General features: G+C 44.3%; 13 protein-coding genes, 2 long non-coding RNA genes and 1 pseudogene across 22 annotated transcripts; 7 read left to right on the top strand and 9 right to left on the bottom strand.

Annotated features, from left to right (window-relative positions):
• Nucleotides 1-6: 6 nt before the first annotated feature.
• On the bottom strand, nt 7-4,612 carry LOC147796917 (uncharacterized). Of its 2 annotated transcripts, XR_015427570.1 has the most exons (3): nt 4,434-4,612; nt 3,557-3,735; nt 7-2,825 (listed from the first exon to the last, which is right to left on the bottom strand). It is a non-coding gene; the product is annotated as an uncharacterized LOC147796917 (long non-coding RNA). The 2 variants fall into 2 exon arrangements; XR_015427569.1 differs by lacking the exon at nt 7-2,825 and having other exon boundaries at nt 3,304-3,735.
• A 20,631-nt stretch (nt 4,613-25,243) lies between these two features.
• On the bottom strand, nt 25,244-35,384 carry LOC110977136 (growth hormone secretagogue receptor type 1-like). Its single transcript, XM_022230990.2, has one exon. The coding sequence runs from the start codon at nt 34,906-34,908 to the stop codon at nt 33,760-33,762; it is 1,149 nt and encodes a 382-aa protein (XP_022086682.1). The 5' UTR covers nt 34,909-35,384; the 3' UTR covers nt 25,244-33,759.
• A 21,940-nt stretch (nt 35,385-57,324) lies between these two features.
• LOC110977030 (cilia- and flagella-associated protein 58-like) lies at nt 57,325-102,290 on the bottom strand. Of its 2 annotated transcripts, none has more exons than XM_022230790.2 (16): nt 102,118-102,290; nt 100,303-100,608; nt 99,562-99,710; nt 98,896-99,052; nt 98,277-98,471; nt 97,853-97,990; nt 96,533-96,692; nt 95,713-95,987; nt 95,156-95,317; nt 94,568-94,686; nt 92,514-92,682; nt 72,669-72,892; nt 71,772-71,988; nt 71,258-71,377; nt 61,280-61,413; nt 57,325-59,314 (listed from the first exon to the last, which is right to left on the bottom strand). In XM_022230790.2, exons 1-16 carry the CDS (start codon nt 102,124-102,126, stop codon nt 59,188-59,190), a joined length of 2,661 nt encoding a protein of 886 aa, XP_022086482.1. In that variant the 5' UTR covers nt 102,127-102,290; the 3' UTR covers nt 57,325-59,187. The 2 variants fall into 2 exon arrangements, with proteins under 2 accessions (XP_022086482.1, XP_087000909.1); XM_087144783.1 differs by lacking the exon at nt 57,325-59,314 and adding an exon at nt 59,987-60,077.
• A 236-nt stretch (nt 102,291-102,526) lies between these two features.
• On the top strand, nt 102,527-106,111 carry LOC110977031 (grpE protein homolog 1, mitochondrial-like). The gene is made up of 4 exons (XM_022230791.2): nt 102,527-102,665; nt 103,818-103,992; nt 104,432-104,668; nt 105,161-106,111. The coding sequence occupies exons 1-4, from the start codon at nt 102,574-102,576 to the stop codon at nt 105,356-105,358; spliced, it is 702 nt and encodes a 233-aa protein (XP_022086483.2). The 5' UTR covers nt 102,527-102,573; the 3' UTR covers nt 105,359-106,111.
• Nucleotide 106,112: 1 nt separating this feature from the next.
• LOC110977029 (eukaryotic translation initiation factor 3 subunit A-like) lies at nt 106,113-124,264 on the bottom strand. Its single transcript, XM_087144782.1, has 19 exons — nt 124,077-124,264; nt 121,162-121,352; nt 120,559-120,695; nt 119,899-120,062; nt 119,363-119,421; nt 118,779-118,919; nt 118,078-118,286; nt 117,257-117,428; nt 116,352-116,549; nt 115,791-115,907; nt 115,265-115,453; nt 114,780-114,917; nt 113,934-114,143; nt 113,226-113,444; nt 112,141-112,263; nt 111,631-111,784; nt 109,436-109,523; nt 108,569-108,787; nt 106,113-108,307 (listed from the first exon to the last, which is right to left on the bottom strand). Exons 1-19 carry the CDS (start codon nt 124,123-124,125, stop codon nt 107,074-107,076), a joined length of 4,011 nt encoding a protein of 1,336 aa, XP_087000908.1. The 5' UTR covers nt 124,126-124,264; the 3' UTR covers nt 106,113-107,073.
• A 190-nt stretch (nt 124,265-124,454) lies between these two features.
• Nucleotides 124,455-129,841, top strand: dennd10 (DENN domain containing 10). Its single transcript, XM_022230903.2, has 7 exons — nt 124,455-124,507; nt 125,126-125,322; nt 125,814-126,042; nt 126,364-126,475; nt 126,590-126,801; nt 127,148-127,242; nt 127,921-129,841. Exons 1-7 carry the CDS (start codon nt 124,468-124,470, stop codon nt 128,092-128,094), a joined length of 1,059 nt encoding a protein of 352 aa, XP_022086595.2. The 5' UTR covers nt 124,455-124,467; the 3' UTR covers nt 128,095-129,841.
• Nucleotides 128,774-144,581, bottom strand: LOC110977089 (peroxisome proliferator-activated receptor delta-like). The gene is made up of 7 exons (XM_022230902.2): nt 144,393-144,581; nt 142,248-142,352; nt 135,694-135,812; nt 135,069-135,219; nt 133,785-134,008; nt 133,134-133,527; nt 128,774-132,091 (listed from the first exon to the last, which is right to left on the bottom strand). Exons 2-7 carry the CDS (start codon nt 142,276-142,278, stop codon nt 131,844-131,846), a joined length of 1,167 nt encoding a protein of 388 aa, XP_022086594.1. The 5' UTR covers nt 142,279-142,352; nt 144,393-144,581; the 3' UTR covers nt 128,774-131,843.
• Nucleotides 144,582-145,749: 1,168 nt separating this feature from the next.
• Nucleotides 145,750-157,082, bottom strand: etf1 (eukaryotic translation termination factor 1). 2 transcript variants are annotated; one of them, XM_022230951.2, is made up of 10 exons: nt 156,941-157,082; nt 154,668-154,784; nt 153,844-154,042; nt 152,119-152,257; nt 151,607-151,797; nt 151,208-151,337; nt 150,523-150,678; nt 149,712-149,776; nt 149,393-149,465; nt 145,750-148,940 (listed from the first exon to the last, which is right to left on the bottom strand). In XM_022230951.2, exons 1-10 carry the CDS (start codon nt 157,027-157,029, stop codon nt 148,789-148,791), a joined length of 1,311 nt encoding a protein of 436 aa, XP_022086643.1. In that variant the 5' UTR covers nt 157,030-157,082; the 3' UTR covers nt 145,750-148,788. The 2 variants fall into 2 exon arrangements, with proteins under 2 accessions (XP_022086643.1, XP_022086644.1); XM_022230952.2 differs by lacking the exon at nt 156,941-157,082 and adding an exon at nt 156,703-156,837.
• A 211-nt stretch (nt 157,083-157,293) lies between these two features.
• pstk (phosphoseryl-tRNA kinase) lies at nt 157,294-162,941 on the top strand. 2 transcript variants are annotated; one of them, XM_022230954.2, is made up of 7 exons: nt 157,294-157,427; nt 159,071-159,214; nt 159,692-159,869; nt 160,517-160,718; nt 161,125-161,203; nt 161,449-161,542; nt 161,999-162,941. In XM_022230954.2, the coding sequence occupies exons 1-7, from the start codon at nt 157,335-157,337 to the stop codon at nt 162,208-162,210; spliced, it is 1,002 nt and encodes a 333-aa protein (XP_022086646.2). In that variant the 5' UTR covers nt 157,294-157,334; the 3' UTR covers nt 162,211-162,941. The 2 variants fall into 2 exon arrangements, with proteins under 2 accessions (XP_022086646.2, XP_022086645.2); XM_022230953.2 differs by lacking the exon at nt 157,294-157,427 and adding an exon at nt 157,562-158,071.
• Nucleotides 162,872-178,885, bottom strand: aup1 (AUP1 lipid droplet regulating VLDL assembly factor). 3 transcript variants are annotated; one of them, XM_022230944.2, is made up of 11 exons: nt 178,778-178,885; nt 177,687-177,768; nt 176,711-176,851; nt 168,097-168,247; nt 167,604-167,788; nt 166,670-166,822; nt 166,147-166,307; nt 165,805-166,023; nt 165,113-165,255; nt 164,619-164,716; nt 162,872-164,401 (listed from the first exon to the last, which is right to left on the bottom strand). In XM_022230944.2, exons 2-11 carry the CDS (start codon nt 177,722-177,724, stop codon nt 164,365-164,367), a joined length of 1,326 nt encoding a protein of 441 aa, XP_022086636.2. In that variant the 5' UTR covers nt 177,725-177,768; nt 178,778-178,885; the 3' UTR covers nt 162,872-164,364. The 3 variants fall into 3 exon arrangements, with proteins under 3 accessions (XP_022086636.2, XP_022086637.1, XP_022086638.1); XM_022230945.2 differs by having other exon boundaries at nt 178,695-178,835; XM_022230946.2 differs by having other exon boundaries at nt 178,760-178,817.
• LOC147796918 (uncharacterized) lies at nt 168,243-171,958 on the top strand. Its single transcript, XR_015427442.1, has 3 exons — nt 168,243-169,201; nt 170,531-170,746; nt 171,802-171,958. It is a non-coding gene; the product is annotated as an uncharacterized LOC147796918 (long non-coding RNA).
• LOC147796919 (ficolin-1 pseudogene) lies at nt 173,793-174,602 on the top strand (annotated as a pseudogene).
• Nucleotides 178,886-182,274: 3,389 nt separating the features above from the next.
• LOC110977077 (beta-4C adrenergic receptor-like) lies at nt 182,275-183,449 on the bottom strand. Its single transcript, XM_022230879.2, has one exon. The coding sequence runs from the start codon at nt 183,274-183,276 to the stop codon at nt 182,275-182,277; it is 1,002 nt and encodes a 333-aa protein (XP_022086571.2). The 5' UTR covers nt 183,277-183,449.
• A 1,355-nt stretch (nt 183,450-184,804) lies between these two features.
• On the top strand, nt 184,805-198,423 carry LOC110977111 (prominin-1-A-like). 2 transcript variants are annotated; one of them, XM_022230940.2, is made up of 23 exons: nt 184,806-185,223; nt 186,971-187,026; nt 188,058-188,266; nt 188,815-188,935; nt 189,115-189,175; nt 189,689-189,778; nt 190,255-190,487; nt 190,844-190,930; nt 191,062-191,125; nt 191,584-191,660; nt 191,998-192,083; nt 192,750-192,902; nt 193,178-193,301; nt 193,752-193,852; nt 194,562-194,652; nt 195,086-195,238; nt 196,131-196,247; nt 196,418-196,498; nt 196,602-196,655; nt 196,857-196,946; nt 197,221-197,289; nt 197,428-197,517; nt 197,909-198,423. In XM_022230940.2, the coding sequence occupies exons 1-23, from the start codon at nt 184,950-184,952 to the stop codon at nt 198,056-198,058; spliced, it is 2,631 nt and encodes an 876-aa protein (XP_022086632.2). In that variant the 5' UTR covers nt 184,806-184,949; the 3' UTR covers nt 198,059-198,423. The 2 variants fall into 2 exon arrangements, with proteins under 2 accessions (XP_087000910.1, XP_022086632.2); XM_087144784.1 differs by lacking the exon at nt 196,602-196,655 and having other exon boundaries at nt 184,805-185,223.
• Nucleotides 198,424-199,168: 745 nt separating this feature from the next.
• Nucleotides 199,169-214,040, bottom strand: ddx41 (DEAD-box helicase 41). The gene is made up of 15 exons (XM_022230943.2): nt 213,861-214,040; nt 212,768-212,845; nt 211,699-211,870; nt 210,858-210,993; nt 209,944-210,061; nt 208,741-208,832; nt 207,756-207,909; nt 207,003-207,139; nt 206,531-206,693; nt 206,132-206,335; nt 205,409-205,505; nt 204,237-204,386; nt 202,458-202,529; nt 201,978-202,085; nt 199,169-200,632 (listed from the first exon to the last, which is right to left on the bottom strand). Exons 1-15 carry the CDS (start codon nt 213,915-213,917, stop codon nt 200,496-200,498), a joined length of 1,875 nt encoding a protein of 624 aa, XP_022086635.1. The 5' UTR covers nt 213,918-214,040; the 3' UTR covers nt 199,169-200,495.
• A 185-nt stretch (nt 214,041-214,225) lies between these two features.
• On the top strand, nt 214,226-225,802 carry LOC110977128 (uncharacterized). Its single transcript, XM_022230975.2, has 4 exons — nt 214,226-214,696; nt 218,203-218,432; nt 218,746-218,894; nt 220,945-225,802. The coding sequence occupies exons 1-4, from the start codon at nt 214,637-214,639 to the stop codon at nt 222,516-222,518; spliced, it is 2,013 nt and encodes a 670-aa protein (XP_022086667.1). The 5' UTR covers nt 214,226-214,636; the 3' UTR covers nt 222,519-225,802.
• Nucleotides 225,803-228,314: the final 2,512 nt, after the last annotated feature.

Here is a 228,314-nt window from a genome sequence, read left to right on the forward strand (position 1 = left end):
CTGCTGATTCCGCGCGGCCCAATACAGTGTCCATGAAAATGTCCATTTCCTCTACACCGGTAACTTCAGCGTCGCTCGCCGTGATGATTCAGCACTGCACTGAAAGAACATTCTAAAGGCAGAATGGATCGATCTTTCTCTCCAAGTTTGGTCAGAATATCAGCTGTCTATACATCTTCAACACATTATTCTCGGATGTCGTTCAAACATTACTCAAATCAACTTAAAGTTGAGACAAATGTGACTCATGTTCCGTTACAATAACATTGCTGAATATTTCGAAAAAGTTTTGAAACGTTCCAGACTAATTGACAGATCGACCGTTGTAGAAACGTCGATGGCATACCACAACGAACCGTAGAAAGCACACGACACCGCACCAGTAACCCAACCGAAGATCAGCGCCACCAAGCTGCGGTAAATTTTAAGCGGGTTTAAACCATTTCCTAGGAACCAACTCCATTATTAAACCACAATCTTCTTATTCTTGGTGCTGTCAGATCGGATTTTTTTTGGGGGGGGGCACGTTGGAGACTTTTGAAACGCAGGTGTCACCAGAACTCCGGTCCTTTTCTATTCTCGAACGTTGGACACACACGCTCAGAACAATGTGCAAGTGTTCGGGTTCGTCTGCTGCCACCAGCATGTCAAAGTTTGCCTCCCCCTGGGGAGGAAGTCAGGGTAAGGACCTTCATGCCCCTGGAGGAAAGGGGACAAAAATGTTTCTACCCCTTATGTGCCGATGGGGGAGGGGAGGGGGGCACGTTCCCCGCCCGGCCCCAAGTTTGTCTTGCATGTTGCCGAACACGCCTACGCAAGCAACTTCTCGCTGTCTTTAGTACATGCGCGGGCGTGTGTTTGACCAATTTTAAGGGACTACATCGAACATACCGTCAATTCATGATCCCAAATCATCGAGTGGCCAATAAAATCACCTGTGACAACATCCTTCTGAACCTTGTACAAACGTGACAAACTCTTTGGCAGTAGGCGGATGCACCAGCAGCACTCAAGTGGTCGTCGTGACTAGCTTGAGAGGCATTTATGGGCGTCGCTGGGGAAGGGGAAGGGAGGGGATTCTCCCCCAAAGGCAATGGAAAGAAAAGGGGAAGAAACAAAAACAAAAGAAGGAAAGGGGGTGGAAATCACCGATTTCCATGAAAATACATCGAAACTGACCCCCCTCTCAACCGTTGATAGCTTGTCACTTTGCAGCTGCTGGGTACACAGCAATATCTCTCCCCCTCCCCTCTATCTGGAAAGGGTTTTATTCCCACGGCGACATCAAAGTCTTTCCCGCTCCCTAAAGTTAGGCGGGGACAGATTGCTTATGTCAGACCGGTACCACTTCTCACTGGTCTTCTGAGAGCTTGTTGAAAGCACATCATTTTCTGCTGGTAAAGTCACATGTATTTGAATTTTACATCAGCGCACGCCAGTCACTCGATCCCACACTAATTTTATAGTGTCCTGTTTAGCTAATGACATAGTATTCATAAGAAGCGGTCCAGCGTTCACCAGGGGAAAAAGGCTAGATTCATTTGCCCGCTACTCGTCCATACATTCAAAACCATAAAACATTCGATGGCCGGGAACCAGTCAATCTTAACATGATGGCGGCCATCTTGGAACTTTGCTTTGAGAATGAGTCATCAAGAGGTATCGAGCTGCTGGGACACTATAAATCTTCGGTAAATACATTAGATCCAAAGGGTTATCGTATCAGAACTGTAACGCCTGCGTGCATTTCCGCACTTTGTTGAATTGAATTACGCAGCGCTGGCATTTCAGTGTTGAAAAGGCCTTAGTAAAAGTTTCAAAAGAAAGTGCTCCGAATAAGTCACCCAAGTTGAATACGGTAGTGTTTCAAGACTGCTCCTTTAACGTGGAGTATGTTTTCATCAAGGTACATCCGGAGCTGAGACTGGACGGAAAGTATCGAATAGATCGGATCATATTCCCCCACCTCCTCCTGAAAAAGTGCGTCCTCTTTTTTCTCTCGCTCTTTCGTATGGCCCTTTCCCCGTCTCGACAAGCTTGAGCCGATCGCTGGTAAAGTGCCACGCTGAAATATTCATGGAACGCATGCCCCGGAAAGGCCACGCCAGTCTGCGCCCGCTGGTCTCTGAGCCTCGCGAAGTCTCCGTCCCTGCCAGACGAGACATACCCGCGAGTTCGTTTTGCTAATCATTACGTGCGTGCGTGCCACGAATCATTGAGCAGAGATGCAGAAAACAGGCCGACAAATAATATTTGTTTAAAACAAAAGGCCATCCAAAAAATTGAATCAAGGGTAAATACCCTCCAAGGTCGATAGAGGGACGGGCATCGTTGAGCCGAAAGAGAAATTGAAAATGTTTTTTTTATTTTAATCCCATGCGAAAAACGAGAACAGCGCGGCTGAAGTGAGCTGGAGGTTCAACCTCTTCTCCCGCTTCCGAGAGGCTCCCCGCCGGCAAGATTCTCATCGCGGAAAAACGGCCGGAAAGAAACAAAGCTGATTAGCATCCACAAGGAGTTTAAGATTAAAAACACAAGTGGAAAAGAAGAGAATCTTGCCCTGCCAGAATCGTCGCTCCATTGTACAAGCAAAAGATATAGGTAAAAGTAATGACCCAATTTAGCTGCCACTTCCCCCCGCCGAGACGCGGGGACCTGCCGCCGATCGAACATTCTGTGACGGAGCCCGTCGGACTAGTTGCCCACTCCAAAATGCTCAATTCGCAGATAGGTTTTTTAGGGCACAGTGGGGATCGAGGTTAACCACGTAGATGGCTGTCGCTGCACAGATCGCACATCATGACGCCCGTCGTCAGTCAGTCAACCTGTGAAAGATTCGCACCACAGAGTATGAGACATCACGCTCGTGAGTTTTGCCTTCCATGAAAAATCACGCTCATGAGTTTTGCCTTCCGTGAGACATCATGCTCATGAGTTTTACCCTTCGTGAGGCCGAGAATAAAATAGTTACAGTAATGATAAATTATAAGCCGAAAAGGGGAAGCTATTTCAGTGGCAATAAAGGCAAAAGCATTTTGGATTTGATGTTGCCAACGGAAAGATAGGCAAATTTTTCAAGGTAAGGTTTTTTCATAAGGGAAGCGTTCGCTCTCTGCGATGCACGAGCATGCAACGTTTCATTTTTATGCCCGGTTACGACCGACTCTTCGCACTTTTGTTTATTTCACATAATTGACTAGTTTATTGTTTTGAAAGTAAAATCGAGAAGTTCTAACACGTGTGTGACTTGCTGAAATATTAAGAACGCACTGTGGAATTCGCCATGCAAAGAAGACATACATGTAGTTGGGGAGTTCATGTGACTTTCTTTATTCTCACTAAAATCATACCAAGGATAAGAAAACGATATCCCCCAGAATTTAAGAATATTCCTCATTACGCACAAAGCGAACATAAAGAAGAAATGTTTTTCTCCAAGTAAACTTTTAAATATAATGTGGAAAAAAAGTAGACCTCCCTTAAGGGAATGTGCTCCATGTAGGTGAAGAATTCACTAGAGTTGCACCATAAAATTAGCATTCTTTTAAAGGATTACCCGAATGGACGGGTTTTCAAGAGCTGTCGGCATAGCGGACACCGTCTGGTGGGCAATCCTCTTGTAACGATTCTGATTCAAAGCACGTCCGTTTCGTCTAAACTAGACAAGTCTTGGGGAACTATGCCAGTCGGCTGGGAATTCTGAAGTCTGCAAAAATCATCCACTTTGGTTATCAGCTGTAAATTGGAAACAAATGGATTCGTATGTTTAGCCATGTTTTCAAAGGCAGCACTGCCATCATCCTTCAACTTCGTTGTCCGTGAGCTTCGATTACTGTCATATGTCACGACATTTGCAAAAATGTTTGAAGAATTCGAGGACTGCATGCTTGGATTAAGTAATGAAATGACGAATATTGTCGATTGCCGCAATATCTGAAGACAACTTCGAGGACTTTATCGTCTGCATTTTTAGTTAAGACAGTTGAAGAAATGAAGGCTATTCACTAGAATGGTAGCATCAAGGGCAACAAATACTGTCTACAATAGAGTTTAGATGAGGTTTCGAATTATTTTTAATTCTTTACTGTTGGTGAGCATGCGCGAGGGCATTGCATGCATTTTGGTATATACAAAAAGGCGACCATATAAATATATTGCAAATGTGGTTGTATGGATTTGGATAGGGGATACTTTTAGTCGTAGTATAATATTTGTCAAACATCCTCCTTCCTTGTGATGACTGTGCATCAAAACGAAATTCTCCATGTATTTTAAGAGAAATCCCCAAATTATATCATCATGGGTAGGATTTAGTGGGTTCCTCTTGCACCGTCTAAATAAAAATGTTTTAAGGTTGGGATCTGACCTGCTTAGTGTATTGTGACCATAACGCGCAAGAGATTCCCAAATTTATTAAAAGGTTGTGTTTTTACCCAACGTCACATGGCAGCACACGGTGATGGAGTCCCTTTTCTGTGCTTTAAATTCTTCGCAGCAACGGAAGGAATGGGGAAAACCCCACACGGGCCACGAGGCCCCAGAGATATCGGTTGAATGTAGACTAATCTGAGAAGATGTCAGTACTTCTGTTGGCACCGCACTCGAGAGTGTTCTTAGACTTTCGGCATGCGTCCATTTCCTGAGTCATAACACCGTATTGGTCGAAGAAGGATCGAACGCGCGCGTACTTCGAGCTGCCCGCGAGCGTGCTGCCACTGCTTATCCGCTTCGTAAGTGACTTCGTCACAGAGGCGGACACGCACGATTTGCAGGCTCCCATTGGACGGCCGCTGAAGTTGCGCGTTAACTTCCGGCTCCGTGTAAACGGCGATCAGTGCATTTGACTCTATGTGCAGTGCAGTAGGGGTGATTTAAACTGAAGTGACGTCACACTTACGAACCAGATAATGACTTCTCGTAACTCCTGTTGCCGATCTCAAGCGCTCAACCGATGAGAGTTGCTTTCTGCGGTGACAGCGAGTGTATAGGCCTAAAACCACACATTCAAGCAGTGTGCTAAAATGGAAAAAGAAAAGTGTGCTCAGCATGTGATGCTAGGGTTCGTCGGAGAAAGACATCGGCAGTTGATGTTTGATTTATGTATTCTAAACCTTTGAGGGCGTGAGGGGCTGAGACGAAATAGGTCAGCCCGGGCCTCGGGAAAAATGTTGGCCACGATTCGGGAAATTGAATCGATATGGTCGCCGCGGTCATGGAGGCAAAGCGTGTCGACGTGTTCAACGAGTCGACCGGATTATACCGCGTAACTATTCTCGGGCCGGTCCGTTATGCATTTCCAGGCCCTTTGGCGGTCTGTCAGGAAAGCTGAATTCCGCTCTCGCGTATAATGGCACGCTTTTCAAACAGAGCACTTGAAAATCTCGTGGTGATCGAATCTTTATGACGATAAAATTGCTTGGCGCAAGTGGCAATGCTGGAGACTTGGCTTGGTGCTACTCAACACCAAGTTCCAGGTTTAAAGTCATACCAAAACTCCTCTCCAATATGAAAACCGGACTACACGCTCACGGTGACATTATTTTTGTTCGAATTCTGTAGTTTTTAAGAAGCTCGTTTTGCTGGAGAACAAATTCGCCGCAACGACTCGACTTAACTGAACCTTTCGAGCGCTTGCTCTTGAAAACTTATTTAAGATGGTCGAGGTATTAATGTCGAACTGACAGAGAATGAACGAACTTCGATGCCTTTGGCACTGAAATTTAATTGGTCGTATGTCACTACGGGACAGGGAGATTTTGTGATTTTGGGGTATTAACAATTCAACACTGCTAAGCTTTAGTTCTGTCTTATTTTTTAGCCTTTATGGTAAAATTAAAGAGGAGTTTCTGTCGGATGAACTTTTGGTTCAGAATTGGATGCATAATGCTCAAAATAAGATAATCAATAATTTAAAAAATCATTCATTGTGCAGAAACAACTCTGGAACAATCACCTTCGGATTAGGTGTCAATAACGGAAGAGTCGAATACAATAAAGCAACTTTTGTGTGCATATAACACAATATTCTGAAGCTGGTCAACTTACGTGGAAATTTTCACCGAGGAGACGTTTGACGACTCATTCGAGTCGCATCTTCAGCTCTGACTGGCTGGCCGGGCAATCTGGTGGAGAGGCGTCTAATGTTTTATTACTATCAATCTAACTGGATTCAAAGTCTTCACTTATTTATTTTGTGAACATGCATAACCAACACTCAGTGCGTCTGTTATCAGCACCGACGGGTCCTTGTATCTCTCCCCTTATCTTCCAGTCATGCACCCCGACACAGTGTCAGCCACAGAGTTGGGAGAAATTTGCGTCCCCGTTTACTATTTTTCCATACCGCATACACCTGTGTTTGGTGTTTTTAAAAAGGTTGTATAATTGGAGGCGATTTGACGGGGAAGTCAGTGGCGTTGCAGGGAAACAGTTGCGGTATGATGTGCCCATCGTCTCTCCCAGTGGATATCAGTCGGCCTGGTGTAAGTCTTACCCCGAGCAACAGATCGGCTGAAACTGGGTTAAGGCAATCAGGTCTGGGAGCTGGAGTTACGTCTACGTCCTAACCTCGGGAATATTATTTCGTCAGCCGGGAGAAGTCGCGAAATAACCCTCTTTTTATCTCATCTGGGTAAGACGGACAATCCGGTTTTCCTTCCGACGAACGGCGGTCAGAAAAGCTGACGTCTTTGCCTAACTTCCGACTGGGCGGCACAAAACGTCCGGCCCTTATTGGGTTAACGGCAATCCGCTGGGCACCTTAGACAAACATCACAAGCGGGACAGCTGAAAAGCTGATTCAATTTGTCGATGGTCGATGGGGCCGTACGAAACGGGAGCGCACCAGATCTTTATCTAATCGGTAAGGACATTTTTTTTTCTTCAGACGCGTTTGCCGAGAAAGAAGTGCCCGAAATTGGCTTATACCAGAGTTTCTGGCGAGACGGTTGCTGATGTCGCTCATGCTATGAGGATCGTGTTAAGAAACATCATCCCGAGAGAGAAAGGGAGGGGAAATGCAGAATTTATGATGAGAATAAACTGGCGTGGATCACCAGGTGTTGTATCTTTAGGCGCTGTTGCTGCTGCCTGGCCATGGCAGTACTACCGTGGATAACCGAAGGCACATGGGAATCTGGAGAGTTTGGCCCAACTTCTCTAGATGCGGATCATCATGTCCACCGGCCCAGTCGCTCCTTAATCTGTCTGGGGGAAAAATCCAATCCAACTGATTTTCCCCGGCAAACTGTGCCCCACCGGCGAGAAATGAACACGGGTAACAGCAAAGTGATATAGGGACTTGTGAGCGAGTTCCCGGGCGCAGGACTAAAAAGTGCGTCCAGCGCTAACTGCAATTTCTTCTAGTGGAAGCATTATCTACAGAGGAGTCATTCGCAGATCGCCGCCGATAGTATGCGGTTCTGTCTGACTTTTATGTAATGTGTCAGTGCAAAGCGTCTCTGATGCCCTTGAATAAACGTGCCACACTGATCTGTGCACTCGTCCAAAATGTGTCCCTTCAAATGCTGTTTCTGTGTATAGCCTTACAAGAATTCCATAAGCCCATGTAAGGCTGAAGGTGAACGTCTTTCAACTTGTACATTTTGCACATTTTGTATACACTGAGAAAAACGATGGTCATAATGCCTACCATACGTGAATTCTTCATTTTACTACGATAAAAAGTTTTACTTTAACAACAGATTGTCCCTTTAAGTATCGATTTTTTTTCTGAACGCCATCCTGTACGATTTCAGCTTGCCACAACCAGCCAACCGTGGGCAATCTCTCGACACAGGGCCAGCTTGGTATGTTTTTTTACCACCTTATGCACGCTTCATCTGGTTTCCTGCAAGTCCTGGCATCAACGTCTCAAGGTAGCCAAGACTGTCTTTTGAAGATCGAGGCACTGAGGGCACGCTACATGCGCTGCTCGTCAGGGTACATCATTACTGCCCAAATGCCAAGGGGTATACACTCGCCGTCTGTTTCTCCTTCCATTGCTTAATTGCGTCTGTCTGTAGCCGATCACCGAAAATGCGATCCGATTGAATGGATTCATCCAGACTGCAGAATGTTAATTTGTGAGTCGGGGGGGTCAAGACTGGAGATTGTGCCATAATGAAGACCATTCATCTGCCTCTTCCCCCGAAAGTGCATTAAGGACGTGGGCAGATACTCAAACCATTAGTTCATGGCGTTGTGCAGATCATGTTCAAGTGCCCTCGTAGTCACTCATCAATCACAGTAAGTTTACCAACGCGTGACCCGTGACTTTGATTTTACAAGGTCACACCCGTCATTTGGGTGTGCTTTGAAAATATCATCCGGAAAGCCAATGAAGTAAGAGGATTTCAACAGCCGACCGCAGGAACGAAACAAGACAAGAAAGAGACGATAACTCAGGAAAAGCTGAATTCATTCGAGAACACTTGAACCTTCGTTTTGGGATATGTGCCAGACGTAGGCACAAGGCTTAGGGAGAAACGTTCCGGAAACTGTCGCCGACAGTCTCTCGGCAAATTATCTCCGAGTGGCTGATCAGCCTCGAGAAGAGCAGGGACGGAAACCATCCGTTCTCGGGCGCGGTCCACTGGTTGAACGGTATTGTCAGGTCTCGTTTATAGATGTCAACTATTATTGGTAGCCAGCATTGCGATCAACCCTCGTTGCTCGTTGGGTGTTTTGCCCCAAATCAATAATACGTCTAAAGATTGTTCAATCGTAGTTTGGTGCGCATGCATGGCAAAACGTGTGACCATTAAAGGACATCAAGACTGATCTTTTAAGCCCCAAAAGGAAAGCACGCTTTATGGCAATCGTGCACCGTATATTTTGCTGTAAAAGCTACAAATTGGCATTACAAGTGCGGTGTCAATGTGCAGTGGAAATCTGGGGACCGTTCTGTAGACAAGCAGCATTTCAGTTGTATATTTACAAGATACTGGTCTCAGACGAAAACGATTATGTCAAGCACATGGACACAGTGTGATATAACCATGGGGTAACAAAGTCCGGCCGGCTCGGCTTCACTCGCAGACACCCATGGTCCAGAGCCTTCACGAGACCCGGCACCCTGTGCCCTGGGACCCCAGGTATCTGTTCATCGAATGTCCGGAGAATTCCATCGCAGAAATGGTCACTGGGCCGGGAAACTGCTTTAGCTAATAAAATAACAGCTCTATGTATAGATCATGTCTACACGCAACTGCAGGCGACCTTTGGATTCAACCTGTGGTGAAATGATCGCAAGCGAAGTACACAGTTAAGTGTGCAGGTCTTGTGGTCGAAACATTACTGCCCTTCGAGCAAGCTCCACCCAATTACACTATCCACCGCCGTTAAACAGATTTTCGAAGAAACTGGCAGCACTCGAAACGTAGAAGTGATATTATTGTATTACCTGGCAAAATAAGGCGTTTAAGTGATTGTCTGTGCAAGTTGTGCAGGAAATAGCCACACTTTTCCTACAGAAAACAAGATGGGGGGAGACGAAAACAGTAGAATCCGGGGTTCGAACCATGGACATCATCTAAACTATTCCATAGGTAAACATACTCGATGAAAGCTATCTCAACGGAACTCTTCTTTTGTGCCCAAGACGCCACGATCCCACATAATGCAGCCGTAGAAGTCAAGCGCCTAATGCGATGCATTACCGGCACGCTTCGTACCATGGCACATATCTGCACTCAAGCCTCGTTTATTAAAACCCCTAGGGTGAATGCAAAATCATATTGAAATCAGAGGATTGAGGACTGTTAGGGTTAACAGCGCTGGGTTGTTGGATCTGATGCAAGCTTACGCAGCGAGAGCATGCAAAGACATGCACACTCTTCTTGATGTCCGTATAAAACAGAAGTCCTCACTGGAACGATGTGGTAAATGCGGTCACCTGGCCAAAGTTTCACTGTTGGTGTCACCTTTAATTTTTCCCTCGTATTCATTTTGAAATGAAAGGATTAATAATAAATATTAAGATGACATTCGTGTCAGAGTAAACAGTATTGCATGTACAAAGTCATGTGCTTGGTGCAATGTTGTCAGCTGATGACGCTCTGCACTGTGATGATGCATTGAGCATGAACGTGTCGTGCAGGTTGACGAAAGCCGACAGTAATGTGATTGACCGTCGGGGGCAAGTGGTGACACAAGCTAGACTGTTGCCCCCCCTGCAGACCTATACCCCCCCCAAAAAAAAATCAATGTGAGGGAGACGACTGCCCTTATTTGCTTTGCGTCTACCCTCGGCGGTAATTCGCTCTTATGTCCCACGAATTGCATGCAGGTGCAGTAGTCACGCGATTGCGCACGCAGGCCCTCAGAATTTTGCCGAAATTTTGCGTCAGAGCTCAGGGCACCGCAGTGCAATATGCAGAAAGACATTAGGTTAAAGCAAGTGCTAATGACAAACTGGTAAATATGAAAAAAAAAACATATACAGACGGGGGTGACGTTTAGTTGTTTCTGTGTAAAACTCTGTGTATTCCCTGTGCTCCTTATCGTTGGTTCCCAATTGTTCTTTCATCGTCTTTATGGCGACCACTTCGCTGTTTGCACGAAGCCAGCATCTTGTAACAAAGAAGAGATTGAACTTTACCCGTTTTAACAGCGGAGTTTTGCAAATTTTTTGCATATGAATCCAACCACATACCAGAGGCCTACAGCTAGACCAGTGACTCCTGGAAGTTTCAGCGGCTAGCCATTGTCTGTGCTCGGCAATTAATCCCTCACCATTATACCAATCACAGTTTAACAACTCGGAGTTCCAATGAAGCTACTTTGTGTAGACCCTATAACAAGCCGCCTGATCACTTGAAAACGGAACATCTGCTGGAAAAATGACTGGAGCGGACGGTCGATTGATAGATGTGAAAACAGAGACTGCATGACGTTATCGAATGTAACGATCGGCTAAGAAAATAAGATAAGCCAGAGATGTTTTGGGAGCTTATTTTTTGTGTCTGGCTTTTTTCAAAGGGCGAAAGAATAGATTTATTTCCCCAGAAGTTGATCCTGTCCGTTTCTCTGACAGCTAAGAGTAGATAACTCAAGATGGATCCATTTTGACGGACGGCCACCCTGCTGAGGGAGATATCACCACATCGATTCTCTTTTCTCGGATAAAACGTCGGCCTTCTTAGGGAGCTTTCTCAGTCTTCTTTTGCATCTGTTATTGACTAAAGGTAAGCGATCATTCACACGGCTTCTTATTAGGCGTGTAGCGAATCCGATCTGCGAACAGATAACGAATTCATGCAATGCACCGCGTTCAGAGTCTCAAAATTGAAAGATCTTTTTCTGTCGTTCGTTAATCCCGAGAATGTTGCTTGTCTCTAGTTGTCGTTCGCGAATTCATGAAAATGAGCTGTGGACTTGAAAATATGAAAAAAGTAACAATGAGTCATTTGTAACAGTTTGTACCGGCTATTTGGAATTTTTATTTGTTTTTTTTAAGGGAGGGCGTAAATTTGGCGAGTGCGATAGGCTGATGTGACATAAATCGAAATGGTGATCGTGTTCTTTCTTGTCGGTTGTTTAACCCAATTCGGCAGCCAGCACGCATCCTGAGCTCTCCCGTTTCCAAATCCCTGTCCACTTTCTCCCCATTTCAAGATTATTTTCATTACTCTTCAATTTCCAATTTCGTCAACAGCAAAAAAAAAAAACAAAAAAAAAACCACCACACTCGTGCCTGGATTTCTTTCGATCGCTTCGCTGACTCGGAATAAAAAAAAACGGCGAATATTCCTAAGAAAACAATTGCTCCTGAGTACGGGCCTAATTTTAATCCCCAGGCCACGAGCCCGGTAAGCCGGGGCACATTTTGACATATTGACCGGGAACACATCCCGTCGGTTCATGGTGTTTATTTTTTGCGCTCCAGTGGCTATTGTTATTGTGATCATTATTATTCCTGCTCCACTTTTTGAGTGACGAGCTTTGCACAGGCTGCATAGGGAAAGGCTCTACACCGGATAATGAATCGAGCTGTATCTACGCAAAACAAATACATCTGCTGCCAAGCCGACAGAGTTGTTTCTATCGAACACTCTATCTAATGATTGCCTGTCAGATATAAATTGCAACGCGGCTGTCAGCGTGTCCCATTAAGCGGTCATAAAAGGCATGATTTCGTGTCGTCAGGGAGCGTAATTGTTGCTAGATGGCAGGTGCTTTGTCGCTTCGATAGCAAAATGGCTACGGCACAGCGCTGTCATCCCACAAAATACCGACCCACAACCCTTTTCTATTGGCAGTGCGCTTGTTTGTACTAAACGTCAATGTGGCTTGTTTTGCAGGGGGCTCCCCTGTTTGCATGTTTTTACTGCCTTGCAGTTCACGACTGGGCCGCAAAAAGTTGGCTCATCTTTTCTGATATGTTCCCCGTCTGTATATCTTTAATATAAAACATGAAACCTCGACCCGCGGTCTCAATAAGCTAACCTCGCCTGAGCTGAAAACAGTTACATGTATAATTTAGCCGTCGTTCATTTGAAAATTAAAAACAGGCTTCATTTTCAGCACAGTTTCCAACAAGTTCATCCCACACTTGGGCGGAAATCCGGGGGGAGGACACGAACCCCCCCCCATGCATTTGGTTTGGGGGGAACAATGTCGAAGGCCCCCATGTTTTACGCAAGACAAAATACAAAAGGAATTGACGGATCGAGGATTTTTCCCTTTTGAGTTTTTCTAAATGAAATAAGATAATAAACAAGGTGTGCACAAAAAGTGAACATTGATGCCCCCCCCCACGATCGAGGAGTGATTTCCGCCCATGATCCCCCACAACACACACTTACCTCCACAAGCTCGTTGTGGACAGGATGTGCACCCACGCAGCGTCCGGACTATAATGCTTGATGGCGAGCGTGCTAGACGTCTAGGACCCTGACGAAACATGGCGTCCGCGGCTTGACATTTGCTCCAGCCTGCCACTGGGTAACCCATTCATGCCCTCGATGGTTGCCTGCGTGGTTTTTCCATAACTAAGCCATTATCACATCACGTTTATCTTGCAAAGGCGCCACATTTGCACCAGTCAATGGCAAGGAATGCGCCCCATCCTCCATACTAGTTTACTACCGCACTTCACTGCATTTTCAACCAGTAATTCACATATACTTCAAGGTACGCAGTCACTTACATGTGTTACCGTTGCCGACCGGTGATGTAAAGTGGATTTAGAACACGGCCGTTTTCCACATCACGTTGTTGGAATTATACTCTTCCGAATGCCTCTATTCCCACAGCGCCTCAGTGCACAGTGTTACGTGAGCTTTCGAGGTTTGGGTGTGTGGTGCGTCCGTTGTGCAAACTGATTTTCCCGCACTTTTTTTTCTACTGCCCACCTTCCCATTGATGGCGTGTTTCCTTTGACTTGGTAAGAGCTGTTTAAAGAGAGCGCTGCGACATGAGAGTCGTTCTGTTAGAACCAAAACGGTGAATACGCATCAGTGCACATGGACAATAAGTACATAACAGCTGCACGCTGTACGGCATGTAGTGAACAGTCACTTTGGTTCCAAAGTCTGAAGTTGACGCTACTCAGGTTACAGATGATTTATAAAATCGTTGTTCAACATTAAATTAAGAGCTGAGTGCATGTTCTCAAGGATGCGCATATTCCAATAAGCTGACTGAATTCATAAAAATAGATATTAAAAGAATCAACAACCATTCCATGTATGAGAAAAGCGCACTCTGTTGTCTATGTTCGTCATTTCTTCTTTATTGGCTATTTATTGCTTCGCTGCCGAATCCTTGTGAACAGTCGTGCATTCAGAGATACAAATGCTTTTCCAGTGCTCTGTTTTAAGATGAAGATTACACCCATCAGTGTGTTCATAAAACAGTCGCGGTGGGATGGACCCATCTTCGACGGTGTCTCGACGAAAATTGACACAAGCGGATAAAAACAAGCAGCCCTAATGGCCGCTCGCCGCATGGAATTTTATTTATATTATCTCACGTCTTTCCTCTCTGGGCCCGCTGACTCGATCAGGGCTCTGCTTTCGGAAAATGTGAGGTCGGTTGGTTCGAGCGATTTGCCGGTTATGCACTCCCCCTTACCCGCGTGCATAAAGATGCTGTTAATGCCTGGTTAGAGTGTAAGAAACACGCGCGATTTTTTTTTCGCACTCTCGTTTTTATTTAAATGGTGCAGCAGAGATGAGCTTCTCGTTCCGTTCCCTGGGGCGAGTTTACGTTGTGTCTTCGTTGGAGGGGGGGGGGAGAATCCGTCGTGCCAACTGCCGACGCTGTCAGATGAATTTCAGTCGAGGGGTCTTGCCTGTGCTGGTTGACAGGCCGTGATTTCAGCACGACGGACGGTCTCTGGAGTCATCGGATCTTCGAGTCGACGCGGCACATTAATATTTGCTTGGGAAAATTAGATATAATGTTGTCGTCATTTTTTAAGGACCTGTGCGCTTTTTCCCTTTCCGTAGAATAAATCTAGTCTTCGGCAATCGATACGTTGCCATGGTAAAGAAAGACCAGCCGATATTTTGGGTGCATCCGAAACCTTCGAGCACGGACTTGGGTCTTTTGTTGATTTGGCACATTTTCCTATGCAATACGAAGCGAAATCGATGGTCATTTTGCACCAGTCTGACAGCATATTAGTTTATCTTGCTCCCACGAACAGGCTATACATTCGTCGGGGGCAAATCCGACTGGTGAGTTTCAGATAGGTACCCGGTTCATGTTTTCAGTCAAAGAAGTCCAAATTGGCAAGACGAGCCCTTGCTGTCGCCGCTGTATATATTTATACAGAATTCGCCTTCATTATATCGGAGGTAGGATTTCTGCAGTGGGACGGCGGCATAATTATGGGAGGAGATGCCGTAACTGCGGTGAGCGTGTGCACCTTGGCAATCCACAGTATCCTACTGGTCAAAAAGAAATGAAACGCACTCGTACCAACTGCAGGCAAGCGTGGTGCAAATTAATGCACAGACACGGGTCTAAATGTGGTCGCCGGATAATTCTACACGAAGAGAGACCATCTTATCGATTTGTCCCTTTTCCCTGATAGAAGAGTAAGTCATTTTGCCGACACTGTATACGCATTCTTGGTACATTTACCCTCCTTTCAAAATCCAATTTTCGTCCTCAGCCCTGCGCTTCTTCCGCTTGAGGGCGCTGAAGGCCAACAAATCGCAATGGTCAAGTGTAAGAAATGGCCCCTCAATAACCTGTCGCCATCAAGGTCGACTGCGTTTTCTCTCCCAAATTGTGGTAAGATGTCGAGAGTACCGTGCCTTACTCCGACTTCTTCCAGGTCAAAAACGATCAGAGAAATACCTTAGCTAAGCGGGCTCCCTGCATCTTCAACCGTAATATTTAGCGGAAGTTACACCAGGTACAAGGATGTCGTACTGAGGGGTACCTAATCTTTGAACACTGTCGAAAGAAAACTTTGCTGTGGGTGTCAACTTTTTCACGTGAACCACTGGGGAGACGACATGTTCTTGAATTCTAAGAGGGCAAGGGTTTTTACCGTTTCACCGCTGTAGACCTTTACTACCCGTGTTTTATTTCATTCTGGCAATGTTTTCATTAAAACTCTGATTCCTTTAGAATCGATTCGCTTAGAATCATCCAGACTTTACACAGACACGAAGTTTCAACCGTATCAACAAAGACATTACTAGTCGTCGGTATTCCGTAAAAGCCCTTACCAACTTCGCCCGTCTCCTTGTTACTTTGCACTTTTCCGTGACCGGTGATCATCCAGCGTCGAAAATGCAGCAATTTGTGAGAACTATTCAAATCCTTTAAAACTGGTACCAAAACGTGAATAAGACGTCCTTCAACAAGTCTTGGAAGCCTGCAAAGGCCGGCACACAAACAGCAAAATTGAATGGCGGTCGCGGGGACAAAAATACACGGCTCCGGCCGTGCTAATGGGTTAATGTCAGGACCAAGGACTTCAAGCCAACTCTATTTCTTCACGGGTCTCCGCGGCCGCGTAAGCGGCCCGTGGCTAAATGGACGTGGCAAGCCAGGTCAAACCATCCGCGGAACCGTCACCGTAAATACCCTGTCGCCTTGTTGGCGATGCCCGCTGGAGTGTACAACACCTTCTAGCTAACAGGTGGCCGATGAGTATTGTCTCCTGGGGGAAAGGTTTGGAACATCCATCCCTTTTGAGTTGTTCGTACACATGGCACTTTCATTCGTCGTATTCGTTCCATTCTTGCGGCCGGGTCAAATCGATACTTCGAAAGTCTCCGATTCGACTGCTATCATCCCGACAGCGATGTTACTGAACTGTGTAACCGCCAGGATGTCAAGACTAACGCGTGGTTTGCATGGCTTTATGTCGTTTCACACACTGTACTAGCGCATTAGCCATCAACAAATCCGGTGACTTGGTTAAGTTGGTTGTTATGTTGTATCTTTAAAAACTTGTGAGCACCACTCAATATTGCTTCCGTTGCAACATTGCTTCCGTTCATCCTGAGCAAAATTTGAAAATAATTCCAAACAACGATTTCAGCCTCCAAGTGCGGGTACACCTCCAACCTGGAAGGTGCCAGGAACAATTTTGTAGGCTGTGTAGTGGATGACGTTCCAACAAAACGCGCACTGACGTCAGTTTGAGGTACAAATAACAAGCAAAAACTCTGCACAGAATAAGGGGGACCGGCGCTATTTCATCTTTCTCGAGTCAGAAAGCTGACTGTGTCTCCTTTATGAACAAGAAATTAAAACCTTTGAGCAGAAATTGTTCATGATGAGTGAAAGAAGTGAAACGACCCCACAATGCGACGTAGACCGTCACACAGGCGATCTGGGGGAAATTTGTACCCGCAATAAAAAGACATCGAATCCCCAATTATTAGAGAACTATGATCTAGAAAAACACAAACACGGTACAGTTTTGAAAAATAAATTGAAATCAAAAGGTTATTGGGAGTCACAAAGTGGTTTTTGGACTTATTTTATCAACAACAAAACGCCACGAAGTTGTTCCAAGATATGTCTGGGAAAAAATGTAAAGACCTTCCTCTGTATCAGCCAGTTCCTGCATGATATATATCTGTATTTTGCAACGTACAAGTCGCAACTGCTTCTAAAATGTGACTCTTTTGTCGGGGAAGGAATAATTATCAGGGAAAGAAAGCTTCCACATTGCTTACTTGGCAACAATATGCCATGGAGGTATTGATGAATATATCGATATCCCGTTGCGTTAATGTTACGCAACAATTCTTCCCGCGATGAAACGGTGGAAAGACGACTCCCAACTTTCCTGTCCTGAATAAAAACAAACTAGACAAAGATCTTAATTGTAAAGAGTGGTGAAAAAAATGCACAGGGCACCACTCGGTATTTCGATAGCGTCAATTGTTGAATGACATGAGTGAAGCCATCCGGAGCGTGCCTATGGCATTCTCCGAGTTACGTGATACGATCCACCAAGGGCCTGAATGTCGATTCAATATTACAGTGGAGGCTCGCCAGCATCGAAGTCCCCTTTCAAGTCAAGCTTTCTAAACAGAAAAACGTCTCGAAAGTTCCCCTTTTTTGAGAAAAAAAAGAGAAATGATCCTCGTCGAGCTTTAGAAGTATCGGATTCAATCGATACCTTTTTTTTCTTTTTCAATTGGAATTTTGGTAAGCCAGGAAAGTGAACCTAAATATAGCGCTTCAAGATATTTTATACTTCCTGCTAGAATATAGTACTGGAAAGACGCCAGCAAACTATTGGACTCTAAACGCACTAGTTGAAGCAAACAGAAACAATTCATGCTTGGACCAAGCCCCACCAGCTGCAAATCCTGATCCGAAGAAAAACCTCAAGGCGATTGAAAATTGAGATCAGAAGCACTGTAGGCTGGTTTCTCGTAAACCTTGTCGTTAGTTTACGCAAGGATTGCAGAGGGATCCAGTTTTCTTAATGTCGTTCCTGTATTGAAGAGGAGAAGCAATAAGTGGTGTTCGCAATGTTTTAGCCTGTGCATGCCTTGCCAATACTGTGGGTAGATTTGCTCTGTGTAAAATATTTTGGAATCAGTCAAAAGTAAACTTGTAAATTTATGTCAGGGCTTCGGTATTCACGTATTAAAGCTGGGTTTACAAGGCCCTAGAAATGTCCGTAGGCCCTGCGAAGGGACACTGCCTGTTGTGCCGATTGGATAATCCGGTCTTGATTTACGGCTCAAGGAAGTGGGTCGCTGGGACTTGATCTAGTTTCCGTCCAGTCGGGATTCTCATCTGCACCGAGTTATTACCGAGGCTGCATGTTGGTTCATGGGAAGTGAGACTGGTCTGTAATGAGATCATAATGGGATGGCGCAGTGAGCAACTTCGAACAGGAATGGATGTGGACGTGGGCTATCTCTCGGAGGCAACCCCACGCACGGCGTGCCTAATCAAGCAGCCTATTTTCTATAAGGGACGGGCGTTTGCGATTCACGGCGCCATAACGCCATCTATCTTTCCCTGGGAAGATGCACGTGCAGCCGGGGTGGACCGTGCGGAATAACAATGTCACGTCTCCCCGTAACTCACTGCGCGCTGTCAGTGTCAGCGACCGATCCAGGGTAAGCAGTTACTCATTAATGTGACTTTCAAGATCCCCAGATCCTCGACCCGGTGCGAGATTTCCCGCTCAAGAACTCGTTTATATAATAAATCGAGTTTTCCCTTGGGGAAACGTAAGGAGGGGTTGGGGTGGGGGAATGGGGAATCCGTGATTCAAAAGGAGACTTTTGAGGAAAAACAAATTACAGCGAAAGCAACCTTTGCAGTGACAACGAAAGAAGCAAACCAAACTTCATGGCAATCTGTGTGGCTCTCTTGCCTTGTATAACTGGTTGTACAGTCTTACCCACGGAACGACAACACTCATGAGAAACCGAGAGTAGTCATTTAAAAGGTCACGGAGAAACTCATCGCAGTATCTTATAGCAAATCGAAGCCTAACAGAAAATTTAAAGGCCCTTCATTGGAATTTGGTTTCAAGTGATTCCGATAATATTTTAAAGTGGCACAGAAACTGATACAATTAAACAGTTAACACGAGGCATGTAGTGAGTGACCTCAAGAAGAGGAAATGACTTCAATTAGTCTAGGTCTAAATCACAGCGAACACTTTTGCAGCCTTGACGCCATTCCTTCAAAACGTGATTTTATTCGTTTTCAATTTGGTCTGACAAAAACTTCTTTCCCACTCACACAATCTCCGAAATTTATAAGAGATTTGTACTGAATTTTTACTATTCGTCTGCCTTCGCATCAAACAAATTCCAAACTGCACACTCAAGCACACTTAAAATTCACTGAGACCTATCGTGTTCTCGTCTTTAGTTCATTTACACGGTGTTCCTTCTGAAACCTTTTTTCTCTTAAACTGTCTTCCTTGAAGTTATTGTACGTCTCTGTATTGTTCCAAAGACAGTTGCATAGATGTTATAAAGAGCGCGTTGCGGGAACCTGCGCGTTTAGGCCGATCGAGTCGGAGAAGGCTAGTCGAAAAGGGAAAACGGACCATCGGCACTCTGTGGAGCCACTTTACTCAGGTCATCTTGACCTAGTTGCGTAAACAGAGTGGAACATTCCGACCGCGCTTCCAGGCACGCGGTACATACTCACCAGTGCGGTACGCTAAGGACGGTCGGCGGAACGAACGACACGATGGACGGGCATTCTCCTCGGAAGTTCTCGGTAACAGTAAACCCCTGATCGATGCCAAACCTCCCGATGTTTGCCGGTAATGTCCCCCGGATTTAGATCGCGAAATGGCTTTTTGCGCTTTTACCGCGCGAGCTTAAAGTCACGTCAAACGCGGGCTTGTTTCCGTATCACAAGGCGAAAATAGACCCCAGAAGTAGCGGTCCTGCTGCAAGATTAGGTTTCATGGAATCTTTATTCGTGTACACAAATCATGGAAATGAAACTGCATCTAGTTTACACGAGATTCCTGAACCTGGAATGTATAACGTCTGGCTCTTGGCACATATTTTATTTATTCAGAGATGCACCCGTTTAATTGCAAGGAATCCTTTCGTCACATGACCGGAAAAAATGAGGCATATCTACTCTCACAACAATTTTAATGAGAGCCACAAAATTTGTTATCAAGTTCATGTGTAATCAAACACCGTAAACCAATGACATTACTGTGTGACAGTCAGTGAGATCTGTAAAGGCCAATTCCCACGGCCGCGTTAAACTGCGCGTATGCATAACATGCTTGCTCTTTGTAAAGTCTGCAGGTGTGTATAAATGACATTTCTGAGACCTCGTTGACGGAAAGGCTAGTTTGCGTAAGAGGTTGGTCGTGCACTCTTGGTCTAAGTGAAGTTGAATAATTGCTGTACTTATGCTAACTACCAGCTCTTTTCATCATGTCGAAATTTATTGCCAATAATATTCTGGCCCATTCGTGAGTATAATTAATCTTGGCGCCAGCTGGCGTTTGCAGCGTCGATTTGCATAAAACGTTGGATTTTCGGCAAATACTTAACTGCATACAAATACGTCCACGGATTCATCCAGTGAAGCAAACAGTGTCGAAGTTGCCGGGGCATAACGATTTCTGGCATTTTTAAAAACAGTTTGAGTTTTAAAATGGTGGCAAGTAAATGAATGTTCATTCAAATGCAGGTTTAGTTTCCTAAATCGGTGACTGTGAACCAATACACGACTGCTTCAACGAAGGAAACAAAGTCCCGTATGACCACATATTTTGAGGCCGATGGTCAAACTGTCACGGTATTGAATAAAACTGTTGTTAACATGCAAACATCACCGATTTAAAACCCAACGCGACGCAAAGTTTGGCAGAGCAAAAGCACGCCAAATTTACATAGGATATAATTGTGAAAAGGGATTGAGGAATATGTCATTTTGCTCTGAATATCAATTTTTCACAACTTTAGGTGCAACGATGCACAAAATAGTGGAGAAAAAAGACAACACGATCAGCATTTTCAAAACCAAAATAAGCCAAATGTAAAAAAAAAACCAAACTTGCGTGTACCGAATGGTATAATATCCACAAAGTATGAAATACACGATTCTAAGTGCGGGCATAAAACTCCGATTTGTAGAAAAGGTTATCGGTACATCGTGTCAATAAATATCGACTGCTTCAAAGTATCGAATAAAACCATCGGTGGCCAACGGATTACTGAGCAAACGAACGTCGGTTATATTCTTGCAAGCCTAAGATAAATGGGATTTGTACGCGGGAACAAAACACTCGAGAATGCAATAACCGCCACCACAGGTCCTCCACATTCATGTTTAACGAGGAGAACACCTTTTTATTAGGAAACACTCGCCGTGCGCATGAATGTCAGGCGGTAGAAAAGAGGTTTCCGATTACGTGCATAGCGGATATTGTCGCCTTCAAGTACATGTACATCGCCAGCTTTTTTTTCTTTTTAGATGGGTTGGAAAACATGCATCGACCAGTTGAGCCCAGGAACACTGTATACAATGTACGCGTTTCGCGATATTGTGGATAGGTCTTCACCGCATTGCAGCAAAAAGCCTTCACGAGTTAAATTTGTATATGCAGCAGCGTATGAGACGGAGAGAACCCCCCTCCTGCTTTGTGTTGGTCATTGTCTCGCAGGAATCTGGGGAATTCCTTTCAGACATCTTGGGGGATGTGTTAAGTAACAATAGTCTGGAATGTGTATAGGGATTGGACATGTTGGGGGGGTACCCCTCGGTCTTATTTCTTGCTGGGTATATACCTCGTGATTCGGGGCAAGCTTTAGCTCAGTTAGACTACATGATAGACGCCTTGCGCCGAATGTTTTCAATGAAAGAAGGGCACAAAGGAACTAGCCCATTCCAGAGATGGTTGCTAAACAAAAGCTTGCCCCGAATCACGAGGTATAGTGTCTTTAGTCTGGGGGGTTCAAATTATGTTTCTGAGTAATCAGATAACTCAGTGAACTAGGCCTAATTCAAATTTGGCTCGCAAAAGGCATATTCTTTTTATTCGGAAAGCCAACATCGAGTTGTGGGGACAACAGGCTGGGTGTGTAACGTGTGACACTGGCTCCGATGTAAGACAACAAATTGCCTATGGCCTGAGCCTATACAACGTTTATGAGTGGGGCAGGAAATCCCTATGCTTGTTTTTCCAGAATCAACATAGCACTTGTGCCACAGCCGGAGTGACATGGCTCAGCCGTCTCTATCCTTGCAGACGACACCCGGTTATCTTTTAGTATTGCCAGGTGATGGTTGCGCGCTTGGGATCTAGAAGTTACAACAGTCGTTTTTTAACTTCATCTAGCGAGCTGTCAGTGAAATGAGCAGTTGGTGTGCGCCAACTTTGATCCTTTAACAAGGCTGGAGAGAGACATCTAGTCTAAGGCATTGCTCTAGAAATTATTTTCAACGAAGCCATGCCAACGCCAAAATGGTTCCTAGATGACATTGTACCCCGACTTCTTGTCGATTTTTCTAATCCCCTGCAAATTGACTGTACACCCATTGCGACAGGCAAACTCTGTCTATTAATGTTTTACACACCAGGCTTCATGTTCACTATGCCTAAGCAAATACGCGAAACAGGAAAAAAGTGCACCCGAGAGCTTTCCTCTAGGCTCAGGCCCAGTCATCTGGTCGTCTGCCCGGATTTTAATCACTCACTGATTGAATTCCAAATTCTTGTGTCACCAGTGAGGCCCTGTTGACACAGATAACGCCGGGCGTCCGACGGATAGCCCCCCCCCGTCCTTCACGAAACTAATTAGTCAGGCGAAAAGGAACAGAAAGAAAATAGGTGCGAACTATTTCCCGCCCTTTTCACTCGAGATTAGTCTTCTCCCCGGGGGAAGGTCCCCCCACGACCAACTCCCGTCTCGATCTCCCGCGGGAAATTCAAGCGCAATACCACCCAACGTGGCAAAGCTATTACAGCCTCCCAAACGATAAACTTGGAAACAGTGCGAGGGATTATGCCTTCATTTCATGCGAAATTGATTAGATATTTTCCTCCCGTTGTCACGCAGTATACAAGGCCTGATGAATTATACGCTGAACTGCGACATGTCAGAGCCAGCTCAATTCCGCTTGTGGTGACGTAATGATACCAAGACAATGATTCAGTGCGCGTCCTCGGCTGTCGCAAACGCTTGAGCCATACGTTGACAGAGCCAGTTGCTTCAATACCTTCACAACCTCGTTCCCACGGGGACGACCTTACCGCGCCATGTTGGTTGTGAAGGAACGCACACGCAGCACATGGAGTTGAGGTTGGTGCCTTCATGCATCAACAGGCAGCTCACTCTGTCGACATCCGTTATTCCTGAAGATCCTTGAGAAAAAAATCAGGATCACGGAACAGATTTATACACACAACTCTTCATAAACTTCGGAACTATAGTCCCCCGAAAGAGATTCCCCCTGTGGTCTTCTGCCAACTCATACAAAAGCTCTTCCGAATGTTCTTATCTGGCGTCCCGCCCTCCAACATTCTTGACATTCCCAAATAATTTCTTTGAGGCCAGCAATTCCACAAGTAGACTATTGGGCCTACAACTTACCCAAAACAGTACTCGAAACAAATGTTAAAAGGAAGCTCTGTGTGTGCTCGTCCGGCGCTTTCTTCATTTTTTAAAGCTAAATCGGCCCAATGCCAGACAGATGGTTCTTGCTGCCAATTACTGCCAATAAGGTAATCTGAATTGTAAACATCGGGGTCGCCATAATAGGCACCTATTTGGCTGGGCCACAGGCTTAACTTAAGTGGAAATCTACAATATGGAGCCACCACTTGGGCTGGTTAAGGGTGTGAGTGGCCTGAACTCTACTCAATTGCACAGAACTAATGCGAGCAAAGCAGACGTTCGAAACACTGGATTAAAGAAGCGGAGTGACTGAAAAAAAAAACAGCCTTGGGACATTCCCAATCGCAGATCTCGAATGGGTCGTTACCAGTTCATCGGGGCGATCGTTGAGCAAAAATGGCTCAATGGTCTGGCATAGCGGTAAGCCTAGGCTTACCGCTATGCTATAGGCGCCTAGCTATGTAATTCTGTTCTTGTGATTCTCACCTGAAGACAAATTCCTGAACCTGAAGACAAATAAACCTGCCCCCGGTACTGGTGAGCCGGTCGGTCAGTCTTCCCAGCAAACATCCGATGAAACGACAGTCAGAACGATAACGAACTATACTGAGTATACATTCTGTCATGCCGTGCTTAAGTAGTCTGGTCTCCCAGAACGCATGGCCTTCGCTTGTATCAACCGCCCCTCCCATTCTAAGCAGCTGTTACCTGGTGGATGCCTTGCATGCCCGATGAGATCAGGTCGACACTTCTCGTGCTTTGCGCAGTATACGTGCGCATGATGCACAGAAAGCCCTCACATTTTTCGTGACAGTAACAAGCTGTCCACAGTGCTTTGCGTCGTCAACGCTTCCTTCACAAAAATTTGAGAAAGAGGCTATGATCGCCAAATCAGCAAGTACGTACTACCATGGTAATCGCTGCCAAGCGGCCGGCCGCAGCCTTTGGGGCCGTCCAGTTCGCACGAAATGCCGACTTTTCAGACTCCCCTCCCCCCGCATAGCGAGCGCGTGGCTCCACCCCCTGTGCGCATACACATTCCACATACCTTATGATTTCTCAGATTACCTTGCTTTAGTGTCATTAAATGTCCCAGTACACTGTCTCTGCAGTACTGTTATTCCCACGTTGCTTCTTAAATAAATGACCAAAATAATAACAGGTTTTTACATCGGTACTTCTTTATTAACGGCCCTGGAAAAAATTTATTTGGCAGCTTAAAAATGATGTTGTTGAATAAAAAAATAAATAAACCCGGTGCCTTTTATTTCTCTTATGCACGTAGAGGGCACCTGTAAGTTTCCGGTAGACGCTGCAGGTCTTTTGTCATTAGCAATGTTGCGGTTTACTAAAAATGGGCGTTGGTACAGGACGATAAATGGTGGGGTGGGCGGTGGAGAAAACTGTGTTTGAACGGTTTTTCATTACTCAAAAGCTGATTCTGGTATTCATTTGCATACACCTTGTGTTACTGCAGGCTGAAGCCAGACATTGGGTACGAGCAACATCCCTATACGTTACTTCGTATCTTTACACCAAGCAATTATTTTAAAAGACAAAGTTATCTCGAGTTGATACCAAAAATGAATTCGCCCTAAAGTCCACGAGTCAGTTGGTACCGGTACGATGTCACGAAGTGACGCATACCCCGATGCTGAACAACCAGTAAGCACACATGTACTCATGAATATCCATAAATAACACTAAATTTTATTCATACGCACCTTTAATTAATTCATACACAGAGAGTTTATTTACAAAATACCGTGTGGTTTATCAGTAAGGTTCTACCGTCGGCCGACCTATGTCTTGGCCAATTATAGATTGACCCATATAATCAGCCCATATGCGCGAGGTGTCATTCATTATGTACACAAGACAAACCGACGAAAAATATTAACAACCCAGAATTCCTACAAATTAAATTCAACAATTTTAATCAAAAATCACAATAGCGCGCTGCCCCCCCAGTCCCCCAACACAGCTTTTAATCTGCGCGCAAAAAAATCGTTTCTCCAAGCAAGCTAAAATAACTGATGTCGTGCTGTGAACTGAGAACTCGTCTATATGTGGAGAGAACGGAGGCCTTCATGCATTCATTTGTTTATTTCAGAAGATGCATAATGGATGACCGTTGCCCGTGAAAATGCCAAATTATTTACCACTCACGGTGTGAAAGCGCTGGCCATATTATCCAGCAGACGACAGGCTAGCGCGAGCCTGCCAAATTTGTCGCATATGAACAACACATCTGTCGGCTATATTTCTCGCGCCAAACGACAGTGTCTCTTCTGTTCTTTAAACACCGTAAAGCATTTGCCCGATCATTTCGTGCCTGAATGTCTGCGAATACCTGCAAGTTTACAGCTTTCGTGTGCTCAATCTTAAATCAAGGCTGGCCGTTTTCGCACGTGGGGCTTTTGTTACTTGAATGTTGACAGCATATAGGGTATTTATGCCTGCAAAATTGGCAACTTTCGTCAAACATTTTAACTCATTGAACCACGAATGAGCCAAAGGTATTATCTTTGGTGTGAGTATACTTTCTTAGCCTACACATCAACAGAGATCTGGAAATAAATATGGCCTTCAAACTTTTGGTTTGAAACCCGGCGTAACTAATGTCATAATTGTCACAATGCTTTTCGAGTTGGTCATGAAAACGACCCGACACCAGTCTTGAACGAATCGTCTCGGACAAATATTGCACTCCAATACAACGCACGTCTTGTTTAGATAGCGAATACCGGTCTGTTGATTGACAAAAGTTCACAAAGATTGTACAAAAGGTGAAACAAAAAAAAGTTACATCAGTGCGTCTTAATGGCTAATGTAGACGCGTAGGCCCCCTATATAGTGTTCTAATATTCTTAGCAGGGTCGTCAGCACCACATAATGATTTCAGCCACAAATGGCGGCATGTTCAGTGCTATCCTCACTTGTCAATCCGTTCGCCGATTATCTCGCCGTCAGTCACGTTTACCTGCTAATCGCCTGGTGGTCCGTCCGTCAAAGCAGTCTGTCGTCGTCTGCGGGGGCTTGCGTCACGTGAGCAGTGTTCAGCTGCCATAGCGACCGAACAAAAATTTGATTTCATACCGACGTACGAGGTTGCAAGGCGGTGCAAGGTCGGTTCCCGCTCTCGGGGCTCCCTTTATGAAGCACCTGAGCCTTCAAAATATCCACATCGACCTGTCATCGTCTCTGTCTAGTTGTTGGAAATTGTCTTTAATTTTAGGGGAACAGGATGTAGGCATGAATATGATGGAAAAAGCTGATAGGATTCCCGAGCAACAAAAACCCTTGATGCTTCCGTATCGAGTTCAATACGAAGATTGAACTATGAAAATTTTAATGTAAGTATCTTGTATACCTTCACTTCAGGACATGATAGATGTCGCGACAGAGGCTTATTTTGTAAACATACAAATGAAATTACAAACATACTGTTTATTTGAAGGGCCACATAGACATCACAGGGAATTTTCCCCGTCCTATTTATGAGCAAGATCGGAGGTCAACTATGTCTGAAACATCTGTATGCATAAGCAGACCCAGATCGATGCAAAGATGTTCGCCTGGCTATTTCTTTTGATCACAGCCTAACATAAGTGGTTTGAAAAGCTGGAGTAGTTTTGGGGGCCCTGGGAATAGGCTAGAAATTACACACTGATAAATAAGCCACAAGTTTTCCTGTCTTATCAAGGGAACGATTGGTAAATCTTTGAGGAACACGAACATAGTGGTGGTTAATTCCTTTAAGTAAAATCATTGGTGGTTGGCGCATAAGGAATATAAAAATATACCGAACGGCAAATGTAAATGCATGTATTACCATTTTTCTCAAATCAAATTCAATTCCTGACTTTGACTTGGCGGGTTGAGTAAAGAGCTGCAGAAATCTTAAACTCTGATCGTCTGTTGCTGACGGACTGGCGAGCGGTGCGGAATTGGTGACGTTCCCACGTTAATGATAGGCCATGTATTTGTCACGGACCGCGGTTAATCAGTGACGACAATCATGCAAGTCTCTCGCGAACGCCGGCATGAAAAACTCTCTCCCTGGGGCAAAGTGAATGGCATGACAGCACCGTGTATCTGCTGACATTGCATTGCTTGGGACAAAACACTGAGCTTTCTTTGATCGGAGACGTTCTTGAGAGAACAACATCAACATGTAATCAGTCATGCGAGATTTACATTTCACGCGTTGGTGGTTAGGTACAGTTTTCTGCAATACAGTTAGAATGTGATCGAACGTCGTGGGAGAAAAACTAAGGTACGTTACCCTTGAACCATAATGATTCTTGATGGAGTGAGGATGAGTCCATACCCTAAAACAAATTTTTCCGGGGCACTTGTAGGTCAGTTACGGAAATCGGGGGACAGTGGCGCGCAGAGTCCCGTGGTGAGCTTGACCCAATCTGGCCCGGACAAAAAAAAACTAATGCGCATGCACGGAGGACGAAACTCGCACCATGGACCGCTTTACAAGTTTGTCATGTAGTGTGTGAAGGTGTGTTTTAGGCAGGCATTTCTGTCTCTTGGTGGCAGCAAACACGGAGGTTGGAGCATGCGCACTGGCGTTCAGGGTAATAATAAAATCGAGCACCAACGGTACTCTTAAAATTAAAAGGCCAACATTGAAAGTAATTCTCACAACCACATCCCGAAATCGACACATCTTGGGTAGTCACTTCAACCACCCTGAGTAAAAATCTCGATGGCTCGAGGGGTGGGAAACATTCGACGGCGTCTGTTTCTGCGAGTGATTGCTTATTAGTAACCCGTAATGAAGCAGACACGAGTTGTATACAGTGAATATTCAGGTGCTCTCGGGGAGATCGCATGGCATCAACGTCAATCTATCAGATCGCTGGCTCGCTGTCAAGCCACTGCACTATGTGTCTGGTCAGGCAGTCGTCAGGTCAACAGGGCTCGGGGCTCGGAGTAATATTTCTTGAGTTGCCTCCGCCAAGAGAGAAAGGGGCAAGAAACAGGGAAAAATATGAACAGAAAAAAAATCACGCCCGAGAAACTGAACCGAGGTAACACGCTTTCGAGACGGCGCGGTCCGGCACTTTTGTTACCACGGATGTCTGTCAGCAGTTGCTTCATTAGACCCGGCTTCGAGCAAAGCACGCAGACCCTCGAGCGGCGTCTGTGTGTTTTCCCTTTGCACAAAGCAAATTATTTAACGAGGTAAATGCTCAAGCAAGTGACTGGGAATCGAGAACAAAAAAAAAAAAAAACCTCTGACATTACTTGCTTGCCCGTTGCCTTTTCAGCTAGAAATTTCCACCTTCTGCGATCTTTCTGGCGGTTATTTGGAAACAATTGGTCGTTGTTAGCCGGCGTGGCAATCTTGTCCAACGGGTTTTTATTTTTTGTCCACTAATTTGATCTAGTCGTACCAGGGAGGCGTTGAGCAGTGTTTTCATTACAAAGTTCAAAACATACAGCGCGAACGTGTCACAATAATAGCAACCCCCGCAGAAGCAAAACATTAATTTCCGAACGCAAAAACGATGATGAGAAACTGCCGTGATATTTGTTTGCCTGATATTTTTAGTCTCCAGAACGAAAGGAAATTTATTGTACTTCATAGTTTGGGATGCTTTTTTATCATCATTGGTCATTTCACAGTTTTGTTTTCATTTCATCTGTTTTTAAAGACTTAAAGGGCCACTGACGCCTCCAGGAATTTTTCCAAGGGAACCTCTTGTTTCAGAAGGAAAATTTCCAGGGGGAAAAGTACTCATTAGTTTAAATAAAATGAAAAACAGTTAGAGGCTAGAGGGGTTAATTTAAAAAAATTTCAAGCAAATTGGTGATTTCTTCAATCCTTTTTATCTCTATTTCCAAGGATGGATTTGCGCCAGGGAAATTTTAATTATAAAATAATCCATTATTTTATTTTTATAATTTCTTTCGCATCCCCCCTTTTGACTGGTTTCCGGGGAAGGGCTAGCGCCCCTTGCCCAAACATCGCAACGCTCAAGAAAAGTAAAGTCGTTGCAAAATGACACACACTGCAAGCATCTTGATCGTGAAACTCAAGACTGACATTTAAAAAAGAGTTTATCCAATCCTATGAAATCCTTGCACAAAAATCACAACGAAAATACACTTGGACGGGCAATATTAAAAGCCGAATGATCCGATCAGTGGTGTCTCCAGCTCCCGAGGGACCGAAGGGTTTGCCGGAGTATAATAGAGGGGAAGGCAGGTGTGGATGGCACGGTGAACCGCAAGCAGCTCTCGGCGGTACAGCCAGCTCAAATCCAGGGATACAGTCTGCACCTGGTGTTAATTGTGCAAGTTGAAGACACGGATCGATCAGGACAAACCAATATGAGGCTTACCGCGCACGCTCCTTTCCTATTCCAAGCAAGCCAAGATGTGTGCCTAGAGAAGTCCTCCAGGATCTTTTTTATTCTCCTTTTTTTGTGGTAGTGTCTTTCCCAAGAAAAACCCGGCCTACGGCAATGATGGGAGCGAGTGAGACCTAATGATGGGGGGTTTTATTGAGCGGCGAATCAACTTGAAGCAGATTTAAGCTCATGTTTAAGCGTGTGGTTTTTTCCCTTCGGTATGTGGTATTCCTGGGAAGAACATTTCGAAGATGTTCCGAGCAAACGTATTAATAGATTCTTTCAGCCGCGAGCTAAACACCCATTGCAAATATTGGTCTTCAGAAAAACTGTAACTTACAGGGGAAAAAAATATTTTGAATACAGCATTTTATTATTTAATGTTGACTTATTTGAATTAAAATATTCTCAGAAATAAAGTCCATGGTTAGTGACAGTCAGGTCTATAATCGTCATTGGCCAAGTCGTCGTGTCTGTTTAAGAAGTCAAAACTTAAAAGAAAACGCAAATTGCAATTTGCGGGAACATTTTCATAAACCTCTACACGTTTAACCATAAAACCCACGTGTGTTTCGCATTTTGGTGCTAGTCCGTTTTGGCGCCATTTGCAAGAAAGATTATTAAATACCAAAGGAGGCTTCTGATTGGCTGAAATTACGCTAGTGTTGATTATGGGAGCCGTAGGCTAACTTCAATTAGAGAATCTCTGTTGGAGAACCGGCGAATCGCATGGACCCATTTTGATGCGAGAGTGCCATACCTTTTTTCACAGACAGGCACTAACAGGGATGAGCATACGGTTGTCACTTCGTAGCGTGTCAATAAGAAAAACCTACCTCTCCCTCTAGAATAAAAATGTTCGTCATCGATCATGGAGTGAGTCAAGCGCGTGGCGCCATAAATTCCCCCTTGTAAAGTAAGAACTTTCAATGTCTACACTGCGCTATGAGCGTCTTTGCTCGGCGGATAACAGGGCCTTATAAAATGTTAAAACTACTGTCATTGTTTGATATTACTAAGTGCATGTATGAGAGCCCTTAGAATATGTTAGGACCAGAAAACAAACCGTTTCGAGGGCAATTCTCATCAGTAAGGGGTTCACAAAGACAGGTATATTGTCCTACCGAGCCCGGCTCTAATGTAGCTTCCGGATCGGTCGGACTCTGTTTTGAGAGGACATCGGCTATTGCCCTTCACTTTCACTCGGGCGGGTTTCAACTCTCTCCTCGTGCACGATTTTATTTGCCCATGGACCTGTGCATATATGCCCGTATGTACGTAGCTACCAAAACATCGTTGCCAACGAGTTGTGTCAACACTTAAACCCGTACCGTTCGGAGTTTTGTTCCCGGTCTCGTTTCTTCTTCACCTTGAATGATGCATTGCGAGTTTCCCGTTCATTCGTTTTGAACAATTCTAGCCGTGTAATTAATTTGGCATTTCAACGGACGTTCTGTCCTAAAGACAGCGGTCGTTAGGCGGCACCGAAGCTGCAGTTCTTCAAAATGGTAAAGCAAAAAGAACGAGTTGATTCCACCAAACCAGATCGCGACCCCCTTGGGAGTAGGGCGGGCAATTTAAAAGTCATTCTTTTCAGGCCAGGCACATTTAAATCATTTCACATACGCCCAATTCTTTTATATAAGCCAAAGCATTTGCACAAACCCTTACCGCTGTTCACGTTGTGACATTCAATTTGCTTCTTTTCTATGGGTACTTAAGATGTTAAGGTCCTCGGTGTATACGGCTTAATGCAGGCCCCGGGGACCGCAGGAGGAAAAAAACGGAAAAGCCATTAACCACTACAACGATGTCAGAAATCATTCATCCAAAAACATGTTTCATTTAGCTTCGATGCCGTCACGCACTGACATCGGCTCTATCTATATTACTGCAAAAGTCATTTTATACGAATTCGACTAGTCCATTCTGTAATAGGTGATAAAACTTTCCACGTGGCTGCTATTTTTAAATTCGTGTAAGTTCAGGGGTCTCTTTGAAGTCTTCAGGTAACTATCAAGGGGGTGATTTTCTGTTATATGACAGTCACGTTGTCGCGGGAAAATGAACCGTTCGAGCGTGGAACAAAATAGTGCTACACAATAATTTCGGTTTACCGAATTGATTTTGCGGAAAGATTTGCGTTCTGTGACCAAATAGATTGAGGCAATGCAAGGAATCACGCGTAACAATACAAGAGACTCTTCAGCACAAACGAAAGGGCACCAAGATGAACACGCGATTAATTTCAGTCGCGCTTCAGTGAGGAAGTGACAGCTCCGATAGAAATCGAACCAGGACCGCTTCGTCCCAAGACAAGAGTTCTTTTATCACAGTAACCTCATCCTAAAGAACGGGGCTACTTTTATGTTTCAAGGTCGTCGGATCATACCTAGAGTGGTATGTTATTCTGTGAGGATGCAACCGAGAAGAATTGATGGAACGCTGTGGAGCGGTTTAACAAGTACCTGGTGCGCTCCAGTCCAGCTTCGTTGGGGTAACGCCGCGACACCTAGGGACCATTTGTCTCGGGTGAACACGTCACGAAAAATGAAACCAAGCGCTGTCTTTTTTTTTCTTTTCTTTTTTTACAGCATCGCACAGTAGCGGCGTATCAGCAGAACGAGCAAAATAGTGCAAACATATACAGCACTGAAATATACGGAGTACCAATCGGCGTGAACCAGTGGAAATAATAAAAAAAGGGCCATAAGAAATTAAAACTACCCTTACAATAATGATAAGAATAGCTGCATAAACTGCAGAGGGACTTGTGGAACACAAATGCTCAGTAAAACATGGTAATTATATACAGAAATATCTCTCCGATAATAATGTATTCCTGTTACCATCCCATATTGCCCGCTGTCGCCAGAAACTGTGACCAGAGAATTGTCCACGATGGTTACAGTGTATACCTTTTATTACACAGACAGCGTGAGCGAGTCTTACATTACAGCAAAAAAAATGACCTTGGTGCATTATTTAAGGTTCGTAGTCATTGGTATACAGATCGTGACGGGGTTATGATAACACGTTGCCAGTGCGGACTCCTTGTAACAAAATACATGTTCATACACACTATGCATCTTACAACTACTCAACCTAATCAAAATTTCAATTCCCGATTAAACTTATCATGATGTCGGTTTTGTCTTTTCTGCGTGGATTCCTCAAATAATCTTTAGAAATGGCGGGCTTTTTGCGTATATCATTTTTAGAGGAGGGGGTGTTTTTCATTCAAAAATGACCAAAATCTCCCTCCATTTCCAAATGCCAATCTTTCGTGGTTCGCTCATGGTACTCAGCCCAGTTTTAAGGAAAGCTGAGTAACGGGTAACTCTATCTCGTAGTAGCACTTACGAGATTGACCTCCCGTCGGCTTGACTGCAGTTGGAGTCAGGCGATACATCTGCATGCATGCATGCAACACGAGCCGTTCCAGATGCTTGCAAGCTGGACGCCATTTTGTTGATCCCTACCTCTCGTTTCCATAGTGAATCCAGAGGCAAAACATATCGAGCGGGTTTCATTTTCACATCTTCTTCTTCTTCGTCTTGTTCTTCTTCTTCGCTCACTCTGTATCTCTCTGTCTCTCTCTCTCTCTGTCTTTGGGTGACTGTACCGTGAGGTGTTGATGGGCGTGGGCTCCGCGCGAGAAAGGTACCGTACCTCCTCCCGAGGGGCAGATCAGATCGGCAGCTCTACAAGACAAAGTGAAAAGGGAAAAATCTCCACCATGTCTCTGTCGATTTGTGTTCTATTTTGGACGCCACATGATCTCCCGCCAGTTCTTGCAGGCCCCAGCCATTCATCAAGGCCTGGTTCCTTCACATGCGGGTGGACATGTCCGTGGTGACCACCGACGTGTTCTTGGAGTACCGCTGACGCTGCTCCGTCCGACTGAACGTGAAGGCCACGTAGAAGGCGTGACGATACCTCTTGTTGGTGACCGTGTACACGAAGGGGTTGATCACGGAGTTGAAGTAGGTGAGTGTCCGGAAGATTGTTAGCATGATGTCCTTCTTGTAGTTTTCCAAGATCGGGGGCTGCCACAGCCCTTTGGCAATCAGGAACCCGACGGAAGTGAACTGGAACGGGGACAGGCAGATGAAAAACAGCGTGCCGTTGACTATCAGCATGCGGGCGACCGTGTTGCGGATCTGGTGGCTCTGGGACACATTGGACTGGCCAGCGGCCGCCGAGGCAGAGCCCTGGCGGGTGGCCTGTTTCTTTTCCTTGGCGGCAACCCGTTGGTTTAAGTTCTTGATGATCATAATGTAGAGAGATATGTTCCCCACCATGGCCAGCGTGAAGGGCACGGCTTGCATGGCCAGCTTAAAGTGGAGCATCCACCCCGCAACCGGGTGACAATTGGCGATGACGCTAGGGAAGCCGCGAAACTCGTCAGTGTCCGGCCAGTTGAAACAGGCCGCCGCGATCTCCGAGTTGGCTGGCACGAGCATGCAGGAGAAGACCAAGGCCAGGGACCAAGTCACCAGGAGTAGCTTGGCCGTCCGGCCCTTGTCGCTCAGCATCCAGTGTTGGACGGGCTTGCAGATGGCGTAGAAGCGCTCCAGCGACACCAGGGTGACCAGGAAAATGGAGGCGAAGAGACTTAGGCTCTTGAGAAGGTTGAAAAGAATGCAGCCCGGGCGGCCCATGAAGCCCGCCGTGTCGATGTTGACCGGGGTCGATCGGTACTCCCACACTTTCTCCCCTACGGCCGTCACCAGGAAGGAGATGTCGGCCACCGCCAGGTTGGCCAGGTAGTAATTCGTCACGGTGTGCATCCACGACACCCGCGCCATGACGAAGAGAAAGGCCAGATTGCCCGCCAAGCCCACGAAGAACAAGATGGGCATGATGACGGTCACCGTGACAACGGAGAGCCTGTCCCGAGCCCACGTTTCGAGGAACTCCTCCTCGCCGGTAAGATTGAGGGGCGGAGCTGGACAGTCCGACAGTTGAGCGCCCATCTTGATGAGGACTTTGCTGACCCGAGCTCAAATGCTGCTCCAAAGAACAGCTACGGCGGTTGCATTCAGTCTGGTACCTCAACGTTACACGTCAAGAGTGATAGAACAAAGGAGTAGCCCCAGGAGGGATACAATTCCTTCGTACTTCACATTTTCGAATCGGTACAGACCGTAAGCTACCACCGCAAAAAGCCTCGAAATCGTCCAGTGTCCATACGAAACTCATCCAATGGAAAATGTGCTCGAACTATCACCGATTACTATTTCATCTGCGTCTTATTTTTCCTGCAGTTGAGACTGTGATGCAAGAAAAAAACGACCCCTTCTGCATGAAAATGTCAGTGTTTCATGTACTTGCAACGGTCAGATCAGCGCTGAGTGATCACACGCCGTCGTGTGCTCGGGCAGCCAGTTTCTGAAGTGCGTTGGGTGGCTTGTCACAAACGGTGATGTGGCTTCGTCAACCCGTTACACTCTCCATTTATACGCACGGCCGTCCATCGCTCGATTTCTTTTTCCATCATCCACTCAGAGCGAAGTGGGGCGGGGCCTATAGTGGCTGACGGACTCAACGCGATTGCGCGGTCTCGGGTATACAGCGTTCCAGTCTACGGGCGAGCTAACATTGGCTGATTTGTACGGTGCATGAGAAGTAACGCTCTATGTGTACGGTCAGTCCATCTGCTGTGCTCAGCGTGCTGTTTGATCAAACATAACAGTTCACAGTGGCGAGGCAATTTCCACACATTTTTTTTCCTCGGATATCGGTAAGACGGACATAAATCTTAAAAATCGTAAAAAAAATGGGCCGGCTACAAAAGCCTACCGGGACACAGGAGTTCAGTCATTCTTCAAGTTGTTTTTAGTTGGTTAGGGTGTGACAACACCATCAAATGGAGGGGAACATTTGAAAACACTTTTTTAAGCCAAAGATCGCAGCCTGTGGTTGCAGACTAGTAAAATATGCCCTAAATCGCTTCTATTTGTATTTCCTCCAAATTCTCTGCTGCTAGATCATTTTTAGCCCCCTACACTTGAGGGTTTGCGGAAACGAAGAGCAGAAGCTGTATACAGAACTGCGTGCTTTGACTTTTGAGAGATTTGGATGAAACTGGGTACTTACATTGCTCTATTTGATGTGCAATGAAGTGTAGGCTTTTTTTAAAAGGGTGATAAGCTTCAAGAATAATTATAGGCTTGATCGTCCTTGGATGTAATTTATGTTCGAGAGTCATTGGATTACCCCATACGCATGAACTCAATCAGAAAAATCAACAAATATGGTGAAATATAAAGCCTACATTTCACGTGTCTCAAGCTTACTCTCCCTCGATAAGTTTTCTTCTGTTTTTCTGAAGTGGGGTACTTACCTGGGAATTTATGGCAGTTCATTTTACTAGTTTGCAACCCTGCACAGAAAGAAGGATGTGACAACCCACTGCTCCAAACTTCTGTACAGAACATGAATTTTGAGCTGTGATCCAGGAGCACGAAGCTTTGACCTTTTTCTTGTAAAATGTGCGTTCGTGAGTTGCTCTGCCATTCTGTGTCCATTGCTGCCTTACTTTTATACATGTTCACGCATTAGAAAGGAACAAATCAAATGCACTGCAAATCAAATGCCATCTAGCGGTGGAGAATCGAAACTCAATGCAACATTTTAAGCCTACTCAAATTTGGGCTGAGATTTAAAATTAGGCAGGAATACCCACTATTGTTATGCTGTACCAACATACCAGTGTTTTATACCCGACAAAACGTAGTGTGAAATCAGCCATCTGCGTTGGGCCACTGGCGTTAATTCAGCACCAGAGGGTGTCTATCCATGAATGCAGTTTCTGAAGTCTGGGCTTAAGAGGTACGACTTCACACCGCAATGGTGACCATAGAGAAGATTCAAATGTCTTTCTTCTTTGCCCAACGGGTGCCAGGCAAAACGCAGGGGCGATAACCAAGATGATTGCGGAGTCTCGTGACAGGGTGACAAGTGATTACTTGTTTTTCGGGGGTGGGGGTGCCGTGATGACAGCGGTGATGATGTGTCACTGCCCCGACAAATTTCGTCGCGCAAATTAAGCAGGAAGCTGACGATCCGATGAGCGAATGACGGCGTAATCATGAGGACGAAGGTGGTGAATGCAGGAGAAGCGAAGACTGGCGCGGAATTCTGACAGCGGTGACACCGATGTCGATCTTCAGAATTCTTTTAGTGGATCGATTCCAAAGAATTTCCAACAGTATTAGTTCGAGAACATTTTTAGAAGAAATACTCATTATCGATTATCGATAGTCAGTTACCGAGAGTGAGCGATTTCGAAACCACGTTTTGCGAATTGAGACATCTCACCAGTTTAAGATTTGCTCTTACATACGGATGAGATCGCAATATGAGTGAGTGGTCATTGCAATATTTTGTAAACGGTATAACAACTAGGGGTTGTATGTGCAATTCTTCGTCGGACGTTCTATTTTATTCGTCAATCTATCATGATATTTGTCGAGATGAAGACTATACTTCCTCGTGAAATTGTCGAAAGATAATTTTTTTTACCCTAGATCAATGAATTTCAGCGAATTCATGTATATACGAGGGCCGTGTAGTAATTCTTATTGATGAAAACTCCCATACTAAAAGCCCTTCATTATGAGAGCCCTTAAAATGACAAGTTGTCAGATGACAAATTGGCGAGTATAAAGCTTTGTGCATTGTATCCCGAGTTTCGGACACAACGCATTTACGTGAACTTGAACTTTTGCGTCTGTAAAACTGGCCACGGGGTGGCGATCCATTTCGGTCAAGGTGAACAAAAACCCTAATAAACGCTACTGCTTGCATGTAGCGCTTGAAGAAATAATCGTCTTCACTTTGCTTTCTAAGCCATCATTTTGACGGACACTCTACTATCAGCTGACCTGTGTCTTTTACCCTAACACAAACATGACAGATGACAAACCAGGAAACGAAATTCAATCGTTAAGATTCCTGTCCTCGTGCCTTAAAAACTGGTGTGACCGTGACCAGCGATTATTCTTCCTATCTTGAACAAGATCTACAAGTAGGCCTACACAGCGTTACCGCGACCGATCATCGTAAAGATCTCCTCGTGCGTCGTTTGTGTGCACCATCAGCCGACATAACTTCCTTACAAAGGCAACGTACTCGATCTGGAGGAGAAGCACGTCGCAGCAAAGCAAAGCGACCGGTTCTTCGAAGGAGGTTGGGGAATAGTTTGGCCCACATGCGTGTGTTAACGAAGAACCGCGAGAGCGCGCGTTCGTTATTGCGGGGCAACCGGCGCCTCCGGCTGGCATTGGGCCCGGTGCGTGGTTCCGAAGCGGTCCGAACCAGGAAAATGACAAGAAAAGACAGAAAGAGACCTAATAAAAAATTCCTTGATCGATAGGGTCCAGATATCGCGAGCCGTAGATGCTCTCGTTGCACGTGCATTAATGATTTAAGGCAATTAATGTCGGGGACAGAACCCTTGACTTTTTTCTTTTGTTTTTAAATGCGCACGAAATGCATCTCGTGCCCAGCCGTGCCGTATGGCGCTGCAATAGACATCATTATGTTCTTAATTATGTACGAGATTGTTATGTTGCCAGTGTTGACATCAACAGCACCGCGTTTGATCGGTTGCCCATTTATTATCCACGAGCAGACCATATTCGCGAGGAAGCCATTTTTATTGTTCTGTGCCCTCAGTCTACTAAACTCAATGAAATCTGTTCTAAGGGGTGGTGCCAGACTGTTTTGAGCTCCAACCTGACTTTCATTTTCTAATTAATGTGGCTTAAAACATTCAGAAATAATCTATCACACATTTTAAATTCTTAAACAAACCTGGTATGAAATTGTATGAACTTTTATTTTGTCGCTGTTGTTTTTACTTTTGGGGTTCACAAAATGAAAGCTTTACCTCACTTTCATTCCCAGATGGACGAAACACGAATACAACCTATTGAGTTGCATGCACGTTGGATCAAAGGATAACATAAACCATGCATAAACCACACAGACGCCACGCGCCATGCTTACGTTACATACCTACCTCTGAGGGCATTTCTTTCTTTTGTGTAGTTAAGAAATACCTGTTTGAAATATGCAATTTATAGCACTGTAATAAGGTGGATTTTGTTGACTGCTTGCTTTTGCTGAAGTTGACCCTGACCCCTAAAGGCCTGTTTGCCAGAAAGGGGGTAACCTTGTGAATGTGGACCTGGCTTAGCCCACTCAAGGTTCTGCACAACCTGCATTTTGCCGATTTCATTTGTTCAATGGTCCACACTGTGTATCATGCAAGGTTGGCACGGTCATATCCAAGCAAGAAGGTGATCTGATTTCTTAACTTCACTTCAAACTCGTTTTTGAAACTTAACCGTGTCAAGTCCTACATGGAAAGAATGTTTACGTAACACTGAACACTGCAAAAACATTGGTCTCCCCCCCCTGATAACACCGATAGTGTTGAACACCAATGGGCCAATTAAGCCAGCTAAGTCACGTGACCTAGAGTGGAAATCAGACGTCAACAACATGGCCCGATCGTTTCCAAAATAAAGTGTGTCATAAGTGTTGTTTACAAAAAAATAAAGCGGATTTTCGGTGTAGCGCTCAGCACATCAGACGTCTGAGTACTTTACCGACCGTCAGCTTTCTTTTGGGGGAATGACACGTATGACACGCTTTGCTATGGAAACGACGCCATGTTGTTGACGTCTGATTTCCACTATATGTTACGTGACTTAGCGGGTGCAATCGGTCTATTAACACCACATGTTACACAGAACCTTTTGCATTGTGTAGCCAAGTGCCACGATGTCTCAGGAACATGTATATGTAGGTCCAATCAGTGATAAGACTTCTCAAAGGTGCACAGGCCAATCAGTAGCCCGACCGCAAAGGTCCTCGTCGTTCAATTTTTAGGAGAAAGAGAACTTAGAGACCCTGCGGGCCAGACACACTGCAGCAAGTATGGTTGGTACATTCCATTTGGTTCTTCCTCTTGAACGTATAGGTTCAATGCAACAGCGTGCTACGTATCCGCTGCTCTTGAAAGTTCTGGCTCTCGCTCATACCCAATCTGTTATCGAGGTCATTCGTGTGGCGCGTGACAGACGGCAGGCTTGTAACCTTTTCGCTCATTTTGGCGGCGTAAACACTGCATGCATTGAAGTAGACCCAGCACAATCAACGCAACCGGCATTTACTTCGTGTAGTAAATGCATTATCTCTCAACTACCGACGCCACGCCATTCGCTGGTGACATGCGCACATTCAAACGCTATCCAAGGCTTCCCTTTGAGGGGGGTGCAGAGAGGTCTCCCGATCTTGCTGGCGCCCTAAACATTGACTTTTGCAGACCCACGCGCGGACCGTTGCACGATGGATATCAATCAAAATGCCACAGGCTGCACGTATTGGTATCATATCAGGCAGGTTCTTCCAATCCAGTACCACATCGCAACCGATGGGAATTCCGATCGCCTCCTGGTTTCTTTTTTCACCGACTTCGGCTCCCCTAAGATCGAATTCGTTGATTAATGTGTGTACGGAAGACATATTCTGTCCACACGGCAGCAATCTTGAGCCTGAAGAACATGCACATTTGGGAGATGATAATTTTCAGGACTCCGCGCAATCGACCAGACAAACCGGATGAAAACTGTGTCCGTGATAATTCACAAGAATATTTGATTGCTTTTCCATCTGAATAGGCCCCCTACTCTTAAATCGGACCATGTTTTAGGGGTTTGGATGTATCTCAGTTTCCACTGCTGGAATACCGAATGCGCATTTTGCACACGTCGATTTGATTACTGTCTGGGGCGTACTCGCAATAAATAAAGATTCTCTTTTTGTGTCAAGAGTTTTATTCAACAGTGCAATCGTATTTTTCGGGTTTAATTGCAGTCGGTTCAATTACGTTTTGAAGTGAAGTGCCGCCAAAACCGATCACCGGTGTATTTAAATCGTCTCTGTGTCAGCTTAAGCGAGATCCCCAAGCATGAGGAATCGAGGTTGAACATTCCACAATGTCGTCAACAAGGTTAAATATGGCATACAGAATAAGTCAGTAGCTCACAAACACCGGTAATTTGCCGAAGGACCGTTCGTTTCGGGTGGCTATAGCACACCGCCTCGCCAGGACCGGGCACTTTGACCCGGGCCAAAAGCGCCGCAACAGCCCATCGAGCCTACACCGGCCAGCCCGATCTGGCAGGGATACATTCCCGGGTTGACATCATCTAGACGTTTATATAAATGACATACACCCCGTGGTCTCTTTCTCATCAAGTGATGAAGCAATGTCGTCGTGACATCAAAGGGGCGCCGAGTACTCAGCGATATCATCTATCTTGAGAAAAACATCCTTCGATGTGGACGTGTCGTCCGAAAGACATTTTTTGGGTATAAACATTTCACATTTAAAAACAGAGAGATTGATGATCGTCTCTCTGACTTCCGCATTAATGGAGGACCAGGACTGTGGGCACACTGTTTATCTAACTAACCGTTCCTTTTTAGACCAAGCCGAAATGACCTTAAATGATATTAATGAAATGCTGGGAGCTCCAAAGACGATCTCTTCCATTTCACCAGGCGCGTGTATGTGAACCGGACAAAACCAGAGCGGCTCGTGCTTAAGTGTCCCGTTCTGAATCTCTGAACTTTCTGGTGGCAAACATCTCTCCGTGCAAAGTTTTGGGGACGGGCCGCTGAGACACCGCAGGTTGGTGCCCGGGGCTGCGTGCTGAATACGGTGGAAACATAGTCTGGGTGGCCACGGTACTTAATGTAATGACTTGTACAACAGCTTGTTAGACCAGCGAGTGGCTAATTTGATCATGTGCGACCGTAAGACCATCTGCCTGATTAATTAAATGGATAACTGGTCAGAGTGCAGCCAAACCTCTGTTTATTCCATTATAGCAAGAGCCTAATAAAATCCATGTCCCATCCTTGATCAGAAATGTCAAACAGTATTCGGTAAGGGGTGAAACCCCCTCGCCTTTTTCCTCCCGACAGCACAGGCATACTCACGAAACTCGTTATCTAAAAAAAAGTACTGATGGCGCATTCGAGGGATTTCTTATACGTGCTGCGTGGGAAAAGAAACCATGGCCTTTTTCTCCGAGTGGTATTGATAGTAATGAAGGACGCAAAGCTATTTTTTTCGAGGGTCAGTCTAAAGAGAATGCATACGGAAGGGTCCACTGTGTTTAGCAATCACAAATCTTGCTCTCACTTTGTAAATATAATTTCGATGCTACACGTTTGGTTCCCGATCCCTAAACATCTATGTCTAACGGCCAAGCACTTTATAATTATTATTATTAATTTTTGACCATATCAAGGGTCGTGAACAAGACCTCAAGGTCCTTCTAAAATCACTCCCCGGTTAAAATGATAACAGATTACAGATAAAATAAGAAACGCTGTACATTTACTCAGAACTAAAAAATCTAAGAGCTAAAACTAAAAACCAAATAAAACTATGCAAAACAAGAAGAAAGACGTTGCTGCATCCTAGGCAAAAGAGATAGTACAGACACCTAATAAAAACCAGTACTACCAGCACTACCCATCAAAACTCTGCAGCATTTAACATCTAAACATGTTCACAAAACGATTAGCAAGAAAATGTTTTTAACAGAGAGTTTAATGGCTAGATACAGTTTTGGCATTGTGGTTTTAATTACGATATTAACTTTGAAATGGAGTTCTCGTGGAAGCCTGAGATCCAATGAGATGACTAGCACGCTTCGTCTGTGCATTTGCGCACTTGAGGGACACAATCCAATCATATTCGGGCAGGTTGAGTCGTACCAACCTACGGGATTTCAGGAGCTTTGGGGGCGTCACCTGTCTTCATTGTGGGGGTATGAAAGCAAGGTCGGGTATACAAAGCATAGAGGCCTACGTTTTCACAAACTTCGACTACTGCTCATCTGGCTCCTTGACCCACGCGAAAACGACGCTGTCGATAGAAGATGACGACGCATGAGATGAAAAAGATGACGATGATCGGGGGTGACAACAATGACGCACAGTGTGATGACGGTGATAGCGATGACAACGTACGGTGTGGCAACGACGATGACTCTACCACAGATGCTGACACCTAGAAGTTTACGGTACAGCGATTCAGCAAAGACGGTTTTCTCCCTTCTAGCTTTACCAAGATCGTGCAAGAAAGGGCAAGTTCGATTAAGGACCGTAGTTTATCCTAGTTTGGGTAACTCTGATCGGATGCACGCTAGTTGACGATGATTGGACTTGTCTAGTCAACTATTCGCGGCCAGCCTACCGGGGCTGGTCGCATCGTTGGTTGCCATAAATCGCTTTTAATAGCAGAGCGCAGGACCAGGGAGGACCAGTTATAAGGAAATTGCCGGAAAAACAGTATGCCACAAGTCAACGACCAGTTTTACTTTAATTTTGCTATTGTGCCCTTCCTGCGGCTACTTTTTCTTTCCTTTGGCCGATCGACCTGGCAACGCTTGACTAGGGTCGTTCGCACTTCGACTTCAATACACTTGCCGTGCGTACGTCACGAACCAACAACTAGTTAACTAGTGGTCCTTGATCGAACTTGCCAAAAGGTAGCCGGAAATGACATATACACAGAGAAGATCCAAAGTTGTAAAGGACATTATCGTTCCATCTTTAGGCCTAGGAGCAACATCCAAACCCAAGTCTCTCCCGGAGGGTGGAGTTGATGGAGAGAGGGTGGCACTACGGATGCTGTTAGATCAATATTTGGGCACTGAGCTGAGTTACTTAACTTGCGTCATTAATCTTGAGAACAGGAGAGCGGGAAATACAACCAGGAGATGGCATTAATCAGCGTAAAGGGTCCGTGCGTCATTTTTTTTTATGACCTGCACTCCTGAAACGGACGCGGGAAACATTAATCACCGACAAGGTCGATGCGTTCGATTGAAGGGGGGGGGTTAAGGTGATTATGACCTACTCCGCGAAAGCGAGCAGGTCCCATTTCGGTCGCATTTTCGCACCACGTGCGGCTTCCCTCAGAGTCAGTTGAGCTTCGATGCCTTTTAGGCGCACCCAACGAGGGCGCTGTACATTATAGGGTGAGAAGTTGACCGTGATCAGTCATTTAATCATCATGGAAGTTGAGTTGATAACACTAGCGGCTAAGAAATTTTAACATGTGAGTAAAGCAGCATTTATTTCCCGTCATGAAGTGGTCCTCAGCCTTTCCATAAATGAGGCGAATGTCACGACAGACCGAAACTTGAAGATTCTCGCCGAATCGAATGAGTATTTTTGACTCGGAAGCAGGCCATATAGGGTCGACTGCATAAACTATTTATTAAAAAAGGACCAGAGCCATATTCAAGAGTTCCGCGGGCCCTAGGCAACGGCGTTCCCGCAGGCCGTACTCGGTCACAAGCACCATTGTTTATTATCAAAGCGCTGGTTAGCGCTGGGCCTAGAGTTTCAGGTTGAAACCAACCTGCACTGATTACGTGTGCCAGCTAGTTCGAAGCGTGTTTAAAAATCGAAAATTGAAAGAGAGAAGCACACCAGGTGGTATCTCCGCCTGGCTTCAAATTTTGTCGTGGACCTCTGCACGGGTCCCATATTATGCCCGTTCGGACAATCCAGCCTTGGAAAGAACAGATGGGCAAGACGACGTCAAAATCAAATACGCGGGCACAAGTTATATAAGAGACCAATCCAGCTTTTAAAAGAGGCTGATAATCTGACACCGTACATGTACAACAGCTCTAGTTATGCAGGTAAAAGGCCCGTTTCAAGCCGGCAAGAGCTGGTCCGGTGGCCCTCTCCAGAGCCTCTCAGCCTACCGGGAAGTCGCCCCGAGTGCCCGGCGGGCTTGGCGCGGAGAGGCGGCGCTGGTCAGTTTATCCACTTCACGCGGGGCTCCGCGGATACGATTTCGCCCCTGAAAAGGGCTCTCCAAGAATCGGCGGCACATCAATTATTTTGTTATTTTCCTGATCGGCGGCAGGCCCTTGCATGCTCGAGTGTAGTATAGCTCCTAATGTGTGAGATGTAGGCCTGTGGTTTTTGGCCCGAGGCTTTGGCTTCCAAAAAACGGCCTTTCTGTTCCCTGCGACGTGGATTTTACTCTCTATGGCACGATGGCGTTTCTTGTCCTTGTTGGACGGTCACACACTGCACAAGACGTTCTGGAAAGGTCACCAATTGAGAAATTCAGACCCATCAAGTGGCCCTAAATGAGCACAGGGTGCACGCATGACTCAATGGATCAACTCAGTCCGCCAAGAAGTAAGTGAACGCCTTGAAGAACTGTCTGCGAATCTGCGACCTGTTTTCCAACGCCGCAAACACGCAGTTAAAAAAAAAAAGAAATAGACTCAACCCTCCAAAACTCGAGGGCACTGGAGGTCGCGCATGATTTCGCTAAAGTCCAGTTCCAACCGCAGACGACCGAGTGCCCACGCCACATTTAGAACGACGGCACGGATTGGTGAGAATGGTTGTCGGGGGGAGAGACCTTCAGCGCGTCCAAGATGCTGAGAAATAGACTGGAACACACGTTCGTCAAGTGTGCAAACATCTGCTTACTTCGGCACACATTTCGGCACCGTTAACCTTTACCTCGCTATCGCTACCTCAGATTACATGTGGGGGGGTGGCCTATGTAGTGGTTAGGGTTTGTAGCTTCTGATCACATGGTCGGGGGTTCGAATCCAGCTGGAGGCAGTATGTAGCGATCTTGGGCAAGTCACTTTACCCCCATGTGCCTCTCTCCACCCAAGGGTAAATGGGTACCTGTGAGGGCAGACAGGAGGCATGTGGTAAAGTGGTAAGGGTTTGTAGCTTCTGATCATAGGGTCAGGGGTTCGAATCCAGCTGGAGGCAGTATGTAGCGATCTTGGGCAAGTCACTTTACCCCCATGTGCCTCTCTCCACCCAGGAGTAAATGGGTACCTGTGAGGGTATTCGTTACGTTAGCTGCGTGCGCCTGATAGGGCAGCATCAGGCTAGTATCCTCCCCAGGGAGCTGAGATGGTTTCGGGAATGTTCAATTGTTGTGAGCCCAATATGCAGGGATAATGATGATACAGCGCCTTGACCATCAGCTGTGATGGATATGTGCGCTATTCATAATATCCATTATTATCATCATTATTATTGCGAGTTAAAACGGCACTGAATGCAAACAACACGTAGTTCAACTTGAAAACAACGCGCCATTTTAACCCAAACGGTTGCCTTCACACAATAATTATGTACATTTTGATGTAGGGTCCTGTGCGTCCTTTCGGGCAATATGACACAGGTAAAGGGGGAAAAATCAAATTATGAAGCTGCACAGATGTTTGATAAATACGAGCAAGAACGTATTTAAAGAACTTGACTGAACCTATCAGCCAGAGTGCAATTTCGTGAATAAAAAAAAAGTCGGTCGCAGGTAACTTGGTTGCCTGGTTAATTTTCATCCTTAATGGACAATCGATTCTGATGTTTATTTCGGTCGATGAACTAAAATGATAGTACATATGGATTTGAAGATAATTGCCCTGCCAAGAAATATAAAGGATGTTTTCACCGATGAGCTATAAGGAACAAAGACAATACTGAGCCCCGAGGAAAAAAAGCCATTATGGATCTCCCGTTGTGAGAAACCAGAAAATACCCCGGAGCGCGTAATATGATGTGGACAGAACTGCCAGGCAATTTAAATTATAGAAAGAAAAAGAACGACGGGAAAAAAAACAGAAGTGTTTTTCTTCCACAACTTAATGGCAGGTGCTGTATTTGTCCTCGCTGAGTAACGAACGGAAATCACCCGAGAGCACCCAACGTCAGCCGGTAGCTACGGATACCCATCTGTCATCGCTGCACGGGAGTACATTCATTTTATTTTTTTTTTCCAAGTTATGATTATTTTCTCAAAACGCGGGCTGCACTCCCGGAGAAACTGTCTACTGTTAGCGCGGCCGATTGCGTTGGGATGGCATCTTTTTCTCTCCTTGCAAAGGGATTAAAGGATATACTCTGCAACCCGATCCGCTGATCCGATGCAGGAGAGGTTCGTTTTTGCCTCTTTCTACTGAAAGATATTATATAAAAAAATAACCGAATCCATTGTGATAGGCCTTTGGTACTTAAGGTGACAATAACCGCTTTCTCGATTACAAGTTCACTTCCCCCCCCCATTATAACATTGCTTCGAGACCAGTCAGGAGTACACAAAGACCGTCGGGAGAGAGTAAGCTTTGCTTTGAAATACATTTTTTTGTTAATTTCCCCCTTACATGGCATATATACAGTAGGACCTACGCTGGCCAACATTTTTATTAATTGGATTACGGATCCGCCGGCTCCGGATAATACACTTTTAGAATAAAACACTTATTTATCCCGACGCGGGATTTTTAGTGTTTTGAGAGAAAAAAATTAAAATGAACTGTATTTGATTAGTTTTCCTGATAGTGTTTTGAGTCAGCTGCAAAAAAATCGATCTCGATGTTAATTTTTACTTTTCTGTTACACCAAAAGCACTCACTTTCTTAATGTATTTCAAGGTAATTGTTTAAAAAAAAACTTCAACATCCAATTTTCCATTTTTTCCGCCTAGACTCGCAAAATTTCATGCTATGTTCGTTATCCAATAAATTTAAAAAATGCCGGCCTTGGAACCATTCTTGTGAGTTTACAGTGACGTGGATGAGTGTTGAATTTACACGCGTGCTTCTTCAGCAACCATCAGATATCAAAGTGGCCACAACAGTGCACAGGGACGGCTGTTTGAAGTGGCATTCAGTGTACGGGCGGGTACATCAGGTTGAGTACACGCACAGTAAGTGCAAGTAAAATCTCTTGCTTGTGTACTGTTGGCAAGGCGCTACTCAAAACACAAACCGGACAACCTCTCGACAACTGTTGGGAGGAAGGAAAAACAAAAATAAACTATGGGAAAATGACAGCCGTTAATGATCACTCTGCGAAATAATTAACGAGCCTAATGAGGCGTAATCGTCTTGCCAGTACGAAATAACGACCTAACCTATGAAGACATTTCTCTCGAGCGTCGTGCACCAATGGTGGATCTGTTAGCGCGGGGGCCTATTAGGTCGTGATGCCTGACGACTGCGACATTCCTTCCCGGGGTTAAATGGTCGGGAACCTTGTTCATTGCCGGATGAATTGATGTGCCGGGGAACGTTTAACATTCAAGCCGGCTGTGATGCTATCATTCGCCAATTTTGTCCTTATGGCAAAAATGTTAGTCGCGACGCTCGGCCGAGTATGCACCCAATGCTGCCGTGCGCATCAACAGAAAATACCTGCGTGATCAATGATGCACTTTTCGAATAAAATCATTTACTGACTCGGTCGTTGGTGAGGCTAACTTTGGAATGCATTTTCTCTCAGTTTGTCGTTTACTGACCTTTCTTGGTGAAAGGGGGCAAAGGTATAAAACCCTTCTTTGTTTCGTTACTTTATTGTTTCACTCGCTTGGTCGTAATACAAGGCGGTGAATAAGGGTTTTGAAGCATCAAGAAAGTGACGCGTCTTGCAGAAAAAACTTGGTGCGCAACGATTCATCAGCTGTGGTGTGGCTACTACACAGGCTATACGCCACTTCGTACTCGAACCGATTTCCTAACATTTTCGCTGCTCATCTCGAATCTGTGCAGAGAAGATTTTGTTTTCCAAAGAAATGGCCAGGTTTGGAAAGCGGTAATGTGACAACATTGCCCAGGAATAGAGCAATGTGAGGGATATTCCGTTCATCGGTTTGGACTGACAATCAAGAAAAGCCAAGGCCTGTTACTAGCATGGAAAGACGCCTTCAAGGTGACGTACAATCCCGAGGGGGCAGAGACAGGTTTTATAGGAATGTTTATGACTCTGATGAGCGGAGTAATAATGTTGCAACGATGTGGGCATGCGCATAATGAATATGAATAATATACCCTTCACAATGCCTTCAGTGGGGTGCAAACCAGGGCCGTTTTCCAATACTTGACTTCATCTCCGTCTCAGGCTTCGTCCCCGAAACCAATCCCCGATTGTGGGCCTGAAGTGTTTCAATCAATTTGGATTACTGTAATTTTGGCTCTCTTGCATCTTACTTCATATTTGGTGGCACTATTAGACTAATTTCTGCGCTTACAGCTTCAAAGTCAGGTAGTAAAAAAAACAATTGAAACCTGAGACGGAGCCAAAGTTGAGTATTGGAAAACGGGACAGACCTCGCCAAAAATAACGCGCAAGCTCACGAAGTTTACAAATCTCTCATTTCTTTTAGCACGAAAACATTATAAAAAGTAACAGGAACCATACTACTCCATTAATTTTAGCAAAACGCAATCCCAGTGCCACTGAAAGTATCCGGTTTGATTTTCTCGGCCATACATTCGCAAACTTGGCATGACGAAAGAGCCCACAGGGTGAGGATGTTGAAAATAATCTCAGTTCCATCTCGCATGAACGAGACGGGGTTGGAGGATGGATCTCCCGCGGGGCCAAGTCGTGGCGCCGCACGGCCATCGCCACCCGGTCCAAATGACCATTATCGGACCGTGCCACTAATGCATAAATGGCTGGGGAGGGGTTGTAGACTGGACAATCGCTGCGAACCCATTGGCCGCAACATCAGGGCAGGGCCACAAAATGACCGATTGGACAGTTCAGAATTGCCCTTAGAGGCCTATGTAGGCCTATATAATAATTATCCAACTGCGCCGAGCGGTTGGACCGGGCATGCCTTGCGAGCATGCATGTACATTGGTGGGAGGAAACGAACAAGTTGCCCCCAGACATTCCATGCAGAAAAATCCAAATATTGATCCAGTTCTCTCTCTTTCCCCCCGTGGCAATGAGCGCCAGAACACATTCTCCCGTCTTATATTTGTTTCTCGTCCCGCAGTTGATAGTCCCCCATAACGAATGAAGTTCGTACCTGTAATCAGAGATAGGTCAATATTGGTCTGCGATTCGCAAGGGGAAACGTTTTCTGTATCAATTTCCCATAGCGCGTCATGAAAGCAATGGGGCACGCGTAAAAAGCACGTAGCCTCGCTCGTACGTACGGGCACACTGGGTCGACACCAACCGCAAGCGCGATGGTCATTCGGGAAGGGCTTCCTTCGATTAAAACATTGCTTGGGTATAACCCCCAAAAAAGCAATTAACACGTGTTCATGAAGTCAACTGTCCGTGAGACCGTGTTCAGGCGGGCGGAGCACAAACATTACCGGGTAATTCATCATCTCCCTCGGGCACACGACGCTCGCGCCCGGCCCGCTGATGTTCGGCAAGCGAGGTAAAGAAGGCCGTTGCTATGCATCACAAATATTCATACTGTATAACGCATAGGATGCATTAACTATTGACCTATTGACCAAAAGGTCAGTTGCTAATTTCAACACATAATCTAAAGAAATTCCTCCTAATCAGTTGCAACTAATTTAGTATACCGATAAAGTGAAAGCCTTCATGTACAAATATATTGTTCAAAAGCTTTGCTAATTAATTCACTGAATGATGAATAGTTTTAAACTTATATTTCAGTTATTCCTTAACTACATTTTACTGCATGGAGGCCTGTCCCAGTACAAGCACCTTTCTGCCAGCTTCCATTCATCACTTGGACTGAAATGGCTCTTTATTGAGTGAGATGAATAGAAAGAAACCAAAGCAAATCAACCATTATTGCTTGCGTTCACTTCCTGGAATCAAATTAAATTTGGAAACCTTCGGCCCTTTTTATGACACCTCGGCTTCAAGCTTCAGTTCTTGTTTTAGACACGGAATGTAGGAGCTCTACGGTTTCCCCTTGAGTTCGCGAAAACCTTCCACCATTATCTGAACATGGCTCCAGGGTCGAGGCGAAGTCGAACTGTCCGAAATCAAGGCATGGTTTTCGCGCAATTGCGCAGATTTGTAGGGCCACGTGCACCGAGAGCGCCCTCTCGAGTCAGAAACTGACCTGTTGTGCGGAACGGTTTACTAAGCCACGCGAGGCTGCCGGCTAAACACAAAAATACGTGAAGCACATTTGACTAGCAAAGATTACAAACCTCGTTCCCGTCGTGTTGACTCGACTCCGGGCCCCCCCCCACCCATCCCACTCTCCGTTACTATTAATATTACATATTGGGAACAAAGTTGAGCAACCCCTGGGGAACCCTTTTTTCCCCCTTCTTTTCAACGACTGTGGGTTTGGTTGTCTCGACTGTCCTTACATGGTGCAGGGAATGGCAAATGCGTGAGGTAAACTTTTTGTTGAGCTCTCATGGAAGAGTTCATTATTAAGAACGACACTGGCCCAAAATCCTGCGAGCACATGACACGTGCACACTGAATGCACATGCGTTGCGAGGACGGCAAGTAACACACAACCTTTGGTGAGTCGGTACACTAGTCGTGACGTATCGCCTTCACAGAAATTTGTGAGAGGCACTTCGTCGTTTCCAGCGCCTTGTAGAAGCGGTAAGGGATGGGCAAACGGTTGTGCATTAAAATACGCCACCAAGCAGCGGTGGCATTTCAAATTCCCATTAAAACCCATGGTGATAAATGTGACAACCATGCCTCTCGGCGAGCCATGAAGCGTGCCGAGCCGAAAATATCACTGCAGAGGTCGGTGATATCATCTGCATATGGTCCTCATTTTAACGGACCCGGGTCGTTGCTCTAACCGTCCCCTCGTAGAAAATAGTCCCATTTGGGGAGTCCTCCCCCCCTTCTCGGAATATGGTCTAGGTACTGTCATGAGCAACGGCCGAACCCCCCCCCAATGAAACAGCCGATTCCTCCGATTTACGTGGACCGTGACGCGTCAAGATCTGTGGTAAAGACCACTTGATCAAAATAAGGACACACGCGGGAGTCCGGCACCGGGCAACAACCAGCTGTTTAGATCATTTTCGCCGATACGAAAAAATCGCTCGTTGAGCGCGTAGGAGAGTGGCCCCCGCGTTATGCTTGACGAGCAATCCGCTTGAGGGCGAAACATTTTACAGGTGTCAAGAAAGAGGTTAACCTAGATACAGGGAGTCAACAGGGAGAGATATCCATCATCGAAGAAATCATGCACTCTTGATATTCAAGTCAGACTCCCCACGGGTGTTTAAACGAGTAAATTTTGTCTAACTTCTGAACTTTTACACCTGACAGTGCCACCTTTTGGAGTTCAAGTAATCCCTTTGAACATCTTCAAGCTTTGCCACTCCAAGGAAAACTGTCAGAACGGCAAAAGCAACGTACAATGTGCAATAATTATTGATTACAATGACCCGTCACCTCGTTGGCTTTGTTGTTGCTTTGGTCTTCCGTTGATAGTGCGTCTATTTTGATCAAAATTTGTCCCGCGGCAAAAAGTCCCTTACTGACGGATTCCGCACGTAGCCATTCACGCTCAACTGTCTTGCGTCTAATTATGATTTCTATAAAGCGCATGCGTAAAAACTTTCTCCTCACTGCATTAAAAAAGACCAATCAGAAACGAGTACAGCGAATCCTGTTAAAAATCTACTCCTTACTTTTGTCCAATCAGAGATCTAGCACTGTATCCAAGCTACCAAGAGGACAAGCGAGCCTAGTTGGAAGTGTTCCTAGACAACACAAGATAGGTGTATTAATCCGACTGTATCAATCGAAACGATTCAAGCGCAGTCTGCAACTTTGATCCCCGCACAGCTTTTCAACACCAAGGGCGCTGTTGACAAATCAAGCGATTTCTGTCTTTCAAATTTACCAAAACGTATGGACCGAATCACGTCATGATGCGAGACGTCAATCCAAACTTGATCCCGGCAGCAGAATTCCCACCGCAATGCACACCGCAATGCGAATTCACATGCGCCCGAAGGTTGACAAGCGTCGCTCAAGCCGGCCGCAACCCTCTTGATCTTCCTCCTAGTAAAAAAAAAATCTGTCAGTTAGCTCGTAACGTGTCTGGGCCCCAGCAGAAACACTGCTCTCGTCGAGAGGATACTTTTACCGGGGAATACATTTTGGGGAGAATATTCGGTGACAGACGGTCACATTACGGCGGCCTTAGGTTAAAAGCTGAGTAAAGAGACGCGGCATGTTTCCCAATGCCTGCAATGCCCCTCGACGCCAACAACATTCGCCAAGTATAAGTCCTGCATTAAACAGGGGTGTTTTCCGGCTAGACATGCAAGGTGCATGTACATTTTCGCTCGAGCCCCAGTGCTCGGAGTTGCAGTCGCTCGACAGTGTTTTCCATTGTACACGCGTCTCACTTGTGTTCCGAGTTTCAGATCCTGCGATGCAAATGCGACGACGGCTCAGTTGGGTATTTTGAATCCGGGACATAATTTCTGAGGACAAACGACGATTAATGCATCCATTTGATAGGTTTTTACAAATGGCGATTGATGACAGATACCGCCGCACACATTCTGGCGAAATGTGCTGGAGATGTTATAATGACTGTGGATGTAAAATAAAGCAGGGAACACAACGATGACACGACTGACGCTGCAATATGCGACACTCGACAACGCAAGACACTCCATAGCGAAGCACGAATCCCGCAATACGGGTGATTCACAATAGTGCGCATCCAAGAGTTTGCAACGCGTCGACCAATCACAACGCGCGACATTTGTCGATCCTTTCCAAACGCGCAATGGGTCGACAGATTTCGCGCATTGTGATTGGCCAACGCGTTGCAAACTCTGGGAAGCGCATGTGTTATTTTCCGTCAGTATCCTAAGAAATCTCACAAAAGCCGCGCTATCCCATCAACCAGTCGGGCTTATTTCCTCACCACGTTTAATGTAATATCACACGCTGTCCATTGTTAACTGCGTTGAAGTCTTTTAAAGTTTCACACTGTTCTATAAGGTATCGCTTTTGCATTGATTTCCAATGGGTCTCGAGCTGGACCAAGAGAGAGTAACGGCGGCTACTTTGGTCGGAACTGAACTTCCCTGGTTCACGAACGACTAGGAAACGCACGCGATACGGTTGCATCGCTACCAACAAAATTAACACTCCAGGCCCATTTGGGCCGTTTCCAATACTCAACTTCGGCCCCGTCTCAGGCTTCAACTGTTTTTTTACTAGCTGACTTTGAAGCTGTAAGCGCAGTAATCAGTCTAATAGTGCCACAGAACATCAAATAAGATGCAACAAAGCCAAAAATTACAGTAATTCAATTTAATTTAAATGCTTCAGGCCCACAATTGGGATTGGTTTTGGGAACGAAGCCTGAGACGGAGACGAATTGAGTACTGGAAAACGGCCTTGGACTCTTCTCTACCGATGAGGGGTGCTTCTGCTTGAGGCGAATAGGATGTCCAACAAATAAACTACAGACTATTCAAGCTGACAGTGTAAGCTACAGTTATTAGATATTAAGGGTGTTATATTGAGATGTTGAGTTACAACATTCCACTGATCATGTCGAGTTGGCATATCGCAAAGATACCCGTCAGTTTCCCTTTAAAACTCAATTTTCTCCGCCATCAAGGCGCCAGAACGCGAACCACGATGATGTGCCGCGGGAGCCGGGCTGATACGCTCCAGCACGCCCGCTCCACGCTCTTGATAGACAGATTCAGGACCCCCATCCATAACGAACGTGCGCAATAGGCCCCGAATTGACAAATTGTTTCCAATTTGCGCACGAGTGTGTGTGTGTGGGGGGGGGGTCTGAAGTGGCTGACGCGTGGAACCAAGGGGACAGAATCGAATTGCAATAAAGTTTGATTACTTCCAGTAGCGCGAATGACGATAAAGGAGAGAACTGTGTGTCAAAATGAAATCACGACCGACACAGAATAGGAATAACATGGATACTATCGAGAAAGGGCATCAACTTATCCTGAAAGCGTTCAGTCGGGTACAAGAAAAAAGGTCAGCGTTTCCAGACGGAGGTAGGTTGCTTTCTGTCAAGTTGGCACACGAGAACGTATACATGTGCTGAATTAATGATGTCACTCCACGGCCGACTCCAACTTGTAACGAAAATGCGTGGAACAGTCAACGCACTGTACCCACAGCATACACGCTCTATAAAGGCCTTTCAACTGCCAACTACAGGGGGGTTACACGGCTGCTATCTTGCAGAGCAGTGTCGTCGTTCCGCAGGGTAGGCACCAAGGAAGTTTCCCCATGGAACGCAAGAACTGCCCTGCAAGATGGCTACCACGCGAAGCCTCTAATTGGCAGCAGCGTGTAACACGGGATCCAAAGTACAGGGAGAATCTGAGGCGTCGGTTTCCAATTTTCCGTAGGCAGCAATAATACGCGTTTGATTATATCTCATTTTTCTGAATGGGGCACCGTTGGGTTAGGGTGAGGGTATATATATGTCGAGCGTCCCTGTCCCAACTCGTACCACTAATATCCTGGACCTCAACAGTACGAAAGCGAATTTTACAACAAAAGTGTACGGGGCAGCTTTCTGCGGTGACATGATTATAGAGTACCAGACAGACCCTTGCCAAATCTCCTGTGGGCCAAAATGCCTGCAGGCCAACAAGCCAAGACTTGCTTTTTATGAGTAAAGACTACACGGCGAATCGTTCATTCGCTTAAGCACGATCTGACCAATTATTTCCCAGAACCTATTTATAATTATGAAGAAATGCACGTGTTAAGAAAATAAGCAAAAGTCACACCTCTCGTTTCTCACGCGCCGAAAGTGAAAGACGTAACATTCCTTCCGACTGCATATACCTCCCAGGCTTATTAATCTTGTGGGGGCTCGCGGGAGCTCTCTCCTACGGACGGCAAAGACAGTGAGCGCTGGGCCGGGAGGACACAGTGGGTTGTTTGGCTGAGAAGCACAGCCGAGCCAAGTGGGTCAACTCATGTTGGATCAACATTTCTGGGATATGCCAGATGGTTTTGTGACAGCAGATGGAATGAGAGGTTTTGGTATCCGTGCACGAGTCACTTTTCGTGACTTGCGGGAGAACTGTGGAATCTATACCTTCTGCAAAAAAAGAACTCAAACAAAACCAAAACCATCGAAGTTTCTTGCCAAACGAATGGAGAAACAATCAACTCCCATTCAAACTCGAGCACAGCCATAATTTCGGTTTCTTGATTTTAACGCCGGAATTCAAATAAAAGACGATTCTTGGGTTCGCATCTTCACATGGACAGTTATCAGGTGATGCGCTGTTATCGCACCTAAGTTCATCTCATCATCAAAGAATTATCCGCCCTAAGCAAAAGTACCCCCTCATCGGATGAAAAGAGTCATATTGGTCAGGGTGTTCCTTTAAGTTTTGTGAGCAGTATAAATGCGACTGCAACGCTTACGTTTCATGGTCGTTCGTGAACCAGCGATGCGCAGTTCGTACCAGAGGAACCTCCGTTGCTAGCAAAATGGCGCCCTCTCTTGGTCCAGCTCGGGGCCTTGAGGGAAACTGTCTTCATTCAACGAGATGTGCCTTAGACACTCGAAAGTACTCGTCCCAACGCCCTTCCAGGGCGCTCGGATGAGTAAAGCGCAATTGCCGCAAAGTACTGTGGGCTACTTGATTTCTTAACCACCGTGCGTGAGTGCAGCGTGCAGGTATCAGGCGCACACGGAATTAGTGTGGATCTGCACATTAAAACACATCATACAAATTCTATCCAATGACAGCTCATCCCACCCTCCTGTACATGGTAAAGTTTGTGCCATGTTGTCTACGTAATTCGACGAGAATCGACTTATTCGTATCAACGTCAGATAGTGTTTGGCGTGAAACCGAAGCCCGTTGCGTCTGCTTGTGTACATGTATGTGCTGGATTTTTTTAAATGGTCCTCCAAATTTAATAACTGTTTTGGAAGTCGGTCGCTGTTGACCCGACACGGGAGCCCTTTTTTACCACGTACATGTACTTTGTACATTCTGCTTGGAGATTTGGGAAGCTATCCACCCGTCTTATTAAGGGTTGCGACGGCAGTCCGACTGAAGAGAGTTCATTCCGGGGTCGAATTCCGTGATTCTAGATATATCCAACCGGTATTTGGATAACGATCTGCCTCAGCCGTCATTGCGCACGGAATGGGCACAGCATGTTGTTTATTATTCGAATAAACGTAATTATGCCCTGCGTATAATTTATGCAAATATCAAAGTACAATGTACATAGGCAGGCACGCACTCATGACAAAAAGCTTGTGGACAGTTGTAGGACGTTCACTAAAATCACTAAAATGATTGTATGCTCCCAGGCCGTTCCTCGAGCCGAATCGACGAGATAGGGCCGAGGTTTACAACATCTACGGGAAAGGGCTGCTGCCCGTAATTCGTAACTGCCATGAGCGTGCGTGTTTTAGTAGCCACTGCCGTTAAAAAACGCACAAAGCCCCTCACAACTTGTTCGCCAACGACCCACCCAAACAATGAGTCATCTCAACAGTGAACCTCCCCTGCAAAAACGAATTCGAACAGACACAAAAAATGTAACCATGAAGAATCCAGTTGTTTTTATTAAATCATTTTAAATAAACATGTATATTACGGAATTTATAATGGACGGAAATTGGCAGTGTTTCTAAATGTTTAATCAAAAATGGAATGAAAAAAATCTTCAAATAAAGCTTTTTTCAATGAAAAGGGGGGGGTGTTGTACAAATAAGTGCCGATAGTTTGCGTGCCTTCTCTCCACTGGACACAATGCAGATGGTGTTGGTAAGCCTACCTTTGCTTTTACACAGAAAAGCACTTGCTAAGTTCAGTAGTGACACTGACAACAGAAAAGGCATCAACGCGTTTTATTTTAACACATGAGGTTTCCCATCAAAAGGGTCTATCTTGAAGGGTTGAACTGACAAGGCAGCCTTAAGTACAGTAAAATGGAAGGACTTTTATTCCAGGTAAAAAGAACGCTCTCTCTGGAACAGACCTGCCAGTAACAGCGATAGCCATTACATTACCACCAGCGACAGAGACCTCATTTCTGCCAGTGGCAACCTGTACTTCGACTCAAGGGCAGCTTGGGATTTCACTGTATTGAGAACTGCGTGTCCCCTCGCTGCCTAGCCAGCTCTGTGTAATAGCCAGTCCCTCCGGACTTATGTGGCTGAGGTTTATATATGCTGTTGCATCCACAGGGGATGTGGATGCACGACCGGCGCCTTGCCCAAACAAAACGTAGCTGGAAAGGGCCAATTCTTGGTGGTGACTGGTGTAACGGCCGTAATGGCATCCTCTACTTGTTTATGCGCCTCTATTTCCAACACGGGCCCCGAATGCACTTAGCGAAAGCGACGATGTACGACAAGAACGATCCGCACGGCTGACTGAATCAGGAGCCGGAGGAATAAAGGGCCCGTCTATCGTGCGCGCCGGTCCAAAAATAGTCGATATGGACCAGCTCTGGGGGAACGGGTGACGGCGCAAGTCACAAATTAACTCCGGTGCCACATTTCCTCGTTTTCTTTTAATGAACCCCCCCCCAGGGGGGAGGGTGGCAAGAGTTACAATGGGAAATCAACTGCTGATTATTAGACGGGCGAGTGCGGTGCCGTGAGGATAGCCGGCCGGTGCTTTTATAACTGATATGCATGGTAGCTTCCCCTAAGGCCAATGGGGCCAAAGAATTGCCCTTCTCCACCGCCGGTGGTTAATAACGGGGCATGGTCCATTTGCCGGGTATCAGCACTGCTACGTGGCCAACTCCATGTCCCCCATGTTACCGTGTACTGGGGACGCACGGCACAGGGCTGGCAGAAAACTAAAAGGACAAGATGCTGGTTAATGATCGACAGCAAACTGCGACGGCTCGCCGTGCTCTGCTCTGATCGATCGGTCGCTGTTGGAATATGATTGCTTCAACTGAGGCATGAGCCACAAATCAGCTTAGTCTCAAAGAAGTACATCGGTTACAATTACTTGGCCCATCAGTGGCACTGACAAAAAATGGAACCCTGTTTTGTACGGACAGCAAAATGGATTGGAGTTGAATTGATGGTTGGTATTACAAATGCTAATACAAACTGGAGCAATTTCACCTATTGAACTCTTTTTATTATAATTTTTATTCTTTTTTTGAGGGGGGGGGGAGGTTTGAGGCACCTGTCAGAGGCTTAATATAAAAATAGACAAGACTGGGTGGGTATTTTCTTTAGGGAAAATGGTCACTGAGGGTTATTCAACGGTTCTAAGAATCACCTTCAGCCAACAAACCTCAGCTCATCCACATCAGCTAAGCCAATACCGAATTAAACAGGGACCTGTATGACTCTACATCTCGTTAAGGACGGAATACGTAATCTGACAATTTTTTTCATATAGAAACACCGGGAGTAAGACTTGTAGGGGAGGCTAGGCGGTGACCTTCCCGGTGCCCGGCTGCTTCAGGTTAAAGCCGCCTCCGGTGAATCGGGGACCCTCCGTCCGCTGCGGTTGGATGGGGGCAGAGCCGGCCTGCGCCAGGGCCCGTTCTCGATCTCTGTGGGGGAAAGGGGGCACAACACGGAGAACAAAAACACGCCAGATGAGTTCCAGCCTGCCGAGTATTGCTGACTGTCAACTGCACAAACTGGTATGGACAAATTTGAGAGGCGCGTCAAGTTTTTCAGCAAGATCTCAGAGAGGGGTAAGCAACAACAGCTAGGACGAATGTTTGGCACATCAGGGGTGGAGTTGGACAAAATGGCCAGCATGGAGTAGTACAATAACAGTACAATTATGTGACTTTCCAGAGCCGTAACAGGGCAAGAGTTCTCTTCTCAACAGTACACACTGAATGCCAATCCTCCACTTGTGTTCCCAAAGAGGGATTTAAAACCCAATTTTTTTGTTTTGGGGTATGGACAAAAATTGGTTACTGATTTTATGTAACCTTCTATGGCCTTTCTCAACGGTTAGGCTACAATTTGGGGCCTCCACAAGCTGTTTGCGGGATGGAAAAACACTAATAGACAAAAAAATAAAATCGCCTTTAATTATTTTAAAAAAGGTTCCTCTTTGGGCAGGACCCCACTGCCCCTGGATCCGCTCTTACGTTTTCTTCTGTACAAAAAAAAACAGAAAGTAGCAAAATGCCTCCATTGAAAAAAATGACCGGGGAAGGGGGAGAGCTTTGAAAATCTTGAAATCCAGTCAATCCTGAGAAATCATGCCACCAACACACCTACTAGATTCTTGCTAAGGGGCGCTGAGGTAAGATAAGGACATGGGGATAGTGAGGGCCCCCCCTCCCCAAGAACAAACTGGAAAGACACAACAAAAGAAAAAGAGAGAAACAAGAGGAGAGCGGATGAGAATCAAAAAGGTTGATTTAAAAAATACCTCAGCACTGGCCCCTTTTCCGCTGTTGATGGTTTTGCCACTTTATTTGCTGCTCAGTGCCTTGACTTCCCTTTTTTTTGTGTAACGTTAAAAAAAACCCCACAAATCATACATCCCATGCACTCATGAACCTTCAACAGAGACGACTCCAAGAAAACATCTCCAACGAAAATAGCACCAATTTGTCCCTGTGCAAACCGGGGAGCAATAACAACCTCATCCTGGGTAACGATGTTCATGAAGTGCAAACAGGCCTGGGGTGAGGCAGAAAACTGGAGAAAATTCTCCTGCTGACCGTTTCCACCGATCCCATGCAGTGTACTTTTTTCCCCTGGCAATAAAACCAGATTCTGCGCTGTGGCCTCCCCGAGGGCTCCATATTGTTGACTTGGGTGCACAGGGCGACGGTCTTAATCTTCGGTAATATCAGGCCTAAAGTGCATGCGCACCAACATCCCCCTTCCAGATATGACCACGATGGCGATACATTACCGAAAATAAGTCGTGGGCAATTCAATTTGTATCTTAATGGCAATCTCGTCTATTACACTACAGGCTGGATTTTTTTTTCCACCACTTTTTTCCTTTTTTTTTTTTCAAGAGAGAGCCAAAAAAAAAATTACGCCACAGTGCACAGATTCCAATCTTAGCCAAAATACAATTATTTTGTCTTATGGCCTGCGGAGGGGTCCGAATCCACGAAGTGAGCAATCTGATTCCGCTGATCGGAGCCTGGATCTTGCCGTGTCTTTGCAAAAGTACTGCACGCGTGTATCAGTGGGGACCCCAGAGGGCTGGCTAGCTTGCTCGTTATTTCCCTCCCCCCCCCACAAAAATTTTTCGAAGCTGCAGCAAGGGTCACTGGACGGGCACTTTCATGCGGCAAATTGAGTGACCTCTAGGCACTGTGAATTACACATACAGATGCGGTCATACAGGCCAAAGGAGAAAGAGAAAAGGACAGACAGAATTGCTTTAATGTACTAAAAAAAAACAGTCACTACAAACAACCTCTTTCAAAGAAAAGGGTGAATTCAGACAACACACACAAACCGCTTCAACAAGGGGTTAAATTGACAGGAAGATTGAATTTTGGTTCCAAAGACAATTGCCCGGGCCGTACCTTCCTTGCTGCTCTTTGCGTTTCTGGGCGTAGTATTTTTTCTTGACTTCTTGCAGCTCCCGTGCCAGTCTCTCAATCTCATACTTGTACTCCTGCACTTGGGACTCGTACATGTTCAGCTCGGAAGCCATTCCCTAAAGAGAGAAGGGGGAAAAAAAAGGAACAGAACAAAACAAACCAAAAGTGAGCCTTCTTGCACAGTTTCCATCTCTCCTGCCCCCTTTCTCCGTCAAGTCCAATTCACACAGACTCTTAGAAGCCCATTCTTACATTAGCACCAGGCTTCTTTAAGTACCGTCATTCGAACAAACGCAAATACGAAAAAAATTAATCAGACTGTAGATCAGATTTCTATTTTATCTTTGCATTGCTTTTTTATAACGTGAGGTGGCAATATGGCCCCCCTCCCAAAAAAGCCTGAGGTGGTCGCTCACACTGGAACAGGCAAGCCAACCCAGCATGAATTGCTCTCAGGCTACTGTGTGGTCTGCCTCTACAGGAGGGTTTCTTAGCCGCATAGTTTGTGGAGGAAGGGGCGAAACGGGTGTCGGGAGGGGCGCAAGTATCACTACCTCAGCAGTCCTCATGGTGTTTTCATCTGTTCATTCTAATTTGCACGCAAATTGGAGAGAGAGCAAAAGGCAGCATTTCGGTGGAATTGGACGGAGATCAACGACCGGGAAATTACGCGCTCCTCTGTGCATATGCACCTGCAACTTTTCAACCAACCATGATGTATACTTTGATAAACTGAGCAATTTTTCCCTCTTTCATTTCCTGAGTGACGGCAGGTGATGGGATGTAAAGGGATAGGAGCCGGGGGCCCTGTGGATTATGGACAATGGCTGTTCAGCAGTCCGTCCATCCACTTGTTGGAAGTAATTTGAGATAAGTACAGAGTTACTTTGAGATTAGTAGCAGATAACTGTTATTGGAAAAGAGCATGAGACAATGAAAACCACCTGCATCCTCATGTCAATGAGCATGTGTGCAACACAGTCTGCTGGACAAAAACAATGTTTTTTAGGTCTCTTTGAGCAATTTGGTGCAGAACTTTTGGCCCGGGTGCATCAAGAAGTGCCAATTTGGCAAAACTAGCCTGTCTTGCACGATGTGCGCTACACAGCTCATGTTTCAACTAGTTCCATGAAAATTCCAATTTGTCAAAGAGTATGTGCTCTGAGACTGTCCAACATGATAGACAAAGCATTACCTGGGGGACCAAGATCTGGCAGAAAACATTAATTAGCAATATCTATTCAGCAGCCTAAGAAATATTCGAGTCTTGGGCCAGATAACAAAGCCTCCACAGTTTGGTGTGATTATCCCACTTCTAACCGTTTGTTGCTGACGGGGCACAATACAATGCCCCAGGGGATGAAATCCTCCCCGGTGTCGTAACGGATAGCATACCCATTGATTTGCTTGTGATAAGCGAGTTGATGGACCTCTCTGGCTCGGTTGAATAACCGGCAGTGGATTGGCACGATAAATGTCGCCCAATTGTGAGGTTTCCACCTTGGTTGCGTGTTAAAGCGGTGTTTTGTGGACACCGAAGCCGATCGGAAAGCGTATCGGGTGCTAAAGCGACCGCGCAAAAACAAGCGACATTTGAACCTAGTTATCCCACTCTGAAGCTGTCCAGCCAAATTTTGCGTCACAGGCAAAGTGTTGCCCACTACACTTGAAGCTGTCTGCTCTCATGTGACTCATTACCTCTCGGGCTCGACAGAAATCTGACGGCTCCAGTTACGCACCCTTTAAATATTCACGTTCGTGCCCTGGGAATAGGAGAGCACTGTCACTGGACTTACGCAAGTTACCATACGGCAGGCACGGAGGTGTATGAGGGGGGGTCCAACAGAAAATTTGCATAATTTTGCAGACATGTACATGTAACTGAACTTGGCCTTGGAAGCTCGGGTATTAGCGAGAATCCTAATTGAATCTGTACTGCATAATTGCGTTTACCAGTCGTAACCCAACACAAAGGGGTCTCTCATGTCAAACCTCGTTCAGTGTCCTGAATTATCCTACACATCAAAGAACTGTACTGAATTTGATTAAAAGGCATCACATTACGCCAGCGCGGCATGTAGGCTTCTTGGGTCATTTAGACTCTGTAAATGTACGAAAGAAGGGCACTACACAGGCAGTACGGCACAGTGGTACATGCCTGAAGTGTGTCCTCGCTGTTGAGGTGATGTGTACATCAGGGCATCCCATCATTACATGTGCATGACTACCGAGGATGCACTGTACATGTAATCCATGCCAGTCTGTGTACCAACAGCATGTCTCGCTGGCATGTAGAGGCAGCAGTACACGTCGTTTTATGAGTCGCTTTATGGGGCAAAGGGGCCGGATCAAACAAGGCCTTCATGGGCTAAAGCAGATTGACATTGATGATGTAGCTAGTGTGAACAAAGCCAAAAAGCGCACCTACATGCACGTGCGTCACAGAAAAATGAGCCCAGAGCTTGACTCCACTGGTATGTGGACATTCTTCAAAGTTGGTGTTGAGCCATCCCAACAATTTCAAGGCGCTGCTTGGCACACAATGCATGTATTTCATGGAGACCATAAGCAGTAAGCAAAGCCAAAGGCTGATGATCCTGGAGGAAATATTTGCTTGTAAAACTGAGTGACTGGCCAATAGAAATGTCTGTGCAAGCGCAACCTTTATCAAAACCACACCAAGCACGACCATGAAATCGTGCTTCACATTGGTAAATTTTTCTGCTAAAGTTAGCGCAACTTTTCAGCTCACTGTTAAGCAGCTTCATGAAATTGGGCCTTGCCCTTCAGCTCGGTGCATCAAAACTGTTTCTACAAAATGGTGGGTTCATATCAAGCCTGTGGGATCAATGTTAGTCCGTCGCCAAGAAACATGCTACGCTGTGGATTGCTCAAACCCCTTCCCCCTTGGAATCAATGGACATCCTTCAGAAAAGATTCTCGAAAAGACTCAAGTTTTCTCCACTGAGAGCATCAAGCAGAGTGTATTCCACTGTACCCTAAGAGATGAGATGTTCTGGAAGCCTGATGAGGGGGATGAATGGGAGACTGTTCTTTAGGAGGAGAATCTATCCAAAAAACATCAGTTTAGTCACTGAGTAGTCAGACAGAAAAAAAATTCAAGTTACGTACACAAGATTCCCTATGGTGTTTTCCCACTTTGAAATGGCATAAGAGGTGAAGAAATAACAGGAAATTTGCTGCTTCAAAAAAACAAATGGTTGCAAGCCCGTGAAACTTCGTGCCAACTGAACTGTGACAATAATAAAACGAGGGAAAGGCAAGCAAATGTGAGGCAAAGGCTCTATAATGCCAGGCCCCCAGGGAGAACAACCAAAAAAAATTCAAGATGAGAGAAGGAGAATGCAACAGAAAAACACGGTCACTGATTCGCAATATCACAAACAGATCGGGGAGGGGGGGGAACGGGGAGACAAACAGAAAGCAGATTCGATTGCCAACAGATCTCCATCTGGATGGCATTAGTGCGAGTGGCTGCCCAAAAGGGCAGGCAGCTAGCATGGCAGATTCCCTGGGAATTATTAGACCACAAACCGGGAAGCGGTGGCACTTATATTGGTAATCTGACATCAGCGATCGCCCTCCCCCCCCAGGCCGCAGATGCGTCAGCGTGTCAACCACCCTGACAAGACATCAAGTTTTGTATCATTGAAGACTACCCTTCCTTCAGCACATCACATCATTATCCATCCCCCCCCTCCCCTGCAAACCTCATCACCGATGCCGCCAACGGCACGAAAACCGGCAGCTTGGTCTCCCTCTATCTTCTCTCTGCCCTGCTCTTTTCCAAATAAACAAGAATCTCATCCTGCCGAGCTGGATTCCCCCCCTCCCTCCCTCCTCCCCCCAGAAGCTGTCACTGAATCAATAAAAAAGACGGGTGGATAAACTCTCCCCTCTACCGTCTTCCCCCCCCCCTCTTTATCACTTCCCACCTCCCTGGTCTGCTCAAACAAGCCTCCTTCTGCTCATTTTGGCAAATACCAAACAGAAAGACAAGTGAGAAGAATCCAACGCCTCAAAAACGACAGGGGTTTATCTCCTTCATCAATGATATTTCAGTTGAGCAGGATCATTTTGACGGATTGAAAAAAAAAAAATTAAAATATTAGAAAAGAAAGCCCGACTCTTTGACTTTGTTGGCTGGCAAGCAACCGCAGAGTGTCATCGTTGCCAGCGACGTGTTGACCTTTCCAATAATACCGCCATCGTGCCATTGCTCAAGAGGTCCCCGTACAATCCCTTCATCTGGACCACCAGTTTCAGATTTTCTCTTCATTCTCTGGACTTTTGACGGGCCGGAGAGACTCTTCATAAAGCCTCGGCCAAGATTTCTCTTCTTTCACTTGACACAAGCCCACTCAAGGTTTGTAAGGCTTGAGAACGGGTCTTGCCATCCAGGTTGGGTCAACAAGAAGATGATGCTTCAATTTCATTTAGAAAAAAAAAGGACGGAATGTTTACCCGTCTGTCTGTGGCAATCAAAGGATGACTCGTCGAATTTTGTTACAGTACCTTTGATGGATAACTTGCCTGTGATGTCGATGCTCTTAGCTATAACACTCAGCATGAATAACATGCACAGTGTGCAACTACATACATACATGTACAAGCACACAGTTTTTTTTCTCGGAACAGCACTCAATACAATCATTCCGGGCATCTCACTGGAATTCTGGAGTGAGTCAATTTTCATAGGATTTCCCGGGCACGCAACACTGGCAAGCTGTCCTGAACCAAATTAAGAGCCAGTCTGAGGGTCGGGTGTTTTCATTATGCCTGAAACTGTGTGACTGAAGGTCTCAACTCATTCATCGCCAAAACCTATTTCAACTAATGATACTGCAGGGCATACCGGTAAATGGCCCAATGAAATTGAAGAGGGACACCAACCATTTTCAGTATACTGTCACATTTACTGTCAGGTGAAGGGACCAGGAATTCACGTGCAGTGACATACATGTACCAGCATGTTCCGACGCAGAACCAAAACCAGCAACAGACACCGATAAACTCATATTATCTCCAATCCCTGTAATATCTCCCTCAATGGCCCTTTCAATTATTTCCCACTGCCGACCCATCGAGCGGCATCAATATTTAACCGCCTCTCATCACCGGCATTCAGCCGGCTACAGAGACTGGCTACGACTCACTCACCAAGGTCAGTAAACACCCACAAAGGGAGGGGGGGAGAGCCATTAGTGTCCCGCCGATGAAAAGTTCCCGGCTTTGACAGATGACCCGTCCAAGGGTTGTACGGGTACAGTATCCTGTGTATTTTCACCGAGACACGCGCAGGCAGGAGGTGACTGCAAGAGGGGACCCAAGTATGCTACTGCAGCTTGTGTCAACCAACCTCGGGCGGTACATGTATGTGAGCGCGCGGGGCTCGAATTTCAAGAAAAACCACCTGCCATACCACAGGGCTGGTACGTGCAAAGCTGAACTTGGAAATCTAAGATTAATTAAAACTTGGTGGGGGGGGAGAGGAGGGGAGGGGGTAAAAAAAAAGACATTCGCTATAAATGACAGAATCACTCAGCCACGTAAGCATTCGACTGCAGATGACACGGATCAGCTGTGACAGTGGGATGCAGCCCCACCCACGATCAGCACCGAATGTCGGGTGAGAATAGATTTGTCATACTGGAATAGAAGTGAAACTGTGCTCACGATGACAGACTCCGCCCTCTGACCGGGGCCAATTTCATAGAGCTGCTTAAGCACAAAATTTGCTTAAGAGTGAAAAAGCCTTGCTTGACAAATCAGGTTACCAGCCAAAACTCCACGTGACATGTGATGTATATTGTTAGGAATGGTATTAGCATGATAATCCGATCACATAGATTTTGAGCAGCCTTTGTTTTTTATTTTTTCAAGCAAGATTTTTTGCGCTTAAGCAAAATTTTGTGCTTAAGCGGTTCTATGAAATTGGCCCCAGGATAACTGCGGAAGTCAGTGGACATTTTGTAGAGCTTCACTGACAGCATCAGTTTACAAGGGTAGGGGAGAAGGAACCCAACTCTTTGGTAAATATTAACCATCTATGGACATAGGATATGATGGGCTGGCAGCAAAATCCCCTTCTTCGACCTTCAGTATGAGACAAACACCTCTCTGAATAAGGTTCCGCATACAAAGTTACGAGCATTTTTTTTTCTTCCCTGGGTCAATATCCTCCATCGCAGGACAAACAGACGATGGGTAATCCATGACAGAAGAACGAGAACAGGGGGGAATCCCATTTGACGTTTCTGTTATGCAAGATGCGCAAGCTTTTTCATGAAAAAGGGGTTCACACCTCACACTCACTGAAAAGGCTCGCGAGATATTTTCGATTTGTACTCTCAGAGCGATCAATGGAGCGAGGCGAAACTGGGAAGCTTTGCCAGAAGAAACCAGGCCATTACGGGAGCGTATTCATCGTTGGGAAAACTTGGCTAGGAGTCAGGTTTCAACGGCACGAACCATGAACACGAATACAGCGAACGTACTATGAGGACTTTAAAGCTATCCCTCCGGCTCAATCTTAGTGATCAGATGATAGCGCGAGATGTTTGCATCCTTGTGGACCCTGTTGGGCACCACTGCCCCTTTGTAACCCTGCAGTTAAACACAGTTAGATCCGCCACTAGATTGTGGCTAAGACATTACAGTGTAGGACAGGCATACTTGGAAATCGTAGACGTGAACAAGTTTTTTTTCCACTTCACCTTGTTCCCCCACGCCCTCTCTTCCTGCGCTCCAACGAACATTCCTCTCTAGGCGGCGACCAACTAAAAACACATTATTTGCAGAAACCGAGAAATACGAGGCCAATCGATCCCAACTATACCCATTAGGTTGTTTTGACTGCCCTCCGTGGAGGGTTTACTCAAACAGGCACCCCCTGTCAAGAACAACAAGGAGCCGCCGAAACCTCTGTGTCACGGGAGGCGGGAGGAGGACACCCCTCAGCAAGAAAAAAACAGAAAACACTCGGAGAACACAGGCCCCAGCTTCCACAAAAAAACCAAAATCGCTGCAGCGACTTCCTGCATCAGCGATATGAATTTGACAAATTGAAGACACGTTCCTGCCATTTCAATTTTACAGAGTAACGCAAAGGTATACTAATAACTTGCATGTGCGTACCACCCTTCTGCGTCCCCCCTTTCTAATTTAGACCCGGTTTACATTGAAACTTAAATTCACTGTACCGTGGTATGCCACTCCGACAAATTGAAAGCATGCCTGCTGTACTGATTTTCAGAGCCAGTTTATGAAGACATGACCTTTTTTTTATAACAACAGCACCAAAAAACCAGCCTGTGGAGTTTGATGTTTGTGCAGTGACGTGGAGAGCAATCATGTCCTCAATTTGTCTTGAAGCAGTCCGTCTGTGGGATTATTCTTCTGCACAATGAAAGACCCGGCAAGTCAGACTTCATTCGTCTGTACTTTCTCTCTATTTTTACTGGTAGAACCTAAATTGCTGTCGGAGGAAAGACATGATCGAAAGTGCTTTCCCCGGTAACCAGTCAGCCAGGAATGCTGCTCTTCAATGTACTGATGTCATTACCAGACAGAACGGTTCAATGACATTTTTTTTTCTCTCGTGCCTGCTTGAGGATTGTGATTCGGTAATGTTTCAGTGAGTGCAGAATGAAGAAAGCTTTACTTTCAGATGTTGAGGTGATCACTACAGTGTGCATTTCTGCACCAAAGCTTTTGTGACTTTTGCTGTGAAAAGGGCATTTTTTCCAACTATGCACGGCACCATGGAAAATTGTTGAGACTTTTCACCTAAAGTTCCGCTTTTTATCCTTTATGCATTAAGTTTCAACCTTTCTGTCGGGAGATATTCATGTGTGAGAATAAATGCTCGGAAACAGCACGTCAGGCAGATGTGCATGCCCTGTACGTATACAAAGCGTGCGTGTGAGTGTTGCAGTTTTCAAATATGAGAGCCTCACTTTTCATTGTTACTTTTTACTTCACGAGACAAAATAAAGCTTCCCGCATTTTCATCTCAAAAAACAAACAGTGCTTCATTTCTTTGGTTAGATGTTGGCTGCCAGTACATGTACCGGTACGTGACCCATTAAATGACAAAACATCCAAGCGCCAAGTGCTTAATTTAATCAATCCAAAACCAAAAATTATTACAGTAAAGCTGGGGTCAGAAATCAGATCTGGTATCAGGATCGAGCAGGCGTTGAGTGAGCGGACGGCCCAGAGACATGGGGTCCGTCTCTCCCCGCCTCAATGCCTTCGGGACTGAGGGGTCTATTGGGTTAATGGGAAGAGCCTGTGGGGGTGGGGGGGGAGGGAGAGGAGGCTGCAACAGCCAAAAGACTCCGTCTGCATGCCCGCTACCGGACAGATGCTATCAGCAACCCTCACTCATACAGGCTGCGGTGACACCTCAGTTTGATTTCCCACTGTTCATCGGGCCGGCTCGTCTGACATCTCTCCTTCATCCCTGTCTCTTTTTTTCTCTTCCCCCAAAAGAAGAGGTTACTTGCTTCCAGCCAGCCATGTTGGGAACGTGAAGACACTGTTAACTGATTGGATCAGGAGGAATGTGGGTGACGACAGGGATACAATACTTGGACCAATCCAATGAATTAGCAGCTATCCAGGGCAAATTTTTCCGTTACTGAACTATCCCCGACCGTGAGACGCTGAAAGGGTAGGCATTCTTTCAGCGTCTTACATTAGAAAGTTAGCTGCGTACTGATTGAATTAAGACGAGCATGGGCAACAGGGCTCACACGACGCAAGCAATCCTCCGACTGCTGACTTTTTTTTCAGGGCACGTTGATTGTTACCTGCTCAGACAAACAGCAACATTATCCGCCGACCCAGAAATTTTTGCCCAGGCGGAGCGGCGGATTTGAATGATCCACCTTCTGTCACCAGCAAAACATTATGAGATTTATCAACGGGGCCGATTGGATTATGGTCCTGCGGTCCAGAACAAAGATTTGGCACAAGGAAAACAACTCAACCGCTGGAGTTTTTCAGGGCACATTTCGTGAGCAGTTTCGTCCCGACCCAGATAGGATGAGGTTTGCAGCTGAACGATCCAAAGATGCCGCCTTTCAACAGCAAACATTGCTCATGTGTGTTTTTTCCCCATTCATGGCCAAAATAAAGAGGGAAGGACAGCAAGGCTGTTCTGGAGAGAGTCAGGTCAGATCTTTTCGAGTGGAGCAAAGTGGTTACGCATGATCTGGCGTAATCGCTTGGCGTAAAAACAAGTGCATCTAGTGGAACTTGTGGTGTCCTAGCTTAAAGATTAAAGATGTTTATACAGTGTATTTGTGAAACATTTTATATGCAAGCTGTGGTTTCTAATGAGCATCTTTTCAATAAAATATGGATATGTTCCTTTTAAACTATGCTTGCCAAAAAAGCCATGGGAGGGGGGGGAATTCTGCCATTGCTATTCATCAGGTGTGGACAGCCAATTCTTTCCACTTTGATGTGGCACTCTGCAGGTCGTGCAGTGGGCCAGTCGTGAGCAAGTGTGCAATGTAAAGGCGGCGGTGAAAAACAGAAATCAACAAACAAAAGTTAGAAGAACTGTCGCTTTCTGTCTTTCAGATCTGGCAGGATTTATACACTCTACTGCAGAACAGACCAATCAGGATATGGATAATGCAGAATGGACCAAATCAGGCCAGAAAGAGTTTCCCAGTTAATGATAATGCCACGGTCACTCAGCCATCCAACGTCAAGCCACCTATCAGCAAAGTAAGTCATTCGGATGCTTCAGAGAGCGAGACAGACAGACAGGCAGGCATTTGAGTAGAGCAAACTCTCCCTAGTAAATCGACAAATCACCCATGAAACGAACTATGAGGCTACCCGTCAAAAACTGCAGGTCAAATCTTGCATATCCTTTCCCTACACTTAGGAAGAGCAAAGAGAAAATCTTTTTGTCCTCACCTTCAGCTGTTTGGTCTTGTCCTTCATGGTCTGCTGGTAGATTTGCAGTTGTTCTGCCACCTCGGGTCCAGGCTGTCTGGCCAGAATGTGTTTTAGTTCGATGTAGAGCTTCTCTTTCTCCTGTTTTCAAGATGAAAATAAATGTTGGATGATTTGGGGGGTTTCTTTGAATAATAAACAAACAGTGCATTCAGTTTCCAGACAGCGTTGGACTGATAAATAAACACTGGTTCATCTCCAAAGCAGTGGAGAAAGATTCTGGTCGCTTTCTTGCCCTTTAGTACAGACGGAAAACAAAGATAACGGTATTAAAAAATTGGAGCCAGTGCTAAATGTAACTGCTAAAACAGATGAAGATGATGATTAAGCCAATTCACATGTTAAGCAAAAGTCCATGGAGAACCAGTCACAAGCCACACACTTCCGAGTGCCATTGTAGAAGGTAACCAGCCTTTTCGCTAAGCAAAATGCCTTTAGTACTCAGTTTGTTGGGTTTTTTTTCAGTAGCACTGACCTGTATCAGGAGCTCCTTTTCCACCACCTCCTCGGTCTTCTGGATCAGCCGGCGCTGCAGTGTCTGGATCTTCTGGATCATCTCATAGGTGCTGGGGTCTGAGCCCTCCAGCTTGCGCCAGCGGTGGATATTCATGGGGTTCTCCAGCTCCTCCTCCAGGGCCTTGCAGCGCGTCCGCTCCCGCAGCAACTCCCGCTGGAGGTGGTAGACTTCTCGCCTGGTCGGGCAAGAGAGGGGGAAGGAGAGAGATCAATCATCTGCATTGATAAACTTTGACAATTCAATTTCTTATGCACTGGTGCTTTCCAGCATTGTAATCGAGTACTTCAGAGTTACATGTACATCAGTATTGTAGTCGAGTGCCTCAAAGGTACTCGGTCTTGTGGTCAAGTACTTTCAAGGTCAATTACTTCAAAAGTTCTTCTTGTATTTGAGTCCTTCAAAGGTACTTCAGACTTCAGTGGTCCAGTATTTCAAAGGTACTTCAGTCTTGTAGTCAAGTACATGTACTGGTACTTCAATAGTACTCCAGTGTTATAGTTGCGTACTTCAAAAGTAACAGTCTTGTCTTCAGTCTCAAGTTATAATTTATACTTTTACAGGTACAGGTACTTTGGCTACAGTGGGTTAACAATTTTACACGAATGCCTTTGTTACAGTTCACAGGAAGGCTTGTGTTATAAATTGTGACTGGGCTTCTTATGATGATGTACACTTCTCAAGACATTATCGAGTGACATTTCAGGAAGATTCTGGTCAGGATCCAAATGTCAAGGCCTAATAACTTTTTCATTTGTATCTTTCAGGTCACTGTAGCCAGCAAGCAGTTTTTATAGGTCCCAGGGCCAAGTGACATCCTCATATGTGGAGGTGAGTGGGAGAGTCCCCCCCTTGTACCTGAGGTCGTCCACGTTGGCCACGCTCTTGTTCAAGATGTTCTTCTCCCGCCGCAGCTTCTTGATCTCCAGCTTGAGGAGGCGGATGTCCTCTAGGCGCTGACGGTACTGCGTCTCGCCCTTAGCCAAGGTGGACTGCTGGATCTTGATCTTTTCGTACAGGAGGGCCAGCTCGTCGTTGCGCCGCACCAGCTGGGTGCCCAGGATGTCACGCTCGCTGATCACCTGGGGGAAGGAAGGGACAATGTGGAGATGGAGGGTGGAGAGGGGTGAGAACAGACAAAATAGCAAATTTGATAATTCAGTCTAATAGCACCTGGGGCCAATTTCACAGAGTTGCTTAGGCGCGAAAAAACCTTACTTGATAAATCAGGTAAGCAGCCTAAACTCCATGTGATGTATATTGTTTTGGGATTGTATTTAGCCGTTTTGGGGGTTAGCATGACAATCAGAAAGAGTTTGAGCTGGTAACCTTTGTTTATTACGCAAAGTTTTTTCCCGCTTAAGCACTTTTTGTGTTTGAGCAGCTCTATCAAACTAGCCCCTATTCTACTTTATTTTTAATTTGTTGGTCAATCCGGCCAAACCACAGAGTGCTGGGAACATTTTGAGTAGACACAGGGAGTAACAGGCATGGCAGTTTTAGCGGCACAATGACCAATGGGGTCAAAGACACCACGTCATGGGTTGTAATCATGTCATCAAGCTGTCACCGCGGTGGCTCAGGAAAAGTCTCTGAACAACCTTGGCAAAGACTCTCGCACATCTTTTGTGATATAAATATGACGCACATGAAAATTCAATACAGGCGATTCACAATAGTGCCCCCTTAAGAGTTTGCAACACGTTGACCAATCACAGTGCGCAAAATCTGTCGACCCTTTCCAAACCCGCACACTGGGTCCACAGATTTTGCACACTGTGATTGATCAATGCATTACAAGCTCTTGCAGGCGCACTATTACGAAACACCTGCATTGCAAGAAGAGCGGTGCACAGCATCCGGCAATGACAAATTTCGTATATAGCCTGCTGTGTACAGAACAAAGGAACGAAAACACAAGGAGTCGTCAACATGGACACATTCTCAATGGAAGTGTACCAAACTGAATCAATTCCCAATTCTATCTTATCCAATGCAAAAGCTAAATCCTCTTGCTATTGTTCCCACAATCAACTGACAATGGATTACATCCCCCAAAATTTCACAGCCCACTGATCTGTAAAAACTAAGATACCAGTTTAAGCAACAGAGCCATGGGATACTTAGGTTATTTCAGAACCGTCCCTCAACCCTAACAGCCCCGAATACTACAAAGTACTACTTAGTAGTAAAAAATAGTATTCACTGCTGTCACTTGTAAGAGGACATTACCTTTCTGTTCTCTGAAGCCATAAAATACAATAGATAAGACATTGTACCATACAGTGCTCAGGCACTATGAAGGCGGGACTTTATTGTTCTCTGTACTAGTAACAATAGAGGGTGCTCTAGCCAGAAGTACATGTAATAATCTGTAGTGCTAGGTCCTTCAGGCTCAGACTACTGCTTAGTATTTTGTAGTACTGAGTACAGCAAGCCAAATTTTAGGCAGAACTACTAAGGTTAAAAATGTGATTTTCAGTAGGCAACGGTCGCTATTCACATCCTTTATTTGTCTGCACATTTTAACAAACATGTAAATAACCACAAACGCATGGTCAGAAGTATTGTCTAGAGACTACAAAAATGCGAGATCCATGTACCACGGCAAGAAAATCACACGGTTCATGTGAACATCTGCCGAGTTCATAGCAATGGAGCTAATCATTACAGGAGAAACCAACTAGGTACTTCAGGTGTCAGCGTGTGTGTGCAGTATAAAGTGTTCTCGATAGTCTTCACGTTACCAGCCTCTGTCGGGCGTAATGCAGTCAAATATCGATGAACTCAACCAGCCGGGGCCGAGTATTTGCTCAACCCTCGGCTGCAACTTCATCCCCCCCAAACACTGGCCAGTTAGATGCGTCACTTGATAACAAACTGGACTCTGGCCCTGCACGTGTCCCGTAACGCTCTCATTGAAGGGGACACGTGGGGCAGTGGATAGGGTTCCTTCTGACCGCAGGATTGAGGTTTCCAATCCCAAAAGGCGGTTTACATGTCATGATCTTGGGCATGTCACTTCAACTGTACGTGTGTGTGCCTCTCTCCACTCAGGAGTATTTAGAATGGGTGCCTGTGAGGGCAGACGTGGTGATTGCGTTATTGCCGTTTGTGTCTGAAATACATCATGTACATGTAGCAGCATCAGCTAGCATACTCCCCAGGGAGCTGAGAATGCTCTCACAACGTTCAGATGTTGTGAGCCCAATGAGCAAAGATGATGATAATGTATGGGCACTTTTGGATAACAGGTGCTGTTAGACGCTGTTCAGCGTACAAATGTTGAGGTGTTATTATTATTAGATGACTTGGGATTGGCTACAGGTCTTCCCTTTTTTAAAATTCCTTCTTTTTGGGTAAGTCAAGAGCGGTTATCTTATTGACTCAAGATTTGATCATCACAATAGCCAGACTCCAAGCAAAACAATGTCAATGGGCTTCTGTCCGGTAAAATCAACTTCTAGAAGTGTCGCATGAGGAGAACAGGGCTGGTTGAAAGGAAACTTGTCCTTTCAATTTTGAAGAAAACAACACAGTGGAGAGCAAAAAAAAAAAAAAAGCGCGGAGGCAAGACATAAAAGGCAACTATGTAGACAATGCAGACAGGATGCACGGCTCGTGTTTGCACAGCTCTGTGAAAACACTTTGAGGGAGCTGACCAAAATGGAGACTTAATCATGTGTGTATATGGTCGGTTTACCCAGGGAAGGGGGGGGGTTGTTCCTCTGTGAAGCAACACTTTCTTTTTCCTGTACCCTGGATAAATTACCGATTTGCACGAGCGCCTTTAATTAAGAATAATGCCTACCCTGGAAACCTGTTGCTGTTACACTTCCCTGGGAAGGGCAACAAATGGCGAAAAGACCTCACATGTAAGTTCTTTCACACTCTTCCAAGTTGCACTTTGCATATATTGATTTCATGCACACTGATGTATTAATTACACTCCTTTGCCCGGGGTATGCACAAACGTGTTAACTTGACCCAGCACACATCAAGAATTATTCATCAAAGTCAAATGAAAAAATTCAAATTCCCAGGCAAATAACAACACAGGTCCTCACAGTTTCAAGCAACACAGAAAAAATCAAGCGATATATGGTGTATTACTGAAGTCAATTTGCAACAAATCATTCCAACATGTGCCAATTGCTGATTTGTGAGTTGGGCACAAAGACCACCAGCACATAAAGCCTTTTGCGGGGATTGCACTCCATCTGCTCCTCCAGCTCGGATTTACCGCAGCTACCAAGTTTCTAATCCTGCAGATCAGCGCATGTTGTATTAATGGTCAGCAACGATAGACGGCTTTACTCTCTGATTTGGCCCGGGAAATTACATGGTTCTCATGGGTACCACGTGCAGGGCATTGACTTTTGAGATGATCTGGAGCGGTCCACGTGTAAAACGAAGCTCAGAAGCCAATAGCGCAGTGCGTGAAAGTTTCACTGGTTTGTACAGACATAGCGGGCAACCCTGGCATAAGAGAATGGCAGCACAGACAAATACTGTGGCAGGACAGATTCATCTTCATGCCTCCAAGCTATCGATGACATTAGGTAAGCTCCAGCACTTGACTTACGTAAATTCTTGATGGCAATCATTCCAACGACTGCGGTAACCGCTGCTCTGTCAAACTGAAGCAAGCATGGAATTCTGGCATTCTCCGTGATTAAAATATTGCACGCAATCTTTCCTTATGGCCATCTGTGAAGAGTTGGTGTACATGTATCAATAGCGGGTCGTTGACATATCTAAGTCTGAAAACAAGTTAGTATGCAGGGAGCTGAAACAATAAGAGTAAAATTGCTTGAACTGGCAGTTTATGACCAATTATATTGTTATTTGTCTGAAAATGATATTCTTGGTCCAAATCAATCCAGTTTTAGGCCAAGACACTCTACTGTGACTGCATTTTTTAATCTTTGGTCAAAGAATCTTGATGACGGCAAATTAACAGGTGCTGCTTTTATAGATCTTAAAAAAGCATTTGACGCGATCGATCACTCCATTCTCCTCAGAGAAATAAAACCTCATTGGATGCTCTGATACATGTGGCACAATTACTTCATGTACTTGGTTTAATTCATATTTGACTGATCGAACACAGAGAGTGTGCATCCCGGGATTAGACAAATCTGATTAGACACCTTTCCAAGGGGCCATTTACACCCACGCAGCTGTGTCAACCTGAACGCCCCTGCGCGCGCACTTCAATAACTGACTACTGCCTATTGGTCTAAGAGGAATTTCACGTGCTCACAGCGCCTAAGTGCAAACAGGATGGCCCTCTAGCAATGACCTCTGGTGTTGGTCATCGAATGTGTCCGTACTCTGATACTTCAAATGTGTCAATGGGAGAGCCTCAGGGCTCTGTTTCAGGGCCACTGTTGCTCTCAATCTATGTAAACAACACGCCCACACCAAGTAGCAATGGTCTAAATTGATATGTACGCAGATGATATGACACTGACTGTGAGTGGTACAAATGCTGATGAAATCCACGAAAAGCTGTCATTTGCCATGTCAGAAGTTACGAGTTGGATTGAAAAAGACCGGCTTGTACTTAAATCTTGATAAAACAAATGTGATGGTTATCGGGTCTAAAGGTAAACTGAGTAAAATCTAACAGAACAGTGAACGGGAAAAGACTAAAACGGGTTCACGTTGCAAAGTGCCTTGGGCTACTTATTGATGACCGGCCATGCTGGAACGTACACATTGAAAAGGTTATCAGCACGATACAAGCTACCGGTAAACTGGGACTGCTGCGATGTCTAAGACCTGTGGTCCCCGTTGAGTGCACAAAGATAACACCTTCATACTGCGGCATACTGCCCCATTTATGTTCTCAAATTTGGGCTGAGCGGTTTAGTATGCATACTTCCAAGCTAATGAAATTACAAAAACGAGCAGCTAGGATAACTTTAAATAGAGACTTCTCTGCGAAACCTACTGATGTGGTCAACAAACTGACCTGGCTATCCTTACCAAACTGCTTTGCACATCCGTAATAGGGCAGTATTAATGTATAAATGCACTCATCATCTGGCACTTGATTACCTTGCTCAACCTTCAACTGTAATTAGCCACGTCCGTGGTAATCATTCCAGAGTAGCGCCTAATAATTCTCTTACTATTCCTCGTTATAAGACATGGAGCTTTAAACATAGGCCTACTGGTCGCCTGCTGGTCAGTGGCATATCACTAACGAATAACCTGGACCAATCAATGAAGACCGCCTCATCACTTTCAATTTTTAAGAGATTGTCAAACAGACATTTGACAAGCCTATGACCAGAATTCAAGATTTCATCGGTGTATCACGTCTAACCTCAGTCCACGTTGTGTTTGTTTAGTAAATTTTGATTTTTTGACTTTACATATTGGATGTACTATATTTTTATATGCATTTTCTTTTATTTCATTTTCTGTGTAATTGTTTTGCATTTAATTTATTAATTATTTTTTGTTTAATTTAATGTATTAATTTTTTTTAATACAACACAGTATGTTTACATAATAATGTTTGCAGAGTACCATGGAAGACTATGTTCGGGTGAAGATCAGAAAAATAAACACTTTGAATACTAGAATACTTTGCTCAACAGTACAGCTTAACTACAGTACAAGTACTTGAAAAAAATCAGAACAAAATAAAACAAATTTATTTGTACCTGGTAGATTGTGCAAGTTTTCAAGTGTGTTGATACACATACATGTACAGTACGGGAGGTTCTATCCTTAGCATGAAGACACGGCTTTGTTCTGATGTTATCAACACCATTCGCCATCATCTCCTCTTTCTCTCTTCAAGTTTCACAAAATAACTGTTTAATTTAGATACATCTTCCTTTGGCACTGAGAAAGTTAACGGTATCAGGCCACGGGGAATTCATGGAAAGTATTAGTCCAGTCATGCAGAGTTAAATAAACACGTATGTACGTGTATCAGGCCTTGCGCTAACGCTTTTTCTTGGATAGCCCACAGGGCTAGTGAACTGGGTATTTTTCTAGCCTGTTTGGAGTTTTATTAGCCTATATGCAAAAAAAGAAAACCCAAAATTGTTGTTAGCTTTAATACCAATGAAGAAAATAAACTGCTGATGGGAAAAATAAGAGGCACGATTTGATGAATGTCACATGCACTTGTAGTGAAAGGTTTTGCAATCATGCATTTATTATCACCAAAAGCAATACATGTGTTTTGATCTAAATTTTAACACTATAGGTAGGTTCTATACTGATTTTTTCACTAGCCCACTGGGCAACCAAGAAACCAAGTCTAGCTGGCCCGGAGCATTTTTTGCTGGAATTTGTACGCCGGGCTAGTAGTATTTCGAGGCCTGTGTACACATGAACTACATGTAGCCCACTCGCATGTAAAATGATGCTTTCAAAATGCTCCCTTTTCAACATGATCACGCTCCTGGCCTGAAGTTTTGACCGAATGTCCGGCAGATTTTTAAACATTAAAAATTTCCATTACGTGAAACTTCCATCAGTCAAAACCTCTGCATGCTACTCACCAGTTTCATCCTGACTGGCTTGGCAATAAGTAATTACTGCACCCACTTCCCCCAAGGCCAGTGTGACCATTGCCTCAATCACGGCACACTGGCTGCGACCTGCTGACGGTGTAAAATAACGGAACTGTTCAAGAGCACAGGCGAAATTTGACTGTTTTTCATTTGATTTCCAAGGATAAATTGGGTCAATTTTATGATTCAAAGTTGCTTACCCAATAACTTTTCACACTTCTCCCAATGCCGTACAATATAAGCAAGAATCCAGTCAGCAAACTCAAAGACAGTGCCATCACCATCCACCTGTTCCCACTTCATTAACTTGTGCTCCGATAAGAAACACTGGAATGCAAACCGCTGGATCCAAAACCAGTGAGTCCCGAATGACAAACTCGGGTCTGCTCCAAATGGGTGATTCATGTAACGTCTCCTTTTTGAGCGATTTCCAAATATCAGTTTCGTGAAATCCTTGTGGAGATCTATACATGTTTAGAAATTCCTTTTGGAGACCTACTCCACCCATTCTTCTGGGTCTCCACAAGGTGCCACATTATCTTTCCAGGTGTGTTATGGCACCTGCTAGCATACATTAGAACTTCATGTATGTACTGTGCTTGTATTATAATTGCTGATTTATTTTTATTAAATGTGTATTAATCTCACTGAATGATATTTTTGAGTTGAAGTATAATTTTGTATCTTATTTTATAATAGTATTTGTCAAGATTAGTGTGTATATCCTTTCGAATTACATCTAATTGTATTTTTATTTATTGTCACAGTCTTACACAATTCCGCTTTTGTGGCGAGAAGACTGATATAATAAACCATTTAATAATAAAATAATAATAAGTACATGTACAGTATGTGATATGCTGCTCATCTGAACAAATTCCATGGAGACACGACACGGCCAGTTCAAAGTTTTGTCATAAACTGAGTCCTGCCGACATCACTTCTGTCGGATGAGCCCTCGATCAACGTCTGTGGTACAGCGCAGCCACACTGCGAAACACATTAGCCGGCTTGGGTATCCTCACTACACCCCAATGAAGCCATGTTCAAAGATTGAATGACTAATTCAAATTGACTATCCGTATCTGTGTGTAGCACATAACCTCCCGGCTGGCTTTTGCTGGAGTTTTTTCATTATCAAGCGCGGAGCCGAAACAAAGCTTGGTATTACCGGCACATGAATTAAAAAGGCGGTACAAATCACTGGCTGGGCTTGTACATGTACATGTACGTGGATGCTTCAAGTGAAGTATCCATCAAATGTACTTGTGGGTAATCCTATCCCCATATACGTGTGAGTGCACTTTCCTCTTCCCCCCACCGTCTCCGCTTCTTGAAATGTATTAAAACTACATCTGCTGACGGGGGACTTGATTAAATTGCAAACACCGACTTCTCCGAGAGAAGTCACTGCACCCTCGGACTTGGATAGATTCCCCATCAAACGGGGCTGGAAAAGGCAGCCGCATTTGCAATCCCGCCAAAAAATGCCTCCCTGAAATACTGTTTCGTTTTTGTTTTTTTCAAACAGCCTGTCAGGCACCCAGACGCCATCACAGCAAATCTGGGAAAGACGCCGACAGTAGTGGCTTTAGAGAAACAAAGTATCCGCTTTGTCTGCTTGGTGAACCTTGATTAGGAAAAAATGTGGAAATATGCGCAAAAGGCAAAAGTACTTTGTTGGTCTGGTTTCCACTGACGCATGTGCACCACCAGCTGTTTCTTTTTTTTTTAATTCTAAATAGCAAAATATCCAGGCCCTGATGAGGATGTGACCTGATCTTGTGAAATGCGCCAGCAACTCCTTCTGTGAAATTCATCACGGTTGCATCTCAGGAACTTGGTCAGGGGGGGGATGTATTCCTTGAAGCGCCAATTATGTTTCCCATGACAAATGAGCGATGAGCAGCGATTGCAATCCTGCGGCCGCATCAATCAAAGTGTTGAAAGTGAGACCCCCCCCTTTTTTTGTTCTCTCCCCAAACAAGTGAAGTTAGGGTACATTTTGTTGATGAGTTGGCCAGATAGCCGATCCAACTTTCTGACTGAAATTGACAGCTGGGATTTTGCAATGGGGCTAACTGCAGATTGCTTTTTTCAAGATTAAAAAAAAGCCTTTTTTCTTCAAGCTCCTCACGCACTTACCAGTTTCCCACTGCTTCTCTCTTTTTGGGGGGAGGGGACACATTCACAGGTGCACGTACATGTACAAGTACACGGTACATGTGATTCTCTTTGATAGGACATTAAGCTTTTCATGGCTTATCAAACATGCAGACGTGTACACACCTCTCATAAAGAAGCAATTTTAAATAATGCATAACTCTAAACATTGTGAACAGCAAAAGATAAAACAACATAAATGTCTGACAAAACAGCAGTCTCTACTGATGAAAATTTAATGTGCGCCCCAAATTTTTTGAATACGTAAGAGATGACACCATCGAGCTCCACTCATCACCAGATACAAACGGGCAGTATAAATATTCCGAGCTCATTGTTTTTATCATCTGACCCTTCTGCCTGCCCTTTCCTTCTCTCCACCCCACCCCCCCTGAAACGGGCCACAAACAGCAATCAGCAATCATGTTATGTGGGCTGGGCGCTGCTGACTGCCGAGCGAGCCTCTGACATGTCTGACAGCAAAAAAAAAACAAAAACAAAAACATTAATGTCCTCTCCAAAGCTGGCCAGAGTACCTCCAGATAATCGTTTCTGGGAATTCCAGTCCAGCGCACCGTCACTTTCGCAAACACTGTTGCCAGTCCGTTGTTAGACACTCAAGGTCTCAAACAACATCCGGTCAGCGGATAAACATGGAATTTAGGATGACTCTGCAATAAGTGACTTCTTACTTTCACCTTAAAAACTGTGAAACCCGCAGTCATGTCAGCATGCAGCAAGTTGATACAAGTATGTAATTTCTTCGGCGGCGGGAAGTGGGGAGAGGATCGCTAAAGTACATTAAGACAGACCTCTGATTCAGTCAAATTATGTTTGAGTATCAGGAGCCACCGGGGACGAATTGCAGCCTTTCCACTGCTGCGGCAGCTTAAATGGCCATCCGTTATACTGCATTGCTGAGATAAATACCGGTACGTGTACCATCATTTCTGCATCTGTTGTCATTCACCTTGAAATGAGAAGCTCACTCAAACCTTATCTTGGACACAGAGTGTGAAATCTCATCATTAGACTCTGGGTTTGGAGACTGGTGACATCACTAAATTTCATGTTTCTCAAGTGGAAATCCAAGGTTTCTGAGATACTGTACATGTCGACATTCCATGTTTCTGAGACAGAAACTCAGGTTTTTGAGATAGGAACGAGGTTTCAGAGATAAGAACCCAGGTTTCTGAGAGAGACTCACATGTTCTAGAACCATTAGCATGGTTACGAACTTCCCCTTCTCTCCTGCAGCTTAAGAAGGATCTGAAGACTCATCCCTTCAATGCAGCATTTAATGAATTTCTTTGTGCTAGCGCCTTGAGCACCTTGGTGGATCTTTGCACTCTATAAATCAAAATCATCATCATCATCATCAGTTTACAATTAATTTCATGTGGTGCCTTTCACACAGTATGTTGTCCATTTAAACAATGACCACTTCAGTAACACTGCTACAGTACATGTACCTGTACATGTATGTACATGTACGTACATGTATGCTGCCACAGTTCCATTCCCAGCCTATTCTTCACACTAAACTACAATGACATCAATGAGTGACGCACATTAACAGCCAGTACAACTCAAACTTGGTTTCTGCCAGTCGATGGATCCACTTCCGCACAAAGGTACAAAAACATCCATTATCTCACAAAAACAAGGGGACCCGGCACGCAAGGAAACAGTTTACCCGAGACCATTCTTAGCGGGGGGGGGACAACTTTAATGAGTCTGCCCATGCGTCACTCCACAAAGAACCGTGGTAACCGCTAAGTAGGGAGAGGAGGGGAAGCCAAGTCCACACTCTCATGTGGGTTATTGCCCCAGCTCTACTCATTTCACACCGCCGTTACATTCCTTACCAGTCATTTGACATGCTCAAAAAAGTGCAAAGAGATTATCGGCACATTTAAATTCCATCCACAGCTGGCTACGGGCCGCCCCGAGATTATTCCTGGCATTAACGACAATTTGCTTTTTTTTTCTTTTTCTGTTTAGTTCGTGTTTTGAATTAAGCCCTGGTGACGCCAGATTACACCAAATTGCATGGGAAGTAAAGCAAACAGAAGCTCAGACTGGATAGGCAGCAGCATTTAATTTGCGAGCCGCATTGACTCCCATCTCAGCGAGCACTCCTACCCGATACACTCTCACTGCTCTGCGTGCAGTGGTAGTGCCCATGCACTCCAACAACGGAGCTTAATTATTTCATACTTTGAACAGTAGAGTAAGTGGGCGCTTTCCGTGAAAAAATGACCTTCGATTGAGAACAAAGGCACACACACGGATCAGCTTAAGATAAAAATCACAACAAAGTTATCCCCAGGTTTGCAGGAAAACTAAACGATTGAACTTTTTTGTGCATGTGGGGCGGTTGCAGTGGCTTACTTCTTTTTTATTCATCTGCAGAGTGACAACAGTTTAATGTATTCCCTGAAAAGATTCCAAACTTCCTCAGATTTCTGAGTATTCTTATACATGTGGCTGAACAAACAGATTTCCAGATTGCCACAAAAATCACTTACATGTATAACACACATGAACATAGCCCATCCATCATTACTATGGAACTTTTCTGAGAGGTCAAAAACTTGGTTTTGGTGTAATTGATTGGCTTTAAATTGGACTCTATAAATGCATACAGTCCTCAGTCGTCTCAACAGCTCGCCTCCCCCCACCCCACGAAAATTCTTGGAACCACAACCGACGGACTGCTTCAGCATAGCAGATGAAACATGGCATTCAACAAACCTCTGCATCTTTGTGATTGGATTTACACCACAGGTGGCACTTCAAAGCAAAAACGGCTGCTCCCAGCTTAACCTGAACATGCAGAGGACTGAGCGACCTACACATTTCACTTCAGCAACACCGGCCAAAAAAACAGCTGGTTGCTCGTGAAAAGGCACCTCACGACGGACCGGCTTTCTTTTTTTCTTTTCAGAGTGCCTTCTAGGGTCACAAGGAAGCTACAGAGTATGTCTTCCCCCTTGATTTGGTGGTGTTGCAGCATCTCCTCTCAGAGTTTTTGGCCGGGGGGAGACTGAGAGATCATCCTAATACCAGGCGAGCATGCGGAAGAATCCCAATCAGGCCGCAAATGTGCCTTCATCTCTCAAGCCGTGTGCACTCTTGCTGTCCCTTTCTTTGCCCCACCCCCCCTCTCTCTCTCTCTCTCTGTCTGTAGCTGGCTGTTTTTCCCAAAGCATACGCCAAAACAGAGTATTCATTCTCGATCCAGCGGGACACAGAGGATATTCCTCTGGAGAAGATTACTTGATCTGTCAATGAAGCTAAGCTTTTTAAAGTTTCCTCTAAACACAACAATTTCTTCATTCTGAGCCATACTGCAGGCATTTACACAATTTGTCAATGGCCTGTCTCCTTGTTATTGTAAAGAGCCTTGCATCAACATTAACAGCGTGCTCAGAATTGTACTTCACTAATTTTCTTTTCGAGCACACCTCAGCTGTGTTCACAGCGCACTCACTTCAGAGGACGGCAGAACCCACGCAGGAGAGGCACTTTCTGGGAAGGCTGACATGGAGATTTACATTGTATATTTCATACATGGAAACATCAAGTGTTGTCCTGCACCCTTCGGTGCATACAGTGTACTTTGTTAGAGACTCGTGACAATTGCAAGCATCAATCACAACAGGGTACATACATGTACATGTGATATCGCTATAGTGTGGCCTATCTGACTTTCCTACCAACCTGCTGCAGCTTTTAATCCATCAAAGCCACGCGGCATGCGCATTTTAAGGGTCACTCAGGATCCTTGAAAACAAACTGAAACATGAAATTTTTTCTTTTTCTTGGAGGAGAAACCTCTTAAAAAATACTTGGCAAGAGGAGAAGAGCGAGGGAATAGAGAAAATGTAATCAACGGCCACTCGTGTTACTATAAAGAGATTCATCAAGACTGCGGAAATGGCATCACACTGCATGCATGTACAGCCTCACGAGCATTCACTCTTTACATTGTACATGCGTGTGTGCAGGTACCCAAACTTGTTCTGTATAGTTGCGAGAGCAATACAACTGTTGGAAAATCAACATTTTGAGTACCAAAAACATTATGGGGACACCATTTGGCCATGGTCTTGACTTTCTAAACAAAAATGACAACCCCCCCCAAAAAAGCGTGGTAACGACTTGGACCAAACTAATTCCCGCTTCAGTCCAATCGAAGTGTATTCCAGAATTTGGCCTTGCTCTGTGTTTGTGCCAGACATGCAGTGCGTGCGCATGCATGAATCCACTTATCGAGAGCCTCCCCAAATTTGATGGACTTGGAATTTTCTCCTCCAATCTGTCGCCAAGGCCAGCCTGCTCGCGGCTGCGGAATTTGGCAATTTTCACTACTATCTGTCCGGCCGGGATGCGAGCACTAGCGGGCAGCTATTAAAAAAAAGAAAGTCATAAATTCTACGCATGTATTCCGAAGTCCGACGGCACAAAATGAAATAGTTATGGCCATGCAGACTGTAGGTTTGAAATGGGGGGGGATAGGGGTGAAGGTGCAGACCAGGACAAGACAGGTAAAATGCGTGAATCGATGGCTTCACTGAACATGGGCCAGCTGAGCCCACAGGCAACCACTGACGAGCACATTTCTGTTGACCAGTGTGTATCCCTGTGCATCAGAGGACAGCATTCTGATCGCCTAGTGCAACTCGTCTGACATAACAAACGTGATGGCGCATCCCCAAGACACTTGGGGAGCAATTTGGGATTATTTACTTTGCATTGTATTTTTTTTTTACTACTGGCAGGGTTTGTTTTTATTTCTGTTCTCCAGCAGAGAAATGATCATCATCCTCATTTGAACAAATTAGTCAAACATGAACTAGACAGGTGTACCACAATCATACTGATAGAACGATTATACGATGCTCTTCTGCATCACTGCATGTGATGTTAAAAGGATCTGGGGGGGGGGTTGGGCCATAAAATATACTTTCCAGTTTATTTAATATATATATTAAGAGGCACTATTTAATGAGGGCTTCTCATTCGATCAAAATAAAATACATGTAGGATAACCACGTGAATAATGTTCATGCACTTAATGTATGAAATACATTGTACTTAAAAAAAGTTACATATTTAAATTTGGACAAGTACGAATACATATGCGTACATGTACTTATATATTCCAATTTAACCTTCCTATGCAAAGATCCATTGTTGACAAAGTTGTCCTAACAGTCAAAATCAGTCAAATGCCCTCTATGTGTCTGTGTACTGCATGGCGTTATCAAGTGGACGGAATTTTTGACTTGTCTGTGGATGTTATAGCAAATGGAGTGTTCACTTAAACTGCTAAACTGCAGACAAATTTAATGGGTGAAGCAGTACTCACTAGCATACTTGCTAAACATGTAGAGTCACGTTCAAATCACGTCAGTTGTGTTTACAACACAATGACGAGCCACATCTTTTCAAATTAGCGCTCAAGTTGGCCGGGGGGAGAGGAGAAGGCTTGTGCAATCACCGCTTTTAGCCGTCGATACTTTTCTTGATTACATACGACCACTTATAGTTTGCCTGCATCTTCGGAGCACATTAATTTTTGTCTCTTACATTCTCACGGCACACACTCTTGCTGGGAAATTAAATTCCAAACACGGCAGCAGGAAATGCAAAAGGGAAGGGAGGGGGGGTTGGAGGCACCGGGGGGTGGGGAATGTCCGGTATTGATACAGGCGATATCAATGGCAAGGTAAATAATGTCGTGGGCTGCATTAACGACCGGCAATCCGGCAAAGAGGGGATGCCTTGAAAATGGGAGAGCACATTGTGAAGACGGTCGTCAGCGGACGAAGATGATGGCAAGGTAATGGACGGTGGTGATATAAATAAGTGGATGTGTGCATGCCGAGTTTGCTCGTTTGCATGCTTATGCCTTCTTTAGCGTCAGCAGAGTCGTTCCCGGAAAAGGACAGATCATGCAAATGACAATGGAAATGGCAAAGTTTGACAACCACGGCGGCTTCTCAAATGCGCTTCAAGTGGCTGGTATGTGCGCCCGCTCCTCTCTGTAACAGAGCTTGAAGCAGCCCCAAGGTATCGCATGAACGGTGTAGATTTCTAGTTAGTTACATGTAACTATTTTAAAGGGATCACGAGTGGACGAGTAGTAGGATTTCAGCTTCCATTCAATATCCACATCACTCAGATTTTATCCAGAAATACTTCAAGCACGGAAAAAAAAAACACTCCAAAGTATTAAGTTTCTGATTCGAGTGATGTTTTCATTAGGCCGCTAAAAAGGATGTTTATGTACGTACAATAGTTTCTGAACCTTGACAACCATTGGAGACACTGAGAGATATTCTGCATGTTTATTAATCTCAGCGGTATCAAGCAATACAGTGAAAAAAGGCTTTCGTGGCTAGTAAAAGGCTTTTGACAAATTGTGTTCCACTTTCAAATACAATCGAACAAAAGTAGTCATTTTTGCAAAAGTGACTGAATGGGCTTATGAGGATCCAAGCCACTGTTATCTGCCTGTGTTTTTTTACGAACTGCAGCCTACACTGTAAATTCATCATTACATGTAAAATACGAAAGCATTTCTGTAATTCACTCACACAGAGTGTACTGGCTTTGAGAGTTTGGTGACTGATAACTGAGTAGCAGCAACAAGGTGGCTGTAGTCCAGGACCCAAACCAGCAAGTGTGCTGCCAAGGTTTCCAAGAACACCCGGGACGGGAGTTTGAACTTTTCATCCCAAGCAGACGAGAACAATCAATCTCTCTGACCTGATCCAGTGGGGACCATCACCGACAACGAGGCGCCCGAGTGATAGTATCACAATATCTACAGAATTTGCCCGTTTCCCGTTGGTGATTCTGCCCAAACAAACCAAGAGGCAGCCACATCAAACGTGCAGTAACTTTGCTGATTAATATCGCTACCAATCAACAAGTTCTGTATTCAGCCGTGATTTACCGATAAAAGATGAACACGTTGTTTTCGTGCATGATGGCATCTCTGGAGACGGAACAAACTGCACTCTGCTATTGTTCGGCCAAGGCAGGGCCACTTTAATCCCCAAGCCATGAACGCAGACATATCAAGTGCAAGAAGGCGAGCCTCTCTGGGTAAATGCTCACATTGTAGAGGTGTGCCGTAGACAGTAAACATCCTCATCTATATGCACCTGGTCAATGCACTCGCTGCATGCAGCTTCAGTTCAATGCTGATGAAGGTTGGTTTCTCTCAGGATTTGGTTACGAGGACAAAAAAGTGTAACCCCCACTAAAATAACTTCACGAGCCTTCAACAGAACCCAGTAGTACAATTCCGATGGCAAACTGCTTAGTTCAGGTCCGTTTTTAACCAGTTTTTATCTACTGTACATGTAATTATTTTTAACCAGTTTTTATCTACTGTACATGTAATTATTTTTTGCGACATATATTCAGGTAGTTTTACCTCATTAGTGCTTTCCATTCCTGTCTTTTAAAGTAATGTTCGTTGTACAGTAACTCTTTGTATTAATGCGTGTTTGATCATTGTTACGGAAAGAAATTTACCTTTTTTATCAGTATTTCTTATTTTGGCTCAGAATAACTCAAAACACTCAAATGGGATGACCTCAAGGAGTTGTTTTACTTTCTCTTTGGCATTTTTTTTCACCAAAATATATGAAATTTACTTTTTAAATCCATTGAAAATTGGAGTAAAAATACTGAATTCTTTTGGAAGTGCTCTTGGTACTGGCAAACGGAAAGCATGTTTATCTCGCATTTGGCAAGAAATGAAGCCAGAAAACAGCATGCAGGGCATCAATCTTAGGCCAAGTTTTTGTGATTCAATTGAACTCTTCACACTTCCACGGCTACGTGGGAACTGTGCTTCCAATAAAAACCAGATAAAATCCGTTCACGGTGTACATCTCGAATCTCTGTGCAATGAATGTCTGTGTTTGGATATGTACCGCTACAGTGTACATGTACAGTACATGTATATTCACTGCAGTTCAACTCTGATTTGTTGGTCTGCCTGGAGGACGTAGCAATGTGATGATGGTTCACGGCGGCATTGGGTAGAATCGGGCATTGTGGACTGCAGCTTGTTTTTGAAGTCTGGTACTACTCCTTCTTCTAGACTCCCTAGGTGAGGCAGAGATGGCCAACGACCTCGCTCTCTTTATGGAATACAAGTACATGTTTCTGGGCAGAGGCCCTGAGGCAAAGCCATGCCGATGATATCAGGCAAAGTACCGTAGACCCCTATCCAGTGCCGGGCAAAAGGGATGGGGTTAAGAAAGGGTTAACAATGAAGAAAATTTGCTAGAAGGAATAACAGTTTCTTGGTAAGATCGCGTCCTCGCTATTGAAGATCACTGGGCGATGATGAAGCGGAGTTTAAGTGCACCCAATTAGCATCTGTCGGCTCGGCATGGGGCAACTATCAGCAGTAATTCTAATGGGTTATTCCGACTGGATAAAAGGGATCATAAACAATATTATACATGGCTATAGCTGGACAAATTCATCTTACACATGTATGCTGTGTGAATCTCCCCCCCCTCCCGACTGCAGTCATGCTGGAACTGTACCGGTATTTCTCATTAAAAATCACGGTGAAACTGCAGCAATGCCGGGCTTTGCCTCTGGCGCGCGAGCCAGGCTCTAGCCGTCGAGATTACACCTTCAAACGTTGCCGACGACCCCCCCCCCGCATTTAAAGCCAGCCGGCCAGCATGCAGTTACACAACTTGCAGAAGTTGGGTTCAACGTTCGCAGGCTCATGGCTGCTGCCATCTGATCTGCGCGCAGCAATTAGCACGAATGCATGACTAACAGGAGGAAGAAATTGATTCTTTCTCTGATATTCTGAGTTTGACGGATGGCGCTCTCAAGGTCACAATGGGACTGCATGAACAGGTTTGGGTTTCCGCAACAGCTTGCGGTCATGACATTTAACACTACAACACAAATACTGCCACCGGCTGTCAACAATCAACATGAACAGATCAGGTTCACAGGGCTTCAGTGCGGTTTATATCACAACACTGAAGTTTAAAAATGCAAAGCCTTTGATACTAAACACCTAAAAGGTGCAATTATCACACTTGAAAAGTTCTAACAGTAAACAAGATCTCTAACCCAAACAAAACTTCCCACAAGAGGCCTTTGGAGTTTTCATAATTTAGGCAGTAGAAAGATGTTTTTTTTATTATCCAGGTGTGTTTGCAATTAACAAATCATTTATTTATTAACATTATCATCAATTAGCAGCTGGCTTAAACAAGGGACACTGATTTTGTCTTTGGTAATTTCTTCTTAAAAGCCATATTTTCTTTAGCAAGTCATGATGTCAACAGAGCAATCCATCAAACGGGCAGAGTAAAAGAAGCTTCTTGACCGTTGAACAGATACATGTGTATCAAAGGTAGAACTCAAATAAGCTAAAGGTCCTCTTATTGATTGTGGGTGGAAATAGAAAGCTTTTAAGATTGCAGAGATAAAATAGACATGGCTGACCAATGTGCAAGCCAACTCAATGCACGCCGAGTAAACCCCACTGCGGTAATGGATGTACCCGTGAGGGCAAGATCCGTAGAAAAAATTTCACGATTCAAAATGATCGAGCCGTGGGAAGGGAAGGGGTGTCAATGAACTGGTCTGATTTATGTCCTTACATTTTGCTCTGTCGACAGCTGAGACAACACAACGGCCACAGCAGATTTGAGGAAAACTTTTGTGGGAAATGATGCTTTCGGGACAAAAAGGTCGATCGCAATCCTCATGCTGATTACTGATTAAAGAACTGATCACTCGATAATGGCCGGGCGCAAACAAGAGATCTCGCAGCAGGAGACAAGACTTTTTTCCACTCCCTGTTTGCAGCAAATATTCATGGCTAGGCCGTGCCCTGAAGGCAACAGATTTTGTTGAGATAGAGTTTGAAGATGTTTCATATTACAGCCTTCACTAACTGAAATGCATTTATGCATGACTGGCCTATCTTCCTTATGATAATTGCTGCGACAAGAGCAAGTGCTTGTGGAAATGCTGTCCATGGGTGAATGAATGTGCAAATGTAAGCGCAACCTTTTTCAAGGTGGGGTGAATCACCACCAGTTCAGGATTTCAACTTTTACACGACGACGGATCACATCTCTGGCACATGTACATGTACACTGTATCTACCACAACGCTATACCTACAAGGTCAAATGTTTAACAACTGGAGAGCCCTTTAGATGCAAATTTACAGGTAATAATGAAATGCCCAAGTTTCTAGTCCATCAGGCTTCAGTTCAGTGCCGAGCGAAGTGGGAGGTCTTCAGCAGACGAAAAGTAGGGTTTGAACTTAAGAAAGTTAACAATTGTAGGCCTGTCGGTGTATGTGAATTTTATGTTCTTTTCCCCTTCAATTCCCCCCCCAAAAAAAACACTGCTCAGAAGGTAATAAGCAATATTTCAAAACAACATTCTGCACTCTCAGCTTGACGGGTATTCCTGTTGACAGATGTCCCTAAAGAGCCTGCTCAGTGTCGACGAGGGAAGATGTGCAATTTTACCCCAAGATCTGCAGCTTAAGATCGTACAACTGGCACTTTCTTACCAAAAAGCCAGCGTTACACAAATGGCGATTACAAGAAATAAACCGCTCATGAGGTTGCATCACTATATGTAGCTGTTTCTTCAAAATCACACCAACTTACATCAGACAAATTCCTACCCCAGCTAGCTCGTCAATATTGCCAACTTTCAAATCTGATGAACTTAATGGAGGGCATGATCTACTGTCATGCAGTTTGCCCATCACTGACACCCCTTAGGGGAAAATACAAAACCAAAGAAGATATTACTCGTGGTTTTCACTTCAATGGTTTATCTTGAGGTTAGGAAGGTTTAACAGGTCTACGGGGTACCTCTGAATAAAACCTCAAGTTACCCTTGGTTGAATTGTACTTTCTCGCCTTCCCGAAATAACCCCCAAAAGCTGTAGCACGACGTACCTGATCGAGTTCTTTCTTCTGGCGCAGGCGCTCAGCGTCCGCCTCCGAGATGATCTTGAGGAGTTTGCGTTCCTCTGCCTCCTGGGCCTCGATGTAGGCCTTGCTCTCGGCCGCTTGCTGCTTCATCCGCTGCAGCTCCCCCTTCAGGGCTTCCTTCTCCTTCTCCACCCTAGAGAGAGACGAGGAATAGGGGTGTAAAACCGGATCGATAGGAGAGAGCCAATCTCAGAGAGCCAAATATTCATCTAGTCGTATACAGTTCAAATGCATAAGCTGGTCGTTCGTGCAAACTTATCTAAAGCTCAAAGTCAAGTCAAGTAAATTCTGTTTGAAACTGCATGAAATTGTGGAACAAATCTGGAAGGCGCATGATTACATATTATTTTGTTTTGCTCTGTCTGACCTTTTTGTAATATTTTTTATTTTCTTACTTTTAATTTTCCTGTATTTTAATGAGTGTTTTTCTGGCTTTGCAAATTTATTGTTTTAACTTAGCTTGTTTTTGATGTACAGTTTTTAGTGATTTCATATGTATTTATATACACGTGATTTAGTAAGAATGTTAAATTGTACTGCACTGTCGAACAGCATGTTGCTGAAGCTGGCGCATTAAAAATTCATTATTATTATTATTATTATTATTATTATTATTATATATAGTGCTTTAAAGCCACTTATAGTGCTCAAAGGTCACAGGGCCAATTTTGGCAGTCAGTGTAAAGCCTGGTTTCCATATCGACGTAAGAAATGCAGAGCAAAATGCAATCAAGATGCAAACTGCAAAGCAAAGATATGGGAACATGCCAAACTGTTGTATCGCTGACAACGCAGACAAAAGCAAACCAGCCCACGAACGATCGGCAAAGTTGAGCCAGGTTCAACTTTGCCGGCTGTCTGCACCGAGTAGCCGTGGTATCCAAATACAAACATGTATGCTGGCATGACCGGGCAAGCAACGATGTCCCTCTCGCTTAGTTCCACAAATTTTGCCCATTTTTCCCTCATTGCTTTAAATATTACACCCCAGTGATCAACTGAATAGCTGACCATCAATGTAATGCATGAAACGGGAGCAGAGGTTTGGCATCATGAGGCAGTGCAGTCCATCTAAAAGCACATTTTCTGCAAAAAATCAGAGTTTCGGATGCCATTTTTGGGTGGAATGACGTCATGCACTGTTTCTTCCATTTGCGTCTGCGTCTTCACGTCTTGCATTCCGTCTGCATTACAAACAACCATATGGAAACCAGGCTTAAGTGAGTTTGCAGCCTCTATCTTAACCACTTCGTGCCGGGGCATTTTTCAATGTTGAGGATGCTGGGCCGGCATGACTATCATTTTTTCCGTTTTCAAAATCCTTCAACAATTCATCATTCCATTTAACAGTCGTTTATAGCCACACAGAGTAATCTTCAGGCACTACTCTAAGTTGACAGGTGACCTTCATTGACGCCCGAATATTTCAGCCAGGCCTGCAGCCTTGTAAACAGAGCCCAGATTGTGCGGTGTTATACAACTGTCTTTTGTTCACGAACCTGGCTCAGTGCACTGCTGACCTCTTTTCAATAGGGGCCAGATTAGCATGCAGCGGTGCTGTGTGGCTCATCGCTGCGGTGGTGGAGAGCTTTTGTCCCCGGTGGTAATCCGCTTGCTCTAAATACCCCAAACCCTGGTATACGGTTTCTAAATAACGCTGGATTATCACCACTTTTGAGAGCGAAAAATGCCGGTCATGCCCAGCAGCCTGGTCTTTTGTTAGGAGTACAGTCTTTTGTTACAGGGCCCTGTTTCCTTTGTCCGAGTTCGGAGACCCCGGCCACACATATAAACCATACGGCTCCGATTTCGGAGTCCCCGGCTGGTAGTGGTTAACGGGTACCCATATATCCATCTTGGTGATGAGAAGCAAGTAGGGGTAGATTGGCTTGCTTGAGGACACAACGTGTAACCAGCTGGTGGATCAGGAGTCACAAACCCTACCCACTAGGCCACATCGCCATGCGGCCGTATTTCTGTACACTAGGCACAGCTCGTAAAATGTATAAAGTGCTTACCGCTGGTGGTCGAGGTGTTCCTTGACCAGCGCAGCTTCTTTGGCAGTGATCTCCTCCTTCAACTGGTCGATCTGATGGTTCATGATCTTCAGCTTGCGTTTCATTTCTGTGATCTCATCCTGTGTTTTTTTTTGAGGGTGTACAAAATTTGACAAGGCATCAGAGATTACAAATCTGCACAAATCAGAAGTAACAAATGTTGAAGCATAACACAGACTTCAAGGGGATAAATCATGCTTGGCGAATCAGGTTTCCCTAGTTGTTACCTATGGAAGTTGCAAAGCCAGCACTTTTCTAAACCTGGTAAGCTGTTGAGAGCCAATGGAAGCTTTCTCCTCTTGAATCTCAAGTATTTAGATCTTGCACGAATCAGAAGCAATGACTGACAATCTGTCAGAGATGCTTGTACTGGACCCACGTACATGCCCACGAACGTTTGACAGTCTATACTTAAACTTCAGTGAGCTTTACTGCCAGCCGTCAACATCCAACGAGACTGAATTTGAGTCCACTCGAAACAAACTCCAAGGGAAGCGCGCATCGGTTGCCGGGGCAGCGGCACTGGATGTCAGGGCCTGGGATCGTTACCTGCGACTCGATGAGGTTCTTGCTGTACAGGTTGCGGTCGCTGCGCACCGCCTCGTACAGGTTCTGCTGCTGCTTCAGCTTGGTCTCCGCCTCGGCGATCTTCTTCTTGTAGTCGAAGATCTGCATCTCCCGTACCTTGACGTCCTCCATGTGCTGCAGCACCTGCACTCAAAAGCAATGGATGCCAAAGACTGATCAACGATCTAACGTTTTCCAGTACGGCGCACTGAGGCCTGAGAACATCAAGGATAATTTACAGAGAACTGGGGATCAAAGAGAGAACAAATGATTTACGACTGTTCTCCATTTATTCAACATCCTTAAGGAGCATCCTAAACGCTGGAAAGGTATTGAACACTCCAATGCAAACATTGCTCATTCCAATTGTGAACACCTGCTGTTCCTAAAAGGAAGGCACAACACCTGTTCCCATCAATACCTCTGTAAGCTTTGAACTGGAACAGCCCTTTCCAGTTAGAACAAAGGAGAATGCACTGCCTTCCGTAAAACATTACAGGGACGTTCTGATTTTTTTTCGGGGGGGGTCTGCTATTCACCTTCTGGGTGAGGTCGCTGGCCTCGTTGATGTAGCGGTCCCGCTCCTTCTCCAGCTGGTAGATGATCTTGCGCTGCTTCTGCGCCTCGTCCTTGTAGTTCTGGATCTCCTGCTCCAGGTTCTTCTTGGACTGCTCGTGGAGCTTGACCAGGTTGAGCTGCTTCTGGGTGGCGTTGGCCGCCTTCAGCAGGTTCTTGTTCAAGATGTCCCGCTCCCGCACCAGGTCGTCGATGGCCTTGCGGTCCATCTCCACCTGCTTCTTGTTGCTCTCAATTTCTGGTAAAGGTAACAAAAACAAATTCTTTTTAAAAATATCCGAAGAAAAACAATACTTTTCTGACAGGGACTGGTAGAAACTAATTGCAGGAAACTCTGTTTTTTTCCCAGATGTATTACAAAAACTAATTCAACCCCTTAAGGTTTCAGCTACCCTATGACAAATGTTGTTTCAACTGGATGTGCAGAAGAAATTCACTTATGAGTACATCTGTCAGGTTTCTATTCTATCCGACAAAGGGCTTTGATATTAAACATATAGTTCATGCTGTCACACATGTCAGCCAGTACACTCAGCACTTAATCTCAATTTGAAAGGTTACATTTTTTGGCCTACTTGTCTTCGACAATTTTTTTTAAAAATCAGTATGCCCCCTTTTCGTAACATTGTCAAAATGATCACAGTCCATCGGATGGAAAAAATCTAAGAGTTCAAGCAGACATTGTGATGGTATCAGAGATAGGGTACAGGTGACAGGAGGATTTCAAATTCCTCCCCAGCTATTTTAGGGTTAGGCCTCGGGGATTTTTTTCCAGGGACTTACCTCGCTCCAGAGCAATGATCTGGGATTTCAGGGTTTCCTTCTGCTGTTCCGTGTCACCCTTCTGTTCCTCCACCTGGCGCAGCTTGCGTTGGATGGTCTCTCGCATCTTGGTTAGGCGGACGGTGTCCGTCTTGAGCACGCCAATTTCATCCTCTTTGGCCTGAAAACAAACGAGCCCATTTGCAACGTGGATGCCTTTACTGCCATGTTATTTGATTCAGACTGGCTGAACGGGGTTGAGTTCAGAGTTAAATGAAGTCAGGGTGGATAAAACTGCCTCAGAGAAGGATTCAGCTGAGACCAAAATGCCAAGCACTTGAAAGCTTTGAAATCAGACTGACTGTACTGACTGACAGTCCAATAAGTGAAATTCTTCTCTGAGAAGAAAATGCAATCTAAACATTAATGATGTATTTTGGATGGATTAGGATTCAACGTGGATAAGATTTAAAGGTCTTTAATGGGCCTTTGGGACAGTTTTGGGAAGGGGGATTCTGAAACGCTGGTTGAAGTTTTCATGTTTTTTCAGTTAACAGATTTTTTCACAAGCTGTTTGGAATTTTCCTGATTAATTTGTCAGGAATATGCTGTCAACAGTTGAAACTGCAGAAATAATGGGAGCAAACATGCTACAGGTGGTGATGTAGGAAGATGGGGAAACATATGGAAGCTAGGGCTGAGTCAATTCGAATAATTCACTATTCGAACATTCGGCCTTCAATTTGATCGAATATCCTAATATTGGGTCGTACCAACCGGCAGATTATTGATGAACAAACCATATACAAAATCAGTTGCAATAACGCACACAATTGTACATTATAATCACTATCATAGCTTCTCACATCTAGGAGTATCTCCAGCCACGATTTAGCAAGATGAACAATAGGAATACTTCTTGTCCAGTTGAAAATTTCTACTCCTTTTAAATTATTTAATGAATAATTTACCTTTTGAATCATTGATAGGTTTCTGTCGCTTTCATTTAAATCTGCTTGAAACAAGCCTCCATAGTACATTTTTTCTCATTTAAAGCAAAAGAAAATGTTCCCTTCCTTTTCCTGAATTTCGCATTTGAATATTCAAATTTGAAAATGATATTCAAATATTTGATAATCGATCGAATATTTGATTATTCGGATATTCAGCACAGCCCTAATGGAAGGTCATGACTCAGGTTCAAAATCTAGACAAGCTTACGAGACAATGGACATTTTTTTATTCAAAGTAAGCAGTGAAGATTGCATTGCTAGGAATGCACTGTTGAGACTCAATACAGCAGCCACAACTGCAGGGGGGAAGAGTGCAAGGGTTACTGACCTTGAGCTCAGCGACCCTGGTCTGGTTCTCCTGGGCCAAGCCGTCGCAGCTGATCAGCTGCTGCTCGTAGTCCTGTTGGAGTTTGCTGAAGCGCTGGTTCAGGACGTCCATCTCTTTGACAGTGCGCTCAAACAGAATCTACCCAAGTGTCAGAAACGGAACCAAAAAAAATGGGCAAATGGAAAGGTATAAATCATAACCGTGGGTCATCTGCAAATGTTTTCCCTTTTTTTCCCCCAAACCCACGGTCTATCAGAAAACTTGGAGATGTGCAAGCCTCTGTCAACATTCAGGCCCTGGTCATCGGTTCAAACTTCACCCTGGTAAATTTTCACTTTGCTTTACTCTGACAGTTACAGAAATGGAGCTGGAATGTCCAACTTTGAGGATTCTCTTTAATTTCTTCTTTTTTTCTCGTCCCCACCTTCTGTTCTTTGAGCTGGGTCTCCAGCCGGCCGATGTCGTCCTTGTAGCGCTGCGCCTGCAGCTGCATGGTCTTGATGTCGCCGGCTTTCTGCTCCAGCTCCAGCTTGGACTGCTTCAGCTCCCGGTCCAGCTTCTCCTTGCGCCGCGTCTCCCGCTGGGCCTCGTTGCTGCGCACCTGGATGTCCTGGGCCAGCTGTTACCGGGGATGCATCCACAACAAAAGGGAAGGAGAAACTGCGTAAGAATGGTGGGGGGCGTAGGTCTGCCGAAGATATTTGGTACCACAGGACACAGTTTGCTGTTCTCTACTGGCGGCTGACCCTTGAAGGGTCCCTGATATGAATTTCAGCAGGAAACCTGTTTTTGTGCAACTAGCCGTTCCTGTAAATTATGTGAAAAACTATTTGACACCCCAATAGTACGAGTCTTATTGAAAAGGGTTTTAACAGTTTCCGTGCTATTCATGCAATGTCATGTCTGGAAGACAGTATTTATTTTATTAGTTTTCTGTTTAAATTTGGGAACTCAAAATCTGCAGGGAAAACTTGGCTCACTAGCCAACTTCCACGCACCGAAACGAGGAAAAGAATGTACGACTCCAAACCCAGTTCTCTTACCTCGGCAATCTTGTTTTCGGCTTCCGCCCTGTCCTGCTCGGCTTTCTGCTGGTTGTTGGCCGCCTCTGCCAGTGACTCCCGCAGCTTGACAATCTCGGCCAGCTGTTCGTCCCTCTCTTTGGTCAACTCTTCCTTGGCTTTCAGAAGCTCGTTGACACTGGGGAATTCAATCATTCAGAAAACACAATCATTTACAAAACAAATGTTTAAAATGGGAAACAAACGAAGCAATCTTTGAACAGTAAACAACCGTTCAGCAATGTTTTCAGTGGGTAAATTCTGAGTTCACAGTTTCAACAGAAAAACCTATGCACTGAACCTCGTCTTCCCTGGATGATATCACAGCAACAGTGCCGTCATTTGTCCAGGAACGCATGAATAATTGAAACATTAATATGAGAGTGCAGTTTCAATGCATTTTTAAAACCTAGCAGGGTTGTCTGATAATTTTCATACAATGAAACAGAGTATAAAGTGGCAGAACCATCGCATCTTAAGAAAACTTCAATACTGCTACTCTTTATTAAACACGAATCAAGGTCCCACTCTGTGCCACAGCGTCTGGGCCAGATCAAGCAGAGACAGGTATTCCAAGAACACTAACACAAAAATGTGGATGGCCATGTTAATATGTACGATAGCAAGAAATGGGGTAGCAGCACCCACCTGTGCTCTTGACCCATGGTCAGACCAGCCCCTTGCTCCACCAGCTTGCTCAGGTTGGCAATCTCCAGCTTGAGGGACTGGATGGTCTCCCGGGCTCTCTGCTCCTTCTCATGGGAGGCGTCCACCATCTTCCAGGCTCTCTCGATTTCCTGACGCAACCAAAAAATCAAGACAGGTGACCATCTCAGATGAGTTGAATTGGCCACGAAACAATGATAAATGAAATAAGACAAGAAGAAATGAATGCCACATTTTTTGTGTAAACAGAACTGGGGCTGTTGGCAATTCCTTGGAATAACTTCGAACAGAGAGAGTAGAACGTAGGAAGCATCGTGCATCATATAAGAACAAGTAAATTGCCACGACACATGTTTCACTAAGTAGAAACAGTAAGAAATTCTGAGTTCAAGCTCTCAATTTCAAAGTTCACATTTCAAAACACAAAACAGGTCTTTCACAAAGCCACAGCAAACAAGACGACTTCAGAAATCAACCTTATGCACTGTACATGTGGACAATGACAGTTTTTGCTAATACGCACAGGACACCTTGTCCAAAAGTTATGGCTACGGCTGGAAATTACTCAAGCCACTGTCTAGTGGCTGCAACTACCTCCTATAGACATGAGTGTTACTCACAGCCACTGCCACTTGATTTGGACATGGCTCAAGCATTTACTCCTGCATCAGATAAAAGAAGCCACCAGCCTTGCACAGTAAGGCAGTGAGGTGATTTACGTACCTTTTTCAGCTGTGCGATGGTGGTCTGGTCTTCTTGAGACAGCCGCAGCGCCGTGGCCACTTTGGCCGAGTTGGCAACGATCTCGCTGTTCAGCTCCCGGCACTTGGTCATTAGCCGTTTCTCGCTCTCGTGCGACTTGCGCAGCGCCCGGTGCAGCTTCTCGTACTCCACCCGGAACTTCTCCAAGCTGCGGTCACCCATCAGCTCATTCAGCACCTCCTGGAAGTCCTTCTCCAGCGCCTCGAAGGCGCTGTCCTCAATCGCTCCTTTGTCCTTGCTGGGACTTTCCCCATCTGGCTTCTTCTCCTGCTCAACGGAAACCAATGGAACTCTGTAAAAATCATTCTCCTTTTTTTTGTCTCCCTTTCTGCGGAGAAAACGGGCATTTGTGACTCACATTCTCACTTGGCATGGTATCACAACAGTAACAAGGGCCTGAGGACCTGTGCCATACAGAAATGCTATACATAACTTGTAAGTGCAACAAAGTTTCCAGATGGCTGATTGCATGAATTTGAAGCAGGCCTAGGCCTATCATTTATAAAATAAAGATGAACAAAGAATCTGACTGAAATGCTTTTTTTTTTTCATTGCACCTGATCGCAAAATATGTCTGAAGACTTTTTAAAATTTCTGAATTTCTTTAAAAAATTTGTGCAAAACACTCCTGATAAAGCAAATAAAATATTAATACTACGATAGGCCTATAATTATGATGAGTGTGCACACAAACAAGGCCTATAATGATACGAAATGTATGTGGACGTACACACAAACAAGGCACAAGACATTGGGACATCTCTAACCCAGGACAACTCATACCTGGGACAACTCATATCCGAGACATCTCGTACCTGGGACACTTCGTACCCAGGAAAAAATGCTTCCAAGTTGCAGATAATGGATGAGAAGTTATGGCTCTATCCAATTCAGAGATGCTATCCGTTATACATGTAGATTGAATTTAGGAATAAACTTTGGGTGCTTTGAGGGTGTGTTACTGCGTGATTTATCTCTACGTGGACACTGTATGTAGTGGAGCCTTGGGAGGGTAGAAATAATAGGAAGGAATTAAACAAGTGTAGATCGGAACCATACTTACCCAAACAATAATTGCTAATCAAAGGGATTTGCCTGAAGCTTTTATTTTTAGAAATGTTAGTCAAAAACGATTAAGCCCAGTAAAGCCCTTTTCAGTGCCTGCTAATTAGTGGTTCTAAGGATGTCGCACCACCTTTCATCATAGGACTATCCGCCCACGCACTGCACTTATGCCTACATGTATGTGAAATGCTTTTCCATGTTTTTTTTTCATGCTCAATTGGTTCTTATTTCTACCACACAAAAAAGGCTTAGTTTTACACACAAAAAAGATGGCTGCATTATCAGCAATCAAAGACCGGATTTGATATGCCATAGTATAATTCTAACGTAATGTCGCCACAAGCTAATATGCAATTTTTCTCTTGGGTTAGGCCCCTATGAGTAGTTGTCCCGGCTACGAATTGTCCCAGGTACGAGATGTCCAACATTCCATTTTTATTTGCTTCTCCCAACTCCTTCCAAGGCCACACAGGAAAAACACAGCTCAGTCAGTCTCCAACCATGATGCCAACTCACATACTTTCCCACTTCAATTCATAATTACAAGAGGGCTCAGGCCCACAAGGCAACAACATGCATTATCGCAGGCAGCGATGCCTCATGACTGAGCTGAGTGAGATCGAGAGATTCGCTCTCACGATCCGAGCATTATCAGTCTTTCTCAACGAGCAGACGAGAGTGTCACAAGGATACTTTTTACCACTGCCTCACCTCTGACATGTTTTTGATGCTTTATTCACTCTCTCAAGGTAGATTATCTCAGTAGCTTTCCAATTATTACGAAATTTGGAGTACTTTTTACAATGTGTGAAAAATGTAAACAACTTTTCAACCCAGGGAACTAAAAACTGTTTACACGGGATACCGGGATTGGATGGTTACCAGGCTGGTGCACTCACCAAGTGGTGAAAATCATTGCGCAGAAAAATAGTCTGCTCACGAAGAAAAATAATATTCATCTGACCTAAAAATGATAAATTTGAGTTCAAAGCAACAAAACTGATTTTTCAAACAGTTTAAATAGAAACTCTGCTCTTTGAAAAACTGGTTAAGGACAACAGCTCTTCTGAAATATTTTTCTTAACTCCTTTTACGCTTCTTTACCTCAATATATTCATCCGCTAGATCAAAGCATTATGGGAGTTCAAAGGTGATGTAATATTCAAAATGGCGACGGCCATGCAGCTGCGATCAGTGGCGAGAAGTTTGCTTTTACCGAGACTGAGTGCTTCTAGATTGCTTAGAAATAACAATCAAAGGTACATGTGTGAGGCAAAAAGTGGCGCTTATTATTTTTTGTGACTTAGCTGGCATATTTGAGATGAGGATGTGTTTTCTTCATTCAGCGGGAAAATTTACGGTGGTAGCGCCGCGGCATGTTATTTTGTGCATTTTATATGTATTACGCAACACGTAACCACTTTGCATCAGTATTTCTTGCTGAGCATATTTTGGATAAATGGGATGACATGAGCATGTAATCATGAAAATAAATGAAACAACATGTTCCTAGATTAGCATGATTAGCAAAGTGTAAGTAAGTTACTGTCTGACGGCAGGCCCCTTACAATTAATTACATGCAAGTTAGTACCTACTAGTACTAACACTGACTAGCAAGTTAGTACCTACTAGTACTTACACTGACTAACACGACTAACTAACTGGCATGTAATTATAAGGGGCCTACCGTCAGACAGTAGTAAGACCGTGAAGGTAGACTTGTCCGAAAAACCATGAAAACTACCCCCAGAACTGGGGGATTCAATGTCTGCTGCCCTTCCACAAATGTGGCGAACGTCAAACCCCATGGTCAGATCGGGGGGGTAGGCCCTACACATGGTATGACAATGACATGGTATGACATGAACCTCAAGAAGTGTCAGTGCCATTCAATCCATGGTTTGTAATGTTGATTATCTGTGGAAAGTGTGAAAATTTCTGCATGTGCTATTTGTATTGGTAGTTTCAGGAAGAACTCAATATTCCTTTTTTCATTTGGCAATGGAGATGCATCAGATGCCTGGGTTCCCGTCATTGCCTATCCCAACTACATGTATTTATTTCTTTGGGGGGACGGTGTACCTCTTGTCTTTTGCATTTATTCTCCGCTTTTCATTTGTTCTTTACTAGTGGTTGCGTAGTTACCAACTGTGCCGGAAGTTATTATCTAAATTAAATGTTTCCTCAAGTTTTGGGGATCACGTCCATTCTGGTTCCCTCCCCCCCCCGGTAAATGCTTGATCTGCTTCTGAGTGAGAGGATGCTGTCGAAAGTTCCACAGAAAACATAAGTACCACCACCGTTCTTAAGTGAAAGAACATTTTGGCTTTGCTTACACCAGCCATTTAAGTTGCATAAGAGAAACAAACTTGAAATTCAAGCAAAAAAGTGCTGTTCGTATCACGTACAGAATTCAGTGGCAATCGACAGAGACACAGGAAGCTAGCAAGTCAGATGCAAAGGTGACAGAGAAGAGTGCACCAACAGAGGGCGGCAAAGCAGAGGAGAAAACAGACTTAAGTGCGGCGGAGAAGACCCTCAAGGAGGAGAAGGAGAAACTTCAGGCACAGATTGCTGAAATCACAGTGAGTGGGTAGTCTAGTTGAAGTATGGGAGATTCAGGTCACCCTCAATGAAGGGCTAGATAGGTGAGTCTGTAGACTGTTTAATGGAGCACCAGAGTGGCATTCTGGAAGTCACAAGTTTAAATGCTTCGTTTCTTTGATCAAGGAGAGATTGCAATCAATTTCAAACGCCACAATTATTCTGTAAGGAAGGTTCAGAGTCGTTTCATGGGCCTGAAAAGTGGCATAACAATTTCGAAGAGGAAGTCACACTTTGAAAATCTTGGGGTTGGCATGGGCCAGACTTATGCATTATTCATTTAAACATAACACCACCAGGTGTATTGTAAAAAAATAAACTATTATGCTCCAGCCTTAATCAACACATATCCTCTGTGAGGAGAATTCAGGAGATGTCACTGTTTTCTTTTTCACTGGTCCAATTTCGTTTCATCAACAGGATAAATATAAGCGAGCGCTTGCAGAGACAGAAAATGTCCGGACGAGATACAAGCGGCAGCTGGACGACAGCAAGCTGTATGCCATCCAGGGCTTCTGCAAGGACCTGCTGGAGGTGTCGGACATCTTGGACAAGGCCATGGGCAGCGTGCCTGAGGAAGAGCTGAAGCGGAAGGAGAATGAGTCACTGCGGAGCCTGTACCAGGGCCTGCAGATGACAGGAACAGAGCTGCAGAAGGTAGGATCAGGGGAGAGGAGGGGGATGTTGGAGGGGATGTCCGTCAGTCAAGTTCGTCCGAGTTTCGATACAAGTCCCGAAACCAGTCTTTGACAAGTCCCCTGCTGTCAGTGACATTCCAACTGGCAAGTACAGGCTGAAATTTTGAAATGGTCATCCTAGCTTCCATTCAGGACCCATGCCTGTGAAAAGCGCTTTCTTGGCATAGTGGTAGATGCTGTTCGAAAGAACAGCAACATTTTTCCCCCCAAGAAGAAAAAAGAATTGGGCACAAAACATTTGTATGTTACCGGACAGAAAATGTTCCCATCTGAATTACAATAAGCTCATTGGCAAACCGTTCATTGTTGAGATTTTTTAACACGTCAGACTTTAGAAGTGTGCAAATAGGGCGCGAAAACTCTGCACAGGAAAGCACTGACTTTTTAACATTAAACCAACATGAACAATTTTCACACCTGCTGTATGTGTTTTTCACTTGTTTACCCGCAGGTATTTAACAAGCACAATCTTCATCGGATTGATCCTCTGGGGCAGAAGTTTGACCCGAACCTCCACGAGGCTATGTTTGAGGTCCCTGCCGAGGAAGGAAAGAACCCCGGCGACGTTGCTGTGGTGACCAAAATCGGCTACCGGCTCCACAGTCGGACATTACGACCGGCCCTGGTTGGCGTGGTGAAAGCCTCATGATGCGTGTCCAAGCTGTTAGATAATGACTATTTAAAACCTGGGGTGGTTCCGTGCTTGTTTCGAGGGGACAGTTTGCAGATGACTGCCACTTTTCTGTTTTGTTGTCACGCTGCTGTGACCGAGTCGGGTCTTCGCGGAGAGGTTTTGGACATCTTGTAACAGAAGCAACAGTGAACCTTTCTTACACATGCATAATCTCGCCCCTCTTTGTAGCTCTTATGATAAACACAGGTCATCACTTTAGAAATGTCCTTGGGAACTGAAACAAAGTTCATTATTCACAGTTTGGAAATAATTTTGCTTCAGTAATGCTCTCATACAGGCTAGTTTTAAAAAAGGGACAAGAAACAAGCATTTTAATAATTCAGGTTAAAGGCAATTGGGTACCATTTACAGATTTGTAAGTCACACGAGTTAGAAATAGTACATTTGTCAAGTACTCACCTGACATAGCCCACTTCTACATCAGTGAAATTTGGAGAAAATGGATTTTAAGGTGCCCTAGTTTCAGTTTGCACCTTGCAGTTACCAAAAACCTCAAAGGAGTTTTGGCAGGTTGCCAGGGAGATATTTCACTCGGTATTCAAAGGGGCACCGCAGAACGGTGCGTGCATGCATGATCTGGTTCTTGTGGTGTTGACATATCATTTGTCTTTTCATGACAAAATTCTCAACCGCGGCAAAAAAAGGTGCATGTTTGGGAATGTCAGTTATTAAAGAGAACAAGAATAAAGACATCATTTAAAAGCACGAGTTCGTAGACTGTCAGTCTTACGTTTATTACCACCCTTAACTTGGGACATTTGTGATTACTGACTTTCGATTCAGACGTTTAACTCCTCAAAGACATTTATCCATTAATTTTTGTTATAATTCAAGTGAACTGTATCTTATTAAAACTTGACTGGTTAATGTCGCATCTCGGCGTTAGATCATTTTTTTTCACGAAATTTACTTACTTCTAAAGCCACTACGTGTACTTCAAACTATGGGAAAATTGCAGATTATAAACACTCAAAGTTGGTTATGCTGCGATCAGAGGTGAAGCGAGACATTCATTTGTTTGTTAGTACTTTGTGTATATTCATACTTAACCCTTGCAAAGCAAAATAATGCTACATGATATATTGAATTCAGTGTGAAATCCTGTCGTCATTTATATTTGAAATCTTTCTACTCTACGGTCAGCACCAATATGCCTTCCAAACATTTGTCACATGCTTACCTTCGTTGACACACCTTTAGAAGAGGAGTTTGGGGGAAAAAAATCAAAATAAAAGGAAATGTGGATACCAATCAAAGTATATTACCTGATGAAACGAACTACTGACCGAAACTACTGATGAGACAAACTTGTAAACTATTGTCGAAAATATTCTTAAGGAACATAAGATGTTTGAGAGCAGAACTTGTGCAGTATTTCTTCCGCAGTGGACTGCACATCCATTTCATCAAGGCAAGACAATCAACTGCCTTCTCAGAACAAGAAATATGGTTGCGCATGCTCATCAACTGTGATTTAAAGCAACAGAAAAACTTGGAAGCCACACCACCTCCTGTACGACCTTGATATATTTCCAAAATATAAATTTCAGGGCATTTTTCAACACCCATTACCAAATTTGGTTCATCAGTGGCAAATGGTTTAAAGCACCGCTCTTGGAAACGGCAAAAAAAAACCAAGATATCATCCTATGTGGATTTGTATGACTTCTTTAGCGCCGTTTGACGACGGTTTCCCAACCGTCCTCGTCATTGGATTTGGTCTCGGGAGGAGGCTCTTGCTTGTGTGGCTCCCGACGTATCTCCCTAACTGGCGGTCTGGAGTCGGAGGGTGCATCCTGCCTAGGGATTCCCCTGCGCCACTTCTCGCCATCCTGGGGCGCCCCACGGTCACGCCCACCACCTTCCCCGCTCTGACGCCAGTTGGACCCATCATCCCTGCCTCCATGACGGGTCTCCATGGGTGGGCCACCCCCACGACTTGACCCCCGCCAGTCGTCACCGGGCGGTCCTCCCCGGCGTGGAGGGCCGCGGTCGTCCCTGGGGGCTCCACGCCAGCTCCGACCAGAATCTTCACCGCGGCCTGGGTCGTCACGGAAGTCTCCACGGCGTGGGCGATCCCCATCCCGCCCCCAGTCGCCACGATCGCGGTCACCCCAGCGGCCCTCATCTCTGCGCCCGTAGCCCCGGTCATCTCTGCCATAACCACCTCTGTCATCTCTACCAAAACCTCGACGATCATCCCTGTACCCGCGGTCATCCCGGCCACCGTAGCCACGGTCATCTCGACCCCCACGGTCACTCCGACCGAAGCCTCGGTCATCTCTCCCAAAGCCACGGCCATCCCTTCCTCCACGGTCATCCCTACCTCCTCGATCATCCCTGTCATAGCCCCGGTCATCCCTACCATACCCACGGCCATCTCTGCCGTACCCCCGCTCCTCCCGTGCAAAACTCCTCTCGTCTCGACCCATTTCACGGCGCGGCAGGTCACGAGAGGGCTCTTCCGGAGGTGGTCCTCGCTGGCGCTCCAGAGGTGGTCCTCGTTGGCGCTCCAGAGGCGGACCTCTCTCATCTTGCCGAGCCTCCCGCCTCTCGAGGGGCTCCTTATTCACCTCTCTGCGGGGAGGCTCCTCCTCTTCATCCTTGATGCCCGTACTGCGACGGAACTCAGGATCATCAAGCCGAATGTCGCGGTAGTTGTCCCGTCGGTCCCGCCGGTAGTCGCTCTCCTGATCCTCCTGTTCCTCTGGTCTGTACTGATTCCTCCGCTGTTCCATCGTGTCCTCTGCCCGTAGTTCTTGCCTGCCCGCACCTCCTTCCTTTGCTTCCTCGCTGCGCGGCGGTTCAGCTCTGTTTTCCACATCTCGCTGAAGGGGTCTGTAAACCCCTTGCCTTTCCCCTCCCCTTTCTCTTGACGGACGCCAAGGTTGACTCTCAGCAGGTCTGCCAAAAAAGTTACAAAAAATGTGATTCAACTGATACTTCAATTTCAAGTATTATTACCATCTGTTTGGAAAGTGAGACCTTGTAAAACTGCAACGCAGAAGAGGATACATTGAACACATTATATTCTCAGGTAATTTATGACTCTTCAGTGCAGTTCACAGATATCAGCAAGTTCCAGGCAAAAGCACTGGGAGTCTAGAGGTATTTTTGTTTTCAAGAGCTGTCCAAATTTTCTTAGAGCCATCTTGTTTGTCATACCTGTCATCCCTAGCACCACCACCACCACCCTGGCGTCTCCAAGAGCCCTCGTCCGTGCCCGTCTTCTCCCGCGGTACCTCCCGGGGAGCGTCACTGGGCGCATCGCCGGGCGCCTGGCGCCGCCGCCACGTCTCTTCTCGCGGGCCGGCGCGGGCCAGGCCGGCAGGGCGCTCCTCTTCCCGCTTCTCCCGCTCCAGACGCTCCTCCACCTCTTTCATCCTGGGAAAAAAGAATGAAAAGTTTGGAGCAAAGAATCTTTTTTATCTCCATGCCAGTGTTTAATAGTAAATTTGCACATCTCAAAGCAGTGTTGTTTACAAGTCCTTTCCTGTGTCCACAGGCAAGCTAAAATAATTACATGACGTAGAAGGAACAGATGACATGGTTATGCAAAAACTAAAAAAATAGTTGCAAAAGGGCTCAAACGCAGGTCCTAGTCCTTTGGCAAGTACATGACCATGCTCTCACAATTAATTACATAATCAGATACAGTAGTACCCCAAACACATACACAAATCCCTGAGGTATATCTCGCACTTTTGATGTATTTGTAGGACTCGTTAAAGAACTAACCTTAAACACTATCTCAAAGCTTCAACACTAAAAACCCCTTTGCCCCAAACTGGTCATTTAAAATTATTCAACACTCTCAGAGAAGTTGAATTAAGGTGCCCCCCCAACATCCTAAGAGGTATGTTAAATAATGGCATCTAAAATGTCCTCAGAGGCACGCTACATCAAGATGTCCCCAAAGTCCTCAGAACAATGTTGAGGCAAGGCATCCCCCGATGTCCTCGGAGGCAAGTTGAATCAAGACTTCCCTCATGTTCTCAGAGGTATATTGAGTGGGGACTCGGTCTTCCTTACTTGGCCTGCTGCTTGGCCTCTTGCTCTTGAAATGCCTCCATCTTCTTGCGGTATTCCTCAGCTTGACGCTCCTGCTCCTCCTCGCGCTCTGTAAACACAGAAAACGGAAGGCAGCCATTGAGCCACAGAGACAAAAATCCCCCCCCCCAAAAAAAAATGTACTGACCTTCCTTTCTAGTTCACGAACACTGGTCATCATGTATAGCTCAAATTTGCAAAAAGTTCACCGTTGGTTGGCAAGAGCCGTTGCGTAAATATGCCTATTCACTTATTAATCACATGCTGCCGGGTGCTTTTAAAAATGCAGTGCACACATACAGGAGATTTTCAAGATTTTCAGTTTTCAAAATTCTTCAAAAATTCATTATTTCATTTAATGGACATTTACACCCACACGAATGACTGTTTGGTGGCTACTCGAAGCTGACAGGTAACCTTCATTGACTCCCGAGTATTTCAGCCAGGCTCGTCACCCTGTAAATGTGAGTGGCGTCTTTTCAAATGCAGCTGGATTAGCATGCAGCGGTGCTGTGTCGCTCATCAATGGGGCCCTGGAAAACTTTTGTCCGCAGTGCTAATCCGCAAGCGCGCTATGCCCAAAACAGTGGTATACTGTTAAAAACAGTGATGGATTACCTTCAAAAAATGCAAGCCGAAAAATGATGGCAATTCCCAGCAGCAGGTCTTTTGTTCCAAGTATAGTCTTTTGTTACACGGACCAGTTCTTTGTCCAATTTCAGGCAGCCCGGCTCTGCATATAAACCCATGGTGCTCGTAACAAGGTTCCCCGGCAGCAGGAGGTTAACCACTACCAGCCGGGGACTCCGAAATCGGAGCCGTATGGTTTATATGTGTGGCCGGGGTCTCCGACCTCGGACAAAGGAAACAGGGCCCTGTAACAAAAGACCGTACTCCAAACAAAAGACCAGGCTGCTGGGCATTACCGGCATTTTTCACTCTCAAAAGTGGTGATAATCCAGCGTTATTTTGAAACTGTATACCAGGGTTTGGGGCATTTAGAGCAAGCCGATTACCACCGGGACAAAAGCTCTCCACCACCGCAGCGATGAGCCACACAGCACCGCTGCATGCTAATCTGGCCCCTATTGAAAAGAGGTCAGCAGTGCACTGAGCCAGGTTCGTGAACAAAAGACAGTTGTATAACACCGCACAATCTGGGCTCTGTTTACAAGGCTGCAGGCCTGGCTGAAATATTCGGGCATCAATGAAGGTCACCTGTCAACTTAGAGTAGTGCCTAAAGATTACTCTGTGCGGCTATAAACGACTGTTAAATGGAATGATGAATTGTTGAAGGATTTTGAAAACGGAAAAAATGATAGTCATGCCGGCCCAGCATCATCAACGTTGAAAAATGCCCCGGCACGAAGTGGTTAATACTGGGAGAGGTATTTTTATTTAGTTTGTGATAGCCGTACGTTATTTCGCATTCTTTTAGCTTAGTGGAATTTAATGCTACGTGAATTACCCACTAAAGCCAGCTTGCCACACAGCATAAAAAAGTAAAAAGATAGAAACTCTTGAAGGAAAAGTCATTTTTGGCCTTATCATGTGGCATATGCATCAAGTGCCTGTAACAACTTGAAAATACATGTACAATATAGATGGATTTCACATTAGCGCCGTCTGCGCATATCTGCATCGAAACCGAGGCTCTCTGTGTTGAACTTCATCGTGCGCGCCCGCGGAGTCCACACAGTACATGGAGTATCCGGTTCGTAAGTGTGACGCCACTTCAGTTTAAACCACGCCCACTGCACAATATACACGACCATCGCAAGTACGTTAGTTCGCGGTCAATTGTCGTTATTTTTCTTTGGATTTTACGTGTCGAATCATCCTGAAAGACTCTTCCACAAAAATTTTCTGCCTGAAAAGTCTGAAGTTAACATACCTTTATGTATTTTGTGTCTTGACTCCTTACTTTCAATCGTCTGATCGTATAAAGAATTGAAGCTGACACATACAGCCTCGTTTTCAAACGCGGAAGTGCGCAGATCGACGCTAAAAGCGTCGCATTGGGATCCCTCTATTAGAATGAAATGTTGCAACTCCATAAATGACTTTTCCCTTTCTAAGTGTCACCTCTGCATAGAGTATTTCAAAAATAACCGTTCCCGTATTGGGTACTCCATCCGAGGATCTGACACAGCGCCGAGGTTGGCACGCCACTTACGCCGTTTCAGCTCCTCGTCTTTCTTCCGCTGCTCCTCTTCCTCCTTCTCCTTCAGCCACTTGAGGCGGCGCTCCTCCTTGCGGCGATTCTTGCGCTCCTGGAGACGCTTGACCCGCTCCTCCCGCTCCAGCTGCTCGTAGTCGGCCAGCTTGGTCTGGGGGAAGGGGGACCACCAAACTTGCCGTTACCATTCGAGATTCACCTCCACCCTAGCCGCGCTGAGCCCGACGGAATCCAACACAGAGCGGGGTTTTGTCGATGCGGGCACAGGCAAAAGGCCTTGTGCTCTGGCTGTTGGATTCTGTCAGATTCGGCGGGCTTAGCACTCCTCTGCTGTGGTATTGCTGTTGGATTCAGCAGAGTGCTTTAACAAACCTGACGGGGCATTGGGTATCAAAGGTTCAACTGATCCGACGCGTCTCCTCGGACCAGCATCCATCTCCAGTTTCAGTCGCATGAAACCAATCGGGAGTGTTTTTCTTCCATTTTTCCCCTTGCTCGTATGCATACCTTGTAGATGCTGTAGCGCGTCTGCTCCAGCATCTCAGAGAACTTCTTCTTGTCCTCGGCCATGCGGGCCAGGCGGTCTCTGCACTCCAGTGCCTTCTGCCGCTCACTGATGGCTTCGGCAATCTGCAAGGTGAGTCAACAATTTCCATCTCCAGTTTCTTGAACCATTTATTTCACAAAAATGAGAAAACCTCAACAGGCAAAAAGAAAAAGTATCCCTGGCAACAAGAGCTCTGAGCGCAATGTGCTTTGTTTTTTGGGGGGGAAGGGACACCACAGGATGTCAGTAGAATACATACATCGCAAGGCAGAATCCTGAAACAGAACTGGACGTATCTGGTTCAGTTGTCTAGTTTGACAAAGTTCTTTTCATCCTTGAAACATGGCTAAAAATTATACAGGCATAGTGCTACCACAAGTATTACTTCTCAAGGATTCTCCACAAAGTACAAGCATCTCGGTTGCACTGAGAGCCACAAGCATGTCATAAATGATGTGTAACCGAGACGTTCCATGATAAATGTTCACCCCTTGTTAGTACTGATGGTAAATGTGGTTAATGATGAAAAATACTTATCTACATAACTGCACCGCTTTCAATTGCTTAGGAAGTACTTGACTGCTTACTTGTGAGATACTCAACAAAGATTCAGGTGCCTGTGAGATAGCAGGCTACAGTACTGGAGTTCTGGTGAAGTACTGATCTACTACGGAGAGGTACTTATGAGTACATGACACAACTCAAAGTACCTGTAGAGTGCTAAGCTAACACTACGGTACTTGTGAGATGTCAGACTATAACAGAAGTTGACCAAGTAAAAGTATTTGACTACAAAAGTGAACTTCAAGCCAAGTATTCAACGACAACAATAAAGTGCTTGCCAAGTTCTTAACTGCAACACTAATGTACGTTTGAGGTACTCAGTTGCAACAGTGAAGTGCTTGCCAAGTACTTGACAACAACACTGAAGTACCTGCAAAGTATTTGACAACATTGGCATACTTCCCAAGTACTTGACTACAACACTGGAGTACTCGACTTAATCGCTGAGGTACTTGTGAAGTACTCGACTGCATCACCTTACCCGTTGTTCCTCCATCTCTTCCCACAACTTGGCTTCAACAACGGCCTGCTCCTCGTACTGCTGAACCAGCAAGGGCAGCTCCTCCAGGCGCTTGGCCCGGGCGAAGTAGTCCACCTTCTTCTCCTGGGCCTTCAGCCGCATCTGCAGCTCCTTCTTCTCCACCTCAAGCTGCTCCACGTGCTTGGCCATGATCTCATCCGGGTCCAGCTTCTCCAGTTCCTGGAGATATCATCATCGGTTGATGCGTATACACAGATGAGCTGAGCATGCAAATTTTGTGACTTTTTTTGCCGGAGCTCCCATAAACCCAATCTGGCAACCTACATTAGTGGGAGTGGCTGACTAGTTAAATGTCGACCCTCTCTAATCCTGTGGCAGAGGATCTGTATACGCTTTTCACTACCCATTGGCTTCTTTGCACAAAAAACTGTAAGTGTGTTTAAATTGTATGTGATGTACATGAATCTCAGGTAGTAAATATTGTTATGAGCTGAGTCTCAGAGTGTTGAATGATATAAGGCTAAGATAAAGAAAACAGAGATTTTGTGCAAAATGACACCCAAGACTTAGTATTTAAGGCAAGTGCCTGCATTCAAAAAAATGGCCTATATCACCTTCCCTTTGCGAATTTCCAACTTTTCGACACAAAACAAAAATGAGAAGACCTATTTCCACCCTCCTCCCACTCCAAAAACAACGGAAGCCCACCTCCTCATTGAGCCTCTTGAAGACCTTCTGACTGACAGTGGACTGCTTGAGCATCTTGATGCGCTCCCGGGCCTGGGAGCGCTGGATCTCCTCCACCTTCTCCAGCTCCTTCTTGCGCTGGCGCTCTAGTGCCTCCCGCTCCAGCCGCTTCTCCTCTGCCTCCCGTTGGTTGCGCTGCTGCTTCTCGATGATGTCCAGCTCCTCTTTCTCCTGCAATTGGCAAATATTTGGAGGGTGTTCAAAAAATGTCGTCTTAGATACCTATAAGGTTGTACGTGTTTGCTTGACGAGTCGGAAGGACAGTTGAGAGTGACAACACGTCCAGACTGCTCACTGTAATCTGAAAATAAACCTGACATTACATCCCGCGATGATTTTCACATTCGTCTTTTTAGCACATCCAGAGATGCATTGAGAAGGCTATGCCAAATTACAAGAAAAGCTGACCACATGAGCACGTGTATGGAGCGTGCCAATCTGTGGAGGTCAGAGTTCAAGCATTTGCTTGTGCATATCGTCATGGGTGTGTTTATGCTAGTTTCACTGACTGGCACACAATATCATACTGGGTAAGATGTAGTTGTTCTCCTTTCGGACCCTTAGGGAGAAGACAAGGAAGGAATGTTCAGTTTTGGAGGTAGGAGGATAAATCTCAGACAAGTATTCCAGAGAAAACGTATGGAATCAGGTAAGGACTGACAGCCCAATCCGCATGCCAGCCTGGGTGGGATTCGAACCCCAGGTCACAAAGGTAGGAGGTGAGGAGAGTGCCACCAAGCCGACCCGACAACCCAACTCCCCTCCTGTGACAATTTGCCAACTCCACCGGGTCTGTGTCCGACTCACCCGCTGCACAGTGATGCTCTCCAGTTTCTCCTTGCGGTCCTCAATGATGTGGCGGCGCGTCAGGATGCGCTCGTGCTCCTTGCGGGCCGTGCGGCGGTAGTGCTGGATCATCACCTGTTTCTCATTCTCCTGTTCCTCCTGCCACACGACCAAAAAAAGGAAGTTGAGTGGGGACTCACCTGTTCAATTTCATGACACACACAGCTCGTAAACTGACCTCATCAAACAAAGTTCCAAGAAATTTCACAGACCTCTTAAAAAAAAGATTCTGGGGGCAAAAATTTCATCCAGGATAATTCTGTGGAAGGGAAGGGGTCACATAGCGGGCGGCGGGGACAAATCTCGTTTTCCAGAACTGTTCAGGTCAAGACGGAACAATGGAATCATTTCGCTTTTAAAAACTCTGTGGGACTTTTTGAGGTTTACTCCAGGATGTCCAAAAAGTCCGCTGACAAGAAGGGAAGAGAAGCAGCGGTGAACCATACCACCATGTGCATGGGGCGGATGACCTTGACGGCCCGATGCAGTGTGTAAGACATCTGGCTGAGCTGGTTGCGGATCTGGTCCGAGGCCTGGGCCTGCAGGTGGGGGCCCTCGCTCAGCTGCTCGTCCTGCTGGGAGATGGACACCACACCGCCGAAGACCAGGGCCTGCGTGGCGTGGTCCACTCGCACCTGGCAAGAGAGAAGGCAAGGGAGGGAGAGGTGGTGGGAGTCAGTGGCCAAGCCTGGATCCTGTGCCTAGAACTGTGCCAAGGTCCTGGTGCAGAGGTGAGATAGGGGAATGAAACATCGACGAAGTAACCACTAGTGTTTGAGGGCCCCACAGCAGCATGAGGTCCACGGTACATTTTATGTTTGCCTACAGGCAGCCCTTATTTTAACCCCTGAGACACTGTCTCAGAGGTTCCAAGAAGCAGTGAAGGATGCCTCACAAGTCTTGAACAAACGACCATCACGATTCAAATTTGTGGACGTCCGACTAGGTTGACCGATTTTGGATGCCTCTTACCTGCACGGCACCATTACGCGAAGCATCTACGATGACTCTCTCCAGGTGGAAGGCCGAACAGTACGGCACCAGGTTAGCAAGCCGAGAAAAGGCAATGGTCTCGTAAATCTGGGAGACCTGTTGAGAAAATAAAGACCACAATATTCTAAAAAAAAGAAATAACCCTCAAAAACATCATTTTTTTTAATCCCCCCCAATTCAAACTCAAATGTACCTCCCAACTAATCTGAAATGAAAACTGATTGGAGAGTTTTGTAGTCAAGTCGAACAAAAGTCCCTTCAAATTCCATCAAAAGCTATCAATTTGCAAGTCAAGTCAAAGGCTGGTCAAACGAAGTGGGAAAACAAAGCCTTCCTTTGTGACTGTTCACCCTGTTGTGACCGCTCTTCTGAAAGGCCTTCGGACTGGATTTGTGAAGGGTCTTGTGAAAGGTTTAGTGACTGGTTTTGCGACTGGTCATGTGAAATGACTTGGGACCGATCTTGCAAAAGGTCTTCCAACTGGACTTGCTGATGGACTCGACCACCGCACTGCTGTGCCCTGCGGGCGTGACCCCTCACCTGTTTGAGGAGGCGCATGATGGTGTTGTCCTGCAGGGCAGGGATGTACTGTTTCAGCTCCTGCTCTCCGCTCTCCTCGATAAGCTGGTAGATCTGGCTGACCCGCTGGCACAGCTCCAAGGGGTGAAACTCCACCTCCAGCCACTCGTACAGGTCCTTAACCTGGGGCATCACGTAGGGGACCACGTTGTACCTCACCTTTGCAGGCAACAAGAACATGAGGCAGACAAAAGTTATTTTTTACGTGAAGTAGCAAAAGGTCTTCCCATTGGTGGCAAAATTTGTCACTAACTTTTCGTCAGAAAGAGGAAGCTAACAGCTTTGTTTCATGTAACGCTCATTGTTTTGATGTAATGCTCAGTCCAGCGAGAACCCAAAGGGTGGTCCTGGTGACTTGTAACTCGCTTTGTCGGGTTGGGCTGAATTGCTTATGATCTATTCTGAAATGCCCTGTGGTTTAATAAGTAATTCCAATTCTGACAGTGGCTCTGGGCTTTGGCAAGTTTTTTTGTTGTGTCATATCCAAGCAGGGTGGGCAGCATTTGGGTCCAAACTGACTCTCTTAACAAATCCAAGGGGAAACCAGTACTGCTGTGCCAATGTCCCATCCCCCCTTTGAGATGAGCATCCACACTTACAAGTTGAAACAACCGTGCTGGTCAACGAGGCATTCAACTGTAACATGTACGACCTGCACACGATAAAGACACCGCCGCAGTGACGGTTTATCTGAACGCAGCCTGCTTTCGATTAATAGGTGATTGAATACTTCAGTGATACAATTTTCAAGCCTACAAAAGTTAGACTCATCTACGTGCGTGAACACAGCATCCAACACAAATGACAGCAATGCCTTCATTCAAGAAAAGACAGTCGTGGACAGGTGGTCCATCTGGAGATCGTACCAGGTCCTTGACCAGCTGCGATCGGGTGGGCGGGGTCTGGAGTCCCAAGAGGTTGGCCAGCTTGCGCTTGTTCTCCATGGCAGTGTCGCCCATGTCCAGCATGTCACCGATGTCGTTGCGAGGGGGCGAGATGGGCACAGCCAGGGTGGCCAGCAGCACGCGGGTGGCCATCCTGCGGACGGGGACCCAAAAAAAGTATCAAGGCGCCGGTCATTTGGTCAAGAGTAGGTCATGGAATGTCGTACGGTTTATTAAACAAGAAACAAGACTTCTGTCAATGTTGGCGAAATTGTATTAGAATCATGCTAGTGTGAAACTGACCAGCTTGCTTTCTGTTAAGCGTAGAACAAATTGATTTAAAAATTCAACTGTTCCCTACAGATCATTAAGTCTCTTAGAGTGAGCTCAATTCTCATCAGCAACACTTTCAGCCATCAAATCCTTCAGGCCGAAGGATTTGGAAGGCCACACTAGATAACCATCAATTTCACTGAAGGGTCTCAAAGGGCCAAACTGTGCACATGTAGGGTGATGTTGAGCTTAGTAAAGGGGCACACTTCTTGCCCAGAGACTTAAAGAGTATTGCAGACGGGCAAAGAAACTCCCTGGCAAATTTACACGTCTTAAAGAGGTTAGCTACCTGAGTGCTAACTGTGGATACAACTGTACTGACAACACCTGAAAGATTCTAAGGGTTACAGAATGTGTCCGAAATTCCTGGCTGTGGCCAACAGTATCACACACGTCTACAGAAAGCGGCTACGGCTCCTAGCTAGCAGTACACGCGTTGTCCCAAGCCGTAGCCAATTCACCCGACCCACCTCTGGATCTCCTCCTGGGTGAGGTTCTTGCGCTGCTCCCGGGACAGCTGCAGCAGGCGGTGCAGGGCGCAGGCGTGGAACAGCCCGTTGCCCGACTTCCAGAAGACCAAGCCCAGCTTCTGGTAGTAGTTGGCCATCATCTGGGGCCGGGGCGGCTTCTTGGACAGGCCCATCAGGCTGTGGATGTCCTCCACGGCCTTGTAGGCCTCCTGTCGGGGTGGGTGGGAAGCAGAGGGGAAGGTAGAAATAGCAGTGTCCTTGGAGAAACATTAGTTTTCTGGTCCTGAATGGCCCATTTAGCTCACTAGCAACAACACTGCAGTGCAATACATTGTACGGTTTCATTGGCGGATACAGAAAGCTGCAGAGTGCTTGGGCACTTATGGGCAGTTCAGCGAGAACCAGGCTGGGTGGTACAGTGACTGCAGGGTTTAATGGAATTACTACCAGCAGAAATCTGCTATGGGCTTGCAACATCTACTTACTAAAAAACAGTCCCCCTCCAAGACTGAGTGGGATTCTTATTATTGATGACTGGTTCTCTGTACAAATATTCTAAGCACACAATTCCTGCTAAGCAACCTGTTGAGATAGGACCAAGCGAAAACATCAGGAGCGCACACAAACAATTCGTATTGCCACACCAGCTCCCCACATATCAGGCTTTTGCAGTGATCAAGGGATCGGGTAAGGGTTAGTACCTGCCACAGCTCCATGGTGATGGCGGTGTCCAGCTGGAAGAGTCTGGTGTCCAGGTGCAGCTGCTGGCTCTCCGGCTTGTTCAAGTCGATGGCGGTGGCCTGGCTCTGGTGTTTCTGGATCAGCCCCAGGTGGTTACGCAGCTGAAGTGGTCCAAAAAACACAGAAGAGATTCCTTCTTTAACCCTAACCCTACATATTACTGCAAATTACTACTTGTAGTAAAATGGAGTAATCAGTGCTGCCGCTTGTAAGAGGACATGACCGTATTGTTCTCTGAAGCCATAAAATACAATAGAAAAGACAATGTACCATACAGTGCTCTGCCACTATGAATGCATGGCTTTATTGTTCTCTGTATGAGTAACAATGGAAGTAACCTAGCCAGAAGTAGTAATCTGTAGCACTAGGTCCTTCAGGCTCAGACTATTACTTAGTATTTTGTAGTACTGAATACTGTAAGCCAAACAATATGCTTGCCGGTTAGGGTTAAAAACTCTCCATTTCAAGACAAAACCTCATCAGAATAACCTGAGTGAAGGCTAATGGAGGTGGCATCCATTTCTAAAAACCAAAGATTACTCACGTTATCACACAGCTTGCGGAACTCTGTCTTCCTCTGGTACTTCTGGCAGAATCGGAAAGCTGTTAGAAAAAGAAGAAAATTCTAACGGGGCAAATTCATTTCAATATTCCCCATGAGGTTTACTGCTATTAAACATTCACTAATCTGTGCCAGCAGTATAATCAAAATGGGTGATTGGCTTCCCAATTTATTGTCCATCAACCCTCCCGAGTAGTGTCTTATAACTTTCAAGTGGGATCACATCAAGTGTGGCCTAGTGGGTGAGGTTTGCACTAGGTGATCCTTCCCAGATCAAAACTAGCTGCTGACAACACGCTGTGTCCTTAGGCAAGCCACTTTACCTCAACTTGCCTCTGCACTGTCAGGAGCACACATATGTATGGGTATTAGGCTGGGAAGTAACCCGCACTAAACTCGCATCCCATCCAGGGGGAATAGAAATAATCACAGTTGTTTCGCGCTAAGAAAACCGGAGATAAACACTGGCTCACTGAGCCGTATCAGCCCGGTCAGAGAGATGGCCAGGCTTTACGTACCATCCTGAGCTATGTCCTGGTACAGCTTCTCCACGCGGTTGTTGTTGCGCAGCAGGTCCAGGCACTGGCGGTAGGACTCCCACAGGAACTTGACCCAGGGGATCAGCATGATGCGATCGGTGCGGGCCTGAGTGTCCTCCCCGCTCACCGCGCTCAGCAAGAGGCTGTGAACGAGGCCAAACAACACCGCTAGGTTTTTCAAATATGGTAACCCTCCAGACCTGAAAAGCCTGGACTGGTTTGAGTTTTAAGAGATCTGGCACTGGCAAAGTTGGCATACACTGACACTGCAGGGGTTGCGATTGGCACGAGATCAATAATTCCTCAACGGGCACGAAGTGGTAGCTTCCTGAGGGGAATCTAGGTCGGCTTCAGGGCCGAGGAGAAAAATCTTCAAATGCATGTTTTACGCCTCGATTTTACTACCTCCTCCCAGTCAGTCACAAAAAATAAGGATATTCCTAACTGGTAAGACATTATAGAGAGTATTAAAGTTTGTTATGGTATAGGGTGCTGGGGAAAACCATCGTTGGAAAGTTAGCATGTGCTTCACGGTTCTTCCATGAGCCCAGAATGTAAGGCTGATGATTCTGTGGATCCGTGCATCGGATCTCGGATTAATTAAGCAGGACAGGACGGCCAAGGCAGGGGGGTCATTACCTCTCAGGAGTGACCACGTTGTCTAGGTCATCCACATCCAACACCGTCTGTTCCGACGCCTTGCGAGCCTCTTCTGTCTTCTCCTCAGCCAGGCGCAAGTAGCCCCTGACGACATCCTCCAGAGATTTCACGTTCACCTGGGCAACAGGAGAATTTTAAAATACATTTTATCTTTCCATCATTTTCCATCTTCCAAACTGTGCAAAATGACAAGATGTACTTATTAGTTTAAGCGTTCATGATCATGGACACAACACTTTGCAAAATTTGTCTAAACCAGTGGCCATAAAACTAAAATGGAGAAACTTAGCTGCAAGGGGAAAGTGACTAGCACCCCAGGAAAATGACACCAAGACCGTGCAGTGGCCAGTATGTAGAATCCAGGCACAAATCATGCTTTGGACAACATCTCCATATCTGCCTGAAGTTCATGCATTACCTACTTTCGTAATACTTGGCTACATTTGAATAACTTCACGATCACTTTTCATTCAACGCATGGAAGCACTTTTGAGCAGTGCCGAGGAAAGCGGGGCATGTCAAGAGCCTTTCTGAGGTCTGCCAGTGCTTTGTGACGACCGCCGCCGCCGCCCTCAGACCCACCTGCTGGCAGATGTTCTTGTACTGGTAGAGTCCCTCCTTAGCCGTGTGGCTCTTTCTCAGCTCCACGCACAGAGTCAGGTACTTCTCCATGATGGGCTCGTGGATCTTCTGCCATGTCCGGTGCTTCTTACTCTTGATCACGTCGTACAGGGCATCCAAAGCTGGCTGCTTCTTCCCGACATCGATGAATTCTGTTATTTAAAGAAGGAGGAATATCGTTGAGGACGAATAGAATGTGAATTTAGTCTTTGAACTGTCGGATGGTCTTACTGACCATCCGTGCAGCCAATGGTCAGTCTTGCAACATTATCTGTCAACGCCTCTAGCAGTAGCATCAACCGCCTGCCTTTTCTTGACATAATTCACAGTTGTGGAACACGTGGAGGGACGATTGTTTTCAAAAGGGGAAGTGAAGTCAGAAGTCAGCCAATCGTGCAAATCAGCTAAATGCACAAACACAGACTTGTCTAAAAGTAAGCCAAGCAGATGTCGGACAACTCGGACCATTTACCAACTCGACCCGAGACAACTTGACCATTGAGACAACTCAATCAGTGGAACAACTTGACCGTTAAGCAAGTCGTCCGTTAAGACAACTTGACCGTGCCTGGCATGATATGCGCCATGTGCGCAGGGACCCTTTGACACACACATGGACTGGCGGGCAGCGTGTCAGCCACCCCATCCTGTCAGCCACCCCATCACATCAGCCATCCCCCATCGCGTCAGCCATAGCACGAGGCTGCAACGCATGGTGCCAATGTGGCATGCACGGTGGCGGCGCACACCGTCCAGGCATTGGTGTGGGAGATCGTAAATCTGTCTCTAAATCAGGGAGTTATTTTTCTTTCCTTTGTCTTTTTTAATAGGGAAAACAGGAGTGGGCAAAATGATTGTAAAAGTAGGCATCACCCGTCGAGTTGTCCGTTGATTTGAGGCACAGACAGTCAAGGTGTCAAGGTGCACATTTGGAGAAGTCCCTTTATTTGGGGACAAAACTGGTCCCCCCCAAAAGAATGTCCCCCCCCTCAAATGAAGACCATTTTTTCAAGTGGGCTTGGGGATCCTACCATTGCCCTGGGAATCCTTTCGATGCGATAGTTGGATTCAGCAGGAAAAACCCCCAATGCTGCTTTTACAAAAATTCTATGCTATACTGCTTAGGCCTATATCATGACATGGGATCAGGTCAACTCGGACCCATTCCAACTCGGACCCATGCCAACTCCGACCCAGGACCAACTCGGACCCACGCCAACTCGGACCCAATACTAACTTGGACCCACTACCATCTTGGACCCACAACCAACTCGGACCCACGCCAACTCGGACCCACCTCGAGTCAACTCGGACCAATGCCAACTCGGATCCAGGACCAACTTGGACCCACGCCAACTCGGACCCACCTCGAGTCAACTCGGACCCACGGAGTCTTGTGGTTACACTACACCAAATACGCGCCCGTTGACCCAAATAGCGCTGACTCATGAACCTAGTGAAGAGGTTGGCCTTCATTTTTTTCACTGGAAATTCAAGATAATTTTATTTTCGCTAGAAATTCAAGATATGAATGTAGTTGCCCGTCTCTATCCAAAATAGGCCCGCAATGTGGGCCTTTTTGTGAAAGAAATACTCTGAACTGGAAACTATCAATCCCAAGTTCTGGATTTATATGAATAATTCTATGATCCCTTGTGATTATGGCACGTCTTATTATAAAAAAAAAAAGTGGGATCACAAAATAATACAGCAGACATACGACGCTTCAAAACCATCTCCAAGTTTAAGACAATAGGAAATATTCCACATTTTTATTTTAAAATGATTTGATTTGTGTTTTTGGAAATTACCAACCTATTTGCGTTATTTGGACAGATAGTCTAAGCCTGTATGGATGAATTCCTCCATCTGCCTTAATTTTGCCGGTATTTGGGGGGGGGCGGATGGGGCAAGGTGGAGGTGTAAAACTTGCCAGGCCAAAAAAATTTGAAAAGTGAGGTGGGGGATAACACCATGAGACACTATAAAAGGTCAGAGTTCGTGATATTGATGTATATCTGCAGTATGTGTTGTACGCATGCAGCATCTCTTATGTACATCAGAAGGCCTATCTGTGGCTTTTTATTGCAACAAAAACTTTGGGGGCTGTTTGGTGAAAGTTAATTCGATTTCTTATGGTGATGTGGAGAAAGGGCGTCAATGATTTGGTACTGTCAATCACCCTCCAAAAGCTGCTCCCATTGGTTGCCCCAAGCTCCCACTCCCCGATCATAGGGTTTCAAGAATGGAAGGTGACAAAATCAGTCTTTGTGGTCAATCACGCTGGTACCTCGGAAGCTAATAACCGATTAAGATTCAAGACTACAAGCGGCAAATAAGACATCAAAAGAAATGTGCCACATAAAAATACGACGCTCGCCGGTTACTTCTCACTTGTTCCAAGACATCACTAATATCAAATCTAGTCCTGTACGGTTTTCAACCACCATGCCTGTTCAAACTCAAAAACTGAGAAATTCTGGGAAGCATTAAGTGTAGAGAGGACGTTACATCTTGGCAGCATGTAGTGCAAAAGTGTCATTTACCAAATGCTAAAATGTAAAAGTGGACAAATCGAAATTTTCAACAAGTTAATCACGCTCCTGGGGTTGGGTCCGAGTTGACTCAGGGTGGGTCCGAATTGGTCGTAGGTCCGAGTTAGTATTGGGTCCGAGTTGGTTGTGGGTCCAGGTTAGTATTGGGTCCGAGTTGGCATGGGTCCGAGTTGGCATGGGTCCGAGTTGGTTTGGGTCCGAGTTGACTCGAAACCCATGAGATTGCACGTTGGGCAGCCATAGGCCCACGCACTGAGCAGTAGCACTAGCGGCACTGCATGCTGAACCCACAGCTGGTTTCATTTCACCCGTTTTACTTACCATTTGCCCTTTTCAGGGCATTTTCCGGGCGCTGGAAATAAGTAGGCATTGTTGCTTTTCAATCTGGCAAAATCTGCAGTGCAAAGCTCCGAATGAATTCAGCAATTATTGAGGGTTTTTTATCATTGTCTGTGGGGAGTCATCCCACAAAGTTTGCCAATATGGCGCGACAAATTTCGCATGTGGGAAATGTGACGTCATATTTTCAGTCATTTAAATTTAGTTTCTCAGTTTTTGATAAACCTACTAATGTCTAAGATTTTGTATTCATGTATTGACACTTATAATGCTTAGAATATCTGTGTTGTACAAAGACTTAGATATTAGCGATTCGAATTTTTTATAAGTTATGATTAGTTTTGTACAATGAACGAGACTAAAAGAAATCAAGATGGCGGCGCTCATAGACTTGTTGGCGGCGGGCTTGATAGGTTTTAAAAATCAAGTTTTTGTCACATTTGTCAAATTTTTCATTTTTTTCTTTTGCATACATGTATTTTTATCGTGCAGATGTTTCAATAAAACTGGATTTATATTAATAATCAGCCTAATAGGCCCTACAACTTGCGAATTACAAATGGTAGTCATGCATGGCCATGGCCTAGCGCCTGGGCTTCATAAACTGTACTCACTAGGCCTACGTACGTGGCCCTGTTCTACATGTACATGTTTTAACATGTAGACCCCCCAACACTTACAGTTTAACAGTTTAAAATTATCCTAGGCATGACGGGTGTAGTACCGTGTCACCCACTTATTTAGACAACCGTCATGATGCATTGCATTGCAAGCAAGTCGTAGCATGGCAATGTTAAGATATTAAAAAAAGGGCTTCTTCCATGGATGTTCCCTATGTCGTCTGGTCATGTCTGGTCATTGACAATAGAATACGGACCATTGTGACCATGACACATGTTGAAAGTTTATTATTAATGAGTTAGAGAGGACATGAAGGAGCTTGACCAAATTATTTTTGTCACATTATTATTGTCTGTTGTTACAACAATACAAGGTGATTTATCAATGAAAAATTTGTAATGTGATCATAGAGAAGGATGTCAACTCTGACGTCTTGTGGGTGTGGTCGTATCCAGTGGTTACGGCCAAACAGCGAGAGCTTATCCAGAGGAAAGGATGTCTAAGCCCCAGTAACAACACCGTGGTGTCCTATGTGTACGGACAACATCGACGGCAGTGGTTCTACATACGCACAGAAGAAGTGAACGATGCCCCAGCCCTTCCTAAGGTACCCAGATTTGTTGCAATTTGCATTTTCCCGCTCTGAAAGTGCAAATCGTCACTGCCAAGTGAGGGCCCTTCAGTGCATTACCCACTGCACTGTGCCCTCACTCTCCTAGTGCATTCTTGTCACCTGAGCACTGTAGTCATTTGTACACATTCAATCGAAAATTAAGTTCGCACACTGCACACAATTCACTCAAGACCAGAGGTGGGGGTGTTGACTAGTGTAACTGTGCTAAAGCATGCTCTCACGTGTCCCTCATAACTTTGCTAAAATACAGCATCCACTTTTCTTACACAGATTGCATTAAAATGTAGTCCCACCACATGTTCGTACTGTAAGCAAGTCTTCCACCAATGTTATTATCAATGGAATCCAGGATGAACATGTACTTCAGACTTTCTGTCAGCGCTTTTCAGCAGCCTCAAACGGCAACAAATGTAAGAGCTTTAAATGAGATCTTGGGGTTGTCACGTTACGTCCAACTTCTGCAGGTAAAAAGTTTCTCACTCGTGCTGCTGACGAGGGACTTCAACCCGGAGAAGTACAGCCTGCTGAGCAAGATCCTCTGCCATGCCTACCTGGCGTCAGGGAACCCCGCCTCCATGCTGGAACACTACCTGTCGGTGGTCACCAAAGGCAGTTGCCGGAGCGAGGACAACGGCATGTTCAAGGTGCAGGACTTCGACATGAGGAAGGCCTTTGCGGCAGCCTCAGTGAAAGGTAGTCCGTAAAGCACAGTCATATGTGGGAGAAATTTCCAATGCTCAGTTTTGTCTCTGTCTCAGGCTTTGAGTATATATACTGCGTACAACTTTTAATGCATGGGAAATTATTCCTGTTGTCTTCAGTTACCATAATCCTGTCCACAATATTTTGGCAGGAAGTCACCAAGCAACAGATGTCAAAGTGAAAACCCTGCTCAGAAATCCATCCAATTCTAAGGAAAGAAATGTGATTAAAACTTGGTCAGTTTGCTTGTTCTCTTTCAATCATACAATTTGATGCCATTTGTTGGAATAACATGTTGATCTTTATCTTTAGATGTTATAAACATGTTTGGCATGGAGTCCATTCTGATCTATACGGCGCTACTGCTGAAGAAGCGCATAGCCGTCTACCACCCCAAGGTCGAAGACCTGTTGCATTTCGTCAGGTAATCTGCTTGTGACTGTCAGGACCTCTGCTTTAAAAAAGAAATGCAGTCAAGATCAGCAGGGCAAATAGACAATTTGATCCTACAGCATTTTTTTACCGCTTGTCCACACAGGGCTTTACCGTGCCTGGTATGGCACCGGCAGAACTGGTCCCTCCTCTTCCCCTACGTGGATCTGGAGTCAGACGACGAAATCCAGGAACTAAAAGCCACCTCGTCCTACGTCGCTGGCTTCACCAACGAGGCCGTCGAGAGCCGGATGGACCTGTTTGATCTCTTTGTCAACATGCCAGCAGCTGAAATCGCCATCGCTCCCAATGCCAAAGGTGCATCAGTGGTCATACTTGCGTTTAACCCTAGCACTCCATTTAACCTTTCAAATCCACTAAGGTTTTGAAGGGTTCTGCAAGATTGTAGAATGTTGGAGTCCCACTGCTGTTACTTTGGAAGAAGAACTTGCCGTTGTTTTCAGCACGGTGGTGGTTGTTTGGGGGTTGGGGGCAAATAAAATTCCTCTGCAGAATGCTGAAGGGAGTAAGAATCAAAGATGCTGCAGTTGCACTACAAATGTAACATGAAATGAAGATCAAGGGGTGATTCAGTTTTACGCCATTTCACCGAGAGCTTCCCAAATGAATACACTATTTAAATGGCGTCCTCTATTTTCTGTAGAGCATTTCACCATGGGGAAGCTGCACAAAGACATCGCCCAGGTCATGATCAGCAGTGCCCAAGACGAAGCAGTCAGCAACAAGCAAACCATCGTGGTGAGTTTTCCTATCCCTGGAAGGAAACTCTGATCGACTTAGACTGAACCGTAGTTGGCACTCTGTGCAAGAACCTGTCTGTGCATCTGTGCGGCAGCCATAATGGCTTTTCAACAGAATGTGTACAAATTTGCAGCATCACTGTGTGAGATGACTTCATCCTGCACACATGATGCCATTCCTCTTGTGGACCAAAATCTAGGTCACGCCCACAAGTTATAGCTGGGGCTGTGAAATTATTACACACATTCCTGGGGTAGCCACAGCCATTTCCCATAGGTGTGCATGTTACTCCCGAGCCATAGCCAGTTGATTACGTTGACATGGCCTTGCTTTGTGCTGCTTAACATAACTGGTGGTTTGCATTTTACTAGAGAGTCCATTGTCTTTGGCAGTTGTTCTTAGAGGGTAAATATGGGGCTTTCGTAATTCGTACCCACATCTTTGTTGGTTCAGTGTCTCTTCCCAGAAGTTGCATGGCTGCAACCCGGGATGAAGCCCTAGCATCAAGAAACACTCGGGGCATTACTGCAGTAATAGCATAACAGTTTCAAACAAATAGTGGAAATTGTAAGTTTGTGTCACTAAGCAAGACACTCAAAGAGCAGACTGGTCATTACTTCACATTTACATGCACGAGTTGAAACACTTAGGTAACTTTTTTCCCATTTTCTTTAGGATATTTCCAATAAGACGATGGAATTGATCAACAACCTCAAGTCCCTCAGCGACTCCGGCCCAGACGGGACAGGGAAAGTAAGCATCGAGGCTCTGAGGGAACGCAAAATGCCGCCTGCCACCGAAAACTTCCTGTTCAGCCTCGCCGCAGCCGAAGGACTGGCACAAGTCTAACCAGACTGATGCATCTCCAGGCGGTACTGAGAAGTACAGGTAGTGAAATGAGTCATACAGATAAACATGCACAGTAAGTAAATTAATAATCACAGCTAGTGGTACAGGAGTTCAGAGGTCAAATTTGTGACTGGTCTGCGAGGCCGATTCCTCACGACATCGGCTGGAGTGGAGCAAGTGTTAGCAGACAGGAAACAGTAGAAGTGCTTGTGAACATAATGAACCAAGTGTTGAACACGAGCACACTGTGCTGTCTGGATAGTTATGTAATCAATGGTACTACACACACTTGTACATGTGAGTGGGCCCTCCCCGCATTAAGTGGACAATTTCTTTGGTTGGGCAAATCAGATCTTAAGCTCACTAGATGTTTGAACACCACTCGACAGCTGGGCTTGAACTGGTGTGGTTGAAAAAGACCAACGATGAAGAAGACCACCCTCCATCCACCAGTCCAGTGGGTCTTTCAAACCCTGAGAGTTGAGAAATTTCTGTCAGGCTTTTTTTAATGAGATATAAACCTTGCCACACTGATTGCTCCGACTATGATCGCTAAGTTTTTCTACCAAAAGCACCTTTTGTGCTGTATCTCTGTCAGTTGATTGTTGAAATCACACCAAAAAATGAGAAAATGAGATCACTTATGATCTTGAACTGAAAACAAAAATCAAATGTCCCCTTCAGCTTATAAAAATTACTGTAATTTATTGCCAATATATAAAATATTTGTATATTACTTGCGTAACACCAACAAAATAACATCAAATTTACAGTCCTTCTGTTTGAAGTCGGTTCATCATCACCATCTTTGGAACTTTGCTGTCTTTGGAACTCTGGTAAAGAACTAAAACTGCTCAAAAGAAACATCATGAAGTAACTTCTCGAATACCCACTTAAACATAGACTCAAGTTGGAAAAAAAATTCCTATGGCCCATAATCAGCACAAAGTTGTCTTGTTCACAGCACCGTATGTAGAAGTCTAAAACTGCAAGACAGATATCCAGCTGCATTGGAACCAGTTGAAAGAGTAAAAAAATTCCCACATGTCTGTTTTGCAAAAGATTCAGCTGAAATTCTTATACAGCTGGAATGCAGACTAGTCAAATCTGAGCTAAATACACTTTTTTCTACAGCCTAAGAAAATCATTAACATCATGAGTTGTAAATATTTAAGATAATTTTTTTTCCCTATATTAGGCTTTGGTTACAAAACATCTCCAAGTTTCATGTCAAAAAAAAACTGAGGTCTACCACGGATGTATACATTGAGCATTGCCAATAATGCCATGTTGTAATTGTCATCTGATAGATTCTGAAAGAGAAAAATCAGTTTAATCTGCCACTTCGTTTCTTACTGCATTAACTGTTGTGTCCGATGCCAAGTTGTGTATCTTACTGTTAATATTTTGAGCTGAAAGTTTAGACAACATGCTTGCATGTTACTTGAAAGTTTATGCCTTATTTTATTTACCGCATATATTAACTCAGTATTACCTTAAAAAGTGACATGTGACTAATTGACTTTATTACCTTATGATAGTGTTGTCAAACTTTATTCACAAGGCACGATTAAAGACTTTCTTCACTGGAAGAGGCTACATTTATAGAAAAATATGTTTTTGTTACAACTTCTCTTGTATCTACATAAAGTAAATGAAATATACAATAAACGCTGTAAATATAAACTGTGATTAAAAAGTTCAGTTTTGTAATAAAAAATTGGGGAAAAAATCATTCTAAAATACACACTTTGGTCTCACACGCAGAATTTGTTTGACGTCATTCTTACCACGTCTTGTAACAAAGAAACCTGATGTAAACGTACACAACGGTTTACCTGAAGGATGGTGTTTTACCCCAACTACGGCAGTGGATCCCAACTGTGGTTGGGGGGATCCCAAATGAAGTGTTGATTGGCTTGTCCAACATCAGCATTTCAGTTGGGATTATCCAACAGTAGTCGGGACCAGTACTACAATTGGGCCGTAACAAAACCACCTAATCCTTTCTTCCAGCTTTGGAATAATACAAATGAGAAAGTAATTTTCCACCACTCTTTTGATTCACAGAGTCACAGGTGTTTCTTCAAGTACTAGAGTTGTTTTCCTGAGTTGGGGCATTTGGTCATTACGGGATATGCCACTTGACTTCATTCCAAAATGTCAAAATCGCAAAATAAATCCTCTCTCGGACATCATCTTTGTAGGAAAACGAAAACTCCGTATACAACGCCAACGGGTGCATGTGCGTGCAGTGTGCAGATGTTCAACACAACTGATGTGCGTCACGAAAACTTGAAGTCTGAATGCCAATGTGTGTGGTAATCTGGAGGAAGTGACGTCATTTGAGAGAGGTCTATTACATACATGCACGTTCTAACCTTCCACATGTGCGGACCTTCTTGCAACATAATGTGAAGACCTTGTTCATATCCTGTCTTCAGCACCTATCAATAAATATTAAATAACACCCTGCGAACTAACAAAAAAATGTGAAAGTCAGCAAATATGTGGCATAAAAGTGAATAGGAGTCTGAAGACTGAACAATATTCTCCTCAATGTGGTAACAAAGCTGTCGTAATAAAAATGCCTTGAACATTAAAACTGGCGCATATAAAAAAATTGGTAATGATCAGCTAAGCATGAATGCTAAGCCGTTATCTTTGGTTTAGCACACTGATTGGTGACTAGTTAAACTTCCACACAATATGCCTTTTCAGCTGGTAGTCAGTACTGGTCGGCTTATCAAATTTATTCAACCAAACTATTGGTCTTTGCAACTTAATATCAATCACTAAGTACAAATCAACTTTGTTGTACGCCTACAAAGTGTTGTTGCTCCGCCCCCCTTGCATGGGCTACCCAGTGAATAATCACCAAAGTTTTCCACACCTGTCGTATTAGATTGTAAATGGCTATGGATATGTTGCATCAGAGTTGTAATTCAGCCATCACAGATTATCACAAACCATCACAAACTATCACAAGTCACTGCAAGCCGTCATAAGTCAATCACAAATCGATTGCAAGTCACAACTCCCAGGTTACATGGAAGTCACAAGCAAAGTCAGTGTGACAAAGGCGTTTCTCTGCACCACTTTGACACTTGCAAATTTGTGATCTGACTGGCGGCCGATTTGTGATGGACAGGGTTACAGCTCTGCAGTGGACTTTGAAGGGTCGGTGGGTCAGGGTCAATAAAACGAAAGTTAAATCCTGTGGGCTTCAAAAATGAAACCAAATTGCAATGAAGGGGAAGGGAAAACAGCTGGACCCTGTTTCAGTTTCATATCAATCCCTTGCTTCATCTCCAATTTCACAATCGCTTTCAAAGCTTTGCTGTGAGAACCAAATGGAAATACTCCGTAGGGTAACCTGACATTAAACAATTTGTGATCCAGCCTTAGAAAAATGAGTCACAGAGGAGAAATGATGATTGCGATTCCTGGGTTTGAATCACTCCTAACCTGATTCCCTGGAATAAATTCTAACAAACAGCTGTACAGGACTGCCCCACATCAGCCCCAAGTTGGAGGGGAAAAAAAGGACCCTAATAGATATGCATGTACAAAATGTAATGTGCAATGCGCACGGTGTAAACATGGTACAGAGGTTATCATAACCCGTAGACGTCCTGGTATAGAGGCTACCATGACCAGCAGACCTCCTGGTACGGAGGCTATCATAACCCGTACATGTCCTGGTATAGAGGCTACCATGACCAGCAGACCTCCTGGTACGGAGGCTATCATAACCCGTAGACCTCCATCATGAGCGGGGTGGGCCCGTTGTAGCGGGGGTCGTCCAGCAACATCAGCTGCTGGATCTGCTGGACGTGCTCCAGCTTGAGCTGCCGCAGGTCGACCAGCCGGGACAGGAGGCGGGGCAGCACCAGTGGGTTGCCGTGGTGATTCTGCTGCACCTCCCACTCCAGGGCCTCCAGGATGACCTCCTGGAACTTCTCCACTTGCTCGCGCTGGGTCAGGTCATCACGGTCTGAGGGGAAAAGGGGGGGCAAAAAATGCGTATAAATTCACACAGAATTTTTTTGTATCAGTGAACATAACCCTGGGGCACGTTACGTGATACGTATGGCGGTGAAGGCGCACCTTGCACACGTTTATCACTGATAGTACGCATAGGTATGCCGTAGTTGGTCATTCATTAGTCATTCTAGTGTGTACTGAATATGGTTAATGTAGTCAAGTGCATCCCACGTCTGTGCAAGTCCAGCACATGTCCGTCACAAACCATTCAGTCAAGAGGCAGGCAAGTCACAGGCTACTTGAGTGTGGTGCGACGAAAGCATTCCTTTGTCGTTTCACCCATCGGTTATGACTGCTCTGGTTGAATGATTCATGACTGGATTGCAAAAGGCCTTGTGATGGATTTAACTACACCCGACTAGTTGTGATGTCAGAAAAGTCAAAGGAAATTTTAGATCGAATGGATCCGCTGTACATGTGGAGCTTTACAGATGGGTAGCTGGGTCAAGACTTGGTGTTTCTCAAAGATCAGGTTCCTATGAGATTTTGCATTTGTCTTGGGCAACGAACCACGTCTAGACCTGTCTATTCTGACCAGCCAAAGAAGACTCCAATTTTTGTCTGCATGTAATACGTGTTGATGTGTCCATGCCAATCACAGACTCATAGACAGCCATAATCTACCAACTCAGGGCTGTTGCATGTCCCGGTAGATTCAGGATTAGCCAGAACCTGTGAGAAATGGTCTGAGCCTCAAGGGACAATGCCGAGGTTAACAATATGATTGGAAGGTTTGCATGGTGGATGTAGCACTGAGGCGGAGGTTTGTGGTAGCATCATAGGAAACTCTTTTGCAAGAAAGCGAGGTTCTGATAAGAACTTGTGGTTTCAGCTTTCCAGAGAGTATGGTCTGTCCATTGTCAGGAGAATGTTCAATCCATCGGTTCCGATTTTAGATTGTCTATAGTTTGAGAAGGTCTGAGATGTACTGCAGGATGGTTTTCAAAGCTTTCAACGGAGGAAATCCCCCCTCAGTTTGAGTTTTGGCTTACCTGGTGCCGCCAAAGCCAGCACGCAGAACAATGCCAGCTCCTTCTCCGTCAGGTTCAGCTTCTTCATCTTCTCGAAGAACCGGAACTTGTCCTCAAAGAACATGGTGTCCAGCCCCTCCAGGAGCCGCTTCTTGAAGTAGACACCGCCCGAGGGGAACCAGAGCCCGTCGGCCATGTAGCGGGAGGCCGTAGCGATCATGGCGATCTCGAAGCCGGCATGCTTGAGCAGCGAGACTTGGTCGTTAATGTCCAGTGAGCGGAACTCGGGCAGCCGCTTGGCAAACTGGGCCAGGCTCTCGATGGCCGTCTGCAGGGCGTTACGCAGGAAGGCGGCAATGTCGTTGATATCTGTCAGCTCCCGCATGGGCCTGGAGTCGATGTTCACATTTGCCTCCTTGAAAAAAGAAATCGTAGATGCAAGTCACAAGTCACTTCACAAGTTAAAGTACTGTAACATTCTTTCCACCTGTCACAGAATTGATTTCACTTTTTTTACAAGACTAACGAGATGAGAATACATGAATGCAATGTGACAGTAAGCTAAGCAGTGTCCTCAACAGTGGCTGCAAAGGAGCCATCAAGTTATCACCAAGTAAACTGGGGCTATCATTTTTTTCCACACGAAGCATTCGCGGTATTTTTTTGGGTCACCTCGATGATGCCGAGTCGTTCCTCCATGAGCTTGTTGGTCCTGGCCTCCAGCGTCGGGTGGAAGCTCAACGCCCAGATGTCCTTGTAGGCCTGGTGGATCCTCTCGGTCAGCGCCCGCAGCTCCGCCCGCCTCTTGTCCTCCTCGCTGGCCTCATGCTCCTCCTGGTTCAGCTCCTCAAGGAGTCGCAGCCGCTCTTCACGTGGCATGCGGCCAAACCTGGAGGCTGCGCAGGGCAGTTAAAAAAAACAGGAGCACTTGTACATGTCTGGTGCAAACACAGTAAAGGGGACCAGTCCAGTCAGCAGGGTTTTCCCCATGGTTAATGTGCTTATTTCCCGATGATGTTTGCCATTTGTGAACAGGCATGCAGGCTGTTGTGAGAATAAAACAGTGGAGCACTTTATGTTCTACAAATTTGTGATTTCCTTTTGCATTCAAAAATGGAAAGAACAAAAGCTACCTACTTTGACATGAAGTAGGAATCATTTTTTTTTTTTGAATTTCTAAAATGCAATCACTCTCTGGTCTCAATTCAGTTAGAGCCTCCACATCAATACACACAAAGGACAGTTTGTGCATGTTGAGTGCTCAAGGCATAGCAAAATGGTACAAGTAAAACCATCAGAGAAACACGCCTAGCATGACAATAACTTTACTGGCCCCCTTCACCGTTTTCTGTTCTGTACATGTACGCAGAATCACTTGCCTTGGCATGACACAACTAAAAATACTTCAGTTCCCGATGGACGGGATTCAAGTCCACGCACACCTCCTTAAGCTGATGCCATTGCCAATTTACGTTTCCTTGCCAAGGAAAAAAAAAGCCAGCAGTTGGATTCAAACCCTAGGGCCGCTGAACCACAGACTATTCAAAGAGTAACCATTCCTTAAATGCGGTAAAAAATATCTTTACGGAGAAGAAAGCACATAAAAATCCAAAAATTACAAAGAGTCATGTTATAAAATGAAAAATGGTACCCCCGGTACGTGTTAACAGGACTTCTCTTGCGTGGAAGCAGATACAGTTTAATCAGAATCTTCAGATGTCATACAAAATTAATTTACATTTCCCTTCGTATTGAAATGAAACCAAAATATTTTTTTAATCTTTCAAATCTGTACGCCTTCTATCAGATTTTTTGGACCCACAAAATGCGTGACAGGGAGGACAATATTGGGTGTAATAGGCAGTCTGAATTACCAACAGTTGTTACTGACATCAACCACTACAAAGGGTTTTTCACCGAAGCAAGTATGGAGAAATTAGACAACTGTCGCCTTACCATCGTGTGACATGCCAACGGCAATGCACTTCTGGAATCGACAGTACTGGCACTTGTTGCGGGTGGACAAGCTGATTTTGCAGGGCCTCGCCTTGGAGTACGGACAGGGCTTGTACTGCAGCTTCATGCGGTGAGTGCGACGGAAGAAACCCTGACCATCCAAAACGAAAAATGCCCCGAATCAGACTGTGCCACTCAACGTCTTTGCGGTTTACGCCGATGCTCCATCACCGACTAAGGCTGTCTTCTTTGTAAGTAAGAAAGCTGTGTATCACTGGAGTCCAACTCAACCATGAGTTGAGTGAGTGGCCAGCACCTTACTACATGTGTGTACAGCTTTTCTCGATGACCTCACAAGGGGTCAAAATGATATCCGTAATAGTCAAATGCATGTATTCGTACATGCCCAAGTGGGTACTGTAATTTGTACATTTCTGTGCACATGTGAGTCCACCCAATTAGATCAAAAGAAAAAAAGAATTTCTCGGGGCACGACCAATGATATCAAAGTAGCTGAGAGGCCATAGCCAATTTTCATTCCAATAAGGTCAGGGTGCCAGTCTAATTTTTATAGCCACAAAACCATGGTGGTATCATTAATATGTCATTTGCTGTTAGTAGTTACCTTACAACCTTCACAGGAGTGGACGCCATAATGGAAGCCCGACGCCTTGTCACCGCAGATACGACACTTCAGCGGCAGGTCCATATTGTCCAGAGCAAAATGTCTGCCTGGATCATGGCCTGTAAGAAACACAAACAAGACTCGGTCTGCACTGAATTTGCAGTTGTTACCATCATAAAAGCCAATGTGGTGAAAACAAAACGCTGATGGCAATGGAAACGCAAGGCAGCCATAACAATGTAACTTGGTCCCACAAACTGAGAACTGAATCACAGGATATCAACCCCTATCTCCTTTTGAAGGCACAATTGTGATCCGATCCCACAAAATGAGTCACAAGGCCATGTTGTCAGTCCATACAATTTGGTTTTAGTTTGTATTAGAACGAACACACTGTACATGTACGTGTACTTCAGGAGCTTAATTTTGGTTTTGATGTATTACCCAGTTCGGCATCCTGATGATGATGGACACAATGGGCCTGAAAATTTTAGAGGCTTCCTACATGTATACTGTACTAATTTATAGTACACAAGTTTATTCTAAATGCCTTTAACCAAATAAAAGCTCTGGCAACTTGCGACTCATTTTGTTAGGTTGGGTCAAAATTGTCTGAACAAAAGCTAAAAGCTTCAGTACTACATTGTAATTCTATGATATGATTTCTTATGCCTTTTAATTTCCTCCACATAAGGAAAGATGTACCACAGAAAGTTTTTGGCATAAACGAAGGGATACCTATGCTTTACTATCCAAATCCAAACTTGTAGCTAAGCCAAAGTGTTTGGAATTCATGACAGTGAATTCTGTTTCACACTCCTAGGCATGAAGCATTTTTTTCTAATTTGTGGTCAATGTATAACTTAAGGTTTTATAGTGGCCCGGGTGGAATATATGAAAAAAATCTATTTAATTGCATTTCCAAATGTAATAAATTTGTCTGAAAAGAATTAGTATATGACAACTCATCTCTTTACAAACACATAAATGTTTGGTACTGGAAAACAATGCACGAAATGGATATCTAAAATTACTGAATGGAAGATCACAGTTAATGAAATACATCATGTTCTTGTTTACAACTGGCATACAAAAACTGGATGACTTCTTTGGATGTGCAAAAAGTTGCACTGAATGTGAGTGGCCCACCACCAAGAAGGTACATAGTTTGGCAATTCCCCTCTTCAACTGTACATTTTTCGACTTCAAAGTGATTTAAGGTAGAAACTTTGTCCGCAGAAAACTTTGGTAATTACAGGCAGTGTAAATTGTGAAATTTGCATGGTTTGTGTCTGTATTTGGTATTTTGGTAGGTAATAATTTATCACTCTTCATCATAGTTTAAGCACGGTGGATCACAACTCACAAATAAAACTTAATGGACGCTAAACGCTCACAAAAAATTAATGTAGCAAACTGCCCTTGCAGAAAATGAATTCTCTGACAGCAGAACTTTGGATAGCACCGTCTGTTTGTGGAAGGTATCCAGCGTCCATTAGCATTGTCAGGGAGTGGCAGTGAGGGACTTGGCATGCTTGCAGAAGGGTTTATCATGTCCCAATGCAATCCCAGTTCCTGACTCATCCATTCAACGGCGAACCAAAAGCAACTTACTGGGAGTATTGTGACAAAGACCACCTCTAACTCCAATGATAATTGCATGTGGTTTTTTTATGAGGGCTTTTAATTTGTCACTCTATAGTATATCAAGTAAGAAATGAGACCGAGGGGTAACCCCCCCAAACACGTCCAAGACTATTAGTTACCTAACACATCCCCCCTAGATATCTGAAAAGAATTCCTCAGATTCCAGTGACATGATGACCAACACAAAGCAAGGGGGGGGGTTCTCTCCATCTGATATCTTGCTCCACATGCTCTATAGCACTTTCCAGCTTTCTAAATGCCGGTTGTTTTGTTCAGCCCACACATACAGTGTATGCTCGCTTTAAATTACTTTCTTTTTGAGGAGGAGAACCTGCCTGAATCCTCAAAAATCTTCACCAGGACGTTCCTTGTATTCACATGTACAGCCGTCCACTTTCAATATTCCTCTTCACATTTCTGGCAAAATCATGGGCCCTAAAACCCTACTCCACACCTAACCCCACACCCTGACACAGCTCCAACCCCACCCTTCCTTCCATCCCACCCAGACTACATCTCATATAATATTGTTTCATGGACGTATAAGATATGGATTCAAATTATACTTTGATGTGTTTGCCAAAGTCTCTTTCATTCAGTACATTTTCTTTAGCTCAAACCCTAACCCCCCGGGACGTATGTAAAATCACATGGAAATAGGAAGACTAAGGGAAAATTTCAATTCATGTACATATAATAAGTGGTTCTGCCACATTTGGGAGTTGGTCAATACACCTTACACATGTATGACATCACCGGTTGACCACAGAGCAGACCACAAAAAGGGGTCAACAGCATGATTTCATTTTGGTGGGGGGGGTGCTTTATGGCTTAAGTCGACTGCAGAACTATTCCCTATGTACACATGTACATGTACAACCAGTCTGGACACAACCTGACGGCCCACAGTCCTCTTATCAACCATGGACTGCCGGACTGTCGGAAGCTTCAACGGAATACCCAGAAGAGATAAAGTAAATACAATAATAAACGTTTCCAGCCTGGGCCTCCTGTGGTGCGACCAGTGTGGGAGGTGCCCAAGGCTCAAAACAATAAACAAATCAACAACAGTCTGGAAAATTCCAGCAGTTCTGGAAGATTGCTGATTTAGCCAAAAGCACAAGAGGAAAATAAGCCGTACATATACATGTACATGTATCTTAATGAAATGACCTTTATAATACATTACCACAATATTAGAAACTTCAGATAAAACAAAGATTAAGTTATTCCTCAGTTTATTTTTAGACCTTGTGTACACAGGTGGAGAAACAAACCAGACAACGCTCTTTGCAACAGTGCAAGTTGGTTTAGAAATTTTTTTTTCTTTTATCACAGGCATGACAGGGTGTCCAGCCTACCATGGTTACAATTATCAGTAAGCCATTATCTGCAACACGTTTTTTTTTTTTTTTTGTTACCACATTATGACACCCTAAAGTAGACCTACACTGTAGCCCTTAGTCAAACAGGCTCTGTGGGACTTTTAATGTGCCATGAATAATTCCCAGTTGGGTAGAAAGCCCCCTCTGTTGGTTTTAGGCAACTGACCCCCCCCAACAAAATGCGGCTGTCGGCAAACACACTGATCATTCAAGCACTGCCGACAAAGAAAATCTCTGTTTCACAAGAACGTAAGCCTGCTCCCAGTATAAATTTGGACAAGGTACAGCAAAACATTGCTATTACACATTTACGGTACATGTATTGGTATCGGTTTACATACATGTACGCCTGGCTGGGCCAGTGTTGCAGTGACAGGGGTAACAGTTTCAATGCACAGACACTGGACACATTAACTACAATGTACATGTACTTTGGAACGCAACCTCTGCTTGAAAATCAAAGTCCTTATAGTTAATTTGATACCATTTTTCTATACATATACGTACTGTACATGTACATTCTACATGCTGAATGTGAAAACGTGTCTTTCACACTTGGGAAATGTGAAAGGAAAAAAAACACACACAGAAAATGAAGAGATTGCTGACGTTAAACCAGTTGAAGAAAAAAAATGGCCTACTCCCGAACTCTGTCTGCTCCAAATTTTAAAAAAGAATTAAACAGGATTCGGAAAAGTGCTCTGCCAGTGAATATTGTGGGCACGTCTGTCACCAACTCTACAATACTTTGTGTGATTTTATTCCAAGTTCTTTCAGATTCTTTCATGGGGGGGATTTGAATTCATGAAAAAGTACAAAGCAACTACGAATAAACACAGCCAGCCCCGTGACCAGCACGCTTGTGCATGACTGACTGTGCTGGATTACACAACCTGAACCAAGTAAATCTCTGCTCCACTAGGTGTTCCACTGCTGCTGCACAGCGCTGACAGTTCTGTACGCGTAAATGACAAATTCAATGTAAAGGCATGTTACTGCAAATTATACAATGCACTGAAAAAAAAAAAACATGTGGATGTACATGTACATGGTACATGTACAGTGCGTACATGATTGCTGCCAAGTAAAACAATTCCTCTCCATGTTTCTGTTTTTTGGGGGTTTTTTTACGGGGAGGAAGCAGACCCTTTTTTAAGGTTGCGGATTTTTTCAGGATGGAGGATGAATTTTGTGACTCTTTTAGTCTTTAACTGATAGATTTATGTCTGAAGAAACTGCCGTCATAATTGGACTTGAAATTACAGTATCTAGCTACATACATGTACTGTCCAAGTATTTTATAATGTTAACCCCAAACAAGGACTTTTAAAATGGAAACTAAAAGGAAAACAAACAAAAACCAGGGGACGAGAAAATCTTTTATTTGTTCTTTAGCCGACCTATAGCCTGTCATTGTTCACAGACACACACAAAAATGGAAGGTGGTTTCTGAACTGCATGTACCGTAGGTACCAGTACCTGGGATGTTGCGGGACCATGGCATTTGATACTGACCGCTTCCCCATTGCACAGCTAGGTGACACACCGATCACGTACGCCAAGCGGGCACATGTGATGTAATCGGCATAACAACTCCAGGAACAATCCACTCATTTCACTTTTGCTTTTCCCTTGCAGTCCAAACACGCTCAGGAAACGCCTGTCAGCTCATCCGAGATATATAACGTCCTGAAAGGGGCCTGGACCCAGGCGTACGTGCGTAATCTCCCACCCGCACTCGAAACACGCCACAAATTGCTGACGGTTTGAGGATATCCTGACCTGCGGCTGAACTTCCCGATCACCCCTGCGCAACCCTTAATTTTTTGTGGTTTTGTTTTTGGACGCTATGATTTATGATTGTGTAATTTCCTTGAGAATGAACAACCAGCACAGCTGGCGATATCGCCACATGGCAGAATTTCATAACTCGGTTTCCAATCGATTCATAGCAGGAATCACCAGTGCCTAGAAAGTGAAATATTCCCAGGGAAATTCGGCTGCTGCACATGAGCCAAAAAACCAGTATGAATGCAGCTTACAGTTGGGTTGGGTTGGAAATTGGAAATTGCAAACGAAATACCCATTTGGTTTCTAGAGACCATGGCCATTTTTCTTCAACACAAATCCTCAAAATGGTCTTTTCCCTCTGGTGTCAGTGATTTTTTTGTGTTTCTTTCAAAACCTATAGTTTTTCTCCCCTCTGCAGAAAGATTGAATAAACTCAGCACTACTCATCAATCTGGCTTTTGTTATTCTTTACTACAAGGAAGATTGGGAAATGAAGCAATCTTTGTCAAAATTTGTCAAAATTCTAAGGTATTAAAAAGAATGTGTCATAGTTTTTGACTGAATTTGTCATTTCTAAACTATTTGGTGTGCCAAAGAATTTCTGAGGATTGGTTTTTGTAATTTCCACTAAAATTTCCTACTGTACCTATTTGTTGGCTAATGTAGATGTGTCTTGAACAAAGCCTTGGGCAAATTTAGTAGCAGATGTAGTCTTCGCTCAAGGAGATTAGATTAGGGACTTGAATGTTGTCTTTCGATCAAACTGGTATCTTCCAACTTTCCTCTCCATCCATCACACACAAAAATTGTTTCCAAAAACATCTATCCTTACTGAATTAAAGAAAGCTGAACACAAAAAGACACAAAACCCTTGGCAAAATCTGTGAACTTTGAAATTGTGAATCCATAATTCATAAACCCTACCCCCCCAAGGGTTGCTGGCCCTAACCTTCCCCATTCACACAAAGTTAAACACCCATATGGGACTTTGTGCACAGAGGCTGTTGGACTTTGTTTTTCTGAGGTACAATGTACATGTATGCCAAACCCAATGCAAAAGCCAGCTGTTGTGGGCCTACCAGACCTATCCCCACAGAATGAAACACTTCACTACTGTTTAATTCTGTGTGGTTGGGGAAGGTTAGGGTTAATTGAAATATTTCTGCAAAAACTACTCAATGACTTACTGTCAAGAACTGGAATAACACATCACGAAAGCAAGCAAAATTTTAAAAGTAAAACATGAAATATTCTGGAGACAAGTTTCTTCCTTGGGTGACATCACACTTTTGATCATATGCCAATTTGTATAAATTTGTATATACATATAAAAATTCGAATACAAGACAAAAGGCACCAAAATGCCATCAATACAGTACAGCAAAAATTGAAAATAAGATTAAATGGGACACATACATGACAAAGCAGCATTCACTGGTATTTGTGCAAGACCTGCATTTTACTTAAAATGTGGGGGGGGACTTTTACCTTTCAAGAGAGCAACCTACGTGGCATGAGTGCCTGGACTGGTGGATTGGACCTTTCAAGGTTGAGTCAATCCAAATAATTGAATATTCAAATATTTCTACAGTCCCAGGACACATCCATGCACCTTAATCTACATCTCCCAAAATCCTCCAAGCCTCCTGGATTTTGACGGGTCCGGGAAGGTCAGGGCTAAACATAACAGATTTCTGAACAAGTTGATAACAGGCATGTCCATTTTTTTACCATTTGTAGTGGAGGTGGCGCTGCTTTCCATGGTGTTCAACGCAAATCTTGAAACGGTCTAGCGAGAGCCTGCATGCATGTGCGTTCACACTCACAGAGACCGACCTGAGAACAGAGGTGAGAGAAACTGAAGAATTTGTTGACAGTTCACATGGTGTAACATCACTTCTCTGCCCAACCAGAGACTTCAGTTGAAGGCTGGGTGTCATTGAAAGATGTCCGCAGCCCACGAGATGTCTCACATACCGGTACATGTATCTTTTTGTTTTACTTTTAAAGGGTCATTTTTCCTGTTAATATACTTAAATACTCTATAGTTAATATAACTGTGCTCTTTGCTTTAATTAAGAATTTTCTTCCCTGACTGGAATTGTGAGATAATGTGTGCTGTCTTTTATTTGTTTGTTGTAATTTGTACACTGTCAAGTTTAAGATACATGTACATGCATGTATTGTTACCAACTTACAGGTACATTCCTTTTTTTTTAATTTCTCTTTATGACTTTTTGAAAAATATGTCCGTACTACAAAACTTGCAGTAACGATGCAATGATTTTTTTCTTAGAATCACTTTTTGTGTATACAAACACGTTTAAACTCTTCTTTAATGTGTGCAAACTGTTTGACATCTTTTCGGAGATAACTAAAGTGAAAAGTGCACTTATCCAGACAAGTGAGGGCACTGTTAGTGTGATGTAAATTCAGGAAGACACTGTTCAGTTTGCATGGTTTCATGCGCAAATTTTGAATCCCAAATTTTCTCTCTGAAAACATGAGAAAAGTCCCTCACTGGCTCATTGCTATAATAGCCTGCCAAAGGAAATGGAAATCTTCAGTAGCAATTTCTAACAAAATCTGGTATTTTTGTGCACAAATCGATGCAACACTGAGGTTCAGTGCCTTTGATTATATCACAGTTTTACTCATGAATATGCAAATTTACATTACATGTCGCATAAAAACCAAGAAGGCTCCAAGATACAGAAGAACACAGCAAAGCAAAAATTGAAAATAAAGTTAGTTGAACACAAAGGAACTTCTATTTCATGGTCCAGTAGGTTTGATAGCTCCATTCCTACAAACAGAGCAAAAGTCTGGGCTTGGACGGATTTCGGTATTATCAATAGTGGTGGTATTTTTTCAATACTGACAAATACCGACGGGTGGTCCATAAACACCAATATACCGACAAATACCTGTGGAAATTTGACACCATGGTATTCTTGCTAATATGCTTCAAAAATAAAGGAAAACCACCATATCATCTTATTTTACTTCATCTCTTGTGGTACAAGTCACCCAGTATCATGCCTGCATTGTCACTTGGACTTGGTAACGTGAAACTTTAACAACTGTCAAGTTGTCAACCCACCAGCCAAAAGCCTGTGAAGTTTTATTATCCTCCCCGACTGGAAGTGGAAGTCAGAAGTAGTTGCTGGCATGCCCAGTGAATGTCACTGCTTATCTACTGTTGCTTTTTGATGACGCACACTCAACACCCCAGTTCAAAGAATATCACGGTATTAGTGAATATCGCTGTATCTTTATCACGAATATCACAGCATTAAAAAATTCAGTACCGTCCAAGCCTACAAAAGTCCAAGACATTTTGAACCCTGAAGAGTAAATGACACTCTACAACATTTCTGATCACTCTTAATTGTCAAATTGCTTGCAAAGCTAGTCAAGAAATACTATGCCAGAGCAGGTGGAGTAAGTTGTTAATGCAGACAATCATGTTATCAATTTCCTTATTCTAAATTCTTCAACTACGTTGAAATAAATATTCGGAACATACAGAATACAAAACTCCAATCACCATCACTGACATTATTTCAAGGACAGAAAAACTTTAACATTTTGTAAGAATATACATGTATGCTCTTCATCGTCTCATAACTTTCCTCAGCCTGCTTTTCACATACAAAGGAAATACCGTCAGGATTCTTCTGATTATAATGTACACAAAACTTCTCAAACACAAACATAGGCCTACCCCAGCAACATGGTCATTGATACGTGCATGTACATGTACAGTACATGCCTTTTCCTTCCTCCGTAATCTACATATACCTGTTACAGTTACGGGCCTAACTGTGGAATATCAAAAGCCACCTCACAGATATCTTATCTAACATTACTTACGTCTATGGAAATCCGGCCCTGCAAAGCACAAGAAAATCACACCAGTCTCCCTCACACCACCATGGAGCTTTTAGAAAGGATGCTCACACACATTTGTCGTGCACACACGGAACTCACTCTTCATCGAAGTGTCTGCTCTCCGGTACGGTTTGTCTTCCATATGCATGCTCCGCGTTCTGCTGGTGTCCAATATATTTGTATATGGTAGTCTGAAAACCCAATCATTAGTCATATAAACTTGCTGGCCATGAACCAGGCGCCTTACTACTCCTTAGTTGATTCATTTTATTCATCCATGGTTGATTAAAAAGACCAAGGGAGGATTTGTCAATAATCTTTGCCCGACAATAATTTCTAGATTCCATGGGGCAAAAAATCATTCATCATCAATATTTTAAAGGTTCATTTTAATTTTATATCAAATTAAGCCTTAGTTTAGACTTCAGTATTGCGAAGAAATGAAAGTAAATTTTTCCCACCCCTTTAGAAACATAAAACCGTCCAAAGATATTACCACGCAACGACCGCCCACTCGATCGGCATCGTGTGCTGTGTGCATGTGGTGCTTTGCCCATGACGGCGCTGTTTAGTTAAAATTATTAGGGTACAGTCCACTAATTCAAGCCCCATCGAAAACAGTGTAAAATCACCACTGTTCAGGGCCCAGTAACATGCGTACCCACATCCCTGGGATTTCTGAAACGCAAATGGAATTATTGTCTGGTCCCAAATCTTTAAATTTCTTTTCAATTTTTGATTATTCCCATAAGACAAAATCACGCCCCGAAAACTTATTATCGAAGTCCGATTGCAGCCATTTCTCAAGTTGCAACCGTAAACTTTCTCGGGCACTTAGGACCATTTTTCAACCGTATTTTTTAGCCATTCTGCTCTCATATGAAAGCTCAAAGACCCAGGAAGTCGACCCTGGCAACGATTTACACAGTCTCACCATTTTGGGAGCCATACAGTCTCCTTTTTCAAAAGATACTGTGGGGGTGGCACTTTTAATGCTAATGAGCTGGCCAGAAATTCTCACTTGAATTAATAGTGGCTGCACCCTCTATGCAGCCACGATCGACGATGACAACACGTGGGAATTATTCATTGAAATAAATGTTTTGCTGACCAAAAGTTATGACAAAAAATCTTTGGAATTTTTTCCATATAAATGATCTTGTTGACTCTGGTATCGATTCTCTTAATTTTTTTTCCATTTAGTATTACTCTCGACTAAACATAAAGTTGGATACCCAACTCAATGCAGCTAACTCATACCAACACCAATAGTTAATTAATGCAACTAAAATGGCCGCTTTCATTTGAAATGTCAAAGTAACAGAAAACAAATTCAAAGTCCTTTTTTAAAAGTCATGATCTATTTTATTAATACATGTCATCTATTTGTAAATAAGATTCAGGAGAACCTAATCTTAATTTTTATCATAGAGACCAGAGCAAAGTTGCTTTTACATACACTCGTACACATGTCAATACCTGTTAAGAAGAAAAAAGATTAACTTAGAGCTTGAATGTTATTCCAAATAAATACACTCCTGTTATCATTTTTAATTAACCCCAACTAGCCCGAATCAACTCAATCCAACAACTGGTTAAAAGGTAAGCAGGTCATGGGTTCGAGTCCAACCTGAGCAAACTACTGAATCCCCCCCCCACGGATTGAGAAAGCACTCAACACAGTGCTTACTAGATTACCCGTCCAAGGGTAAATCTGACAGGTCAATGTACATCTCTTTTGATACCAAATTGTATGCAACAGCTGAATAAATCCCTGTCAATTAATATTCTATCAAACGGCAACCGTAAGAACATTGTGTTAAGTGTGTCCAGCAGGCATGGTCAACGTTCTGATAAAATAACACCTGTTCTGATAAAAAAAAAAACCTGTTCCCTCATGTCCGTCTTCTTTACACAACGAAAAAATACTTTGAAACAATTAGAGCAACTTCAAGACACACAAGACCGTTTGTTGAAGCACTGACTACATGTACTTTTGATATGCCTAACAGCTTCATGTGGAAATTCATGCTGGACTGAAGAAGTAAAAAAAAAAGGTGACTTTACGCAAGGATTTGTTCACAAATAATCAGGAACAAATAATGCATGCTTAACACTCATGAAATGGAAAGAATCCTTCCATGTTCAAAGAATCATTCCATTCCACTCGGCTTAATCTCTTTGATTAGAACATGCCACATACCATTTAATCCCTTGTTTGCACCTGCAATGGAAAAACTTGATTTACCATCTAAATGCAAAATTTAGTCAACAGTGGGCGGTACTTTGACGGATGCAGGATTGCACTGTACCACAGGTCCTTGCTGGTTTCCCCCAAATTTTTGAAGACAGCGCAACTGGCTTGTGTTGGATTGTGGCCGATTCGGGAAACATAGTGGTAAAGGGGGTCAGTCGTTCTTTCATTTCCACAATGTGAAAAAAAGGAGAGCGTGCATGCAAAGAAAAAGATTCAAAATAAACATTTGCACCTTCAACGGAGATCAAAACAAAAAGGAACTTCACATACGGGAATTTGAACAAATCAAATCCAAGCCAGCTGACAACCTACCTCGCAAACTTATTCTCATGAACCCGTTGGGGATACTGGAGTGACAGGTGAGGTCTTGTCTACAGACCACATAAAAGCCGTCACCGAATCCATTTCTTTTCTTCTTTTTTATAACAAGAAAACCATAGTGTGATCAATACAAGAGAGAAAACACATAGGGTCTTAGAGCCAATACTAAGAAAACCCATTTACACTTAATTTCTCGAATAGGTCCATGCACATATCCGACTTTTAAAAATATTGCATATATAAAAACAAGTCCCTTTTCTTCCAATTTCTCCCACACAAGGAGGCGAAGGTTGTTTTTCTCTGTGCCGGTTCTTCTAATAAAGCAAAAATTCCAAGGAATTTTAAATGCCGCTAATGGAGCAAATCTGCCCTCTGTTTTTTTTTCCCCCTCAAGACAATAGTTCAAAATTTACGTACTGTACAACACAGGAATTGTATATGTACAGAGTGACATCTCCTTACAGGCGCGGTACACGTGACATCCGAGAACTCTCTGAGGGGCGGCCATCAAACACGCACCGCGCGGTAGTAAAAATAACAATACATCTCATCATGTACAAAATCCAACAGTCTGACACACGACACGGCCCTCTGGGGTTTTTTCCCCTACGATTGACGACATCAGATCTCGAGCCTTTGTTGCTGCAACCCAGTACCAGTCTTTCATTGCAAATAAATAAAAAAAAAAAATTAATCTTCTTCATTTTTGGGGGCAAGTTGCATGATAAGAACCCTTTATGTTTACTGTTTCTATTCAAGCGTCCTCTCTGGGACGTCTCCAAAAAATAGCTGTTCTGACCAACGGCAAACAGCTAGCGCCTGGAGCAGCAGGCGAATGGCCTCTTAGAACAAAGGTTCTGATAAAATCAATTTGTCCGTTTACGCATGGTCGCCGGGGATTCTAACCAGGTCTAAAAACAGCAGCATGTTCTAAAAGCACACCGACAAGCTCAACTGATTAATGATTCCGGGTGAATGATGTTCACCTCCATGAACTTGACTTCCACGTCATTCAAAACTGAGGATGTGAAAATGGTGACATCCAAGGATTATGAAACTGTTTGTGTCAGATTTGAGGTAGAAGAGGGAGGAAGTGCACCACACAAACTCTGTACAAGTTATCCAAACATCGTTGAACAGGGCAAACGTTAATCTGCGCTCGTTGCTCTATGGATTGTCTTGGAAGGGGAGGGCAAGGCCAGAAGACAGGTGGGATTACACACGACCTTTCAGTTCTTTTTTTTTTTTCCCCCAGGTGCAGGAGATGTTCCCTCACTGGAAAACATCGATTTTGTTTCAAGGACTGAAGATTTTGGGGTCGGTTTTCGGTGTTAAGTTCCTGTAGTTTTTGGTGTTTGGTTTAGCCTCTGTACCTCCGCACTGACATAAGAGATTGTAGCAGTTTCAAATTCAAAAATTATATTTAAAAAAATGACCTGCCTGTCAGCGAAAAATAAAAAAAAATTTCTAACAAGAATACTGAAGATCCCAGTGCTACCTGCATGGGGGAAATCACAGTGCCACTGAAGAATTGTCAAGGGTTGTTCTTGTTTTTTTCTTGCTCCCAGCATCGGCCGTCGATTGAAACCAAACATTCCATTCTGGCAAAACCACAAAACATAATTTATAGCCACCGCAGACCTGTCAACTAACCTAGGAAAATCCGTTCATATCCACATGATGCTTCGGTGCAGATTTACAAATAACGTCACATCTAATGTCCCAGCATAAACCCAACATCTTACGATCCGGCCACCAAATCTGACCATGATTGGATCAATTACTTTTTTCGTTTTATTTTTAATAGTCGTCAAAATCGTTGAAGTCGTCCAGGTCGGGCTCCATCTCTTGGAAGTCCACTCGGTAGCGGAGGATGCCGCCGATGCCGCCAAAGCCCTTACAGAACTGCGAGCCCTCCTGCGATCGGTCGGTGATGATTTCGAGCGTGGATCCTGCCACAGAGAAAAGGAGGAGAAACATTAAGGTTAGTGAAATGCCTGTGAAACAGGTTTAAAAAATATTCTTGAAAATTACAGACGAGTGCGTACTGACACCAACTTTGAGTAGATCTTGGACTTCAACAAAACTGTAACTGAAAACACTGCCTGTATAGCTCTCACTTCACGTGTCCAAGCAGGAATCTCGGCTTAGCAGGAATGGGTGGAGTGCCAGTCTCAACTGCTATACTTTGCAAGGCACTTTGGCTGGTAACCTGTTTTTACATGTTTTAACTAGGCATATATATTATTTGGACTTGGTGTTATTTTTCGTAAAGCGGCTTTTGGATATCCGCCACCGTAGCAGTGACAACTCTCAGAGGTCAGAGGTTTACAGCAACAGGCTGAGGCTTTCCGGGTAAACAGACCAACTGACTCTTGGATGGCACTTCTGACAACTTGCTTACCGAATGTCTTGTAGTTGTTTGCAAGCCACTCTAGTAAGGGTTGGGACTCGACCAACTCAAGCTCCACGCCGGTCTGGGACAAGAAAGGAGACATCGCCTGAATTCAATTGAAGGTCTGAGAAACCCTGTTCAAAGTTTTCTCTTTTAACAAGTGACCATTTCTCTCTCTAGACATTGTGCCAGCATGGGGTGAAAACAATTGCAAAGCAACAGAATGAAATTTCTCCGTGGGTCAGCTTCCCACAGAGCAGTGAGTGGTAGGCCACAGAATCTGTTTGAGGCAGACAGGCAACCAAGTTTTGGATACAAAGCAACTTACGTCTTTGTCCATGAAGTATGTCTTGTCTCGCTCCTGCTCTTGTGTCAAATGGAGAACCTTCTCCTCTGTAAAATGCAAAAGGAAAAGAATAATTTCAGTGGAACAGATGTTTGGTTATGGTTTATCACTCTAGCCCACATCTCCTACAGTCTTTGAGGGAACTATTGGCAGTGATGGCGGTGGGTACTGTGGCAAGTCCCAGGCTCATGCTAAGGGACAGCCGGGAATCAACTCCAGCTAGCTCTCTTGAATTTAAACTTGTGTGATGTGTTTAGCGAGATTCCAAAACCCTCCCAGTTATAAACATCCTCTCAGGGGAAATTTTCTTCAGCAGGGGGTCTGACTGGAAGACAGATCAGCCAGATAAGTATTCAAAGCTGGCTCGTTTGTTAATAAGTTTAATAGAAAGCCATGGCAAATGATGCAACGTGACAATGAAGCAGCAGGGTCTAGCTATATGCAGCAGAGCAGGTGATCACCAAGTGCCCGTTTTACGCAACGTCTAACCTCAGACATTTGGTTGTGACCCGATTAACAATGCCAACATGTCATGTAATCAAGTTATAATCATCTCATGTCTAACAAGACACTCACCGCACTTGGGACCTGGGCCCCAGTTCACAGAGTCACTGACCCCAAAGATCCTGCTAAAACAATTTGAGTAGAGTACCGGTCTGAGGTAGCACACTTTGCATGGCAAATCAACCAGTGACCCATTTTTTGCTAAGAATACATTCTTCAGCACTTAGCAGATTTTCAGGCTCAGTGTTGGCGGCGCTGGCTTTCGAGGCACTCCCGAGTGTCAACTCACCGTCTGCCGAGTGGTTCTTGAGTAGGAAGCGCTGGATGTCCAGGTTCTCCCAGACGATCAGGATCTCCACCGATCCCATCTCCAGGGCCTTCAGCGTGTCTGTCACCCCAAAGCAGTACTTCCCCGTGTCCTGTGATATTTCGTCAAAGTATTTCCCTGAGAAGGAAAAAATTTGGTCAGGTGTGACTGGAAAGTCCTTCAGTGACTCGGATTCCCAACACTTTCTGTATTCTTCTGACTCACAGCTCTCTCTCTGTTTTTTTTGTTTCTCGGCCTTCCTGAATTATCTGAAATCTTGTACATCCAAAGTAGTTTAACATACCCAGCCAATCAAATTAACCCTGTTTCTCGCAGCTCCTTCAAAATCCACCATGAGGCTTTTGGAAAAAGTTGAAGGTTGAAAAAGGAAGCGGTCAGCCTCTTAATGCCCTTTGAAAATTTGAGAGCGAAAAATGGACACTTCTGGAGCATTTGGGAAAGTGAACGGGACACAAGTACCCAAGATATTTAGAGATGAATCGCAAATGAGTTTTGCCAGAAGTCCACCTTTTCTGGTTAAGTCCCATCCTAAAAACAGAGCGCTGGACTTTAAAAGACCTACGGGTGGGTAGGGCAGCATCAATGATGTGAAAGGGCATTTCAAAGCCAGTTTCTGGTCTGAGCCCAGAGCAGAGGATTGGCTTACCGATGAGCTTCTTCTCCTGGATAAACTTGACATTCCCCAACACCTCGGTAGAGAGCTCGATGGCCTGGTTGAAGCCGTTCTCGCCTCCATAGGAGACATCTACAAGCTTCAGTACTTTGGTCTGCAGCCTCTGTTAGAATCAGGGGAGGTAAGAAGGGGACAGGCAGATCAGATGCTGTGCCCGATTGAACCACGAGAATTTCTTAGAGTGGGTTAGGGTTGAGGATTCTAACGAGCGAAAGTCAGCTTGAAGTTGTTGAGTCCAGCCCCCTCTATTGGTATTGGTTTTAATGATGTCCAGGAGCAGAGATTCTGTTCATGATGGACTTCAAGGTCTCTGTGCAAGGGTTTAGATTGAAGACAGTGGGGACCCTTTCAAGGTTTGTTTTCAGCACTTACAGGATCAAACATGTCCGACTGGCTGAGCTCCGTCTTGAAGTCGGCAGAGCCGGCCAGGATCAGCCCCGCAATGTTGGGCTTGTCGTTGGTGATGTACAGCGTCACTGCCACCTCGGCCACCTTGCGGACGTAGTTGTGTCTCTTCTCCATACGCAGACGGGCAAAACGCAGCGCCGACTGACCACCACGGCCTGCATGCGAAGAGGAGCAAAAGTGTTCAACATGCAGTGGCCCCACAGAAAGTCAGTGCCCGGGCTCCAAGGGACAGACTTTTTCAATAACGTTAACCCTCGCCTTCCAGGGTATTTGGCCAAAAGCCCTGCCAGGCTTATCAATTTGCATTACCTGTCGTAAGCTGCTAACTGGCAGAGTGCAGTGAGATCTAACACTTGTAACACTTTGTTTCATTCCAAAAATGAGATCGCGCAAGGACTTCAAACGTAGGTATACATGCATTTCCTTGGTACCGAAGTTCAAGTTTAAAATGGACTCATTAAGTTGTAACTTCTTACCGTGTTTCTTTGGCAAGTCAACGGAAAACTTGTGCAACACCTCCCGCGTGTTTCCCGACAGCGTGCCAAAGAGGGCACCGTTGCCGTCCATCACGATGAAGCCAAACTTGTTGTCGTCCGCCAGGAGCGCTGTTAGGGCCTGTCAGTTTCAAACCATCGGCAAAGCAACGTAAATAACAGGCACTACAACATCTAATGAGGGGCTTACGCGAGCAAGTAGGAATCTTCTCTAGATCTAGCACAGACCTTCAACCTGAAGTCCCTTTCTGCTGTTCCAACTTGCAAAAACGAACTACAATCCTACACTTTGACAAAAAGGCGACTCGACACTGACTCATAAATACCTCAGACAGTCGCCCTATTCAACAGCAACCTGATCGTGTATTAGCATTTGCCCACTGCCTAAATCACACTCTGGTACCCGGATACATAACAGTTTAATCGATTCTGATTGGTCAAGAGTCTGTGTACATGCAGCTCTCCACGCGCACACTAATTGGACAATTTGCGCAAGGACTATTCCATAAAATGGACAGGGCTGTTCGGGAAAATGAAAGTAAAATTTTAGAACAAAATTGCCAGAAATCCATCATATATTGACTTCTTTTGACTCTGACAGAAAAGGTATTTATGAACAGGAATAAATACGTGCTTGACCAGTCTTAAACTAACATTTTAGACCAGCTCAGGAGGCTGAACGCTGATAACGCTCGAGCCGCATTCTCCTCAGCCGGTCTTAAATTCACGTTTAAAGCCAAGCACATATTTATTCCCTTTTTAACACAAGCCAGCAGGATCAGTCTGGCACAGAATTTTGTTGGATTTATGCCAAGTGCCATTAATTTGTAAAGCCAAATAAAATCTGCTACAACTGAGACACAATATCCCACAGCAACAAAGTGCCAATTATTAGTCCGTGAAGTAGCACGCTCAGCCAAGACAAGCCAGGAACCAGTAATGGCTAAAACTCGTCGTACAGGCGTTTTGGCCAGTAACATGCTTTTGCTAAAGAAAAACCTTTTTCTACATTTAGCCGTTCAAAAAATGGCCTTAGACTTAGTGAGTGCTTTGGGATTTGAAAAAAGGTCATGGCCTTTATACTAAGGCACCACATTTTGGCCAGTCAGGGCTGTCTTAAGAATCCCATCACAGAATGATTGGCAAGGCTGAGTGCTTCTTTCTTCCTCTGGGTGACAACTGTTATAGAAAGTGGGCAACATTTAGGATGTACAGCCCAAGTCGGTCTCTGCCCTATGTGAAAATGAAAAAAAAAACTGCAGTATCACTTCCCATCCACGTTTTTCATTATCACTAATCCATGCATGTGGGTTCTTAGACGACATTAAGCCTCCTTTGGTTTTACAGCACAAATGTGCACAAATGCCCACAGTCACTGGTGAGCAGGTATTTTCTATATGGAACTCAAACATGCACAGGTTCAGTGTGTACACAGTAGGTTGCCAGCACAAAATGACCCAGGGTCTTTTGTGCAGTCCTCTTCACTGCATTGGTTTACTGCACAATGATGCACATGAAACAGTGAAGCACAGTTGTTGGGCAGCACAAAAGTGCAATCTGATATTCCTGTGAGGGACAGTTGGTGCAGTGCACAACACAACACAGCTGTGCTTCTTTGAGGTGTTCACCAAATGACCCAAAGAGTGACTTCAGCATAGGAGGGTTAAAGCAAGAATGAAGATAATGTGTCAGCCGTTACGAACACACCTCCGTGTGGAATTTGTTGTCGCAGAGGTAGAGCGACGTGTTGATGGGCCGGAAGGGCTCAAAGTCGATGTTGACCTTCTTCTCCTTGCCGTCGTCAGTGACGATGGTGCCGCAGTAGATGACCAGGCCGTTGGGTGGCACCTTGGAGTACAGCTTGAGACGCTGCTGCACGGACGTGATTGCAGACAGCACCGAGAGTCTGGACGGATGAGGGGAAAAATGAAGCTATTTGATACACTTCATTGGTTGTTAGGTGATGAGAACTTTATGAAGGTGACAGAATCCACTTTCAACCTTCACCCTCCCAGATCCTGCCAAATCCATCAAATCAGGGGAGGATTTTGAAGGATTTGGAATGTGGAACCCAGCCTCTATTATTTCTCAAAGGGGTTAACGCTCCTGCAAAATAAAGTCCAAAACGTGTACTGCTGGTTTCCTTCAAAGTGGCGAATTTTTGAAAGATTCAGAGATTCAAAAAACGGAGGGAGCAAAAAACTGAACATCAGATTGTACGCAGGAGGCATAAAAACCCTCACAAAGGTTGCTTATTTGCTCCGTCTGTTGATTTTTTCTTTCCTTTCTGGGAGTTTCAAAGTCAGTGCACATCTGAACTGTTACGCACTACACAATTTGAAGGATTTCTCACTTGAAAATGAACTCTGTTATCCTACTGTCACTAACTTTGCAACTCTCACTTCCTTAAGAATTATCAACTTGATCAGATCATCTTTGTCTGACTTTCCATTTGTAACACTTCACTCGACCAGCTACCAAAACAGTTGGCACAAACGCATGTGAAACCGTGCCGGGCATGTTGGCCTGACCTGTTGACTCTGCTCTTGATGTTGGAGGCGGTGCCAAACTCATCGGCCAACATCTTGGCCACTCTGGAGATCTGGTCCTTGGGTGGGATGATGAGGGAGATCATGCTGGTGCCATTTCTGAACAAGAAGGGATGAAATGCAAATCAAGTAATGAGCATCAATATTTACGGTTCCTGACAGTGTAACAGGCCAATCCACTGACCAACGCTAGAGTAAAGTGGCCTGCCCGAGGACATAGCTTCAAGGTTGTTCTACATTCTCAGACAGCAACTTCAAGACCTGACAAGTTTTTGTCTTTAAAGATAGGGCAGAGTCAATTCGAATAATTCACTATTCGAATATTGAACCTTCAATTCAATCGAATACCCGAATATTCGGTCGTACCAACCGGCAGATTGTTGATGAACAAACCACATATACAAAATCAGTTGCAATAACGCACACAATTGTACATTGTAATTAATATTATAGCCTCTCACATCTAGGAGTATCTCCAGCCAAGATTTAGCAAGTTGAACAATAGGAATACTTCTTGTCCTGTTGAAAATTCCAATTCCTTTTAAATTGTTTAATGAATAATTTACTTTTTGAATAGTACAATTTTTGTCACTTTTTCTTTGAATCTGCTTGAAACAAGCCTCCATTGTGCATTTTCTCTCATTTTCCTATCTTTTCATTAATTTTGCATTCAAATATTCAAATATAGAACATAATATTCAAAAATTTGATAATCGATCGAATATTTAGTAATTCGGATATTCGGCGCAGCCCTATTTACAGATCCCGACTTTATCTCCCTTTATCCAATTAATTATTAACAATCTTTCCACATGGAGCATGTACACTTTTTGTACCTAAACACAAAGTACGTTTTTGCTCAAAAATGTCAACTCAAAGACTATTTTCGATCACATGTAACAACTGGTCCTTCAAGAAACACAGTTTAGTACCAAATGCAATGGTAAAAAAAATTGCGCTTCTTGTTTGCACCAAATTCACAAATCCAAATATGAAATTTTGAGAAACTCATTCCTAGATTTTCTATTAACAGATAAAAACATCTGATGTTACATAACCAGTCCTAATACGCTAACAATACGGGCGATTCACAATAGTGCGCCTCTAAGAGTTTGAAACACGTTGGCCAATCATGACGTGCGAAATCTGTCAACCCAATGCGTGTTTGGAAAGGGTCGACAGAATTTGCGCCATTTGTCATTAACCCTAACAGTCCCAAATCCTCCGATTTCAACACGATTTTACATACACCCTAGGGGGTTAGGGTTAAGATAAGAGTTTTCACATTTCTGTCTGAGAGAAATTACAAACAGTGCTCTGAGCCTCGGAGGCATGATTGAAGTACGAAAGTTCCTTACTCTAGAGGGAATCAAGGTATAGAATGAAAAATTCAACAATGAAAGAAAAACAACTCAAGTTAACAGGCATGAACAGGACTAAATGAGAACTAAAACTGAACTGTTTGAAAGAAAATGTTTTGGTCACGACTAATCTTTTTTCTACATTTGTAAATAAGTTATGATTACTTTCTTAAGGTGTTACGCTGATGTTTTACGTATTTAACATCATACTGTTTAAAGCATAAAAACAATGAAAAATTCAAAGTGACTGTGTAGCGGGTAAAAATTTTATCGTCCATACTGAACGTAATGACTATGGTAAGTTACAACATGAATGGCTTTGACTTTCGTGTGACTGATGCAGGAGTGTTGACAACACGAAACAAAACAAGACGGCAGAAATATTTTGCCCTTTCAAAAAAAAATTATTTTCAGCATTGGCGGTTAAATACAATTCCAATGAAGGTCAAGTTATGTGAACAATTTCAGCAAATATAAAAAAACACATACCAGTAATGCTGACAAAGTTGTCATTTCAAATTTTAGTGTTTAAATTTTCCATTCCTAAAACTGTTTTCTACAGCAACAGCCATTTGACTGGCAGGAACAAAGTCTTCACATGAAAATAGTTTTGTTCCCTTTCTATTAAATAAATGGCACTTTCATTTTATAATTACCTGAGAAAAGACAAAGAAACATTCAACACGCAATGCCTTTTCCTTGAAAAGCCTTCTACATGACAAGGATTATTTTACGCAACCTTTGTTGTGTTGCCGTGCGTCAAAGAAGTGACCTCCACACACCACACTCACACAGGCCAATAGCACACTACGTGATTGCGACATCACGATCACCACGCACTCTCACAATATGGCCGGTCTCCCATTCAAATTGTACACACCACACCGCACTCACCCACGAGCCGCCTGCAAACTCTTGATCAATTTTTTGATCTTCCAAATCTCCACATTCCGGTCTGCTGCGGTCTCGTCGTTTGAAGACATGGTTGCCGGGACCCTCCAACCCGTCTACCAGGGCGGAGGATGCGTCTCCTGACTCTAGAAAAAGCCTGTTTTCTTCGAATGGAAACCTCTGACGATGTGGCGGAATTTTTTACCGGCTCGATATGCGTTCCCTCGTGTGGTCGCGCCACTTCAGAGTGAGGGGTCAAGACCAAAAAATACTGAAAACTCGACCAATAAATGATGCCAAAACGTGCCAAGTACTAACAAACGCAATCTTCTGGATGACGATGTGAAGTCTCAATGTAGTTTTCGGTCAATTTTGTGGGGAAAAAGTTTACATTTCGATGGTGTATGAAATTTCCGTATTTCACCATGTGACGAAAGCATGCGTACTACTTTACACAACCGGAAGTTTACTCGACGATTCCATGTCAATAGTAGGTAAAAATGTACAGATGGATTAATTTGTCAATATAGTAATCAGTTTTGTGGAGAATCTGTATCTTTATTTTCCTTTACTGTGCTGATTAATAATTTGTAATTTATTATAATCGATAAAAATCTTCATGGAAACGCTTATACTTATGTAATTAATACAGTTCAACAGAATTTGGACTACCTACAAAAATAGACTGTCCTTCAGCCAATGACGTACGAACCACACGTACGGTACAGCCGGAGCGAGTTCACGAGAGTTTTTGCATTGACAGCTTAATTCCTTGAATTCGTCGTGAATTCAGAGTTCATTTTGATCGAATAATGGCATGTTTTTTTGACATGAGATAACTTATTCGTAATGGAGCAGAGGTTGAGGACAGACTTGAAGGTGTGTCTTGCCTTGCTTTGCGGATTACCGGGCGCAGGTAAAACATCCCTCGCAGTGGCCCTGAGGCTGAAGAAGATGGAACGTCACCATGTCCTGAACTCATCTCCTGCCGTGGATGTTGGCCATGATGCGGTCCACCAATGCCCAACGGAGGCAGTCCTTCATCTGTGCTACGATGACGTCATTCCAAGACAACTGGATTTGGAGTCGGAAGGAGGACAGAGTTCCTGTCTGGATGAAACTGCTAATCAAAGTGTACGGAGCACTTCCTGACTCGGGGCCTAATTTTGGAGTCTGCATCCACAATGTCCAAAGATGTACTCATCATTCATGCATCGGGATGGCTGGAGTTGTTAGAACTGGATGGCTGTAGGGATGGGGTTGTTTCAAGATGGGGGGTTAGAGGGGGTTTGATTTATGGGGTTTGACTCTTCCCAGTGACCCTACCATTTTCCTACCTCCATGACCTTACCACCAAAGACTGTGGGTTCACTAAACTTCTATAGGGGCTGGGTCAGCTTGTGAGGTGCTAATACTAAGGTGTAATTGAAGAGACTGGCATCATTATATGGCCTCAGGCAAGTGTGTGGTGGGTGGTTGCATTAAGCTGAAAATCCCAAGCGGATATTGCGACTAAAGGGGGGGGGTAGATATGAAACTTAACTTTTCAATCCCCCTGATTTGTGGAATTTCTTTTTGTTCAAAAAGTCAAAAGTTAATGCTCAAAAAATTGGTTTCCTCTACAGAGAGTTTCAGCACCCCCCCGAACAATAGGTCTTTTTCTACCTGGTATTTCAATAAACATAAACTCCATCTCCATGGAAGAAATGGTCACTACAGTCAGTATATCAGAAGTCCTGAAGAACTCTGAGCTAAATAGATTCCGAATCTTCAGATTCCCATGCTGTGTCCATGCTTTCAAATATCCCCACTAACATGGCCATTGCCAGGTGGGGAAGCACTTTTTCGGGGAGAGGGAGATTTTTGGGGTGGGGAAGGGTGGAGCATTTGTCAACGGAATGATAAACCATTAACAGTGGAAAGCGGTCAATGTAAATTTCATTTCTTCAGCTTTTGTCCTTGTTTTTTATTTCTCAATTTTTCTCTTCTGGGGGAGGGAAAAGGCTTGCCCCCCCTCCCCGATGCCCATGTCAATTAAATAAGTGTCAGGCTTCCTGAAAGCAACTAGTTTATAATCCAACAGGGTGACAATGGTCAAACTAGAGGCACTTTCTTAATGCCCTTTGCCTTCAGTTGTCGTCAGTATCTCTGTGGAAGGCCCACAGACAAGAGATAATCCGCTGTGTGGATTGCATCCTGGCAAGACTGAAGACTGGCAAATTGCTGGACATCACTGCCGCCTTGGATGAACAACAACTCTCCCTGTTCAGAAGAGAAGTACGTACATCCAGAACATAGCCAGTGGGCACATTTCAAGTCATGATCATGAATGTTCATTGCGGTCGCCATGGAACAGCTGTTACTTTGTTCACCTGATTACCTGAATTGACTTTTTTTTACCCCAGAACAGCTGTTCAGTTCCTACTCAACTTTCAAATTTTCTCAGAGTCAGTTTAAAAAAAAAAAAAGGAACCACCATGAAATCTGAGCAAAATTACCCCCCCAAAAAAAAATTTTCATCTGTTAAAGTCAGTTTTTCAAGTGGTGTATAAAACCTATTTTGCATGTCTATGTGTGACTCTGCATGGACTAACACTCAACTGGTTCAAACTCGCATTTGAAATGAGCACTTTGGAAATCCACCCCACGTAGTGAGTTCCGTTTGCAATGCATGAACGCATTCCATTTTCAAGAAGATGCTATTTCACACCAAGGTTAATTTTCCCTCTCTCTGACCCCCTCGATCATCTGCAGGTCTGGAGCAAGGTCCTGACATCAATGCAAGACCAGATCGTCTCCCTCAAGCAACCTCAACCTACCTCATGGGCAGAAGGCAAGCAGGTCCAACCTGCTTCGTCTGTGGTGCTGCTCATTGATGATAACATGTTCTATCGGAGCATGCGATATGAGTATTACCAACTGGCAAGGAAATGTGAGTTAATTTCGTTTAAATCACTAGATCTTTAATTACTCTAGAGTAGGACTGAGTCAAATATTTTGATATTTAATTGATTCTTGAATATTTGAATATTCATTTTAAAAATAGAATGTTCGGAGATGATAATGTAATAAAGACAAATTCTATTACAAAATTGCATTCGTTTCAAAATTTCATTCTAAAAGCGTATTTTAAGGTGTTACGATTAAATTAAAGGCAGCTGGTACATATTCCCATGATAAGGCAAAAATGTTACTTTCTTTCACTTTTTTTATCTTTGTGGTGTGTGATCTCACTGAGATGATAAATCACAAATTAGGACCCAACATCAGTTGGACTCCTAGTTTCCTCCTTTTACCAGGGGACGGACCCCTGTCCTGAACTTCAGTGAGACAGACCAGCAAACAAACATGCATGTTTTGCCTCTCCATTTGTGGGAATTCTGTGCAACTGAATATTTGATTGATGGGAAGGACGAATATTCGAATATTCACCAATCACTTGAATTGACTCCGCCTCCAACACTCTCAGAGAGACCAAATCCCCATCCCTGCCCAGCTCTTGCCCTGAAAAGCTGTTTCTTTCTTTTTTTTTTACTCATTTCTTGCATTTATTTATTTATTTATTTTTTTTTTGTCCAGACAACACAAGCTTCTGTCAAGTTTATCTACAGTGCAACACAGAGGTAGCCCTGGACAGAAATAGCCAGCGTCGTAACGTCGTTCCGGAGGAAACGGTCAGGAAAATGGCCAACAGGATGGAGGTTCCCGATCGGCAGGTTGCATCGTGGGAAAAACACACCCTATGCATCGAGGCGAAAGGTTTAGAGAATGAAGCAACACTGTGAGTCCAGGAATCAAATGAATGCTTTTAAGCCATGCATAACTTCTTACAGCACGTAATTCTTACAAAGTTATTTCCTGGTTGTTTGAAGTTCAGTCTCAGAATTTCACCTCCATGTGAGCAGAGCATTTTATGGCCGTATTGCTTTGTTTGTGCAACTTCCATTCAAAATTGTTTGACACAGAAAAGCAATCACCCATTTTCAGTAGACAACAGCTTCGTGACTTTTCTGACAAAAGTGTATCAGACGTCCGTGCATTTCACATGGATGACACTTGTAAGAAGTCACAGTTAAATGCACCTGTACATCTTTTACAAAAGGACACAGACTTTTTAAGAAAAAAAAATTCGTTTCTTCTACTGTGCCTTCTTTCTTCTTCTTTTTTTTTTTACTTACGTGTCTTAGGTCTACAGTTTGGGCTCTGATTGCGGAAGCGCTACTGGATCCTGTTTTACCCATGGAAGTGGAGAACGCTGAAGAAAGGGTTGATGTTTTTCTTGTGAATCTACTTCCGAATTGTTGACTGTACACAGCTTTCAAAGTTATCAAACAGTTTGTTCGGTGTGTGTTTGTAATGAATGCTGTGAGAGGGGAAAAAAGTTTCTTCACGTTTCAGAGAAAGTCCAGCACCTGCAATATTGAAAAGACATGTAATCAGAAAGCCGACGTACACCATGCCATCCGACTTACAACCAGGAAGCTTTAACCTCTCACTTGTTCTCATTTCAGGAGGCGAGTCGTGTAGTGTGTGCTGCAAGCGCCATCCACCAGGCGGATCAGTCGCTCCGGAGATGCGTGGCCGAAGCGGTAACAGCAGCCAAAGGTATGGATCTGAAATAAACCCGTCCTATGACTGGTTGCTTGCTTCATGTCCAATTGGAATGAAGTCATAGAGCTAATACATTTTTGAACAGTTTGTTTTTTCCTTTCAGATCAATAAATATCCTCAATTATGTCCATTTAATTTGTCACTGTACCTCAAAAGCCTAAAAGACAGAACCTGAAGAAAGGAGACACTGAGAAGAAATTACAGGTTGAGAAGTGGGAGGAAAAGCCCAGAAGAATGTTCTGGGTGAAACCCACAAGAGTCGGGTAGGGACTGACGACCCAATCAGCCTGGCTGGCATTCGAACTCTGACTGCAGAGGTGGAAGGCGAGGAAAAATCTTCCTCCCAACACGAACCTAGCTCCTCCTAGGCATTTCTAAAAAGAGCATGTTTTCAACCCGACTCATCTACCCCACTACTGACACCCCGATTTCTGTGGCGCTTGTGTGTAGAGGGAGGATCACTCTCCAAGGCCGAGCTAAGGAACCTGGGGTCACAGCTCAACGACGTACGGCAGACGGTGCTGCAGAAGATCCGCACCCGTGAGGTCTGGCCACCGCCACTGGTCGCCGCAGCAATAGATCATCCCGACAACGCAGAGCGGTGCAGTGACTTTGACGCCTTCATCCGGGACTTGTTTCTGAAAGAGCAGCAGGCCAGTTGACAACAAGGAACTGTTGAAAAAAAACAAAGCACAAGTGACCTCAGGCCACACTGCCGTCTGTTATTCCTGTGTGGATTGCGTGCACAAGTGCCCCCTCGTGGGTGACAAATGGAAAGGCCAGGCCATCAAACTCCGTCACTGCTTCCAACTTAGTGCACGCACAGGCCTTTTCCAAAATTTCTTGCATGTGCTCCATGCAACAATCACATTAAAAATTATATCAGGTGTTTCAGCCCAACAAATGTCGTCAGCAGGTAAAAGTCTGCCTCGCTTGTGGGACAGATGGAGCCCATAGTGATCTACCCAGGTAAAAAACTGTGCGAGAAAACTAGCGATAGTGAATTCCAGACGACTCACAGGAGTATTTTGAGTAGAGTTTTGGAAGAACTCAATTCTTTCAAGACCTTCAGGAAATCTCACCCCTTCCTATTGAACTGCACGGCAGAGGACAATTTGTCTTTTCTCCGACTTCATCTCTGCCAAGCTTGAATGGGAAAAAATGTCAATAAAACAAAAAGGAAGCCCCGTGACCCAATCAACGATGGACACTTGTTCAAGGCCGACCGGAAAAATGCACAATAGCAGTGCAGTTTTCTTCAGTTTCATGCATAAATGCAGGTGTTTGCAAAACAGACCTCAGAGACAAAAGAGTCGGCACAAATTAGTTTGGTACAAAATCACATTTTGTACTCCACTGTTTTATTTAATAACATCAAAGAAATCTGTGTAAACCATTTTGTTCAGTGTTACCTTTTCATGGAGGCAAATTGTTAAATTCCATTTCAATTTACGTAAATGGAACTGAAGGCTATGGCGAGGAGCTCCACTCCATGTTGATTATTACAGAATGTACGTTTTTTGTGAGCTGCTTTTTTTTCTTGGGGGGCTGCGTATCTACAGGTACGATTTACTCGCTTGTTTTTTCCCCGTGCCCTTACAGCTTGAAAATAATCTGGTCGTACTGTGAATGAGGAAACTAATCCAGCGATTAGAAGGCCGTTGGTGTTGGTGTAGGTCGCGCGTGTATATCTAATGCCTCTTCGACCAATGGGCTGTTTTGACTTGCCAAAATACAAGCACACCTGAAGTCGAAATATGTGTGCGACGCGTGTGTAACCATCACAGTACTGCATCTTGGAGTAGTCCGTGAGTTTTCTTGCTCAATATGCTTGATGTGCGTTTTAATTCAATTTTTCCATTGCTTCCTCGCGCTTTCTCGTTTCAGCCCTACTGCATTCAATTGCACACTCGCCTGACATCTCGCGTTCACCCAGGCCTGGCCCGAGTAACCGACTCATCCGGCAAGTGTACACTTCGGGAAGTTTTCCCACAATACAAAGTGAAAACACAGCTTAAATCGAAGGTTGCGAAGGGAAGTTGAAACCACTGATCATTCAGAAGAGCAGTTGAATGTTGGGGCAAGTCAAAGGCAAGAAATACGTGCTTGGATATCTGTTGCTTTCGACCATTTAGTTTCATTTGGCAAATGTAATTAATGTACGATCTCCCGGCCTTGTCGGAGATAATTTATTACCACATGATGTGCCATGCACGCCTTGACCAATGACGACACCAGGGGTGCGCACAAAGAAAGGAAGCAAATGAATGCGATGATGGCTCAAATCAGTAAACTGAGATGCTACTCATATATTAGTTTAATGTTTCCCCTCACATGTATTTCAACTTCCTGTTCTTGAATAGACATGAACACGCCCCTTCCTTCCTTTCACTCTACATTTCTTTTCCTCCCACCTACGGCTCTCTTAAGCCCTGCCCACATTTTCACGTCCATATCAACTCCATAGCATACACCACTGATTACAGAGGCCAATTGTTTTTGTATTCGAAGCAAGTACCTTCGCCGTCCTGCGTAATGTTGCGTAAATACTGAAGCAAATGACTGATTTTTTATTTTCAGCTCAAACTCTCTTTTCGTTTCCTCGGTCAATTTATGGTTTTCCAACAAAACTGCTGCTCCTCAGGAGGAGTTACTGTGAAAATGGACCAAAAAACTGAGAAATGACAAAAGCATCCAGCAAACTATGGCCTCTTTTCAAGCACTAGTGTTGAGGATGTCAGTGCATCGTCAGAAGGAGTAAAAAATGTCTTGTAATTGTTATGCGACTGTTAGTTTCGGCACAGTCAGTGGCCTTGTCAGTCCAAAGTAATCCCATGCTTCTCCATGTAGTGCCTGTCAGAAAAAAGTACAAAAACAGCTAAAAAATCCTCCGGAAATATTTCATACACAAAATAACACAAGTTGGCAAAACAGAAATGGTTACTTTTAGTTACATCAATACCAATCAGCATTGGTTTCAAACGTAATGATCCATTTGGCATGCGTTCTCCTCCTTCCCCCCTATTTCATTTTTTCCACCTCTTTTCCCCTTCCAGAAGGAGACTCGTACCTTCGGGCCTTTTGAAAAAGGGCCTCTTTTCTTTCCTTGTAAGAGAGCTGGCGGGCATTGGAGGATTTCCCAAAGGAGGCAGCAGCAAACTTCAGCGACTGCGAAACAGAAAAGAAGAGAAAATGGACGGTTCAACACATGTAGGAATTACACGCTCACTCCAGAAACCTGGGGGGAAAAGCTTGAAAAAACTCACCCACCCATCAAGGTCTTCCACAAAATGGAGGGAAGCATTATTTCCTATGCTTTCGCGCAGTCACTTCAATGAGGGATCCTGAAGATTACAAACATTGGCGAGCGCACAAACAAATGAATATTTGACAAAAGCGAAGGGCCAAATCGACCAAGTTGTGGGTCGGTTGATGAGCGCCCCTCACAGTTGAGACTGTTTTCCATGCATGCCGCGTCGGAGGCTTGAGGGAAGACTAATGAGTGTAGATCTGGAGTGTGGAGTTGAAACCGATTTGAAAGTGGGCATTATGACGGAGACTCACACTAGGTGACGGGGTCGAGGGTGGAGAGGCGGATGCTCCTCCCACACCCTCCTGCTCCGTCCTATCTGGGGCTTCGGGCAGCTCTGAGGGGATCTTTCCTTCCAGGATATTTGTAATGGTGGTGTCGATGCAATTTGTTTTCTCTGCAGCAAAGGAAGAGATGAAAGTCCTTAAATGATCGTTTTGAGGAAGAGACTCTCCATTTTACCCACTCCCTGTCCCAGAAACCCACAACTAGGGGCCACTTTCAAAGAGCTGCTTAAGCACAAAAGTTGCTTAAGTGCAAAAACCTTGCTTAAAAAAACAAAGGTTACCAGCTCAAAATCTACGTGATTGTCATGTTAACCAAACGACAGGTGAACACCATTCCAAAACAATACACATCACATGGAGTTTTGGCTGGTAACCTGATTGTCAAGCAAGGTTTTTTCACGCTCAAGCAAATTTTGTGCTTAAGCAGCTCTATGAAATTGGCACCCGGACGTGCACCTGTATGTGTCTGTGAACTGACTGAAACATCTGTGCTGGTCAACCGCGCTGCCCTGCGCTAGCACGCCGCCTGTCATCAGTGCAACGCACCGCTGGCAGCTGGATCAGAACCCCTGGCCCTCTGATTACAAGTCACCGAGCCCAATTACTGAGCCACACCCCCTAAGATTTCACCCCCTTGGCACCCTAACGTATCAGCGTACCCAAGTCTCTCCTGACAGCTGCCTCTGAGACGTATGGCAGGACTTCCTTCACCTGTTGCACCATCTGCCTCAGCTGTCTCTCGTTGTCGTCACTGTGGGCTGTAGCCCCGCCCGCTGGGGTTCGTGGCTCGGTGGGGGTGGGCAGAGCTGCCTGGGGTTGGGGGGTGGCGGGGACCGGGGATGGGGTGGTCTGTTGAGCGGCCACTTGAGGTGTCGAGGCTGGACAACATTGGGTTAGAAAAACACTTCATGGTAATGCCCAAGAACTTAATATGTCTCTGTTTGAATCTTCCATAAATCTGTGTCCTTGATCAGTCGTGACAACGGACAAATGAGCCCAACCTTCAGGTTGGTAGATGAAGGACCGCTTGATGTACTCTGCCTTGTCCGCACTCGTGAACGGGGTGACCTTGGTGTCGAGCTCCTGGGCCATTATGCCCTGGACGCGTCTGGAGTAATTCTCAACAGTCTCCGATTCCTCTTGTCGTTGTGAGGGCAGTAGCCTGGACAAGAAAAAAAGGCATAAATATTCGGTTTCAGGAACTAAGTCCAACTTCTCAATCACTTGTTGATATCACTGTATCCAGTTGGCTAAGGAAAGGGGTTTGGGGCTGTAGATAAGGGACCGGGGCAACAGATTTGGGGTAAGAGTTGAAGGCACGGGGGCGAGGAAGGGTTAGGGTCAGAGGCTGGGGTCAAGGGAGAGAGGTGACACCAGACGGCTGAAGGCCAGGGGTGAATTGTAAAAAGGTGAGGTAAGGGTGGTGGGACAAGCAAGCAAGCTAGGGGCATCGGAGGGCTTAAAGCCCCTGGCATGAATTCTGCACGCTGACCACCAGCAGGGTGCCCGGAGTCAATGACCAACCTGACGTGGAAGTGCGTGAAAGGGACAAACAAGAACCAGAAGATGTCCTTCCACAGGCTGCTGCCGATGGTCTCCACGTTGACACCGAGGAGGGGTCGCCGGACCTTCAGGACGACAGGCTGGACCGCCTCGCCAAGATCGAACGGCCAAGTACTGAAAGAATTCAGCAAAATTAGTTTGGGAGGAAGTTTTAAATTGTGAGGTATATTTTTCTTGAATTTCATTTTCTATTCCCAGGCATCACGTTATCGGCACTGTTTGCGGAGCTTTCAGAACTTAATTCTCACAAACCCTTTGGAAGATACTTAATTCTCATAAACTCTATGGAAGATACTCTGAGTATCTTCCAAAGGGTTTGTGAGAATTAACTTCTGAAAGCCAACTTCAGTTAGATTTGAACCCGCAACAACCTTTTTACAAGTGTAGGTGCCTTAGCACTTCACTGTGAGCTTGTTCAAGTCTCCTGACAATATCCATAAGAACTGGAACAATGGGAAATATACAGTTCCAATCCAATACGACCAATTTTCTTTCTTGAATGAAACTTAAATCAGATTCTTTCTCCGCATTTGACATTTTTTTCCTTTTTATCTTGTTCAGTCCACGATTTTAAGAAGGCTGGGCTAGTCAAATGTGAGTGATGTTTCTTCAAAGAAAGCTCTATGCTACAAGATATGTACAAGGGGTGTTGGTTTATACCTAGACCGCCCCGATAACACCTCACACTTAATGTCATGTGCAAAAGCAGCAGACTGGCCACTGATTCGTCCAATCTCATCTGCCTGGCAGTTGTGCTGTGTGCAGTGAGTTTAGAAAGAGGGCGGTACCATAACGTACTCACCCTAGCTCTGATTGGTTCGTTCATTTCTACACACAAGAAATCAATCATCATCGGGGGGGGGGGGTCATCCGGGTACTAACGAGAGTACCGTACCTAAATTTCAGCAGACCGGTCTTTCCATTGGTCATGGCGCCTTCCGGTAGTGAGGTGATCGGTAGGGTGTTGCGGGCACAGTGAGCCTTGAGGTTCAGCAGGAGTGTCCGTCGGCCCTCCCTGGCTCCCATCTCTGTGTAGCCCAGTGCCCAGGTCATGAAGGCTGGTAAGCTCCACACGTTGGGCTACAAAGAGAGGGGAAAAAAGGTGGCAAAGCTCAGTAGTTCTGGGAACATACCCTCGTCATTGCAATGATTTTTGTGTGGACCAAAACACTGCAAGGACAGCAGCGAGTCCCAATGACTCGGTCAGTCCTAATTTGCCTAACAAGAGAAAAATTTGCCCCATAAAGTGGTGAAGGCATATCCGACAGAAGTGTTTCCATGGCTGTGGGGAAAACACTGTATATGTGATGAAACACCAAGCAAATGTCAGATTTTCTAAACTGCCATTTTGTCACTACAGGTTAATGCACCCAAAAAGTCCGACTCACAACAATGGATGGAACGACCAGTCCTATCGTCACGTGATCAAACACCGAGACGTGATTGGCCACGATGACCTTGGCTGCCTTGTCCCTCTGCTCGAGACCTTCGTGGGAGACGACAAGGCCCAGAAGTAGGCACATCACTCGCAGAATGACCCTGTAGGACAAACAATACCAGGAGGTTTAAAGAAACTGTTAAGCTTAGTTTCCGCATCGATGTAAAGAGTTGCACATAGCGTCCCTGAACGGCCCCGACAAAACTTTTCATCCCAACAGAAACCAGGATGAAAACTGTCGGCGAAATTTAGATCATGCTCAACTTTGCCAACTGTCTACATCAAGTCAACAGCCAGGCCCGTGCCACCACACACTCTGGCGTGATGGACCCACGATGAACGTGCCTCTTGCTTGAGTACATGTGTCCTACGTATTGTGCCCGTTTTCTCCTTGTGACCAAAAAATGAAAACGTAGTTGTCCATAATACAGCTCCTCACAAGTGAAACATAGCAAAGTGATGCACCAGTTTCATAGCAGGCTAGGCTTCAATCAATAATTTCTGAGTTACTTCACACTCCTATTGATTCCATACGTTACCAGATTGTTAAACAACATACTCAAAGACCAATTGGGGTTTTCTTATATAACAATCCAGTTTGCATGTATGAGGGAGAGGGCGCAATATTAATGTCTTGTCGATCACCATTAATTTATTCTATGTCAGGTATGTAAAATGTATTACTTGTTTTATCAATGTTGGTTTTACTTATGTTTATGTTTTTAGTTTCTCTGTGGAATGGAATTGCAATTTTTTATGTGATGTCTTCTTAGCCTTTGCAAATTCTAATACTGATTTTCTTTTTGATTTGTACCCAGTACGTTGGATGTAACCACTTCACAATTCAACCTGCGGGTTGCAAGAAAGTGGAAATAATAATGATAATAATAATTTCACACGTAAAGTTTCAGACTTTCGGGTACAACTTAGTACAATTTTGTGGAATGACGCCTGCCACCATCTCGTCTGTGACTGTCTACATCATGGCATCCTGCATGCTGTCAGCCTTTGTGACACCCATACGAAAGCCGATGAACTGCGGCCTACGCATACATGTAGGTTGTGTACATTGCAAAATAGCAAATGGAGGCAAGTTCCCCCCTCCCCATCACCACCGCCAATTTCTGCCAATACTTTTCGACTGCACGTTTTCATAACTGTAGATGTGTTTCTGATAATGGCTGCTAATTTTTCCTCATCAGTTGAGGATTGATTTTTTTCCCCAGTGCCCATAGTGAACAGTTATTGAGCACCATCGCAGGGCTCATAACAGCAGGACTCTTGGGGGGGAGGACTTGAAAAATATATGTACAGAAACAGGCACTGGAATCGTACTTTTTCTCTTCGTTTTGATTTCTGAGTGAACAAGTGCTGCACGCATAAAGGTTTGAAAACCTAGGGTGGTTCATTTTGTGGCGGGTGTATTAATAAGCAACTGTGGCAAAATTGTAAGTCTCCTTTTTCCCCCACAAGTTTACGTAGATATTTCCAAGAGAAAATTTTCACGACCAATTTCAGAGTCGCGCACCAGCTCTTCAATCCTGCTGAACTCCACATAAACTCGATGTTTATAGGCACGGTCAACATTTTACCAGCACTGCAAACAAGGTAAAATATTCTGGCAGCCAAGCTTTAAAAAGACATCAAACCAGTAAATAATTTCCCAGGAAAACAAACTTTAATTTTTTTTTTTTTTAATTCCAGAATCAGTCAGACAAGCCTCGTGACCCCAACAAATTTGTGGGCAAAAGGTCCGTGGTATCAATACAGACTGACGGCGAATACTTCGGGCGAATATGCCAGAGAAGCAAATTTGACGTCACAATAAATCTGCATCTAAATTTTGCTCGCATTGAAGTGTGTTCAAATTTGGCAAATTCGTAACGCAAATATTTGATTTGAACGTCACAAATAGCACGTAAATTTGCAGGTTTTGCTTTCACGCGAAGCATGAACCGGCCAAAAAGAAAGCCCCTACCAAATGCATCATACTTACGTAGCGGGTACATGTACTGGTCCATGTAGATGTATGTCAAAAGCTACTCAAATAATCTCCGACAGAGACGCCCCTTTTGTTATTGTTCTCCTCCCCCCCCACGACCAATGGCAAGAGTTGTGATTCAACCTGTGACGGACAAGAAGCCAAATTGGCTGCAATTCTATGGCATTTGTTCTGCACCATGCACCCATTCCATTGCACCACTTAATTTTAGCACAGAAGGTTGCTCAAGTAGCCCTGTGATCAATACAAGATATCACCTTCTTTACGCTTCGCTTGCTGTCAATTCAGCGGTTGACTGGTTATATTGCCATCACTCAACTCACTGAAAATGACTTATTTCTGCATTGTAGCCACTAACCTTTTTTCATCATTTGGCCGCAAGGCTACCTGTGCCGTTTCAAGATAAAAAATATGTGTGGCGATCAACGCTGCTCACCGCGAGCGCCAAGATGCTTGGCAGTGCCACCAGAAAGATGATAAATCACCAACGGCTGCCAAACGATTTTCAAAGTGCAGGGGGCCGGGAACAGACCAGTTGTGATACCATCTGGCGTGAGCATGTTGAGTCAAAAAAGTGGGGAGCCACTCAGCCCTACAGGTAATTTGCCTAAGAATAAAAACTGCCCCATAGCGTCATGAGGTCCTGTCTACTCCCACCCACGCTTACCTACATGCATTTATATCCTTGTGGAATATTTCCTTTGTTTCTCATGTACTGAAAAAAATCTGTGCACCTGAGTAGAGTTTTCAAATTGCTCTCATCCGAATGAGAATCACCTACCGGGACCTGTGTTAAAATTTCAACTGAATGTCCCTTAATTAAAGTACTCCAATTTGCGATGGATAAGTACATCAGGCATGCAACTTGGGCTTTGACAAGAAACAAGGAAATGTCCATCTTTATAAGACAGTGTTTCAATTTTCAATGGCATGAGTGTGAAGTGAAAACCAAAGATTGTATGGATCTTTGAAGAAGATGGATAACTCTGCCCAAAAGGTGTCATTACCATGGGCGCCCTGAACACGCGCGTCTGGGTGCACCCAAAATTGTTGAGAAATAAGAGGCTACGGTATTGATATATTGTAAAAATACTCCGCAAGTGGTCACTGCAAATCAGTACATTTGTGGTGTTTTTCTGAACATGTACATGACTCAAAAAAAGTTAAGGACCACTTTTTATTGTGTGCATACTTTTTGTATACGAGATATTTTATTGCTGAAAATGTGCATTTGACGTTTTGAAAAACTATTTTAAGTTTTTATTCCAATGAGAACACGATCTAGACAAACAAAGAATGAAAGAACTAGACCCCACTCATTGTTTGGAAAAAAATTACAAGTTAAGAAAAAAGTGGTCCTTAACTTTTTTTTAGTAGTATATATCCCAGTTTAGCTGCTACATCTTGCCTTTTTTCTCAAGTCGAAATTTTCGGCCCAAAACAGTACTGCCATTATTAAGTGATTGTACTACGCATGATCAATGGTCTAATTGGCCTCTTTATTATTTTCTTTTCGTTTCACCTGCTTATTGATTCCCTGGCATTCAACCTTCCCCGCCCACCCCCGGGGAACTTTGACCGTAGTTTTCAATTAGTGGGACCTTCTTTCACCTTGCCTTTAGGGTTTATTAAAAGTCCAGTTATCCTCATCAGATGCTGTACCAGCTAACATTCCGTGAGGCAGGCCATTTTCTGGACATTCTTTGTGCCTTTGTTGTCCAATGACAAATGCCATCAGGCCTCGTCCATAGTCGCGCTTCACCCTCAGCTGGTCAATTATTGACCAGCACCTCTACAACCATCCATTGTCCACCACTGCCTTATAAAGCTGGAACAGCACTCAACAATTGCAACAGTTCAAAATAGTCATATTTACCAATACCACTGGAGATAAGATTAGGGCATGGAGAGTCTGCCTTTCAACATGGCAAGAATGCGACTCTTCCTCGTGCCTTCGTACACGGGCACGAGCCGATTACTTCCAGTTCTGCTGTTTGTGGCGTCCCTGATAGCACGTGTGAGGCTGGACGCATGCCGCACTCGAGACTCGACGTACCATGTTGGAAGTTATGCCTTGAGAGGGCATGTGTTCACAGAGAAAACTGCAAGTTCCTCTCTCAGATGTGCCGCACACTGCCTGGCCCACCAAGCCTGTGTGTCATTCAACTATCTCCAAGGTGAGGGCTTGTGCCAACTGCACAATGCTACTCACCACGACTCTGACCTTGACGAAGTCATCAACCAGGCTGGAGGTGCCTACTATGATTCTAGTTAAAGTCCGATGATGGTTACAGCCCAACAACGGCCAACAATACTGGTTACTGGTCCTCCTCTATCTCCAACTCTCTCTTTGCCAACTACATGTACCGTAGCTGGTAACTATCAGAGCACTATCTCCAACGTATGCTGTACCCAGACAGCCTGAGTGGTGGCCAACAAGCCTACTGCACTCAGACTGACGATGCAAGGGTGGAGTGTCTTTCAAGACGGCATGGAGGACGTCTATCGTGACTGGGACAGGTACCGGGCTGGCATACTTGGTTTTCGCATTAAAAAGCTTGTTTGGACAACAGTAGTGGCCAATATTGCTACAAAAGAGTGTTGGTGGGTGCTTTTGAAGGATTGGTTTTGTACTGTCCTTATGTTCCTTTGACAAGGAGTGTCTTTTACAGGTATAGGTATGATAACATCAAAAGAGCGCCCTCGTGCATACGTTGATGACAGCATTTTCTAGGAAGTGAAAAGCTACCAACTTCTTTTCACTTCCAATGAAAACAAGAATCTAGATCTTGTTGGCGTTGTTGTAGAAGAAACACACATTAATGCGCAAAAAACAAAATGAGCTGAATATCCACTGCATGTTTCCTGAAGTCGGTAGGGAGAAATGCATTTGGAGGTTTCATCAAATCAAACAAGGCCAAAAAACAAACAAAAGGGGGTAAAAAAGTTGTTACGAATAAACTTTCTTATTCAATCCAGCGGCGCATCCAACAAAACCTGATAACTGTCTCTTATTGCATACGGTTGCGACAATAAACAAAGCCAGGTAATGTTCATAAAGTTTCGTTAGCAGGTGAGGACTTTTTCCCATTCTGATGCACTCCAATTCCATGCAAGAAAAAAAATTGATGAAGGAAAGGACTCAATATTGACTGTGACCGCAGACAGAACCTGCCGAGGAGATGCATTTCATCAAGTCTCATTGCCTCCATGGCCTTCGGAGATATGGAGCGTGCTGTGCCTCGTTTAATCACCCAACACGGTGAAGGCCTTCTGCATTTACAGATTTCTTCCGTCGCTGGCCAATTAGTGGTGGATCTCAGTGCCTCGGCACGCCATTTGTTGAACCACAGTCTCTGCTTGCTCTCGGAGGAAACTGCTAGGACGAATTGATGCTTACGACACCACATAATCAACAGCGGAGGTATTTGCGAGTACTGACGAGCTGAGAGTGTCAAGAGTCCAGTTGTCAACATGTCAATCATGCAGCACCAGCACGCACTCTTGTCTGTTGGCACAAGTCGATTCCTCCTTGTTGTCCTTATCTCAACATGGCTAGTTTTGCACGTGAAGCCAGACACCAGTCCTGCACTTCTGGACGCGACGCATGACCATGTCAACCGCCGCATGAGAGGCCGCATGAGAGTGGCAGTTATGAATTCATATCTCGACTGTGCCCAGCACTGCTCGGCTGACCCGACCTGCGCCTCGTTCAACTACGTGGGCTGCGGGGGCTTGTGCCAGCTGAACAGTGTCCCTCGCAACCAAAGCTGCAAACAACTCCTGGAAGACGGTTACAATCGGAGCGGTGTCTACACCATCTATCCTGACACCCTTGATGGCGGCCTGCAGGTCTACTGCGATCAAAGTGACAACGGCGGAGGGTGGATCGTCTTTCAGCGACGTCAGGATGGCACGGAGGACTTCTACCGTGACTGGGACCAATACCGGAGGGGCTTTGGCAACCTGACCGGCGAGTTCTGGCTGGGCAACGACTACCTCCGCAGCCTGACCGAAACCACCGGGAAGTGGACACTGCAAGTCGACTTGGAGGACGTTGAGGGGCAGAATCGTAGGGCTGCCTACAGTAGGTTCAAAGTCTCAGGCAACAAGTACGTTCTCAACTTCGGAGCCTACCACGGGGATGCCGGGGACGCACTGTGGGAACACAGAAACATGCCCTTCACGACCAAAGATAATGACAATGACGTAAAGGTAGACGAAAACTGCGCCCAGACAAACGAAGGGGCTTGGTGGTTTAAAAGCTGCCTCTGGTCACATCTGAATGGCAGGTACATCCCCTCTGGCAGGCCCCCTATTGATGGGGAGGGTATCCAATGGGGCACTTTTCAGGTGTGGACTCACTCCGATTCCCTAATAAAGTGTAGCATGAAAATCCGTGAAAATTGATATGACAGGCACTCCAATCAAATGAGGTGTGCACACCGTACTTTTGGGGGGAGGTTCCATTTTTCTCCCCCCAAAAAACTTTTTTGAAGTTTTTAATCACCTCCTGAAATGGCAAAGTACAGGTGTTCCTTGCGGCTGGGTAGCGCTGCTCGGTTATTCACTCTTCACATTACCTGCTTTAAGTGTCCATGTTAATGCACAATGACATCGCACAATGACATACATGTACATATGTAGAGATTCTTCTATTGTGACTTTTTCTACGCATAAACTATACGTGAAAATATTCTCGGTGGCCATATTGGCTATGTGAAGAATTGCAAATCTGTTGTTTTTATGAGTTTCAGTCTGTTCAAAGCTTTTTGACATTAGCCTGCAGAGGCTAATTCAATTATTTTTAAAACGAATGTAAATATATAACACACAAACAGTATGACCACAGAGTGAGGCTTGCAGTAAACACTTTGGAAAGCACTCTACCGTTCCATGTACTAAAAAAAGGGACGAGCATTAACCCCTCCTCACCGGGAAGCGGTAAGAGCGCCGTAAAAATTGAGATCCCTCAGCCCGTTTTTCAGCTATTTTTCGCGGCTCACGCTCGAGCGAACACGGTGAAAGAAGGCATGCCCTGGCTCTTGTATATATGGTGATTGGCCTTTGTGTGTTGCCAAGAAATGAAAAGGCTGAATTTGCATCATAATCACCAGCTTCACAATAGTCCCCACTTTGAAAAGAGGCAACGGGAATGTGGAAGGGTGAGTAGAGCCGCATGCCACCGAGCAATGAGCTTTTTCACCGTGTGAATCAAAGCGTACAGAGCACGCAGGGCCTCAAACAGAGAATTTGCGGTTTGGCAGGTGGCCTTCGTGGCCAAGCGAGGCTGGAATTCTTGGAGTCAGCTTTCAGAAAAAAGTCCAAGCGTCAAGGGATAAATGAGCATGTAAACTTTGTGTTTGTCCATCTTTTTTGGGGGGGTGCATGGCTGGAGGCAGAGCTGCTGTTCTACAGTGGCCAGAAATGGCCACCATTTCTTATAATTACAAAAAAAATATGAACGCTTAAAAAAAATCACAACATCTCACCCTGTCAAACTTTGGGACACACACTGGGTGCAAAGTGGTTACTGAAATCTTTGCCACGTGCTCTTTGTGTCAAAAAGAGAGGGAAATGCTTCAGTGTAACCTTAGAGGAGTGGTTTGTAATGGTATAAAAAGTTATAAGTACAGCATTCTTGAATATGGTCTTGCCAGCAAGTGGACTGTACCTGAATATGGTATTCATGTAGTGTACATGTAAATAAAACACCATCTCTGAGGTTTCTGATAACTTAATTTGGAACTATTTAAAAAATTTTAATCTTTGATAATTGATCGGATATTCGGCACAGCCCTTTGAACTAGGGCTGTGCCGAATATCCGATCAGTTCTCAAAGATTTAAATATTATTTTCCAAATTAGAATATTCAAATGCAAATTTCATGAAAAAGAAAGGGAGAATTTTCTTTTGTTTGCAATGATAAAAATTGCCTTTGTGGAGGCTTTTTTCTAGGAGATTCAAATGAAAAGCGACAAATCTTACAATGATTCAAAAAGTAAATTACTCATTTAACAAATTTAAAAGGAATAGAAATTTAGAATAGAATAGAAACAGGGCAGGGAGTATTGTTCATCTCTTAAATTTTGCAAAATCGTGGCTGGAGATACTCCTAGACGTGAGAAGCTATTATAGTGATTATGAACAATCGTGTGTGCTTTTGCAACTGATTTTGTATATAGTTTGTTCATCAACACTCTGCCGGTCGGTACGACTGAACTGATTTAGATATTTGATCAAATTGAAGGTCTAATATTCAAACTGTGAATTATTCGAATTGACTCACTCCTATTTTGAATAAACAGCTGACCTAACCATGACATGTCCACAGACTAGAGACATGCAATGTTGTAAAGCCCGTAACAGTCACACAAAAGTTTTACTATTTTGGAACAATTCTATAGTCTCCACCCCCTTTTTGGAGGTCATTGTGCATTTCTGTGTTCAGCGAGTTGCTGGATGCATTCCCCAATGATCTGAATCGCCATCATCCCAGAGAAAGTCAACATTTTCATTCTTCCGAAGAGATGGTCTCAACGACTGGATGCACAATACATACCTCCTTATCAGCGAGGCTCTTGGAAGCAGACAGGATACGATGAAGACATGGAAACCCAGGAAGATACGTAGTACTGTCAGGATCAACCCCAGGGGCATGTAGACCAGAAGCAGAACCCCAGCGAGACTGCCCCCTGTCAGCCTAGAAATGGTACCGGTAGACAGAAACTAACACAGAGTGTGAGAGCGCAGGGCCCAATTTCACGGCGCTGCTTACCGCAAGCGAAAAATCGGTGCTTACCGCAGCAGAAAATTCTGTGCTTACGGCAAACATATTTCGCAGGTTAGCGAGGAATTTGGGCTTATGCGCCTGCGTACATCCCGCAATTAAGGATTCTGTGCTTAAAGGGTTAGCGCAGAATTTTTCTGCTAGTGTGGTTAGCGCAGAATGGAGATTGTAAGCGCGGAATTCTGTGGTAAGCAGCGCCATGAAATTGGGCCCAGATGTCATACATACATTATGCTGACGTAACTTCATGACAGTACTCTTTCAATTCTGGATCATCCCCTTGAAATACACCTTCTTCCTGTAAATAGCAATCTTCTCGAGACAGGGTTCATGGTGTCAAGACCCCCCCCAAAAAATTCAAAGACTTTTAATGACTTTCACAGGCCATTTTCAAAGACGTGATTCGCAGATTTGCGGGCTTAACATCAAATATTGAAACGTGTCGTGAAAAGGCAACACAATCATGAAATACCGATACAAGATGTAAAAGATGAAAATTTAATGACTTTTGATGACTTCATTAATGTGAACATTATTTAAGATATACAATTGGTGTGTGCGTTCGAAAATTACTAAACAATGGACAATGAACACATCTGGACATTTAGAACCAACTTCGACAAATTGCCAAAAGGAGAGGCTTACAAATTGGTACATACATGTACTTAAAAACTGGGGCGAAACTTTCAAAATGGGTTTTAACAACTGGGGGGAAAAATATAACCAAAAGCAATCTTAACATCCTCACCTTTCTGAGCTGAACAGCTCAGAGATGTCTGTGTTCATGTTTCTTCTTTTTATCAATGTCTTGCGACGTACTTCTTCGGGAACTGTGTTACAGCAGAGGAACATCACAGACATTTTAAAAAATAGGCATGTACTTCTCGAACTCAAAGGACATTGTTCCTCGATAAATTTTTAAAAAACACCTGTTGTGGATTATCATATCCGGTAAACTTAGAATTTTTATCACCAATGGGACTACAGTATGCACCGATAGTTGCATACACACTGTAGGCCTAGTATAAGCCCCTACAATTTTAATCCCTCCCTGACCTGGCCTGGCCTACCGGTAGCTAGCCTAAGCCTGTTCCTATAAGGGATATGCATAAATGAGTGAGGGCAAAATTTAACACAACAACCACTGATTTGAAATTAATTGCCGTAAAATGATTCGATGAAAATCATTGAAAAATTAATTACCACAAACTGCGGTGATGAAGAGAGGCTTAGGAATGTTAGGCTTACCAAGTACAGGTACTTGTGTTTCATTCACCTCCCGGCCATGCTGGCTGAAACATTGCTTAAAATTAAAGCATTGCTATTGACAGTATTGCCATATTGGCCAGAAAAAACTTAAATATTGACAGGGCTAATTAACTGCACAAATTAAACTGCAGCTAGGCTCAGCTACCAGTCCGGCATGTCCGGAACAAGTCATGCCACTCCAGGTTTGACCACACTGATGTCAGCCATTATTAGACCCGTAAACAGGACCCCTCTGTCGATACTGGTGGAGGACTACACAAAGGGCCAGGCCAGGCCTGGCCTTGTTTACGTTACGCATGTTACGTGTCCAGTCAGACCATGGAGGAACGAGAGGACAGACTGTGTGATTCTGAATCTGAAAATCTAAAATGTCCGACATTTGGCGTATAGGCCTACAGCTGAAATGGCTGAACTAAACAACAGTGACTAAGCTAAGGCAATTGTTGCGTCCAAATGTTAGAAAAGCCAGTCAGGAGGCCCTTATTACCCACACTACGGCAGCACAAAAAAGATGGGCAACCCGAGCTTCACGAATTCAGCTCAGCTACTCATTTTAGTCGAAGGCCTTACCGTTCCTTCCACAAAGTTGCACCCGTTCGACAAAAATCCACGGCACAGTGTTAGCACGCCCTCTGGAGGGGATAAGTTTTTTAATGTTTTCATAATACGCCCTTTTAAAAAACTAGATTTCGTTCCCACATTGGATTCTATCTCCCTGTCTAGACCGTAGAGGGGGTATGCACAGTGCATACACACAGTTGCCAGGGTTTCATCATTCATATTTTGATCTCCATGCAAATAAGGTTCGTCACAGATGACGATGAATTGTGGGGTGGATATAGAACTTGGCGACGCTCGCGCACGAGTGCGTTCATTGGCTGTAAATTCAGACTGCTTTCGAACTGTACGTCTCCTCTACGGCCTTAAATAGACAGTGGTCAACAGGTGCCAGTGCCTATGGGTAGACTATCATGGATATGACGTAAGAAGACGTACACCTCTCCCACTGCCATAAGATCTTTGTTTTGAATTCTAAGCTCTTTCTAAGCGTGATCGTTTCGAGAAATTATTCAATCGGCTTCATGGTATACGGGGTACAGACGTTCGTATGGCAACTATGACAGCGTGCATCGTACACGTGCATCATGTCATTTGGGAGGGTGCTGTTTGGAAAGCAGTGAGTAAAGGGGCAATTATAAAAGTTCGAGCGACGACTAACTTTAGTTCGACTAACACCATCCAAACGATCCGTGGTTTGGACTATCTAGTCGACCATTTGGGATCAGTTCACAGGGTACATGGATAATAATATCATTACGCAGGGAATCACCCGTATCCGATCGTAAGAGGTTTCATTGACCATATACCTTACGTTGCAAGAATCGCAGCCAATGGTGAAATGTGAGTAACAATGAGATTTCTTTTAAAGGCCAACTAGGTGTAACTGAATTGCACATGCGCATTATTTAAAAGTACCTAGTACTTGCCCTTGGAGTAAACACCATTTTACCTAAACCAAAAAGCGTGCTCCTATTGTGTCCGCCGGGTCGCAGTCTTGTTTGTAATTGGCTGAAACAGCGCCGTCTGGTTCGTGTGCCACAGAACCCATAGATTAATCCATCTAAATTTTCTTTTAAAAAATATTGAGCCGTCTTTTTGAGGGATTATGAAAGGCAGCTGTTTTCATTTCTATTTAATGCTTTCAAACTGTACGACCTGCAGCTTTCGCGCGCTGTGGAAAAAATACCTGTACAGTTTTGATCAGTTTCGTCTGCCTGGCAGGTGCACCGTTGCCGTTTTGTTTGAGTACAGTAAGATGATAATTTGTAAAGCCTTCGTGTGAATCCAAACCTGCAGGTGCCCCCAACAACCTTGGGCTCTCTGCGGGAACACACAAGGTGCCAAAGACATCACTGATGCACATTTCCACCACGGGGTTCGTGAGGCGCCGTAGTTAGCACAGACCTGTAAAACTCCACGGGTCTGTCCAGGTTGGCTGGACATCTCCTATTTGTTTGTTCGGGCAAGTCTATCACAAATTTTCTGTGAAGGAAGCTGAGGAGTCTAAAAGCATCATGGGTGGTATACAATTATAAGCAGTATAGTTACTTGGTAGTGTATACCATTGATTTTTTTGTTGTAATTTCACGAGATCGGCTGATTACAGTATATAATATTCACTGCAACTTACATTCCACTGATTTATTTTATGTGTGAGTCAACTGCTTTTTGGAAAAATCAAAGAAAACAGAGCAGCATTTTGAGCGATTAAATGAAAAATTTGTAATTTATCTTGCGTAAAATCTATGAATTACAGGGCGTTTGTAGTAAGCGAACAACATCCGGGGTGGAAAAGAGCCTAGACAGGTTTTCCTTCCCTTAAAAAGGGGCAGATTTCAACGGCCAGGAGTTATTAGTGAATTTACCTTGGAATAAGGCACCTCCTCGACAATGCACCATTACGCATTCATGAAAAAAATCATCCAGGAACGCAGTCGACTTGTGTCTGTGACCCTGAAACGAGTAGGCCTATTATAATAAAGCATGTGCGAGTGCGATCGGGCTTAATGGCCGCATCACTTTCACGTCAGTTTACACGTCAATGAAAATCTTAAAACTCCATTTTAAGTTAACTAACTAATAATTATAAGCAAAGAGGAAATTGTGTCTTGAAACACAGGAGGTTTAACGAGTGGAAACAGCCTTGTACTTTTGTTTAAAACCCTTTCACCCGGCAGCTCGGAAACGGTCACCGTATTTGGACCATACCATTGTGCTCTTGGGGTGATTTTAAATTCACGCAGTTTCCGCGATAAGACAATCCTCTCCTTAAATAAAATTAACTTCACGCTGATCCAATTTATTTCCTACTTTGCACCTTATACAGTTTACTATAATTTCAGTTTATTGGTGAATTTCTGCCGGTATATTTTTTATCTGCTTTTAGGAAAGTTTACCCGTTCATTAATGGAGACTCCCTTAAGATCTGCAAACACTACACACAAGAAAATTGACGCCTGTTGTTGAATGTGTTATGCGAAGTGAAATGAACTCTTAGCCCATTTGAGGTATGGCGGACACAATAGGAGAGCGCTAATGAGTTTAAGCAAATCTTTTGTGTTTACTCTATAGAGATCTTCTTGGTAACGCTACTTATGATCTCTATGTTTTACTCCAAACTTACTCCAAATAGCGCCCCCTATTGCGTCTGCCATGTTTCAAAATAATTATGAGTGTGTGCTACGTGTGCACTTCAAAGCAGCAAGTAACCCACAATGCATTGCAACGCCTGTACGTCCTTCACAAAACTTTGGCGAAAGGGATTAGCCCAATGCCAGCACCGTAGGGTGGCGGGCCAATAACAATCAATGCAGGTTTTAATTCCGTGCGCAGTTTTCAAACCAAAACGTCGGGACGCGGCTGAGAAACAGCAAAAGTGATCGAGACTCAAGGCCAGGTGTCCCTTCAACAACAACCAAAGTCCTTCCGCCCGCCTAAAATTAAACCAATAATTCTAAAATACACATAATAAGACACAACAAGCACTAATGGTCATGACAAAACAGAGGTCAATTGTAATTCGAGAAGGTAAAAATTGGTGTGGACATCAAGGAATCTAGCCGGACCAATAACCGGTGTTTTGAAACTTAATATTTATTTCAAGCGTACTACATCCAAGTAAAGTGTATTAAGACGCTGCTGTCAAGGTTAATGTAAGTGGTCCAAGGCCGGCATGCTTAACGTGTGGGAGGAATGCAAACCACTGAAGTTTACGAACATCAATAATTTTCAAGATGTATTTTTGCGTTGGGGAGATGTTAATTTATATAACCAGGTTGATGCCACATTCGGCTGGTTTAAGGACTCCTGCCGACTGAAATCGTTTAAGTTCAGAGTAGGCCCTACTCCTACTGCAATTGTGTTCGGTCTGTCATTCGTTTTCTATCATTCGTAATGCCACGGGCGGTACGACTGTATGAAAACATGTCGCCACTCGGAGCAATCAAGAATATGAAGTATATTTCAACATTTATATCGCGTTCAGTGCAGTTTCTAATGTTACTGATTTACGTATGGACGATAGCGTTAGCGTGGCCAAGGGCGACGCCATTCGGATTTCTGGCTGTGAGCACGCAAGGGCATTTGAGGCAGAGAAGTTTAAAAGCCGTCTTCCTGAAATTCTTCGACGTTGCCAGGTAGATGAAGAAGTTCCACCAGCTGTTGGACAGTGCAAGCCACATGCTTGTGAACTTGAGCGCGCCGGGGAGATCGTCGTTGCTGATGTTAAGGTAGATGTTGCAGAAAAGGAACGGCATATAGGCCAGGTTGAAGGCGCCGGTGACCACAAACATGGTCCGAATGGCGCGCATGTCAGCGGAGCGCGGACCCTGGATGGCCGGGGCGGCCTGGGCGGCGATCTGACGGGCGTGCCGCCGGCTGATGCGGAACAGCTGCACGTAGATCGAGACAGTCACTACGGACGGTACCGCGATCCAGATCGCGCAGACCGTTACTAGATAGGGCAGGATCTCTTGGTTCCCCCACTCGGGCAGGCAGATGCACAACACCTCATCGTAGATGATGAAGTTGCTCTTGACGGCCAAATAGGTGTTGGCTCCGATGGTGCTCAGCCAAGCCACCGCCAAGGCGACTGCGGCCCGCCGGCGCGTCACCAGGCCGTAGTACCGGAGAGGCCTGGTGACGGCCGTGTACCGGTCGGCGCTGACGCACAGCAGGCTCAGCACTGATATCATAGCGAAAGAGGTCCCCATCACACCGATGATCCGGCACATGACGTCCCCGTACAGCCACCGGCCCACGGCAGAAGGCACCACGGAGAACGAGACCAGGACGCCCACGCACAGGTCAGCCAGGGCAAGTGAGGTGGCGAAAATCTTGGTCATCTCGGCGAACTCCAGGGTCTTCCATGTAATAACAATGCTGATGACGTTAGCGGCGAGGGTGGTGATTGCGTCGAAGATGATGAATACTGTACGAGCGACAACTATCGCGGCCGACATCCCCACCGCGGTAAGGCGAACTACAGGACGCCTGATTTCCACAGTCATCCACTTAACTCTGCACGCGTGTGCATTAGTCACTTTGCCGTGTTGCCGCAAAGTGACAGCTCATTTTCGATTTCCACGATTCTCTCGGACACCAATTGGGTACTGAGTACGGAACAGTGGACGAGAGCTACTTGATGAGGATAGGAATGGCAATTCTACTGAAACATTACCGCAGTCCCAGAACAGGAGCCATTTTTTTTCATTTGATTGAATTAAGGATGAAAATTTCGCAATACTGGCGATTTGCATTAGTGCCTCTCCAAGACTTTGCAACGCATTGGCCAATCACAAGGCGCGAAATCTGTCGACCCTTTCCAAAGGCGCACTGGGTGGACAGATTTCGCGCACTGTGATTGGTCAACGCGTTGCAAACTCTTGGAGGCGCACTATTGTGAACCCCCCCCCCGTATTATTTGAGCCTGCTACTGCACTTAAGGCTCATCTTCTCCCTCGCTCCACTCTTGATTTTAATGGTGTGATCGCAAGGAAGGGTCCGGGTTGAAAAAGATCATGGCCCCAATCAAGAAAGAGGAGTGGATTTTTAACAGTAATAGAAAGGTGATTGCTCGGCCTATTTCATTTACCTTGCTTCTAACAGGGAATAAAAAGAACCAAAATATCGCTTGGATGTGTCCTTCCGTTGGCGCAGCCAAAAACTAAATTTCGTTTTCAATTGATCTCTCTTTATTTTTAGTCTTCCAACTCAAACGGTAGGTTTTGGTGTTGTTTCGACGGGTGTGGCTGCTCCTTCGTCTTCGTCGATTATAATGCAAAAATAAAGATGCACGCCCTGCGTGAGTTTCCATCTCAAGTGGCCTTCCGTGTATTAGTCTGAGCCTCTGTCCACGTTGAACAGGAAATGCCTCAAAAACTTCTGTATCAGTGTCAAATACACAAGACTACCATAAAACCCGGATCTTAATCAACACAAAGTTGAGATACACCTACATTGAAAGCCAGGGATTTTATACCAACGCTAGCTACAGTACACTATTTTCTGCGCTAGGCATCTGATGAATGCACGCCTGCCCTCTGGAAATGATGTCATGTTGTGATCTTGTGAATTAATTTTTTATCCTAAATCATGGTATTTTTACACGCCATCGCAAATTTTGGTACTTGAGGTGCAAAGTCACAAGATAAATAATACGAGTCCTGTACAAAGTTGGTTTCGACAGTGTTTTAAGAGCAACCAATAATTGATCACTGTCTCCATAGCAACCTTCAACAAACGAGTCGCACTCGGGTCCGAATTACATTTACGTATCCGGTAATTGCCCATCTTAATTTCATTTTATTCTTAAAATGTTGACGTTTTACTGTAAAAATGTCGCCATTTCGTGTGATGCCAATATTAGGATTGCTACACTAAGGATGGCACTTCCATAGGTCCATACAAGGGCTTAGAGACTGTGTTGTGACGTCACTTAAAATCCTTTACTGTCCCCATGATAAGTATGTGGATTCACGCAAGTTTGTTTACGCGCGCGTTGTTCGGGAAACAACGTGTGAACGCAACACAAACGCATGCAAACACACAAACGAGTTTGCAACATTCGGGGCGTTCGGTTTGGTGGCTTTGGTGGTGAATTTCATCTCGTCCGCGGCCAGCTAGCTGTGCATCCGTGGACGTCGCCAGTTTAGTCGGGACGTGGGTGGCGTCAACCCTGACCATGGCTAAGCCGCCGGGTGGGTCCCATTTCTTGTGCATCCTCGTCACCACCGCGGTCATCATCTCTAGTTCTGCGGCACAAGATGAGGCGAGCGCCGGGCACGGCGAGCCTTCGTCTGCCTTGCCGGGCCGCGCCCGGACGGCCAGTGGTCTGGTGTCACGGTGGGTGCTCTTCGGCGGGGAGCTTAGCGAGAATCTAGGCTGGCTGCTCAGCTCCTACGCTGACTTAGCAAGGGAGTTCGTCTACAAGATAACACCGAAGGGATTTCCGTGGGGTAAAAACCAGGAGTAAACTCAAGAAATACACGAGTGATTGTTTCAAGATTGGCGTGTTTAAAGTCCTCAGAAGCGTCCTGCAGTTTAGACGGGTTTAAAAACAATTAATTTCAGTGGTCGTACTACAGTGAATCTACGAGAAAAAATTAAAAAGGCTTTTTTAACTTAGTAATTTTTGGAGGGGGGTTGTATTCTTACAAAACCGGTGAGTCCCCAAAGCATTGCAACCAAAGGCAATGTTTTCCATAATTATGGTATCCCTGCAGTTTTTTTATGTGGGTGTGTTTGTGTGCGTGAATTTAGAATTGTAAACTGTGAGAAAATCTGACTTATGACTGATCATATGAAAAGTATTCCTCCATGCGTCATTTGTGTTAACATTGACAATTTATACTTTAAAATTGCCATCAAAATTTAAACTCAGTTCTTTCCACAACATTTACCATACGGCTGTTTGACTTAAGGTCACCGCCATCTGCCCAGGCGTCAAAACTTAAAATGTAATTCTCCATTCTATCGTAGGAACAGGGTCCCCAAAGACACAAGGCCTATTTCTTTTAAAGGGCACCAGTGCATTGTCTATGGGGTAATGTGCCAGGTAGTCTATTCTACGAAGTACATGTATCATCAACATGTCTGAAACTAATGGAGCTTCTAAGCATCTGTTCCTTGCTCTGAGTTCTAAGCAGAGGATATTCGCTTAGCAAAACTCAGGCGAGAGCCGTCTTCGAGCAGGGACACGTGGCATGGTATTTTGGTTGGAGACCTGTTGTCGGTATGAAAATATCCTGTGCGCATAGCCTGAAGTTTCCAACTGAATTTTTGGCTGGTAAACGGCTAACTGCACTGAGATTCGATCACCATTATCACAAAAGATGACAAATTAATCGTTGTAAATAATTATACAGACCTGTGAAAACTAAAAAACTCTCACGTAATAAATCTCATGTTTGTCTTGTACAGAAACTGGTATTGGGCAACCAATCAACGTTTTTACACAGTCTGACATGGAGTTGCACCTTTTTTTTCCCTGCAAGGTTTAGTACAAAGCAAGTTGCTAATGACGTTTGGAAGATAATGTCCTTCTTGGGGCAGGTGTTTTATATTCACCAAGGCCATGAGACTTAATGGATGAATGATTTATTGTTTTCCCAGTGGAGTTCTCTAACATTGAACAGCTCTGTGATTTTGATAAAGCAAATGTGATAACGGCGTGCAGCAAAGTGTCAGGAGGGAAGCTATAGGTGAGAGGGGAAGACAATGCAGCAGATTTCTGTGAAACAAAAATCTCCGTCAAGCATCTGCCTCATATCCTTGACAAGCGAGGACAGTTTAACTGCGAGGTCTTTGTCAGTTTTTTCCCAGCCAATACTGAGATACAAGGCTGCAAGACCAGTACCGGTAATATCCAAACCGTGCTCTGCTCGGAACCACAACAGGTTTCTGCAGAACCACCATGTCAGTGTCAGGCAAATTTCTGTTCAGTTTAGAACAGTAGGTCGCCATTTATGCTATCTTTGCTACGTTTGCTGGCTGAAAATGTCCACTGTAAACGGTTCTGTCGTTCGAGCTCAGTGCTGTCCCACAATTATTACTAAAGGCCTACGTCAACGTCACCATCAGTACGTTGATTACTCCTAAATGTATTATAGCTTTCGAGGAAAACTGAAGGAATCCCCTTTTTCAGTTAAAAAATTTCATACATCCCCTGTTTATTAATTTTTTTTCGATGCTAATCATATCCAGATCCTTTGATAGACGTTTTTGTTGGATCACCCGAGGTCATTCAAGCACTGTGGGAGGTAAGCTGATGGTCATACTTTAATAGACAATTAGATAAGGTATAATTATTTCCAAGGATGGGTTTGCGCCTATAGGAGATCACAGTGTTGATGGAATTTTGGATTTTTTGCCATGCCCGACGTGTATTATAACGCTAAATACTCAGTGTTTGCCCCCGAAGGCTTGTGAAAAAAAGCCACAAGCGTACTTGGGTGGGACTAGGACCCACGACTTCCTGCTTAAAAGCGCAGACGTCTTAACCAGAAGTCTGGCTTGTTTGAGTCAGCTGTAGCAGCGGATGCCGCGAACAACTATTACCAAGGATGGATAGGCCTATATTTCCGCGTGGGAAACGTCTGGCACTTGCGGAGTGAAGGCCAGTCAAGTGATTGGATTAAAACTCCAAGGTTGATTACTTGATAAGGCGAGGTTGAAAGTGAAGTTCCTGGAACCTGATTTGTAATACATGTACATGACAATCACAGTTGACTCTCACATGTAGCAGTGAGGAGCAAACTTAATTGGACCAATATTGCACGATACTGAATTAAATTATTTGCGAGTTGTAGTGCTGTCTAAGCCAATTAGCTCGACTGGAAGAGCAGTCGGCAAATTACCGACGTTTAATGACTTCGTGGGGTATGTGGACAGATTTGAGGACCCTGCTCGAAAATTTAATGCCTTGCCAACAATTTTATAAATATCGGTTTTGAGCATGATAGTACGTGTACGCTTATGGTCGAGTCCTTCATGTGTAACAAAGGCAGCCCCGAGTACAGATTAGTGTACGACGTATCCTGGGAGAGCAGGCCCAGACTTGTCAGCAGCAATGGAGCAATATGGCCCATTGTGTGCAATGCATTTCCTACGCGAACGAAATATATTACATGTCATAAGAGTGTCATGTGTTCAAGTGAGTGTGAAGGGTACTTAATTTCATGCGCAACAAATTTAAACCTCCTTTGAAACAAACAAGGCTGTCTCAAACTGGTTCTTAAAATTTCCTCAGTAAATGCCTGCACCCCAGATACACATTTCTTTTACCTTCTAGATTGTCAAGTCCGAGGCTGGCATATTTGGGGTGTCTCTGGTCTTCCTGCTCCTTGGTTTACTCCTTCCAATCTCGGGCGTCTTTTTCTGCCTGTGCCGGTGCTGCGGCCAGTGCGGGGCCGTGCGTCGAGAGGAGAGGATCCGTAAACTGGCGTGTTGTACGGGGGTCATAATGGGCACGTTCCTGGTGGTATTCTCGCTCCTCGTTGTGTGAGTGACGTAACTTGTTTGCAGACAGAAGGTCATGTCCAAAATGTTTTGTGACGTTGCTTCAGATTTGTTGTTATTACGACGCCACGTTGAATAGCCGTAACTTAAAACCACAGGACCTGTTTTGTTCATGGCCTTACGTAATGGTGGAAGAATTGTGTTTGCTGCCACCAAGAGGCCGCGTTTGGTCTAGTTTCGTAGTTCATTGAAAATAGACTCCAAATCATCAACTTGTGCAATGAAAATATAGGACCGAGAGTAAGTGTACGCCAAACGTTTTGCAAAATTATGTCAATAATGGCTTCTGGTAATCTTGAACAGAAAGGAGTCTAAACAAAATTCACTGTCCAACCGTGAGCGATGGCGTGCCAACTTTGGCTGACCCAATACCCAAGATCCTAGCTTTGTATAAATTCTGGTTCTTTTGATGTTCACTCCAATCAGCTGTAAATGTTGCAATTTGCCTTTTGACGATGGAATGCGTTTCTTTCTGTTAAGTCTAAAATACGATCTTCTAAAATCAGGTTAAAATTCTCCCCATTTTGAAGGGCGGCCAGCTGTTTTACCATTCTCTCAGGAGAGCGACTGTCGCAGAGTGTCATGCACTTCGAGGGAAAAGTGAATTCCATCATGGACGACATAGACAACTTCCAAGATAAACTACTTGGGGTGAGTCTAGATAAAAGTTGTTTTACTGCAAGTAACATGTTTCAAACAACATGATACTCAACAAAAACCTAGAAATTGTGTGCACGGTTAGAAACAGACTCGCCAAAGCATGCGCAAACTCAGATTTTAAATTAATCTTCAGTGACTTTAACCACAAGTCATTCTCTGATTTCAATTAGGATCTGAGGCAAGTTGGTAACATCAGCTACATCATTCATAACACCATGCAGTCATTGGAAGGTTAGGTACATTCATATCAAGGGGGCCTTTGAGGCACTTAATGGTAGCAAACACAACAATCCTTTCTACTGTTCGCGACATTTGGCACATGCTCAGACACCTCGAACGTGTCCTGTTGCGACTAGACACTGCAACCAAACGTCTCAAAGGCTGCCACTGTTGTCTTAATGATACTGGGTCCACAGAGGTCATTCTATTTTGCAATAAGACTTGGCAGCTTTGTTAGATCTTTAGGCGCAGGATATTAAGCTTACATGTATATGGGATATGTCCGGGAAAAGTGATTTGTCGTAAACGACGGAGCAACGTGCTGTGAAATGTTCCTATTTACTGTTGGAAAGTGATTGCAGTGATGGCGATAAATCAACCTCTATGTCACTGACCAATATCAATTGGGGCATTGAAATGAACAAAGCAACTCGCAGTACGGCAGATAGGCGAATTCGGGTTTCATGTGGATAAATTGTTACCATCAATCCAAATATGACTCATGCCTGACACTACCATTTTCAGATGCCAACAACGCAATCTTCGGTCCTGTTGCTACAGAGTTCGAAAGTATCTCTGTGCTGCTCAACAGCACGGTGTTGCAACTCAATCAAGGTAACTGTCATGCCCTCTGGAGTTTCTTATTGCTTGAATTTCTCAGAGTCGCGTTCTTCATAATATTTTCCACAAATTACTGTCAACCCGTGCATAGCCTAATTACCTATATACAGTAGCGGTGGCCAGGGCAATACGATGGGCACAGCCTGCAAATCAAGACAGATTATTCCTTCACAGTAAAAACAAGTGTCAAAGTTTTACAGGGTTTCCTGACAACACTTTATGAACGTGTTGTAATGTTAATAACCCTAACTTAAACATGTTGTGGTGTTTATTTTTTTTTAAATACGTGTTGATGTGTTGATAAATTTAGACACAATAACACATTTGGGTGTAACTAACAAGACACAAAAACATGTAATATCAGGTGGTAACACCTTCTAAACACGTTTATTTCCCAAAAGGCGTTTCATTTTAAATTTACAATTAACGCAAAGATGCATTCATACTGGGCATGAATCTTTTTTGGATAGATTTGGGTCCTCCATTGATATCACTCTCGGCTATCACTGGTAGCCTCGGCGGAACCATCGGCCAACTCAAGACCGACGGATTGGCATTCCAGACAGCGGTGAACGACGTCGCCTCCGAGCTCCAGAATTTCCGTGATAGCGACTGCAGTGGAAGCGTTCCTGACACCGTCGGTGGAGTCTGCACCTTCATTCCCGATCACAGTCCGTTTGCTGGGTCGCTGTCCTACTCCATGGTAGAAACTCTAGGCTACTGCTTCCTTTAAAAAATACTTTTAAAGAGTTGTTGCATGTTTGTGCATTCTTTGCAAGTGTCACCTATACATATACTCGACCGACTTAAAACAGACTGGCTCCAACTGCACACTACAGAAACTAGGTGTCATTGTATGCCTCGTCATTAGTAGTTTAATACCTATTCAACCAGCCAGACATGTTTCAAAGATACCAAAGGGGCGTTGTTATTCAACAGGACAAATCTGTCAAACTTAGCTACTGACTTTCCGTTGGATATAAGTGGAGCAAATAGCACCTTCAATTCATTGTATGCTGCGGCTCGCTGCAACTTTCAGAAATTTGTTTCCGTTCTCAGTTGAATGCATACGACGTGACTCCCATCGTTATGTACACAGCTATTCCTGGCCCAGCCCTTACTGGAATTTCCGATCTTCTACTGACGGTAAGTCACAAAATCTGAATTTGTAACTTCGAATCCGTAGAATCAAAAGGCCACAATTGCGAAAATGGTTTGGAACTACATTGTGTTGGCGAGTGTCATCATTTTTGTCTCACTATCAATTGACTTCGCAGGGAGACTCTGCACTGAGAGAAGCTCAAGCAGCAGTAAGCTATGCCACCGATGACGTTTTTCAGGGTACGAGGTTAATGCTATGACGTCTTGTATTCACAATGGTTCAAAATGACGACATGATGGTTCTGTACGACACTAAAAGCATCGACGATAAACGACCGCTACAGTAAGCCCTCCTTTTTTGACCTGACCGAGCGGAAAAAAACGTTTTGTGCCGCCGACCCTGTCTGGAATTTCCTATCAAGAACAAAACATGATAATATAAAGAATTTCTGGGGTAAAGGAAGTTACTTTTCCCCTTTTCCCCCGACCAACAGATCCTACCTTAAGGTAAAAAAATACGGACACCCTTGGAGACCTCGTGAAAAACCGTGCAAATAATCTTCAATAAAATGAAAAGAAAAGTAACCTTAATTAAGAAGTCCAAGAGAAAATTCTTTAGTTCATTTTCCGTTCGGATGCCAAAGCAAAGAAAAAAACGGGGCAAAACGAAATACTGAATTGAATTCTTTTCCCACCAGACATCGGTGACACATTAGCCACAATTCAGACGACGGTGACTGCAACGACAGATGAAGTGGTCTCAGGATTAGAGGAGGTAATTAGTATTGAAAGTGCGAGCCATGCAAGGGCGGAGCTGAGGTTGATTTTAAAAAGGAGGGGTGAAGGTAATTTTTACAGAATTCATTTAATAAAGTGATATCAGAGAGATTTTGCAAATGTTCTCGTTGGAAAGTATATTATGTGTTACACCACTTTCAAAACTACCTCAGACAACATGAACATTGATCAAATACATACACTCAAACGCCTCAGAATTTCAACAGTTACACAGCACAGCACGTTCTAATACTTGAATCTTCCAAGGCTTATTTTCTTATTACCGTTCCTTTTCTTGTAATATCGACTTTGATCTTTTTTAAATACTCAATCAGAGTTTAGGTGAGTCACTAGACACGCAAGTCTTCCGTGATCAGGTTGGTGAGTACGTGGACCTGGTTGAAGAGTACGATATGTACAGGTTAGCAGGCAACGATTTGAAGTCTTATATCATCACAGTGAAAAAAAAATTTATCTCATTTTTATCTGTAACTAGGCCAACATAAAGCAATGACAATGCAACCTTTTTTCTTTGATCGAGGCTGTCACATTGTCAGTCCCAAACCTAACAACAAGGTACAACACGAGCGATTCACAATAGTGCGCCTTCAAGAGTTTGCAATGTAATGATCAATCTCATGGCGAGAAATCTGTCGACCCTTTCCAAATGCGCATTGGGTCGACAGATTTCACGCACTGTGGTTGGTCAACGCGTTGCAAACTCTTAGGCGCACTATTAGGAAACGCCCATATTGTCAAAATAGCAAGCGAATAACACCTTATTAAATTCAACATGTAATCCTGATTGTTGTAAATGTTGTTGTTTTTTAATAATAAAGTGTACTTCCTTGCTATTACCCATTAGCTTTACCACAAGATTTTCATGCTTTCAACCGAAAACTGTCCACCTCGCTCAAAGAGATTAACGTACAGATAGTGGACAGCTTGTAAGCCCCCCAAGTTCTATCTTACAAAATGATTTGATAATATACAGGGCTCCTCTGCAGAGGTTTAATTATATCGACGCCAACCGCCTCACTTCATATACTGAACGTTTGATATTAATATTCCTCTCGGCTGAATGTAGTTATGTGGCCTTCATGGTATTCGCTTCTCTCGGCTTTGTGATGTCTCTCCTGTGCCTCCTGGGAGTGCTTTGTGGCGGGTGTGCACACGACAAGACCAGACGACCCAGCGAGCGGACTAAAATATCCGAGTGCGGCGGCAAATTCATGATGGGGTAAAGCCATACATGATAGTGGACGGCAGTTTACAGTGGTGATGCAATGCAGGGGATTCACAAAAGTGCGCCTCCAAGAATTTGCAACGCGTTGACCAATCACAGCGCACGAAATCTGTCCACCCAGTGCGCGTTTGAAAACGGTCGGCAGATTTCACGCTCTGTGATTGGTCAACGCGTTGTAAACTTTTGAGGGCACACTATTGTAAGTCGCTCGTATGAGCGATACATTTTCCTTTGGTTTGTTTAACACTGATGGTTTTTGTTTCATGTAGATCCACGTGGTGGACGTTTGTCTTTGCATTTTTGTTCTGTCTACCCACGGCTGTTTGGTTCATCGTCGGAGCCAACGTGACACTGATTTGCGACGCTATGAACGACCTCACCATCATGGATAAGGTTGGACCATGTTGGACTGTAAATTACCTATTCAAAATCACAGTTGCATATTTGTGAGCACATTTAACACCACATGGAAAATGATTAATTCAGGATGATATTCTTTGCCGAATAAAAGATGGACAACTGTCGGAGTTTCACAAGGTTAACTTTATGACTTAAAAACAAGCCGACTCTACAAAACGGCTTTGCTGTCTTTGTTTATCTATTCACACTGCCATTGTGTGAGCTTTAATGTCATCGTCAGTTGTATGAAAGCAGAGAGTCACTTTTCTATTGGGGAAACTAAAGGGAAAACGGGGATGGTAAAGATGTAGGATCATGACAGCCTGAGAACTCACAAAGGAAGGCAGGGATGAAATTAGTCCGAGCGACATCCGATGCTTAGTAGACTAGGCTGAAGTCACGGGAGCGGTTTTGTGACGAGTATATCTTTACCCGTGCACACAGCTGGTGGACAACCCCTTGCTGTGGAATGGAAGCACCCTGTTAGACTCCGTCGTGCGGTTTGGCAACTCTCCTCTGAATCTCACAGCCCGACATTTCCTAGAGTAAGTCATAACAGTGATGATGAAAGTCACGAGAATTTTGTTGATGGAGTACGTACTGAAAAGGATGAGGCACAATCGCCTGATTAAATGCCTTTGGCCTTACATTACTACAAGCACTTTACACAGTGACTGAAATCTGCATTTAGGTCTGAGAATTTTGGCAACTCCATGCTTGTCTCGTTTTCCATCAAAATTCCTTTTGCGATCAGTTTTATAATACCATTATTTCTTTCATTAGTAACAATTTGTGACATCGTACGTTCACTCAGTACAGTGCTACAAGTAATACTAGGCTGTAATTTTTCTGACAGACGAAAGGTTTTTATCACCAAACGCTACCTTTTGCTTGTTGTGTTACGGTTTCGGCGTTGAACCGTATTTTCAGTCAAGAATAACAGTGGTAAATGATACATTCAAACAGACATGTAACACGACGACGTCAAGGTTTGTTCAGGACTACATGTGCGCTTTCCTAGGAGACCTCCATAGATCGTGTTCCACCTCACTGTCATAGGAAGCGCACATGTAAACAGAGTGTGACGTCATTATGCTTAAGGTCTATCAAAATGTGAAAATATTAAGTTACAATGCATGTTTGTACGTACCAGGCGAAGCTTCGTCGTAGTGATTTGCAGCATGTGTGGGTAGTATTTCATGGTAAAACATGAAAGGCAGTCTTTTGTGATTCGTTTCTGCCGTTTATGAACAGAGATTGTCAGGAGGACCAGGCAATATACGAGGCGTTGCATCTGTCGTCCGTTGGTCTCCTAGACGGCATAGACGCCGTAGATATCTCAGAGGCAAGTCCACGATAATGTCAACATTCGTGCCATCGATAATTTCCTTCTTACAAATTGTGATCCAGAGTTTCGAGATCAGTACACAATCCTGCCATCACTTCTGAGAAAGTGACGAATTCAACAGCGCGACGCTCTATATACAAGCGTCGATGATACACCGCCATCCGCATGTGCACCCGTCTGGACGCTCCAATGAATTATGTACATGTGCCGGTACTTAGCTAATGGGGACAAGCCACAAAGAGGATATAGAAACGAAGGGTGCTATTCCGGTAACGACTGCCGGTTTTCTTTAAAGCACTTCCGAATAGGCCTGATGTGACATTCCGTCTACCTGAGACCGGCCCCAATTAAGACAGGACCAACGAGGCCTAAAAAGTAGACCTAACGTTTAGTATCTCTCCTTTGTTTTCAATTCCCACTATGATTGCAGTTCATGCCATACGTAGATGCCTTCAGGCACAACATGTCTTCTACTATCAACAGCCTAGATCTGCTGACTGGACCCACCCCTCTCACCCTCCTCGTCTCGGCACTCTCAGTACCTGCTTTCCCGCTGGTTTCAATGGTCCACTCTGTTGGCACGGTAAGTGAGCGGGCTCCTTACCAGACTGGTAAAGACTTCCCACCTTTTCTATCCTGCGTCAAAGCATTACGTGCCATTTGCTGTTGCCATACTGAATCCAATGACACTTAAAACCCTGGGACGCGTTTATGAATTTTTCTTTACACGGTCTCTGGACCGGCGTCGCCAGGTGAGTCTGTATCATTTCTCACGGTTGTAGAGCCCTGAGTCCGTCCTAAAGGTAAATAAATGCTCTGAAAAACCACCAAAGGTACATCACAGTACCGTGGGGGGCCGTAATCCCAGGCTATCCCGAGGGGGGGGGCTCGCCACGCGCCAGCCAAGCCACGCCACTACCACAACCCCCCCCAACCAAAATAACACTTAAGAGACAGCCGAAAGAGGCCTCTGACAAGTTTCAGACAGCTGTCACTGATAAAAAAAATTTCCACTGTCTGCCCTAGGCACCGTTTTGTGAACAGTCCATTAGATTGTACACAAGGGGTCACTTAGCACACAGTCTTATGGGAGTTGGCTGGAGGCTGGCTGGAGGCTGGCTGGAGGCTGGCTGGAGGCTGGCTGGAGGCTGGCTGGAGGCTGGCTGGAGGCCGGCTGGATTTTTAAATTTTTTTCTGGCTAGGGGAGGCCTTGGCTGTACAGTGACTAAACCAGGTTTTTCAGCATGTACAGGGGTAGGATATGATAAATAGTCGTTGCATTTGGACGAAAAAAATTACACGTTAATTAGCTAAAATGGACTCGCCAAAAGAGACCGCTCACTCTCCCCAGTTAATTAAACTGACGGCCGTCAAAGGTAATGTCTGTAATGATAGAAACGATCCATTCATTTTTGCTTTCTTCATAAAATCGGCTAGGATTTCCATTTTCTAACGCAAGAGTTGATCATTCTCAGTTGAAAGGACTTACAGAGGCCGTACCAGGGCAGGGTGCCATCGACGCTTTAAATCTATTCATCAACAAGACTTGGGAGGCATACGACGCTCATGGGGCTTCACAGCCAGACTTCCAGGTAAAGGGACAGAATTCTGCATCACGCAGTGATTTAGGCATTTAGTTGCAATTTTGCAGTTCAGCATTTGCAGTTCATGTTTAAACAAACGATTTCAATGCTATGGTCCTGAAAACGTTGACACGTTATTTAGTGATACTCACAATTCCCCATTGGCATTTTTTTCGAAGCAACAAGTTGACAATGCCAATAGCATCATCACAGACCTGGAGAGCTTGGTAACCATGCAAGCGGATCTGCTCGCTCTTCTGGTAAGCCCTAATGCAAATGGCTGATGATGGGACCATTTCTAAGACTATGATGCTTTTCAGTTGGTAGTTTGCTGAATGTCATAATCTATTTTTCTTCCTCCAGAATACATACACAAGTGAGGTTACATCCTTTGAAGCGAGTTTCTACGAAGTTAAGGTATTCGTAAGAAATGAATCCTCGTGTGCTTAGACTAAAAGTGGCTGGTTTAGTAAACGCTGTGTTGTATATGTATTAGACCCTATCAAGTTAGATGCTATACACGAGTAAGCACAGCAGTGAAATCATGCCTGAAATGAAGTGGTCAAGCATAACGCAGACTCACAAAAGTGATGCTATTTTCCAAATTTGTTGACACAGAATCTGACGTTGGATGCTTTGCCAAGCATCGCCAGCGGCTCGCAAGACTTGCTTGACCTGTCCTCAGACGCTACCAACCTTATCGAGACGGTGAGACACCAGGCCCGGCCCACTTTCTGCTACGTTAAGAACAAAACACTCGCACTGGATGGAAAATGACCACTATTTCTACGTTCTGTTGTGCACTCTTTTCTCATTGTGCAGGCACTCCGCACTTTACAAAGAGATGCTAGCTTATGTTTCTACAAAAAACTTACATACATGCCCAGAAACTTTCTGACAGTTTCCATTTAATCAGAAAACCACGCGCTGGAGCACTAGGTATACTCAAACGTGTTATTTTTGTTTCTGCGCATATCTTCAGTCCCTGAACTCGTACGTAGACGACCTCGTCGTAAGCGCAGAGGAACTTGTTACAGGGCCAATAAATAAGGTAAGATAATGCCGTTTGACACACAATGCCTATATTGCACAATATGGAACAAAAATGACTAAATTCCTCATTAACTTAAACGACAGTTTACAGCAGCAAGCCATGTTGTAGACAAAAATGAACGTCTTTTCAAATTAGATCGAAAACGAGGTCGGGCGGTGTGGCGTTGTGGCCGAGGCATACGAAGCGACAGTGGCCGAGGTCTGCGTGCATTTTCTGACAGGATTCGTAAGTACATGATTGACTTCCCTTGGAAAGGGAAAATGAGCTCTTACAATATTTCAGTTCCAGGTCAACAATCGCATTGAATGTGGAATTATCGCCGGACCTCCATATAACAGTATAATTGAACCAACTGAACAATAGCCATCCAAAACCCCACACCAAACGTACAACGTCCATTTTGGCGTCGTGAATATGCAGGCTTTTCTGGAGAATTCAAAATAAATTCATTCACCAATCTATGGCTCTTAAAATCGCACATACACTAACAAAAGAGTATGTTGCTTTGCTTACCGTAATGTCTTCCGTAGCTTGCGTTATCTACAATGTGACATGTACCGGTAGTTTGCTCAATTTATTATTCTCTCAGTATACTTGTTCCTCTGTCCTTTGGCAGAACGCCCTCTGGCTGTCCACCGGCATCATTTCGCTTTGCTGCTTACCAATTATAGTCCTCAATGTGCGTCTGTCCAAGTACGTGCGACGAGCTAGGCCAACAGAGGGCGCCCGATACCGTGACGGGCGTCCAGCGACAAGAGACGCTTAAGTCTTGCTGAGAAACTTTAAATTTCTGAAACACAATTCTTTTTCCTTTTTTAATTATTAAGATAACAAGTCGTTTAATAATGTTTTCAATTACACCGGCTCATCGATCAAAGGCCGAACTTGAATTAGCAATTGTTGGCAATATTTTTTTGGTCACTCGTAATGCTACATATTAAGTGAATGTCAAATTCTAGATCGGTATTCAAAATAAGCCAACTCCAACAAAGTGCAAACACTGGAAATAGGAATCATGGAAGTGCCATTATTTTGTATGTTATTACATAACCCACTGCAAATTTTAAAGTTAGGCTTAAAAGCTTTCGAGAGACTGATCAAAGCAACATTAAAATAATCTGAGGACTTGTATGCATTTTGAAAACCTCTGGAGTTATTTCTTATCACTTTGCCATCTCGTTTGTAGGTATCAACGAAACGAAATACAATCGTGCAAGTTTAAGTGCTCATCCCGGCAAATACCGAAAGAGGATTAAGTTCTAGATGTTACGACAACCTCAAATTTGAGAATGACAAATGAAGTGCTTCGCTGAAGTTTAATGTAAATAAATAAGGGCTGCTTAATTTCAGTTCAAACGTTGGTAGCGACAGAGAAAATGTACGACCTAGGCCCTAATGTCAATAGTCTTCAGTAACACCGGGTGGACTATGATTGTGACCTTTACAAGGACCATCGAAGGGTCAATAAAACGAGGAGTCCCTAAGGGTCAATAGGAAGGCAAAGCTAGTAAAATCCATTCGAAATAAAAATGGCTTAACATGTACTTACAATTTCAGAGATAGGGCAGTCACGTCCTTTCCTCCAAACGCATGTTCAACAAATGGGCCTTGGGGTTTTATCGCTTCATGACAATTGAGGGCGCTTTAGGCCCTTTCAGGCACATGATCGGCAAGTTCCAGTGCATCCATCAACCACTGGTAGTTTTTGCCTGGTATCCAGGATGCATTTTTGTGTAGAGGTCACCGGGGAAAATTGGCCAGTTTGCAACAAAAATGGTTCCGCACAAACTTACCGTGATTGCTCGAACCCTGATATAATTATGTGGTCGGCCCTGAAGACTGAATCTTATGCAATGAAATCAGTCATATCCCACAATCATTTTCTCAGATTTATTTACAGGATACAGAAACATATCAACACGTGTACAGAATTTAACTTTAGCCTCAAGTTATTTATGCTAAAAGAACATACTTCTGATGAAAACTGACTGTACATGTATAACAGGTTCAGTCGTTCTTGCAATGTTACAGTTTCACACTGGAAATTTTGGAGGACAAATTTTGGGTAATGACAAAGAGACATCCTAGTCACAGTGTCTCAATTTATCCGAATAAAATGCCCACAGGGTGACCCCCATGACTTTCACCATGACAAGTTCAAAGTCTCTCGGATCTAGACTGGTGACCTGACCTCTGAGGCTTCACTGACTGGCGCATGCCATTCTGATAATGCCCTTCTTGTAACCTGGTTGGTGAAGTTCTGAGGCACACAGAGCAGCATGGAATGCCTATTGGCTGACCCTGTGATCCTGTGTCAGAGGACTTCTCAAGAAAAAGATTTCTCCTGCACTGGCTCATCTTTGACTCTTATTATAGGCAAGATTCATGGAATATTTCCCCATGTTTCTTACCATCCATCCCTTATATGTAAAGCAATCATTTGCCATTCCAGCCTGGTATTTTTATGACAAGTTTGTATGTCCAACCTGGGCTACCATACCTATCAAGGGCGGATCCAGACCTTCATTTGGGGGATGGCCCAAATTTGTATTTGTTTTTTTTTAGGGGAAGGGCAACATTTGGGAAATTTCTTTACGTAACCTTTTGTGGCCTTTCTGAAAAGTGAGGCTAAAATGTGGGGCTTTTTACACGCTTGTGGAAGGAAGGGGTGTGAAACATTCCCAAGAAATTGTCATTTTCCATTTTTTCAAAAACTCCAAAAAATGTTACTTCTTTTGAGGGGCCATAGTCCCCCTCCCACAGACCCACCAATGACCCTTATTCCAATGTAGTGGTTTACCAGACTGTGGTACAGTTGTTTACCAATCCGTGGTGCTGTTTGCAAGGTAATCTTTGTAATGACGAGTCTACCATCTCTATCTAGACCTTGGCCTACAGTGCAGCTGTGAACAGCAGTCCATCTTGCTGCCTGCCAAGTAAACTTAAAGAAATGTCCATCTCCGCCACAACATATCATCCCTGTTAAAAGCCTGCTGTAAGGTTTTCTACCAGTCTTCAGCACGCTTGGCCAGGCAGCCTTCAAGTGACAGCATGCAACCTCTAGCACAGTCTATCGTCCCTTCCTGGCCGGTGGTAAAGCTGCCTATCAGACCGCAGCACTGTTAGCAAGGCAGTCCTTGATTTGAAAAGTTTCGGGGCCTGGCATGGTTTACCGTTATTCCTCCAGCCAATGGTGGAGATGACTACCAGTCGGCAGCGCTGTTGGCAAGGTAGTCCTTGCGGCCGATAGTGCTGGCTTGCTTGGTCTGCATGGCTTCCAGTTTGGGGCACTCAGTGATGCGGTGGCCCAGCCCACCGCAGAAAGAGCAGCCACGCTCGTCTGCAAGAGAAAAAGAAAGAAACATAATGGTGAAACAAAGCAATACTTTGGACTTCCCCCATCAATTTCCCACACTCGGGTTATCTGAAATATTTGCCTATTCAACAGCCATTGAGCAAAACTTCAAGACTAGCAAATCAAATCCCCAGCTGAGAACCAGCCATGAGAACTGTACACATCACATACCAATTCTGGCTGGTAACCCATTCTTCCATCAGCAAGGCTTTCTAGGGGCTATATTTCATAAGGCTGCTAAGCACACAGATTTGCTAAGCAGGAGGAATACCTACATGTACTTAGCAGACACAGGTTACCAAGCAAAGAGACATGCGGCATGTATTACCTACGATCAGTCTTCTACCAATTTTTCACTTACGATGTAAAGTTGCTAAGCAATATTTTCTGCTTGGGACCTCCATGGGTTAACTTATTGCTTTTCACAAGTATTGTCAAATCATAGTGTCTGTTGAATATCGTGATATTCCAAACCTTGGACAACCAAAATAATTCCAAACATTTGTGGTTCCCTGGCACGTTGACACATGATACACCATCAAATTTGAGAGCAAGTCCACACTGTGCATGATTAAGATACACGGGCCTGTACATACAGGTGCAGTCAACACATCATGACCGCACACGGCGAGGAGAATCCTCTTCGAAATCTGAGAAAACCTCTGATCTGCATGTGCTACAGCAGACGCTTTGAGAGTGCATCCCACACACAAGTACAAACACACGTAACGCTCATGCTCCAAGTTGTCTATGGGACACGACCCAATTCGCAAATGGCTACAGGTCAAATAATGAGAAAATTCTGTTTTTCAAAAAGCAAGGTCTTTCGAGAACGAAGCTTACGCCTGAGGCGGCGTATGGCTGTGCTGAATGGCGTTGATAGGGCAGACTATCGAGCGTGTGCGCTCCCGTTTCCGAATGATCTCCCTTCAGTTTGGCATGAACTGTTGGAACACTGAACTGGCTCATTGGTCCTAGGTGGAGACATCTGAGAGGGCTTGTGACTTTAGCTACACTATGACAATTATCCTAATGGTTCAACAACTGGGACATAAAACTGTAAGCCAAGAGACTATGACAATGACTATGACAATGACTATGACAACAAACACAGTTCACTTGGGTAATCCGTCTCAAATAGAAACATCCCCTCGTTGGTTGAAAAGAGCCATGCTAGTCGGGAGTGTTCAAATTTGCTGATAGTGATGCGAATGTAATGTTTGCATTTCCTAGTCTTTCGTGAACCAGCAAAGTGCAGTTCTGACCAAGGGAGCCTCCGTTGCAAAGAAAATAGCACCTTGTCTTGGTCTAGGTCAAGGCTCATACCCACCTCCAATACTCAGGTGCTCCTCGTTCCCTCCGAGAGCAATCAGAACCGGTGGCACCCTCTGCTTCGCCTCCAACAACAGGTGCTTCAGATCCAGCAAAACCGACTCCTCTGAATAATGGAAAACAAAAACAATGCTATGAAAACACTTTCCAAACTATCTGAGCAATCAAAGGCACACTCGGTTTTCTTGAGTTTTCTCTCCATTTCACTCTCTGAAAATTTAAAATGAAGAATGTGTACACCTGTTTCAACATATGTAATTTTCATTTTGATGTGCACAACCCATCTTCATATGCGATGAACACACGGCAGCATTGTCATATAAGCATCTGCCATATTTCTGTACCAGTCATTACTTCTTTCTTACTTTTGCAAGAAGGTGGAGTGTTGGCACCTTTCAAAAGGACCTGAATGTCATATGGGCAACATAAGGAAAGTTTTTATTATCATTCTTTTCACTGGAACATAAATACAACTTACCGCATGATTTATTGATGAATGTTGTAGCTATTCCCGTTTTGCCACATCGACCTGTTCTGCCTATTCTGTGAACTGGGAAAAAGAAGAAAAAAAATGCAAAAAAAAGACAACTAGATAACTAAACACAATTGTGGATCAAAGAACAGTAGATTTAACGTCAAAGTTCTGCATTTTTAATGTGGGTCAGTTGAGGGCGGTGCAGGAGTATTTTCTGGCAACCAGAAGCATGGGCAGGTACTTTTATCTCATAACATATGCATTATTTATCACAGTGGATTGAATACCCTCACCTCCCCACTGCAAATAGCAACTGAAATCTTGTTTGCTTAAAACAAAACTCACTCCTCCTGTAGGTCTAAGCTGAATATCCAAATATTCAATCGATTATCAAATATTTGAATATTATTTTCCAAATTTGAATATTCAAATGCAAAATTTATGAAAAGGGAGGGAGAATTTTCTTGTTTGAAACGAGCAAAATTGCCCTATGGAGGCTTGCTTCAAGCAGATTCAAATAAAGAGCCACAAAAATCTTACGATTCAAAAAGTAATTTATTCATTAACAAATTTAACCACTTCAGGCTGGGGGCATTTATAAATGTTGATTCTGCTTGGCTGGAGTATTTTTCATTTTTTTCTGTTTTCAGAATTCTTTAAAAATTCATATCTTCATTTACTGGACACTTACACCCACACAAATGACTGTCTGGCTAGTCTGACAGACAACATCTATTGACACTATACCCAGCAAGAAATGAGACCGAGAGGTACCCCCCCAACATGTCCAATCCCTATACACATTCCAGACTATTGTTACTTAACACATCCCCCCCCAAGATGTCTGAAAGGAATTCCCCAGATTCCTGCGAGACAATGACCAGCACAAAGCAGGGGGGGTTCTCCCCGTCTCATACCTTGCTGCATATGATTGACACTGGAGTATCTCAGCCAGGCCTGCCGCCTTGTAAAAAGAGCCCAGAATTGGCGGTGTTACATAATTTTCTTGTGTTCCCAAAACTGGCACAGTGAGCTGCTGACTTCTTTTAACAGAGGCCAGATTAGCGTGCAGCTGTACTATGTGTTTCATCACTGTGGTGGTGGAGCGCTTTTGTCCCCAGTGGTAATCCATCGCACTGAATGCCACAAACAGTGGTATACTGTTTCAAAGAAATGCTGGATTATCTCCGCTATTGACAGTGAAAAAATGTTGGTAATTCCCAGCAGCTTGGTCTTTTGTTACCAGAACAGTCTTTTGTTACAAGGCCCAGTTCCCTTTGTTCGATTTCAGGCACCCTAGCTGTGCATATAAAGAATATGTGTCCAAAACCGGGCTCCCTGGCAGCAAGTGGTTAAAGGGAATAGAACTTTTCAACAGGGCAAGAAGTATTGTTTATCTCTTAAATCTTTCTAAATCGTGGCTGGAGATACTCCTAGATGTGAGAAGCTACTGTAGTGATTACAATGTACAATTGTGTGCGTTATTGCAACTGATTTTGTATATGGTTTGTTCACCAACATTCTGCCAGTCAGAACGACTGAATATTCGGATATTTCGATTAAATTGTAGGTCGAATATTCGCACAGTGAATTATTCTAATTGACTCAGCCCTATCGTCCCGACTGTGATTTGTTAGTTCACCTTACTTGGTACACTGACATTTTAGGCTTCGTTTATTCATAAAAAGATCACTCAAAATGGACTGTGCATGTTCCTCAGTTTCCAAACGTCACTAAGCAAACAACACTTCATGAATCCGGTTGGAACCTGGACATACATACCATAATTTTCAATATCCTCAGGCATGTCGTAGTTGATGACGTGCTGGATATCAGGAAAATCCAGCCCTTTGGAGGCCACATCAGTGGCCACTAGGACGTCTTTTTCCTTCTGCCGGAACTGCTCCACGGAGCGGGTTCTCTCCTCCTGGTCTGAGAGGGAGTTTGAAAAAAAGAGACTGACTCCATTTCTCCTGAAAGTCACAGTTTGCAAACTTTAGCATGAGATGCTAGCATAGCAGCCATTTGGGTCTGGCTTCCTGAACCCCAGAATATGTAGCTGAAAAAAATGTGTGGTGCCAGCCAATTTTTTTAAAAAGCTTCTTCAACAAGAAGATGTACAAATTCAAACAGCATTTTCAATGCACCAGTTCTTAACGCAGTGATCAATAAACACATAAAAAGCAACTTCAACACAGTGAACATTTGCACAAATGTAACTTACTTCCTAAATAGACAGCGACCACTTTTTTAACCACTTGCTGCTAGGGGACCCGGTTTCGGGTTCATTTTCTTTATACCTAAAGCTGGGCTGCCTGAAACCGGACAAAAGAGCCGGGCCTTTTTAAGAAAAACCCACACCAGGAACAAAAGACTGAGCTGCTGGGAATTTCCAACTTTTTTTCAGTTGCCAATGGCGGAGGAAATCCGTCATTGTTTTGTAAGATTATACCACTGTTTGTGGCATTCAGCTCAAGCAGATTACCCCTGGGGACAAAAGCACTCCAGTGATGAGCGATACAATACCGCTGCACGCTAATCTGGCCCCCATTGAAAAGACGTCAGCCGCGCACTGTGACGGTTTTAGGAACAAAAGAAAATTACATAACACCGCACAATCTGGGCTCATTTACAAGGCGGCCGGCCTGCTTGAAATACTTGGGCATCAATAGATGGTGTCTGTCAGATTAGAGTAGCCACCAGACAGTCATTTGTGTGGCTGTAAACATCCAGTAAATGAAGTCATGATTTTTTAAAGAATTTTGAAAACAGAAAAAAATGAAAAATCACCCAGCCCAGCTGAATCAACATGGATAAATGGGCCCAGCACGAAGTGGTTAAACAGAAACAAATGGTTTGTAGGCAATTAGTGATGATTACCAGACAGGTGGATCAAACCATACTGCAGTGATCAAATTTGAAGGTAGCTGCGACAAAAAAAGTTGATCATGTACCTTTTCCTCCGTGGATAGCCACAGCTTCAACACCTTTCAACAAGAGGTACTCGTGGATGTCGTCCACATCTGCTTTCTTCTCAGCAAAGATCAGCACCTACGACAATGAAAATGCGACATTGGGGTTGACTGCCTTTCATTCTATACGTCAATGTCCATGGACAGACATGCCACACCAATCAAGAGATTATTGGTTTATGGACAAACTATGAAACGAGTTTTCAACAAAACCCACCACTTAACAACCACAAGATTGAATAAACTTTAAGAGGCACGTTGCCTGCCCAAGCCCACAGGTTTACACACTTCAGGGCGCTGCTTAACCCTAACCCCCTATGGTGTATGGAAAAATCAGAGAATTTGGGACTGTTAGGTATGTATGAGTTCCACCAATCATGGTTAACTTTCTCAGCCATTTCATAATACGGGGTAGGTTTGAAAAATACTTTCAAATTTTTCCGTCCCTCTTTGCAATTTTAAGTGGCATATTTTGAGTTCAGTGTGGACTCCAGAGTCAAGTTTCCCTCACTGGCTAAAAAGTCTGAAATCTAGAAAAAATCTTGAAGAGTCACATCAATTAAGACTGCTTGTTTCTTAATCCTTAACTGAAAATGAGCACACAACAGAAATCTTGGCTGCTGGATCAATCAAACTATAATCGAAAAACGGGAATGGATCATTGATATAAAAACTAGTTCTACATTTGTGGGGCCTGGTTCTTACTGGTGGTGGGGTCTTCTGCAGGCACTCCAGCAGGTACACCATCTTGGCCTCTTGCTTGACGTACTCCACCTCCTGGATGACGTCCAATGATGCCGCCCCGGCCCGCCCAACATTGACAGTGATCGGCATGACCAGGGCACTCTTGGCAAAGTTCTGGATCTTCTTGGGCATGGTGGCGCTGAAGAGGAGCGTCTGCCTCTGGCCCTGGGGGGGGGATTGTGAAAAAAAGAATATTTTCAAAATAGACTTAAATTCTGCCCTGACAGGTGACCTTAACAACTGAGTTGAGTGAAGCAATGACAGTGAAGTGTCTCGCCTAAAAACACAAAAATTCATGCATTATTAAGATCAAATCCGTACAGTCACGGTTACTACATTCAAGGGAAGGCATGCGCTAACCTTGAAGTAGGTGAGAATGGTACGGATGTCCTCCTCGAACCCCAGGTCGATCATGCGGTCAGCCTCGTCCAGGCAGAGGTAGCGACAAACCGACAGATTGAAGCTCTTCCTGTTTAGCATGTGGATTAGCCGGCCGGGCGTGGCCACCATGATGTGCACGCCCCTGCAATCAAAGAAGGCGATCGCAACAATTGGAAAGGTCAAATACCTGCAGCAGTATCTTTAAAGATTCTATCTCTTTTTCGGACGGGACCTCAGAAAGATTGAACTCTGAGCAATTGAATTGATTGGTGTGTGCACCAATGCTCAGCAGAGACATTTGTTAAGCTCAGCAAAAACTGGTTACCAACTAAATTCTATACGGATTGTATTGTCCTTGACTGGTACTTGACTGTTGTTTACTTAGTATGTAAATTTAGTAAGGGACAATGCCCGACTTAAGCAACTCCAGATGTTGGTTCCCAGTACTCACTGCTGCAGAAGTTTCATCTGATCCTTGGACGGTATCCCGCCGATGCACAGCATGCTTCGCACGGACGGCAGGCCTTCTGCCTCGAGGCACTTGGCAAAGTACTGGAAGCCGTCGTGGGTCTGCTTGGCCAATTCGCGCTATTGAAAAAAAAAAGTTGAAGAAATCCTCAAAACGGCCTTCATAAAGATTTTCAATGCACGTATGCGTGACCAGCAAAGTTGTGGAGGAAAATAAACCTTCTCTCCACTGAAGCATCTAGTGATTTCCCTTAAGCCAACCAACAAAATAGTTGTGTTTCTTCTCCTACTAAGCAAAAAAATTGGGGTGGGTAGGTGAGTAATTTTTCTCTTGATGTTCTTTTTGACCTAATATTTATGGGGGTAATATCTATCAAACTTTTTTTCTTTTGGTACCCTCACTAAGAGAAGTCAATTTTAATGTCGTACATATCAATACTACACGTTAACACGGTATATTCTGAATATTCTGGTTAAAAAGTCTGACTTTAGAGAGCAGATAGCAGTGCGAAAAATGGTCACGACAGCAAGTCACTTTTTTCAGCTGACCAGATTAAGAAACTTTTAAAACGTTGAAAAAAAGGGACAACATACACAAACATTAGGCATGGGGGTGGGCCCCGTGAGGTTTGAATTTCTTGGTCAGTATTTCAAATTCACAGACGCATTCTGTGGGATTAAAAGATACCCCGAAATGCGAGTATTTTTTTTTTCGTGATACATTTCTCCCGCTCACCGAGGGACAGATGATGAGGCCGTACGGCCCTTCGTTCCGGATGAAAGGCATCTTCTTCTCTTGCTCCAGGCAGAACATGAGGAGGGGTAAGGTGAACACCAGAGTCTTGCCCGAGCCGGTGAAGGCGATACCGATCATGTCTCTACCAGAGAGGCTGTAGAACGGTCACAAGACATCAAGCAGATTACGAGTGGACTGAACGAGCATAAAAGACAATTATACGAACTAAAAAGAAAATCCATGCAGAATTTTCACCATTAAAAAAAAGTGGCCAACATCATCAACTCTAACCCTGCTAGATCCGGCTCAGTGCAGGTTTATAAAGTCTTGCACACTGTGTTGCACTTGGTAATCAATACCTGCCACATAAATTGTCCACATGGAGACAACGGGAGTGACATGTAAACCAAGTCCTCCTGCACAATGCCACTGATGGTTCCTTTGGTGGCTAGATGCCACAGACTTCCAGGCTGTTTGGCCTTGGCGAGAGCCGACTTGCTGGGCGCTGTTGCACTCTGCAGGCAAGCCACGTTGACAAGTTTGGCGGGGTTTCTTGTCAAAACGGCCTACAAGGTTGGGGTTGATGACACTATCGGCCTACCAACTACACTTACTGCTTTAAACTTTCTGATCGCTTCATTTGTTCAGTAAAGTTCTGTTGTCAGTTCTGTGATTTCGCTGCTGAGCCCATTTGTGTTTCTCATTCTTTTTGCCTCCAAAAAATAGTCGCAGAATATCTTGGTGAGTTAGCTTTCTCTTTAACTTCAATTGTTTCAATTATTTCAGTCAATGTCCCAACTGTTCCGATCATTCATTCATCCTTAACCCCAAGGCACTTTTTCAGACCAACCTTTCCAAATCTTACAACATCCAACGATGAGCAGGAACTCTAACCCCTCCTCTGAAAAAAATCTGTCAAGACTTCCTGGTTGATTTTGAAAGCCCTGCGAAGGTTAGGGTTAAAGAGAAACGCATTCAGACTTACACCACGGGTATGCCTTGTATTTGGATGGGAGTGGGATGCACGATTCCCTTCTTCTTCAAGCCGTAGAGGATGGACTTGGGAAACTTCATCTCCTTTAAAAGACAGAAAAAGGTGAGATAAAGAAACTGGGGTGACTTTCAATATCGTGAAATTGTGTCAGTCATGTATTCACATCAGGACTTCGTCTGGGATTGTAACAAATGCCTGTCCCTTCCCAACTGCGATTAAAACCTGCCTGCCCTCTCCTGGGAAAAGTTTTTAAAACTGAAACCCCTTAGACAGCTATCTGAGGCCATATTTCTACTGCACCGGGTAGTTTGGAAGGAAATGTGAAGACTGTTTTATGTAAAAAGCTGGGGGCTTGGGAATTGCCTAACAAGCTAAAACCTGCATGTCCAGATTTGTTTTTGCCTGTCATCAAGACAGATGGACGGGTGGCACTGAGACACTGATGCGACATTGATTTACATCAGTGCGGAGGTTAAGATGAATGCCAGAAATTGCTTTCCATTTAAAATGACGAGAGGGATATTTTCCAAGATCTTCTAAAAACGTTTCAACTCACAGAACTTCATACTTTTTTATCTTTCTTAGACTTTAAATTTCTTCATCGGGGAAAAGTAATCACAAGGAACTAGTCACAAATTGTTTAAGTCAGGTTTGTGTCCATTCTTTCACAGTCAGATTTTTACCAGATGAGGTCTTAATCCCACTAGAAGGGTGTTAAGCCAGAATAATCAATGTAAATTATATATCATGAACAAAATAAATAACTCGTGAATTCGAAAGCACCACCACCAACTTATCTGCGCCATCTTGGAGTTTGCAAGGAATGGAAAACAATATCAAAGAATTCTTCATATTACCCAGCAAAATTGACCAGCCAAGCAGGGGCGTAGCGAAGGCATTTCCTTGGGGGGGGTGCGACTAGTAACTTGGTAACCAACCTTGTGTCGTGTGAAATGGACATCCATGGTACACTACTGGGGAAATACCAACGGCTATCGTATATTGTTTAAGCAACAATTTTTTATTCATTAGCAGACCAAAGCTGTATTTGCCAAATGGAATTGATTATGGGGGGGGAGGTCACTACACCCCGGCAGCCAAGTAAACACCAGCTTGGAGCTGGTACCACACAACACAAATGGCATGACATTTTGGCTGGTGACCAGCCTCGGGCAAGCAGTGTTTTTTTCATACCTTGAAGTGTTTGACGGGGGGCGGTGCACTGTCTCCCTCGACGATAATGTGAAGCTTCTTACGAACTCGTTCGTGGCGACCCTCCCCCATGTTAAGGATGCACCTTGGAACAGTCCAACTAGAGACAAAAAGTGACTGATCAGTCAGTGGAGTTGCTGTAACCAGGCATGCTCAAATTCCCTAGTTCACCTCATGCATATTCAAGAACAAATCCAATTCTTTTATTGGTCGGCAAGCCAGCTTGTCGGGAAATCAAAGACAGTAACTCCACTGACAGTAACATTTTCCCAACTAGTCTGATTCCTAAACCATCAGTTATCAGTGTAGAGTATCATTTACTTTGACTCAGAACAGATACAAGTGCTCCGCACATCTCACTAATAACAGCCAGCAAATGCAGCCCCACCTCAAAAGAGGCACAGTGTAAACCTTCCAACAGAGGGTCAAATTTTCCAGAAACTGCAGATTTGTTGGGGTGTAATGATCACATACACATAACAGTAATGCTTTCAGTGGTAGAACAGACTCTGAGGAGACGTCATTCCAGCTGTTTCACCACATACAAGCATTCGTCTTTTAACAGAACGCACTTTGGCAAATAACAAAACCCTATTGGTCCGAGAGATTTTCAGCACACACGCACCCCCTCAGCAGGAGCAAGGGGCCACCGAAGCACTGGTTTTTAATTCTGGTTGCTGGTAGAGGCTTTGCATGGTGGCCATCTTGCAGGGCAGTTCTTATGTTTCAAGGGGAAACCTCCTCCGTGCATACCCTGCAGAACAAAACCACTGACCTCCAAGATGGCAGCCATGCAAACCCTCTACAGACTTATTTGGAATGCAGTCCTCCTCTTTGCCTAAGAAGTCGAAAAATTGGCCAGCACCACAACGGCCCAGTTTGAGTCCGGTACGTACGCTGTCTTGAGTGCCTCCGTGTACGTGATGCCCTTGGCCAACTCCTTGACCGTCATCAGCGCTCTCTGCTCTTGGATGCTCTGTAGGATCTTCTGCTCCTCCTCCAGCTGCTTGTCCAGCTGGTTGACTTTGCTGCCTGCTCAGAGATGACAGGAAAAAAGGGCAATGGTGTTGGAGACCTGGCTGTGAGATTTGACTCTGGGTTTTTTAAATCGCCCCATAACTTTTAATAACAGACAGCCCCTAAGATTAGCCATGCTTTTTTGAGTTACCGAAATTTGAACTCAGGCCCGAGTCCTGTGAGATGATATCAAACTTTGTGTTCAGAGTCACATGGGTGAAAGCCTCACTGTTATCACCGCAAAGGTTGAGTTTGGAGTCAAAGTTAGAGTTATTCACTCAGTGCCAATAAAGGGGTTTGAGTTTGAGGGATGCTGAGAGAACCTAGAGTGATATTTTTGAGACAAACCCCACAGCATCAGGAAAGGACTGCAATGTCAGCCTGGGTGTGGCTCGATTCTGGAGGTCACCGAGTTGGAAAGCGAGTAAAGTACCGCTGGGCACAAAAGTACTTTGATTGGTTGATTGTGCTGCCATCTATTGACTGCAGAGCCATCAAGAAAGCACCTTCTCAAACTCCTGCCCCACCAGAAATTTTTCAAAAGGGAAGTAAATATGGTAATTTCCTACAGGACTGAAGGAAAGCGCAGTGCAACCAACCAAATGAGTAGATCCAGTGAACACAACCATCAGAGCCAATGAGCCTTCGACTGGACACCCCTTGTCACTGTACTATTAAAATTTTCAATAGTTAATCACCGGGGCAAAGGGGAAGACTTACTCTCTGCCTTCTTCTTGAGCTCTGCGTGCTGGTCCAGCAAGCTGACATTGGCCCTGGGGCCCAGGTCATCCACCAGCCCGCCATCCTCAAGACCACTGTCTCGCTGCTCCTGCTTCCCTTCCACCACTCCCTTGGCGATCTTGCGGTTCAGGAGTTTATGAGCTTTATCCAACTGCCCAAGGAGCCAGAAGTGCGTGAAATTAGGCCAAACAAGTGGTCAGACAAACTGCACTACCACGATCTACTAAGTTTTTTTTATAAAACACATTCTCACAGTTGAAATGTCAAGAATCACAAAATCCAGAGTAAAAATAAAGGCAGGATTTTGCATTGGGGACTTTTTCCTTTACATTTCCTTTTGAACATTTTTTTTGTCCGACCACCTCAACCTTTGGTCAGACAAGTGCCAGGAGGAAGGACACTGGCTGGTGTCCAACCATAATTTCATGCTCTGGGGAACCAACTAATAATCACATCTTTGCTTTCTCCGGTCATCTGGCTCCCTGATGAACGTTCCTGAAATAAGCCCAGCTAACCCCATGAGGAGTATACAGGGGTGAGGGTGGCCGCTTGAAATTAAAGCTGAAAACAGCTAGCAAAAAGCAGAAATGTTAAAAGTTCCCACACTTTTATACAGACCAGTTGTACAAAAAAGCTGAAATTCAGTGCCAACATCTACACACAAAAAAGCTAAAATCAGCTGAACGGCTGAATTCTCAAACCCCTGAGTATAGTATACAGTAGCACGTTTAGAAATGTTTCAAAAACACATCACATAAAGGCTACATACACGTACATGTCAATTGATCCTTTATATTAAAAAATGAGTTTCTTTTGAATTAACGCCCTAAAATATTGGGCTTTATGAACATCACAGCAAATAGTCAGCAACTTACATTTTCCACAGGGCAAATTTGCCAAAGCGACAAAGGTTCAAATAATTTTGCATTTAAAATTATGTGCAGAACACAATTTTCAGTAATTTTGTAAGAGTTTTTCTGAAGTCATTTCCTTTTGGGGGATGCGGTTTAATTTCATTTTGATTTCTGTTCATACCATGAATACACACCTGCTGTTTTCGTCTCTCCTTCAACGGTACGTAGGGCACATAATCATCCTCCGAATCACTGTCACTGTGTTTGTGACGCTGAAAGGGTTGAACAAGAACAGTTTACACAAGTAAACTCTATCCCAGCGACTGGATTTGCACAATTTACAGACCAATCTAGGCCGTGATCAGAGGATGTCTCTATGATCCATGTATGTAGATGGAAAGGCCATTGATTGGAGGGAATTAAGCTACCTTTCTTTTCAATGCTACAGGTTTTCAATCCTCCATTTTAACGACAATTGTTCTCACACCTTTGTGGGAAGGAATTACAGTTACAAAAATTGAAGGTTTTTCTTTTTTTCTCTATCAAGTCAATGTTTGTACTGGGCACAATCGGTCAATCTGCGTGACTGGTATGTCTTTCGCATAAAGTTTGAATAGCAAAACAAGAAGATCGCTACTCCCAGAACAGTGGGGTCTGTTATGTCGGTCATCTGCCACGCTCCCATGCGGGCGTACGGCGGACATCAAACCCCACAGTTCTTGACCCTGGGGTACGTGACCGTATCGTCTCCAGGTCCCTTATTTTGCCAAGGCCTACGGTGGAAACCAATCAGACTCGACAATAGGTGGCAAAATTAAGGACCTGGGGACTATAACGGTGCTGCTTTCGATTACATCCCTCTCAAAAGTAGGATCGGTAGGTTGGAAAATTTTTGAGGGAGGGTCAATTTTTTTGCTGATTAAATGGCATGAACAGGGACAAAGCTTCCAAAAATTGCCACAAAAAGTGATAAAAACTTGCCTTGATCTCTGTTAAAATTTCTACACTTGATAATTCTTATAGAAATAGGGACGATTTACACCACACTATGCACAACACTAGTCAGGCAATGATGACGGCAATCTGGCCAACAACGTCTGTGTATCGCGTGGTATGCCGCCGTCCTTGATGCATCCAGATGGGCAGGCAATTAATAGTACTACTCACTCATGTCACTCACTCATTACTAGGCCTTACTTAAGCCTAACCGACCTTACGTGCACTAGTCCGAATATTGGGCACACCTGCGCGCGATCATGAATGTACTTCATGTGCTTTAAATCTCACCTTCGACGATTTGGGATGGCTGGAAGAATTTTCACGTTTCTTGGAAGTTGAACTCATCTTTCTCACCGAGAGATCCTGAACTTAAATCTACCAAAACGGTGCCCTAACACTCGTTTAACAGGATACACGTAACGCATCTGCAACGAAATACAACTCATCGTATATAGTCGAGTCTGCACGTACCTTCAGACCAGTATATTGCTTTTTTCAACATTGAAGAAGCCTGGGATGCGTTTATGTTTTTTACTTTATCTGTTTCCCGCCGCACAAAATCTCACAAAGGAATTATTCGATATACACGTAGTTACACGGTATCAGACTAAAGCAAAAAGCCTTCAGAACATAAACTCGTTTCAGGCATATCAAAAAAAGATGCTCTGTCGTGCGCACGTATGAGCACGTTTAACGTTGATCCACAAGGAACTTTTCACCCGATAGAATTTACGGAAGTTAATCGACTGAATTAAGTTTAGTGAAAACTCGACCAACACATGTAGGCATACGATACGTAAAGCTTTGCCATAGACTTTCTACAAGTACATGTACATGTACAAGCACCCGTCCTGCATGACAGGTCACATCACATATCCGGAAATTTCTGTACGAACAAGGAAGTTGAACCACACGAAGTTGACTTGGGCCCTTGGGGTGGTGAGATTTGCTCGTTCGTGTCTTTTCTCCATTTCGTTCTCATGCATGCCGCGAGCAGGCAGATTCAACGAATAACTCTCTTCTTGTAAAATCAGCAAACTGGTGATCGAAAATAGAGCCCAAAGATGGAGATACCGCCGATAAAGAAGGGATATTTGTACCGGCCGCAGAAAGCGGGTTTGAAGGTGAGTTGTCATGGTTGTGCTGCGATTCCTGGAGGGGATGTCGTGAACAGGTGGGCTAGAATCTAATTGGGAATGTACATGTATATACCCTTCCCATATACACACTCAAATTATTTCCAGGACCATGACTGGTGAGTACGTGTATTTGGAAAGAGCTCCACACATACGGACGCCGCTTGACACCCCATGCACCATGTGCACAAACCAGTCACTGGTCAGAAAAAAAGTGTTTTCAACATAACAGACTTTGTATTTTCCTTTATAAATTGAACATTTCTGGACATATTTTTGCTTTCTGATAATAGGTCACCTGAGGGAATAATTACTGGCATCCGTGTATGCCGCAGGGTTGTTTGATTTAAATCATTCGATTTAAATCAATGGGAAAAAAATTTAAAAATCACTATTTTAATTCTCGATTTTTTCAAAGAAAAAAAACGGTTAGTTACTGAAGGAACTTCAAAGAAAGCACTCATCAAGTTAAAATTGATCATTTTATGTGCAATACACATTAGGGGCCCTACGTATTCTGACGCAATTTACATATGTACATGTACTTGTTGTAGCCTATGTTCAATTTGAAGTGATGTTCCTGCACAGAATTAATCTCTTGCCTGTGTACCATTAAAATTTGCTTTGCACATAAACAACTGTCATTAGCTGTTATATAACATTCTACATATGCAAATGCCCCCCCCTGCTTTACAGGCCATTGATAAAACCACTTGTGGTCAGAATAGCCACATCAGCGATAACAAAGAAACAGTTCACATGTGATATACATGTATGTCTGTGGATGTAAATAAAGTATACATGTAGTGAGCGTTGTACATGTGACTGGTACCAGTAGTTGCAATGAAAAGGATTGAGAGTGAATTTGGGGTGTTTCAAGCAAATGGTTATGATGGTTAGGCCCAACTGTTATGTAATTTTTTTTTAATTCTATTTAAATAAAAAAAATTGATTTAAATTTTAAAAATTGATTTAAATTTTAAAAATTGATTTAAATTTTAAAAATTGATTTAAATCAAAAAATCTGATTTAAATAAAAAAATCTGATTTAAATTTTAAAAAATGATTTAAATCAAAACAATCTGATTTTTTTTAAAAATCATGATTTTTATCAACCCTGGTGTATGGAACTCTTTCCATGTAGATGTATTTTTACTGATCGTACATTTGAAATTTCCGTTTAAACAACAGCTCTGTTCAGCGCTATCTTGACTCTTGAGCAAATTTATCGATAGTGCTCTGTCCCTCCTGAGTTGATTTGCCTATGAAGGGATTTTTTCAGAGGCAAAGCAGCTCCGGATGTAGTACAGTAAATTTGCGTAAGTTTCAAGATTGCAGCTGAAACGACATTCAATTTTAGAAATTGCAGGTGTACATATAGTAGACCTAATGTTGACAGTGCCTGGTCTGCAAAATGTTTTAGGCATATACCTACAATTTTCTACATGTATGCCTGCTTTTGACCAAATTTAACTTCTTCATGTTGTTTTCATTTTATATGTAGCTCAGTGGACATTGTAATATAAATAAGCCTACAGATGTGAACTGTTTACCACTAGCGTGATGAATTTGATTTCCATTTTATTTCATTTTGTTGGTTTATCATTGTCTTCTTTTGTAACAAGATACATATATTTCCCCAGGGCAAGAATATTGGTGCTTGTCAATGTCATTCTGTCTCTCTGAGCTTAGAGAAGCAGATAACGACGCTGTCTCCTAGTCTGTGGGATGAAAATGTACATGTGCATGTACCGGGTACATGGTATATGTACATGTACCGATAGCCAGGGCTAAGCTCATAGTTTGTGCATGATGAACTGATGTGTTACGTTGGACAGGATTGATCAATCTGCACAATGGCCTGGTCACTCTGAGCAATTGGTCTATCCTGCATTAGTTAAATCTCCAACTTGACTTCCGGTTTTCAAAACGATCTTCCACAGTCACGAATCGGAAAGAGAAGGCAATTTGGTAACGGTAGAATTATCGGCAAATCATGCTGTGAGAAATTCAACCCGCGTGTCTGCGGTTTAAAGCAGACATTACATGCACGCTCGTTGTTTAACTCTTGATTGCCTAATTGTCCGGTTCGACTTTCTGCTGAAGTATCGTTACCTATGCGTATATTGGGAAAAATTGTGGGAAAAATGTATTTGCTGTGTGTACATGTACTTGCTGGGCGGCATGCAACATTAAGACCAACTGTGTAGGAACTCACTGTAAAACTCATCGCTTTTCGACAAAGAATCTTTTTTGGATGGATGGATGTATGTATGCAGCACGTACGAGTATTTATTTGCTCTGCCCAGAAAGTCTGAGCGATCGCCAACCACTGGTCGATCTTACTGGGATGATGTACTCAGGATGTATTTTTTTGTTCAGGTTACCAGGCGAAATCTACCACGTAGTCGACTAATTTTCATCATTTTGAGCCTTCCCAGACATTTAGCCTCATGTCGTCGATCAAGTTTGGCGTGCATGCAGTTAGTGAAGATGTGGCTCATGGCAAATGGCATAGAATGCTTTTTTTTAACTGCTCTGCCCAGAAGTCTGGGTTTTCAATTCTCTGTTCCCTTATTCACATATTTTTATAGCAATTTACACCCATACGTACATGTAATAATGATAATAATATTATTAATAATCAGTTCTTATGTATACATATAAGTCGTCATACGGTAGCTGTTTCCTTTTTTTTTTTTTTTTAATTTTAGATGATTTTTTGCTTGCGGAGGGGGGTTAGGGGGAGAATGACTTGCCTGCTAAGAGACTTTCCCAGGGGCATGAATTTCCAAAGTTGAATACTTCCAACACGGCCAGCAGAGTGCCTAAAGAGGCTATGGTTATGTGGGTAGTTGAGTCCACTGCAAGTCAGTCACAATGAAGCCAAGTTCAGGTCATTGGAATGAGCTGTGACAAAAGCATTCCTTAGTCATTGCTCATCCAGTCGCTTGCAACTGGACTTGTAGAAGGACCTGCGATGAACTCTGTTGCCCTGGGACATAGTACATACTGTAAGAGGTGTGTACCCTTTTCAGGGCTAGTATTTCACCTGCATGCAGATGTTAAGGCCCAACAGTGTGTATGTACAAAGCATCTGTCCCAGCTGTACATGTAGGCAGGACAGTCCCAACTTGGTGCTGAGGTTGGGCCAGGCCAACAATGCTATATACGTTGTGTGTGACACACAGGCACAGTACACCTGTGACGTTGTCATTTCTTGACAAGCACATCGGAAACATACATACATGTGCTACATGTACATGTAGGTGAATCTACGTGTACGTGTAGGTTTTTGTTTTGTCTTGAATGAAATGCTGGAGTGGCGTACGTGTATTTTGATGAAGTCTGTCCGGTGTGAGTCGCATAAACCTAGAGAAGGCTGGGAATTTTTTCCCTAGAAATTTGCTGACTGTAGATGGGCTGGCCCATCTGCCGCGCTACAAGTTGTTTTTGTACTTGACGTGGACGGTACTCCCTTCTCTTCCCCACAGAAACACTGGGTGAAGCGGTGGACTCTTCTGTACCCGGCCTCAGAGGCCCAACCACCCCGCCTGGAGACTTTCGACAGCAAGGAGGCCGCGGCCAAAGAGGGCACCAAGCCGTCGCTCATCATCTTGTCTGGCACGTGCCAGGCTACCCAGACCACCCAGCACCGATCCAGGGATTTCGTCATGGACCTGACCGTGGAGGAGAAGATTTACGTCTACGCGGTTGATTCACAGTAAGTGAAGAGACGATATGAAATCGAATAACTCGACTTTTGGGGGGTTAGGGATATTCTCCCACGAACAAAGGCATTCAGTACTCTGACATCGAGATGAACCCGTTCTACTCCTTTTGGTCTCAACAAGCCTTTATGAGTTCTTCTAAAGATGTCTCGGACACAAAATACTTTGCAATGAATTGTAGCATTTGCCAGTTTTGCCTCTGATTTCATATTTCGTGTGTGAAAATGAGCACCAAGTCTTTGAAAAATAAAATGCGGGGGGGGAAAAAAAGGTCACACTCTTGGTGTAATTCTGTGCATCCATCAGGGAGGAGCTGGACACCTGGCTACAAGTGCTCGGTGAGGTCACAGCAGGTCGTCCGGGCAACAGGGCATCGATCGTACCTGACCTCCCCTCCTTCAGCAGCGAGACTGGAGAAGGCCTGCAGGAAAACACCTTGTATGACTCGTATGAGAGTAAGTGCTTCGCAAAGGGGATATTGTACCAGACATTTGCTCAGTGAATGCATTTTAGGCTCAGGATTTATCCCAGTTTTGTAACTGAAACTCCTCGGTGTTTATACGAGAGCCCCTCCATTGTAAAAAATCTGATATTTTGGAAGGAAATACATAGATCTGCTCACCAGCGTTAGAAATTTATGTTAAAAGCAAAGAGATGGGGCGTGTAATTTTGTCAAAGCAAATATTCCACGTTCAAAAATTGGTTTTGCGCGCCATCAAATCAGGTGGAGAGAAGAAACAGTGACTCCACTGGAGAGGAGGGCTGGCTGAGGAGCGGCAGGTATTCACAGAAAGTGCCTGGAGAAATAGCAAAGGATGATTAACCGAAATTCCTCTCCCAGTTGTCGGTGTCAGCCGTTTCATCTTTCGCAGATCCCTCAAAAATCGGCTCTCTTTGATGTTGAGACTTGTTAGTTACACTTTGTGCATGTATGTGTACATACCCTCCCCACCGTATACAAACATTTACTTGGAAAAATACGGTACGGTAGATTATCCTCAGAACACAGGAAGATAAAGTGTCACCAGCACTTTAGGTTGTTTTTTTTTTTTCACCTTGTGTTTTCCTGTGACCACGATGAGAGCTCACCTTTTTCCAACAATATTCCCCTATATGTTTACTTACATCAGTTTTTACTTCATGCCTGCTTCCTGCCTGTTTCAACTCTGCATGTCTTTACTCTAACAGTATTTTTAGAAAAGACTCGGGTGAACGGATCCCCTTAGTCATTGGGTTTGCAGTTCGAATTTGTTTCCTTAAAGGAAAATGGTAGTTTTAATTTTTGGAAGAGCCAGATGCACACGTGATTAAATGGATTGAAACACAGCATTGTGCGGTGCAAAAAATCACACCCACATTGTCATGCGTGAGCTGCTTGGAAAGATTCCTCGTAGCAAGATATGAAAACTGCTTTGTATTTCCTGTCTGTTTCAACTGTGCGTGTACACGTATTTACTTCGACAGTATTTTTTAGAAAAGAGTCAGATGTTGGCTGTTTTTCATAAAAACAAGGATTTTATGAAAGAAGTCCTTGTCGCTGATAGATTTAATTGACTGTTTTAGTGGGTTTTTTCCCCATTACCTGCAGCTTTGCTCATTTGCAACAATAATTTTCTACATGACATTGAAATTTGAAAAGATAGTTAGGAAATAATCATCACCCTCAAGAAATTGCATTGGATTTGGAGTCTCGGTGAGTTGGTTTTTCACCCAACTGATACAAAGAACTCTGCATGCACTTACAAAGGTAATGGATCTACAGGTACCGGTACATGTACAGTAATTAAGTAACTAGGCATGTCTGTCACTTAGTGCTAGCCTTGGACGAAATAGCGGTGGTTTCACTTGAATAAAGTCTCTCTGTTGTCTATCGAGTCAGAAAAAAGGAGTACTTAAAAGGTATAGGAAAGTCGCGGAGAATTGGGCGTCCTCAGTGGAATCCTGTTGTCAGAGGAAAAAGTCATTCAATCAAGGTCGTGCCAAGGTGATTTTTTGACAGGCCCGCATTTGATGTGATCACAGAATAATGATAAATTCACATGTACAGGCTACACGTACCTGTATATCCATGTGGGTCCGTAGAATACCGAAGTGAATACGTGTACGTCACATGCACAGTTATGTAATGCTTGTAAAAGGCATTTACTCGAGAACCAGCACACCAACCAACACACATGCATACTCCATTCATTTGCATTACACTTCCTGGTTCAAAATGACGTCACACTTCAGCACTCTATAGTGGTCCCTTTGACATTCTTGGAGTTCATAATACCCAAACAACTTTTCTATGCAAAATGACAGTGAAAGATCACAAAAATTGTCACGTTCTTGTCCTGGAAAAGTCATTGCATTTGATGTTCAGATTTCACTAGGAACCCTGCACAACTTACTAGTTTCTTTTGGAGGGATGGGAAAATTCAGGCTGATTTTTTTTTTCAATTTCAGACTGTTCACAAATGTTTCATTTGATTTGTTTGTTTTTGTTTTTTTTTTCATGTACAGCGATGACATTCAACATTGCTATCAAGCCCACTGCCTTCAGTGACTCACTCAACCTCCAGGGTAACTACACCCTGCAGATTGACTCTGTGAAATTGTCACTCCTTGACGAGAACACTAACAACGTGCTGTACGCGTGGCCATACCGATACTTGCGACGGTACGGTCGGGACAAAACGTCCTTCTCGATGGAAGCCGGGCGGAAATGTGAGTCGGGCCCCGGACTGATCATGTTTGAAACAAAGGATGGCAACGACATCTTCCATAACATCCAGAACTTTGTGAACAACATTTCAGGGCGGCAGCAGACGCCACCAGTCCAGTCCCACCAGAGCCACTCCCCCAGCTTCCTCCGGGAGGGGCACCACCCCCAGCTGCATGAGTCTGGTCGCAAGCCGGCCAGCCCTGCCAAGGTAGGCAGCAAGCCTCCACTCGTGGTGCCCCGTGCTGGCCACCCGGCAGTGGATCCAGTGAGTGCGCTGGTCACGGAGAGCACCCTCTTCAAGCAGAAGCTGGCCCAGCGGAAGGGTGCCGAGGACCCGGTTGAGGAGGTCACATCGACGGAGCCCAGGAAGCCCAAACAGTACCAGCCCAGGGGCAGCAAGGAGAGGCCGCCCCCCACCCAGCCTGCACTGTCCAAGCCTGCACCACCCCAGCCTGAACCTGTCTACTCAGAGGTGACGGAAAGTCTGGACCCATCAGCCAGTGAACCTCTCCCACCCATGCCAGAGGGAGAATACTCCCTCCCCGAATCCAGTGACATCCACCTCCGGCCACCCATGCCTGCCACCTCCGATCTTCCAGAATCCAGTGAATATGATGTCCTAAACTCTACCATGGCCCCACGACATCTCTACGACACCACTGTAGAAGAGCCTATTATGGAAGGATGGCGAATGTACGGCCGCACCGAAGACAACATCCACACTGAAAACTACATCAAAGGGTTGCGAATCTTAGAGGACGAGGAACCTAGCAGCGAACCCGAGCCTACCAAGCCCATTGCCAAGCCCACAACCGTCAAGTCCAAGCCTCCCACAAAGCCCATGCCCTTGCCCAAAGCCCGACAAATTGTTCGCACCACCAGGAATGCCCAGACCCCCGACACCAAGAAGGACCCACCTCCAACGATGGCCAGTGACAAAACTTATGACCTAGTTGGGGCCCTGCTGCCACCCGGCGCTAGCACAGGACCAGCGGCAGTCGACAGCATGGACGTGTATGACCACTTCGTCCGTCCTGCCATCATCCCTCCGGTTCCTGCCCCCAGGAAGACACACACCGGCCAGATGTCACAAGCGGACGAGTCTGAACTCTATGACCACCTGCAGCGAGAGGCCAACACTGGCGGGTCGAGAATGACACCCAAGCCTTACATACCCAAGCAACGGTCGTTCGACCCTGAGGATGCCTACGATGTTTTGCGCGTGGACGACCAAGCCGCAGGGGCCAGCCTCGGGGCTGGTGTACTACCAGAGGAGTCACAGTACATCGAGGCAAACCTAACCCAACCAGGTTCCAACCCCAGTGCCAGCGAGATGGACGAAAACCCTTACGATGTTGTTGTGTATCAGTGAATCCTGTCAACTTCCATACAACGTTAAAGCAACCATGCTGCACTCTGTCAAGCCAACAAGGACGTCGAGATCGCTATGAGGTAAAGTTGCTGTTCAAATTCCTTATCAGCCACCTTGTACGGTGCGTGCATTCACCGAGTACACCAGGTACACGGTGTACATGTAAGTAACAGTCTTGACTCACGTAATGCAAGCCAATCCTTCCCAGCTGGTAAGCACAAACAAAGTCTCCGTTTGTTTCTCTGGGAGTTAAATATGCCCCGAGGACAACACCCCGAAATTTCTCCATTATCCTGACTGAAAACACTGGCTAATTATTGTATGAATTTGAGAAACAGTATTCCTGAAGAATTATTCCATTTCATCCCTATTAGAGATGTGAGCATTTTTCCACATGTAGATTTTATGGACTTGCTTGTAAATGTACATGTACGTACATGTGCGGCCACATGTGCCACAGATTATAAACAGGACATGCCTTCGAGTGACTTCCTGAAACTCTATTCTGGCTGGCTCGTAAAAAAAATTAAACACTGTGATAAACTGACAAAAACATCTTGATAAAACAAAGGAATTCAAAACAAGATAAATGCCCTTTATAACAACACTTATCAGTGTTGTGAGATGAAATGAATATCTCATCGTAAACATTTTCACCATTTTGGGGGGGAGTCCTCGTTTTCGTGTTTGTTATGGAACCCGACAAACAAAATCATCTCGTCCATAAACGATAAGGCCCTGAAAAGCATTGCTTGCCAACTTCTTTTGTTTTTGTTTTTCTAATTTTCTAAATATAGCTTGTTCAGCCATTCCCTACTGGTAAGGAGTTTTCCCAAAAAACATGGCCTGATTGAGGCGGTCCTTGCCAAATTTATTTACCGATGTGTCTAAATGCGTGCAGGCACGCCGTTTGGGGGGGGTGTCTGTGGCTTGATCATTTGACATTGGTTTTAGCTGCTTCTTGTTGATGCTTCCTCCATGTACATGTACATGTACCGGTAGGCCTGGATTCACAGTGATTTCACTGCTAGCTTGTGGCTGTCAACTTGGTACAGCTGCTCACATTCGTACATGTACATGTAACTCGGTTCAAAAATCATACCTGGATAGGTAAGAAGTGTATATTTTCATTAATTGTCACGAATCTGGCAATGTTATTTGTTCCGGAGGACCATACATGTACATGTACTGTATGTCAGATTTTCTTTGAAATGCAACCATGACATCACGTCACTCGTGTCTGCAAAGCAGCTATTCACACAGCTTTCAACAGGGGTCAAAATATCCAGGGTTATTGTTGTAGTGTACATTAACTTACATGTACCATACATGTACATTTTTTTTACGTCACACCATGCATAAACCGGAACGATGAAGAGTCCAAACACACATGTATGTCTTCATACAGCAAGTTTTTGTACACTCCACACACAGTGCCGGTGTGTAAACATGTATCAGAAATCAACAGACACTCACAGGCACAAATTCACCATATTCATTATTATTATATGACATATATTCATTATATGACATTCTGTTAAAGGAAATGGAAGTGCACTGCACATGTACACGTTGGTGTTTGTTGTTACACACCATACATGTACACATCAGACAACAATGTCTCTTCTGTGATGTAAACACCAGACACTATATTATACCCAATAACTACACTGTGCATGCGCCGTTTGAATGTGACACTTTGAGTTAACCTTTTGCAACATTATCATCATGAAAGCACTGTGCACTCAACAGTTTGTTAGACCTTATGGGAAAATGCCAGGATACATACATGTGTACTTGTACATTCCCAAGCCAGCTCAGGGTTCATGTACGACCCACAATAACAAGAGAGGGGGGGGCTGGCCTTCAACAGCCAGAGCGTGTGTTCTTCATCTGGCAATTTAGTGCATTTTATAGCCAGGTGTATAAAGAAGTCGGTTGATCAAAGGTTTCAGGCAGGATAGAGAGCTTGGGGGTGTTTAGCAGATGCATGTATGAACGGTCAATGTTTGCCACTCAACCAGGATACCACAATCAAGCAGGGCACTTCCTCCCCGGAGTGTCCATACATGTAAATATCCAACGTACTGAGTTCTGCTCACACAATGTACAACGTACTACTTTAAAGGTACAGTCCCACATTTGCAGCTGTCCATAAAGTAACTGATGGAATTGTTGAAAAGCACACTTGGTTTCAAGATACCGCACATGTTGTTACCTGTTTGGGACTCAGCTCTCCATGAAATAATCCTTTCAAGCAAGCTGTCATTTTGGAGAAAGCTGTGAAAGAAGACTATTCCGCGGAGCACACACAAGCGTTGACATGATGACCGTCTACGCGTTGCTATAATTCGCTGGATCAGTACGCAGCCTTGCGTAGCTGCTGTAGATGGAACAAGAGTGACTCCTCAATTCTTGATTTGAAATCAAGATCCTAACTTTGTTTTTCTTGAAATATCCAGCATGCACTTACAGCTCCAACTGTCACTTGCATAGCACCCTTTAGATTTTGAACACTCGTGTTGCCTCAAACGAATTGTCCCTAACTACCCAAAACCTGCCATACTCCAATAGCAGGTTTTGTGAGGTTTTGGCAGGTTTGGTACCGACCTGAGGAACTTGTTGTTGAATTTTGTGAGAGTTGGGATGAAAGACCCGGGGAGATGGTGTTGGATTCTGTGTGAGTTGGGACACAAACAGGTCACTGTGTGCAGTGTCTGGCTTGCTGTACCAGTTGTTGGACTGTGCTTGATTTTGTCAGGTTTGGTACTGTTCAGTGCAAGTCATCCTATACTGCATAGACCCATCCATACCATATCACTCAAACTCCAATGGGCTCATTCTGTTGGAGTTTATCAGGTTTGGTACAGTAACCTGCATGTACAATAACATAGACAAGTACATGAACCTGTTGGATTTTGTGGGGTTCAGTATGCTTTCTAGTGCAGGAGCCTAGGGGGTTAGGGTTAAGCACAACTGACAAAAGGATGGACTGTACATGTACCTTTAAGGGGCACGTGTAAGGCACATTTTTTTTTCTTGTTGGGTTCTAGTTCACCACCTGCATGTGTAATGAATAATACCCCTTCAACAGATCACCAAGAAGAGACATTTGGACCAGCATTCTGGTAAATTTGGGTGTAGAACTAACACTGACTCTTCTTCACACTTTCAAATACTCGCGAGTTGCAAATTTGCTTCAGCATAAAACCCCAGAAGGTATCGAGTGCCCTCTAAACTGGCAGCATGAAAATTAAACGGAGTGAATTGAGACACAAATTTTTTTTAAAAAATGGCTATTACTTGGATGTGCGTACTTTAATTTACGCTCAACCAAGCAGTTAAACTACATGTAACAGACAAAAAAGCACATTTTGGCCTTGCACGTACATCGTACACGTAACCAAGAGGGTTTGCTCCTGATTTACTCCTCATTTTCTGCAGTTTATGAAAGTACATACACACTGATCGTTTTCCTATTCTTGAAGAGGCGAATCACGTATTTGTGTGGAAATCAAGGATTAGCCAAAAAGGAAGCATGTGTAATGATCATGTTTGGCACTGGAGAGGAAAATACCCGTAAGGTTTTGGGGGATAATGTTTCACATAGCCAGCAAAAGGAATTCAAAACACTCTTATCTTATCAGAGGCGCTCAAAAGACACCCGTGGCTAACATTTGAGTGGCTCTTGTTGGGGGCATTCAGAGGTCACCGGTATAATTGGAAAAGACGTGTACCTGGGGTTTTGGCAAAACTTCAAGGGAGTACACATACGCTCATGCCGCAAACCGTGCAATTGTTAACTCACGGCGACATTTGAACTGTGGATGCACACTTTTTTTCATTGGCCGGAAACAAAATATTAAACCCTGTCTGTGAGAATTCCCATGAATTGTCCAGGCTATAAGGCCTGCACGTGTTGCTGAGAGAAAGTTCAACGATTGAGAAGTTCCTTAACAAGCCATTCACAATGCAATACCAGCAGAAATTGTTTTGTCATGGGCTGTAATCTTGTGTAAAAATATATGAAATGTATATTTGCATACAATAACTTGTATAATTGTACTTATTAATGGGACTTGTGTGTACTGTACCGGTAGACATGTACATGTTCATTCCATGTAAAATGTACATGTTCTTGAATATTGGTGATCACATATTGTATTATTTAACTAACAACTCCAAATCAATTTTAAACATTGTAAACATTGGTATTTGGACTAGATTTTGTTTCGTTTCTTGTTTATCTTCTTACTTACGGAATAAGATGAGTTACCTTACTCAAGGACCTTACCAAACAATTCTGAGATCAAGGGTAGACCTGAAGAACTTCTTGATCATCGGGGAAACCTTAATCCCCTCTCCCCCTAAAAAAATAACTGACATAGGCCTTCATGTGATCATCGGGGAAACCTTGATCCCCCCCTCCCCTAAAAAATGACTGACATCCATGGGTCTTGTGATGTCAGTGTGAGTGAGATTCGGCGTTGAAACTCCAGAATGCTCTCAGGGAAGGGCTGATCAGTGCTCCGGACTTTCACAAGACTTCACCGGAAAGGTTCGGCACTTTCCTTCATAATAATTCTGCGGCTGGGAAGTCAAAAGCACAGCGATCTGCATGTGACATTTGGATGTGGCCCAAAGCCAATGTGAATACTGGTTTCACTTCTCAGCTGTCCACAGAAGTATTGTAGCCCTGTCATAGAAATTGGATTTATGATGGTTGAAATTTGCTGATGTTGGCCATCGGCATGTTGTTATTTCTTTTCGAGGGAGTGGGAAGAAAGAGATGTTTTAAATTTTATGGATGTTTGGATAACCTAATCGACGTTTTCCTATGTCTAATAAGCAGGACTGTAATTTCTTGGAGGAAACAAACCCAGACCGCCAGTACAAGACCTATAATATATGTACATGTACTTTGTTGTGCGGATACACATGCACAGTACAGTATAGAAATACATGTAAACTTGCACTGTTCTCTTGAAAAAGATGTGAAATGCATATGTACATGTACCCACTTGTACAAAATGGACATGAACTTTAACCCTAGATTTAACTCCAGTTTTTTCACCGAAATTTGGGAATAGTTCATTGATAACTCAGGCATGCAACTTTGCCTCGGATCAGCTGATTTCCTCATTTCTCACTTCACACTCATGTCATTCAAAACTGCAAAACACTGGACAAAGTCTTGTAAAGATTGGAATTTCCTTGTTTTTTTTTTTCCAAGTCCAAGTTACATGCCTGATAACTACATGTTCATGTACATGTACATTGTGAAAAAATTTGTAATTTTGCCCGACTTACTGGTATTTGTGCCGTAAGGTACATGTACATACACGTGTGATATCACCGGCCTCAATTCACCAGTATTTTTGAACCCTGGTAACAGAGAAAAACAGGTGCAAAATGAACAAGCGACGATGGGATGAATCTCTCTGCCTCCACTTCCTTTAGAATTACTGACAAGTGGTAACCCTCACTTTTGCGGGAATGTACAAACCAGTTTTTATTTTCAGCCCGTTTGTCCTTTTGTGAATTTCTACAGTAAACACAGTCTGCAAAACTCATTCACAGCATCTCGCCCGTCTTTTCCCGTTTCCCCTTTGTCAAAATTTAGTCACATTCCACAAGAGAAGAGAGACACAGCTCCTAAATTCCGAAATTCCTAAAGGGGGAGGGAGGAAATAAGAACAGATGTACACATGCACTTGGATGTACATTGTAATTTGTACATGTACAAATATGTTCACAATTGCCCATTCACGCTGACTCTGCAGTGTCAGCCCATGT

The sequence above is a fragment of the Acanthaster planci genome, linkage group LG13, assembly GCF_054643075.1.
Source record: "Acanthaster planci isolate LZ-2023a linkage group LG13, COTS_SCS, whole genome shotgun sequence".
Taxonomy (NCBI): Eukaryota; Metazoa; Echinodermata; class Asteroidea; order Valvatida; family Acanthasteridae; genus Acanthaster; species Acanthaster planci.

Coding starts and splice junctions, on each gene's coding strand:
- LOC110977136 (XM_022230990.2), bottom strand. CDS start 34,908: ATGGGCGCTCAACTGTCGGACTGTCCAGCTCCGCCCCTCAATCTTACC.
- LOC110977030 (XM_022230790.2), bottom strand. Junction 98,472..98,895: donor CCGAAAACAAGATTGCCGAG/GTAAGAGAACTG, acceptor CCCCGGTAACAG/CTGGCCCAGGACATCCAGGT. Junction 94,687..95,155: donor AGAACCTCATCGAGTCGCAG/GTAACGATCCCA, acceptor AAAAAAACACAG/GATGAGATCACAGAAATGAA.
- LOC110977031 (XM_022230791.2), top strand. CDS start 102,574: ATGGCGACGGCCATGCAGCTGCGATCAGTGGCGAGAAGTTTGCTTTTA. Junction 103,993..104,431: donor CACAGATTGCTGAAATCACA/GTGAGTGGGTAG, acceptor TTTCATCAACAG/GATAAATATAAGCGAGCGCT. Junction 104,669..105,160: donor CAGGAACAGAGCTGCAGAAG/GTAGGATCAGGG, acceptor GTTTACCCGCAG/GTATTTAACAAGCACAATCT.
- LOC110977029 (XM_087144782.1), bottom strand. CDS start 124,125: ATGCCTACTTATTTCCAGCGCCCGGAAAATGCCCTGAAAAGGGCAAAT. Junction 117,429..118,077: donor ACCCAGGAGGAGATCCAGAG/GTGGGTCGGGTG, acceptor CCCCGTCCGCAG/GATGGCCACCCGCGTGCTGC. Junction 114,144..114,779: donor AGAGCATCACTGTGCAGCGG/GTGAGTCGGACA, acceptor TGCCAATTGCAG/GAGAAAGAGGAGCTGGACAT.
- dennd10 (XM_022230903.2), top strand. CDS start 124,468: ATGGCGGCGCTCATAGACTTGTTGGCGGCGGGCTTGATAG. Junction 126,043..126,363: donor TGCGGCAGCCTCAGTGAAAG/GTAGTCCGTAAA, acceptor CTTTATCTTTAG/ATGTTATAAACATGTTTGGC. Junction 127,243..127,920: donor GCAACAAGCAAACCATCGTG/GTGAGTTTTCCT, acceptor CATTTTCTTTAG/GATATTTCCAATAAGACGAT.
- LOC110977089 (XM_022230902.2), bottom strand. CDS start 142,278: ATGGAAAGCAGCGCCACCTCCACTACAAATG. Junction 135,220..135,693: donor ACTCCTGTGAAGGTTGTAAG/GTAACTACTAAC, acceptor TTGGATGGTCAG/GGTTTCTTCCGTCGCACTCA. Junction 134,009..135,068: donor CGTTGGCATGTCACACGATG/GTAAGGCGACAG, acceptor TGCCCTGCGCAG/CCTCCAGGTTTGGCCGCATG.
- etf1 (XM_022230951.2), bottom strand. CDS start 157,029: ATGTCTTCAAACGACGAGACCGCAGCAGACCGGAATGTGGAGATTTGG. Junction 154,785..156,940: donor AGTTTGCAGGCGGCTCGTGG/GTGAGTGCGGTG, acceptor CTTCTTGTTCAG/AAATGGCACCAGCATGATCT. Junction 152,258..153,843: donor ACAACAAATTCCACACGGAG/GTGTGTTCGTAA, acceptor TGAAACTGACAG/GCCCTAACAGCGCTCCTGGC.
- pstk (XM_022230953.2), top strand. CDS start 157,787: ATGGAGCAGAGGTTGAGGACAGACTTGAAGGTGTGTCTTGCCTTGCTT. Junction 158,072..159,070: donor ATGAAACTGCTAATCAAAGT/GTACGGAGCACT, acceptor CTTTGCCTTCAG/TTGTCGTCAGTATCTCTGTG. Junction 159,215..159,691: donor TCTCCCTGTTCAGAAGAGAA/GTACGTACATCC, acceptor GATCATCTGCAG/GTCTGGAGCAAGGTCCTGAC.
- aup1 (XM_022230944.2), bottom strand. CDS start 177,724: ATGAACACAGACATCTCTGAGCTGTTCAGCTCAGAAAG. Junction 166,308..166,669: donor TTCACGCACTTCCACGTCAG/GTTGGTCATTGA, acceptor TTTCTTGTCCAG/GCTACTGCCCTCACAACGAC. Junction 164,402..164,618: donor CTTTTTCAAAAGGCCCGAAG/GTACGAGTCTCC, acceptor TTTTTCTGACAG/GCACTACATGGAGAAGCATG.
- LOC110977077 (XM_022230879.2), bottom strand. CDS start 183,276: ATGACTGTGGAAATCAGGCGTCCTGTAGTTCGCCTTACCGCGGTGGGG.
- LOC110977111 (XM_022230940.2), top strand. CDS start 184,950: ATGGCTAAGCCGCCGGGTGGGTCCCATTTCTTGTGCATCCTCGTCACC. Junction 187,027..188,057: donor TCATTCAAGCACTGTGGGAG/GTAAGCTGATGG, acceptor TTTACCTTCTAG/ATTGTCAAGTCCGAGGCTGG. Junction 195,239..196,130: donor TGGTCCACTCTGTTGGCACG/GTAAGTGAGCGG, acceptor GATCATTCTCAG/TTGAAAGGACTTACAGAGGC.
- ddx41 (XM_022230943.2), bottom strand. CDS start 213,917: ATGAGTTCAACTTCCAAGAAACGTGAAAATTCTTCCAGCCATCCCAAA. Junction 207,910..208,740: donor ATACAAGGCATACCCGTGGT/GTAAGTCTGAAT, acceptor ACCGTTCTACAG/CCTCTCTGGTAGAGACATGA. Junction 202,086..202,457: donor ATTCATCAATAAATCATGCG/GTAAGTTGTATT, acceptor TCCATTATTCAG/AGGAGTCGGTTTTGCTGGAT.
- LOC110977128 (XM_022230975.2), top strand. CDS start 214,637: ATGGAGATACCGCCGATAAAGAAGGGATATTTGTACCGGCCGCAGAAA. Junction 214,697..218,202: donor CGCAGAAAGCGGGTTTGAAG/GTGAGTTGTCAT, acceptor TCTTCCCCACAG/AAACACTGGGTGAAGCGGTG. Junction 218,895..220,944: donor CTTGTATGACTCGTATGAGA/GTAAGTGCTTCG, acceptor TTTCATGTACAG/CGATGACATTCAACATTGCT.